The sequence below is a fragment of the Anguilla rostrata genome, chromosome 5 (genome assembly GCF_018555375.3).
Source record: "Anguilla rostrata isolate EN2019 chromosome 5, ASM1855537v3, whole genome shotgun sequence".
Lineage (NCBI taxonomy): Eukaryota > Metazoa > Chordata > Actinopteri > Anguilliformes > Anguillidae > Anguilla > Anguilla rostrata.
In genome coordinates this window covers 44,396,802-44,630,975 of record NC_057937.1, presented here as the reverse complement: position 1 = coordinate 44,630,975, position 234,174 = coordinate 44,396,802, and the positions used below count along the sequence as shown (strand labels likewise).

The 234,174-nt window shown below is 41.0% G+C and overlaps 7 protein-coding genes, 2 long non-coding RNA genes and 2 other non-coding genes across 20 annotated transcripts; 1 reads left to right on the top strand and 10 right to left on the bottom strand.

The window, feature by feature from the left end:
• Positions 1-22,753: 22,753 nt before the first annotated feature.
• LOC135255371 (anti-apoptotic protein NR13-like) lies at positions 22,754-27,126 on the bottom strand. The gene is made up of 3 exons (XM_064336458.1): positions 26,992-27,126; positions 25,107-25,519; positions 22,754-23,422 (listed from the first exon to the last, which is right to left on the bottom strand). The coding sequence occupies exons 2-3, from the start codon at positions 25,512-25,514 to the stop codon at positions 23,300-23,302; spliced, it is 531 nt and encodes a 176-aa protein (XP_064192528.1). The 5' UTR covers positions 25,515-25,519; positions 26,992-27,126; the 3' UTR covers positions 22,754-23,299.
• A 2,035-nt stretch (positions 27,127-29,161) lies between these two features.
• Positions 29,162-43,284, bottom strand: LOC135255370 (guanine nucleotide-binding protein subunit beta-5). Of its 3 annotated transcripts, XM_064336456.1 has the most exons (13): positions 43,217-43,284; positions 41,720-41,871; positions 40,489-40,600; positions 39,617-39,753; positions 36,046-36,087; positions 35,572-35,648; positions 35,069-35,201; positions 32,642-32,785; positions 32,405-32,496; positions 32,017-32,065; positions 31,573-31,669; positions 30,150-30,316; positions 29,162-29,919 (listed from the first exon to the last, which is right to left on the bottom strand). In XM_064336456.1, exons 2-13 carry the CDS (start codon positions 41,843-41,845, stop codon positions 29,908-29,910), a joined length of 1,188 nt encoding a protein of 395 aa, XP_064192526.1. In that variant the 5' UTR covers positions 41,846-41,871; positions 43,217-43,284; the 3' UTR covers positions 29,162-29,907. The 3 variants fall into 3 exon arrangements, with proteins under 3 accessions (XP_064192526.1, XP_064192527.1, XP_064192525.1); XM_064336457.1 differs by lacking the exons at positions 41,720-41,871; positions 43,217-43,284 and adding an exon at positions 41,026-41,244; XM_064336455.1 differs by lacking the exons at positions 41,720-41,871; positions 43,217-43,284 and adding an exon at positions 40,773-40,947.
• trnar-acg (transfer RNA arginine (anticodon ACG)) lies at positions 36,781-36,853 on the bottom strand. The gene has a single exon. It is a non-coding gene; the product is annotated as a tRNA-Arg (tRNA).
• trnar-acg (transfer RNA arginine (anticodon ACG)) lies at positions 41,462-41,534 on the bottom strand. The gene has a single exon. It is a non-coding gene; the product is annotated as a tRNA-Arg (tRNA).
• myo5c (myosin VC) lies at positions 42,883-64,395 on the bottom strand. Its single transcript, XM_064336454.1, has 41 exons — positions 64,165-64,395; positions 63,558-63,668; positions 63,043-63,205; positions 62,757-62,901; positions 62,407-62,563; positions 62,070-62,213; positions 61,617-61,698; positions 60,439-60,546; positions 60,197-60,303; positions 59,293-59,558; positions 59,077-59,158; positions 58,825-58,965; positions 58,414-58,539; positions 58,227-58,310; positions 56,931-57,062; positions 56,733-56,830; positions 56,227-56,313; positions 55,878-55,989; positions 55,488-55,699; positions 55,133-55,298; positions 54,811-54,957; positions 54,532-54,696; positions 54,170-54,263; positions 53,998-54,061; positions 53,361-53,541; positions 52,459-52,552; positions 52,127-52,190; positions 51,755-51,835; positions 51,429-51,609; positions 49,865-49,958; positions 49,386-49,449; positions 48,741-48,909; positions 48,500-48,584; positions 48,297-48,395; positions 47,690-47,844; positions 47,201-47,290; positions 46,583-46,733; positions 45,895-46,180; positions 45,214-45,388; positions 44,778-44,858; positions 42,883-44,640 (listed from the first exon to the last, which is right to left on the bottom strand). The coding sequence occupies exons 1-41, from the start codon at positions 64,189-64,191 to the stop codon at positions 44,488-44,490; spliced, it is 5,223 nt and encodes a 1,740-aa protein (XP_064192524.1). The 5' UTR covers positions 64,192-64,395; the 3' UTR covers positions 42,883-44,487.
• A 5,982-nt stretch (positions 64,396-70,377) lies between these two features.
• LOC135255365 (unconventional myosin-Va-like) lies at positions 70,378-110,097 on the bottom strand. 5 transcript variants are annotated; one of them, XM_064336445.1, is made up of 41 exons: positions 109,839-110,097; positions 105,735-105,845; positions 103,187-103,358; positions 102,911-103,055; positions 102,169-102,325; positions 99,265-99,408; positions 97,983-98,064; positions 96,488-96,595; positions 96,059-96,165; positions 95,678-95,943; positions 95,282-95,363; positions 94,369-94,509; positions 94,079-94,204; positions 93,349-93,432; positions 90,285-90,428; positions 90,073-90,170; positions 89,587-89,673; positions 89,092-89,200; positions 88,372-88,583; positions 87,913-88,069; positions 86,810-87,049; positions 86,091-86,339; positions 85,564-85,657; positions 85,090-85,238; positions 84,864-84,977; positions 83,812-83,949; positions 83,469-83,525; positions 82,843-83,070; positions 82,014-82,111; positions 79,392-79,472; positions 78,049-78,247; positions 77,426-77,491; positions 76,952-77,045; positions 76,619-76,765; positions 76,201-76,355; positions 75,250-75,339; positions 75,004-75,154; positions 73,933-74,215; positions 73,154-73,328; positions 72,897-72,977; positions 70,378-72,802 (listed from the first exon to the last, which is right to left on the bottom strand). In XM_064336445.1, the coding sequence occupies exons 1-41, from the start codon at positions 109,881-109,883 to the stop codon at positions 72,650-72,652; spliced, it is 5,619 nt and encodes a 1,872-aa protein (XP_064192515.1). In that variant the 5' UTR covers positions 109,884-110,097; the 3' UTR covers positions 70,378-72,649. The 5 variants fall into 5 exon arrangements, with proteins under 5 accessions (XP_064192515.1, XP_064192516.1, XP_064192517.1 ...); XM_064336446.1 differs by lacking the exon at positions 77,426-77,491; XM_064336447.1 differs by lacking the exon at positions 79,392-79,472.
• A 969-nt stretch (positions 110,098-111,066) lies between these two features.
• On the bottom strand, positions 111,067-115,290 carry LOC135255368 (cAMP-regulated phosphoprotein 19-like). Its single transcript, XM_064336452.1, has 3 exons — positions 115,112-115,290; positions 113,266-113,388; positions 111,067-112,049 (listed from the first exon to the last, which is right to left on the bottom strand). The coding sequence occupies exons 1-3, from the start codon at positions 115,169-115,171 to the stop codon at positions 111,879-111,881; spliced, it is 354 nt and encodes a 117-aa protein (XP_064192522.1). The 5' UTR covers positions 115,172-115,290; the 3' UTR covers positions 111,067-111,878.
• Positions 115,291-116,595: 1,305 nt separating this feature from the next.
• LOC135255367 (atos homolog protein A-like) lies at positions 116,596-150,193 on the bottom strand. 2 transcript variants are annotated; one of them, XM_064336450.1, is made up of 12 exons: positions 149,179-150,193; positions 124,995-125,179; positions 124,550-124,752; positions 124,012-124,137; positions 122,315-123,818; positions 121,846-121,971; positions 120,443-120,531; positions 119,883-119,982; positions 119,078-119,236; positions 118,828-118,896; positions 117,525-117,724; positions 116,596-117,400 (listed from the first exon to the last, which is right to left on the bottom strand). In XM_064336450.1, the coding sequence occupies exons 1-12, from the start codon at positions 149,192-149,194 to the stop codon at positions 117,247-117,249; spliced, it is 2,931 nt and encodes a 976-aa protein (XP_064192520.1). In that variant the 5' UTR covers positions 149,195-150,193; the 3' UTR covers positions 116,596-117,246. The 2 variants fall into 2 exon arrangements, with proteins under 2 accessions (XP_064192520.1, XP_064192521.1); XM_064336451.1 differs by lacking the exon at positions 124,995-125,179.
• Positions 150,194-150,535: 342 nt separating this feature from the next.
• Positions 150,536-175,507, top strand: LOC135256127 (uncharacterized). The gene is made up of 3 exons (XR_010330393.1): positions 150,536-150,988; positions 152,959-153,051; positions 175,314-175,507. It is a non-coding gene; the product is annotated as an uncharacterized LOC135256127 (long non-coding RNA).
• LOC135255364 (hepatocyte nuclear factor 6-like) lies at positions 154,356-170,160 on the bottom strand. 3 transcript variants are annotated; one of them, XM_064336442.1, is made up of 3 exons: positions 170,032-170,160; positions 168,330-169,867; positions 154,356-162,481 (listed from the first exon to the last, which is right to left on the bottom strand). In XM_064336442.1, exons 2-3 carry the CDS (start codon positions 169,426-169,428, stop codon positions 162,186-162,188), a joined length of 1,395 nt encoding a protein of 464 aa, XP_064192512.1. In that variant the 5' UTR covers positions 169,429-169,867; positions 170,032-170,160; the 3' UTR covers positions 154,356-162,185. The 3 variants fall into 3 exon arrangements, with proteins under 3 accessions (XP_064192512.1, XP_064192513.1, XP_064192514.1); XM_064336443.1 differs by having other exon boundaries at positions 168,330-169,469; positions 169,671-170,159; XM_064336444.1 differs by having other exon boundaries at positions 168,345-170,159.
• On the bottom strand, positions 171,209-178,485 carry LOC135256126 (uncharacterized). Its single transcript, XR_010330392.1, has 2 exons — positions 178,011-178,485; positions 171,209-171,774 (listed from the first exon to the last, which is right to left on the bottom strand). It is a non-coding gene; the product is annotated as an uncharacterized LOC135256126 (long non-coding RNA).
• Positions 178,486-234,174: the final 55,689 nt, after the last annotated feature.

Here is a 234,174-nt window from a genome sequence, read left to right as displayed (position 1 = left end):
CGAGTCCCACGATAAAGACCTTTCTACACTGGTCAGTGCAGTTTGTTTTCACTACAGTACAATGCCTGTGCCTGCAGCCAGAACATGAGCTCCCATTTGTCTAGGTATGGTTACACCCTCACCCAAGCAATGCATTCAGCTCTGCCTGTATACACCCAGGAGTGTCGTATTGCATGAATGTGATCCTTTTGCCTAAACACACCACATTCCATAAACCTGGTCACTGTGAATGAAATGAGCCCACTAACATTGTATCAGTCACAGTTCACAGTCAAACACTGAAAGTGCCAAAATGCCCAGCTCTTCATGCTTACTGTACAAAAATGCCTTAAAGCCTTGGTGTCTTTAATGAGAGAACCCAAAGAAGAGTTCAGTAAACACAAGGTCCTGCAGGTTTGTCCTGTTTAGCCTGCGGCTATTGTTGCTGTCAGCCAGTTTATTTCTGGTTTTATTGTTTTAATCATGCACCATGGTCTTTGCATTGGACATTGTCATAAATGTGGCCTGATGTCTAAAATTCATCTCCAGGGTTTGAAATTACATTCTTCAGTCAATCAGGTGAAATGAGAAGGGACCAGTGAATGGGGAAGGGAGTAGTATGGCTGTGTTGGTGCCCCTCTGTAACAGTGATGTGCAAAATACCTGAACACATGCCAGCATAACCACAAGGCCAGAAAGCAAACAATCCAATCAGCCCTGCAAATCTGCAAACCCCTGGCTGAAAGAGGATAGCCCTGAGAGAGACACATGCTGGCCACATTACCAGCTACACCAAGTGCTGACACTGCATGACAAGACAAGGAGATAGACAGAAGGTACAAAGAGGTACAAGAGATAGACAAGGTACAAAGAGTTTCAGGAAGGGAGACAATTACTATGTAAATGGTGTGGAATCAGGAGAGCTTGGTTTGTGACATTTTCAGTTCTTGTTTTCTCTTTGTGAGCACTAGTTGGGTTTTATTCCAAGCTTGGTGAAGTGTTAAGTGTATGAAAACTGCCACATCCAGATATAAAGAGGACTTTTAGACTGCAGAAGCCTCTTATTAGGCATTTAATAGGAAAACTGCCACAGCCACAAGACTGGCAGTATAAGGATAGCACTGTCTGGTTGCAGATAGGTCTGGCTATGCGAGACTCTGGTATAGGGGAAAAAAACGCTCTGGCTTGTTTGTATTTCTTTAAACCAATCACAATCGTCTTGGGTGGCGCTAAGCCCAGGATGCAGCGACGGTGCCCTTGCAAAAACGGTAACATACAGATAGCGGAAGGGGAGGAGAATTCCAACTGAAATAGTCGGCCAATGGCAGGCTTATACCCACAGTCTATATCCTGTGAGTCAGACTAGGTTGCAGATGAAAGATCACAGGCTGCAGTCACACAGTACATGAAAAAAGCCAAATAAACTGACAAAGTTCATCCTCTTACCCTTTTGTTATTGCAAAAATATTAAGTGGTACTGAAAAGATCAGTTTGTCTTTTGCATTTTGAGCATTTGATACACCCTGTTATGATGGTGGTCTTGTGTAAATGAGACTTAGAAGGGGTTCCACACTAAACATAGCCATAAAACAGCTAATTTCTCATTTCTCTTAGATGGTTGCAAATTGGGTGTAAAATTTAAGTATTCAGTCAGTAGTATTCTTTTTCTTGTTATACCTTACTTTCTGGGAAACAAAAATAGCGAAACACTGTGAATAGCTATTTTAAAATGCCGTCAGAGCCACAGTGCCCTGTGGTCACAGTAATCAACATTTGATAGCAGATGGAAAGTGAAGGCTGTAGCCACACTGTGAATCAGGGTGGAAGAGCACGTAGGTATAGAATCCCTGACAAAGTACATTCTCCTTATAACCAAAAATAACAGAATAGCTCAGCCTTTTTTAAATTAAACGTTAAATAGTGATGAGCTAACACTTTACTACAATGCTAGGATAACAATGTCCTAATCAACTCAACTGACAATGGCCAAACTGATACTCCTGGGAACAGTGGACCTGAACAGCCTTCCTGTAGTATTTATGATCTGACCACTGTAATGCAGCCCAACCCAGGAAAGCCGCTGGTCCAAAATCGGCCATAAAGCTTCTCCCTGGTGTATTTTGAGGAGTCATGAAAGATAAGCTATGTGACGTTTCCATGCACCATTCTCCTCCAGCTTTGTCCATTTCACACATTGCACATTATATTCATTGGTCCATTGCACATTTCATTATATTGCAATAAAAAAAGATGGGAATCAAATAAAAATAGCTAAGAACTGTGCTTCAGAGAACCAGTCCACCCATTCTTCTCACAGGAGAAATAAAAATAAACTTAAAAAAATAAAAGGTTCATTGTGTCTGCTATTTTGGATACTCTCATGTTGTCATTTGCTAATAATGCTCAGCACATTTGTATTGGGGACTAACAACCCTAGTAGTTAGTATGGAATGGAAATGCCATGGAAAACACACATTAAAATGTATTGTGTGCTGATATGTGCTAGACGAACGTACAAATTTCCCTCGGAGTGATCATAACAATGACATGTTATCCCAACCCCATACAACAAAAGATCACATACCATAGAGTACAGAGACAACATGCAAGTCTGAATGATTACATATTTAGGTGTGTGTACCACAGTGTGGCACAATGTTTTTACATTATCTTTCAAAGTGATATAAATGTTTCATTTTAAACTATCAAATCTATATGCTTTATAATGGGCAAAAAACATTTTACTCATTTTTGGATATATCTTAGACCCCTATATTCATGAACAGATTCCTATGAAAAGACAATATGAGATTCATGACACATGTGCAGACCTTTTTTTTTTGCATATCAAAGGTGTATGAGATGCTGAATGCTCGCTGTTTAAAATTTTTTGCGCAATCCTGTTAATCTGATTTCCATAAGGAAACAGCCATGAACAAATACAGATAAGAAAAAAATGATGAATGCCAAAATGTTCTTAGAAATGTTCTTATACGCAGTTTATGATCAAATGTGATTGTACATGTTTCATGAATGAGGCCCAATAATTCTCAAAGATACGGAACAAAAACATGTCCCATATCAGTCCAATATGGAATGTCTCTTTTACTTTACAGTTACGGAAATTATTTATTTTATGGACGGTTGGCAACCTTGAGAGAGAGTAAACTATTGAGCACATTAATATTATCAATGACTTCACATTAAATGAACAAATATTTGGCCATTTTTAAATAATATCTGGGCTCAATAGACACAGATGACCAGAAACATGTATTTTCCCCATGTGAACGCTTTACTGATAACATAGGGTCAAGCAAAGAATTATGAAAACAGTTTGGAAATTGTCAATTGCAAGAATTGAGAATACCACCTTCCTTATTTCCCATGGGCCCTCCTCACACAATGCCATGCTTACTCTATGTATGTATAAAGGAAGGGCAGAGGATTCATCCCTGGGTTTAAAGTACAGTTACAATTTGCTTATAAGTATCACCAACAATATCAGCTTCCAACATGCATTCAAAGATAGTTAAATGCAGTAAATTTTATTTTAGGACCGTCCCCAGATGACACTGAGTAAACCAGTAGTGAAGGGAGTTTTTACAGTAATAGATACAAATAGATGTCAGCAGCAGTCTCTCATAAATCATATCAATGAAATGTGGGTTTGTCACAGAAGAGCTGCAGAGACTGGAGAGCTGGTAATACAGTAAAACATCACCATGGAGTCTGTAAGGTTAAATAGTCATTGCAGTTTTTTTTCTACATTGAAAAAAAGTTCATGTCACCCTGGCATTCCATTAAAACAATATTTCTACTGACGCATATCCAAATATCACCTTATCACACAACAACCAGCACACATTTCCACAGTAATAGCAAATAAATCTGTTTCCAAAACAAACCTCAGTGCTTTTCACAGGTCACAGTCATTTCCACTGTGATCTTGCTGATGGCCTTCAGATCGGATCACCTGACCTTTCTCATGGCCACGTTTCCAAAAGACCAAAGCTTTTTGTGTTATCACTCATCAGACAATAAAAGATGTCTGCCAGTTGTGTCGTTCTGATAAGCAATGGGTTTTTCCCTAATATAATCAGGTCAGCAACATGTCCACAAAGTAGAGTAAGCACATTCCCTTTGGAATACATAATTATGTTGTAAAAAAAAAGGTAGTGCAGTATATATTCCTCAATAAATCCAATTCTAAATTCATCTTCAGTGGTTTTAATATGTTTATATATTTAAGCTCCAACTGGTTTCATTCTAATAAATGGGGAAGTGGGGTGGGGGTGCTGGTAACAGAAAATGTATTTGCACATTAAATAAGTTGTGGGCTTTGTGAAACACTGAACTAGGTCCTTGAAAATTGATCCTCATAGAAAACAGAAACACAATTTTCATAATGCATAATACATAAAATGGAGTATCACAACAAACAACATAACAGAGAGTAAATTGCATAAAGCATATGAATATACTCAAATTATTCATTTAGAATTATTTATAATTACCACACTATATTTCATTAATTGATTTTTTATTCCCCATTAATTAATTCCAAGCCTGTCTCATACCTGCATTGACAAATTTTGACAAAGGCTGCAACACCAGATTACATGCAAACAACCACCAAATACTCCTATTCTTAATTCACTAGTTAAACCACATAATCACTGAGCCAGAAGACCAAGCAACTGATGCAGCATATGCAAACAGGATGCAGTCACAAACTTGTACCAGATACTGAGTAACGAGGCAGGGTTAACCCAGCCAATTGAAACCCTCCCTTCCTGGCCAATGATGCTATTGCTACGTATGCATCATCCTGCTTCACTTCTGCCCACAGTCGAGAGTGATTATAGGATTTGCCACCCAGAGGCCATATAGAAGTACTATAATCTGTCCCTGCAATAATTTGCAGAAGAAGTGATATACTGGAGGTATTTGCTGATGCTGTTATAATTATGGGATACATCGGAGTGAAATTTCAACAGCAATGTGCCCTCTCAGCATTTTACGTTTTCTTGTAGGAAGACCGAGGGACCCATGTGACAAGGTAGATTAACATAACTTTCCTAAAAATAATCACAATTTTAAATAAAGCACATGCTACTCAATGAAAATGCCTTTTTATTTGTTTGCTTGCCAAAGATGCACACTACTATTAGTTATAATTACTTCCACACTAACACCACTAACTTCTTACAACAAAATTTTAAACTAGCCATACCAAATAGTTAGGTTATACCAGAGATATTATAAACTTTGTTACTACTAATTACTTTGCTGGTATTTTGTTAAGATTTAATGATTATGTTTTATAAGCTATATAAAGCTTTGCTAAAAAATAGTCCTCAATGCAACAGATTGTGCTTCACTAAAATGGAAACAGTTATCACCATAACAGGGAAATTTTGTGACTGTTCTAAGCTTAGCTAGCCGTAAAAATATTTTTTGTAAGTCAGCAAGCTACAGTTAACGTATATTCAGAAACTATAATTAAGTATCTATGATGCCAGTACTGTTCTACAGGTGTAATGATACTACAGTGCTGACAAAATTGTTTGTGAAATTGTATTATTCCAGCATATAGTGAAACATTGTAACAACAAGTATAATGACAATGAAGTGCTGTACAGGTATAAGAACAGTGTAGTGTTGTACAGGTAGAATAATGCTGTAATTATTATTCTGTAATTCAGGCATAGTAGTAATATCTTAAACAAGTACATTGACACTGTACTGCTATATCTGTACAATAATAACATACTGTACAGATATAATGATACTGTAGCACTGTACATTGAGTTTATTCACATTTTGCTATCCTTTAATCGCTACTACTGCTACAACCACTATTGCTCTCACATACTTACTCTACTTCCAAAAGCTAAGGAATTTGAATTGAATCTAGACTAATATCACACCTAGGCCACACAAGGCTGAGTATTTACTCCTTGAGAGAGAATGTAATTTTGGAACAGCAGCAAATTGTTTTATCAAAACAGTAACATGGCCACTAAACCATGTGACCTTTAGCGACCAATGCATGGTCAGAGGGCACTTCCAGTCATGGGTTCTTTGTCACTCAAAAGCTATGAACATTTTTGCAAAGCAGTACTGTATAAAAACAAAGGTCTGTAATAATAGTGTAGTGACAAATTACTCAAATTAAATAATACAAGCTCAGCCGGACCTTGTGTGACCATGTTGTGAAAATGCTCAAGCGTCTATAGATGAATTGATCTATTGTATAAAAAAGATTTTGCTGACCGAGGTAAGATAAAATGCCTGTTCTACGGCACTTCGTTTGAATTGCTGGATTAGCCCTGACAAGACAGGATATTACAGTATTTTGACAGATTTCCATTTGGCAATGTTTTGTGTACTTCATTTGTTTTGCTTGCTTACAGATGTTACTCAAAAAGAGACCTTGTCTATAATCCCCAGATTACTGACTGCTCTCTTAATGCATATACAGGAAAATATTATTAACCAACTGCATGCCTGAATGCCAGCTGAAGATTGGCTTCTGTTTCAACATAGCAGTGCATGTGCTTTCATGCATGCTGTTCCATTTTTTATTTATTAGGAATGCTCCCAGAATGTAAAGGTGACTCACCAGTTACCTCCCTTGTACGACGCATGGCAGAGTGTCCAAACGTCATCTGTGATCCAAAAGCCATGCCAATTTGAATATGTGCCTTAAATTAGCCATGACTGGGACAGAGTCCTAAACAGAAAAAAATGCAGGGGGATAGCTGGTGACAGACCTGCAATGCCATCTCTTCAAAATAAAATAATTAGACTATTCTAACTTTAGATAATATAGGTGCTGCAAGCATAGAAGCTTGTTGCCATTATGAATATGGAATTGACTGGTTTTCTTTAATTTAGCTGTATGTAAATTTGCTTTATATCTAGCTGCCTCAGTCTAACCAAATTATGTTTCTGCTCGTGATTTGTATGAACATGTACCTACAGTTTGCATAGGTTCCCTCCTTCTGGAGTGAGTATTACACTAATTTTAATAATGCTACACTTATCAAATTAAAATGAGGTTGGCATCCTTTTGTAGCTTTTTTATATTTGTGATTGCTGCCTTTTCAGTCATGATGATGATAAGTTTACGATTATCACAATAAGAATCAGTGAAGCACACGTAATATCTTTAAGGTGCCTACGGCTACGAGTGGGTTTTATTAAACTCAAGAGAGCACAATCAGGACCTGTATTCAAATTGAGGGGTTGTGAGGTGAATGACAGCATGTGCTCCACTGTGCTAGTTGTAGTATCCTCCCAGACCAACAAATGGAAGTGACCTTCTGTCTGGGACTCTTCAACCTTGTCTTCAGGTCATTGTCAGACCTGGGTCAAATACTTATTTGTTTTGGATTCAAATAATTTTCTACGCTTTGCTGATCTTGTCTGGTGTATTGGAACCAATGAAATATTCTCAAAAAATGCAAACCCTGCCTTCTGGTCATATTGGCAGGCTCAATTACACCAGGCAAGATCAATAGACCACAGAAAAGTATTTGAATCCAAAAAAAATATGTATTTGACCCAGGTCTGTAAAATGGAACAGTTCTGCATTGACCAAAGACATTCCACAAAGTTTACTTGGTTTGGTTGTATAAAAAACATGTCAGAGGTACGCCCACTTACCATACTGTGCTATCTGGAATCAGGACTGAGTCAGCCAATTAGGCACACTAGTTTTAAGAAGTTCACAGAGAATTTTTGTGAGTCATTTGCAGGACAAAATGCCAAATTTCAATGGCGTAGCAGGTGTCTGCACAGCAACCTAATGACATATTAAGCTCCCACAAAAATGGTACTCAAGAACATACTGGGATGACCTACAGTATTTGTGGGGCATCACAAATCCCTGCACATTCTTGTACCTGCTGAAGTTGGCAGCAGCTAAGTTTAGCTATTGCTCCTGGTGCATAAATGGTAATAGGAGGTTGCACATTTTAGATGGCTTGCATACTGTCACACGCCAGCGTGATACCCCTGGGAGGGAGATGCGGCAGTTCCAGGAAACACAATTGGTTGCCGCTTGGAGAGAGAGAGAAAGCACACCCACACAAAACATGAAATGAAATAAATGAACACCTTCACCCTTCTCCCTCACAGGTTTACTAAAACAACAAACTAAAATAACAAAGACAAAAGACAGCAAAACAGAGCGGTAACTTTTCAGTTCTCCGCTCATAGCTTGCTGCTCTCCAGTGGACCAGGTCCTCCTACTTTCTAGTGGTGGTTCACTTTTGTTTTGGGTGCTCAGACAAACACGCAAACAAAACTAAATAAAGAAACTACATAAGGAAACACACTCTCGGTGTGAGGTCCTGGTCTTGGCCCTGAACCGTGGAGAAAAACACACCTTTAAGCACCTGATTAGTTGATTAGTTAACACAACCCAGCTGCGTGTGCTCTCTCCACCAGCCGGCGTGACCGAGACCAAACCGCTTCTCCAGCAAACCGAATGCCACACATAACTTGGGCAAGAATAATGACTCTTTGCGCCTTCACACCTTGGGCTTTAAGAGGTCTCAAATCTGGAGGACCAGAGATGGCTAATATGATCAACCTTTGAAAAAGAACAGCCCATGCTGAAACAGCCACAGAAGAACAACCATCCCCAGGCCTGTAACTGCTACTCTGTGTGAATCTGAATCCATTTAGAAGGCCTTCCTATTGCCTAAACTGAGGACCAAGAAGGTGAGCTTTTAATAGTCTCTATTTTTAAGTCCCTTCTCTCTACTGCATGTTGCAGAGGGCCTGATTAGGTAAAGCATGGATCATGTAAGTTATATTGGCTAGGGCAATACTGGTTTGATGAGGGGACCTTGGACATCCATTTGCAGACTACCAAAACCAACTCTGGTCTCCAGAGAAATATAGGAGTAGATCTAATTGGTCCTAAGTTATTCCCTAGTAATATTTGTGGCCTATGAAAATTCTTACCACTCAATGGCTGTGAATACTCCACACAATTAAGTCCAACTCAGCCCATCTGAAACCTCAAGGACTTGCCTAACAGCAGATGGACAATATTCAAACCAGTAAATATCTGTTGCTCGCTTGAACCTTTTGTTGCTTGGACTTTCCGGGTTCTTTCACACTGCCCTCTCTGTGTCATTGCAAACTGCCTTGTTCTCAAACATTTCTCTTCCTCACCACAACTGTAGCACCTATATATTTCCTGGCTAGATATAATCAGAAGCGAGTGAGAAAGTGGCTATTTGCATTCAAGTCTGTCAACCTTTTTTGCATCCCAGAACAACCTAATGATTATAGCCCACACAAGCCTGGATCTTGAGGCAGTCTCATAGCATGTACATTATACACGGCTGAGAAAGGTACAAAAGATAAATCAAAAAGCCAACAGTAGCTACCATATTAAAATTCAGCCAGTAAATGACCAAGCTAATTTCAACAATCAATAAGTTCATGTTAAATCATACTGTTTTGGTGTTTGGTGGATTGATTATTTATTTAGAATGTATGAGCAAGCATAGCTGTTACGATATTCAAGGGCAATAAAATGTAATGTGAAGACTTAAAAAAAAACTGAACACTGAATATTTTTGCTGTAACATGTCAACTCACAATAATGGCACAATAAATGTTTGTCGTTCATAATTTTATGACACTTGTAACAGAAGTGGGATGATATAAGCTAATGTTTTGGTGTTCTGATCAATTTTTGCCACACAGGCTATCAATAAAAAACCCTAGGAGCGATTTATGTTTTATTTATGTGCAAGCTACAGTGGCGTAGGCGGAAACAAATGTTTTGGCAGGCCTGTGAAAAAGTAGGTACGCCAACTAGGTACATTTTTTCAGAATACATTTTCCATGCACACTATGCCCAGCTCCAGCGTTCCTTTCAGCTAATCCTATGACACAATGTATTCGGAAATTCGGTCATCGCCCTAACTGTTCCAACTTTACTGCCTTATGCTGGTACAAAGAACAGAATTATGTAAATACATTTTTCTTTTTTAAATCAATATTACAGCAAGACTAAGTACACAACAAGGAGAGCGTAGGCTTCACATATACGATAAAGGGCACCTCCACTCGTGAGAGGCACAACTTATTAGTCCTAATTAAGGGGAAATACCAATTAAAATTGGACAGCTGAGATGTATACTATGCAACAGAGCCAAGTAAAAAACAAGACAAGCAAACTTAAAAACCCATACCATCAAGCATCCTACAGCATGCCCTCGCACAAGGAGAAAATTATCAGCTATATAACTTTAAAAGCATACTATACAGATTTTTAACTTGAAAATATTGTAAAATAACTATGGCAAGGCATATCTATGATGCACTGGTAATCTCGGTCTTTATGCATTTTCTTATCAGTCTTTACGTAAATCTGTGGCATCCTTTACCTGTATTTGTTATTCTAAAATGTGTTTGGGACATTTCTGGGTGTGGTGCTCTTTTCTGTGTGGGGTGGGGTGGGTGTGGTCACAGAGCCTGTGATTTGGGATCAGATTCCAGCGAAGTGTTTGTTGCTAGTTACCTGCTTCAATGGCAGATGCTAAGAAGTCTAGATCCAGAGAACCAAAAAGACAGAGCTCATTCAAAAACTTTTGAATTGCTTTTGGACCTGTTATCTATACCTGGTTATCCTGGGCAGGGTCACAGGGGCTGCTGGAGCCTATCTCAGCGTATATTGAGCAAGAGGCTGGAATACACCCTGGACAGGTCGCTAATGTATCACAGGGCACACACACCATCTGTCGTCAATCTATCACAGGGCACACACACCATTCACTCTCATACCTATGAGCAATTTAAATTCAGTCTCCAATCCACACACAGTACCTGCGTGTACCCGAAGGAAACCCATGCAGACACGGGGAGAACAAACTCCACACAGAAAGGCACCGGATTCTAACCCAGAACCATCTTGATGTGAGGCGACAGTGCTGCCCACTATTTGACATGTACCAGTTAAGTATTTCAAAAGCATCATTTGCAGTGATAAGTGGCACATTTCTAGAAGCTGGCAAAGGGATACTTGTCACAATGAATCAAGCTGTAATGTCTATATATGATTATTCAATTAGTTGCATTCTTCCTGTAATTCCAAATCCAATTCAGAGTCTGCATCCTTGAAATACAATGTTCTACATTCAAATTGTGAATTATACTGGAATGATTTCCAAAATTATGATTTGACCCCAACCATACAACTAAGTGACGTAATTTAGGTATTTTCATCGTTTAGGCCACATCGTGTGGTTTGTATTTATTTTATTTTCTATCCAATTTAGTGAACACAGGCTATAGAAAAGTAGTAATCTATTTGATTCAAGATAATTGTTTCTATCGAGTGGATGTGCCAAGGAAATTTAAATTTGGTAAGCTACAAACTTAAATCTGTACGCGAGCGTTGCTTTATTTATCATCGAAGTTCCCCTTTCAATGAAGAATAAATAGCCTAGTAAAGCGATAAATCACCAATGTAAATGTTCCACACATCGTAGGATTTGAAACAGCGGGTCTTTCTGGTGGCCACCAAGGATCTATTTATACACACTTAAACTCAAGAGAACTCCTCTTTGCCTGGGGACCAGCAGGGATACTTTCATTAACTAGAAAATGGCTTAAACTGTTATCCTGTTATATCTGAAAGTTTGCTCGTGTCTGCGCAGCAAGATGGGCTCAACCTCATCGAGTTAACGATATTAATTCGTTACGTAGCTGAAATCACTTGACCTAGTAGGCATAGCCAGCAGACGCAATACAATGTCGCAATACAGTAGGCTAACCGCGCCGTCACTGCAGTAGCCTACAGAATCCTCGCAGAGCTCTGGCTGTCCACAAGAACTCATCTCACAAAGGCAGGACTCCTTGAATAGCCTGTTACGTGTTTGCGTCCTGAATCCATAATATAAGCCAATGTATTTTCTCTTTTGTTATACTAGGCTACTTCTGCCGCACAGTTCCCCTACTTCTGCTTGAATATTTAGCTATGCCTCTACAGACACCTGACTGAATAGCCTAAATAGCTTCTTTTTTAAGTGCCAGGTTCATGGTCTTTCCAAACGCATTTCTTTGAATCCCGATCAAGTTACATTAAAGAAACGGCACCACGTCCTTTAACCACATCCGTCTGTATACCTATTTAGACGTGGGATATTGTATGCAGTTGCATTATGAAATTAATAAAATGGCTTATCATATATTCTATTAATATGTTCCATTAATGTAGGAGTTACTTTTAAAATCAACGAAGCATAAAGCTAACTCAGTGCTGTAACACATACACGCACGCACGCACGCACACTCACTCACATAGGTCAGTATTCTGTTACACAAACCAAACTGCGTCTATTAATGAATCGTGTTCTGTCTACGACCAGCTCGTGTCCTTAAATAACTTCTAATGGCACGGGAGTAATCGGTTACCTTAAGGAACTGGCAAGATAGAGCGCTCGTGGATCCATAGCCTACTACACTGAACGTTTTTGATGAACACAGCCGTTGCACCTCCTTGTGGGCTAAAGCAGAATTTATACATTCAAATTTCGAACTGTTATACAAAAGAAGTGGGCAACTGGAAACCATGCATACTTCTTGCATGCTTCAAATCATGTTGTAATGTTGATATTCGCATACGTGGGCTAGTAATCGCTGATTGATTCGCATGGTGTTCCATATTAGTTCGCTTTGTTCCTAAGTGTATCCTTTTTTGTGACAGATCATTTTATAGTCTAAACTTTTTTCGTTTTTCCTCATAGGTTTGAACAGATCATTAGGTCAAAGACATGGAATGTCTTTCCATGTCTTTGGGTTGGATATATTCTGTCAAAAATTACCCTTGTCTCACCTCACACGCACATTCAATCACACTTCATCTCCAGCTTGATAAGCCTTGTGCGTTACTAAGCAACTAGCCTACTCTACCACCTGGAGCTTCACAAACATCTGGAGGCTGCTTGACAGAACAGGTGAGGTTCGTACTAATCATATTGTCTTTGATAAAGCACACAATCTGAGAACTAGATCAATCAAATACTTCCTCTCTACATGATTAGAATCCCATGCCCTGTTGAAGATATCGCTTGTCTTGTGAGCCAATCAAAATAAAAAGAACAGTAGCACAGATAAGTAAATCGATGGGTTTATCACACTAGACATTGTAACCAAACCGATCCCAGCCAATGTTCATTCATCTACATTTGAACTGTCTGCACCATCTGATAAAATCACTTTTTGTTGATTATTTGCATATCTTTGCCTTGTCCATAGGTTTTTGAAGCTGTGTTTGAAGCTGTGTTTACTCTAGTAACAGGTTGACACAAATTTAACAACCCATCATTTATTTCAACATAAATAAATGATGGGTTGTTAAATGCATGGAATATTGTAAAGAATTGTAAATAACCCTGTTAAATAAAAATGTGAAATAAGCGATAGAAAACAACCCCCTATAGTTGGCACATTTTGACTGTGGGTATGTGGATGGGGGACTAAGAGTAGAAAAACATGGTTTGTTATTGTTTTTTATTTGAATGGAACACGTTTCAGTCCAAAAGGCAAAGCCAGCCTGACCCAAATCTGCTTAGGGCTCTGTGACCATCAGGGAGGCTTCCGATTTATTCAAGAATATATATGCATCATTCAAATCAAATCCTGCTTTGGGCCTCTCAAAGGCTAGGGAAGACACTGCCAAAAGGAATATATAATATTTTACTCTTCAAAAATAGGTTATTTTTAAAATATGAAAAATGTAGGCAAGTTTGTATACCACTTTTCTGAAACAGAATTAAATAACATTATTCAATAATGTTTCCTATCTATGATTAGGAAACATAAGGAAATATTCACATTAAATTTACACATACGAATTTATCAAACATCAAACACTTTTGTCCATCGTATAAGTGCTTAAAACAAGGCAATAGGAACAGTAGTAGACTGAGAAAATCACGTAAATTTTATTTAGCTGTTGTATGTATATATCATTTTAGATACTAATATTTAGAAAGACCACTATTCAGTTATTTCTTTTTGTTTTTTTACATATTTTTTTCAGTTGACTTAAGTAATGTTACAAAAACAGAAAAGAAAAACACAGCAGTTAAGTCCATAAATTGAGTTCCAAAGCAACAACACCCACGTGTCAAAAAATAACAGCATGTGTTGTACTTGTGACTGCAGCTATGATTTTGCATTTCAATAATCTGTAAACATTAGCGTGCCAATTTTGATCAATTTGCAAGAAGATATAATAACTAATGCTTTAATGGTGTTCAAAGGCCTGGTGAAAATCTTCCCACATTGTCACATGGAAGACTGCTCCCATATAATTGGAACTGTCCCCAAGGGCTTGTGATTTCTGTAAGGCTGTAGCATGTGTTCAGTTTAGCCTGCTGTCATTGCATATGAAGGTAATGTTTCTTTTAACTTAAACTCAGTGAACTCATGTATGGTTTACTCTGAGTGTTGCCGGGCAGTTTTCAGCCAGGTGTTGATGGATGATAAACAGGATCAGCTGTAGCTGTGACCTCATGCAAAATACTGGAATCAGTGATGTAAGTGGGTCCTGAACGGGCTTGTTTGTTAATGCTGGGCTATGCTATACACCTGGAACGCACCATGGTTGCATTTTCCCGTAAAACCAACCTTCTGAGCTCTGACATGTAGTAACCCCTACTTTAAAGCCAAAGAACAGCTGACTCCAGCTTTTTTTAACAAACATGCTTTTAGTTCCCAACATGTCAATCAGCTTACAAAATTAAGTCAGATTTACAGCTTCTACCTTCAAGCCCTGCATGAACATAAGTCCCTATGTACAATAAGGTCATGATCTTGTCAGGGGGTGGCTTTTTGAATCGAGTGTTAAATTCCCCTTTTTGTAATAATCTCTGTAATCCATGTGAAAAACAAACAGTAAATGGAATTAATCTCTTATTGAGTATTCAGCTAGTCTGATATTTTTGCGTTCTTCTTGGAGTAAGCACAATGTATAAACAGGACATGGCACTGTAACCAATAAACAAAGGGCATATTCAGTACAGTACCTGTGTAGTTTGCAAAAAAACCCTACTATCTGTTTTTCTGTCATACCAGAAAATGAGGTCACTTTTATCCAGTACTAACATAGCCTGTAACACACAGACTCTGTTCTTACAAAGACAATGATTTCAAACAATGCACCAGATTAATCTGAATTTTCCCCCAGCAGACTGATGTCACGGCAAGAACAAAGCAGTCATTGTCTAGATGTGGAAATCCTCTACAGTTGATAAGTTTGGTATGTTAGGCAGTGGAACCAGACTTTTAATATGCCTGATAAGTGTGACTGACTGTTCTGGTGAAAAGGGGAAGGGGAACTTTTATACAGGCATGGATGTGATCCCTTTTCTTGATTATATTTCAATTATGTTAGAACTTCAGAGCATTACATATAAAAAACCAATTCCAGAGTAAACTTAGTATACGCTTTCTGTTGATCATGTGGGATAAGATTAAACTGAATACTGCTTATATTGACAGAAGGGATGCAAAATAAGATTCATTAGGATGGGGAAAGGGGCAAATTCCAACAGACCTGCTCGAAGGCAAGAGGCATGAAGGTGCAAACAATGTGGAGACATGTCGCTGGGTCTCTTGATGACTTGATCTTTTTGAAGAAATTCATGTTTACTTTAAGATCAAGCTGCTCAGACACAGGGTCTTGGACCAGACTGTGTTTGCAGTGTGATTAGCTTTAGTGCTTCGCCAGAGCTTTGAGGACTCACGCTTGGAGTGACTATACGTCTGGCCAGATATAGATAGATAGATAGATAGAAACTTTATTGATCCCGTAGGGAAGTTCCCTTAGGGAAATTCAGGTTTCCAGTGAGTACAGCACCATAAGTCAAAAAGTTAACAAATTAAACATCACACATCAAATATCAAACATAGAGATAGTAACAATATACATAAAATAAATAAAGAAAATAAATAAAGAATAAAGTAGCAGCGGTTATATAAAATAGCAGCGGTTGTTCCAGTTTAATTAAATAGGTAGTAAACAATAAATAATGAGACTGTTCAGTGTGATGATGATGATGTTCAGGTGATCAGGCCTAACTCTACTTCCTCAGACCTCAGACCCAACCTATCCTCCCCCACCCCCTCCTCTCCCTTCCAACTTTGGAGTTGTGCAGTCTGATGGCACGGGGAACAAAGGAATTTTTCAGTCTGTTCGTGTTGATCCTCGGGAGCAGTTATTTTCTTCAAGTTATGCCTGCTGCTTGCATTGCATCTACCTGCTATTAGGAACCCTGAGCTCTGGCTGCTTCTAGGTCATGTTTGTCAAATAATGTACTCTAACGTGTCTGTAAATATAGTAAAGAATAGCGTAAAGAATGACTGCCAGAAGGCTACAGTAGTCTTATTGTGCAGACTAATTTGAAGCCTAAACACTCTACATGGTTCTTTCCTGAACAACACAGCTGGCTCCATTACAATAGCAGCATGTGACTGGGAGGCTCAACAAGAAGAGAGCAGCAAGGCGGACAGAATGATGAGAACATGTTAGGGAGTCAAATGTTGGACTGTGAACAACCAAGCACTACATGGCCCTGTGACCACTGAGAGAGGAAGAACAGAGTTGAAGGCATTCATTGCCACATACCCCAATCTCTGTGATGGCCTTGACAAGGAGAGAGCTCTACTGACACAGAGGTCAACGCAGGCTAGGACCTGAAAGAAATAAGAAAAGGCCGCTGACGTTTGCATAAACAATACAGGTTTCAACAGAGCAAGAGTGTCCAGTAACTAATTGGCCATCTCTTATAACATGCCCTCAAGTACTAATTTTATCTAAACCTTTTTAAAGCATATAATGCTTTAAAGATGAGCATTAACGTCCAATATCAAAAGATTACATATCTAATGGCGTAATTTTATTCAATTAACAATTGTATAAATTAAGTTCTATATCTTCAATTAAGTCTTCAATTTTCCACAAGCAATGCTTAGATACAACAATATTAAAAGGGCTTTAAAAGGTGTATTACAAGGTAGCTCATCCTCTTAAGACATTGTTCAAGCACATGGATGGAGCCCACAGTCTGGTATTGAATCCGGACCATGCTAGTGCCACCTGTGGCCAGCAGTTCTGCAAGGCAATGCAAATTGGCTCTAGTGCCACCTAGGTAGGGGATGGTTTCAGTCAGCCATTATCTCACCGCACATCAGTGATTGATCGGCTGCACACAAGTTCATCTGTTTTAGCTGCACGTGAAGCGTCTTCCCTTGACGGCAGCTGGCATCATGTGTGTTCAGCGGAGAGCATGTGCTTGTCTGTGCTCTCAAGAAGGGTCTGCCTTCACCCTCACACAAGGAAAAGTCCATCAGGTGCCCAGGATTGATGTGGATGTGAGCTGTATAACACATTCATTTGGAGCTTTATTTTTGGACCAAATAAGGTGCAATGTGTGCGGCATTGCCTCTACAATATTACACATTCATTAACATTGTTCACACTGTGATTCACTCTCTCATTACTGCCATTGTGTAAGATTTAGCCATGACTTGATTAACAAAATTAGTTGAATTTACTTAAGGACACTTTCTGTTTAAATGCTGTGTGTTGTCCTAAACTGATTACATGTTCAGAAAAACATGAACATCATCAAGGTCATGTCCACATTTTCATGACTGCAAGCCTTTCCACAGCATACAGTGTGTCACTAATACGGCTTTGGTCAATTAAATGCCATTTACTGATCATTCCTGAATAAATAAGTCCATGGAAAAATTATTATTGAAATACTCTATTGTTAAAATTGTTGCATTTCTATTCTCTACAGTACATATTTGTATAAAGAATAAAATTCATTATTTTGGAACCCCAAACACAAAGGTTGCGTATAATGATAAGACATCTGTTCCATACATTGTGGTGTCCCTTTATGAGTGATTTGTTTTGGTAGTTCTCAGACCAGGCTCTGCATTTAGGCTGATGACGAAAGCTCTGACGGGGGGAGGGGGGGCTTGCCTGGGAACAGCATGAGAACACTGTCCAAAATAAATCTGGAATGTCTGTCTGGAAGGAGTCCCACCCTGCTTTCAACAATAGCAATAAGACTACAGCAACAACATGGCCTCACAGTAGGCATGACAGCCATCAAGCCATTTACCCACCCAGAGAGCTCCTATTATTAAACTCCAGACATTAGCAGAGACACCAACATCAACAACTACAGTGTACTATTCTCAGTGCTCGCTTCAGTACTGTCACTGTCCAAGCATGCCCTTTCAGGATATATATTTATAGAATGTTAGAACAATGAGTTTGGCTTGGTCTTATCATCAATGCCATTGATGCATATCCTTACAATTAACACACACACTTTAGATTTGACAAAAGTCTGTCACCATGGTGTGTGGTAGCCATAGGTGGCAGAGTTCCCATGCAAATCTTCCAAATAAGAAACTCAACACACCAGGAAAAAACTATGACTGAGCCATATGCGTGAGTTCAAGAGCTCTGAGTTTGGCTTACATAAGGGGAGTCTTGTCAAGATATGCCAAATGGCCCATGTTATACTAGCAAATACTAGCAATACTAGCAAAAACAAATCATTCAAGCATGGCAGTTTTCTTAGTTTTACTGATCTCTTGTGTCATTCACCTGCAGCCTGGCCATAAATGTATGACTTGTGACTGCCTGTCCATGGCATCTAACACGAGAAACAAGACTACTTTAAGGAAGGCACACGGTTATTAAGCGATGAGGTGGAAACCTACCCCAAATACAGTAAATTATATCCATGTTATGGCTTGTACTTCACTACACACAGTAATGCAAATTAAAGTGTGCTTTACAGAACCAGAGGTTCTTTCCGAGAACAAGCATTTGTTCGCATATTTTGCAGATAATTTGAGGAAACGCTGTGTAGACTGACCTTGGCCAAGAATGCACCAGTTCCTGTACCCATAAATTCCTGTTAGAAGGAAGTGACTCCATCATGGCGTATTAAAAAAAAAAACTTCTTTTGATAGGCTGGTATGAGGACATGACTAACCACAGTCAGAATGATACAAAATATAATCAGATAACACTGGTGCCTAACAGCTGTTTTCAGAACTGTACCATTTTCAGCATACAACTCAGGAATGACTCCTCCAAGAGGAAGACCTCCAAATGCCTGTCTTGACAAGTCGCTCTACTATCGCAGACATAGGGGGTACAATCATGTCGCCGATGGCTTCAAAGCCTGCAGGCCTCATTACATCAGATCAGTTGCCTGCATCTACCAAGGCCAAGATGGCACATGGGAGCAGATTGATTACATTTCTGATGAGGGCATAAAAGAGACTGAAAGGGGACCACACATACACACCTGGGTCCCTGCTCGTTTGCTGAAGTAAATCATGTTTCGTGGCTGCCCCGTCTGTGTATCAGGAACTATTGTATGGCATAAATGCCAAAGATTGTTTTATCTATTTGGTAGGCAGTGGGTATACCGTTGATTGCAATGGGACAGGCAAGGCTACTGATAAGAAAACAGAATGCTTTATGACAAATCGCAATGTCAGATTTTGAATGAATCCAAGCCTTGGACACCAACTGGATCTGTACACCCCACAGCTTTGGAATCATCAATTACTGTAAATGTGCATTTTTATAATTGATTCAGATGAATTACAGGAGCTCAGGAAAAGTCAATGTTGCAGATGTACTAACACAATCTAAGACAACACCAGCAAATATCACAGTGGTTATATAGTGAGAGGCTCTTTGACTTTAACTGCACTGTCTGATATCTAATGTCTTCTACTGGCTACCGGGAGGTTTCCATTTTGTATTTCTTTGTTCAAAGCTGAAGTGTGTTAGTAGGGCACTGAAGCTGACAGCACTTCAGAATTCACATTCTTGCTAGTGTCATCCAATATCATGTGTCAGAAATGCACAATGCTGTGGTGCCATACCCAACAAAGGACTACAGAAAACAGAGTATAGGTCAGAAAGTATATCGGAGATAGAATTCCCCCGCTAATTTGATCTGTAAACTGAACTATGTCACACTGCTTAGTTTTACTTTCACTGTTTTGCTTTCCCACCCCAGCCTACAGAGATCAGAAAATGGAAGAGCCCTATAAACAACAGAGGGGAATGAGGACACAGGAGAACAAAGAGCAGCTTGCCTGCTCAAGAGACTTCTCCATATCAACACATGATGTAAAGTGCAAAGCAGTTAAAAATGAACATCTTTCTATTCGTGTCTATTCGTGGGAGGCACACAACCTTACACATTTTAAAATTTACAAAATTTACACGTTACAAAATTCTAGGTGCATTGCTGTTTGATGTTAATTTGTTTTCCCCAATTTTCAACTTTTTATTATTCTTTCCACATCAGCACTATGGCACCCACAGCTGCGCAAGAAATGCTACAGCTGAAGTATGTGCATTCCTTGCAAGCCAGTGACTATTCTACACACTACACGGCACACAGCATTGCAGGAAAAGCATAACAACAACTGATGAGGGTACCTGATTCATCATTGCATAAAGCAATGACCTTGGAATCCTGGCTGAATTGAACCCTCATTCCGGACAAGAGGCCTGATTGTTGCTCGTTGCCACTGATTACAGTAGGCTCTGGAAATAACTCAAAGCTGTGACTATAGAGCCAATTCTGTGCATCTGTTGAGTGCTGCGAACTGCTAACTGAGACACTCAGGAACCCACGCTGCAATCTTGAGAGAATAACTAATTGCGCTTGACAGCCATTTCAGTGGGGGCTATGTGTCTTTTAACATGATTAGTGACACTGTGCCTAGCACCCCAACCATTTGACAAAGCAATGGATGCACACAGAGACACTCATTTAAATTACATCACTGACACTACAGTAGCCCATTTCACATCTAAACCAAGGCTTGGTATATTCCACCGCATTACATCAGCCCATCTTGTATCCTTGGAGTAGTCACAAAGCCACACAGAACATTTATCACACACCAGCAGACTGTGTCTGACCCTCAGTAACCCTACTGATGTGTTATCACCATTCCTTAGAGAAGTTCTTCATTCCACTTAGACATGAAACTAAAGAAGGGTAAGCAAGTAACTAGGCATACATTTGAACAATGTCTCCAGCTTATTTTTTTCCCCTGCAGTCTACCTGTCTCACTTGAGGGCAAAGGGTTCGTTGTCAGGGGTGTAGGGGGGGGTAAAAGAAATCAGCAGTCAACCTTCGAAAGAAGTCATAGAAAAGTATTAAATACCACTAGGTAAGATGGCATTGCATGCTGTATTTTACTGGAGTAGGACTGTTCAGGATTTTCATGTGTGTAGTCAGTAGCAATATTGCAGCGAAACACAACTGTTTTAGGTCTGAACTTCTAAAAAGCACTTTGGTGAAACTGCTTTCATAAATGTCTTTGAATAGTAAATTAGAGGCCAGTGACTGTGAAACAATAAGAAAGGGAATCAGGAAAAAAGGGTTGGCTTCTCTCAGCATTTCACAGCTCAGATATTCAGTAAGAAAAACATGCAGACAGGACATATATATATGGCACCAATCACCCTGGTATTCATGACCAATCACCTGACTGCCCATTTCCACGAGACAAGGGAAAAGACGTCATTTACTTGTTTCATGTGATTTCACTGCACACTCAACTTCGTCACATGACTGTTGTTCATTTGAACACCGCACAGTGGAAACACGACTCAGATCAGATAGCACGCTAATCATGTCCAAGAGAGAACCAGACACAGCAGAATGCCATAAATGTCCTAAATAAAGGCTTTAACCACTTGATGTGGTCCAATGCACATTATATCAAGTAAAGAACTTGACAAAAATATGTTAAAGTCCAGTTTTTTTTTTGTTTTTTTAAACAAACATAGAACATCTTGAGACTGCCATAATACATACATGCTGTAGCTAGGTCATCTGAAAAATTGAGACAAACAATATTTATGTTTGCATTCATATTTTTATTAAGAAATGGTGTTTAATAAATAAATAATGTGATGCAAAAATATAATGTTTATATGTTGAATGTTGCCTGAGGAACATTTAATTTTGGTCATGATAAAACTGCTGTTCAATTACACAAAAAAATCTTGACATTTTACAAACGAGCACCTCCGAAGCTACTGTTGACTATTAAACCACAGTTCGTTTTCTGGGTTGTTTTAAAATATGATTTCAGGTTTAGTGCGTGTTTCCAATTGGCCTAGACTGTTTTCGTGAACAATGAAGGATATGTTACATACTTAGAGTAGTTTCTGACAACCTGCACTAACTTTGGTCCACTTAAGGAAACTGACACACAGCTTCTTGCATCTACACTACTACACGATTACTACTGAAAAGCTTGCACAGCTTAAGAACTGAGAAGGGAGGACCTACCAGAACAATATTACAAACTGATTTTTAGATTTATTACAGTGAATAAAGGCAATAAAAGTAAACTGCTCATATGAATAGCCTCTGGAAACACAGTACTGCTGAACAAGCTGCTTTTTAAGTTGCTTATTTTATTTTCCTGATTTGGCTCAGAAACTCCCGAATGCCCCTATGCCCACCACTGAAAAGCTGGCAGGTCAACAGAAACTTTTGCAAGTATCCAAAATATCCTTCCTCACCCAAAAACTGTCCGGGCCAACAAAAAGCATACACCAAAATTAGAATGACCTCAAAAAACAGAAAGTGTACTATGCCTTGAAGAACAAACTACACATGATTTCCAAAAAAAGATGTAACAAAATAAGTCAAGTAGCTTGTAAACAACAAATGGGCTTGTTTACATTTTTTATTTCATATAAATATATTAATTTGTAATTTTATTAAACTAAAAAAAAGTTTCCATACATTTAAAATCTGTCAATCACTCCATATACGAATTGCAGCCAAAGGAAAAAAAAAAAAGGTAAGAGTGTCCCTTAATTTTGATGTTAATGTTTGATCTATGTGGGTGCAAGCACAAAAATACAAACTATAGGGTGCTCTGAATTAGAAATTTCGGACCCAGTGCTTTCAAATATGTAAAATACAACATTCATTTATGATAGAAAATATGCCAATTACAAAACTGAGGAAAGAACTGAATATATCTTACAATAGCAGTCCCTTCCTTACTTAGTCTCCCATTATCTGGCTACGCAACAATGCAGTGCTGTAAGTACTGAACCAAAAAAAAAAAATCCCATGAAATGAGCACCTGTGATCATGACTTCAAAAAAAAAAAAAAAAAAGTTTTGAAATGTTAGCAACCAATTCTTGTAAGAGAAGGAGGAAAATAAAAGGGATATTCTACACTAGCGCACAAGGAGAAAAGTCAGCCCTGCAATCCCCACACCGGCTGCAGCGAACAGTGCAGTCTTCATGGACGATTCCTGGCTCACCTCCCCTCTCCTGCGGAAAAACTTGTTGAATCCCTCCTACAAAAAGAGACATAGCAAACAGGATACAGTAAATACAAGCAGCAAACTATGAGTGAAAACTTGAAAAAGGTTAAGATATCCTACATTTCAGTGCTAAAACAAACAAAAACAAGTCACCACAGTGTCTTCTTGAAGCAAACTGTTCCATGTCCCTTGTGTCAAGGAAAGTACAGTATATCAATATCAGCCCTTCACACCTTGACTACTGTAATTAATGTTCACTTTCTCTGCTTTCCTACACCCATCTTTTACCTATGTCACTTAGTGACACCAGAATCGATTCAAAACCTTACAGAAAATATTAAAAAGCAGAGGTTGTGGAAGCAGAATTACAAATAAAAACTATAACTAGTGTTTCTTCAGCACACTGACAGACTAAGTTGAAAAGGCAATTGTAGTTCTCAACACATTTGCTTTCATTTGAATACATTTTAAATTAAAAACCAAGAATATCCACAGCAGGAACAAGGGAGACAGGTGTTATTGGTAACTATTTAATTTCTTTTCCAAACATCCAAAGAATAATTTGCCCAATTCAGAAACTGCACAATATTTACACAGTGGCACTTCAGAGGTGTAACATGCTGTTGCGTTTCTTTTTTTTTCATTTAGGTGGTGAGAATGTGCCCTTGAATTCTATTGCCTTTCATGCTATATTCATGGAGGGATTATACTTCAGCCACTGAAACCAACCCAGTTTTTAAATAAAACATCCAGCACTGCATTGATGTTTTGTTTTGAGCAGTTGGCTTTTGTGAGAAGACCTAGAGGAGCAGCTGCAAGTGGTGCTTCTGTGATCATTCATCAGTAGGTGTGTGAACTCTGGTAAGAAAAGACCCCCCAAAAAATTAAAGCTTTGGTGCAAGTTACAACAAGAAAGCTAGACTACACATGCCCACATAACCTAGCATATGTTTGCATATGCTACTTAGTGCAAGAGCTGTTCCTTTCATCTCATCTACAACCACTGGTGCCAAGTTTCTGAATGAGCAACCTGCATTCCTTTCGGGGAATCATATTACTGGAAGGCTATACGCCCTTCATATGGCTGTGGTGCACAAGGTAAATGTTACTTATGCCCGCCAGTGGTCTGTTACATGCTCCCAATTTTTTTTTAAATATAATGTTTTATACAGAGATACTTCCCAATGTTTTCAAGAGATTAAGTCACTATGATTTCTGGAAAGCTATCCCTAATGCAGAAAACGGTTTTACAATGTTTAAAAGGTTCACGCAACACACACCTCCTTCAACAAAAAGTGTGTGGGGGGATGTACATTTACTACAAATAATGCTTTAATGATTTCAGAATCTGAAACAAATTGGATTAGGGAAACTGCTTTATAGTTTTACTAGAATTTCCTTTAAAACTCAGAATGCCAGAAGACCAGTTTCAATGCACCCAAAGCATTCCTGAAATTCCATGGTTTGTACCTCTCTCATTTTAAAATAGACAAGATTGCCGCTAAAAAAAGACGTCTAAATTAGAGGTTGTGTGTTTGTGACTGAAGGGTTTCTCCCAAAGTTGAGCTGCGGAAGCTTTAATTCAATAACACATGTTTCATCATTTCTAAAATAAATATGGACAGCTTTGAGTCTACTTGACTTGGAATACACACTATTAAAATAAACGTTACCCCGGCTAAGTTGTAAAGCAACGACCAAATATATTTCTACTTACCCAGCCTTCATTTTGGACCAGCCAATCTTGTTGTTCCGTTCCAAGGTAGTCAGCAATAGTCTCCGCAAGTCTTCTGCTGCAGTCTTTATCCTCTCCTCGGGAGTACAGTTCCCTTGCCAGGACTCCCGTGAAAGTGAAGAGAGACACGACCCTTCCCCAATTTAATTTTCCATCTCCTACTAGCTCTACCATCACCTTTTTCAAACTTGTGCTGGGCTCCGGTCCACAAGCCCCCAGGAACGTTTGCAGAAGAGAGTGGAATCTGCATTGGTATTTCTGCTCCATTTCGCTGGCGAGGTGGCGCATAGCTTCGGCTTGCTCGCTGGGAGGTGTCCTTTTGTTTCCAACACAGAAGTCGATGTAATCTTCTGCCAAAATCAAAGTTTCTTTCCACAACCGACTGGACATTTTCCCTAAATCAGCAGGGAGAAAACGCATGTAATTAATGGCTGGGACTACGGGAAACGATCATAGCTTGCTAATGACTGTACTTACCTACCGCTAACAAATCTACTGACCACCGCGTTAACATTAGGTTTACAGTTAGACTATCTACTCGAAGTCACATAAAAGCTGGGAGATAAGCGTTAAGACCAGAAAAGTAACGGTAGACGCTGCCATTGCACGGTGCATTTTTCTCTCTGCAAAAACGGTTGTCTGACAAAGGCCATAGCCTAAACGTAAAAATTAATCTGGATGCATTTCAGTCAAAATGCCAAAATTATTCTTAAATTTGCTGCATTTAACGTTCAGCTCATGCTAACGTTCGCCCGTTTTACTTTTCGCAATGTTTATTTAGCGAGATAACTGAGGACTTTTTAGTGTCAGCAAATGTATCCAGCAAATGTAGAAAAATAGAGTTAGACTATTTTTCTAGCGCAGCCGCTTAGATTATTTTACTATCTAACCAAGTAGAATCAAGTTCAGCAAACGTCAGTCTAGTCGAGACAGACAGAACGTCCTATGGTTTAACAAAAAATACGTGGACACTACGTTAATGCTCGCTGTTGGCTAAGACTAGGTACCAACCTCACCTGAAAAATAAAATAGCTTTAACCCATATTGAGATAGCTAACATCAATTAGCTAACTAATAATAGTACCCAAATGGCTTGAAGTTGGACCGGCACCAATGTATGGGTTAAAAAATTAAGGCGAAACAGGCTCATCCACGTAGATATTGCGCTTGCATACTTGACAAACTTGGTCAACATTTCGACGTTAATTTACATGTAATGTTGGCTAAAGCAACCATTCGAAATAATATTCATAATATTAACCGAGGAGGTCAGTGGTTTGTCGTCCATTTTAAACAATGTTAAAGCAAAGCACGGCGAACAGTGTAGTCGCTAACGTTAGCTAGCCAAGCTTACAAGGTTGGAGCTAGAGCTAGTGGTATAATCAGCAACATTTGTAGACTATGGACTAAAGAGGATGTACAGCTTGTAAAGCATTGCAACTGAAACATCAGGAAATACCAAGTACCAACAGGCAACCGTAACATTACAAATAGCTAGCTATACCAAGTGTACCTAGCTTACTCACTTTGGCCAGATGATTAACATTGGTCAATTAGCTACGTGGTCTGCAAGCAAACTTACACTGGTGCGATATTCAATACAGCGAAGCTAGCTCGGTGGATTTTCATCTGTCAATGAACTGAGACACAAAGCCTTGGATGGCATGCCACAAAGACTAGAGCTAACGTTAGCGAGTTCACACAGACTAGCTAAATACTGTCAAACAGTCGATTTTAACATATTTAACTACGCCGGCAGGCTAATTTGACACCGAAAACGCTATGCTATGAAAACTACTTTAGAACATAATGTCACAAAGCTATACAAAAGAAATGCAATTTTTACATAAAACGAAATGAAACTCACCCTCCCAGCGATGATAGCCCTTTCTCCTCGGACGGATTGGAAAGGATAGCCTTTTTCAAACAAAAAATCTCACTTCCTGTTCCTCCTCCCGTTACGTCACAGAAAGGTTCATGCGGGTACTTCCCGTAATTTCCATCCGCTTGCTTTCCTTTTTGTGTTGCCGTTATGCTTTGGTAATCCCCAAACTCAGTCAAGCCCAGTTGATACAAAATAAAATAAACTGTAATAAAACGGTAAAATAATTAATTTCGTTAACTGAATTGATCGGGGCGAGAGACAAAAAATACAGTCTCTATAGCTCTTGTTATGGTTTCGACTAAGGCCATCTTATATGTAACATTAGTAATTGATTGTCGCATACTACACTTGTAGAAATCAAAAAGTAGCCCTTTATTACTACATATTAACGCGCGGACAAATTGATGGGGCAATGGTTATTGACTAGAATATTGTGGTATGGATTAGGAAGGTCACTGCCGTGTTATTCCTGAAAAAAACGTACACCAACTCCAAGGTGATTTAGACAAACCTGATACTCCAGTGTCGTTAGAAGTAGCCTATGTAATTCTCACTGCATTTATACGCAGGCGAGCTGTGTACATATAAACCATGCACCTTTTTTAAATATGTAGGATCATCAAATAGCATAACCCTCAAATAATTCTCTGATCAATAATACAAACCATGTATTGAACAACTGTGGACTATTTCTATTGTGCATTGACACAGTACTACACAATAAATCCATTCACTGTAGCCTAACAGGCATACTGTCCCCATTGTTTTAGGCAAATCTAATAATTCAAACATCTCAAGCTTATGAATAGTGAAACAACAAAACAGTTTAGTGCTCGTTTTTTGGAGTCTCTGCTTGCCTGCGTTTGGGTCCTGCAGGTGGGGCTGACCGAGGACCTTATTTCTGATCATGCACATGTCTACCTGACACCCCAGAATGAATAAAATCCTGAAGAAACTGCAGTGCTACATATTCCATTTGACTCTGAAACTCTTTTTAACACTCCCTTGTTATTTTAGAATTTGCAGCTTCCATGTTTTGCTTCCAGTTTAAGTATTGTGTTGGTACTTTTCTGTTGTAGGTTACAGGTGGTCAGGCAGTTTCTTTTATTTTTTGTTTTAACACCTTTTTAGATAGTTAGGCCAGAGTAGGGAGAGTATTTGCCGGAAAACTCACTCATTTTCATTTGCCCCAGTAGGAAGGTTTAGAACTGTGGTTTCGTTTAGATAAAAAGTAGCCTAGCTCTGGCCTGTCTACAGCCTGTGCAATCCTATAAACCTATGTATGGGTAATGGGTTCTGTTCTGTTTTTCTTTTTTTTGTCTTATGTACACATAAATATATTATATTATATATAGATACACACACACACACACACACACACACACACACACGCACACACACACACGCACACACACACACACACACATATATATATATATATATATATATATATATCACAGTACAGGCCAAAAGTATTGGACCTGTGTTTGTTTGTAGAGAATTCATTTCAAATATGTGCATTTATTGAATAACAAACCAAACTTTTTTTCAGTTTCTACCTATAATAACACAAAAAGGATGAGTTTTACATAAACATGGCTTTCTTAAAAATAACCTCCTTTGGTTTTAATTACAATAAAACAAAGTGTTAGAAGTCTATCCAATCATTTTGCAAATGGGAGAATGGGAGAGATGTTGAGGTGTAGTTAAATTGAGTGAAATCTTATCTACCTTAAGTTTTTTTAAATCACAGATAGCAAAATACCATTGGCTTTTAGTGTAAGTAAAATAGCCCCTAAAGTTGCAAGTTGCAAAAAGTCATATTTTTATATTATTGTAGGTAGAAATGGAAAAAAATAGTTTGTACTTTGGATTTTTATTTTTAAAATGAGCATATATTAAAATATATATTAATATAATATACCTAAAGTATTTTTATTTTTTTACTACAGTTGGCCAATACTTTTGGCCTGTCCTGTATACAATTATTAATTATTATAATATAATAATTATTAATATAATTAACAACAATAACAAAAAGTATATTATTATTATTACTATAATAACACCTTTTTTTCATCTGGAATCCCAGTCAAAGGATAAGAGGGAATGCCTGCATACAATAGGTTTATTCACACAGACACATACAAGATTATGCTGCTAAATGTTCATTTATTTAGTATGAGTGTTTGTTTATTTTCACATAATACAAGGGTAAAATATTGACTTAATAGGGATCTCCAGTAGAATCCACATAATACAGAGCGTGGGCAGTCCCGCAGATATTGATGTCTTTCTCTTCACTTAGAGCATCACAGAGACACCATGTTTGCATGTTCTCATTTTTGCCCTCAAATGAGTTACTGAAATCTTACACCCTCCAATAAGAACTAAAATGTGCTTCTTAATGTTTTTGCAAACGCTGTAAAACACATAATCCAATATAATTCATTACCTTTCGTACAACAACTATTTCACACCTGACATATTCTTTCTTTTACACCACAGAATTACAGCAATTGACGATGACTGTTTCTGAGCTTTAAAGGGGCTTTAAAATAATGAATATCCCAGGACTGCAAATTAACTGTTGAAAATATATGGTTCTTATTCCAAAAAAGAAATTCCTGCATATAGACAGAAATATATGAGTGAGAGGTAAGAGTGCCACTGTTGTAATGTGTAAAACTTAATGTACGTTGAGGAGTGTGCTCAGTCCAAGGAACTGTGCATGTGCTTATAAATTTAAACAACATCCAATCTCTACACATGCTTGTCTACAAAGTGGACTTCCTGTGCATATCCAGAGACATTCCTTTATGCCTTTACAGTAACTGTGCATCCTGGTTGACTAATAGAAATCTGCAAGGTCTGGATCCTTGTCCTCAGTGAAACTGGTTAAGCCCAGATCTGGAATGATAATAAAAAAAGTGTTAGAGCTTTTTCAAAAAGAAACTAAGTAATAAGGCCAGATGCCCTAAGAGGAATACACACTCAAAATTTTCCCTTTTCTGAATGACCCTACGTGGACATGACTAAAGTTAAAGTGCTGCCCCTTCACTTGGACATCGACTGATCCCATGTCCCCCGTCAATGCTGGTAGCACCACAGATATCCAGAAGATTCTCCCTTTTTCTCACCCTAAGAGTATGGTCCCAGGATCCAGAGCAGAAAGCTGTTCCATCTGGGGAAACACGAAGGGTGCTGACACGATTCTCATGTCCGAAGAGGATTGACACTCTAGTTCCTTTCAGCACATCCCACACGTTGATGGTATAATCATTGTACCCACCAAATAGAAGGCGACCTAGGAAAAAAAATCATGCAAAATATCTGTGTTGTTGTGAAATGAAACACAGGGCCCAAACGTAAACCTGCCAAATATCCGCAGACAACATAGAGAGTGCTTTATTTCTACATCATGTATTTAGGTTGTGTCTTTGGGGGGAATATACTGTATTATATTTCAGTGGGTCCCATGAAAGGGACTAAAGATTGTAGCTAAATTCCATGCTGCACTGGAAGTCCCCAGAATATAAATTTTTCCTTATTTTTTTTTTTTTGGAATTCCCCTTTCAACTGGCACTTCCCCCATTTGCCCTTTGAGATTTACATGCATCCCATTCACCCAGCTGGACTTCAGTTAAAAAATAGAAGACAAATGAAAGTGGGACAGTCTAGTTCTCTAAAAAAAAAGTTCTCATGAAAGCCCTTCTTTCCCTGCCTGGTGCACCATCACCACAGGGCCCTTTTGGACAGTACTGTCTCATTATATGCAATGTAATGAAAATATAAGCAGCATGAGGAAGTTCTGCCTTTGAAATGATACACAGAAGTGTGTATTCAAAAGTGTTTTGGCTTGAGACAACTGAGGAATGGAGACAAGTTTTCGTAAAACGATTCAATTAATGGGTCCCTCTACATTGAGATAAATTAGCTAAGAACAGTTATTTTCTGTTTCAGATGCACTGTACATCGTCCTGTCCTTCAACAGGATGAGCTGGCTGATGCTTATCAGTGGTGAGTGCAAGTGCACCTGAACAAACAGAAAACGAAATAATGTAAAACATTATTTAAGGAGTGGCGATAGTTGTTATTGACTACATACTTCAGGACTAATTGGACAGCTAAAGAGAAGATCAAATTAAATGATGTTGTATGTAATCAGCTGACTGTTGGACTTTGAACGATGTGCTGTTCAGTATTGAGCTAGAGGAGTCATCTCTTGTCCAGTGTGGTCATTTTGTGACCAAAAGCATGTTCAGGCTTGCTCATATGGACCTAATATCGACATGCTTATACAAGTGTACAGGCAAGGGCTGTGAAGTGCGCTACTTTACTTATTTGGTTCAGATGGGATCCTTTTAATATCTTATCATTTATGGCAACACATCAACTAAGATGACTGTATTTAGGAAAAGTGTGTTTATTCATAGGAACTTCAAAACAAGCTGGGAGGACGTAACAAGGCTGTCATGTTTCAGGACTTAAAAATCAACTGGCCAAACAAAGTATAGTGAGAAGCAGATGCAACATTCAGAACTGCTTTAATACAACCCTTACCACTGAGAGAGAAGTCAACACTGGACACTCCAAAGATGATGCTGTCTTTAGAATAGATCGCTACTTCCCTATCTGCGCGGAGGTCAAAAAGACGACACTAAAAAAAAAAACATTAAAACGTTTTGGGGGGATTTTTTTTGGGAAGAGGTAAATTCACCAGACAAATGAAACATACTTTTCAGTTTCAAGCATGCAGGTCTCCGAGCAGACACTCATAAAATGGTCAGTAAAGTTAATTAGCATTACCATTAGCGATTACAGATTGCAATAAATCAATCCTCCCACTTGGTAAGTTCAACCACTCAGTTTGATAGTACAGGTGGTACAGTTCAACTTAATGATCTATACAGGGAAAACACACCAGCACACCAGCGGTCTTACTGGTTTACAATAAACTGAAATCAAATGGTGTTTAAAAATGATCAAATAATAAAAAGAACTCACAGTGGCATCATCTGAGCCAGATGCAAATGCATCTCCACTGGGATAGTACCTAGTGAAGGAATAAAGACAACAATTTAAAAACCTTCCTCTGCCTGGAGTCAGTAGTTCCTGATGTAGTAGCCTGGTATCAGATGACTGCTACTTGTCAGCTGATATCAGGCTACTGTATATTATCAAAGTGAGATGAGAAATAGAAATGAGAAAATAGAAAATATACGCACATTGTTTTATGAATGAGAAATATAATGCATGAGATCAGAGGTGCCTACAATCTGCTCTCATGTCAATCATTTTTAAATGTGATTCTTAAATGAGTGCGGTTGATATGGATTGGCCGCCCTGGGACAGACGCATATCGATATTGTTCCAGTTCTCCATGTGAACTGACCTGACACTGTTGATGTCTGATTCGTGGGTTTCAAAGGACTGGATGCACTGCCCTGAGCGCATGTCCCACACATTGGCCTTCTTGTCGCAGCCCTGCAGGACATAAAAAAAAGCTCACTCGACCTTTCTCATCGATAAGCAACCCAGCAAAGAGGAGCAACGGACAAAGGCATTTGCTGGATGGTAAAATGGAGCACATGTGCAATGCAATTTAAGGGTAGAGGGGGACTGTCCTTACTCCTGAGACAAAGGTGTTGCCTGTCTCTGAGGGGGCCAAGTCTAGGCAGAGGACATCTGCAGCGTGGCCATGGAAACTCTGCAGCAGCTGCCCACTCTCCACATCCCACAGGGCACATGTCCCATCTCCGCTCGATGTCAGAATCTGCAATGTTACAACATACCTTTTTCATTACCTTTCAGGAACACACACACACCCGCACACAGGTTGCATAATACAGGCTTCATCACACATACACTTGATGCATCAATACAGTCTCTAAACATATCAGGGCCTCATACGCATACATACTTATATGTTCTTTGTGTTTGCCATTTCTTAATTACACAGAAAATTATTAAACTACTATTAAATCTATATCCGAATATATTTTTGAGCAGGTTTTTAACGATCGTGTCATTCTCATACTTTCCTCTAGTTGTAACATTGAGAAGGGAGGTAATTACAGTTTCTCTTATGTCAATTGTAATACATAACCCTAGGCATAAACCAGATAGCTAATTTGATTTGACTTGTACGTGAGCCATTTTTCTTGGTCTTCTAATATCCGTCAATTCTTCTTTGCTAACGAGTGGAATTTTGAGTGATGTTCGATAAATAAACAATAAAACAAATTCGATAAAACAAATTCTTTATACCACACCTTACAGATCTTTGTGAAGATCTACATGTAATATTCTCGTCGTTCAAAAAAGGTTTCCCGGTGACCTAGCTACCAGAAAACATGTACGCTACCTGGCTGTAGCATTCTATTCTAGCTCTTGGAGATTTAGAATCCACATGGCGCATGTCTGTTCTTTTCAGGTTTTATTGGCATATTGAGCGCTGCAAAGCGTTTTACCGCCACCTACTGGAAACCGAAATTTTCATCCGGTCAACAACAAAATCTGTTAGGCCAGAGCATCCAGATGCATGTCTGCTTTTCACTTTAATAATAAAAAAAAAAACACCCATTCGAAAATCATGTCCTTCAAACTATGTTTCCCTGTGACTCAGCCACCGGAAAACATGTACACTGACAGCAGGTTAGCGCGCTGTGGCATACCATTCTAGCTGCTGGAGATTGGGAATCCACAAGACTAGTGTCGCCTTTTTTCCCCAACAAACTTCTGTTCTGCCATAACCACGTCCCTTGGCTGTTGAGTGACTTTTTCCCAAACCAAACACACGGTAGGCGTATGCTGTGCAGTTCCATTGCTATAATATATTGAAAAGTTGCTATATAAATGTCTTATTCAATACTTATCTCGACTCATCGCTTGACACTTTTGATACTACACTAACCAGTTTGCTGTCACGCTATGGTCAGCGTTGTGCCAACACCGCCTACAAACACACATGTTGTGAGAGAACCTGGCAACAACTCGCAGGGACGGGAGTTTCCACCAAAAGCAACTAGTCAGCGTGCGTGAATTGGTATTGCAGTTCTCCCTTGTGGACACTAGATAGGGTTCCATCTACAAAGTTTTCATTATTTTAAAATGCTTTACATTTTGTTACCATCATAGCCAGAACAAATTAGTATGTATAGCATTTTATATGAATGTAATTCAAATATGAATATATTTTGGGGGAAAACTACATGGATGAAGAACCTCTGACTTCACTCTCAAAAAGAATGTGTCATATCCAACACGCTTTTTGTTATCACTTTTGTGTTACTTTCAACACATTTTGTGTCAAAGTTACTACGTTTGTATTAAAAATCTACAATTTATGTGTCACAAAGGGAGACTTTAACAGGTTGTGTTGTAAGTAACATAAAATATGCTTACTTCATGGTATATGTTGTTTAAACACATCTGTTTTGAGAGTGTTCAGTTGTCTTTTTAAAGTCTTTCTAATTTACAGTTAAGATACAGCGTTACAAAAATCCTGTTCCAATTAATGCATATATGTTTTAAACAGGGACTTCAGTTATCCTTCAGATAACTGCTGCCTAGAGTCTATAAATAGATATGAACTGGTAGGCCATCACATGTGACTCTGGAGCTTCAAAGGGGGTTGGCTTAATTGTTATGAATTATTCAAAAGCGCGCAGATCTGTTCCTCTGGTACATTTAAAGTAGTGTTTGTTTTCGATTGGAAGAGTTCTGTGGACTTGCTGCGTAAAGATTCAACAAGCTCTGCCTTCTTTAAGGGACTCCTGCTTGTTCAACATGCCTCAAGTGCTTCTATAATCACACAAAATAACGTACACAAGACAAATCAGAATCACAAGTAGAAGTGACAAAGTGACAGCATCTGTGTAATACATTTGGAACTTTTCTTTCAGTGAGTTTGATAAATGGCTAGCACAGTCCTGAATCAGTCCAGTAACTGTGTGTCGGTGCGTGTGTATGCGTGTGTGCTATAAAGTGTATTTGTTTGTGTTTTGGGGTTGTAGTATTTATTTTCCTCAATTGAGTAGTCTCAAGGCAGCCTCACCTGCATGTCAGAGTTCGTAAAGCTGCATGCTGACAGATAGTTGGTGTGCATGGCCACAGACTTCTTCTTGGCAGCCAAGTTCTCATTCTTGTCCAGAGACAGAGGGTACACAGAACACTTGTTGTCCAAACCTCTGAAAAGACAAAGGAGCAGGTATGAGAATTGAAATAAGGATGAAGGTTCCTGATGTTCCTGTTCTTAAAAAAGAAATTAACCAACATGTATCTAGTCCTTACTTGTAAGAAATATTTTTAATGCACTTTTTAGGTATATGTCCATGCTGATAACCTTTTTCTCAATAAATTCATTTCATACAAATCAAAGCTGCACAAGATGGCTGTTAGAAGATATTGTTAATGGGATGTGGCTTTCCACGAAAACAGTTTCCAGAGGGAAGACTGAGTAGGTTTAGCCATTAGAGATGGTTCTTTAAGCCAAGCTGCTGATAATCTGATGTGTGCAGATGGGAATTTACACTAGGACCTAGGAGGAGGGGCACTCACCCACAGGCCACTGCACAGCCAGAGGGGGCGTAAGCACATGCCATCACCCAGGTGCAGGGCATGGTCACTGCATGTTCCTGTTAAACACACAGAAACAAACACAGACGCGCACGCACACACACACACAAACACAGTGAGCACTCCTGAACTGCTCCTGGTCCCAAAACAGACTTGATACTGTAAGCTCACTAAATATGCTTTACTTTAAACATGCTAGAGATCATTCAACTAGATAGGTTAGGTACTAGATAGGTTTAATAGAAAAAAGGCCTTAGCATGTATTAAAGGTGCTCTAAGAACATTGTTTTTTTTCTGGTTGACAACATCATGTCTGGTCATTTTTTAAATGTATTATTATACATGGACTAATTCATTTTTTCCACACATAGTGGCCTTAAAAAACATAGTTGACACAGTGACAGGTGATACAGATGAAAATGACACACATGAACATTGACATTTGCTTAGGGTTACCTTATTCGTTGTGAAAGCATCCCATACAATCACTTTTCCATCCTAAAAGAAAAGTAAAACTTAATTGTCAAGGACAATGTTTTTAAATATTGTTTTTATGATGAAAACTATACGAAAGTATAGACAAATGTTTTCATTATATAAGCAAGTACAGTTGCAAGGGGAGGAAATATAACCTTGTTAAATGTAAAAAATTTGCAACCTTAGAATAGCCATGTACAACCTTTATCAAAATAGCTTTTTAAGTGAGTCAATACATTTGATGTGTTTATGTAATAAAAGGAAGGTTTTCAGAATGGCATTTTCCATCATTTGCTCAACTATATTGAATGAATGACAAATTGAATGACAACATCCAACGATGTAAATACTAGACAAAAATACCCAAATGATGAAAAAGGCCATATATTTTCATGTTCATACTGTGATTGTATAGTACATGGCACCTTCTCATTATGGCGCAGGGGAGACAAATTCTGTCCTGCTTTTTGCATAAGGTCTGGCCACCCTCACACAAATAACTGATCACCCTTCTACTACTGTTAAACATAATATTAATGTATATGACTAAGTGTTCTATGACTAAGTTCAAAGTGTTAAATTCAGTCTGTGTACCAATAAATACTTCCTCTTTCATCCGTTCAGTTGGAATTTAATTAAGTTTAATGTTCGTTCATTTAGCCCTTCTATTCTGCAAGACGATAAAGATTTTAAGAAAATTCGCAAAAATGAATCCGAGCCAGCCAGGAGTCGAACCTAGAATCTTCTGATCCGTAGTCAGACGCGTTATCCATTGCGCCACTGGCCCGTTGTGAACTGCTGTTTAATGTGACGAATTTCAACTAACCCTTGCAGAGAACGTAAAAAGTCCCTTTTTTCTACAGGCACTAGAACCATGGACAGAGGCTGCACATGTCCATATCTCGGATTTATTCGGTTGAATCTGCACTTTGTATTCATATCCAGCTGAATCAATTAAAGATTTGCACTTTAGAAAATGAAAGAACTGTAAGTTATCGAATTGAGTGCCAGTTCATTTAGCCACCATCCAACCACACCGAAAATCAACTGACACACAAGGACGAAATTTGATTCTTAAGAATCTGTCGTCTCGAAAAAGCTCCAAGCGATTTAGAAGTCGAACAACTGTCTGCGTTGCATCAGATACGTTATTAATTGAGCCAAGGAAATAGCGCGTTGGGCTGCCAAAAACAGAAACGAGTAACCGAAAATGACTTCGCGATGACGTAGCCTACGTTAGAATACAACCGAGGGCACCGCAAATCACGCTTTTTTTTTCTTTTTTTTTTAAAGCTGGAAACTAAACGCCGTTAAAAAGTTAACAAACGATGTCAGGGGAATAAAACTATTAGTGTAACAGTACGAGTAAAATCGTCATATAGGCTATTAAAAGTGTCAATTTGCATATACAATATTTTTTTATATTACAAAGCTGCTGCTTGAATAACACAAGTATAATTGTAAATGCCCAGCTTTTACCCGGTATGTTTCATGCTGTAAAGGAGACTACTTTGACTTTATTAATAAACTGTTATTGACTTAAACTTTGGAACAACAAATTTAACTTTACAAAGGACAAAATTCCCACAAGGCCCTCTAAATTTCAGCAAACGTGACCGAGCATTTCATGTACAGTAGCATAAAGTAACATCAACACTATTACAGTTGCCATTGTGTTATATACTGCCCCTGTACAGTACTGTAAAACCATGATAGGTGACAGTTGCGTTTATATTTCATTTTTTTGGCATATCAAAAGAAATGGTCCCATCTAGTGCCACTATAGTGGCCTTAAAAAAACATAGTTGACACTGTGACAGGTGATACACATGAAAATGACTGATCAGGTGCATAATAAATAAATAAATATGTAGCAAGCTATAGGTATAGCAAACTAAGACATTTTACTTTCTTAGTGTGAGCTTGGTTATTTTGTTAGCTATATTATAGTAGCTACAGAGGATCATTCAGAGAAATTAAATGCATAAAAACTGCTAAATTAACTCATAAAACAAGCCATTTAAAATGCCAGAGAAAATGCACTTGAAGGTTATAAATATATTTACCTTGTTGTTGCCGATGTAAATTAAGAACAGTTCTTCAGATTATATCGTCTACCGTGAACGTTATTTGGCTACTTTATTTGAAGCTGACAGTGACATGTATTACACACGCCAGGACAAGGTAACAAGCTTGCTGAAACACTGTTAAAATTAATACTTCTTTACATTTGGTAACGTTACCGTACTTATCCGTAGCTAGCCAGCTAGCTGGCAAAGTAAATTTGCTTGTCATAACTTTTTCCCAGTTATCATTCTGTGAGATTTTCAGTCATCTTAAGGCTACCTAACGACGCAGGAAAATAAAACAGCGATTTAACTCATTCAAGATTCGCACGTCTCTCAGCCCGACACACTCGAGCAAGCGATTGGTTAATTCTTGTTAAACGCTTGGTGGACATACGCGCTCTGATTGGTCGCATCCTTCAATTCTTGGTAGCGATACGCGCACTGATTGGCTACCACCTTCCATTTTTGGTAGAATCTTCGTAGCGAACGGGGATATGATTGGATATTACTACCAAGAATTACAGAGACTCACGGCTTCCTCGGGGAGCCATTGCAACAAAAACGTCCGTGTTCAGCTAGTCTACCAGGGAACACCAAGAATTGTAGAAGATACCCCACGAAAACTCGAATCGAGATGCCACTGAGATGGTCACAAATTAGCCAAGCACGATTTCGTCATATCAACCAGATATTTGTCTCGGCTGTTAATGTGATAAGATGTTAAGAAGTCTAGAGGTTGCTAGGTCTACGTTAGCTAGTTACAGATAACCGAAGACTGATACCCAGTCAACACATTTTTTAGTAACTTCAGTCTACCTGAATACAGTAAACTCAAGCTAGCTAACCTACTGTAAGTTAAGTGCAGTGTCATATGAGCTAGAAAGCAAAATATTAATGTTGCTAGCTAGCTAGTCTAATTTCTTTCTTGCTAGTTAATGTCATAGTTGGTACATTGACTTCTGTGTTGTTAGCTTGCCAGTTCGCTTTTTCTAACTTTCTCATACAATACTTTATGTGAACTCCAATACTATTGGCTTTTTGGTAAGTTCCTAGTATAGATATGGCTGCGATCGGTTACACTAATGTTAATACCGACGCGGTCCCTGATTGGTACGAGCTCTGATTGGCCACACGATACAACATACAATCGATTCCTGGTATATTCTTGGTTTAGGAAAGGATTTGATTGGATTTTAATGCCAAGCATTACAGGGAATAGCTGCTGCATTAGGGGTGCTATTATAGCCAGATTTATGAAATGTTAATACGACCCAAAAGCCTTGCACGCCAAAAGTATTGACCTTTAAAAAACATATTTACAGACATTCAATGCCATTGTCAGAGGCAATCCATTACTACTGAATTAGGGAATCAAAACGAAACATAACATGTACCCAATTATCCCAGTGATCAGGATTCAGATTTGTGAGGGATCGCTTTCTGTACACAAGAGGGAATGCTCGCGCACAGCCTGGGCTCACCTGAGAGGAACTGACAATCCTTCGTTTGTCTTTGCACCAATCCATGCACAGAACTTTATTTCCGTGGCCCTTAAGCGTTCGCCTTGTTTTCATGACAAATTGTCCCAGCGCCTCCACCTTCTCTGCCACCTGATGCACTGATCAGAAGCAGAGACAAGGATTAACAATGCAACAGCAATTTAGCCATTCCACTCAAATATTTGTGTAACAGTTCTTACAATTTGTGTTCACTTTTGTCACATTGTATTACGTTTAGCATTACTAGAACCTGATAGCCTATCTAACGCGGTGCGATGGTAAACAATGTGGTACACATTGACAGACTACTTGATCGTTTTAAACAATCGGCCAATCATTCTCGCCAGTGTCTCTACAGACGCAAAATAATAATACCCCTATGGTGAGTTTGCAATAAGGACACTGTCAATGCATTCATTTGAATAATCATTAAATGCTCACCCCTCTTGTATTTCCTGTCCATGGAGATGACAGAATAGAACATTTCTGAATAAAATATTTTTCAAATATGGTGATCAAGACTTTCGCCCGCAACCGTCAGTTTTACTCAGCTCAACAACCTACCATTTACCATTACCAATTTTAATCCACACGCATAAAAAGCACCGGTAGCCTATAATTCAGTGTTCACTCCAACATCGAGCATTCGTTGGAATAACAAGGCAATAACCTACCTTCTCTAATCAAAGCGTTAGCCTATTATAAACCGAATCCGAAATGATCTGTCACATACCCATACAATTTAGGCTACGATTTAGAAATGTTTTATGTTTTTCAGCTCGGTTGCCTTCATCATTACATCCTTCTGTAGAAGAGATGTGATTTGCGAGGGCCTTCTCATCCCCAGCACTCACGTTCAACATCGTGTAGTTTGGCTCTCTCCTCCTCCAGCTTCGTCTTCAGGTTATCCGACTCCGTTTTCAGTGTCGTCAGGGTCTCGTTTGGCGCTAGTCCCTGACATGCCATCTTTAAAAGAAAAGTGAGGCGAAAGGAATAAGATGTTTTGTCGCGGACAGTGCTTGTGACAAGGTTCTGCCTTGCACTCGCAGCTGATGCGGCTGCAATGACGTCACTTGCACGACGCTGCTTTCAACAGCAAACAAGGCGAGCAGCAGAATAGGGTTGTTGTGGTACTTACAGTTTTCCTATTTTGGATATTGAGTTGATAATCAATTTCGCATGCAATTCCAGTGAGTTTGTTGAGTATATGAAATTCAGAAACGAATTCACTTTCTAGGGTTTGATATAGTCGATTAGGAGCATCTTCTGGGAACATTCATTCACTACAATCAGACGCGCAGTTATGTGTTTTGTATTAACTTCATTAATACTGAGCTGCATGCAATACATGGAACACATGCAATGGTATTCATAAGATAACATCCCCTTACCCGGGCTCTTATTGGTGTAAGGGGTCGTGAAGGCATGTGTCGGCTGTCAGAACGTCAGCGCTCTGGACCTCTCTCTAAACGAGCGCGATAACAGTAGCTCTCTGAGCTATCTGGTACACTGCTGGCGTGTGAGATTAGGTCTGGCGTATCCGGTAAGCACCCTGCCGCTTACTAGTGCCGTGGACGATAGTCTATGAGGCTTTAAATTGGTTCACGGTGGTACAACGTTATTATCATGAGGGTGTTGTTGAACATGCACAAAAGCCCAAACGAATCACACGAGCGTCTCATCACCTAGGAGTATATACTTTATATAGTATATTTACATAATAAACATCCGTATTGAACTACCGGAACATTTCCTGAGCACGTTAGTGTTATAAATATTAGCCTGCAACGTGGTCCATTCGAACGAACAGTCTCGATGAAAAAGAATCGAGCCAGCCAGGAGTCGAACCTAGAATCTTCTGATCCGTAGTCAGACGCGTTATCCATTGCGCCACTGGCCCGACGTTCGGTTTCTCTATCATCAAATGAAATCATAGTTAACTAGACCTGAAATCGAAAGTGATACCCTGGTGTATAAAGAAGCATAATTAGGGAATGTTTGTTCAAGGTGTGATCTCCAATGGTGCAGTACAACTGTGTTGTGATAAAATGGACTGTAGATTCGGGTGATGGGGCAGGTTCCTACCTCCTCCACACACAGGGAGCAGTAATTGATTGGTTCATTCTTCAGGTAGATGTTCATCAGAGGCTTGGTCAGGGAGCACTTATCGCAAGGGCCGAATGTAACGGCCAGGAAAGTTTGGTCACACATCTTGGGGAACGGTTACACACTTAGTCCTGAAACAGGAGGGGGAAAAATACAAAATGACATACAGTGTCATTGTTGTGACACTCCATGAGTGTTAATTGCTCCCCCTTGTGGAGAAACTTCAGCCTGCTGAACGTCCATGAGGTGCTTCACGTCTAAAAGTCTCTATAAAATTTTCCTCCCATGACACTGCTTCAACATGGAACACCTTAGAACAACCAAAATAGTCTGAATGTGAAACACACGATTAACAAAAAATATAACTTTCTGAATTATGCTCAAAACATTATCTTTGTCACAGATAAATACTTTGAGCCAACCTGAAATCTTTCATGTGCTATTTTTAATGCGCATTTGTGTACATGTCAATTTGATTGCACTCAGCACTGAATCCACTTGCTATACATCACTGCAGCACTGAATCCATTTGCTATATAATACCAGGCCTAGAGTCGTTGGTCTAAAATAAAATGACCAGTTCTCTAGATAAAGAGAAGCATGCACCTCATACTACAGTGATGGCCCTTTCCCCACTGGTCTCTTTCAGCACACTGTGGTCTGCTAGTGAGCTGACAGCTGTATATGGGATAAGCAGGGTATAATCTCCTGGGCAGCCCGATAAGGATCAGGCCGTCGCAGCACAAGCAAAAGGCAGTGTTCCTATTCTGGGGGAATCCTATTTACATTGTACATTAGAGCCTTAACTCTTTGGTTCGCTCCCACTGCAGACCAGAATAGGATTCAGCTTTTAACTGTCATCTACTACTTGCATATAAATGTAATCATGCACAGTGTCTCTATTCTGTGGTGGGTGCTTAGCAGGGTTGAGGTCAATTCCATTTCAGTTCCGTCAATTCAGGAAGTGGATTACAACTGGCTAAATTGAAATAGAAACAACTCCAACCCTGGTGCTTAGATACATGATCATAGCACCAGTTATTGCTTTCACACATTAAAGATTAGACTGTATTCTGACGAAGGTAATACAGTCACACTGACAATAAAAATGATTCGGTGTGATCAAATAAATATTCCAAGCATTTAATTCATTGTGCTTTATTCTATGAACACTGTCTTGACAGCCTAAACAGATGTTGAACAGGCCTGTTTCTACAGCCAGCTCTATGCAGTACATGCATCTCAGTGGATTTACTTTAGCTGGACAAAAATCTTAAAGTGAATTAAAATGAACTGAAACACATTCACACATTTCTCAAGAAAGTAAACGAGTCTTGCGTTATATCTAGCTATCAAACAAAATAATCTCAACCTTCATCGCCAAGTGTCACACATTAAATGGAAGCCTCAATAACAGCATTACAATTCAGTCCAGACAGACCCATACATTAAACAAAAGTAAAATAAAGCCCATACCTTAGAGGATGTTTTAGTGGACCTACACTCACAGAAGCCTGTGCTGTGACTGACAGGGAAAGCAGATTGAACCTGTGGTACTGAAACTGTAAGCTACTTAGAGAAGCATTAAAGTTTTTGCATTGCCTTGGCATTAGTGTAGGTTATAGGGTCAACTGACAAAAATAGCATCTTCTCATAAGAACTATAAAATGTCGAGCATACTTTTGTTTCAGCCTTTGACTTTAAATACTTAAAAAAAAAAATTCAAATGCCAAGATATTGAGACTGTGACTATTTGGGGTTACATAAACAGAGTAAATGAACAGAAGTGCATCGCATCGCTAAAACAACATGGTATCAATTGTAACATTTATTGAATTGATACACAAAATATCTGGCACATCAAAGATGACAGGAAATTATATGACTTCACAGAATCAACAAACAATTTAAGATATTTAAATATAAATGAACGCTTTGAGATGAAATGTTATTTTAGTTACGGTGTAACAAAAGATACAACTAAAGGTTATTGAAACATTATATTAAAATATTTGGATAATTTTTTAATTTTTTATGAATAGTCTATACATCTAATATTTACATCTACTGTATGTAGTTTATACATTGCCACGCTGTACATTAGAATACTTTCAGTGTGTTATTGGGGTTTTAAACTATATCTGAAACATGTTCACACAGTTATTAAATGTTAAAAGAAAGAGAATGTTGTGACTAGCAATACAGGAAGAGATTTGACCTTGTAGTTGTGAATATTACATTTGAATGTTCACATGTGCAACCATATGACAATGAAAACTTCCTACAGTATTACACAGGTAAGGTTGATGCATTTTGTATACACAGAATTAAAAAAGGACACCACAATCCTTTTTTAATTCTGTCACAGTTCTGGAAATCAAATTGTTTACAATTCTAACAAAGACAGTGATGATCGTGATCATGATCCCCTCCATCTCAATGTCAGAGTACACAATTATAATTCATCCTTACAAAATTACTAAAGATAAGTAAAAACAATCTGGAGTGAAATTAACACTGACTGATCAGCACTTAAAGGCAGTGAAGCATGAACATATCTCAATGCATTTTTGTAAAACATTTTACATTAGATTTAAAAACATTTATGATTTTTACAAAGACATCTTCCATACATCTGATCACTTTATATACAGAAATATGTATTGCTAATCCATGATTTAGGACCAAACACTTAGCTTTAAAATGAGCCCAGCACTGACTGATTAATGGGTGGGTGAGTGTGGCTATCAGATCTTGGTGAGGAAGCCCAGTTTGAGGCTGCTGGGAACCTGGACCAGTTCCAGGGCTTGAGGGGAGGGGCTAAATGGGAAGGTGACCTGGAAGTGGTACTGAGCATCCAGCATCAGCTGTGTGGATCCTCCACGACCCTGTAGTAATGACTGCAGCAAAATATATAATCACATAAAATTGTCAAATCACCTGCAATACTAAAATGAAACTGAAAATGTGTAATTATCTGCCCATACCTTTTGTTCAGTTAGAATAAAGATGGCATGCATATTCAATGAAATCTCACCTGAACCTTCCGAACGAAAGATGGTGACACTCTTTTCTCAAAATCATCTATGGGTGTGTAAGAGTTCAAAATCTTGATAATCTGGAATGTGACAACATAACAGACAAATTTACAGAGAGTTTAACTTTTAATAGTGTAATTCTTTTCAAGGAATCTAGCAGATTTCTCTGATTCAGAATGACTTCAACAGATTATGTTTTTTTATACATACAATCCATGTACACAACTCAGTAGTTACGGAGACAATCCGGGTTAAGTACTTTACTCTGGGGTACAATGGCAGTGGCCAACCCACATGGCCCTGCAAGCGCTCTGGGAATTCCACCTACAACCTTGGTGTTGCAAGTCCAAATCCCTATCCATTAATCGACACTGCTACCGGGATTCCCCCATGTGAAAGGGGTGGGCGGAGAAGCTTGCTGATATTGGCTGTTACCTGCACAGCGTTGAGCTCAGTACACTTCATGGAGATTTCCTTGGCATCCTCATCGGTGGACTTGTTGACCTGGAGAAGCCAGGCAACCTGGGACAGTGGCTCCATGGTGTCCATGGCGTTGGAGTGCTGCAAATCTTTCTCCTTTAGCCACTCCTCCAGATAACTAATGTTACACCTGCCATACACACACACGTCATTAATCAAACCGCCTTATGATAAAAAACAGAGCAGTGGTAACAGAAAAAAACAAATGAAATATTTGCAAGCAGTGATACACAGGGTCCAAGCACACACAGCCAATATTAATCCACTTATCATGTGGCCAGTCAGTGTCAGAATACCTCATTGGCCATAGGGAGGTACCCTGTACCACTTTGTCTAGATTCACCCATGTGGTTAGGCAAAAAGTGGGGGAAAAATCACTTGGACCCCTAATAAAAATCAGAACAAAAACAGCAGGCTTCATGCTTGGACCCCTAAAATATGATAACTGTTGCTGTATCATAATGCAACACTGACACATGAATACAATTGTACTTGTCCAACGATCTAGTTTTTTTGCAGTCTGTTTTTTGAATGAAATGAGTAGCCTGAGTTTCATTATAGAATAGCAAGCATAAGCTTAAAAAGCAACCATGATAATAAAAACAAAATCTCATAGAAATATTCCTAGCATGTCACCTGATCTGCATGCCCTTCCTGCAGGAGCACATGTCCTTGCGCAGCAGGATGTTGTTGAGCGTGGATGCCCCCACAAGAAAGAACTGCTGCTTGACCACCTGCTTGATGAGCTCAGGGTCCGTTCCATGCTGGCTCATGGTGGAGTGGAAGTAGCTGAGCTGCTGTAAGATAGAGGAGATGGTGTAGGCCTCTGTGTCCTCGTAGGTGCTGGAAGAACGCTTGCGGAATCCCGTGGGCTTCATGCTGGAGATTCCCTGCAGGCTTTCATGCTCAAGCATCCCAGGCACTGAAGTAAAATGAAGGGGAAATTCAATGGCACATTTACTGAGTAGATGGAATGCTAGGCATGTCCTTTGATCTTGATCTATATTAGAGGAGACTACTCATTTTGTTTGTTTGGCTTATATGACAATCACATTGGTCTGGGAAATATACTAATCCCTTAAAAGTCTACAGTCTCATTTTTGTCTGTAAACCTAAACTGCTTGGACTATGGAAAGTGTCATATATTTCTCATCCATTACCATTACAAAGGTATTATCCCCAATTCTGAAGTATTATAAAGCAGGTTAGTTGTAAAATGTGAAAACATGATCTGCAATCAAGTGGGTATTACTAACGCATCCACAAGAGTTTTTTTGCCACTCATTATTTGAGGTACACATACGACATTAAATACTCCTCTCACCTATCATAGGAGTGAGGTTTTTCTCAATGACAGTAATGAACTGGTGGTAGATGCGGATGGCGAGGTCACTGAAGATCTGTCTGTGTTCGGACAGGTCGAAATGCTGCAGGCAGTTTTTGTTCTGACGAGGGGTGTTGTGTTTCAAGAATTCCTTTAAGGAAGAAAACCAACATCTTCAGGTCACTCTCATATAATGACATATAATGTATGCTGTACTACGTAAAAAACGAATGTCTAGTGTAATTCAAGGATAAATTAAAAGAATCCAAGGTAATCTAAAATAAGTTGACTGCAAACTGATTTATAAACCCAAATTTATTGTTTGTGTGTATTTGCGTGTTCTAATACACAAATTTAAGAATTAAATTTCATATTACTGTAATATTCATACAGTATACAGTATGGATGTACAGCATTTGAATTTCCATCACTGTGAAAACATTCACAGAGATTCAATGAGAATTCCACCATCTGGATTTGATACCAGACCGTGTAAAAATAAATTTCTATACACTTTGTGCCAGATGAACTGGGGGGAGATGTAAGGTACAGTCTGTGCCCATTGTGGGCGCATGAGTGATGGAGATTAGTCCTGTTCCTGTTTGCACAGTGTTGTACCTCCTCCCCGCTGTATTGCTTCAGAGAGTTGATCAGGTGGTACGTATTAGCCAGCCAGAAGGACAGCATCTCAAAGTCTTCCCGGTGGTCCTGGATTAGGGAGGAAGGACAATGACAGTCATGGTAACAGCAATCATTCAAAATCACAGCTGCATCTCCTGTCCGGGTTAAATAAAATACCAGCAGGAAATGTGAAATATTTCTATGCAGTTACAGTATTTCTAAGGTCTGTGTACTGCAGTGTATGGATATTCTCTGTATGCTGGTACACTGGATCATGTTAAGCACATAAGGTCTCTCTATGCATCAATGGCCTGCACTCCTATGCACAAAACAATTTATCACTGTGAGCAAAAATATGATGAAGGGATTGAACAGATTTCAGGTCAGTCCAGAAGCAAAATACCAACACTAATTAGAATGAGAACTCAATGCTGATAATCTGTCAGTTGAATTTAGGTAATTACAAAAGACAAAATGCTGTCTTACCGTAACGACCTGTTTAATACCACCAACTATAGCATTCATGAGCGACTTGAGCTTGCCGTCATCACTAAGGTAGTCGGCGTGACGAATGCACATGAAGAGAATATGGGCAACCAGGCCAGGAATCATGCTGACCACCACCCCCCGTGGCTTTAAGTCTGTAAGAAGTGCACAGGGCAGTGAGCGCAGGAGATCCACACGCAATCAAATTCAGCAGAACACTCCTACACATAGCCAATACCACCAGTATACAAGACAGCTAACACTCAACATGACCAACTTCAACAGGATCTCCAAATGCACTAACACATTCCAATTCACAAAGAGAGATCCCACCTCAGATCTGTCATTGAGCGTACACTTTTTACACATGTAACACTTTCATGTTACACATGTAACTCTTGTACCACTTTACATGTACCTCCATCCAGCACTCTCAACATACCCTACTTTAAATCTGTAATCAAGCTTTCTGTCTGTTGGTGAGTGTCATCACACAAGAACTCTTCATGACATATTCATGCAAACATGGCTAATACTCATTGATAACAGCATAACAAGAACACTGGCAGCCAAATCAAAGACCAAGATGGTAGCACTGTCTCGATACCTAGAATAATATTTTGAATAAGCTTGGATTCATCGTCTCTCTTGTATTCCAGCATTCCGAGGTACTCTTTTGGGACAGCAGCTGCTGGGATTTGATTGGCTGGAGAAATAAATATAAACACGAATGCTCATCAATACCAAAAGTATTATTATAGAAAGAAGTATTCATATCAAATAGTAAAATCTGTGCTTTTTCTCAGTTACCAATCTCTGATGCCCTTAGGGCTTTGATCTGCTTTTGTAGTTTCCTTATCATCCGGTCCTTCAAGTCAAGCTGTTCCTCAAAGTCCTGGAATGAAACACAAACTACTTTTAAAACCAGCTTTACTGGTTCCACAAATCTAAGGTAATCTTCAAAATGAAAACAGTTAAATATCTGCTTGAAAAGTCCAGATTATGTTTGTGAAACATGCACATATACATGCATGCAGACACGCACACACACCATGTTCTCTGCAATCAGTCGCGAAGCCTCCTGCCTCATCCGGATCTTGGCCTCGCTCTCTGTCTGGTGCTGTTTCTTCAGTTGCTTATTCTCCTCTTCCATGTCCTCTATCCTCCTCTCCAGCTCCTCTTTCTCCCTCTCATAGTCTGCCTTTTGCCGCTCCAACAACCTGCAGGATTCAAACAGCAATGCTATGATTCAAAGCAGTCATTTAAAATAAACACTATCTACGCAAGAGCAGCAAACGCATACAGTAAACAGCAGTTCTGTAGTTCACGGAACATTGCCAACTGCCTGATGAAGACTGCTGTACACAACCAAGGAATTGGACAGAAGCTGTACTCAATTAGTCATTATAGCAACATTATAGAACACAGATGGGTACTTCTGTGCATGTCATAAGAGCTAGACATAAGCTAGGTGAAATTCTATGTTCATTTTCTTATTAGTTGTTACTGTATTACTTCACAGAAGGAGGCTGTATATGTCTTTTATAAATGTGCAGCAATTTTATAAATTCTTTTGATGTGAGTTCTTAATTTCTATCAAAAATTGATATATACAAAACTTTTTTTAGCAGCTTCAATTTTTCTGCATTTTGACTTAATCTCTCAATCACATATTCATCCATGAATTGCCCCTCACCTACGCTTGTCCAGTTCCTCATTCAGAGTACTGTTGAGCTCAGTCGAAATTGCATCCATTTTTTCTGCAGGAGGAAAGAAAACATAAACTGTAAATAAAATTAATAAACTAAAAAAATTTGATTGGTTAAAACAGACCAGTAGATAATGTTAGCTTCAACACATGTAAAGTTTTCCAGAGCCTCACTCTCTCATCACCATGTTAACAGCCTGCTCTTCCCTCTGGTCCAGGTACACTGCAAAATGCTGATCTCATGCAGTGTTTTTATGACTAACGCTCTCATAAGGAGTACAATAAATTAGTTCACTCAAAGTAAAAATTTTATGTGAGCCAGGTGGATAAGCATCCAGAGAGAAAAAGGCTGCAGAGAATGACAATTTCTAGGGTTGACTGGCAGGTCTTGTGCTTCATAGGTTCACTGACACTGTTGTGTGTGTGACTGTGTTGCTGTTCTGTACTGTTTTGTGATTGGCTAGCACCTTTCATCTTTGTGCCCTGTGCATTCAGACGGGTCTCCAGCTCCCCCTTCTGCATCTGCAGCTCTGACACCTGCTGCTTCAGCTGGGGGATCACCTGTTCATCGAGACAAACACACACACACACACATTAGCTAGAGACAAGTGGCTCATACACCCAGCAATGTGTACACCACTCTCTCCGTTCATATGAGTAGTTAGAAATCAGTGCCATCACAGCAGCATCCTAATGAAAAAATGATACTGCATAATTAAACTTTTCAGCCATTACACCAATGATCAGTGGATACAGGAGCAAGAATCATAGTTTCCTTTGCAGTTCATGTTCAGTTTGTGCTCTTCAACAAGACAGACTTTGCATACATTACAATGCTTTTATCCCGAGCGCCAAACAGTAGTAGCGAACATCAGAGTTACTCTCAGCAATGCAAAAATGCAGTATCACTTAGAAGACACAGAGGTCCATTCAATTAATCACCAAGTGTAATATTAACCTAACAGACAACAATTTGGATTGTAACCATGAGGTATGATCAGTCAGATAACCTCACACCACAATATTTATAGCATTGTCCAAAAGAAAATCCAAAGAAAAGAAAGAGGGAAAAAGATGTAAAGGTAGTCAGGGGAGCTGTGATGCAATGTGCAGAGGTGAGTCTCCAGTCTGCATGGGAATATGGGCAGGGTTTCTGCTGTGTTGACTGCAGTGGAAAGCTCATGCCACCACCACATGATCTTTTGAAGATATAACAGAGTCGTGCCTTTAGCTGCCTGACAGTTCAGCACCAAGGATTTGAATTTGATATAGGTAGCCAGTGGAGCGAGATGAGATGGGGAGTGACAAATCTGGGGAGGCTGTGGATCAGGCGAGTTGCAGATGTCTGATGGAGGAGGAAGGGAGGCCAGTAAGGAGGGACTTGCAGTAGTTCACGCAGGAGATGATCGGTGCCTAGACTACGAGCGGGGTTGAGAGGTAGGTGGTGCGGAAGGAACAGATTTCCCAGATGTTTTACAGGAAGAATCTGTGGACTGTCCATTTAACTGTCCATTACCACTCTGGGATTCCTGGCAGATGGAGAGGATGACACTGTGGTGTCATCCAGGCTGAGGGATAGGTCCAGCAAGCGGGGAGACTTAGTTTGGAAGTAGAGTAGTAGAAAATCTGGGTTTTAGCTAAGTCGATGATTAGCCATGAAGCTTGAGAAGCCTTGCAGGCAAGCTGAGGTACATCCAGAAATCACAATATATCCAGAAGGAGGGGGGGGGGGTTCAAAGAGTTGTGTATTATCAGTATAGGAATGATGTGAATGATAAGAAAGGTCATGTGAGGAGATGACAGAGCCAAGAGATTCGGTATAAAGAGGAGAGGGCCAAGGACTGAACCAGGGGGGACACCTGTTAAAAGTTCCTGAGGTCTTGAAACTGCACCCCCAGGAAGCCTGGAAGGAGCGACAGTTGAGGTCCAGCCAAATATTATTTCCCAGCATAGGAAATAGGAAAGAAATGAGGAAATGAAATGGGGGGGTGTGTGCAAATATGTGTATATGCACCCAACACTCAACCCTACCAAGTTCTCAGAAGTCAGCCTGGTGACCTCCATTCGGATGTTGTCGTTAGTGCTGTTTTCCTCCTGGAAGAGCTTCTGCAGCTGGCTGTTCTCGCTTTCCAGGTGCTCTGCTTTATACTTCAGGCTCTCCATCTCACTTACGTAGCGCTCTCTCTCTGCCTGAGAGTGGCTCTCAACCATCCTTTGAGTCACATGGATTGGGAACAGGCCAGACAAAGAGGATGTTCAGAGAACGTGCATTTCCCAGGGCTGTGCCAAGACGACTGAATGCAATATCTTGAGACTTTTCTGCAATGTAATTTAATACAGAAAAAAAGGCTACAAACCTTGCAGCTTTCCCCAGGTCGGCAAAAGCAGAGAACAATGTCTCATCTTCATTAATCTGCTCAAGACCATTTTCATTTAAACTATGAATAAAATGAATTGAGTAAGTACAACTGAATAGTGTGTCACTTCTATTGTGGTCACACAGGGTTCTCAACACTCACAAACGTGCATTGTAATGATCAATGAAAAAATATATATAGAATTGTATATTTAATATGAGACTAGAGGGAGTCAATCTTGAAAATAACCTAGAGGGAAAGTAGACCACTTCAGTGGCCCTGAAAAGATATGCTTTGTCTGTCCAACCAGATTCTTTTCCCTGGGGTTCATATTCTGACAGAATGAAGATGCCTTTTCCACCAAAGGTATACCTGGAAACGTGCATCTCTTCCTGTACACCACCTAGGAGCTGTCTTGTAACCTCAGTCATTTTCACTACAGAAGAACAGAATATCATTAGTTACTACATCTTATTGAAAACAATAGGGACATTATGATGGGATATATACCATAAATGCCAAATAACTGTCAAAATAATGCCAACTCTTGTACCTACTGATCAAATATCACATATCATAAGAATATAAGGGAGGAAATGGAACTGTAGTAGTGCTTAAGGTAATTATGTTATTAGGAGATCTTTTAGTAATTTCAAACAATACTGACATGAACGGAGAGAAGAATGCACATTGTTTGAGTGTACCTTGGACTTCCAGTGTTTGTTCCTTCATTTTTCTGTCCAGCTCAGCTCTCTGGAGCTGCAGAGTGTGGATGTCTTTCCGCAACTCTGGTATAACCTTCAAAGATGCACAATAGCCTATAACATGATTTCCCCAAAAGTGAATATGTTCTGCTACTCACCTATAATGTGAATGCAAATTTTCTTTTCTAAAAAGATTATTGGCTAAATATTGGACTGTATGCTCCATTTTCAGGTGTTGTACAGCCAATATAAAGACAATTTAAAAGCTGGGCTAGCTTTCTAGATGTACCACAGGACAGATCATATGGTTAGGTGATCTATGGCACAGATTACCCATAGATGCCACGAATCTCTTGATTATGAAGGCCTTTATATGGTGTTGTTTATGGTATCAATAGAAGCCATAATATATGTGTATCTGCAACTCTAGAAATTAGGGATGGGCTTTAATCTGAATAACTGGATTCAAAGGTATTTTAAAGGCTATTACAAACATAACAGAATTTAAAACTGTAAAATGTATACAGAATAATGCTATCCTAGATCTAAGGTCTGTGTTTACGACTGTTTAGTCTTCAATTTATTTGTTTAAGAGAAAAGAAAACCAATTAAATGGGGCGACATAGTTCAGGAGGTAAGACCGATTGTCTGGCAGTCGGAGGGTTGCCGGTTCAAACCCCGCCCTGGGCGTGTCGAAGTGTCCTTGAGCAAGACACCTAACCCCTAACTGCTCTGGCGAATGAGAGGCATCAATTGTAAAGCGCTTTGGATAAAAGCGCTATATAAATGCAGTCCATTTACCATTTACCAATTAAAAAAGGTCCTATTCTCATAACTCCTGCCATGAACCAAGATTCTCCTGTAATAAAAGCAAAAACAAAAGTGGCACCTCCTGGCTTTACCTTGACGTGCTTTGTGAGCTGCATCATCTGCGCCTGTATGTCATCATTGACCTGGCCCGCTTCTTCAATCTGCTGCTGGAGAGCGATCTTCTCCTCTCTCAGTCGTCTGTTCTCCTCTTTCAAGGCCTGTATATGTTTTTCATAGTCCTCCTTCTGGATTTCAAAGTTATTCTCCACAATCCTGACATGGGAAATTAAGAACATTAAAGGAGCATTCATCGAAACTACTACCATTTTATTGTACCATATTATCATTATTGGAATTGTTTGTCTCAGGTTTTCAATCAACCTTGGTACGTCTTTATCTGTCACATGTTTGATGACAAAATATTTTGGACAAATGCTGACAGAAAGCAACTTTCCGCCAGTTACACCAGTGCTGCCTCTTAGGAACAAGCCATTTAGCTGCACCTTTTGCCTGAATCAGAGAAAACAGTAACATCATCCAGCTGCACATCACTACTGTATGTTATGTCTGGCTGATTATTTCTATCAACGGCTATACACTTTCTGAGAACTCAATCTATCATTGTTGACAAAAATGTCATGAAGAACTGTTTGTCATCAAAACACTGCAAACACACAGTATCACATCTCATCTTTGATCACAAAATTTAATCAAGAATGCACATCTTACTTTCTTTGTCTTTCTTCTCTTTCTAGATCCTCTTGGAGTTTTTTCTTTAAATTATCAAAGTTGTCTGGCAGAAAAGATAAGAATTGAAGTATTTAACAAGTAGGTCAATCTTGTTTTTTTTGTTTTTTTTTACTAAGAACAACATTAACGCACATTTGACCTTTTTTCTTACCTTTCATTTCCTTAGCTGAATCAGAAAATTTCTTCTCCAGGTCCTGTTTTTCTTGCAAAAGGCTGTGATTTTGAGCTTGAAGCTGACTGATTGCCTAATGAATACATAAATAACTTAAATAAATTGTGCTACTAATATTCTGTACTTTGGGACTCAATTACCTCATCAACTATCATGAATAATATATTGCTAGTACCAAAGTTGGCATCTGTTCTCATAATGCTACAATAAACATAAATAAGTATAGAGGCTAAACAAAATATTTTGAAGCCCACATATCACATGCATGGGGGTTTTAATTGCATTGCCAATAAATTAAGAGAAAATGAAGCTGGTTTAGAATTAGGTTGGTTGCATGGCACCTGGTTAGCATCCTCCTTGGACCTCTTCTCTCTTTCTTCCAGAGATGTCTTCTCTTTGGCTGATCTGCTAAGCTCCGCCTCCAGCCTCTGAAGCTTGTCCATGCCATTAGCATGGGAAGTGGCCAAGCCTGTCAACCTCTCCAGGAGGCCATTATACTCTTTACTCTGTCAGATGACAGGGAAACACTTACTGTGTGTATTATAACCAAAGATAACAATGCCAGTCTTCACAAACAGTATGGGGGGATGCCAGTGTCCTGGACAATTTCTCATTTTTACCTTCTCTTCCAGCTTCTTCCTCAGCTGCTGGACCCTGTAGGACAGTTGCACATTCAGAATCAGCCGTCGGATCGTCTGGAAGCGCCGCCTGGCCAGCCAGGCCCGGGCGTACTTCTGCAGGATCAGAGCCTTCTGCTCTGCCACCATCTGAAAGACCATCACACACATAGGGAGGGGATTTAACTTCCACTTCCAGGAAAAATGGGGCTCTACACACACACACACATACACACACACACACACACACGCATGCACGTACGAACGCACGCACACTCACACAGATGGGCATTTTATTCCACCGTAACATCATATTACAGTCTACCTTTCTGTAGTCTCTACGAGCCAACCATCCCCTTGTGAAGGCCTGAATGGTCACCGTGGCGACCTGCAGCAACAGGAAGACGCGGCGCACCAAGAAACCACGGCAGTGCTTCTGGATCACTACGGCTGCCCAGGCCTGCTTCAGGGCAGCAGCCGTGATAGCTTTGCTAGGGAAACATTGCAAATGAGGAATACAACTTTAAAACCTTAAAACCTTGGACCAGCCATGCTTTGCTAATTTGTGTGTGTGTGTGTACAGGTGCATGCATATATGTGCATGTAGGTGTGTGTGCTATGCAGAACTAAGAATGTGCAGTAGTGTAGAATATGCTCCTCAGGACGAGTGCTAGGCTCACCGGATGCGCTTCCTCCCGCGCACATACTGCTGGATGACGAAGGCTGCGTGGCGCATGCGCAGGTACTCCCTGCGTTGCCTCCAGCCACGGACATGCTTCTGGATGGTGATGCAGGCCCCTCTCAGCCGGTCTGACCGCAGTTTCTCCAGGTAGGCCACCTGGCCCGCCCGGAAGAAGATCTTGGTCCTCCCAAACTTGTACTGGTTGCAGTCCTAAAACATTGAGCAGGAGGACATGGGACAGATATTGGCACATAAAACCATCGGTCTTTTGAACACAAGCCACTACAAAAGCAAGAAGCAAAATAAAACACCTCCTAGGCTTTAAAAATAGCTCAGCTTATTCATCTTTCAAACCTCTTTGGCAAGTATCAATGGGAGCAACACTCACTTGAATTAGCCTCTGTAGCACCGTCTTACACGTCTGTCTTTTGTCGTTTATCTCCAGCTCTGGCTGTGTCATCAGTATGCTGTACCGGCTGTAAAACTCAATGTAGGTCCACCTGCCAATCAAAAGGCAAATTCCCTTTCAACTGCCGCTGGGGAGCAGAGCAGGGCCCAGGGAGACTGCCCCAAGTCTAATAAACTCAGTGTAAAACCACAGAACATGCGCATGTGCTCGTATTAGAGGAAGCGCTGCACTGAAGCAGCAAACTTATTCAGTATGGGCCATAGACTGGGAGGCCAAACCAACACTACACATGGTGAAAAAAACAAGGCAAAGCTTGATCTGAGGTCACCTTGAGGGGTAACTCTGGGCGCTGATATGAATGGTCTCCAGGACGCCGCAGGCACGCAGCTGCTGAACCACTCTCTTTGAGTCGTACCTGATAAAACAGGAGAGACAAGCACCATGCTCCACTGCCCAGGAAGCCACACAGCCCAACACTCCACATTAGCCCATGCAGGTTACAGGCTTCAATACTGGGACGATGCTACTGAAACAGCTACTTGAAGATATTTATAGACATGTCAAGGTGAATAAATGTATTAAATGTTTTTTTCAATGGTAATAGTAAATTAAAGCTGTGTGAGATGTCCTGGATAATGGCATCAGATAACCAAACAATTCACAAGGAAGTGTTTTTGTTTTTCTTTGGCATGCTCCTAGCATCTGTGTTGCAAAGTTCCTATTTTTCTTTTTTGATGTAAATGCAACAAATAATAAAAGGCGGTAGAGTTTCTTCATCATAGAAACCTTTCTAATGCAAGTGCAAACTCCTGAAGATTTCGCAGGTGAACTTACTCAAACGGCTGTTTCTCTTCATTAGGCTTAATGCAGCGCACATAATGGGGAGTCGTGGCATTTAGAGTCTCCATCAGCAAATACAGAGAGCTGCGAAACTACAAACAAGACCCAGGAGACACACAGGCAGTAAAGCAGAGAGAACAGAATGGCGAAACTGCTCTCACCTTACATTATTTAAACTTTTAGCACTAGTACCTTGTTGCCCACAGTGGTCTTCAGCTGTTTGTTGGTAGGCTTAAGGCTCGGTCTGGCAGGCCTAACTTTGATGCCCTTGTTTAAGGCAGTAGTGAGCTCTTCCTCTTGGAAAAAGCTTGCCAGCAGTAAAAGCTGATAAAAAATAAAGTGGGGTTAATTGGATACACCACAATGCCACCAGCCTGTCAAATATTCTCAAGACTTAGTGAGTAGAAATCTTTAACTCTTTAGTTAATGGCCCTATTCAAACTTCAGGCAGATTTATGCACCTGCATAAGCCTGATTTTGCCAAGTTGACAGTACTTGCATTATCTACACAGGTATGCAGACCCGCCTTGCACACATGCTTATCTTCAATATTGATAGGTGCTTCCCTGCATATAGTTGAAAATGCACATTAGCTCAAGTTAAGCACACACCCATGGGAGGACAAAATACTGGCTCTGGAATTCTATTTACACTTCTAGTATCTCCGACTCCTCTAAGTGACTTGCAAAAATATGAAATTAAAGCATTGGCAAAAGAAAGCGGTGGTTTCTGTGCATTGGTAGTGAAGTATCACCATAATTCATCATTGCATTACATTACATTACAGGCGTTCAACATCAAAGCTGAAAATTATTTGAAAAGAATAAAAGACAATAAAACAATGGTAAATAAATCTTCCAGTATTTGGAATTGTTTTCAAAGCCCATTTGAAACAGCAGGCTATTAAGTAACTAACCCCTCACTGTGTTAAGAGCAGATTTGCAGTACAAGTTTGTTTCTTTTTGATCAATGTAATGAGAGTACATTCTTCTTGCACTCTCTGTGGAAGGCTTGAATGTTGAAATGATTGTGGTGAAACTGATCATTTATTATTTAAAAAAAATGAAGTTGCAAACTGCCTCAGAAAATGTGTCAGATCATTGGCGGGTAAGCTTTAATCAACAAATGACTTTGGCTGAAAACAGCCACTTTGCAGAATCCCATAAGGCCGCAGCAGGCAGTGACACCTCTCAGAGCAGCCAAAGCAAGTCCACAGTTTGCACCATGGGAATACATGCACCCACATAAGCACAAGATACTGAAGTACAAAAAGCTCAAGATCCCATCAGTGATTTTGTGCATTTTGAATTAAAAATCTATTTTGCAAATCAATGTCCGAATATGCTTAACACGGTTGGACATGATACACCTGCACAATCTCCAACCCATGCGTGTATCTACCTTCTCTTCACGAGTACACTGTTTAGGTGCCCAACTCTGAATTGATTTAAACTGCTGATGTGCACAAAATTGATTTTTGGCTGGTACCTTACTGTCCCTCATAATGTCGACTAGTTCTTCATACATTGTGTCTCTGTTCTTCTCTAGAAAGCCCCAGCACTGATATTCCACCTGTGAAAGCAGGAAGAAGAACACACATTTTTTAATACAAGGGTGCCATCTGCAGGACAGAACTGGCTTGGATAAATAAATAAAAAATTCAAAAACATTTTACCTTATCAGCAAAATGTTTAATTACGAAAGCTTCGTTTGACATCCTGGGTTTTTCAAACAAGGTGTTCTTATCCAGATGGTTGTTGTAAAGTTTCTGAAGCCAGTTTTGATCAGTGCCCTGTGGAAACTGTAGAGCAGAGGAACAACTGAGAAATAACCATTCACAGCTGCAGTAGGTTTCTATGGCCATTGCATTCCCCCTCCAATCTCCTCAATAATCTCACACAGAAATGGTTGGATAATAAAAGCAAAAATACACTGGATAGTGTGTACAATGTATCTGGCATGACAAAGTACAAATACTACAAACGCACATTAATAAGAATATTTTCAAACAAAGCAATAGACCTGCTAGTTATTTTTCCTCTTTCCAGCTTGTTTACACAGCACAACAAATTGGAGCAGGTCTCACCAAGCATTCCTCATCCAATAGGTCCAGTATACCCATCTTGGCTTCAATCAAGTCAATGACAGGCTGGTTGTCATAGAAATCAATCAACGTCCAAGGGATGTCTTCTTTCATGTATTCCTCTTGTTCCAGTTTGAACACGTGCTGTTGGCACATAACCATGTTTAATTCAGCAGCACGACAATTGGCGCTCTATAAATAGACACTGAAGCATTGTGGTTTAACCATATTAAGAACACGAGAAAAACGTTTTACCAGGTTAAACTGCTGCTGCAGCTTCTCGTTTGCATAGTTGATGCAAAACTGCTCAAAACTGTTGATTTCAAATGTTTCAAAGCTGAAACAAAGGGGGAAAGGGGGTGGGAATCACCGGATAAGAGTGATGCAATCAAAACGCGCATTATGCTAGGAGTCAGCCCAGATAAAAACAAGCTCCCATCTGCACCAGTGCAATGCTACTGTCCTCTTTACCCATATATGTCCAGCACTCCGATGAAGGTGTGCGGCTTGCCGGGGACGCGCAGCGCGGAGTTGATGCTGTGGATGACGCAGTCGAACAGGTGGGCGTAGATCTGCTTGGCCAGGGCATCGCGGGCGTTGGCGGCGTGCTCCCTGGGCATCGGTTTGACCACCGTCTCGGCCCTCAGAACGATCCTACGATGGCAGAGCCAGCGGCACAAGCTCTCGCCACTCACTGCCAGCAGATCGCTGACCGCTGCCAGGTGCTGGTCATTAGACTGCAGGAGCACCGTTAGAGACGCGGGTTATGGTTCCGCTAGCAGTCATTGTGCTAAATCTATCAGTGGGAGTGGAACAATTCTGAAGCAAATCTAGATGGTACCGTTGATGCCCATCGTACGTTTAATTATCCATTATAGTCTTAACACAGATGTACTGAAATCTGGCCCATGAGGCCCGGGGTACTGCTGGTTTTCATAATTCTTCTCCTCTAATCAGAAATGATTTAAACCTGATGCATTAGATGGGGTAAATCAGAGGCAACAATCTATCAATCAATTATCAGGTAGAAAAAAACCAGCAGTACTACTGGCCTCATGGGCCAGACTTGAGTAACCCTGGTCTAAAATAATTATTGTAATTATATAATAACCATCCTCTTACCCTGCGATCATGCCAAAACTGGGGGAATAAAATTCAAACTGAACGATGACTTGTCTAATATGTAATATATAATGTAACATCTAATAGCACCACACCTAAACAGTCACCAAAGTTCCAAAGATGAGAATTCATAGAAGATCCATGATGGCACTCACAAGTCTAGATTTATGAACCTTGATGCTAGTCAAATGCGACTATAATCTTCACTCTCCTTCCCTCTTCACACTTCAAAATAAGGGGAAATGAAACTCACACTGACTGACGACTGGTCACTCCCGACAGCTTTGATTTCTACATTGCCTAAGTGCAGAATCGCAGCCAAAACCTTGAAGACATCCATCTGAAAGTCCTCCTTTAACCCTACAAAGGAAGGGCCGCAGCATTAATCACATGTAAATACAAGGAGCGGGAGCACTGGGCAAGGCAGCATCTGCATGTGATTGATAACAGTCAGTTACAATCCTGTGACTGACTCAGCGAGTCACTAACACTCACCCAACAGAGAAAAGGTCCTGCGTGTCTCTGCCATGTCCGCCCTGTCATCCACACCATCGATGTCCGTCTGGCCCCCCATGCAGGTGTACCTGAACTCATCCGCGCTCACTGCATGCCCAGCAAAGAGGAAGAATCAGGGATGCCGTTCTCAAGTGCGTTTCAAATACAGCGCAGCAATCCTTCACATTATCTGACACAATGGCACATTCACCTCTGTTAATTTGGAATGAACAGTTAAAGCCAATAACATGGTGGAAAAAGAACTTTGAATGTTGCAAGGCAATCCATTCTCAAATTCTGATCCTATCCGTTGTCCCAACAATGTTGGATATATAAGGGATTACTATACAACATAAAAGAGGGTGGCATGCCAAATACTTTATCTGACCAAACAAAATAATCTTAATGTTGCCAAACATACACTCATAGTAAACATTTCAATTATTTACCAGATGACAGTAGTATTGATAGTCACTACACAAACTTTTGCCCAAGAGAGTTCATACAGACCAGTATGTCATATTTAGGCACTGACAGGGACAAAAAAGAGCAAAACTTTGCAGCATCCTCAATCAAGCTATTGCAGTCCCTACCCTGCTGAACAAAGGCATTATCCATAGCCGCAAAGCATGCACCGTGTCTGTACACTTCAGGCACTATTGAGGTCTGTATTTGAATACAGAGTTAAATCACTAGATTCATAAAATAATTCACTTGCACATTGGTAACAAAAGATGATTACAAAAGTAGAGCTCCTCCCCCTTACTCTCACCCCCACCATACAGGCACGCACACACACACATGCGCACACACGCGCGCACACACACACACACACACACACACACACACACACATAGCACACAGGAGCACAGCCACATAGCCACACCACCAAGTGGGTCTTAAATGGTCCCCCATGCATGAATTGCCGTTTTAACTTGCAGATGCTTCTACACAAGTGTGCAGAGCTTCTATTAATATACATTTAATGAAGTCACTCAAAGGCGATCCGAAAAAACTCACCTCCATATATGGCATGTGGCATATGGCAAGAGTATTCGGATTACAACAGATAGGCTAAGTGCTTTTTTTCAGGCTAGTATGAGTTTATTAAACCGGTTTTGACAGGTTTGTCTTTCATGAGTTTCCTACCCTGCCACCTTCCACCCACAGATACTCACTCAGCCTCAGGTGCTTAAATTCTGGCTGGTCCGCAGAGGCACACATCTGGTAGAATATGTGATAATTCCTCTCATTCTCTGACTGAGGAAAAGACCAAATTATTGGATGGAAATACACTTTTAACCCACCAACGCTCCTTTGGTGAATGAATGAAGAATTTTGAGTTGCAATGTCAGTTTGGTACTTATTTACATTTTATTTCAGTCTCAGCAAGAGGAACTATCAGAAAAAGCTAGAGCTATTTTCATATTTATTTGCCAAACAATAAATCTCCGACCTCTAGTAAAGACTGCCACTTATTAAATACATTTTTCTGCAATTAATAAAAAACACAAAACTGGCACACAGGGATACCTTTCTAAACTATTTTTAAATGCATACAAAATAAAATTTAATTTTACTTAAACCATTTTCTAAACGAATTTGACTTTGGTCATATGCTTTTATAATACCTGAAAAACTACTCTGGATTTCTCCAGAAGGTATGTCCTCATGTTTGCTCCAATGATTTGATGCCTCTTATCAAAGCTGATCTCTGTGTACTTCCCAAAACGACTGCTGTTATCATTTCTGGTTGTCTTTGCATTGCCGAATGCCTGCAAATTACAAAACATTACTGATGAAACACAAGAAATAAGTATTCAACTTTCTCATTGAACATAAATGGAAACTGACCATGTCATGGCCTCCGGTATTATGGTCTTTGACCTCTATATTGTAATGAAACAGAAACGTGAAATAAGCAAGTTAGAATAGAAACATTGGTTATGTTTCGCAATGGGCACCTACCTCTGTTACTGGGTTAGATGCAAGAACCTTGTCCTCCACACGTGTATTGCTGCCAGACTTGCTGACCACTGCAAAATATCTCATGGTGTATCTTGCAGAAACAGTCTTCCCTGCTCCAGACTCTCCACTAACAATAATGGACTGGTTTTTGTTGTTCCTAGAAACGAAAATGAAACTCTTATGACAATCCACTTTGACCATGAACCATAGCACTAAAGATCCATTTTCTGTCTGCAGCTTTGTTGTTTCTGAATAATCTTGTAAACAGTTTAAAGAAACAAATACCCTCACTTGCAATATGTATGAACCAACAAAGTAATGTGGAATTTGTGGTCACATTAAGTTCATACCTAGCCATCTGTTTGTACGCTTCCTCTGCCACAGCGAATATATGGGGGTCCATGTCTCCCATGTTCTGTCCGGAATATGCATGGATAACAGCATCTCCGTAAATTGGCAGCTGCTTGTATGGGTTAACAGCAACAAGAATAATCCCTGAAAGTCAAAACAAAAAAATTAAAAGCCTTGATACATTGTGGCATGAGGTCATTTACATGACACAATGAAAAATCCTTCAACTGAATTTGAACCAGGCAATGTGTTTAAAGGATGGTGACTCTTTAAATCTGTTCCCACCACAATAGGTGTAGATGATTTTTGATTCCACAAAGCGAACTTTGAGGTTGTGCAGGACAGCAGGCTCGTGGAGGTAACTGAGAGCTGTGAGGTCATTCTCTCCCACTAGGATGTCAGGGTTCCGCAGGTGAGGTAGTTGTGAGTCCAGAGGATATTTCAACTCCTTCAAAATAGTCAATACACAAAATAAGAATAGATTTTAAATGGCATCTACTGCAAGAGCTTAAAATTGCATAAACTTTCCACCAAGAATTCCTTTTTTATTTTTATTTTGTATTCTTACCAATATTTAAATATAATAATCAGATACGCTGTAGTAGGTCATTTACAGCCCACATTTTAATTTTAATTTAGTTCGAAGCATTTGACCAACAGCAATTTTCTTTCACAGAATAACTCAGAACCATGCACTTTGATCTGACTAACTATCCTATGAGCCGTATTAGTGTTATTCGTTGCACATATTTAGGCCTACATATTAAAAATATGTCAGCGTAATTCACAGCCCTACTTACAGTACCGTCTTCAAGTTGCAATTCGAGTTCACTATCCCCAGCTCTGTAGTCTTTTAAGATTTCTGCTGACTTCCATACTTCCTCTGAATCCGGTATCCATACTCTGTTGTACTAAGCAGAAAAGGTGAGGTGAAAGTGAGATTACATCATTTCAAACTGACAGAGCTACATTCTCCAAATAATCTGAGACGCAGCCATTAAATTAGCACGATTCCTAATTCTGTTGTCTTTATTGCTACAAAATATGTCAAATAAGCAGTTCGGTTTGTAACCATAAAAGCAAGGGGTTCGATTAATATATCAGAAATAACAACATAAACGAAGGGAGTTAACTTGAGTCTCATATACCCAACAAGCTGCTGACAGCAATGGAGAACCGCCTACGTCCTCCCAACAGTCAGTGTACCAACATCCTTAGTGTTCGCCATATGTTACAGCATTCCATAAGAGCAGACTCGGTATCCAAAGCAACTAGGAGAATTTAATTTTGTAAAACCAGATGGAGGGTATCCATAGAGTAACAGACAAGGACGTGTAGGTTATATGTCGTTATGTTACAACTTCACCAAACTTTTGTCACTTTATAGCTCATTCAAAACAATCCTACCTTGGTGTATAGCTCGGATAGAGCCATGGCAACAGTTTCTTGAAACAGAAACAAAAACCTTCTTCAAAAACTTCTGATAGGGAAACGTTTTATTGAGGAAAGTGTTTACATCCAGCTTCGACGCTTTGTTCCTCTTTTACTAGAAAGCGAGATTCCAACACATGGAGATTTTTTTAACGCGTCAGTGGCTCTTCTGGGAAACTGATCAGACGGCGCAAGCTGGCCTCACTCGCCTACCTGTTCTGCGGACTTTGTTCCTCCTTTTTCCGCCCATGCCGTCTTGTGACAGGAGCTTTACAGACCGGGCGTGTTTGTTTACACAGCGAGGACACGTCAAACAGGATACGCTACATGACAAACCCGGTCGCGCACTTAAAACTAATTACAGCAAATTGATTTTAAGCCTCTTTTTTACTGATATTGTAATAAATTGTTTTGGTTATATGTTGTGTATTGCACGGGCAAAATCTATTTAAATGCAGTGTGGAGCAGAAACACGTATCTCGATTTACAATATCACAACAGTCATTTTACATTACATTACATTACATTACATTCATTTGGCAGACGCTTTTATCCAAAGCGACGTACAAAAAAGTGCATTTTCATGATCGTAGACAACTGCTGAACACGGGTTCAGTAAGGTACAATTACTTATTTTGTACAGCTATTTCTAGCCGAGAACAATGAACACTATCCTGGTCTAACATCTGCAAAGTCAAACTAGGCAGAAGAATTAGCTACAGTATTAGGACAAATACAATTTACCAAGAAGTGCAGGGATGGGGCAACATGTAACAAGTGACAGGGAAAATGTTTTTTTTTTTTTTTTTTTTAATACAGCGTGGTGGTGGTTATTCTAGGTATAGTCTGAAGAGATGAGTCTTCAGGCCACGGCGGAAGATGGATAGTGAGGGGGAGGTTCGGAGAGGGACGGGGAGTTCGTTCCACCACTGGGGAGCTAGGGTGGAGAAGCTCTGTGATCCCTTTGGTCGGGTGGGAGGGGTTACAAGACGCCCTGCTGCCGCAGAGCGGAGTGGTCGAGCAGGCACATAGAATTGAGTCATGTCCTGCAAGTAGATGGGGGCTGTCCTGTTGGCAGCAGTGTAGGCAAGGGTCAGGGCTTTGAATCGAATCCTGGCAGCGACCGGTAGCCAGTGAAGTGATCGCAGCAGAGGAGTGACGTGGGAGAATTTGGGGAGGTTGTAGATGAGTCGGGCAGCGGCATTCTGAATCATCTGTAGTGGCTGTATGGCACAAGCTGGCAGGTTTGCAAGGAGGGAGTTGCAGTAATCAAGACGAGAGGTCACTGTAGCCTGGACGAGCAGCTGGGTGGAGTGCGTCGTCAGGTATGGTCGAATCCTCCTGATGTTGTATAGGAGGAATCTGCAGGACCGTGATGTTGCCTTGATGTGCTCCTTGAGGTCCAGTTGGTCATCCAGGACCACCCCCAAGCTCTTGGCAGAGTGAGAGGCAGTCACTGTGGTGCCATCAACCGTGATTGAGAGTTCACGAAACAAGGAGGTCTTTTACTATATGGATGGCTGTTTTTAATGATTCGTGGATATGAACAAAGCAAAAATTACAGTGCCATCCAAAGGTATGGTAACGGTGAAGTGAAATTTGTTATTTTTGCTGTATACTTAAGGAATTTGGATTGGTGATCAAAAGAGGAATTTGAGACAAAAGTAGGCCTACCAGCTATCAGCTTTTATTTAATGGTCTTTCAATGCGTGCATGTTTTACCATTTTACAGTACTGGAACAAGAGTTCTGAAACAAAGTTTTATGGACTGATTAGATCAAAATAAACCTTAACGAAGTGATGGAAAGTGTGGAGAAAGTAAGGAACAGCTCCGCACCAAAGCACCCCCCGACCTCATCTGTGAAATATGAAGGAGGTAGTGTCATGGCTTGGGCATGTATAGCTGCTTCTGGAACATGCTCACTCATCTTTATTGATAATGTAACAGAGGATGACAGCAGTATGATGAATTCAGAACTGTACAACAGATTCTGTATGGCTGTGTCCAAAGAAATTCCTCCTACCTCATTGGCTGGCGCTTCATCCTGCAGCAAGACAATAACCCCAAACACACTATGCAACCAAAACATTCATCAATGGGGGAAAAAGTGGAAAGTTTTGGATTGGCCAAGTCATTTACCTGATTTAAATCCAATAGAGCATACATTTATATTTCTGAACAGAAAACTACAGGCAGAAACCCCTGAAACAAACAACTGAAAGCAGCTGCAGTGAAGGCCAGGAAAGGAATTTCCAAAGAGGATACCAAACAATTGCTGATGTCAGTGGGCCATAGACTTGATGTAGTTATTGCATTTAAGGGCTATGCAACCAAATATTACACTATTGCTTTGATTTACTTGTAGGTTCATCCATTGACATACCTTTGCAGCTGAAAATAGGGGACTCAACACAAAAACAGCCATTTCTGTAAAATGATGAACATATACGCATTTAAAAACCATGACATAAACAATTATTGTCTGTGTAGGGTGGTTTACAGAAGTATAACCCTTATCAGACCGCCGAAGTAAAACAGACTGTGTTTACAGTGCTGACAGGGAGTCAGCAGGGTTTGATAGAGTCGCAAAACATTCTACTGGATCAGCATTATGTAAAACTCAAGTTTTCCATATACAGTGTAATCATGCTTGGTGTTGTTGGAAAGCTGATGTCATGAGGAAGACGTTGATGGTGTGGTACATTGGGTACTGAATAAAAATTGTGGAAATTCAAAAGTGAATGTGGTTGTTTTTCAGCAATAGTTCTCTGGTCCTCATGACGCAATCTCCAAATGCAATCTCCACAGAGAAAAACAAAGGCTGAAACCCCAAAGTAGACACTGACTACTCTTATGTGTGAACAATTAATGTAAAAGGAAACACCTGAGCAAACAGTTAATACCTGTCAGTCATCCAGTAACTTAATTTTGCACAGCTGAAAATAGGGGGACTCAACACAAAAATGACTGTTACTGTAAAATTAAACATATATGCATGCAAATACCATGAAATAAAAACTGACTGTACTTTTGTCTCATATTTGTCTTTTGATCTCAAATCCAAATGCCCGAAGTATAGCAGTAATAACAAATTTCACTTCACAGCTCCCATACTTTTAGGATATTTTTATTTGCCTATACAGTTATGACAAGTTTTGTACTTTCATCACATGATTTACCATGGTGAACACATAGTAATTACAACAACAAATTTTGGATCTTCACATTTTAACACCAGTTCTTCAGATGAACAGTTGAGGTGGACAGTGTGTTAAGGGACTGTACATTTTCATTATTTTTTGTTTAGGGATTTAAACTTATGAAGGCCTAAAACACTATTGGATTAAAATAATCAATCGGTCCTCCTGAAAAAAGGTTGGGAATATTTCAAAGCCAATCTTTAAAACAAGCTGAATCACGTTGTATTTATGACACTGAATCATGAATCATGGAAAGGAAAGTGGGTATACAATTGCTCTCACAAGCAAACTCTTTAATTATCTTCAAGACTCTATACATATCTAGCAGTGACTAAGATAAATATTACCACCTACACTACAGGTACATCCCACAGAGGATGTGTGCCACGGTTTGGCAGGTGTCAATCAACAATATGTGACAGTAGCTGTCAAGAACCTCAGCAATACAGGTAAGAAATTGCACAGTAAGAAATTGCATATTCAAGTAAAGATATAAAACCGTTATTGAAAAACCAATGATGATCACATGTAGATGTCAGGGACAAATCTTGTTCCAATAATGAATTGATGTGCAATGGTAACAAAACCAAAAGAACAGTGGTTCCCAAACCTGTTCCCAAATGTGTTCCATCTCAAGCACATCTGATGCTCATGCAGAGGTTTTGGAACCACCGGAACATAAGGTTTTCAAGTTCAAAACTCAACATGTGGAATGTAATAATGTATTTAAATAACCAAAATTGTAAAAATTAATGAACTTATACCTCTGTGGATGGCGTCTGAAGGGTATGTTAAATCAATGTGGTACAATCAATTCTGTGATATGGACAAAACAAAACAGTAAACAAAACAATTACTAATAGCTGAAAAATATTAAATATGCAATACTTTTAAAGAAAACCTTCCTTTGTCAGCATTTATTTAAACTCCCCACCAAAATAAAAATACACTGTTTAAGGTAATATGAAGGGCATCTCACAAGGCAAAGACAATTCATTCTATGTCAGATCAAGGATTAATAATTCTTTACAGACACTATGTAATATTTTATAAACACTGCAAATGTAAGAAAACACAACAGAAAGGAAAAAATGAATATCACAGATTGTGTGCTATATGTTCTATAATCAGGTAAGGCTTTAAAAAAAATAATGTTAATAATAAAAATCTCAAGATACAGTACATGAAATACAGGAAACAAAACATTCAAAATGACTTTCAGTAGTGCATTATTTTCCAGTATAATCCATATTTCATTTGCATTCACGCTACACTAGGGGTGTCAAACTGAATGCCAAGAGGGCCACAGTGTCTGGGTCTTTGTGTTTTCCTTTCAATCAGCTGCCAGTTAAGGCCTTGAGAACAAAGTGTGTCGATTCCTTAGCAAATGAATGACTTAAAACATGTGCCGTGAACACCCCAAAAACCAGCAGACGGTGCAGCCCTCCAGGAGTGAGGTTTGACACCTGTGCCCTCCACTCGCATAATATAATGGCAGAAGCTCTGTGAAGAAAAAGGTTTTATCTTCACAATAAACTTTTTTTTTTAAATGGTTGAAAATATTCCTCGGTAAGGAAACGCATCTTTCCAGTTTTCAAGTAGTTATGAATTTGCTAGAATTGTCAGGTCCACCTTAAAACCGCTAATTGTCTTTGTGCAAAAGGCTTTAAGTAAAGCCAAGTGCACATCTGCTGGAAATTACCATAGGTTGAAAGGACCAAAGGGGAAAGGAGGCCATTTTGTAAAATGCACAATGGTGCTGGTATAAAGCTGCGGTTTGCAGATTAAAATAAATCAATCAATAAATAAAGAATACCCGTCTCCTAATACTCCATTTCTCAGATGTCTTAAGTGTGTGATGCAAATGAATGTAATAGTTTTGAAATATGAACCAATGCGGTAGAGTGAACACGAATTTGTTATATTATAGCCTACTCGTTCCCATTAAGATTCTGAGCCCTGTGAATATGGAACAGAAGCTGCGTTAATGCAGGATTATGTTTATATATATATATATATATATATATATATATATGTATACATACTTTTGAGGCATTTTTTTAGCTTTATTGGAAAGGAACAGGACAATGTAAAGAGAGAGAGATCCGTGGACATTGCAGTTCGCTGTACACGCTATGCCACGAGACACCCCAGAGAGAGAGAGAGAGAGAGAGAGAGAGAGAGAGAGAGAGAGAGAGAGAGAGAGAGAGAGAGAGAGAGAGAGAGAGAGAGAGAGAGAGAGAGGAGAGGAGAGAGAGAGAGAGGAGAGAGAGAAGAAGAGAGAAGAGAGAAGAAGAAGAGAGTAGACCTACTTGAAAAATAATCGACATTTGGTATCTGCTGTGTTATGTATTGACATTGTACCACCGTTAGTATTAATAAGAGAGCCTAATTTAATGAAAGTTGAAAATAGATGTCATGATCTAGCTTTTAAATAATGCATTTATTGTTTCTGCTTCATCTTTGTATTATAGCCAATTAAAACTTCAGTCTATAAGTTCAGTCGATTTAAAAAAAATATATATATATTTTATTGAATATTATCTTCAGATTAACTACACAACTACGCAACAGACATCTCTTCCCCTTCTCTGAAATGTATAAACAACCTAGTCAGTCTACCCAATTTTTCACTGGCCTTCCAAAAAATGTATTTCTGACTACGCACTGCAGCATGCGCAGCATGAGTAAATCAAATATAAATGGCTTCCAGGGTTTATTATTATTAGCCAGTGTGGTAAAATTTGGTTTGATGAGAACGCCTTAACATTATTGTATTTAATCCTGTTTAATGTCACAAGTGTCATAAAATTATGAATGACATTCATTTATCATGCCATTATTGTGAGTTATCATATTATGGCAAAATAGTCATTATTATTATCAGAACACAAGTGATTGGTGTTAAAGTCAGATTTTTAACATTTGTGAGGAAAAAGATATCACTCAAGAACCGACGGCACAAGAAATGGGAGGAAAAAGTATGCCTACAGTTTGGTAATTTCCTTAAGAATGGACAATTTATTTTCACTAAAACAAAACAATGTGTAAGGCAAGGGATGATGAAGAACATGTAAGTCTATAGTGTCTCAAGATAACAGCTACCATATCTGATTACAGGCTTGCTCTTAAAGTTAAGAGCTTTGAGATCCAGTGTCACATTCCACAAATCTCTGTATAACCTGTAAAACTAATAGCATGCAGATTGATTTGAAATATGTATTTTATTCTATCCAGTGTGCACAAATATGACCCCAGCAACAGACAATGCAGCGACATTTTCAATATTCAGAAAATTAAGGAGAATGTAGGCAAATGGTCCATTTAGCTTTTACGATTTCTGGGAATAAAGCTTTAAGCAGTTAAAAGGACAGTGCACACAGTAGTGCTTACATCTAGTTTGTTGCCAACGAATCTGTAAAAGGTATGACTTTCATCCTACTTGCTTGATGATATGCTTCAAAAATGCTTTCAAAGTGACTGCAGGTGTTGGGTTCAAAAACATTTTTAGGTCTCCTGATCGAGACAGCACCCTGTCATACACTGAACAGAGCGTAAGTTTGTGCTGGAAAGATGTTCAATCCCATGGTAGAACAACTAAAAGGGAGCTCATTAGCTGTTCCCAGAATGATTATGTCTGAGGGGACTCCTCCCACAGTCAGTGTAACGCATTTATTTTGGGCAACACTCACAGAACATTAATTGGACTAATAATATCTCTAACTCAAGGTACACACATACACACACACACACACACACACACACCTTGGTGTGCTGGTTTTCATTAATATGGCAATCAGGACCACTTAAAAAGGCTTTAAAAAATATGGGGCTAAAGATTTGGGTCTCTACCATGACTCACTAATTCTTTGACCAGTTGGTTTCATTAGTAACAATGAATCCTCTCATTATCAAACTTTGATTTACAAACAACATTGTTATTTACCTTAAACCGGAAAAACGTAATGCTGGAGTACAACATTTGTGGATATGCTAGTTACACAAGACGGCTATAATTTGAGTGTACTCAATAATAAAAAAAATCACAATGTATGTACAGAAAAGTAAACATCTACCTTAAATAACTGACTAATCATTTTTATACTCATGTTTATCTGGTATACATGTATAATAAATATATGCAGACAGTATTCCTTTTCAATCTGAAATGATTTAATACACAAGAAACACCTATCCATGATTTCTGTACTACATATAGAATATATAGTAAAGAAAAACATACACATCCAAAATATTGGATTATGTACTATGGTATAGGCATTGGCCATTATGATGCATTAACCAGAACAGACAAGTTCAGCAATGTTTACAAATGTAATACATCAAAATGCATTTCTCATCACACATTTTTTCAGTGTACCACTATGTACCAATCAGAATCCCAGACTGAGATCACCAGTGCACATATTTATACTGTTAATATCAAGTAATAAAACCCAAGCAACTTCCAGCTTGCTTTGAGTACTCCTTTTTCTCCTCAGTTTGGAATGCCCAATCGTATTTTTATCAGCGCTCATTGCCGCAACCTTTCCTACTTATTCAGGAGAGGAATGTTATGTCAGCTGCTGCTTCTCATTATTCTGCAGTTCGCGAGTCTGCCACACAGACATGAGATGGTGGAAGACCATTCACCTGCAGCTGAAGAGGCAGACAGGCGGGTACCCCATCAATCAGCAGGGGTTGCTGCTGTGCAACGAAATGCTGTCATTCTGGCCAAATGAAACCTTGGGTGAGGCTAGAAATATTGTGCATTGCCCTTTGGGGCTGCTGGGTCACAGTTGGCACTGGCAAGTTTCCGATTCGTTATTAGACTGTAGGGACCATCCATGCACTAAAAAATGTGTCTTAACAGGGTGAACCACCCAGCAGCCCCTGTTAAGGGTACTTCAAAGTGTTCAAACTGTTACCACAGGGTACATATTTAATTACTCAGCAGTCACAAACTATTTATCCCTGTACAAGATATCCAGACTTAGGTTGCTTTAAGAGTCCAGGACCTCCACACACACACACACACACACACACACACACATACACACAAGTTAGGCCAGGTTCACACTCTCCACCTGCATGGGAGGAAGGCTGGGTTCAGGCATCCACTACATACATGTGAGAAAGGCCGGGATCAGAAGATATAGACTACACGCATATGAAGAAAACCGGGCTTCTACATGTGTGTGAGGAAGGCTGCATTCAGACTGCTTCTACACACGTGAGGAAGGGCAGGTTCAGACTGCCTCTACACGCGTGCTAGGAAGGACAGGTTTAGACTGTTAGGAATGTGGATGGTGTCAAGGACTAGAGAGGAGGGGTTGAAGGGGAATGTGACAGGGTAGATGACTCTGGTGTTCATTAGGAGCTGAGGTGATTGCTTTCTGTCTGGCAAACGGTTCTGAAAGAGGAGGAAAAAAACAATGAGACACAGAATCAACAAATACTGAAAAACAGCCAATTTGTGCAATAAACACACACTCCCAAGAACTCACCTGAATCGTTTCAATGAATGTTATTGTAACCCTTTCCTCGAATTCATTCACAGGGGTGTACAAGTTCAGCACTCTGACAATCTGGTGAGAAAACGCAACAGAACTACTCAGCACTTTCAAATGTTAATGTGGAGCGATTAATGTTAGTCTCATTATTAAGTGACTTATAACGCCGCAAAGGACAAACAGACATGATTACATCTGACGGAATGGCTTTATTTCTCTCCACTCTCAGACGGTATCCCAGGCAGATGTACCTGCGCAGTGGTGAGGGCGCTGCACATGCTGCAGATGGCGTCTGCGTCCTCGTCGGTCTTCTTCTTCACCTGCAGCAGCTGCGCAGCTTGGATGAGGGGCTCCAGCGTGTCCTTGGCCCCGCAGTTCATCAGGCTCTTGTTCCTGAGCCACTCTTCCAGCTGGCTCACATTGTACCTGGTGTTCAGGGGGCCAGAGGGGACAGCAGTGACCAACAGAAGCTCTACGACCACACACATTTTCACACAGACTGTTCCCGTCCCATTATTTCACTTGGACTCTCACCTACTTCACCTAATCTATCCTTATTTTACTCAGCTTGCTTGTTTTGAGCCATTTCCTTTCAGACAAGCCCTATCTAATCCTAGTTATGAAGGACAGTAACCTTCAAGCTCACTATATCTCAAGTTACTATATTAGTATATACTACTGCATAATTGTGGAGAAGCAAAATTAGTTCAGTGAAGACAATGAAACTGCAGACCAAGTGTTTGGCTGATACGAAAGCCTGCAGACACTGGCTGGCAAGTGCACGGCTGCGTACCTGTTGGGGTCAAAACCACGGTAATTCACTCAATTCCAGAAATTAATTGTTGCTAAATTCAAGACCTGAAAATCTCACATGATGTTCTATAAGGATTTTTCAGTCAATTAAATGAAATAACATTTCCTGAATGGACTGAATTGAAATGATGTGGAGCTCAGTGTTATCAGGAAGCCCTGCTGCAGGTGTAAACTGGGCCTCCTGGGCCCGCTGCCCGTTTGGCCATCCTGCACACACCTGATCTGCATGCCTTTGCTCCAGGAGCACATGTCCTTGCGCAGCAGCAGGTTGTTGAGGGTGACGGCGCCGATGATGTAGAACTGCTGCTTGACCACCTGCTTGATGAGGTCCGGGTCGATGCCGTGCTGGCACATGATGGAGTGGAAGGTGGAGAGCTGGCGGAGGATGGACTCCAGGGTGTAGGTGCCCTCGTCCGCGATGCTGGAGGTCCTCTTGCGAAGGCCCGTGGGCTTCACCCCCGACACGCCCTGAATCGTTTCATGCTCCAGCATTCCAGAGACTATAGGCCAAACAGGGCAGCAAACAGAGTGTGATAATCAAGACATTACCATATCGCACAATACATATCGTTTATGTGGACACAGGGCTCGTGGATACAATGGTGTACAGTATATATCATTTATGAGTTCCTAGGGCTCCTCATTTCAATGTTTGTGCTTGTACCTTGTGATGCCATTTTTCTTTAAAATGCTGCCCAAACAGTGCAAATAAAATGCTAATTTAGAGAATGTTAACATAATCTGAGGAGCTAAAGTTCTCCTGCCAAATTGGTCAGCTTACGTATTTATCAAGTATTTACGTATTTATTTTGCCACAAGAGGCAAAATAACCATACCACAGCAATCAAAACGGCAGCAGCATGATTCAAAGCTAATGACAGAATGTATTTAGGATTCATAGACAACTTAAGTTAAGGAAATATATGATTTGGTAGTATACTTAAACTGAGGTAATATCATAAAGTATTTCCAGTGCTATCAGGTAGCAAAAACTGTGTATCATATGTTCTGGCAGTACACAACCACTGTCAATATTAACATTACTAGGCTGATTTAGTGAATGAGTCATTAAGATGTACAGCTTTTTTCTTTTTTTATAATCAAGATTTTTTGCATGAGGAGTAAATATCCTCCAAAGTTAATGGATCAAAAAGGTACATACAATAATTTCCTAGAATTTCCACAGTGTTAGTACAGCACACGCAATATGATTTCAGAATGGCATTTTAATGAAAGTCTCAGAAGCAAGCCATACTCCCGTGGAATAATACAGAGATTCTTGATTTACCTATCATTGGCTGCAAAAGGCTCTCCATGCATCTGATGAGCTGCTGGTAAATCTGAATGGCCAGGTCGCTGAGAACCTGCTGGTACTCGGCCAGGTCGAAGTTAGACAGGCAGTGCTCGTTCTGCCTGGGAGTGTTGTACTTCATGAATGACTGCACGGACACAGAGCACAATAAGCAGGTCAGGAGAGGCAGCAGAAAATGGCCGTCGGCTACACACCACTCCTGCAGGCCGGGCCTCCCCTCACCTCCTCTCCGCTGTACTGCTTCAGACAGTGCAGGAGGCGACACGTGTTGGACAGCCAAAAAGAGACCACTTCAAAGTCTTCCCCTCTTTTCTACAACCAGAAAAAGAGAGAAATGTTCAAAGTTCTTCAAAGAGGAAATGTAGATAATTCCAGGTCGTTTCGATTAATTATGTGATACTGTTGAGTGATACAGACTGCAACATAAACACAATATCTTTCTGAGAGAACATGCTTTTGTGCCAAGCTGTGTTCTGTTTGATAGTCAAGTACAGTACACTGTAATTTCGGAACCTTCTAACCTGGCACAATATTAACACCAAACACAACACGTCACTAACACATAATGATTATTGACAGACAGGGTTTGGCTTTGATTTTCTTTCCAGGCTTGAAATTACTGGTTATGAAAATCAGATAGCAAGTTACTCTATGCTGTATGCAAGTGTCAAACCAAACACATTTGCCAAAAAACTGTTGGCAAAAAAACTACACTGCCTGTTCCACAGCAACATTCAGGACAAGTTATGATAATCAACTCTTAAAGTGTCATATATGTCCATCGGGGTAGAGTATGAATAACCTTACTTTACTGAACAGTAACATGAAAGTGAAGTTCCTGTTGTAAGTCTACCTAACTTGTAACTGACACAACCTCAGCGAACTAGGCCCCATGGTGGTAGTCTAGCTCAAAGTCAATGACTCTACAGTACCCTCTTCCAACTGATGCATACGCCAAATGTGATCGAAGGCTTCAACCATGTCCCTTTTCAGCCATCTGGAGTTACCATTAAAACAAGCCTGGACAGACAGGTTTGCACTGAAGCTTGTGAGCCCCCTTTGATAATGTGCACAACGATTCAAGGATTTCACAGTGCAAGGAACCTGAAAGTATTTAAAGACAAAATGGCCGCACTGAACAAGTGACAGTGCACAGAGCAAAGCCTCACGTACCTTCAGGATCTTCTTGATGCTGTTGATGGTGGATGTGAGCAGCGAGCGCACCTTCTGGTCATCGTTCAGATAGTCGGCATGGCGCAGACACATGAAGAGGATGTAGGCCGGCAGGCCTGGGATAAAGTTGACCGCCACACCCCGAGGCTTCAGCTCTGCCCGGGCCGAACAAGGACATAGAGAGTCAACAGGCTGAAGAGGTGAGCAGAGCCTCATTGCAGTCCCTCAGAATGACAAGCTAATTTATGTTAATACTCATAAGACCAGAAAACATAGCTGTAAAAATAATAATGTATTGCATTACATAGAATCTATAATAGTGTGGGAAGGGGCATAATTCTGCTCAATCACCAATGTTCAGCATCTCAGAGCAGAGCGCAGACATAATGACTTGTGATCTGGGCGGGAAATCACACACCTAGAATGAGGTTCTTCACCAGTTTTGGCTCATCGTCCATCTTGTATTCCAGCATGCCCTGGAAGTCCTTCTCCCGGCGGGGGATGTTCACGGTGACGATGGGCTCCTCCATTATCTGTCCAGGAGAAATGCTGTCCATCTGACCCACTGAAACAGATCACAGGGAAGAACAGCGGGGGGATGTGGTTACGTTTCAGGCACAAAAATGCAGGAATTTCTGTAAAAATGTTTGGTATTATACAAAAACACCCATTGGTAGTTAAAAAAATGTCTGTGTTTTAGAAGGGATTGTTTCAATGACATTAACTTGAGAACTACAGCACTGGCACTCACCTTCCCGTTCTTCAATCTTTTTGGAGAAGACCTTGAGCTGTTTCTTTAATTTACGGATCATCTTTTCCTGCTTCTCAAGCTGGCCCAGGAGTTCCTATGAGATTAGGGACTGTTAGGCTCACATGAGGGAGATGATGTGCCTAAGATTCGGCATCAACCCAAAAGCACAAGCTCTGTAGTTCACGGTGGCACCTGGACATGCATTTCATTTTTGGAGCTTCTTTAAAAACAACCATTCCACAAAAGCTATAATGTATAGACTATGATATTCCAAAATATTATTTACATTGGGAAAACCTGTGCCTACATCAACCTGAGTGTTTATCAGAAAGGGTGGGTGTAGGATAAGACAGCTGTGGGTAAATACAGAGATCACTCTTGCAGTTAGTGCAGCTCTGTTGATACACACCCCTTTGTGAAGCACACCCAGTGCTATGCTGTTAGTGACACACACACACCAACTTCCCTACATACAAAGCGCTGCTGATCAATGAAAGTCAGCCTCTTCTTATATTTGTCTGGGTCATCCCTATATACGTCCTGTTAGGTGAAATCCACAGAATGCATAATCAACAGCAGAAGATGCTGGGTTAACAATACTAAAATACTGCAGATAATGATAACAGATATAGTCCACACAGCCAAAGATAAAGTTTGAGTTTTACTCAAGTAAGCTGATGATATGCAGCATCTTGCCAATTTTATAATGTGGTTAAGCTGACCTAAATATCTGAAATCCAGCATGGCATGTAAGAATGATCTAATTAAACACAATAAATCAGCAAACCCACATAACGTAAGAATAAAACATTTGGGCTGGAAAAAAATAACCAAACATTACTTGTAAATTACTTTGCCAGTATTTTTCATTCTGCCAGTAAATCTCATTACAGTGAGCCAATCAGTCAGTGAACAGGTGAATGAGTGGGAGACACTAACATTTCAACAACAAACACCCATTTCAGTATTAACACTGCTATCAACAGTACACAATGTAGACAGACAGGAGGAACCTGAGTATGAATATGAGGGCGACTAAAATGGAAGTTTAGTTTGCGTAGGGGGACAGAGCTCGACGGCAGACAGCGGGCACCCACCAGGTTCTCGTTGGTGAGGCGGGTGATCTCGTGCTGCAGGCTGGCTTCGATGCGTGCCTCCGGGGGCAGCTGCAGGTTCTGGGTCAGGAGCTGCTGCTGGCGGGTGTTCTCCTCCTTCAGGCTCTGCAGCTCCTTGCGGACCACCTCCATCTGGCCGTCATGGGACCTCTTCTGCATCTGCAGCTGGGACTCCAAGAGCCTGCGGAGGATTGCGAAGGACAGGAGGGGGACAGGAGCAGAGAAGGCAGCGGTGTGGGGTGGAGTGGAGGCCAGTAGAGGAGAGAGAGGAGGGCATGCAAGCAGGGGAATGGGGAACGGAATGAGATACAATAGAAGTGGAGGGAAGAGGAGAGTTGAGAAGACAGGAAAGGCCAGAAGGGAAGAGATGAGAGAAGGAGAGGGGGAAGAGTTTTGGGGGTTCAGGGAGAGAAGTGACAGTTAGCAACAGTGTAAGCCTCCAATCAAGATGGAAGCAGGCAGGAGCTTTAGCCATTCAGCAGGAGCTACAGATGCAGAGTAGCAAAGCAGCTGCCGCTTTCATTCGAGAGCCCTTAAGAACAGGCCTTAAGCTCTGCCTCTGTGTTTTCGTTTCTCGCTTAATCATCAGAGCTCATAGCATTAGAAGAGAATACTTGCTTGTAATGGAGATCTTTAACTCAATGGCGTCTTTGAAGATGCATGTTCGTTCGAAAATAACAGATCCTTAACAGATAACAGATTCTTAAAACAGAATTTTGATAGTGGACTCAAAAAAAGGAACAAATTATTCTACAGAGTGAGACAAAAACACAAAGGCGAATCTCTGCCGTTACACATGCAGCGGACTGCACCTGCAAGCCAGGGCCAAACCAGGCATTCAGACTCCTAAAGACATTAGGGACGTACCAGTAAACACGCAGCTACACTAAGGCTATGATGGAGGACATCTCTCAGAGATAATTGGACCAACACATCCAAACACGCTCTACGTAACCTAGATGGAACAGATATGGGGAGGGAGACCACGATGAGGCGGGATGAGGGGGGACAGGGGGCATTTAGAACCATATTAGTCCGGAAAAGAACAAAGCCGTGGTCCTCCAAGGGTCTCTGCCCTGGCACAGAATATTAACTGTGAACAGACTCAGTGTGTGCACAATGTATACAGAGGTTTGCTCAAGGAGCTCAGCTATAGAGGGAATGCTGTAAAAGGATAGGGAAACTTGTGGAGAGGGCAGTAGGGCAGGTGGGTTAGTAAAGGACACACAGCCGAATAACAGCAGGGAACGAGTATGACACAGTCAGAAAGAGAGAGAGAAAGGGCCCACAGCCCCCCGCACACACTTTTCTGAAACATTGTTAACCTGTTGGTCTCCTTTAACCCTTCATAAGCCAGCCAAAGCTCTCCATCCTCATTCAGCTGATGGTAGTCTGGAGTGGGGGATCTGACAAACAAAACAAAGAAATAAAACGAAAACCAAAAAGAAAAAGAAAAAGGGGGGGGGGGGGTGGTGATGGAGGTGAGTGGGGGTGTGAGTTGAGAATGAAAAGGAAAGATCCAACACAAAGATTATTCTGATATTTTTTGAGGAACCAGCAAGAATCAGTGACACAGATTTATAATTTGCATTTGATTCAGTACAGTCAAGCTGTACTCAATTCAATACTGCAAACTGAAGATGAAACAGAATGAATAAAACAGAAATAACTGATATGAATAACACAAATCAAAAATGAGTTGGAAAAATAATGCACTGCATATGAAAAATATTCTAAATTCACTTGTTTAAAGCCAATCAATTTGAAAAAATGTTGGCTATGTGCTACGATGCTGTTAGTGGAAAAAAGCCTCAGTTTCAAAATCAATGTATTTCAATGGACAACAATGATGGAAATTGATTCAAATAAAATACTTGTCGTTGACCGAATTCAGGTCCTTGGCCTGCTGTCAGCATACACAACAAGTATTAGGCTAATATGCCCAGTAGTATGCGAGATTAGCTGTGGACAGAGACACAAACACACACACGCGCGCGCGACCAAACGCATGACCCCCTCCAGGCTCCACCTGGCGGAGATAATAATGAAGGTTGAGCAATTGGCCATAAGTAATACACATCCCCAGGAACCAATAAGCAAGTGACGTTCCACTATATTGCAAAAATACTGATGAGACTGATAAGTGGTCTATAGCATGCACTTTAATACAGCCTCACACTCCCTGATTCCATCCTAGCAATGATAAAGATTATTCTACTAAGAACGTCTGCATATCCATTGACAAACGATCTCAAATAGGAGGGCTGATCTGGGACCGGTTGTGTCTTAAATCATAATGGATCAGGTTATAATGTGGTCAGCGGAAATCTGATACTAGATCAGCACTGCTACTCTGAGACACTTAACACAGCCCAGGTCTACTGATTTAACAAGAGTAATAAAAATTTTTCTTAACATGCATATTGATGGATGCTTCATTTTTTAGCCTTCATTGTTAGTTTTATGTTAAATGCATTTAACGTACTTCTGAACTTGTTTTTACCGAACAACCCCCCGAAAAAAGAACTGAGACAATATTAAAGCTGGCTTGTGTTTGCAGAAGAATAAAGGACAGACAGGGAGCTGAGCTGCTGAGAAAACAAGGGGAGAGCCATTTTCTCTGATGCAGTGAGTTACTAACAGTGGCCATTTTTCATGCACTTGTCAGAGGAATACGCAGTAGAGTAGATCACCTGACTTCCTGTACAGTAGGGCTGCTTAATGAGTAACTGCAGTCTGAACTTTTAACAAGTTTCAAATACATGATCTCAAAAAGGCATCATGTTCAGGCATGGTGCAAAATCACACGTCAATTACCTGAACTTAATCATGAGCTCATTCACTTCAAGGGGATTATGCAAAAACCCGGGCGATCTGGACGAAAAAATTTATATGGATCACAAGCACATTGTGGTTCAGACAAATCATGAAAATGTCTTTGTCCCTGATGTTGTGGAGTTCACTGTATATTGAAAAGGATATTTGTTAAGTCACTTCTTGAGTGCCAGGAAAAACAGATTGTATAATGCTACTTGAGAGGCACCTGACACCACAGCACCGATGACATCACTGGATAATTTGTACACTCAGCATGTTTCTGGATATAAATAGCTCTTTGGTTGTAATATGAACAGTTCTTTATCTCCATATTACTCTGAATGCAGAAAGAATTTAATAGCATCAGAGCTGTCAGCTGGCACTAAAGCTACAGCCTACAGCGCTTTTCCAGAACATAAAAATGACTTTATTCATCATCGCCTATACGTTGCAGACAGGTGATCTCTTACATTTTTTGACTAAACCATTACCTCCCAATCTGCAATAAAACTGAAGGAGGTAATAAAAATGTGGTATGGAATGAAAAACAAAAGGACTGAGCATATTAACAGAATGTGAAAGCTGGTCTTATTATTATTAAGGGCATATATAAGTCAATGTATGAAGAAAATGTAACAGAGAAAAGGCCTGTTATCACCCAGAATGTCCACTGGGCAGAGAAAACCTGAGAAAAACTGCAGTACGGTTACACCGCAAACTAAATTTTATGGAGCAATGGGCCAGTTAAAATGACAGACAACGTGGAAGAGGAGTTCTGTGGGGGTTTGTGAGGGGGATATGATATAACCTTCAGATGCTATCACAAGCTATACAATGCCTCACTACGCCTGGCCACCTCCCCCCTCCCCCTCCAGTTCCGCTGAATGCAGCGTCCTAAGATGACCTGCAGTCCCTTCTCTGATAGGATAGGCTCGGTATGCGCTGAGCAAACACCGTCTGCGGTACGGAATGTAAGAAACGCTGCCCCTCTGCCACCCCGCAGAGGCAGGCCTCCCCGTGACGCAGCGTCCCCTGGGGGCGTTAAGAGGAAGCACCGCGGGCAGTTCGAATAACGCCCAGCTGGACCCAGACGGGGGCTGGGGCACGAGGGGGGAGGCCGCGGGAGGTACCTGCTCGTGTCTTTGAGCCCCGTGTAAGCCTGAGCCATTTCGCCCGCGTTCATCTTCCGGATGTCCTCCACGTACGACACGGTATCCGTCATGGTCTCCTGTGAAAGGGGGAAAAAGGCAGAACGTGTGAAACAGCAGTTTGGAAACAGTTTTTTTTTTTTCTTGTTCTTACACCAACAACAGGATTTCTGGATGCTCTTTGACTTGCTTCTTTCATTTGGTGAATAGAAACAAGACATTCAGTCAATGTTTCCTCCCTTCTTGGCCCAATTTGGAAGCAGAAAATGACTGGCTGATATTATTACATTTTCAGTCCTATACAGTGGGCCTAAGGACAAATTCTACAATCTAGTTGTGCTGAAGTGCTGAAGAGCAGACGCAGCATAAAATGTGCAATCATTAGAAAATATGAATTCCTATTTTAGTCTTACACCACGTGGTAAAATTAATTGCCCAAAGAAAACTGCTCAACAACATTAAGTCGAATTAAGTTCCTTCGGTTTAAAAATGAACAAATGAACATAGCCATTTGCTATATTCAAAATGTTTTCCACTCAAAGCTGAATAATGCATATTTCAGATATCTAGTTAAACACAAAAGGAGAAGAAAGAATTACCTTCTCATCCTGGAAGCAAGGCATTATGGGAGAAAACAATGGGAAAATGAGTATTAAAAACAACACATCCTAAAAGGAGGTTTAATAGGAATAGTTTCAGACACAACTTGTGTGGGTGTTTCCTGTTTCATACTCTTAAGACCATCTTGTCTTACATATAAACTGTTTTATGCCGTTAATTCCACACTGACTGCATATAAGAGCAGACATACCTTGTGCTGCATGGCCTCCTTTTGGCTGACTAGCTGGGAACGGAGGATCAACACTTCCTCCTTTCGAACCTCTAGCTCCTCGTTGGAGGCGTTGAGCTGCTCCAGGAGCACCCTGTAGGGCGAGGTGCCCCCGGCTCCGGGCCCAGCTCCAGCTTTCCCTGCCATGGCCTCCCGCATCTCGTTCAGATTGCGCTTCAGCTTCTTGTTCTCAGACTCCAGCTCCTGCCGCTGTGGAGGAAATTGCTTGGTTAGAGCTTCCAAAGCCCAGCTCGAGGCTTAAAGCTTGCAGTCCAACCCCCTTCCCTTGCAGTTCCGCTGTCCTCCTGCAATCAATCTGAAGCACCCCTATTACTCACAAACAGCTGGGTACGCTCCAAAGATTTCTCTGGATCACCTTCACTGGAGGTTGCGAATTTCATTTGATGATTTACAAGCCAGAGATGGTAATGAAAGCACTTAGTCACAATGGGCCCCCTCAGCTAGAGCTAGACTTTTAATTTTCCTAATCAATTATGAGAAGAAACGGAAAGCTTGAGGATGAATCCCAAGTGTGGGAAAAGCTCCCATTTAATCAAGCAACCCACAACAGAGCTTAAAGACCTGAGAGCACTTCTCTTTCAATTTACCTTGAGAGACTCGTACTCCAGCTCTGCTCCTCGCGCTTTCTTGTAATCCTCATCATCCTTCCGAGAGAAAAAAAACAAAGACAGAAGGAAATGTAACAAAGGTCTATTCAGTACAGTATGGCAATTCTGTTCCTAGAAATCTACATGGATGTATTCAACGCACTGAATAGCTACAACCCCGGAGTTTAAAAAAATGTCTAAGGGCAATGGCAGCCTCTATCAGCTGTTAGCATGCTACCGTATGTGTTTGGTTGATGTTATTCTTGGTTTCTCTTCCTCTCCGAGCACAGGTAGAGAGAAAACAGCAGAGAAAATGAACACAGGAAATATAAAAGGCTTATACCCTGGCCCTAGCCTGCTGAAACTGTTCCTCTCTCAGATCCAGCTCCTTCACCAGAGACTGCTTCTCGTGCTCCAGCTCGGTCACCCTCTTCTGCAGCTTGAGGAAGAGGGACACATCCAAGGAGGCCTTGCTGACATCCTGAGAAGAGTCCAACAGTGCGTCAAATGAGTTAGGACATGGGCTGGGAACAGCGGCGGTGAAAGAGAATTGTGCCTGGGGGAGCTATGGGGGGCCTGGATTGTCTGTAGCAGGTGCTAATGAATTTTGACGCAACAAACAATAACAAGTAATAATACTACAGAAAAACTAGATTCAGTGATCCTGGGTTAATGGGCTACATAAATGACATGCACGTTACTAAATGTTTAGCGTTATACAATAACGCAAGCACAATTAATTCCGTGAATTTAGAATGAACAAATTAAATCCATTCAAAAAGTTTACGACAACAAGCACGAACAATCACAATCCAAATCATAGTCACCACAGAAAGGATCTGTGGATTTACAAAATACAGAGATTGAATAGCGTTGAATATGGTAATGCAGAGCCATCTTACGTTACTGTGGAAACAGGAATACAGCTGCCTGCCAGCTGTAGCTAGCCCGAGTCACACAGCACATGATAGAAGTAGCCTACTTTCAGCTTGTGACGCTAACTTACCATATTAATGCAGCTCGTTCAGACAGTGACAAGCTTCAGAAAGAAAACATCCACTCGCAAAACAAATCGTAACTAATGTTACAAAATACATTTCCTGTTTAGTTAACAGAGTTAGCTACAGGCTGCATTGTGGAGTCGCTGGAGTTATCCCGACGCGATAGACGGCCTATAAATTTTCTTTATGTACTCTTACAAAACATAATCCATCCCCCTCCTCCCAAAACACTGAACTCACACACACACATAGGCTACACATAATGCTGACGGTATGATCAACCTACGCAAACATTAGTAAGTCATGTTTTAACTGGAAGATGACCATACAGGGAGAGACATGTCTGTGCTGAGTGAGCAAAAGATGGGGGGACGACCAGGACACTATTCCTCACCTCTCCTCCATGGGAGCCTTCCTCAGACTCTGCCAACTCAGAGGTGTAGGTGTATTCTGATTCGTTGCTGCTGTGTGTGGAGTCGGTCCTCCTGTGACCCGGCTTGGGGACGTTCTGGCAGAGCAAAGCCACAGCACTTTAGCCAACTCATAGTAAAAGCCAAACCTCATGTTGGGTCTGTATGCCCACAGAAGATGCTATGTGAGAAAGGTCTACAGTATCTCACCAACGTGAGGTTCACCTCCTCCTTCAGGTCGTCGTAGCGCTCCTCCAGTCGCAAGTGCTCGCCCAGAAGGTTCTGGTAGCGCGAGCGCTCCTCGTTCAGATCGTTCTCCAACTGCCTTGTCTCGTCCTTCAGGGCTTTCTCCATTTTCTCTGTGAGTGTGTAGAGTGGACATGAAAGGGTAGGTAAATCACATTCATAGTATATTGAATTAGGAGAAACTTCATTTGTTTGCAGCTTCCACAAGTTGCTCACTTCACAGAAGCAGATTCTATTAAACAGCCCTTTTTCAAGTGAACAATAATGTACGTACTTTCACAGTCACAGTATGAAGAGTGCAGCTCAGCCATTTTCAGACGCATTAAATAAGTTTCTAAACAAGGATGCCAAATTGCAGCAACGTGACAAAGTAGTTTCAACATTAAGAACATTGTGAGCAAATGATGGCCATATGAGAGGCAGTGAGAGCATGATTACCAGTCATCTGCTGGCTCTGCTCCTTGATCAGCCGGTTCAGATCATCCTTCTCACTCTTCAGCAGGCTGTTCTGGTCCTTCAGCTCAGCCACCATCTGTCAGCAGAGGACAGGAGGATAACATTAAGTTTAGACTGCAGTACCATTCCCATACTCATTCAGCACCCAGAAAAGCAATGTTCCCCTGTCCTGGTCCTTGAGGTAAATGGTGCATACAGGTCTTCATTCAAATTAATGATAACATAGTTATTCTTGATTTAGCTGGTAAGTTGTAAAGGGCATGTAAATGATTTGTCTAATCATTTTTCCTATTCTGGTCTATTTTTTTCTGTTACAGTACCTCTGTCCATGGGCTTAAAAGAGATCCAATGTCAAAAACCAGATTTACACAGCACTGCAGTCACATCTAATTCATTAGAGGCAGTAGAAATTAAAGAATGCACTCCCAGGAGTAGCGCAGGATAGTACTGCAGTAGGGAAATATTTTATTGGAAATCTCAGTTCCCAGTTCATACAGAGAACTGCCCACCTGCTCCATTTTCTCGCGGTAAGTCTTCGCCTGGTCTTCGATCACCTTCTTCTCGCTCTGGGTGGTCTTCAGCTCCTTGTGGAGTAGCGCCAGCTCCGCCAGCAGGGAGGTGATTTGCTTGGCATTGCTCCGCGCCTCCTCCTCCACGCCTCGGAGGCGGGCTAGCTCGCCGCGCAGCTTCTCGCTCTCGGCAGTGTAAGAGCTCTCCAGCACGCTCAGTCGTTCGCTCACGGCCTTGTTCTCTTTGTTCTGAAAGGGAGACCACTCAGCTTTACTTTCAATGAGACAGGCTCACAAAGGCCATACCTTGTCTTTGAAATCAAACCCTGTTAAAGGCAACCTCCACTGAAGAGAAACAAAATATCGGATTTGGTTCTTATTACAAAATTACTAACATTTTTGTTATTCACATTCTAAGAGGCTAAGACCTTTGGTTGCACACACAATGGAGCATTGTACTATGGGATTTCTGGCTCTCTAGCTCAAAAGCATACAAACATATTTTTAAAAGTATGCCATTTTGAAACAGTAAACAAATGAGATATTCTTTATTTACCATTCTCTGCATTTCAAGTTCACGTTTTACTAGGGGGAGTTCCCTTGCAATTAATGAGTGTATCCAATGACAGAACTTGGAAAATGAAACTGAAAAAATACACCGTACCTGTGTGGTAGCTAGACAAGATCTTCATTGGCAGTGTCACTATGGGAACACGCACCTGCTCGTCGATCTTGCGCTGCAGCTGCATGATCTTGTTCTCCATGCCGATGTTGAGCTTCTTGAAGTGCTCCACGGAGCGCGCCTCGATCTTCAGCTTCTTCAGCTCGCGTCTGGCCCGCATGCGGCGGATGCAGCACTGCAGGTAGACGATGGCGGCCAGCGACCTCTTGTACCACTGCCTGGCGAGCCAACCCCTCACCCACTTCTGGATGATGACCGCCTTGTTCTCCCGTAGAAGCTGCACAGAGAAAGGATGATAAGTCTGTGAGATCAGTGGACCTAGTCTCAGTGGGATCAGAGGACAATCACTTTCTCATTTCATAGTCAATAATTTTTATCATGGATAGTCTTACAGGCCACACTTGAGCTCACCTACTGACAACTCTGCGAGGAGCAACAGCAGCAAGGAATCTGAACCTGCAACATTTTGGATAACATACTGCTGCCATTTGCTAATCATTACACTACGCTGCTGAGACCACAACATACTGGTGTTACACGTCAGTAGGCCAACACCCTTTTGAAATTTAAAATGATTTCTTAGACTTCCAGAGATACTTTATCTCCAGCCATAAGCTCATATGTTGGATGTCACATAAAAGGCACACATTAAGCAATTCATGTGGTTTGTACGTTAATTTTTATAATTTTATGTGTTCACTGGTTTTTCTGTTTGTCTGCCATAATATAATTAGCAGACAGAACATTGCCCTATGTGATCATTGAGTATTTCAGGAAAAAATCTGCTTTCCACAGTTAAAGTTGTGATGCTGTCACCCAGATCTCACTTTCTTTCAGAAAGTATGCAAAAGTGGTGCAAAGGATCTCAGATTGTCACAGACTGTGCAGACCCAGATACTCAACTGCATATTATCAACAGTGCTTTTTTTCATTTTGACACATTTTATGAATATTCATGCAGACCAAGTATAATACTGAGGCATAATTATGAACACTTTCATGAATATTCATAAACTGTGGTATAGCACCAGAAGCTCTCATTTACACAATGGAACCTCCTGCAGTTAGGAGCGATCTAGCATGGAATGAACACAAGAATCTGTTTAGCCTACAGAATCTGCGGTGTGATGCGCGTCCTACCCTCTGGTACAGCTGCCTGGCCTGGTAGGCCCGCAGGATGCATTGGATGTTGAGTGCAGCGGTCTGTAGGCGCTTGTAGCACTTCCTCGCCACGTACATGCGCTGGTACTTCTGAATGACGATGGACGCGTTCGTCCTGCGAAGGAACTTGGCGAGGCTAATCAAAGGAGGAGGAAGGGACAAACAGACATGTAAAAATGTGGGTTAAAATACAGCATCACTGTCGGTAGTTGTTCATAAAGCTTAATTTCCAGTCCCAGAACGAATCTGAATGAAGATGAAGTAGCAGTGATTGGACCCTGAATGAAGAGGAAGCATCTGTGATTGGACCCTGAATGAAGAGGAAGCAGCTGTGATAGGACCCTGAATGAAGAGGAAGCAGCTGTGATTGGACTTGTGCGACACTGAAGCTGCCGTGACTGGACCCAAACGAAGGCTACGGTCTCTCTCTGCTCTCACCATCGTGCCTGGTACCCCCGCACGCGTCTCTGTATGGTGATAGCAGCATCCCTCATGCGCAGGTACTTCTTGCGCTCCAGCCAGCAGCGGATGGTCTTCTGGATGCGGATGCAGGCAGCCCGCAGCTTGTCAGCTCGCAGCTTCTCCAGGTAGGCCACCTGGCCGGCACGGAAGAAGATCTTTGTCTTCCCAAACTGGTACTTGTCTTTATCCTACAAGTCGAGTGCAATGACAGGAAAGAACAAATTCTGTGTTACTGTATGCACATTAACACTCAAATAAACCTTATACTGGGCTGGTTAAAAGATGAATTAGTCGTCATAGGCACACAATGACAGCAGATGCCTCAGAGGTCTTCAGTGGTCTTCAATGACCAAGCAGCTGCCCTGCATTTCACCATATCTCAGAGTCCTCAACAAAGAGGCCCGTATAACATTACAGAGTTTACATTTGATTCGCAAATGTTTGAGTTCGCTATATAGCTGCAAACCTTTTAAAATAACTAAGGCCTTAAACAGACTAATAAATTAACAAGCTAGGACTTGACCTCTGCTACTAGAGTACATCCTTAATCATTGCAGCACTGGGCTAAGTCTTTCAAGTCGCTCGTACTATATGCATTGTTTGAGGGAATTCCTCACGTTAGCAACTGTGCTATTGGTAGCATAAGGCCTGCAGGTGTGGCTGCCTTCTATGAGAACAATGCCCACATCCTCCTACCTCTATTAGTTTCTCCAGGACATTCCTGCAGGTCAGCTTCCTGTCAGTCTGCACATCCTTCTGCTTCATCAAAACCCGGTACCGACTGAAGAACTCCTGATAGGTCCACCTGACGTCAAGGCAACAGAGGACTGTCAAACCAAAGCGCTGCTTTTGTTCAAACTTGGCCTGACCATGTACCGTGCTGGCTACAGTGTCACTTCAGCGAAGGGCAGTGACAGTACATAGTGGGGCAGGGATGTATGATAGTTTCAGAGGCTGGACAGATCTGCATAGCATGTAAAGCCTGAAAACATGCACCAGTTAGAGGAGATACTGAACTCTCACTAACAGTCACACTTTAAGCCCCTGGCCTGTCATTTTAAGGAGCCAATGCTGTGGTAAGTCATGGAACCCTTGCCAACCTTTGACATTGTGAGGTGTAAGCTCAATCTTTACCTGGAAGGGAAGTATGCGAAAGAGTGTGGGGGAGGTCAGGGTTTGGAGATGGTGTACCTGGATGGGAAGCCAGCAGCTGATATCCGAATGGTCTCCAGAACACCACACGCTCTGAGCTGCTGCACAGCCCTTTTGGGGTCAAACCTGGAGAATACAAAAGTTCCCTGCATTACGAATCAAAGTTTGACCGAGACCAACCAACCAACTCTTCTTTAAAAGGTAAATCGATTCCAGATGCATGCTTCAGTTACTCTGGAAATGGCACTCTGAGGGAGACATTTCTAACACTGAACGCATCAAAAAGGACCACAGCACACTGTACCTCGCATGCAAAAACATTCTTGGGAGGGTACAGGCAGCCCACTATTGTGGTTGAGAACAAACTTCTGAGTTCACACTCCAGGAAATTAAGTATGGTCAGAGGCAGCAGACCCCATTTCTAATATTTCAGTTATTTGTATTGGTAAAAACAGTGTTATTGTGCCCATTTGGTGTGGACACATGCTAACTGTAATACTCTGTGGCTGAGGGTAATGAACTCACGTGAAAGGAAATTTGAGGTCATTTGGCTTGATGCAACGCACATAGTGGGGAGTGGTGGCGTTGAGGGTCTCCATCAACAGCTGCAGAGAGTTACGGAACTAGGAGACAAGAAATATGATTATTTCAAACAATCAAAAACATAATATGAGCTCTGCAAGAGCAAGACTGCCAACTGAATTACTGTAAAAGATTCTGACACTGGTCGATCTCACCTGTAGCCCCACAGTCTTCTTGTGATCTTTAGCAGACTTGGTCGGCTCTGGCTTGACGCTCAGCTTGGTACGGCCTCCAGAGGGCGCTGCTGTGGGGCAGGTGGCGTTCTCTTCATCTTGGAACAGCTCCACCAGGAGATTAAACTATCCCAGCAAGGAGGGCATAACACAGGAAACAATTAATCAACAGTATCACATGTTCATGTCTTTCAATAGCTCAACCAGTTGTTGGTGTCATAACATGCATATTGTTGATACCAACCACTGCTTTTTTTTTTATTTTTTTACACCTGTATAATTGTGTACTGGACCATCGTAAGATCATCATTCATCGATGATGGACTGGTTCTGGGTTTGGGCCCACTGATTTACAGTAAGAGATATAGCAGCCAACACACACTGTATTCACAGTGGTGAAGTTTTTCTATGTACCATAACTCATTTTAAATGGTTAAGTGCAAAATAAGCTTTTAAGTGGATAACTGCATGATCGTCTAAAATAGTGTCAATGTCCCTCAAAAGGTCCTAATTTTTGCAGTAAATGGGGCCTTACCCAAATTACACAGGGCTTTATATAGGATGTTGTTTCTGTGTATAATGGCATTTTTAGCAGCATGCTTTTGCAACACAGCACAAAATTCAGAGGGAATGTTTACCCTCCACTCCCACCTCCCCATTTCAGCAGTTTCCAAATGCTCTCACCCTGCCTGTAACAGCTCTGAAACCATGGTGATGCAAACAAACAAGGCCATTCCCCCAGTGCGAGTTAGACAGGGTTAGAGGGAAAACAGCAAGTCAGAAATGACAGCTTTACAGCAATGCTCTGCTTTACCTTCCTCTGCACAGGGGTAGTCATGATGGGGACACACAACGAGTGGAAAAATGAACAAACAAACAACAGGCACAAGTGATTAAGAAGTAACCCAAAAAAGGAATGCACGGTCTACATTATTTATATACTGTATATATATATATATATATATAATAAATTATACATGTTGCCTTTATATATACACTTTACTAGGAATAAGAGTAAATGGAAGCATCCAGGCTACTTTGGATGATTACCAACATCCTTTGCCAACACTGAAGGATAGCGTGGATATATTAGGAATCATTACTGGAATTAAACAGCTTATTTTGTCAGCAGTTAACACATTTCTGATTGAATTACAAGCATATGGAAGAGTATTTACGTACTCAATGCTGTACTATAGCAACTGAACATGCTGTAAATGCAAGTACCAAATATAACATATCTCACAAGGCAGCCAAATTTGTCGATGCCAGGTAGCTGGAATAGTTTCCATATAGCACAGTGCGATGGAACAAAATAAAAACAAGGAGAAATGTAGGTGTACATATAGCGTGCATATGGATACAATGAAGGACCTTCTGCTTTCACACTTCATTGTCTGAAATTAATCATTAATTCACTAATGTTGGTAAAATAACATTTCTGTCACATTTATTAAATTGAAAAGGTTAAAGATGTTATTGGTTCTCTCGACATTTTGAAATCCTTACCACAATCAGTTACTGCCTCAGTATTTCACATTCCTTTCTCTAAAAAAAGATTCAATACTGAAAATCCAGGAAAGCTTTTTATTATGTTTCAGCTATGAATAGATTCAATTTCCTTTCACTCAAGAAAATATTCAACTCAATTGCAACAGCGTCTGATGGCAATTCACAATAGAAATGAAGTACCACTGCAGTCATCCTTGAAGAAACACAGCAATGCTGTTCCTCTAAAATAGCCATTTCAAAGGCGTCACAAGGAGTAGAAGAAACACTAGATTCCATGGTGGACCTTAGCAGGTATTATCATTGTGGCATCAAAATAAATAGAAAAGCAGGGGTTTCATCCACAGACTGCAAAAATAAATGAGCGCTAATCTTAAAAACATGTCTGTTTATTGATGCTCACATATAAATAGACAAGGAACACAAATAACAGCAACATCTATGAGAGATTATTTTGGTCCTATGGGCTGGCAGCGACTTCTGTCACACTATTTGAAAAACACTCCAGCAAGTGGCTGCTGGCCTTTCATTAATTCATCCTCGCGTAATCATATGCCAGGATCAAAGATTGGAATTAAAAGCTTAGCCCTTTTCCTATAGGAATTATAAAACCCTAACATCGAAAATCCTGTAACGGCAAACAGAGAAAACACAAGGGCAATCTTCTATCACAGCAATTTCAGTGCTAAAATCATTTCCATTTTCAGCACATTTCAAATATGTGATGCCAATTGATTTGGATCAGCGCTGACCTCTGGTTGCTTTTGTGATCCACATATGTGAAGTCACAGAGCTTTACTTCAAAGACAGATCAGTACTCAGTCACAACCACAAATAGTGCCAACATAAATAATTAAATTGGTTTTGTACATTATAACAGATTGACTGCTCAGTGTGAAAACATATATTTTGAGTTTATGCATATATCAGAGGTTTGAACTTCAAAATCAGTAGTTCCTCAATACATTTTCATAAAATGCATTAAATTGAAATGTTTTGGAGTCAACAGAAGTACAGCAGATGGAACTTAATTTAACCACCTGGTCAAACTATAATAATATCTAAGAACAAATATAACTATGAATAAACACAAAAACTATATTTATTAAAAGCACTATACTGTAACCAGATTCTAAATATTTTACATATCTGGAGATTGGTCATAGTGCCTGCTTTCCAACTGGCAGATTAATAATCACAAAATGACCAGCAGGTGGCGGTGTTGCCATTGACCTTTACAGCACTGCAACCAATTTTTGAGGTCATGCATCTTAAAACAACAGGGTCCAGCCAAATCCGCACTTTCTTTTCATGTCTCTGAACAACTCTTGTCCAGTGTAAATAACAATCATCATTAGAAAAAGTGGTACTTAAATGAACAAATATCTTCTAACCAAAAAGGAACAGACATTCTATAGAGTGTGTTTCCAATGCAGACTGATAAAACAGTAATATACCTCCAGAAGGTAATAAAGGAATATGGAAGCAAGTCTAAGGATAGAGTTGCAGGCTGGGAAGGTGAACAAGAAGGACAAACCTTGCTAGCCTTTAGCACATTGATCTGTTCTTCGTTGACAGTGTCTTTATTTTTCTCCAGGAATCCCCCACACTTATACTCCACCTGTGGACAGAAGAACACATTGTAGAAGTGGAGGAGGTCAGACTGACAGTCCTTAGTGAAAGTGAATATACTATTATGACTGCAGAGAGCAGCCCTGAATTCACTAATTGATATAACACAAGTCCCTTGTTCACACATCCAAAAATATGCTGACATTTAACAGCTATGTATATTCAATACAAGTGAAGGATAGCCGATTTTACATTTGTGATGGGTACACAGTTGGAATACTGGGGGGAAATGAATGAACTCAGTGTTCTGAGAGCAAAGAGTGGAGGGGGACACAGCGACTGCAGGAATCTAAAGGAAATTATGGCTTCAATGTGTGGGAAGGTCCCTTGTGCCTTGATCAGAAGGAACTCTGAAAGCCCTTTGCTTTTGTATGTCGCACAGACAGTAACTCGACACTGAGGCTAAAATGGGCCCAAGTGGCACGTGGTAGGCCAACTTTTCATATCACTACCATACCCAAATGAATCACATAACACACCGGACACTGACAGTTTACTTCTTTATGGTCACGTAAGAAAAAGGCATCAAAAACTTTCAAAACCGAATACGCTTCTCACAGGATATCTGACTAACACTCTGGGCTTTTTCTACAGTGCAAGGAAAACAGAATGCTGAGACTGAGGAACACGTCTACCTTGTCTGCAAAGTGCCGGATGATGAAAGCTTTATTGGACATGCGGGGCTTTTCAAAAAGCGCACACGTCTTCAAGTGTGTGTTGTACAGCTTCTGAGCCCATGTGTCGTCAGTTCCCTTGGGCATCTGGAGGAGAATGGGAGAGGTCAAAAGGTCAATGGGGAGAGGGAAGAGGTCCAACAGCAAGCATGCCTGACCACCCGTCAATCACACTGGCGCGACGATAGAGCTGAGTTGGATCCAGAGCCACAGTGCGTGTACATTTTGATTATAAAATAAAGGGGTCCAACCTTGCACTCCTCGTCCAGAAGGGCCAGCACCCCCATTTTGGCCTCGATGAGGTTGATGCAGGGCTGATTGTCGTAGAAGTCGATGAGGGTCCACGGGATCTGCTCCTTCATGTACTCCTCCTGCTCCAGTTTGAAGACATGCTGCACAGAGAAAAAGGGAGCAGGCAGATATTTCATGAGCATCCGTCTCAGACCTGATCACCAGAATACCTGTGGACGTGCAGTAATATTCACAAATTGCACTGGATACAGCCAACCCACCTTAAAAAAAATCCCAGTTCAGTATAATTTATATTTAAAATTTGATGATTCATTCCCATTATCTTCTAATACAATATCATTCACATGACTAACCAATAGCCAAGAAACCAAGCTCAGGGGAGGGTATTGATGAAAAATTACAGCAGTAGTTTCGGGGCATAAAGCAGTACATGCAGTTGTTACTGCTCTGATTCACTGTAATTTAATCAAGGACGAGATTAATTTTATCATTGCGATCTGACAAAATCAGTAACAAATATAAATGTGTTAAGAACAGTCAGCACATCAAACACAAAGGAGAAGCCAGACAGAGGTTGGATTCAAATCAAAGTCTGAGACAAACCATCTGTCGAATAATTCTAGAAATATCTTACATCGTGTTGGCAGCAGTATCGCCCGCACCACAAATTCAGAAATAATGCATAATGGAAAATCTGAACATCTGTCACACATACTGACAATGGCAGAAAATGGCTGCTCTATGCGAAAGCCTCACAGTAACCCCAAGGCTTGAAGACGGTTTTAATAATGACCAAACCCTTTGATGTACACAGGAGAGCTGAGATGACAGCCAGCACTTCAAAGATGACTGATTAACTGGGAGGTTGATGGGTGTGTTTCAAAAAGCTCACAGGGAGAAAACAACACTCACCATGTTGAACTGCTGCTGGAGTTTCTCATTGGCGTAATTTATACAAAATTGTTCAAAGCTGTTGATATCAAATGTTTCAAACCTGTAAAGAAAACGGTGAAAAAATACAAAAAAATTGAAAGTAATGCACAGTAGGATTTAAGTAAGCACCATTACAAGGCCAGACTGCTAAAGTACCCATACATGCAAGACCAATCAAAGCTTTATTCTGTGACTTCCTCAATAGACAACACCCACTTAGAGATTTATGTATGTAAGAATCAAAATTTGTATTTGTCAGATCAGTATTTATATCAGGGAAACTATTCCCCCAATCTAGTTAATAAGATCCTACTACGCAGACAAACAGGTTTTTTACTCAAACACATTTTTGCCTTTCCAACCGAGGGAACGCACCCATAAATGTCCAGAACCCCAATGAAGGAGTTCTGCTTGACCGCAGACTGCAGGGCCCTGTTCACGTGGGCGACGATCCAGTTGAAGAGCTTGGCGTATATGTGCTTGGCAAGGGCATCCCGGCTGTTGATGGCCTGAAGTTTGGGGACGGGCTTGATGTAGGTCTCCGTAGCGGTCTTCAGCTTCTTGTGGCACAGCCAGTGGGACATGTCCTGATACGTGATGCCCATGAGCTCACAGAACACAGTCAGGTTGCTGTTATTAGGCTGAAATGAGAGAATGTTGGGAGTGCGTCACAGGCTGTGCTCAGACTGAAATCGGCAGGAGGATCATGCCCGTGAGATGCTCTGGCACATCATGTTCCAATGTGCCTGTACCCACCTCTATCGTGCTGCTGTCTGCATCTCGATCTTTCACCACTACATTGCCCAGATGGAGGATGGAAGCCAATATCTTGAAGATACCTGTCTGATAGGATTCATTAATTCCTGAAACAAAAAGGAAAGACACTGAAGTCAAAGAACAAGCCCAATTTGTCTGAATTAAAAATAAATGACTGATTTCCAACACAATCTTCACAATGGACACATTGAAATTATAGTCAATGAAGTTTCTTCTTACGACAGCTCACAATATGCCATTCATAACTTGACTGGTCTTCAATTTTTAAATCTGCTGGCACTCTTAAGGAATAGACCTAACTACAAAATAAACGTATATTTTAAACTAACAATATTAATTTCCACAATGGCGTAATATCAGTACACACTCAATACAATACTTTTGTTTTATATATTCAGGGATCCTTACCTAACAAAGAAAAAGCATGTCTTGCAGTGGACAATTCACGGGCATCATCTAATCCATCAATGACAGGGCTTCCACTCTGGTTAGTGAAGTGGAAATCATCTGCTTTACCTGGTGAAGAACAGCGACAGTATCAAGCATTGTTTACTAATGGCAGGTATCACCGAGTCAAACAAAAGAGATTTCAAGGCCAATTAGGTTAAATGACCATGTTCATTTCAGTTCACCTTTAAAATAATGAGATTCTGAACATAATAATCAAATGTTTTTGAGTTGGTAACAACCAATTTTTAAAGTAATTCAAATTAATCCCTAAAAGCTCCTTTCCGTAATTTTTCAGTTTTGATAAATTTAGCGACATCTGTGGTCGCTGGGGATCACAACAGTTTGTTTTCATACTCCAAATTCCAGAGATCCATTGGAAATTAAGCTACATGCCACTTTGTTCAGGGGGTAAGCCTGGAGATTGTCAGCAATGTCGCCCGACACATCAATATTGAGCAACATATCAAACCTAATTTTAAATACATGGTGTGTGTTGCTGGTGTGTTGCTAGCTGTCGTACTGGGGAAATGGTATTTTCATCACGGATTTTGATGCACCTGAGCCTGACTCACTGTGCACCAAAGTGGGAGGACATTTTCTGCTGGGGGTGTGACAGTCAATTTTGAGAAGCGGACTACAATTTTGGTGCAGCTCACTGCAATTTTCCAGTCCATCTGGTGCGTGATTTGCGACCTTGCCACCCGCCTGCTCAGACCAGGTCTACGGTGTAAATCGGACATCGGGGTCGGGGCTTTTCCATGCAATGCATGCATGGCCACAGCCTAATGTAATGTAATGTTTTCAAAAGCCAATCAATGGTTTTGCGGATCCATGATACATTCATTCTGTCTACAAAAAAGATGGGCAGGTCTTAGATACATTAGATATATGAGATTGAGATTTTCTCAATGAACTGCCGAGTAACTTTACCCAGCTGCCCAGCAACAGAAGCCCATCTATGCCAAAGCACCCCTAATATCAGAGTGTCGCCCAGCATAACTGAGAAGCAGTGTGGCAGATCAGCGTGATGGTGCCAGCAGAGTGGGCAGGTGTCTCCTCTGTAGGAGGGCGCAGATAAACCCGTTCACCCTCCTGCTCTCTGGAGACGCACCTGCCACCCTCATTGATGCTCCTTCAGATAACCCATGTCTACAGCCTGCCCACTCAAAAATCTATTCGCCACTGCATTTTGTCCTACTTCATGTTGTTTCATTAATATTTTAATTGAATGCTGGAATAAAACATACCAAACTTCACTGTCTATTTTGTGGTTTGGAAAAACAACTGACTACCCTCAACATTACATACCTAACAACTGAAATTAAGGAGCTTGGGGCAAATACTGCACTGAGATAATAAAAGTAATCAAGTTTTTAGCAGAATAAAACAACTAAAGGCAGTTGCTGCAAGTGACGCCTCCTCCTCATTTTGGCTTCCAATGAAAAACACCTACCTAACTTAAGATCTCGAAATTCAGGTAAATGGGATGAGGCACACAGCTGGTAGAAGATATGGTAGTTCCTCTCCTCATCTGCCTGCAAATGAGGATAGACGAAAGGAATTCATACAATAAATGGCAACACTACTAACATTCAGTACAAATGTATAGCACTGTTGGAATTCAAAATGCTCAACACTTCAGATCACAGAAATATAGCCCAATTAATTTCTTCCCACACTCTGGAACGTAATAACAATGAATGATCAATGAATTGAAAATGATCAATGAGTGAAACTACAACTATGCAATTGATACAGCTATCCAGATCATGCATGTAACACGCGCACCCATCTATGCAAATTCGGCAAAAGTTCTATATACTCTTTGTATAAATGTTAATGGGTAACCACAGGCCCATGGGCCCATTTAGCATACTGGACTGAGTACCAGTCCATCCAAATGCCCCATCACAACAGTAACAGGTGATCACAGCAGGAGATGACTCAGCTCTAAACTAAGGACTATGTCACAGTCCATTTCTTTCACAATTGTAGTATATTTTGGGCTGACACAGCTACCCTTTATTCGACTTCCCCCAGGGACACAGACCCACAGACAGTAACCACTCAGATATAGGGGAGTATACTGCCTACTGCTACCAGCCTGCAGTGGTCTTGCAGCTGGTGACGAGAACATGGCTGAAAGGAGCAGTCAGCGACCTGCCCGGGCTCCTTGGGGCCACCTGGCACTGTCTCAACACAGCTGTGCGCTTGGGTTGGGCACTGAGTGACAGGGGAACTAGGGTACAATCACGCAACACACACACACACACACACACACACAAACACACGCTTCTTCACACTGTAAGTCCTATCCACTTTTCTGCCCGAACAACACTGACTGACACCTGGAAATGCATCTGCGCATAAAAACATGAATGATTCAGCCACATAGCATGGGATAATAAACACAGATTCTGTTCTTCTACTTCCTGAGACATGGGGGAATCATTCAAGCAGCCAACATTATATCAATATTTCTAGACATTTAAGAATATGCCAACCACAATCAAAATAAACTTTTAAAAAATTATTTTCCTAAAAAATAAAAAGGTTAATTATCTATTAAAAATACAGTATTATCATCACATTCGCACATCCCTTTTTATCCTGCTACACTGGTTCTTTTGGTCGTCAACAGAACTGATTAACAGGGTGCCACCTATAGTGAGTCGCAGGCTAGCAGTGCATATATTCTGACAGAAGTGTGGACAATGCCAGGCTGGGTCACTCACCTGAAAGACCACTCTTGATTTCTCCAGGAGGTATGTCCTCATGTTGGCCCCAATGATGTGGTACCGCTTGTCAAAACCGATCTCGATGTACTTCCCAAATCGACTGCTGTTGTCATTCCGGGTGGTTTTAGCATTTCCAATAGCCTGAAGATCAAATATATAAATAAAGTTAAAATGAGAATGAGGAATCATATTTTCTAAATTAAACACAATTATTCACTGCAATTAGTGAGTGGTTTTCATAGTTTGATTAAATGTTTTCTCCAGTGTTAACTAATGGCATTGATATTAAGACTGATTGATATTGATATTAAAAATGTATGAAAATTAATACCATGGATTTTAGATATTAAAAAAAAAACTTGTCCAGGGATTCGTTACAAAATATTTGTTTATTTCCCCCAGAAAGCTAAAAATGTATTTCAAGCTCACATTTGAATATTGGGCTCATTAATTATTATTAAAACAAGTTAAGTAAATGAGTCGTATAACAGCCCCAGGTGCTCTTTAACAGACTATGGGACTGAAGGCCATAATTTCCCCCAGGGCAAGCATGTCCTCCCAATCTCCATAGGAGTAGCATCGCTAGAACTGTGATTCGGTTTAATATATATTGTATTATAATAATAATATATCTATATTTAGAAATATTTGTATGTATTTGTTTGTTCTGTTGTCATTTTATTGTGCTCTTTTACACTGCACATTTTACTTGCTATAAATAGCTTTGACCAAGAAGTGGAATGTAAGCGAAATGGATTGTTATTTATTGTAGGCAGCAGCAGAAGACTGTTTGGTCTCTCCAAGGAGCCCTGGCTTGGAGGACTTGTTACAGGTCTTTCAGAGCCATGGGTATTCAGGCTCCGGTCTGCAGGGGACTGGGGGAGCTTATGCCTGTGGGAAGAAAGCGGCCAGGCAGGGAACAGAGCGCTAGCTCAATCAATACGGCATAAGCCAGGTCTCTGCAGAGATGCTCACAGAGGGAGCGGGGGAAAGTGCTTTAAGCTCAGTATCACTGACAGCAGGGTGGAATTAGGCTTCTATAAATAGTCTGCGGGTAATGCTTACACGGGCGGCAGACTGACATCAACAAAATGCCTATTTGTGTTCAGTTTGTCCACTGCCTAATTCAGGAAAAAAAAGGAAAAACAATTCCACCAAAAGAGGTTAGCGCATTTATAAAGGAAGGGGCATCCAAGACATTACAGGGGGAAGGCATCAATCAGGAAACCACTTTCAGCTTTCACTGCGGAAGGCACACAAAGTCGCCAGGCCACCTCCTTAGAGACATTCAATCTCTAAGGATAGTAGGAACCTGCTATGCTATTCCTGTCAAGCACATGTGCAAGCCCAGACAGAGCCTCTTCCAGTAGACGGAGAACCTTACATTTTCAGCTAGGAACTACTCCCCTTACAGGGAGCACATGGAATAAATCCTGGCAGCAGAACCCGATGACAAGGCCACGCAGTTGGAGCATTTGTACATGTTAACCTGAGAGGCCGGAGGCTCCAGAGCCTCAACCAGGGGAGAGAATCCCCAGTCATCCCAGAAGCCCCCAGCTGGGCCGGTCACCACAGCTGACAGCGGAATACGCGAAGGTGACGGACGCATTTACGTCAGCCAGCTGTCGCCGAGGAGACGTTAAACAGGCGACATGCAGAGGAAATTAACTCATCCTCAGCAGTGGGGGAGATCTCTTCAGCACAGCTCACGCACAGTGAGGCTTTTCAGCAGTGCACCGGAGTATGCAAATCACCCCATATATAACCGCTACGTTGCGTGGAGTGGCACGAACAGCTGACGTAATCTAGCGAGTGGGATACAGCCCCGTCACACAGAAACCAGCTCCACAGCACACGGCCTGCACTGGTGCTATTTGTGCACTGCAGTTAGACACCATAAAAAAAAACAAACAAAAAAAACCCACAAACAGGGAGAAGCTGATTCCTATCATTTCCACATTATTTCCGGCTGCCAGTTCAGCACAGGGGGAGGAGGCTGATGCAATTACCCTGACAAGGGCAGAGGAGCCAGCCATATGGGCACTGGGGAGAGCATTTCCACTCCCTGCCTCGCCCTTCCCACAAGGCCCTGCTGCAGACGCAGACAAGCAGAGCTCACGCACGCAGCCACACACACAGACGCACTGGGCATGTGCTGACTCACTAGAGCTCATTTCCACCCACATATCCAGCTAATGCAAAGCACGGGAAGAAGAAGGCAAGAGCTTTACTAGTCACTTCCACCAAGATCACCATCTACTTCATCAACCTTGCTAGATTACCCCATCATCTCTCTGGCTCTAATCTTGTACCTTTGAACAAAGACCACAGCAATAAAAGCAATTAATTTGTCATGTATTACTTTGCAGTGAGCTGCAGGCTGCATTGATTGGTTCAGATAGTTACCTTTGAGCAAATCAAACATAAGTAACACTTCATATAGATGTGAAAATTTGCAGCAGGAAATTACGTTTTACACCTGCTAACTAGGTGTACCTTTCTTTGGTAAAATGTAACCAACAATATGGATTGAACAAAGAAACCACTAAACACTAAAACAGAAGGTTTGAAATAAAAACATGCTATGACACTATTATAGCACATAAACACTCAAATAAATCAATTAAGCACCCATGTGAGAACTCTTTGTTAACACTACTTATTAAAGTAGCATATATACTGTACTTCTGCAGAAAAATGGTAAAGGATATTGCAATTTTTTTTTAAATGATTACATGCACCTTAACATGCTGGTGAACCTTAACATGCTGGTAACACCATCTAAACACAGAACATACATGACACCCTGAAACCCAGATTTAATGCAGTTGTGATGCAGCAGTGTCAGACAGGTTAGCATTCAGGACAGCAATACAGAGGAGTGCACCAGGCCTCCCTCACCTCCATGATAGGGTTGGAGGCCAGCACTTTCTGCTCCACGTTGGCCTCGGTGGTGGAACCGCTGACCGTGGCGAAGTAGCGCATGGTGTACTTGGCCGAGACGGTCTTCCCAGCGCCGGACTCCCCGCTCACGATGATGGACTGGTTCCTCTCATCTCTGGGAGACAGGCACAACAGATCAGCTGGAGGTCCCCATTCATTCATAGGCTTTTGCCTCTACAGAACTTTCATGTGCAGACAAAACTATGTACTACAAAACTTCATACACCCTGGAATGAATAATAACATGACTATGTATAAATCCCAGTCAAACGTTTTTGTACTTCCAGCTAACTTACTACAGAAAGCTCTGCATGTTCTCATTGGACTTATCGGACATGAAATTGAAAAACGGCATTGGGAAAAATGTCAATTAAGACCTGAGACTGAATTTTAGTAGTCAGTGTATGACCCACAATGCCCTGTGAGAAGGCCAAGCATGGCACTACCATGGCACTCACTGCTTTGGCAACTAGCTCATACAGGCCTCCAGTTGCTAAAGGAGGTGATACCATTTCCTCACTACAAAAATAATGACACCCACATCTTCTTCAGATCAGTCACGATGTGCTGACAGCATGATAACCAACAGTTCTTACTTTGAGGTCCATCAGCAGTGTGAACTAAAGAAACTGAATAATAAAAGCATGAACATAATTTGATAGAATCTCATGTTGTGAGAGGGTACAGATAGTTAACAGACCTGGCCATTTGCTTGTAGGCCTCCTCAGCCACTGCAAATATATGGGGGTCCATGTCCCCCATGTTCTGTCCACTGTAGGCATTGATGATGTCACTCCCATAGATGGGCAGATTCTCATAAGGGTTTATAGCCACCAAAACGATGCCTGGAAGTAGTTAGGGGAATTAAATAATTGACCTTGTAAAGGTCATTTGGATTCCACACTATGATAGCATGTTTCTTTTACATACAAAGACAGTCTTGAAAAGGTATATGTGTAACTCGCAAAACATTTACCACAGTAGGTGTAGATGAGCTTTGAGTCAATGAAGCGAACTCTGAGGTTGTGCAGGACGGCAGGCTCGTGGAGGTAACTGAGAGCCGTGAGGTCATTCTCTCCCACCAGGATGTCAGGGTTCCGCAGGGGAGGCAGGTTCTTGGTTGTGGGATCTAATTTGTGGTCAACTTTCTAGAAAAAAATAATATAAACAATGCTCAGTTTCTGCACACTTAGCAATATAAGAAAAAACAACTGTAATATACCGTAGTTCCTCCTTTTATAATGTGCCTTAGGAAACAAGCTACCTTCCCTGCTGACCAATCAAAGAAGTTAGATCTGACAACTTGTCACCCTGAGAGCCTCTTGTCAGCTTGCACTGTCTGAGTGTGTGTCAAGTCTTTTTCAAAGCAGGACAAATCTATGAAACCAGACATTTTCATTTGGGCTGGCTGTAAGGTTAGCAAAAGGTAAGTCAATCCAGCAGGTGATGAAAATGTCAGGAAAAATGCAACAAAATGAAACTTCATGAAACGGTAACTGATTCTGAAAAGAGATATCACAGACACAGCTGAAATGTACCCTGTGGCAATAGTTGCAGCATCCATATATATTACTCTTTATAACGCTCCTTCATACACCCTTAGACTTCCTTTCATTTGAGGAACATTTGATTTATGGCCACTCAAGGTAGGAACAAAGCAAGCTCACCCAAGACTGTGAGTGTGTGTGTGTGTGTATATGTCTGTGCGTTCCTCTCTGATAAAGCAGTGAGGGTAGGCACACGTCTACCCTCACTGGCACGGCAGGATTGTTACACTTCCTGTACATGTTTTGCTTTCAGTATGATCCAGAATTTGCTGCCATTTACAGGAAAGGGCCAAATGATAGCCGACTGCACCTGCAAAGTACCCTGAACGAGCAGTACTAAAACAGAACAACCTGCATGGCATCACAGCTTATTTCTTTTTCAGATCTCTCCTCTCCCAGTGTCCAGGGCTGTCTGAGTATGTGATCTAATCTTAAGTAAAATGCACTAGAAGGGGAAAAAGTATGTTTCTTTTGTGATGAAGGAAAAGTATCTGAACAGCAGAAGTACAGAAACAACATGAAACCAGTCATGTTGGGGCCTCGGATACCTTATAACACCTTCATCAAAACTGCACTTCCCTGTGGTACAGCTAACATTGCATCCCTTGACTTTCTTGTTTGATGGGAAACCTAATGCGACAATACAGATTCAGGAGGCCTAATTAGTTTCAATAATGTAAAATTGTTTATGGCACATCTCTAAATATTTTCAATCCACTTATCTTTTCAATTCACCACTCACTGATCTGTTGGCAATTCCCCAGCCTCCTACAGACAAGCTAAAAGCTGGCAGTGAAGCTGTGGAGGAGGAATGAATGTAACAACAAAATTTACACATAACCAAACACACAGCGAACTACTGGACATTGTTCCAACTGCAACCTTCAAACGCGCAACTGAGGACACTGAGATTTGCAACACAAATCCATCCACTGTCCACTAGTGAGACTAACGTGACTCAGTGACAGCAAGACAGAACATCAAGAGAGATGTTGTTTTGCAGTGCGTGTCTCATAGTGATGTCTTAGTTTCATCAGCTGTGAAACCCTTATGAAAGGGCCCAACCCTTTGTGCAGACGTGTCAACTACTGAAAGAGGAATCATTACATAAAAACAACACAAAGACATGTAATGCATCACACCCAAAAAGCATCACTTGCCCACTGCTGTTAAATGTTTTTGCGTAAATGAATAAAATGGCCTCTGTGGATTGCACTGGCTTAAACTCAGATCAAAAGCCACTCCATTACATTTAGGCTGTTTAATTGTCCCATAAATATGTGAGGCAAAACTTACATTTTGCATTTAGGCTAGAGGACATGGTAGCACCAGCAGCCGTAGGGAGGTTATGAAAGTGGGGCTGGAGAGAGTGCCTGCATCTGTAAACAGTTTGAGGCCAGCAGAAGACTATGGAATTAACCTGCAAGGCTAACAGCTTTCACTTCAGAAGTCAGGTTTCGTTTTAATTTGCTAACATATTATTCCCACCCTTACAATGAGGAAGGAAAGTCACATAGGCCATTTGTTGTCAGTGTATAGCTATATTTAGTGTGTATTCAATGTAATCACATTCAGCATTGTCCTTGAATTTCAGTAATGGATTTAAGCAAGTACACTATTTTTGTTCATTACACAATCTGTTTTTCTGTGACTGCGGACTGCAGTTACGAGACTGTGTGAGTGTGTGTGTGTGTGTGTGTATGTCTGCATTCCTCTCTGATAAAGCAGTGAGGGTAGGCACACGTCTACCCTCACTGGCACGGCAGGATTGTTACACTTACACCTGTACAAGCTAAAAGCTGACAGTGAAGCTGTGGAGGAGGAATGAATGTAACAACAAAATTTACACATAAGCAAACACACAGCAAACTACTGGACACTGTTCCAACTGCAACCTTCAAACGCGCAACTGAGGACACTGAGATTTGCAACACAAATCCATGACAATGGACCATACTGGCTCTCCCATTCCATTACCTTGCCATCATCCAGCTGCAGGTGAATCAATCTGTCCCCCTGTTTGTAGTCCTTGGTAAGCTCTGCTGATTTCCACACCTCCTCTACATCTGGGATCCACACCCGGGCATACTGCAGGAACACACAGGTCACAGGTCATCGACACTAGGGGGAAGTACACTAATACTTCTTTAGAAAATTCAGCAATACATACTTCATTACCCTCAGCAGAGTTGCTTTGCAATCTACTTGTTTTTTTTCTGAGTTCATTAGCTCATTGCTCCCACAGCAGTGTCGTGGAATGCTTCGTTCACCCTTTTAATGATTTCCCCACTTGATATATTAGTTTCCTTGCCATTTTGACAGATTACAGCATCCTAATCAGATTCTTTAAGAAATGAAAATATTAAAATAGAAATTCCATGAAAGCTAGAGACAGCACCACTCACAATACAAATTGATGTCAAAGATTACCCATCTGCAGAAAATACAGTAATCCAAATACTGAACCCAAATTATAAAGACTCTGTACATGAAGTCAAAACACCTAACCCCCACCGTGATGTATGAAGGTATGCTGTATCATTGGTCAGATACAATTTTGAGAACCAATTCAATGATTTCTTAAATAAATGTAAAAGCATTAGAACTTACACTGAAAGTGTGTAAGGATAATGCCTCATAACAGATTTGCAAAACTACTACAACATTTTTTTTTACAGACAGCTGACTTCATGAAGCAGTATAAAGGTCACATATTTTAACAAAATATTCCTTGAGCATATCGGTTTAATCATTTGAAAAGCTGCATCACTGCAAAATCTGTCCACTAGTGAGACTAACACGACTCAGTGACAGCAAGACAGAACATCAAGAGAGATGTTGTTTTGCAGTGCATGTCTCATAGTGATGTCTTAGTTTCATCAGCTGTGAAACCCTTATGAAAGGGCCCAACCCTTTGTGCAGATGTGTCAACTACTAAAAGAGGAAGCATTACATAAAAACAACACAAAGACATGTAATGCATCACACCCAAAAAGCATCACTTGCCCACTGCTGTTAGAAATTTTTGCGTAAATTAATAAAATTGCCTCTGTGGATTGCACTGGCTTAAACTCAGATCAAAAGCCACTCCATTACATTTAGGCTGTTTAATTGTCCCATAAATATGTGAGGCAAAACTTACATTTTACATTTAGGCTAGAGGACATGGTAGCACCAGCAGCCGTAGGGAGGTTATGAAAGTGGGGCTGGAGAGAGTGCCGGCATCTGTAAACAGTTTGAGGCCAGCAGAAGACTATGGAATTAACCTGCAAGGCTAACAGCTTTCACTTCAAGTCAGGTTTCATTTTAATTTGCTGACATATTATTCCCACCCTTACAATGAGGAAGGAAAGTCACATAGGCCATTTGTTGTCAGTGTATAGCTATATTTAGTGTATATTCAATGTAATCACATTCAGCATTGTCCTTGAATTTCAGTAATGGATTTAAGCAAGTACACTATTTTTGTTCATTACACAATCTGTTTTTCTGTGACTGCGGACTGCAGTTATGTAAGAAATGTACGAGGGAAAAAAGCTCAGCTGAAGCTAAAATCCAGTAAAATCTGATGCTCAAAGTCTGGAACAAAGCACACTTCCAAGCCCAAGTGTTCACAGCATTCTGTAGACAACAAAAGAATGACTCACTATATAGGTCTACACTCTACTTCTATAACATAATTCAAATTAAACTGACATGTAAAATGAATGCAGTTACATTTTTGGTGATTCTAAATGGCATTTCACATATATTAGCAAGGTGTTCTGTTCCAGAATACATATAGTATTTTCCATGACAAATCCCCTTCTAGACCCTGCAATCCCAAGAGAGGCAAAGACTTGACATGCTACAGCAGTAGAGAGGATACAGAGTCATACTTAACATGTTAGTAGTCCCGTGGGCATCCTAAAGCCTGTTAAAATGTCAATGCCTACACACAATCTTGCTTGACCCCTTTCAGTGCCTGCTACTGCTTATTTGCATCCACTGGAAATAACTTTTTTTTCTAACAGCCAAAATTAGAACCTTTTAGAGAACTGTGGCTGTCTGCTTCTGTTCATATGGTTACACCACCTTGAAACGTTTGACATTTGGAACTCCAAAACTGCAATAAATCATAGTAATTCAGTGAAAATCTGGGTGGCACACCATAAAAGAGAGAATAAATACTTGAATGTAATGTATATTAATATTTATTATTTTTTTGTAGAAAATGATGTATTTAGCCAAAATTAACCATTGAAAAAACAATCACTATTATCCCAACTGAAATCAACCCTGATCAACCACATAACTGCTTTCAAGACACCTTTCAAATGTAGCTACCCAGGGCTTCATGTTACCATACTACATGAAATACCCAATGAAAGCCACATTGGCAAGAGTTAGTTGAAGCAGGCAGTTTAATATATAAATGATTGAAGAAAATAACAAGCACGTAACCGTCCAGACCCACGGCGCAACTCACTTCCGCAGACACATTTTAGCTGGCACCACCTGCGCATGCGTCTCACAAAACGTCCCTCAAAGGTCGTCCATGAGTGAGTTAGTGAGTGACCACAATTTGCCGTGCTTAGCCCACTCCGTGGGAAAAAGAAATCATTTGAATAAACGAATTAAGGTGGTGACAGCTCATGCTACGTAGCAATCCGTTTGAGGGGTGCACAGCAAGCAACAGGGCCGATCCGCTGAAGGATTTTCTTAATTAATTAGGTCCTAATTAGCGCAATCATATCTTGATCTGACCTATCCCAAATCTGGTACGCGGACTGAAGTAAAAAGAGCTTTTACTCAGCGCAGTTATCCAGCTAATTCAGTAATCATGCTTCGTGAAGTACCCCCGTGAAGCACGCAGAGCAGCCCCCCAGAACCGGAGTTGTGCACCCCTGCCCTACAAGAACCCGTGGCTTTTCACCAGCATAAGTGTGCAGTGGATTGTGACATTGTTTGAATTGTTTTCATGCTGATTACGATTGCGACATACGGCAACAATACTTTAGATTGAGCGTGATACAGATATTCCATTCTAAGTGCCGTCTAAACTTGCACGGTGTTTTAAGCCGCCCTGGAAAACGAACGTATTCTGATAACAGAACAGTAGCAACCCATTTCAGTGCGGTTTATAAGCTTTGGAAGAATGGAGTTCGGAAAAAAAAAAATCAAAACAAACGTCATCAGCGCGGTGACGTCGGAGCCAGCCTCAGCAGCATTTCACAGCGGTGCTTGCAATAATCCCTTCAATGAAATATACATTCCATTTGGACAATAGTCTGTCTGATATGTGTAGGCTATACAATAAGACAGTTATCTCAAAACGAAGCCCCGCTGGTACAAAGTTAAAGTCAAGCGTACAATTCTGTTTTCTTTTCTTTAACATGAAATGTTAAAAATGAGTCATGAAATATTCGACATTTAGCATTCCGAGGTGTATAAAGCGAGCCGGCTAACAGTGGATAAACGTTATTTCTTAATGCAAAAACTACGTTGTTGCTACACATGTAAAAAGAGATTTCATAATTGCTGGTAACATTATTTTATGCGCGTGCAAACGAAATGACAGGGTTATTTTCAGCGTCTCGCAGACGTCTTGCCATCTTGCTAGCTATAACAGCTAATAACCGAACACGACAGTAGCCTATGCAGCATTAACGCTAACATTGAAGAAGGTCCGTGTCCGGGTTCTGTGCGCCAGTTCTTGCTCGAGTGCAGTTCTCGCCTTGGCTTTGGCAACAGAAAATTAAGTAATCCCACTGCTGAGTACACGTAAAGCATTGACACGTATTCATATACAAATCCCGTTCGCTACCTACAAATTAACTGGGTAACGGTACTAAACGTGATAGCAAGTATGACAGCTTTTCGTTTCAAGAAAACCAAAAAAGCCCTCCATTCATTCTCAGCTATTGTTAAATAAGGCACATTTTCTCCATCGTGGGTGACAGGTTCACACTGATTGCAATAAGAAAGATGTATTTGCTCAAATCCTAGACCAATTAAAGATTACAGAAAATGGTTACAGCACAGGGGTAAAATAACAATATGCCGCTACATGTAGCACGGGCACATCCAATCCTGTTTTACCTTTGTGTACAATTCAGACGCTGCCATGACGGTCGACCCAGCCATTCTCCAGTCTTGTTTTAGTAGGCAGGATACAGCATCAGAAATGCGTTACTTTCAACATAAGGTTTTCTCTGAATGAAAATGATCCTTTAAAAACAAACGTGGAAATTTTCAAAATGAAGCAAGTATCGCCATAGTTTAAAATCACGCTATTTAAAGTCTCTGTGCATTCTGGGTATGATGGATGAAATGATTCAGTAAAATCCGTTGTTGCTATGGGTTTGTAATAAAACTAGTGCGTGCTGCCTCCCAGCGGCAGTGATTCATTTTCACCGAATGTGCTAAAGCAGTGAATGTAGCACTAGGTCATTTAGCATAATTTTCAAGATCACATTTTTTGTGTGTTTACAGCAGATGTAGGTAAAAATAAATATTTATGTGAATCTGATTTGTGCGTGTATGTTTGTCTGGTTTTCTGTTTAAACTTGTGGAAGACCTTAGCTATGTCAAAATGCTACTTTGAAGGCCAAAAATATCGTGGGGCCACATTCACCTTAACTTGTAAGGTTCAAACCTTTATGTTCAGACATTTTCAAGCATATGTAATCGTAAATTAAGTCTCCGAGAAAATCTATCCAACAACCGGCAGTTATTTTATTTAGCAAGTTAAACATAGATAGAAGCAGACAACATAAGTAATACTTTATGCACGGCTTTCATATAAACTTTCATTACACAAAATCATTACTGAATGTGTAATGAAAGCTGTTAAAAATCGATCACACCACAAAGACATAAACCAATCCATTTGGCAGATCTGAGCTATGAACCTCAAAAGATGTTTAGATTAGTTGTCTACACAAGCCATCTTCCTTGCTTAGTTTTCAAATTGAATGGCGTTGTCATACTTTAAAATTTTTCCAATATCTCAGCAGCCTATAACCATATAGCTTGTTCTGTACTACATAGTGAACCTCATGTACCTGGAGGGCAAGCCAGAAATAACCAGCTAACAAGTCATGTGCAAGACAAAAAAATACTGTAGTTCCAGGCAGCATAAACACACATCTCAAACACTCACATTTTTACCTGTCAGATGTAAATCACCTCCATAGTACACTCATGGCATTATTGTCTGTAAATGGAAACCTAAACGGCAGATTCCTGTGTAGCAGAGGGTACCATAGTTTTTTTACATTGTGGATTATTTGCTAACAGTTGTTTGGAAGGCAAAAGGGCAGAGACATTAGTGCAAAACTATTTTATTTACAAAAATGGCACAAAAAGTGACTGCACAGTCAATGCACATGCATACTTCAAACATTTCATTTAGTGAGTTACCCAACCACAAAATCCAAAGGAGACTGGTTTCAGATCCATTTTCAGCACACTCCTAACTAGGTTAACTTGGATGTTCCCACAAACGGATGTATTTCCCAAGAGAATCTGTGAGTGATAATGCTGACTGAGGGTTTAAGGCCATTTTGTAATTGAAGATTGGAGCAAACAAACAGCAGCCTTTTTTAGAATCTAGGGTCACACATGCTCTTTATAATATGGTCCTCAAGCAATAGCCGTGTGGTCCATTCTTTTATTTTCTGACCTATATTTAAAGTATATAAAACAAAGAACATGGCCGTGACTAGAAAGAGTCAATTGACAATATTGGGGGTTATATTAAACCATTCGAGCACATTACTTCATAATTTATGAGGACATAAGGAATGGTACAGTAAAATGTAAAATATTCTAAAATTCATTCCTCCCGTAACTTCCACACAAGGAGCTATGTACACTTCCAATTAATATTACTACAGTACAGTTAACATTTGAGCAGACTGATAGCTTTCGACTGTTTCTGTCGCTAGCTGACAGACGCCACTGGAGTTGTTCTTTAGCAGCACTACTTCACTGCACTCTGCCCACTTCTCAAAATGTTCCTTTCAATGGAAGTGAAATGAGGAAAGGAATGAAAGCTAACACGAAAGAGGACAAAGATAAAGTTGGGGAGATGAAAGAACAGAACGGAGAACTAAGCAGCACCGTTTAAGGCTGCCATCAACCAGCCAGTTTACTGGCCACTAGAGAGGGTTTCCTCTGAGGCAGGTCCTGAGGGGTGGGGATGTGGTCTCCGGTGATCTCCGTCTTCTCCGCCATGGCTGCAGGTAGCTGTTTGTTCTTCATCTTGGCCTTGGCCATGTTGTAGTCACCCGAGTCAAAGTACTTTTGCTGAAGAGAGGTTAATAAATACAATGTTAGGGAAAGCAGATGCACATTACAAGAGCTGATATGTCCAGTTGACACAAAACTGCAGGACTGCAAACCTCTTACAGAATCCATTTACAAAATGCACAAAGGCTGTTGTACACAAACGCTTTGAAGGGCACTTACGGCAATGTTGTTCTCTTGAAGAAATTGGCCATAACCATAACTACACTGAATACCACTCAATCAGGCCCTGGTGCGGCTCACGGGATATTAAGCCTATATTTACCAACAACATAGACTGGCCAGTTTGTCTGGTGGTGTATTTACTGAGGGAATTCAAGAGAATGTGGTAGCTATGAGCATCAAAAGAATGATGTTTTTCAAAAAATACATCTTTCATCTTTAAAGTTCTCAGGACAGGGCACTACAAAATCAATACTCCACTTTCCTTTCTTCTTGCTTTTCTCAAAGCTAAACTGTCTTTCAAGAGTTTGTGAAATTCAATCTGCCTCCTGCTGACAGATCCTTTTCAGAGCTTCTAGTAATTGGTGCTTAAAAAAATAAAATAAAAAACAGAAATGGGTTGAAATACATAAGTTCAGACCATCTATAAATTCCACACAAAAAAAGAATCAGAATAAACTGGCTACAGAGAATTTCTTATTGAATATAGGGGCTCAAAGACAAACAAAAGAATGACTGTGGAGTCAGTATCATACAAACCAATAAGAAATTGAATTCCTAATTTCAGTTCAAATGTAAGGCAAAATATCTCTGCCAGAAATGGTAAACTTACGACAGTCTTGTTCCTTACTGCAGACATTTGCGCACAAGCCATTTCAATTCAATGCCTTTTTGAATAAATTAATATAATACAGAATGTCGCTGTCATTCAATTTAATACTAATACACAATATGAATTTTAGAATCCTTTTACAGCAGGGACTCCCAAACATTCCAAGCCAAGGACCCATTTAATGAGTCCCATTTTCTGTGACCCATCACTTTAAAAGGCAGTCAATACACCTTCACATATGGAATTTGTCAAAAGTGTTCATTATATGAATAAACACGTACACAGTGCAACGTTTTACTTTAAATGTGTACATTTTTTTGGAGTACGCATTAATTTTTTGCTTTCATTTTTTAAATCATACGGATCTTGTGATCCAGTCTTATGACCTCAGGTTTAAGAATCACAATTTCAGAGTACACAGAGAAATGCATTAGAACTCACCCCCTTCTGAAGTCGTTTCCTGAGGAGGTCAGAGCCCCCGGGTTTGGCTCCGAGGTTGGGGTACCGGGCCTTCAGCTTAGCCTCCTCCATCTTCTCTGGACTGATCACCTTATCGTCCATTTCCTATTCAGAGACAGAGGAAGAAGGTGGTGTCAATCATTACAAAAATCATTTAGCGCCTGGTGATTTACAGTGCTGGCCCAAAACCAGTTTGTACAGAGTAAAAAAAAACCCCATAGAGTATTTAGGCCATCAAACCATTAACCTCCATAACGCCAACACTGATCAAGTGAATGTTCATTTTCCAATGGCAAAGTAGACTTTTTAATGGCAGCTGACAGAAATAAACTATTTCAGGAGTACTATATAGACTTGGATCAAAAACACAAGTGTAAACACACCGAGAATAACACAAAAGATACAACATTTGCATTCGGGTAAAAGGAGGTAGGAGATGGAACAGGAAAATGACATGAGGTCCTGTCAAAATGCAATAATGATCAAGGGTGGTCACCTTAAGATAGAGCTCAGAACACAATACCACTCAGAACACAATACCACATGTTCACACACCCCTAGTATAAAGATATATATTTTTTAAAAACAACTATTTAAAAACTGTTTTAGGTGCAAAATTTCCACGCAAGCCTAATCAAATCCATTGCAAATATAAATTACCATTACAGTATACATGTTCCACATGGCCACTAAGGGCCTATGGGAGTAACATTCAACACAATTCTTCGCAAAAAACTGGCCTGGTCAAAGCCTGGCAGGGTATATAAATGGCAACAAAACTGTAAATTATAGCCTATTTGTTTTAAAGCGACCTTGCAAAAGAAACATAAATACTAGCTAGAAGATGTGAAAAGGATGTACTGAAGCCCTTTTTGTGCAAGTTACAACCTGCTGAAACGTGTCACTTAGACACACTGGAATAAAATAGCTACGAAAAGGAAAAAAAAGAAGAAATTGTAAGGTTACACAGCGTTACAGCAGTATTTGTGATTTCAACATGGTCCTTTTCTGGTCTGAAGATTTCCTGTTTACTAGATAGATACTCAGTCATCTTGATAGCCAGCTCACTGTAAATAATTTCTAACATAACTGTTTTTTTTTTTTCCTTCTATGAACTACTACTATAATAAAAGTAAGTCATCAAGGTAACTAATAAGTTAACTAACAAGGTAATTTTCACGCAAACTGGGAATGGCATCTAGCAAGCCAAGTTATCCTAGTGCTAGCTACTTCGGATATGTCAAACCATTTCAGGATTTCAAAAAACTTTGCCAACAGCCAATTAACGTTAGCACGGCTGGCTTGGTAGGCACTGTAATCATGGTTCTACCTGGCTGTTCGTTTCTGCATCCATTCACTCAGTAAACCAGTTAGCTAATCTCAGTAACGTGTCAGAAACATGTGTACGGACAAGCAACATGTCAAAAAGTTTAAGTATAATTAATGTTGCCAACTATCAAATGCCAATCATGACCATAATCATTAGCTGCTAGCGCAAAGCGAGCATCTTAAAATAAAATACCAGCAACCACCGTACTCCCGAACATGTCGTGACGAACAGTGGAGCTGGCTAGCCCTCATCTGCCCGGCACACGAGCCTTCATATGCAATGAGCACGCTGTGGCTTGGTCATTTATTTGACCAAGGAGCAATGTAGTTAACCTTCAGATAAATATAAAATCACGGAACCAGCTAATGACCTAGCTAAATCCTTATTCACGCACTTACGTTAGCTAACAAGCAGGTTTAGGTTGCAAGCTAACAATTAACCTAACTCATAACAAATAACGGTAGTCTAGCTAAACAAGCTGATTCTGCGGTCTTTTACCTGTTGTTCCTCAGTCGAAGTCTCATCAGTAGTCCTTGCTCCTTCAATATTCTCGGACATAGTTGCAAAGTAATAGAAATTAATATAAGAAAAAAACAGAGCTACCCTTCCCGTCCTTCCTTGACAAATTGTTACAGCTTTATGTTTTTTACCTCCTCCCGCAAAAAGATGGCTGCGCGATTTAAAACGTCATTCCCCTAGCCAATGGTTTTCCATGTCCAATGTATATATAAAATGTTCATATTTCAGAGTGAAGTTACATTCCATTTTAAACGTATGAAGCAAAATATGGTTCTATAGATGCATGGTTAAATTATTTAGTTCATTTCATTTTAGTTTAAATTTCAAATAAAATATAGGAATTGTAGTTCAGTGACGTAGGAATTTGCAAATAAACCTTGAACTTTCAAAATCCACCAATCAGATTGGTTGGTTCGATACTGTCAAGGTTTAACTACGTCACTAGACCGTTGATCAGATCAGTGCAAAGGACAAACCTGACGACTATACAGGGGACTTGTAAGTGGATACTGATGCTCAGAGCACTATAGTAATGTTTCGTTTATCCCTGCGCACTTCCATAAGCCGATCCAGGACAAACCGGGACAGTGACTTTCAAATAGCTCAGGGTGTCTTTTAATTATCTGAGAAGTGCGAGTAGTGTACGCAGTAATCGATTTTTCTTCTTATAATATTTGATTATTTTGAAGTGACCGGATTGGTTCATCAAATTCACCGTATCCGATCTATATAGTTGGCTACTTGTAAATCAATTAAAGTCAATCTGTACCACAATGTGTGCAGCATTTTAAAATGCAGTGTGGTTTTTAAAATACAACCAAATAAATGGTAAATGGACTGCATTTATATAGCGCTTTTATCCAAAGCGCTTTACAATTGATGCCTCTCATTCGCCAGGGCAGTGAGGGGTTAGGTGTCTTACTTAAGGACACTTCGACATGCCCAGGGCGGGGTTTGAACCGACAACCCTCCGACTGCCAGACAATCGGTCTTATCTCCTGAGCTATGTCGCCCCCATTTCAAATTCTAATTATGAATCTTTGAGATCAAAATAACTGGCATAGAGGATGGATCCGTGCCACTATGGAAACGCTACTCAGTACTAAATTATTGGGTTTCTGCTGGTTTCAAAGGACTAGGATGTGCTCTTAAAATATTGCTACTGGACTTATGTTGTCTTGCACCTACTGCATACAAGAAACCCAACACGAAGACAACTGCCACACAAACACAACCGCTACTACTAATACTACTATTCAGCAAGGAAATATTTTATTGTCTGTCAAGGGGTTTTCTGTTATTAGAATGGATACACAACAGAGTAATTAGCACCCCAAAATGGTATGTCTGCTGATATAATAATTAAATAAATTCTAATCAAGTATAGTGGAACGTGTCATGTCTTAACAGCAGTATCAAAGCTGCTAAACAAAAATTCAATTTACCACAAATAAACAGAGAGGTACACTTTTAAACATGGTTTTAATATATATTTCAGATCTCAATATTAATGTCAAAAATACATAGTGTGATTTACGCAGTTTGTCACTACATCATTATGCTTAGAATAACAGACATTACATGTGCAGTAAATGAAATATTTTAAATATTAAATAACCAACAAAGTAAACATGTAAACACTAAGCTACTAATGTATTTTCTTTCTATTGCAACACTTCCAGTAAAGTGGTTCAGTAACAGTACAAAACATGAGAATTGAATATGACTAATTTTATTTCCAGTTATTGTGGAAATACACAGTGCTCTTTTGATGTCATCTTGTCTTTGTCTCACTTGATTGTTTATTTTCTTCATCAAAGTGGCTCATGGTCAGTTGCATTTTGCTGCATATCCTCAGAAGAAAATATTTAGGTCTTAAACTGGAATTGGTTGGTAATCAAAATTGATTTGATCAGCCTGATCAGAAATGATGCACTGAACCTATCAAACCAACCATGAAATTATTTTAGATTAAAAGGCTTCTGGGTCTTTCCAATAGCCCACCAAGCTATTTCCAACTGGCTTACACACACATACACATATATGTGTGCACATGTGCAAATATGTAGGTCAAGATTTTCATTTAATGTAAGGTCCATAGACTGTAGACAGGGTTAGCATCTGGGAGAGAACCGAGGATCAGCAGGGGACTCTGTAAACGACTTGAGCTCATAGGCAGCACCACTGTCCACTTCCATTGATTTACGTGAAAACAGGAGCCGGATGTCTCTGTGGAGGTAGATCTTTCCAGATTTTGAGCTCTGGAACCTTTGAGAAATATAAAGTAAATAATTAGCCACAGAAGACTACATGAAATTTGTTTAACACTACATAACGTCAATAGGTTGTAAGCTCGCTGATTTCGGAAGGGGGGGGGGGCTTGTATCCTTACCTCAGATGAATGAGGTAACGCAAGGTCCGCTCCTGTCTCAGGGGGAGGGTCTTCCTGCTAACATGTCCATTGGTTTCCCTTTTTACGGGAACAGAGAAGGTCCTCTGTCTGAGGAATGTTTGGTGACTGGCAGGCATCTCTCTCAGATCATAGACCACCACAAACATCTTCACCACCGTCTTGTTGGGATTGAATAAGGTCTGACAAGGAATGGAAACCAGAAAGCAGATATGAATAATTTTTTCTAAGAACTCCATGATACTTAATTTGTTTAGACTTAATATGTGCATCTATTTGAATGACCTACAAAAAAACCAATACTATTTAATACTATTCTCCCTGAACAGCTACAGTACAGCCTTTTGAAATAGTGTAAAAATATAACAACAGAGAGTACACAACAGCTGAAGAGATCGTCCAGGAATATGAAGCCCAGAGAAGAGAAGACAGCCTGCATGGGCCACTGTTTTCCACTGTAACAAAAATAAATCTTCCTGATCATGTTTTACACTTTAGTGTGGCAATGCGATGTTTCTTACCAAGCTGGATGTGGGAAGCTAGCTTTTTGTTTGAAAAGGTTCAGGAAAATACATAATTGCATTGTTCTTACTTCCTGGGTTTAAACTGGATTTAAATTGTTGAGCTCACAATAGGCCATCACAGTTTCATGCACGGTCTATGGATGCATTATGTACCATCGTGATCACCCATTATTTTTCTTGACAACACTAGAGGGCACATTTTCCTCCAGTTCCACAACAATCCACTTCCCACTCAAATGCCAATACTGCACTGTGCTTTGTTCTCTTTCCTTTGTTCTCTGGGTTGTGTCAGTGCATATTTTTAATCTAGTAATTAAGACATTATTGTAACACTCCAAAACACTGAGATAAGACATAGTCCACAGCTAGTTTTAACTGCATTTACACTATTATACATGCAGTTTCCTGATTTCTTAATGTATTATAGGCTTATGACTTCATAAAAGCAATAGCATGTACTGAGCAATTAAGGGGATGTCATTTGAAAATTTTCAGCCCACTCATACCTGGAAAGTGTGAGAAATGTCAAGAGACAACATCTTTAAGCCTGGTTTCTAATATGAATGTAAAAAAGCAAAAGTGATAAATACATATTTATTTATAATTTATTATTATTTTTTTTTAATTCACTAGCTTCTACCATTTCCTTCCTTGATATTTGCATTTAAAGCATCACAGATTGCCAACTTATCAATTTATGACTGGAATGAAAAAAAAAAATCCAAAAAGAAGTTGAAATAATGCAGAAATGAGAATCTTACCACTTGAATTGTTCCTGAAGAAGGGACTCGATAACCCCTTTTACCAAGGGACTCCAAGTTTATTACCCCCTAAACAAAATAAGAAGAGAATGATAAAATAGATTATATAATTATGCTTCCCATTTACAAGGGCTGGTTTACAGACAATAATTGAAATTTGATGTTTAAACAGTTTATATCTAGTGTTTGCAAGATGTTAATTGGGAACCATTCAAATGAATTGATGTCAAAACATCATAGGGCATCTCACCATGTATGGGGAAGGTGCGTTGTCATCGGAGACACTGTAGAATGACACATCCACTGGAATGGTCATGTGACTGGGGCAAAACGTTCCACTGGCACCCACCTCTGCAGTGAAGCCCTCAATCGTTCCTAGTGGCTCCAGACGATAGTTCAGCACACACTCCTGCAGGCATAGAATTCACATACATTATCACTACCTGTATAATTTATTAAGCAGAGGATTCTGGGATTGACAGTAAGTGCAACAAATTTGCTAAAACAAGTCGTTTCAGGCCTGACTCTTGAGCATCGTTACTATATTTTTAATGAGGTAATCAATGCATTTCTCTTCAGTCTTACAGTAGACATCCCAATCTATCAGTTTTGCATTTTTCGAACCATACAATTACTCCGAAATGCATCAGTATCCCCAATGCTAAAACAAACCACAAAGGGGTCTCCTTCCAGAACCTTTGAATTTTGAGTGTAAATCTATGAGTGTATGATTTATAATCGATTTGTGTCACATTTTGTTTTACTTTGCAAAACCTTTTGCCAAAATACTGAGTCCTTTTGGTGCTGGAATCCCTTAAACAACAGAAACGAAAGAATGCAAGAACTAAATGCTTTCATTAAGTGATTTTTAAATTATTCATTATTTGGGGGGGGGGGGTTACCATTTCTAATTTAAGACCTTTAAAACAACTTTAACATTGTTACAGGTTTGTAACAAAAAAAAACCTTCTTCCGAAAATGATTTTACGAAAGAAGAACTGGACTTCTCCTAGATTTGTGTATGGGAATTTTTCTGTGTAAAGTACAGTAGGTACCTCAAAGTTCCCCAAAAGGCTGAGGCTCGCGGGGGGAGCGCTTGTGCTGAACAGCTGCTGGTTTGGCTCATCTGCGTCACTGTCTCTGTTCAAGCATACTCTGAAAAGAGGTTCATGAGAAGGCCAGGCTTTCAGAGTTTGCACACATGGTCAGACAAAGGAGAATCAGAGCAACAAGGATATTTGCATGGAGGGTCAGTACATTGACTGACATCCCGTTCAAAAATCAAAATGTCCTCCCTAAACAGGGTTTAACCATCGGAGAGAAACAAAGGCCCTGCACTCAACAGATTAATTTCTTATCTTAGTGCATAGAACTATGCCCAGCACACAATATCAGGAGATTAGATGTGGCCAGTTGGCCAATTTGATTAGAATATTTCAGGACATAACGGCAGTACATTAGTAATTATATTGACTGGCAACTTAATGAGGAAGATAAAGTATCTGACACAAATCAGTATAAATACATTTTCAACTAATGCAAGATTGTGCATTCTGATCCATAATCTGTGCTTGCAAAGTCAATGGTGGACAAACTGCATACGATCACTCCATACCTTCTGTTGGCAGCCCATGGCGAGCCATTGCAGCGAATTAGTGATGTGTCTAAATCAAAGTAGCCAGTCTGCGTTCTTCTTTGAGGAACCTGAAAAAGAACATTTTAAACCCATTCAATTACAAGTGAAGACAAAACATCTTAAAACGATCCTTTTCTTGACATGGCTCATAATATTATGGATACATTTAAAGAAAGCATTCTGCATAAAGCATCCACATTTAATGCAATGACCCTTTGAACACTGCCACTGCATTCAAAGTATTAAATGCAAATAAAGTACTTTTAGTAAATGCATTATGTAAATTCACAATTTACATTTAGGTAGGTAGCTGATTTGTTATATGAGAGTATTTGGGCATTAAGATAATCTATATGACAGATGCTCAGAGTAAGTGCCCATGTCTCATAACTGTCTCTATTTGGGAACACCAGCGGAAAAACCCCAGGCAGTTACTACACTATAAGTGAGCATTGTTCTGGAAGATTTCTATAGCAACGCAGTTATATAAGAAGCAGCTGAAGTTCCACTAATGTATTTCCAAAAAGCACACATTAACAATAATAAGCAATCAATCATAACTGAACACAGTGTTCCCTATTCATGTGTAAATATCTCGAAGACAGAAGTACGTTACTTTAAAAAACACTATCAACATCTTAAAAAGGGCCCTTAGGCCTTTTAAAAGCATACCAATTGAAGAGGGCCTGCTATGTGTTAACTGACTGTGAAATCAGGGAGTGTCTAAAAAAAGGCACGTTTGAGCCTGAGAGCCTAACTCACAGCGTACAGACGCTACCCACAGGTCATGCACTCGATACAACGGCAGAAAATGGAGGCTTTGTCCCTGGACAGAGCTACCTTCTCCAGACAGGAAGCAGGGGCTTTTTGGCCTAGCTGACGAAAATGAGTTAAGACATCTGGCTCAGGGCTGCACCTGACGCCATTGCATGAAACAGGAAGGCCTCTCTGCTGATAATCAGCCTCTAACTTAGCTCACATTCAACATGCGTGAAAATGGCATCAGAGCAGAGCCTCTCACCATACACTGCCTGGAGGCATGATATCGGAAGGTAAAGAAGCCACATGTAATGAGAGAAGCTCTTATTACTGAGTGACCGCAGTGCAGCCCTTACATATATCAGACAGTATGTACGCAATGCTGATTAGGATAGTAGGGGTAGAGTATCTTTACGAGAAGCGTTTTTATATCTTACATAAGTATAAATGACAGACAGGCTTGGTAAAGGAATGATAAAGCAAATAGCCTTGTGTTAGATCATGTAGGCTACTGTACGAGAACAGTGACATACCACAGGGGGGAAACTAAAGGTTAGACCATGATTAAAGTGAACTTAACTATCTTCATGTCTAATATAATACACTCATAAGGTGACACTCACAGGGCTGGAGAGCAGAGGTAGTCCGGTGCGGGGGTGGAAGGCTTTTATGGCAGTCCCATCCAGGGAGTGACGATTCTGCTTTTTCCAAATATTGCAAGGTTTCAAGGGAGACTGGCTGTTTGGTCTCTGTGCGCAACACAGCGAAAGAAATAAAGATCAGGGAGGGAAAAATCCCATATATACTATACTATATTACACCCTATATAATCATAACAACGTTTAACAGAACCATGGCAGATATGCACTTTTCACCTTATAAGCAAATCAGTAGCTGGAAAATTGAATAAAAAAGGAAATGAACAGATTTTTACAGGATTCGTGTCAAGAAATCACTGGGGGGAGCCATGATGTAAGTGATGTGTAATATGTAAATGACTCATCCCTCTCATTATACACCTCCAGAAGAGTAAAAGAAACACGCCGTGTGTATGACAGCTGGGTTTGATAGAGCTCCAGCACAATGACTCACCAGGACGTCCCCGTTCTGCGCCCCCTCCGCGTGGACCGCCCGCTCCAGTCCGCTGGCTCTCTGCTTAAGGCTGCCCAAAGTGCCGCGTGCAGAAGGGTCCTTGTTCTCGTCCCGCCAACGACCGCCCTGTGGATCGGGCTTCTCGCGGTCTTCAGAAAGGGTGACGTCTTTCGGAGAGGAGCGTTCAGGCCGTTGAGAACACCGTTCACCGCTCGGCAGGGCGCCAGGGCCCTTTTTGGCGTTTTGGAAACCGGGCGGCGCATTCTGCTCCGGATTCGTCGCAGCGTCTTCAAGTTTTACACAGGTGGGGTCCTGAGGTCGGTGGGGGCAGTCTTGTCGTGTGCTGTCGGCGACATTAATTCTGCTAATTGTGGAGTCTGTGCAAATGTGCGAGTCGCCGCTGTTCGTAGTAAGGGTGTCTAGAGAGGAGCCCTGCTGCGGCACGCTCCCTTTGCTCTGGCCACTCTCGCCTTTATTTGGTGCGTTGCCCTCTTTGTGGGTCTTGTATGTGCAGTGCAGAAGGCTGGTACACCTGTTCTGGGACTGCTGAAAGGTGTCCTGGATCAGCCTGGAAATGTCCTGTACGGCCTCTGATATTCTAGAAGCTTCCGTAGGGTCCAGGAGCAGCAGCTTCCTGCAGGCAGCTGGTTTAGGGGAAGGTCTCGGCTCGTCGTCCGTCCTGGCTTTGCCGGCAAAGCCCTGGGGCGTGTCTGAGGGAGAAGTCCAGCTCCTCCCGTCACGGGCGCCTTGTGGGGGGTCCCGGCCGGGGGCTTGGGCCTGGCCTGAGCCGCAGGACTCCTTGCTCTTCCTGAACAGGTCCTCGTCCTCGCGGGGCGTCCAGAGGGATTTGAGGCCCTGCGTCTCTGGACTGGCGAACAGGCTGTCGGGGATGTGGGGGGCGGTGGGGTCACAGTAATTTAAATGCTGGGCGATGCGGGCGATGACCTCCTGCCTCTCCTGGAGCAGGGAGCCAATCAGGGGGTTGGTCTCCATCAGGGGCGGCCTGCTGCCAGGCCTGGGGGGAGCCAGCGGATCTAGCAGGGAGGGAGACTTGGAGGCTCTGAGGGTTTCCTCCGGAGTGGGCTTCTTATAGCCTTCTGCCCCATTAACTGATGGTCCGTAGCCCTCTGGGGAACCGTGGAGTCTGGAATACAACCATTTCACCGCTTTGCCAGAGGGAAGGTCTTCCAGTTGCGGGTACTGGCGCGAATGGGCCACGGCCTGCGGGGCAGGGGACCGGGCATGGCGGGACGGCGACCCTCGCTGGTCGACGTCGGTGACGTCGCCGTCCTGCCTGGGTTTCGCCTGCTCGTAGCTCTTCTTCCCGTAGAAGGTCAGGCTGGTATGAATGCTGCACTTGAGGACCGGATAGTTGGGTTGTCGGGGGAGGGACTGGACGCGGACTTTGAGGGCGACGCTGTGGGAGACGTTCGGGACGGGGAAGGCATGCTCAGTGGGGGGCTGGGAGAAGTCCCACAGCAGCTCCTCATCGGCCGCGCTGATCCTAGGAGACACAGAAAAGGGCAGAGGATCAGTCGCCATGTCTAAAAAAGACCTCCTCCTGCATTCGTTGCGCATTCACCGCCACTGGACTGCATCCACTTTGAAGCCAACGCGCTCTCAAAATAACTGTTTTGAGGTTTAACATGGGTGGCGTTATATTGATTTCCCAGGGACCCTATTACTTTGAAGCTCACCTATACAGAATGTTCCTGGGAACGATGCCATGCGAAGCGCTCAGCCAGGCGCTGAGCTGGGAGAAGAACACGTAGGACCGCACCGCCAACAGCAAGGTCTTCTCCTCGATGAATCGATCTCCGCTCCTGTTCACAGACGCCGAAGAGATCCATGTTAGCACTCCCCTCAAAACCCTCTTGCCTTAATATGATACAACCTGTCAGAAACACCCCCTTTACAAACATAGAGGAAGCAATATCAAAGTGATAAAGTGAGTAATTAATCATCATTCACATCATTCACAAGACTTTTATTGGAGAGTTTTCTCTCAATTGCTATGTCAGTCTAATAGATATTTTCTCCTGAGCATGTTGCATACATGCACATGCACCGTCTGATGGACTACTGTCCATCCAGCGTGTTCTCAGGAACCCTGTGCCTTCTGGGTAAGGCCGTCTGTGGAGAACACCACCTCATCTGAGAGGATGCATTTACGGGATTGCCGCAGCTTTGCTAATGTTGACGGCTGCGCAAAGAGAAAGGCCCAGCAAGACGTACTGCCTGGGAACGGGCTGCAGGGTCCACCGCTCCAGCAGCAGCGCGTCCTGCTTGATGGCGGGGTCGGTGATGTCATTCCCTTCCGTGGTGGGACCGTCATCGCTATAGCAACAGTCTGGGAGCAGCATCACCTCGATCATGATGGGGATGTTGTTCCTCCAGAGGAGCATGACCTCCGAGCGCGTCCTTCTCGCCTGGCAGCACTATCGGAGCAGGACACACAGTCAGCCTACTCATGTTCCAATGAACTATGACTGCAGAGCCTAGTCTAATGACTGTGCCCAATCACATACAGTTTTACTAAAGTACCCAAAAAAAACCTGAAATATTTCTCACCTGACACACTCTAATCTACAGAGGAACATTCCAGACAGTGGTGAAGGTGGCAGGTTCTGTTCTGTTCTGAATCTATCTCACTACCCTTTCCCTTACAGAGGACCTTTACCTGTGCCACCTTGTCGCTGCACTCGTGCTTGGAGTGGACTGGCAGGGCGGACTGCGCCGGCGGGCAGTGGAGCCCCTCCGTGCGTCCTTTCACGGAACATTCTGGAGTCCGGCCCTCGGTTACCAGCAGCGACAGGAGCACCAGGAACTCCTCTGCGTCGTACTCAAAGAACTCCTCCGAGGTGTCTGCGGGACAGAGCCGACGGACGTTACAGGGTGAGACGCTATAGCGCTATAGCAGCTTCCATCACCAGTCTACCCCTTCCTCCTCTGGGGGGGAAACGCGCTGCTGGTCATTCAGTCGTTGAGTCATAACAGTAACGGCCATGCATGTGCACGTGAATTTCTCCATTTCATACTTCAGGCATGCGACAGTATCATAGGTCATAACCTGAAAAGAAAAGCTCACTATCATAGTCTAATTTTTATGAAAAATAGGCTGTTCCTGGGCCACTCTTCAGACGTGAACAGGATCTGCTCTCACCGCGCAGACGCAGAGCACAACTGCAATATTATCCAGCCGTGTTTAAAGAAATCCATACTGCCACTGTTTGCAGATATCGCTGAACCCCTGAACCATAATTACCCTATTGTTCCCTGGCAAACAGATCTGTCCAGTGCTTTCACAACAGCATAGAGACAAATCGCAGCCAGCGATATATCAATGCAGCAGCGGTAAAGATAAAAGCAAACAAAAACACGCAGTGACATATTTAGGACGACACAAAAACCTATAAATACATACATTTTATGGCCCTTTTGTTTAACTTCAGGGAATTATTAAAGAACTCCAAAACTAGGGCCTACGTCTCATAGCCTAGCCTTAACTTACGTTTTGCAAAATCAATTCAGGAAAAAAACCTTCAGAATGAATTCACAATATGAAAAAAAAATTCAGTAACTGAATAATTTTCTACTGGAAGCACAGTGTTGATAACCAAGACCTGTGAGTACAGCCATGTTGTGTCCAATGTGTGTTGGGCCAGTCAGATTGAGTCTTTTATAGTTTCCATATAGGCAAGTGACACACACATTTTATCTATTATCTTGGATCTCAGAGGGACCACATTTCTTGAACAACACAAATCTGGCAAATCGACAAGTGCAAAATTAGAAAAGTAAATAGGTCTATTTATTCTTGTGGAAAATAGTCCTTGGGCTGATTACAGTACATTATGAGGTTTTCATGTTTAATTCATCCCCTGACCAGCCAGCTCAAATACATTCTCAAAGTTTGTTGGAACAGTAAAATTACTACAACTGAACTGTCACTACAATTTGTGGTATGGAATAGACAGTCAGAAAGGTGTCCACTGTTGTAACTTACTAAGGGCTGCTAAAACTGCCTGGACTTAGCAGTCAGGCTTATTCTGCTCACTATACTGGTAACCAAATGGCCTCTGTAAAGCTACAGTATAAATCAAAGCTTTCTTTGCTTTCTTCTCTTTCCTTCTGTAACACATCTTCTCCTTACCAGGCGATAATGGAAGGACGCCATGCACTGTTTGATGCTCTGGGATAAACGTGTTAGCATATGCAAGTACACCCTTTTGAAAAGACGAGTCCTTACAGTGGACCCTTTGTTGGAGCTACGGCACAAAGTTCAGTCAAAGCTAGCAGACTGAATGGAAATTCAGCAGAGCTCTGTGAATACAGCAGATGCAGGCGTTCTTTATGACTTAAACAAAGGTCCCAGACAGTATTGCTTCCACTGAACTTTTCAGTAGTGCAGTGAATTTTCTGTGTAGTCATCATCATTGTCTTTTTTAGACTGCAACCAAACCCCATGCATTCTCTTAAGAGAATCTAAAGGATCTTTTCAGCCATCAAGTTAATTGATACTATAGGTTGCTTAAAGATGTTATATATCATGTTTATTGCCAATATGCTACAAACTGTAGTTCGGCCACATAATGCTACTGTAATGTCAATTCATGAAGAAAAGGAGAAAATTAACAGAAAAAGAAAAACTATGGTACTGGACCCATGGCAAGTTATCCCCAGCAAACTTTAATGAAATCAATTAAAATCAATTTAAAACCCATTTTGTACTATATTATATAGAAATATGTGCAGTAGGATAAACAGTTTTATAGCAAAAATAAATGTGGTTTTAAAAAAACTAAAACAAAATAAGCAGAGGACAAAGTCAAAACCCCAGACCATACAGACAGGAAGGTGACTATTTTAAGCACAGATTGAGTAGTTACACCCACATATTCTGAGTAAAACCACAGAACAACAACATAACTTTATACTGATCTGAGAAGACACTATAAAGATATATATAATGAGAGTATACTTGACCATCTGTCCACATCAGATGTGATGATAATTTTAGCTTTTTTAAACTTTGGCTATGCTAATTGCAGTTTTAATGACACTGTTCATATAGGGTGCTTGTTATTTTAGTGACACGCAAACAGGATTCCTGTTGTGTTTCCAGTGTCTGTTGACATTGGGTGTGGTAGCAGAAATGTATTACTGTACCATATGCAGGGCTGAATGAACTAGGTTAAATAAAGGACACAATCTCAGCTCATAATTCATTTTCTCCTTAGGGAGGCCTTTGCCAAGCACTCCATTTTAAGATCAAGATTGGAATAAATTGGCCATTGGGAAGATTTCTGGGCCGGAAATTCAAGTGACCTCATCTGTAATCTCAATACAAATAAACTGACCAAACAAAGAACTTTCAATAAACAATTCTGCAGTCAAACTCGATGACATTCTGAACTGAATGTGGAACCATTCTGGCTGAAACCATACCTGCTCTTCTACCAAGGCATTTAAGAATGGCTGAGTTATTCAGCCTTTTAACACTGTGCACAAACTGGCACAAGGAAAGAATTTATGCGGCAGTGGGAAAAACGGCACAGAGCTTTGAAGGGGCCTGCTGCCAGAGCTGAGTAACCTGCTGAAAAGCCGAGGCCTCCTCATTCCTCACAGAGGAACCCTCTCTCTCGGCGTAATCAGACTAGCCGAAAGCACAGCCGACTGACCGGATTAGGCGGGCACGCGTCTGCGAGCGGACACGTGCGCCGACCGCAGAAGCCGTTCGTTAGGCCCGCGAGCCGAGCGGCGACGAAACCAGTCTGGAGACGGAACTCTTTAGGAGGGAACGTTTACAGGGCCGCGCTCCGCAGAAAGCGATGACTCGGCTGGAAGCAGCGGAAAGGGTGCCGTTCCGCAGGGGCCGAAAGGCACCAGCGTCTGTGCAAACGGAGCCGCGGTGACCTGTCCTCTTTATCTCTTGCGCGCACTGCAGGCAGGGCAGGGCGGTTCGCGCCGGCTTGATAACACAAGCCCTCTGTGATTGCGTAAACCCGCCGGCTGCTGTTCATACGCCCGGCCCCTCTGCGACTCCCAGCCTTCCCCGGGCTCGCGGATAATCTCCACTTAAGCGCTCGCGCTAACGCGGCACGGGCAGACCAGCGTGAGGCCAAACGTTCCCACAACCACCGCAACCAAACCTGGCAGCCGTTCAGCTGCCAGACAAAACGGGGCCTTATTCCCATTTACTTGTCCTTTATTACTGCTAGATTTTGCGCAGGTAAACCGCTGGAAAAAACCAAAACAATGTACAATACACTGTGCCGTATTATTTTTTGTTCGCCGCGTCTTCTGCCGCAAATCCAGAGGAAATGGACACACATCTGGTAGCGACTAAACGCCAGGAGAGCCGGGCTGTCCGTCGCTGTGGTTCCAGGACCCGCCCCGCCGTCTGATACGAGCTCGTGCGACCGAAGGCCTCCAACAGCTGGTCTCGTTTAGAGAGGGGCGCTCCACGCGTCTGGCGTCCGCGGAGCGGCGGCGGGGCTGCGGTGGCTCGGGCTGTCACGCCTGCGGTAACCAGGGGAACCGCTCCCACGTGACGTGCGCAGAAACCGCCGACGACAAGGGGCGAGCGAGGAGGAGGAGGAGGAGGAGGAAGAGGAGGAGGCCGGCTGCAGTCCCCATGCGCCGGGGAAATAAGTGACTGCTTTCAGAACTTCTCCTCTCGTTTCGTGGCTTTGGGCCTCGAGCTCACGGTGAACTGGGTTAAAGGTAAAGCTGTTTCCACTGGAAGAAGAAAGGACAGGGCAATGGAGGTGGGGGGGAAAGAAAATATTCAGACGGTAAAGGCTTCAGGAGGAAAGGGAAAGACGGAACACAAAGGCAAGGTCTGTGAGTGCTACATAACCGCATGCAGCTCATGGTTTCAGTCTGTTTTCACACTGCGCAGAAAGAGATAATGTGGGGGCCTTACCTACCGAGTCTGGGACCTGCTGCTGTGGGCTAATCGCACAGGCTTGAATGAATCGAACATTCCTGTCATTCAGGGTGACGCTCACCTCGTCACTGGAACAATAGCATGACCAGGAATAATGAGTTCCCGGTAAAAAGGAGCGGAACAGCCCGGACCAGTCCTAATGAACTTTCGCCACCTCGCCGCTGCCTGCATTTCCATTTCACCTTGCGGCAGGAGCACGGGCCAGGAAGCCAGGAACGCACGACGAGCGTCGATTTCACCCCGAGCTCGTGCCGCAAGCTAGCTCAGCTGCGCTGCCCGAACAACGGCACCGCACGGGGGCCCCTGGGGGCTGCGTCGCCTCGGTATCCCTGTTCCGTGGACCTCCGGGGGTTTACGTAACGGGGAGCTATTTCCAGAAACGAGCAGCGCGTGATTATTAGGGCCCGACCCCTCGAGGAGCCGGAGCCCAACCGGGGCATCAGCTGGCTGGCGAGCCCACCCTCCCACCCTCCCGCGTGCCCGCACGGGGCCTCCGACGTGGCACTGGCCCTGGCACCCTCCTCCGGGGGCGAATGCCACCGCTTCCTTTCAGCACTCAGAGTAATGGGAGCTGGCAATCAGCGAGCTCGGGGCGAATGCTAACGAAGCACCGAATCAGTTCAAGGAGATTTATTTCTGTGCCTGCAATCAAGGATAAAGGCACATATTCATGTGCTGACACTGATTGGTTTCTATGTCGCCTACAGAGCTCGCTTCCACTCTCCGAGCCTCATTATGGGACGATGTGTCGTGTACAGCCACAAAAGACCGCTCCGAATCCTGCGACTCCGCGCCGGTTACACAATGCCCACATGCAGCGCACAGCTGTCCCTTCCCAGAGTGCTCTGGGAGGCACACAATCAGACAAGTGTCATGTTAGCCTAAGAATGCCCCTCTTGTCAAACCATAATGGCGGTCTTGTTTAGACGTACAGCCGTCAGATGCGCTTACGTTCTCACAGTCCGAACATTCAAACGTTGTTGGGGGATTCCATTTCTAGTTAATCCACAGATTTACCGGGAAATTGAGAGATTTTGGTTTGCATAACAGAGTCTGTGGAGGGGGTGGGGAAGGGCAGTGTGCGACCTTCTAAAGGCAACTGTGAAGAAACATGCAGTATTACTGCTTTGTATGCATTTGAAGTGAGCTTTTTCAACACTACACCTCTACAAAGTGGTCAAAAGCCTTTCCCAGGGGTTTCACAATGCATTAATTGTCACTTTGTTACACTGCACAGGCAGATTTCAAACGATAAAAAGAGGTCAGGTCATTATTAATGCTTTACCAGAGCTCAGATCACTGCAACAGGGTGATCTCAGCTCTCAGCTCCTCTGCTCAGATACTAATAACCGTGTCATGAAAAAAAGCAATTACAACAAGCGCATTTCGCCTGAACGAACGAAAAGAGGAATAAAAAACAAGTAGGCAATTACGCCACGCTTCAGTTCATCTCCGGCAATACAGAAACAAAACGGAACAAACTGGGCGAGGACCGGCGTCTGAGGCGGGAGGATAAGGTACGCTGTGGACACCGCCGCCCGTACGATGGGCTCCGCAGTGCCTTCTGCTCTGCCGGGGCGGAAAGTTCCGGCGCTCTGGACCACCTGGCGGCGAGGTCGGGGCGCGCCGTGCGTCGGAAGGCTGCAGCCCAAAAGCAGAGAGGCTGTACCGCAGATGGTCTGCAGTCACTGGACATGGGGGGCCAGAGATGAGAAATCCGTACACACGCAGCGGAGGAGCGGTAGAGATTACAGGCAGGGCCTGTGTGGGAAAGCTGCTTACTGCAGGCACTTGCGAGATAAACACGGAGAGCATCTCTCCTCCCACACTCTCCCAACAGCTTATCACACGTGGGCACATGACAAACAGGCACATGAAATTGGGGGGGGGGGGGGGGCTGTGTACACTATCTCAGGGCTGCCTGTGACAAAACAAGGTGGTCAATTACGAAAGAGGATTCGAAAATGCAAACTTGCCCAACGTGGAAACGCATCCTCGTACAACCACGGTAACGGTCGCAGTCGCAGTGTCGATACAGTTAAAGGGCTGCATTTCAAAAATGGAAAGTATTTCTGTTAAACAACAACATTTTCTAAAGAAGAGTTGTTGTCCGTTACATGTCCAGTTTACGCAACCTGCGTTCCTGTCCCACTGACCTAAAAGTAGTGGTCACGTCGTCAGGCGAGTTCCTCAATCTATTTTATTTACAACCGGCTGATGCGTGTCGAGGTTTCCAAAGAAGGAAGCGAAACTGCGGCAGCGCCCGCGGGCTCGGCTCCAGAGGTCCCCCGTACTTGGTGCGATCCGGCCTTTGATCCCCGCTCGCCCCAGACAGCTGTCTGAAGGCTGCGCTCGCTCGTGTCCGAGTCCAGCTTTCGCAGGGACAACAAACAGCGCGACTTTATTCATCTCTCTGTCACACCTGCAACCCTGAAACTACCCGGACAGCAAGCTTTGCGAAAACTGTAAAAACTTTAAAATGACGTGTTTGCCGTGACCCCTCCGAAGCTGCGCTTTGTGAATGCTGGGGATCTTTTTTCATGCTTTCCCTTGATGTGCCAACTTCGTTTTTCCTGAGTGGAACTGAACCCTACATGAACAACAGCGCACATTGAGCATGAAAAAACATTGTACTAAGAAAAGAGAAAATAAGAATTTCATAATTTCTTCTAAAAAATTGCATACGTACACTTTCTCAGTAAATATTAAATTCTCGGTAAAAATTAAAAACTAAAAATGAAAAGCCCAGCAAAATGTTCCCATCAGCAGATTCACTGATGGCCAAATGAGGAGACAAGTGACTGTGACTCCTTGAGAGAAAAAAAAAAAAACAAACATTACTAGCCAATCACCGTCCCCCAAGAAAAGTCCCATTCTGAAAGGCAGCAGAGCTCCAGAGAGGTGGCTATCTCCTTACAGAGTGTAAGCCCGAGGACAGAATGTGCGGCACATCAGCACAAACCCAGAGGGTGGCCCGGGTGTCCCGGGTGAACCTTCTCTGGCCCGCGAGACCGGCTACAGCGGGACAGAGAGACCTTTTCTTCACATGGAGAAGCCAGGTGGAAGATCTTCCAGAGTGCAGAGCAGTAGGTCACCCTGTAGGTCAGCCTCTATTTCCAGCAATGGGTCAGAGGGGCAACAGGAGCCCTCATAAGGATTCCTCTCGAGTTCTTTAGTAAACACACCGACACGCGCGTGAAACCCGAACAACACGGGCACACGAGAAGAGCTGGGCTAAGGGTTTCAGCTTCAGGGACCCGGCGTAAAGTGGATTATTCCTGTGGAAGGTCATAACTTATTCATTTCCGAGCAACACCTAGAAAAGAGCAGGAGCATTGCTTCTACAGTACAAACAGAAGCACTGAGGCCATTCACTACAGGGACCATTTCAGGGCCTCTTAGATATTTTCAAATATCCTCTTTTTCAATCCAGGCAAAGTCGAAAGGAAACTGACAATAGTGGCAAAGTAAAGGCTCAAAATTGGTTAGCCCACAGAGGCCAATAAGACATGTTCCTTATCGGGCTCAAGAGCACACCTTGTTATTAACAGTTTTGGATTATGGCCAGTGATGCTAAAATAACTTAAAGGTACTGCCGTATCAAGCTCAGTCGATTATCATTTATTCATAAACAACCTAATTAAAAAGTGTAAAAACACGGACTGAGTGTATCTGGGCAGACCTCCAGATGCTTGAGCTAATGGACACTGCAGTGAAAAAAAAAAATTAGGCAGTTAAATAGCAATGCAAAACCACGTAAGACTCAAACTGGGAGTTATTTCTGCGGCGCGCCCTGGGAAAACAGGACCAAACAGACAAACATCACTGAGGCCAGTTTTATTCCCTCTATTAGAGCCTTTTCATACTGTATAATGAGCCACTTCATGCATTACCGAAGCTTCAAGCAGCATGGTGGGTGGGGACAGGGTACATCAATCACTCCGGCATGGGAAGAGAGGGGCGAGCGGCACAGAATGCACCGGTGTGCCATTAAACAAAAAGCGGTGCCGTCTCTCCTTTCGGCGTGAGCTGGCCTCTCGCGGGCCCTGCTGGGCGACAGTTCAGTCCGGGCAGACGTCCTCGCGCCGGGCCTGTTCTTCTCTGCGCCTGTGCTGGCCGCATTTAGCTCCCCGGCAGCTAGGCGCTAACGTCACGGGGTTATTAAAGCAGCGGAGCGTGGCGACCCTCATCCGGGATGAGGCTCAACGCCCGACCTCATCTTGTCAGAGCGAACGCAACCTATATAACGGAAACGACGCGCTAAGGGAGGGCTGCGAGCTACCTCGTTTTCCCTCTCGCTCCCTCCATCTCTTTGTTGTTGCAAACTAACAACAGACGCTCATCGGGATTCTGATAAACGAACAGCTCCTTATCTGCGATGAGGGCTGCTGCTAGCTCAGACTGTGTGACCGAGACAGGTCTAATCAGGACAGAGCACTCCCCCCCCCCCCCCCCAATCGCCCAGCTCTCCATCACTGCCCGAGTTTCACACAGCTGTTAATGTTGAGCTGCCCTGCAGTGCACCTGCACTGTAATGCACGCAACGCGCTGTTCAGTTCTCCCATAACACAACTCCTCTGACTGTGCCGCTTAATCAAGGCTGCGGTCACTCCTCCGATTTTACAGAAGACCGACCCTCCGGCCAGCCTCCTCATGCATCACTCAAGACACGACTACATGACAACACAGAAAACCACAATTCATCAACTTAGGAGCATTAATTCAATGAGGAAGCAAGATGGACAGAAGGAATTAACCCGGGGGAGAAAAGGAAACCCTTGGGCTTAAAGCAGAACTGATTTATAAACAGACAAAACTGTTTACTTGGTTACATGCTGCTTATGCTAATGTGTCTGTCAGGCCAATTTACATAAATCACACCAATTCATTCAATCAACAGTATGTTTCTGAGATTCTGCTGAGAGTGCAAAGTAATTCTTAATGCAACACTGCATTGCCAGTGTTAAAACAGCAATATCCGTGGCTGTTCCAATGTCCTTTAGCGTCGGACAGAAGCTCAATTTGTATTGAATCTGCAAAGTAAACTATTAGGCATAAAAATAATACCAATATGAACGTTGTTTTATTGTACAGTTAAATTCAAATTTTTAACTGGCTACATTCACATTACAGTAAAATAATGTCAATAAACTAAGTTAACTACTGCACAATATCCTATAAGGAATTTAGGCACAATAATTTCAGCCTGAAGAATATCAAGAACAATGGGACATGAATAAGATGTTTCTTCTGTCTAGCATTGTTTGTTTGCCAAGAGAAAAGGTGCAACAAAAAAGGTGCAACATCTATACATTGTTGTCATTTATCGCCCCCCAGGTCCACTGGGAAACTTCATCGATGAGCTGGATATCCTACTCGGCTCTTTCCCTGAGGACGGCACCCCACTGATCCTGCTTGGAGATTTCAACCTCCACCTGGAAACATCCCAGTCTTCAGCTGTCCTAATTCCTCCACTCCTTTGACCTCTCCCTACAGTCATTCCCCTACCCACCCAGGCGTGGCAACCTCCTCACTGGATTTTCTGAGAACTAGCCTTGCAACGATTATCACGTAACCCCTCTGCACACTCTGACACTTCGTTTCCGTTCTCCCTCCCCCTAGCTCCCTCTCACCCACCTTCTCCCCCCACACCCACTGTATCTGTCCGCGCATACTCATCTCCTCTCAACCTCCTCTCTTGCTTCATGAAGTCACTGCCTGCCTCCCTCCTCTGAATCCTTCACTACACCTACCCACTGATTCGATCCCCTCCCTACTTTCCTCCCTTACATCTGACTTTGACTCCTCCTGCCCCACTTCTCTAGGCCAAACAAGTCATCTCCCGCCGTGGATGTCCAATGCCATACGCACCTACCAGGGTTGGACTCCGTGCAGCAGGAGGATGGAGGACATCCAGAAGATGCTCAGACCTCTCTGCCTACCAATCCTCCTTGCGGTTCTCCTCCCGGTGACTGCTGGGCAAGGTAACTACTATCAAACCAAAATCCAATAACTACCGTTCTAACCCTCGCAACTGTTTTCTGTCTTTTCCTCTCTCCTCAGCCAGCCATCTGCACGCCCTCAGTCCCCGCTCACTGCTGCCGACTTTGCAACCTTCTTTGACGAGAAGATTGCAGTCATCCGCAACTCCTTCTGCACTCCACCTCACCCTATGCTCCCCTCCCCTTGTCTCTCCACTCCTCTGCTTACGGTCACTGGCTCCCAACTCCCCACCCCTCAACCTGTACTCTCCCCCTCCCTCACCATTTCCCCTTGTTTCTCCGACTTCTCTCCCCTCACCGATTCTGAGGTTTCACAACTCCTACTTTCCCATCGCCCCACAACCTGTGCCCTTGACCCCATTCCCTCACCACTCCTCCAGGCAATCTCACCCGAGATTCTCCCATTCATCACCTCCCTGGTTAACTCCTCCCTGACATCCGGCTGCTTCCGTCAACCTTCAAGAAGGCCCTCATCTCCCCCTCCTGAAAAAGACCACACTAGACCCCTCCATCATTGGGAACTACAGACCGGTATCTCTCCTTCCATTTCTGTCAAAAACCATTGAACGTGCTGCATCAAATCAACTCTCTGTGTTTCTTTCACAGAATGAGCTCCTCGATCCCCATCAGTCTGGATTCAGACCAGGCCACTCGACAGAGACCGCACTCCTCTCTGTCAACGAAGCTCTCCACGCAGCCGAGCAGCCTCCCTCTCCTCCGTCTTATTACTTCTGGACCTATCGGCAGCCTTCGACACAGTCGACCACCCCACCCTCCTGTCCTCCCTATCTGCAATGGGGATCTGTGGCACAGTCCTCAATTGGATTGAGTCTTACCTCTCAGATCGCTCCTTCCAGGTAGCCTGGGCTGGTAAAGTATCTGCGCCACACCCCCTCATCACCGGAGTCCCACAGGGCTCGGTCCTTGGTCCTCTCCTCTTCTCTCTCTACACCCAGTCCCTTGGCCCTGTCATCACAGCTCATGGTATGTCTTACCATTGCTATGCTGATGACACACAACTGTTTCTCTCCTTCCCACCCTCTGACACACAGGTCTCAGCCCGCATCACTGCCTGCCTGAGTGATATTCAGAGCTGGATGGTCCGCCACCATCTCAAGCTCAATCCACAAACAGAAGCTGAGGCCATTCACTACAGGGACCATTTCAGGGCCTCTTATATTTTCAATATCCTCTTTTTCAATCCAGGGAAAGTCGAAAAGGAAACTGGGCAATAGTGGCAAAGTAAAGGCTCAAAATTGGTTAGCCCACAGAGGCCAATAAGCCATGTTCCTTATCGGGCTCAAGAGCACACCTTGTTATTAACAGTTTTGGGGTATGGCCAGTGATGCTAAAATAACTTAAAAAGGTACTGCCGTATCAAGCTCAGTCGATTATCATTTTTCTAACAACCTAATTAAAAGTGTAAAAAACACGGACTGAGTGTATCTGGGCAGACCTCCAGATGGCTTGAGCTAATGGACACTGCAGTGAAAAAAAAAAATTTGGCGTTAAAAAAGCAATGCAAAACCACTAAGACTCAAAACGGAGTTATTTCTGCGGGGGCCCTGGGAAAAAAAGGACCAACGACAAACACACGAGGCCATTTTATTCCCTCATTAAACCTTTTCATTGTTTAAAGAGCCACTTCATGCATTCCGAAGCTCAAAGCAGCAGGTGGGTGGGGGCAGGGTACATCAATCACTCCGGGATGGGAAGAGAGGGCGAGCGGCACAATGCACGGTGTTCCATTAAACAAAAAGCGTGCCGTCTCTCCTTTCGGCGTGAGCTGGCTCTCTCGCGGCCCTGCTGGGCGACAGTTCAGTCCGGCAGACGTCCTCGCGCGCCGTCCGCGTCTGTTCTTCTCTGCGCCTGTGCTGGCCGCATTTAGCTCCCCGGCAGCTAGGCGCTAACGTCACGGGGTTATTAAAGCAGCGGAGCGTGGCGACCCTCATCCGGGATGAGGCTCAACGCCCGACCTCATCTTGTCAGAGCGAACGCAACCTATATAACGGAAACGACGCGCTAAGGGAGGGCTGCCAGCTACCTCGTTTTCCCTCTCTCTCCCTCCATCTCTTTGTTGTTGCAAACTAACAACAGACGCTCATCGGGATTCTGATAAACGAACAGCTCCTTATCTGCGATGTGGGCTGCTGCTAGCTCAGACTGTGTGACCGAGACGGGTCAAATCAGGACAGAGCACCCTCCCCCCCCCCCCCCCAATCGCCCAGCTCTCCATCACTGCCCGAGTTTCACACAGCTGTTAATGTTGAGCTGCCCTGCAGTGCACCTGCACTGTAATGCACGCAACGCGCTGTTCAGTTCTCCCATAACACTACTCCTCTGACTGTGCCGCTTAATCAAGGCTGCGGTCACTCCTCTGATTTTACAGAAGACCGACCCTCCGGCCAGCCTCCTCATGCATCACTCAAGACACGACTACATGACAACACAGAAAACCACAATTCATCAACTTAGGAGCATTAATTCAATGAGGAAGCAAGATGGACAGAAGGAATTAACCCGGGGGAGAAAAGGAAACCCTTGGGCTTAAAGCAGAACTGATTTATAAACAGACAAAACTGTTTACTTGGTTACATGCTGCTTATGCTAATGTGTCTGCCAGGCCAATTTACATAAATCACACCAATTCATTCAATCAACAGTATGTTTCTGAGATTCTGCTGAGAGTGCAAAGTCATTCTTAATGCAACACTGCATTGCCAGTGTTAAAACAGCAATATCCGTGGCTGTTCCAATGTCCTTTAGCGTCGGACAGAAGCTCAATTTGTATTGAATCTGCAAAGTAAACTATTAGGCACAAAAATAATACCAATATGAACGTTCTTTTATTGTACAGTTAAATTCAAATTTTTAACTGGCTACATTCACATTACAGTAAAATAATGTCGATAAACTAAGTTAACTACTGCACAATATCCTATAAGGAATTTAGGCACAATAATTTCAGCCTGAAGAATATCAAGAACAATGGGACATGAATAAGATGTTTCTTCTGTCTAGCACTGTTTGTTTGCCAAGAGAAAAGGTGCAACAAAAAAAAGGTTGCCCACATCTATACATTGTTGTCATTTATCGCCACCCTGTCCACTGGGGAAACTTCATCGATGAGCTGGATATCCTACCCTGCTCTTTCACCTGAGGACGGCACACCACTTGATCCTGCTTGGAGATTTCAACATCCACCTGGAAACATGCCAGGCGCAGCTGTCCTACATCTCCTCCACTCGTTGACCTCTTCCCTACAGTCATCTCCCCTACCCACAAGGCGGGCAACCCACTCGACCGTGTTTTGTTCTGAGGAATGCCCTTGCACCGATATCACTGTAACCCTCTGACACACCTATGACCACCACTTCGTTCTTCTCCCTCAAACTTGCTCCCTCTACCCACCTTCTCCCCCCACACCACTGTATCTGTCCGCCGCAATCTTGCTCCCTCTCAACCTCCTCTCTTGCTTCATCTGTCACTGCTGCCCTCCCTCTCTCCGAATCCTTCACTACCCTCCCCACTGATTCTGCATCCACCTCCCTACTTTCCTCCCTTACATCTGCTCTTGACTCCCTCTGCCACCACTGTCTCTAGGCCAACACGTCCATCTCCTCCCGCCCGTGGATGTCCAATGCCATACGCACCTCCAGGGTTGGACTCCGTGCAGCAGAGAGGAAGTGGAGGACATCCAGAGATGCTTCAGACCTCTCTGCCTACAATCCCTCCTTGCAGCGTTCTCCTCACGGTGACTGCTGCCAAGGTAAACTACTATCAAACCAAAATCCATAACTACCGTTCTAACCCTCGGCAACTGTTTTCTGTCTTTTCCTCTCTCCTCAGCCAGCATCTGCACGCCATCAGTCCTCGCTCACTGCTGACGATTTGCAACCTTCTTTGACGAGAAGATTGCAGTCATCCGCAACTCCTTCTGCACTCCACCTCACCCTATGCTCCCTCCCCTTGTCTCTCCACTCCTCTGCTTACGGTCACTGGCTCCCAACTCCCCACCCCTCAACCTGTACTCTCCCCCTCCCTCACCATTTCCCCTTGTTTCTCCGACTTCTCTCCCCTCACCGATTCTGAGGTTTCACAACTCCTACTTTCCCATCGCCCCACAACCTGTGCCCTTGACCCCATTCCCTCACCACTCCTCCAGGCAATCTCACCCGAGATTCTCCCATTCATCACCTCCCTGGTTAACTCCTCCCTGACATCCGGCTGCTTCCCGTCAACCTTCAAGAAGGCCCTCATCTCCCCCTCCTGAAAAAGACCACACTAGACCCCTCCATCATTGGGAACTACAGACCGGTATCTCTCCTTCCATTTCTGTCAAAAACCATTGAACGTGCTGCATCAAATCAACTCTCTGTGTTTCTTTCACAGAATGAGCTCCTCGATCCCCATCAGTCTGGATTCAGACCAGGCCACTCGACAGAGACCGCACTCCTCTCTGTCAACGAAGCTCTCCACGCAGCCCGAGCAGCCTCCCTCTCCTCCGTCTTATTACTTCTGGACCTATCGGCAGCCTTCGACACAGTCGACCACCCCACCCTCCTGTCCTCCCTATCTGCAATGGGGATCTGTGGCACAGTCCTCAATTGGATTGAGTCTTACCTCTCAGATCGCTCCTTCCAGGTAGCCTGGGCTGGTAAAGTATCTGCGCCACACCCCCTCATCACCGGAGTCCCACAGGGCTCGGTCCTTGGTCCTCTCCTCTTCTCTCTCTACACCCAGTCCCTTGGCCCTGTCATCACAGCTCATGGTATGTCTTACCATTGCTATGCTGATGACACACAACTGTTTCTCTCCTTCCCACCCTCTGACACACAGGTCTCAGCCCGCATCACTGCCTGCCTGAGTGATATTCAGAGCTGGATGGTCCGCCACCATCTCAAGCTCAATCCAGGTAAGACAGAGCTCATTTATATTCCGGCTCTTAACTCCCCTCTCTCTGATCTCTCTATCTCCCTAGGTAATACCATCCTCACACCATCACCCTCAACTAGAAACCTTGGCGTGGTGATGGACAACAGACTGTCCCTCACCGAGCACATTTCAGCAGTGACACGTTCATGCAGGTTCTTCCTGTATAACATCCGGAGGATCCGCCCCTTCCTCACAACTTACTCGACCCAACTCCTCGTCCAGGCAGTGGTCCTGTCCCGCCTGGACTACTGTAACTCCCTGCTTGCTGGCCTCCCAGCATCATCTATCAGACCCCTGCAACTCATCCAGAACGCAGCAGCGCGTCTGGTCTTCAACCTCCCCAGACATTCCCACGTTACCCCCTGCTCACCACCCTCCACTGGCTCCCCGTGATGGCTCGCATCAAATTTAAAACATTAGTGCTTGCCTTCAAAGCAGCCAGGGGGTCAGCCCCTCCCTATCTACGTCAACTCATCAGACCCTACACCCCAGCTAGACCTCTCCGTTCTGCTGCCACATGTCGCCTGGTCCCTGCCCCGGCTCGCACCAGCACCCGGTCACGCCTCCTGTCTGTTCTAGCCCCACGGTGGTGGAATGACCTTCCTGTGCAAGTCAGAACAGCAGAGACCCTGGCCGTCTTCAAACGTAGACTGAAGACTCACCTCTTCAAGCTACATCTCACCTCATCACCCCCCACTACCCTCTAACATTTTTTTTTTTCTAAAAAAAAAAAAAAAAAAAAAAAATAGGGTGTACAATTCACACTTATACCTAAGCAAAGTTATACCTATTGTAGCTCTCTTGCAGGAATGTTGTAAAGCGCTTGTCTCCGAGTTTTGTAATGCACTTGTTGTAAGTCGCTCTGGATAAGAGCGTCTGCTAAGAACCTATAATGTAATGTAAATGTAATGTAACAAATGTAAGAGAAAAACAGAATTACATGTCTCCATCCTCCATCTCCATCTATCAGTCCTTTTCTTGTTAAAGTATGCTGTACTTCACCCTTCTTTCACAGTGTAAGGGGCCCTCCTGCCTGAACTAGCATATTAGGAGATCTCAGGATGTCAACAGTTCCCTTGCTGCTATTATCCTGTAGTTGAACAGCAAGGTACACAATTCTTTATTTTTCTACAAAAGAGGCAGACTCAGAGCTCACATAGCAACAAGCCCTGCGAGATGATTGGCCAGGAGGCAAGTTTTTACCCCCTCACAGCTTGTTGAGCAGCAGTGCAGTTTCCTCTCTGCTTGGCAGCAGAAGAGGGGAAGTGTGGTCCCCCACCACACTTGTGAACTCTGTGCTTCTATTGTGCCATTTGAAAACACGACAGACGCCCAGCCGGCTGTTCTGCGCTAATTAAAACGTTGAGCAACAGTAAAGATATAAAAAAAACTGGAAATTAATGAACTACTGAAAAACTATTGCCTGAAAGTTTTTACCAAGCTCAAATGTCGTGCGAGCATTTTGGTTAAAGCTTTAAATCATCTAAATGATGGTTCTTTGGTTTGTGTCTTACATAAGAATGTTCAACCAGCTTTGGATCACACACAACAAGATTGGAGTACTGTGTAAAATTGCCCTGTTACAGTGGTGTACTCATAAATAAAAATAAATACACAAGTACCTTTCCAAGACGTTATGAAAAGTCACCTTGCAGCATCCTGCTTGCTCGCACTCAAAATCTGAAAGGGAGTGGGTCAGCACAAAAGGATGGATGACCCACATTCAGATTCGCCTCTCTCTGATGCATAATTAGCAACAGCGCGTTCAAACCGTTCGCATTATTTAAACCTAATTAGTTGTGGAGCATCCATAATTTCCATGTCACTTTTAATGCTATGCCATGTCGTCAATTTGACAGAGTTCAATCGAAAACGCGCCATAGCTGGCCACTGACATAAGGATGAAAACTTATGTAAATTTAACAAAGGTCAAACTGTAAAATGGAAGGACTAACTAACCCCTCCATTGCCATACCAAATGTGCAGGCATTGGAGCCATAAATTAGAAAATGAGACAGCTGACACTGTATGCCATTGTGGGCGGTGTCATTGACACTTCCGTGTTCCGTGGTAACAGGATAAGCTAGCTGACTGTCAGACACACCGAAAGCCCGGACAAAAGCTCACTTTGAAGCTCCCTGCAAACTCCCATCTAGCTGTGAGAACCGTTTTGGAGAGCTGAAGCCTCCCCCCCCATCGGACAAATCTGAGTCTCTTCTTACATCTCTCATGATTCCGTTCCATTTGGGAGTTTTCACGCTCTGAACAGTACATGGATGGACTGCATTTATATAGCGCTTTTATCCAAAGCGCTTTACAATTGATGCCTCTCATTAACCAGAGCATTTAGGGGTTAGGTGTCTTGCTCAAGGACACTTCGACACACCCAGGGCGGGGGCTCGAACCGGCAACCCTCCGACTGCCAGACAACCGCTCTTACCTCTTGAGCTATGTCGCCCCAGTGATAGACCTTCTAGTGCAGATCCAGTGTTAACCTTCACATTACCCTCACTGGTTCAAAAATACAGCTTTCATTCCAACATAAAAAGAGACAAGATAGTTAAAAGAAATATGCAAATGAATAGCCCGCCAGACAATTCCATTTCTAAATGCCACAGCTCTCATGTCTGAGCAGGCTAAAAAACGGAAGACTAAATTATTGGATTTGAAAAATACCTTAGAAGCTGCATTTATATGGGCTAGAAATACTTCTCTGTTGATTAAAACATGCGCACATGCATGCACACATGTGCACGTGTACACGGATCTGCACACACACACACACACACAAACACACAATGGATGAGGTGTATATAAGGCCTACTGCATTGGCCCTGTCCAGCTGCTCACAATGCATTACCTGCTCAAGTCAACAGTTGGGAGCACTGAAAACTCAGGCCCCACTAATGCAATCAGGCCAAAGTGAAATCAGGCCCCACAAGGAAAATCAGGCAGTGTGTGAAATCAGGCCCCACAAGGAAAATCAGGCAGTGTGTGAAATCAGGCCACACAAGGAAAATCAGGCAGTGGGTGAAGTCAGGACCCACAAAGAAAATCAGGCAGTGTGTGAAATCAGGCCCCACAAGGAAAATCAGGCAGTGTGTGAAATCAGGCCACACAAGTATAATCACGCCAGAGTGAATTCAGCCTCCACGAGTAAAATCAGGTCCCTTAAGTGAAATTAGGTCCCGAGTGAAATCAGGCCATGCGTGATATCAGGCTCCACGAGTGAAATTAGGCCCCACAAGTAAATTCAGGCCCCGCATATGAAATCAGGTGCCACAAATGAAATCAGGCCCCGCGAGTTAAATCAGGTCCCACAAGTAAAATCAGGCCCAGTGAGTAAAATCAGGAGCGACTGCAACGCCACATTCTTGCAGGGTTGTTCTCAAGCTAAGTTCTCTCTTCTCAAGCTGAGCCCGATTACATAAGCGCCGGCCCGGCTCCCCAGCGCGGCTGCCTCCAGCGCGCGCTCCTCCGCGGGATCTTTAAGGACACGCCTGGCGTTCGCCGCCTGCTCGAAACAGGGTCAGCGCGAGTGAGCGCGCGGGGATGACCGCTAAGCGCGCCGAGCGCCCTGCGGCTCCTTCGCTCGGGTGAGCCGGGTCCATCTGTTTTCGGTTGCACAATGCAAGCCGCTAACAACAAGCCCCTTATTGTGTCGGCGGAAAAACAAATCGGGAAACAAACAAAGAACAGCAGGGCCTCTCGCACTTAGAGCGTGCCAGTTATTCAGTTTCCCTGAACGGCCCAACTTCATCCTAGCCGGCGTGCCGGTTTTTGTGTTCAAAAAAAAACTGAGAGGTAGGCTTTCTTCAGCTCACCCAACTGCCTTACATGAAACAGATGCTGATTGGTTCAAGTGCTTATGTGGCACACTGGACAGAGCGCCATGGGCGCAGAATTTAATCTGGCGCATCACAGACTATGAATAGACACAGACTGTCAGTTTTGTCACAGAAATAACAGGATAGCTCCTAAGAGCTCCCTAACCACACATGCTCTTGTTACACTCTGTTTGTACCAGTACAGCACAAGACAAACTTAGCCCCAGGTTTTTTTTTATAGCTTGAGCCAATGTTTTTTTGGTCTTTCACTCTAAATATATATGTAATCTCTCTCTCACTCCCTATCTCACGCTCTGACACACACAAACATAAAAATGTATATGCATCTATTGCAAAATAAAGCTGCTAATTACTAGGCTTACATGATATGATTAACTTTTTAAATGCTTTTATTTTCTTTCTGCAGAAATGAGCAGGTTAGGGGAAAACATGTCTAGTCACCCAGCTGTGAATCTGACCTCACAGAGCTGTTATCATCAGGTAGCAGCTCCAGGTCAGGACACCCAGGCCATGCTGGGCCACTGACCTGCAGACAGGGCCAGAGGCAGGCGGCGTGTGGGGTCCCCAGGGCCGAGCCCTGTAAGGATTTACACAGAAAGTTGCGCCTCTCCGCTGAGGCGGATGGCGAGCTGAAAAAGCCATGGCGTCTTCCTTACAGTCGTGGAGGATGCGACAAGCCTGGCACACGCCACACACAGAGCACGGACAAAGAAAACGCAGCCGTTCGCGTGCCACGTGATCAGCCATTTCGCCTGCCGTCCTCAGACCCGGCCCGGCCACAGCTTTGTTTATAGACTGGCTGCCATCAACATCAACAAGAAGGATAAAAATAATTGCATTTCTGTTCTGTAAAACACTGCACCAAGGGTGCAGCAATTCCCAGAATGTGTAGACAGCCATCTAATGATAGGGACACCACTCCCTCTGGACTCCGTGTCCAAGATATAAATGGCTTAGCAGTGCCGTCTGCTGTGCGAGAACCAGACCCGTGGCCTGGCCTTGCGTAACAACTGAACACGGAAAATACGGAGTGTCTGCTTAGTGTGACAACTGTGCTGCCTCTCCTTGTTCGATACTAAGGCTGGGAACACAACACGCCGATGGAAGCTCGATAGTCAGCTGACAAAGGGGGGGGGTGGTCTCATCGGCACTGGTCAGGAGTGATCTGTCCCAACTCTCGGAGGAAATGGTCACACTGCGCTGACAGTTGCCTCCTCATTTGCACTTATTTGCGTTCTTTGCTGGAGGCATTGCAATCAACCTCCAGCCCAGGAGATGGCCTCAGCGAGGGCAAGTCGTCATTTCAGGGCAGAGACTGGAATTGCACAGGATAGGAAGTAAACAAAACCACAGTGAAGGCTGAAGAGTTGACTTGAGTGGTGTATACGCAGCAAGAGAAAGTACATCGAGAAAACAGTGAAGATGATGTCCAACTTCGAGTGCAACTCCAAGTCCGATTCCAAACGTAATCTGTAGTTAGCACTGACTTTATTAAGTGTAGCCTTACTTGTGATGGGGAATAGAAAGAAGCGGAGAAAGCTTAGGAGGCGTTCCATGTGGGTTAAGCCATGGTCGCTACAGTAACACCAGCCTTTAGTTGTTGTCATCCAATACTGCCCTACGCCCCATCCCCATGTCAAAACTCTACTGCACGCTGAAGGCTTGAAGACTCCCGACTCATTTTTTGAATGGGGACTCTGATGGGTCCAGATGCCTTCTGCAAAGGCAGACCACACACACACACCCACACACACACACACACACACACACACCAGGCAGACTGCACCCCGATGCTTGGGCCCCCGCTGTTGACGGCCGATCGTCGCCTCGGTGCGGTCCCGGCTTCGGCTGATGTAATGAAAGGTGTCAAGCAAATGGCTAACACACCTCAAACACAGTGGAAGCTTTGCAGTGTATTGTCTTTGATTTAGTCAAAACGATGTGCCTTACTGTAATCCTTACTGCGCTTCAAAGATGGTCAAAATCAGTCCTTTTTTCTTCCTCTGTGAGGCAAAGCCATTCACGCAGTGGCCCCTGTCCCCAGCATAAGAATTCATTTTCAGGCCATCGTCGCGAGATCCATAAGAGAGGTCGGTTGCCAATAAGGGGAGACTTTGACATGGGGATTGCATCATTTGGCTCAAATATTTTCGTCATTAGTGACTGAATCCATTATCAGCCATTTTGCTTTTAAAGAGGAGGGGAGGGCAAGCAGTCGTAATGGAAACACGTTCCTGTTCGTTCCGCGCTGCAACAAGGTGAGGCTCTTTGGCGGCTTTCAGAGCTTGTCCCGCATAAATGGAAATTCACCCTAAATGTCTCCTCGAGAAAGGTCACTGAGCTTTGCTGTAATGTCAATGCCTCTGGATTTGTTTGATGGTGGCCTCTAAGCTGGAAATAATTCTCCTTCAAAGTATGGAAGCATGTTGATAAGAAAACTGCAGCAAGACAATTTCACAGAGAACTTTTCTGTAATTGAAATGCAGAAATGTACTTAAAACACAAAGGTGATAAATGCCATGAATGTTTTTCCTCCTGTGATTGTATTAAATAGTAAACGTGCTGCAATCGTGTGACATAATGCATTGTTATTGCAATTTGTTAAAAAAATGTTATACAATACATAATAACAATACATGTTTCAGAGCTTGGTTTAAGACCAGCTTTCTTGTTATGAAGGCTGCGTGAGACAGGTAAACTGCACAATTCTACACAAGCAGAGAGTGTCTGCATTATGACAGTGCATTAATGGAAATACTGGTGCTAAATCTCTCCTCTAACTGGATTTCTGAAACAGGGAACTCACAAAGGAGTGTTTGTTTAAAACTAATTGCTCTATTCCCGGTAGACCTTTTTAATTAAGAGTAAGCCAGGGTTGTACAGCTATAGTCTTACTCAGAATCCTTTATCCACATCAAGCATTAGTCTACACAGAGTTAAGAATGTGAAATAAGTCTGTTTTCATGCTGCATGCTGGAGCTTTTAAACTAATGACCTCCACCATCTTAAAATGGTCATAAAACAACGGACACATAATTGTCTGTTGGGTAAACATAGAAAAACTATTGTCTGTTTATCAGGGTCAACAGATTGCAAACCCAAACCTACTTGTAAGCTGAGAAGCAGGGATCCAGCCCCTGGAACTGCAGTGCTTTTTAAGAAACTGTAGCAGTGGAGTCCAATTACTTGTCAGTGTCTCACAGTACAACTGAAACGCAGACAGAACTGTAGTCCTCATGTTATTGATGATATCCCTTCTAAAGAGTTCAATTATTAAACTGAAAAAAGTAAAGGATACAGATATTGTATCAAAAATTAACCCAGTCAGTTACCTACATCTTTGGTCAGACTGGATCAACCTTTAAACCAGAGTGTTAGAGGTTAAGCACTCCCTGTTTTGACTGTGCACACAACCACCCAAGAAGGAAGCAGTTTCAACAGTGGCAGGATTACAACCTTGTAGATTTCAAACATGATGGTGTTTTCCCATTTTGTGTAATGCTGCTAAGTTCAAAAACTCATCTGCCAACCTAATCATTTAACCACACAATCCCTACATCATAATGTAATCAAAAACAGCTGATATTAAGGGGAGATGTTTACAAGTAGACTGCTAACAAATTTCAATAAGAGGCCAAGTTTAATTACAGTAGCAGGCGTGTGTGTGCTTTTTATAGGCTTCTTCTTTGTAACTTTCTCCTTAATGTGATTGTAATCAGATGCTATGCCCTGAAATGTTATAGGCCAGGGTCAAGACTAAGGTTCATATATATATATATCATATAATAAATTCACAAGGCAGAGCGCTACTTACTATAAAATTAATCAAACTAATATTACAATACACGGGGTCTAAATGGTTATCACTTACTACTGTTTAATTCCACAACCACGCATTGCAGAATTACACTTGAGCCAGAAAGGAAGAGAATACTGTAAAAGCGCTGCTATTTCTATTTCAGAGACAATATGTTCCTAATAAATAGCGTCGAATGCTGAGCGTTGTCATGTGGGAACCGCTCCAGTGCAAATTATGCTCAAATCTTGTTTTATTATTAGAACCAAGGAAAGAACTACGAAGACCTCAGCTTGAAACAGCCAGACGTTAGTGGAAGCAGTGGACCACGGTTTCTGCTTGTTAAGTGAAAATACTGGCATTATCTTTAACAATACGTGTTAAAATAATATGGCATACTATGCCAACTCAGACGCTAAAATACATATCAAGATTAAATAGTGTCATCTCTGCATTACCAATTCCAAGTATTGTCTAGCTAATTGAATGCTATTTGCTAAGTAATGACGACACAGTATTACAAAGGGATTTTGTTGCTGCTCTAATGTGAATTAGATGACCGAAACGCCGAATGTTTGTATTAACAATTTTGTTACAGTCTCTAGTTGGCTGTATCTCTAGTTTATAGTCTAGTTCATACAAGGCAGTACAGCTTAATCTTGACATATCAAACATAGCAATGTCAAATAACACTGGCATTGTCTTTCCTGTATTTATATATCTCACAAACAAGTATGTCCAGTGAAACTATTTCTGCCACGTTAATCTAAACGTTGCCGAATTGTTCGACGTCTTGCCAGTGCAATTCAAAGACTTCACAGTTGAATTCAACATTTCACCACAATGGCAAGACGGCTGCGCACAGTGAACGTTGGCAGCTTTTGTCCCAGACCAAAGCATGACGCTCAGCTGTTCAGGGGTGTCGCTGTAGCATATGTAGTGTCAAAGCAACATTTTCCATGTGTGAAAGAAAACGCATTAAGATTTTAGCTGAAATGTGCAAACGTACGCATACTTATTCTTTAAACACGTATTTAACAAATAACTGGCGAACTAATTGCATTCGTATGTCGTCGCAGTTTTTAACAGCCTGATTCGTTAAAACAAAGACTTTGCTGTTAACATAATGCTGAAGTTAACCAGCTGTTACATCATTTCTCTCTCGTCCAGTTCTTCAAGGGACAACACGGTTAGGGGTGAAGGCATTCCACTGGACTAAAACAAGTCCCTGTCAATTGTGATTGCTTAAACCTGTCACAAACAACCCTTTCGCGCGATAAGGTCACTCAATGTACACAAGGTTAGAAATAGTCTTGATTTATTTACGTTACCTCGATCTGACTTCATGTTTGCCACTGTAGATGTTCCTCCAAATTCCAGCACCAGCCTTTCTCCGTCTTCGGGTTTTTCGTCCTTTTGTTAACGATGTCTTGATTTTTACTGACGTTACACTGAGCTAAGGCTGAAAACCCAGAACGGTCTGAATAAAAACCAAACAAAATATTTCTCCTGTGTCGCACCTTTTTAGCCAGCTACCTCAACTCTTGCTAACCTATTAGACAGCTAGCTCGCTAACAAAGCAACCTGTGCTTTCCATCTAGCTAGCTGTACAACGCATATAACTCCATTAGCTTTAGTGGTAGCCGATGTTAGCTAACAATATATTCAACAGCTAACACGTCAGCTGGTTGCACAAGTCTTAATACCACAAGTACTATAAACTTCCCATGCGAGGCACTCGTCTCATCCCGCCGTTCTACTCCCTAGCGAGTCATCCACTAGTAAGTTGGTTGACAATCTACCAAAACTGAGGCATCAAGCTAGCTAGCAAGCTAGCTAAAATGCCCCTACCAGCAACCCCCCACGCACAGGTAGAACAATCACCTCTGATCTGAATGCGTCTCTGAGCTCCCCCTGCGCTACTCAGTGGGTCATGGTGTTTGGAAAAAGAAGACCGTGCTGTGTTGTTATTTTACACATGTCTTCTTTCCTGTCTCCCTGGACGATCATCGCACAATCTACCCATCTGTGCTAACTTGCTCTGCGTTCTCTCATTTCAATGTAAGTCTATATTCGCCTTGCCACTCTCGGCTTTCTCTCTCCAGATTCACTTTGCCAACGAGGTATCTCCTACAAGCTAGAATAGCTGCAGACACTTAAATGACCTCAGATACGTCGAACTAAGTATCCTCACTTGATGACTGCGCGGAAGTCTGTAAGAAGTCATTTGCTACACTCTCTTGTCTTAAATAAACAGAGCGTTTGTTGCTAACAACTTATGCTCTCTCTCTCCTACTGGTACTGTCTGCACCATCGCTTGTCAAAACAGATCTAGGCAGCCTTAAAGTCACGTGTCCCAACAACAGCTCGCCTCCTCTCGTCACTTCCTAATTCAACAGCCCTCATGTGAACCTGCTGCCATAGTAACCATGTAACTTCAACTTTATTCCAAAAATGTCTGAACAGTGGCTCTCTCGATATTTTCTTTCATTGATAGTCACATGATTCTTAACCATGCTATGTTGGCACAATATGGCAAAAGTATACTTCAGTACAAAAGGAAACGTGTTTTTTTTGTTTGCAGGTAGCATTTTATTCTTTAAACAGCTGTGTTCTAGAGATGCGCGTGCGCGCATGCCTTGCCAGGTTTTTGTTCAGCTTCACTGTTCCTAAAACTTAAACACCAGTAGGCACACCAACACAAAGGGTGATACATTTTTGATAACCGACCATTCATCTCACTCAGTCTTCCTTTCACAAGCTTTTGTTACCTTGTGTATTTTATTTACCCATGAGACAATAGTGTGGATTTGGTTTGCCGAAGATTGTACTATACTATGTAGGCCTAACATCGCCCTTTTTGGGACATTATTAGATTTTGTTATCGGCTTAAAATGTCAACAAGAGATGAAAAGAAAAACAGTTTCGAGTATTTGTGGAAACCCCAGATACTAAACGTTTATTTATATTGGTTGTAAGCATTTCGCAAAATTACAGATCACCAATTTTCCATTTAAGATTTGATTTGATATCATCACGAGGAGAAAAACTGCAAACAAGGCATTCATTTTCAATGTAGCCATGGGCATGGGCTCTACAGAAGCCATAAAAAACTTAACTGCGTATGGATAACACATATAGGTAAGTTAAATGTTGTAAAAGGTGTAATGTTACAGAGGGATAAACTAAGAGGTTATTACGAGTAGAATAATGATGATTATGATATATTTAACCTAGCATGCATTTAATTCTTTTGCACAGAATTAATCTGACGTGTGATTGATTTTTATGGAAAAGAAACAATGTTTCGTGCTTGACCTAACAATGTTTTAGACACTTAAGTAGCTCAATTAGTAGCTTATTTAAAGTGTCAGTGAATTTCGAATACGTAACAAAACCTGAAGTTAGACACCGGTATGTTTTGAGTATTTGAATACTCAAAACGTTCTACGTTCTACGCCCGCGAAGATTCTTAATACCGCGACCCATGGGTGTGGATCAAATTGTCCTCTTCTGCCATCTAGTGGCAAAAAGGCTAAGTGACCAATCTTATTATTTTTACGTGCATTCGTATAAAAAAAGATGTCGACTGTGCAATTCCAACAGTGGGGTAACAGGAGGGAGAATGAAAGGGGCTTTGAGACAAAAAAGGAAGGGGTGGAACCGTGGAGGGTAAAGGAATTAGTTCTCATATTGTTTAATGACTAAATCCAAATTAGTATCAGATGATTAATGCTATCACCTCTAAATTATTATGACATCATATTTGAGCCTTAGTCAGTGTCCCTTTAATCAGTTCAGATGGCCCTGTTAAAGGGAAATCATCATTAAGGGAAAAAAGTGAGGAAAAGAGGGACAGAAAAAGGTAGAAGGATTGGAAATAAAATTAGGTCACACATTGTGTAATGGCTGAAACTGAACTAGGATCAGATGACATATCATATGACGTCCAACACCACAATCGAAGAAGCGGGAAGTAAGAATCCCAGCTGGACAAATTAATTTAATTAAAATGTGTAGTTATGAAAAAAAAATGGGGTGACATCACAACTGTCCCTATTTTATGATACTAACCAGGAATATAGGGATAACAGTTGTGACATCATACTGGTAGAAAATAGGAAGAAAACAGGGAGGAGCTCTACTGCCAGAAAACAGATGATCTCAGCAAATCACCATCCTTGGCAATAACCATAAGAACAACACAAACTATGATGGAGATGGAGAAAGAAGTGTAGCAACGAGGAGAAGGAAGAAATGTTGTAGAGTTAGAAGGCGAATAAAGAGAAGCAACTGGGTATAAAGAAGGAGTGGGAGGGAGATTGCACAACCTTATTTCATGTCTAAAGTGCAAATCTATTGATTACATATTCCTCTAATTGACTAAAGCTGAATGTATAGATGAATATATCTCCTGTACAATAATGTGACATCAAATTTGAATGATAGCCTCCTGTGTTTCTTCCGTCCTCTTTATTTTAAAAATATGTTTCTGGATAGTAACAGGAGTTTCTGGTGCTATATTACGAATTATAAATAAAAGGCAAGCTAAAAGTCAAGCTAAGTACAGCATTACCACTGTACTGTCTGGATCGATCCCCATAAACTGCATCAAGTTGGAATTTAAACAAGAGGGAGACCAAATGTCCAATTCTAGAACTATGAAGGTGACATATCTGCAGGGTCTTTAGATTCTCACAAAAATATTTTTAAATTTAAAAAGCCAAGTTACTCACACTTACTATACACTCGATATCTGCAAAAAAAAAAAAAACTATCAATAAAAACCAAAGTATTGATATGACAATGATGCCATAATATCCATTTCTACAGTATTGTGACATCATCATATTTTTCATATTTAAATGAGCCTGTAAACAATGCTCAATAGTCATTAATATGGTCCAGTTAAATACCCTTTTGAAAGATTGGCAGTTAAAAGGGAAAGGGAATGAGAAGGACTCCTAACAGATAACAGGGAATAGGAAGAGGAGGTGGGTAATGTTTTTGTAATGAGTAATGCTAAATGAGTAGCATGTGTACACTGTTGTGACATCATATTTGAAATGACAATGTATGAATAATGCTGTAATCATCTTTTATGGGTTCAGATGACTCCTGTGAATGGTGTTAGGCAGCGTGATGTCAGAAGTGAGAAGAACAAGTTATGTGAGTTAGAGAATGTTAGGCAGAGGGGGAGCAAGGTGAGTAAGAAGAACCTAAGATGGAGAGTGAGGAGGCAAGAGAAAGTGATGTAACACCCGTAAACTATTGTGACATCATACATGAACTCAGGGCCTACAGACAATGCTGGCTAGTCTTTGTTCATTTCAGAAAGCGCATGCGAAAGAACAGCAGTGAGAAAGAAGGGAGGAGATGATGAAGAGGGGGGATACAAGAAGTAACATGGGGAAATAGCTAGAAAGTGACATTATATATAATAACCAATTCTGAACTGGTAGCAGATAGTATATATCGCCGGATTAGTATTGTTAGCTCATATTTGAACCCAGATCACATGGACATATCCAGATAGTCACTGGATCAGATCCCACTCTTTAAAGGAAAGGTGAGAAGGGAGGAGTAGAGAGAAGGATAGCTGTAGTGAGGAGTAGAGAGGCTGTGAGGAGAGGAAAGATGTAGTGAGAGGAAGAACTAAGGACTCCCATGTTTTTTTGGACAAAAATTCTGAGAAGATGTCACCTGTGGCATCATCAAGTTTGAGCGAGACCATGCCCCGTGGCTTTTCATTGATTCAGGTGGGTCATTTTAAAGTGTGCAGTGAGTAGGGATGGAGGAGTGAGGAGAGAGGGTGCAAGCATATGGAAAGACAGGGGAAGTGAGGATTCATATCATGCATATCCAACACTAATGATGGGGACCAGGAAGGTCACACATTGTATAATGTCCAAAGCTGAATTTTAAGATGATGTGTACACATATATAAGCCCATCATAATCCAGATCAAAATTATGACATCACATCAGGCTGTAGACAATCCCTTCAGGCTTTGTTGACTCCTGTGAAGAGAGATGGGTAGGGAGAAAGAAGGGAGGAGGAAGAAATAGAGGGGATGTGAGGAGGAAATGAAAGGGGGAAGGAAAAGCAAGAGGGAATGGAAAGATGAGGAGAAAATGGAAAGGAAGGCAGAGACAAACAGGAAAGCAGAAGAAAGAGTAGTGAGTAAGAGGCATACGCACCGACTTGGCATCAACACTCGGGGAATAAAATAAGTTTTATGCTTGGAGCAACAAATCACTTTTTGCAGTTATATGCTTTGGTGTAATGATGCAGATCACAGATGGCATTACTTCATCATAAAATAAGCACACATTTAGTAATTTGCACAAGTGAAGAGCACTCTTGAAACAGCTGAATGAACAGTGACATGGGAGAGAGCTGCTTCTGCTGCTGACAGCACCCTCACTGACTTGGTCATTAGGGAACCAGGAAGAAACCTTCTCTTTTTACCAACTAGCTGGTAGACAAATTAACTTTAAACATTAGCCACGCATCCTTGCTCCCTTTATAGGAACATTTTTGTGTGAAATCCCAGGTCCCTATTTTTTTGTAATTTTCAACAGCCACTTCTGTGCACATACACTACATGGCCAAAAGTATATGGACACCTGGCATCCAACATCTTATCCAAAATTATGGGCTAATATTAATATGGAGTTTGTCCACCCTTTGCTGCTATAACAACCTCCACTCTTCTTGGAAGGCTTTATACTAGATGTTGAGCATTGCTGCAGGGATTTGCTTCTATTCATCCAGAAGAGCATTAGTGAGGTCGAGCACTGATTGGGCGATTAGGCCTGGCTCATAGTTGGCTTTCCTGTTGATCCCAAAGCTGTTGGATGGGGTTGAGGTCAGGGGCTTTGTGCAGGCCAGTCAAGTTCATCCACACCGTTCTCAAAAAAAAAAACATTTCTGTATGGACCTCACTGTGTGCCTGGGGGCATTGTCATGCTGAAACAGGAAAGGGCCTTCCCCAAACTGTTAGGATGCAATTGTATGCTGAATCATGAAGATTTGCCTTCTTGTAATGTATGTAAGAAGACTGATACAGAAGGTGGCTCAGCTGGGTACAGCACTATTCTGGTGCATGGACGAGGCCTGTTGTCACTTAATGCAGGGCAACGCAAAATTGGTGATTGGGCCCCTTCGTGATGGGAGGGCTCAGGGGTCCGTATCTCATATGAAATCTGTTGGTTGGTCAGTTGCCTGGGGTCTGCTTTGCAGAGGAAGTATCTTCCTCTTCCATCTTACTCAGTTCGTTACAAGCTTGGTCTGTAGGCTCCAGTGTGAAATGAAGCAGGGCGGTGACACCACATGTTTTGGAAGAGAACCATGGATGTCTACGTTACTGACCGCAGGGATTGCAGCATGAACACAGCTTTAATTAGCTAATTGGATGTTCTAATTTAAGGATGGAATTAGGCATGCCAAATTAAAAACATAAAATAATTACAGCATATATACTCTGCCCAACAGGCTTAAAATAACATTTGAATAAGTCTGTACCTGTAAGACAAATAATTGGGAGTGACATACAATGACAAGACCGAGCCTAGATTTAAAGTGCTGGAAAACCCAACATTTTATTTTCTACATTTTTTTGTGACTACAGAAATGCTGAAACATTTTAACACTGAAAAAAAGCATGACATCACTTTTCCTTTTTTTATTGAACTTTTTTTTTTTTGCTTAGCAAACACAGCGAATGATATTGCACGGCATAGAGAGAACAGTAGCAAAGCTGGCAGGAAATGGAAACAAATCAGATCATTTAAATTAAGGTTACAGGAAGAAAACATGAGGCATTACAAAATAAATACAAACCTGGGAGTAACGCCTATTGCATTACCTGTGACTTTCGCTACACACAAAAATACATATAAGAAGTGCTGGAAAATGAGAGTGAGAGAGAAAGAGAAAGAGAGTGAGAGAAAGAGACAGCAAAAAATCAAATTGGTAAACCATAAACGTTTCATACAAGAGTCACTCAGTTTGAAATGCAAATGCAGGGACTACTGGAATCTAATCTGAGAAATGTCAGCAAGTTTTTATTATTTTTTTCATTTATCAAAACTTTCCAAGCATCTTTATATTTTCCACTGCTAGAAGAACTCCTTCTAAGAACAGAATCAAAATGCACCCATTTTGTTTGTTTTCCAGATGATTGTCTTTGGCGCTGTCAGTTAAGTTACCCGTAGCCAAGCTACCGTCCAAATGGGAACTCCCTATTACCCGCAGCAATGTTATGCTCTTAAGAGGAATATGCGTATTGGGGGTTTATAATATTAATTAAGCACTGGTCAACTTAATGCTACAGTCAAAGACACAAACACACAAACACAGCTGTAGTATATCAGAAACTGAAAATGTGGTCTTCATCTGCCATTGATAGAACAAGAATTTACTGTTGGTAAATAGCTTTTGAATTGCAAGATCCAGGGCCAGATACTTAAAAATATTTGATTCATGTTAAGTAGTAAAAAGAAACACATTCTTCCAGACAATTGCAATACCACTGGCCCAATGCCTGAAAAAGGCTATTATGGCTCATTTTTTACTGTCTTTTCATTGTCACTTCATTGTAATTCTTGTTTCTTTCTCAAGAATGTACACAATTTATTGGAGCTCTATCCCTGATCCAAGTCTCATAATCATTGAATACCATTGAATAGAGGCTCGCATTAATGGGTTCTTAATAATGATATCAGGAGTGTTTTGTTTATTCAGAGCTTTTAAAATAATATTTTCCTTTAAAGTGCACTACTCTTAGATAAGACATAAAACCACCACTGTCGGCTGTTGAGATAACATGGGACTTCCAACATACCATTCCATTGAGTCACCACATTCATAAATAAATACCCATTCAGATTGCTAATTGAATAATATTTTTGATTGTATTTTGTTGTAGAAATACAAAGACTAAGAGCATGAGCACCTGGAGCCACTGCATATTTCTGTACTTTCTGTTGTGAAGACCAATCCTCAGTTGATTCAATTGAATGCTCTGGTAGCTAAAGCAAAAGCCATTCTAAAACAACAGCTTCTTACTACCAGTGCACACACACAAGCCCACAGGGACAGACAGACACACTCGCACGTCACACAGACGAGCACATGCACACTCGGAGGCAGGTAATGAAAAAAACCCAAAAGCAATTCAGCTACACAGCGCAGCCTCCTACACACATACACAATGATTCCTCGGTAAGTTTCTTTGTAGATTTATTAGACTTTGCCCATTGTCATTACATGAGTACGCACCAAAGTAACAGATACTAGATGGAGCTAGGCAGCCGTGCCACACGAATGAAAAAACATACCCAGCAATGTGGCGCCGCTCCTGGCAGACCCGCTGCCTAGCCTAGGCTCCATCTCACTCCGTGCATGAGACAGCAAAGTGAGGACTTGCAGCCCTTGTTTTAACAGCTCCAGATTGTACGTTTTGTCAGGATATCCCAGATGGTCCAGTTAGCTTGTCTACGCAATCCTACGTCCCCTATGCTCTATACCCGTGCGAATGGCAAATTAAAACTCAACAGTTCTACCTCACAAATGCCAGTGCTTTTCAACATTACGTTTTTTTGTTCCTTTTTTGTCTTTTTGGTTTGTTTTTATAAATCTTTGGATGTGCAGTATTACCCATAAAATAACCATTTTTAAACAGTCCAAAAATAAAATGAAATAACACATACAGTACACTGCTTTTTTGCCACCTGAATTGCAAAGTAACCCCTTTTGAAACCTTGCACTCAATGGCACCTGGCAGTGTTTAGATCACAAATTGACATGCCTGCTAGGATACGTGTGAAGAAGAGTAAAAAATAAAAAAGTTTCTACTCCTCCATCATATCTAAGCATGAGAAAATTAGGCTGTAACATAAAACATTTTTTTGTTTTTTTCAAAACCTACTATATACAAATCTATATTTTCTACAAATGCATAAATTAAGTAGTGATTAAGTAATACAAAAGGCAATTAAATTAAATCGAAAAACAACACAGACCAGAACAAAGAAAAAAACAAACTCAAACTCATTATCACAGCAGTTGGTTTTACCCTGTAAAAAAGAGTCTACCTTTGTAATATTGGAACGCAATATCTTAATAAAAAAAATAAAAGTCTTTTTTCTTCCCCCCTTTTAAGCTTCCATCGTGATCGTTAAAACACGTCTGTGACCAAAACAGAGCCGTTCTGTGAAACGTTCAACATAAATTATAAAGCTTTTTTCAAAGTAACGTTAACATTTACCAAACTAGTTAAGTTCTGCCTTAATCACATAGACTCTCTATACAACATAACCCTAAAGATTTATTACTATGAGGTATTCAGAGACATTGGTACAAGAGATGCACGACCTGTAGGGTGGACACTCCTATAGATGACAGACATGGGAAGGGGGTTTTGGGGGGGTGGATCAGGGGTGGGACAGAGCTAGGGTCGGGGAGGGGAGGGATTTAGCTTTGGTTTTGTCAGTGAAAAAGTGGAAAAAAAGAAATTCCTTTGGTATGTTTTCATTGCATGGTTGTACTGGCAAAAGCACCACGGTGAGAGAATTATTCCTTTTTCTTCAATAGTGGCCCCTCAAGAGGCTGAGGTATTCAAAGAGTAAAAGGTGAGATCAAAGAGGTCGACAGCGGTTTAACACTTTGGTTCAAGCAAGGCACTCGTCCTGTGAGTTTTTTTTTTCTTTTTTCTAACAAAGGTTTGCAACATGTTTTGCCTATAGCTTCTCTTATTAGATTACTAATGAAGAAAGGTTACGCTGAGCAAAAAAGGGGCAGAGCAGAGGAGGGGAGGGGAAAAGGCCAGGCAGGGGGATGGGGACCGAGGGGGGGACAACACCAGCTATCCACCACATCATTTATGTAGGCCGTGCAAGACAAAAAATCTTTGGTAATCTTTGGTATCATCAATGTGATTAAAATCACAAATGGAAATCTAGTGAGGTAGCGTCTTTGGTTCACACCATCAAGAGTAGTAGATCTTTACACATTTTTTTCCTTTTTCCGCCTTTTATGTGTGGAAGCAGCTGTTTCCAAACTGTTCACCGTTGTTGTAAAACCAGTCTGTAACACATACTCACACACACAGACACACACATGTATGTGTGTCTGTGTGTATATGTCTGTATTTTAAAGCTACCACAACACAAGGCTAGAAATGTGGCAACAATGTGGACTACCACTCCGTCAGCAGGCCTCTCTGCAGTGAATGCACCTGGCCTGTTGGGGCAGGCCTCTGTAGTGCTTTCTTCCCAGTTGTGAAATGCATAGTTTCCATTCGCTCTCCCAAGTGGCAGCTTTAGTGAATGATGGAAAATGTGAATTACAAATCAGGTAGTGTTTGTCTTCATTTTGATTGAGTTGCAGGTGAATGGGACAGCTCCTGCAAATGCTGACTTGCTGAACTGAGTTTGACAGTAGGCGTTTGAATGCACTTTGATATTTGGATATTTACAAAACAATCCTTTTAGCCACATGGCACTAATACGGCATCTACAGAGACACCGCCGTCATCTCGCAAAGTACAGGGCCAGGGAGGTGGGGGAGGAAATGGGACAGAGTCATGTGATGCTCTGAAACACTACAACATCAAGTTAAATCAGAAATCTTTGGGTTCAGAGAGCTCCAGAGAGCCTGGTGAGCGGACCAACACTGTTCTGACCACGACCCCTGATCTGCTTAGTCGGATGTTGCCACTGTAACTGTTTCCATGGCACAAGAAGTTGCAAGGGGATGTATCTAGTCTAGTTAAGACTGTTGAGACTGAGAAGTCACACTAAGCAGGTAGAAATGCCAGGAAACCCTAAGCATTTCAATTGTATGCTTCAGCCTTTATCAGCTCAACAGTTCTTATGCTAGTCTAAGAATAAGGCATGCTACACAGCTTAAACTTTGGATGCAATGTAACAATGTACATGACATATGTTGTTTGGTCTCTTAAAGACATCATTTCAAGTGTTCGTTATGTATGTTGAATAAAAGTTTTAAGTTGTCAATGAAATAGCCTACAATGTGGCCTGAATATGAGAGACCTCTGACATGCAATAGAACAGTATTTAGGTCCTGACTTGAGAAAAACCAAAAGGAAAATCCAAAGCCAAAAATGCACACAAAATGCTGGTCAATGATATTCAATCTTTGGTTCTTAGCAGCTGGCATTTTAAAGCATTTGCTACAGTTTTTTAAAGTTAACATAGTGCCGTTGCTCTCCCTGAAAACATCAAATATCCTAAATAACAGGAATAAGAAATACAACAACGACATATGAAAAACTGCAGTAATATAAAAGGCTTATAGGTCCCCACAGAAGGGGCAGAAAATTGACTTATTCTTTCTGGTGGTATTTTAATTCCTTTGGTTACTGAAAAAACATTTGCTTGTCAAAATACAAAAATATTGATAAATATATCAAAAGGAATTGGCCATATTAACAGGTACAGGCCCCATGTTGTGAATTAATACTTTAAGTGTGCGTAACAACAATCTGATCAATGCAGTGTGTTGCTTTGTTGCAATAAAACCCACATGTAATGTAAAAGCACAACTTATCTGAAAAAGAACAAGGGTGGAATAAGCTACTTCCTCATATTATTAATTTGCGGACATTGATTGACAGCTGATAGGTGTGTCAAATTAGCAGTTCCTTCACAGAGCCTTAGGCCAGTCTTGTCAATATAATCACCATAGTAGATCAAACCCTTAGAAGCCTAACATATGAAGTGGAAAAACTGGAGTTTTAAACAGTTTCTGCTTACTGATAAGCACCATATTAAGTTATTTATTCCCCTTGCAATAATACCATTGAATGAGCTGAACAAATATGTAATGAAACAAGCAATTGTCTCCACAAATATGCTTGTTAGATTTTATAAGCAATTATAACTATTCTGATGTCAGTTTGGGCCTTTCAGAAATATAGCAAGTTTGTGCTATTTGGCTATTAGCTATTGAATGACAAATAATCTTGCTAGAAAATGTATTTAACTATCATCTTCTGGCATTACCTGCGTTGTCCCAGTGATTTCAATATGAAGTGTGCATGATAAGTGCACTCTAAAACAGCTGCAGATTTACAACTTTAAAGCATGCTCATTGGACCTAATTCTCCAGATTTGTTTTTGATGCTGAATCTAGATAGGCATTTCCATATTTTAGTAATAAACCTAAAATATGGAAATGTATAAACCTATATTTGCATTCCCATTAATCTGAGAAATATAAAATTATACTTGCAGGGGGCCTTTAAAATACCTGAGGCATCATCTGAAGTTGATGTTAAATCGAGACTACATACTTCGGTTTGTTGTAATTTTAGTAGCTTTCTAACATCTTGGGGAACGAGAACATAAAGCTTTGTGAAATTATTCAGGTTGACGAAAAATCTGTTGTCACATGAAATTTTATATATTGAAAAAGGAAAGTAAAAAAAAGTTAAAAAAAATGTTACTTAGGATCTTCTATAAATATATCTTATTTTTTCTTTGGTATGCTATATTATTTGGTGTGATAAAAGATGTTAAATGTGTATGGGGTGGGGTGGGGAGTGGGAGTGCCTCTTTTTGGTTTTAGGTTTTCTTTTTGGTTTTCTTGGATATTTCTCCAACAATTAGGAAGAAAGCACTACCATGTCGGTGACATTCAAGACAATATTCGGCAAGATTCAACCCTCAAAACTGGGATTCTCCCAGCTTATCTGAGTGCTCAACAGACAGGAAATGTAAATAGTCAGGGAGAACCCAAATGACTCCACTACATTCCAGTCATGCCTCTGCACAATCCTTCCGTAGGACTGTCCTACAGGACCTCCTCCCACTGTTCTGTGCACAGTGTTTTTCTCCTCTCAACATCATACACCTTTTATGGATTAGTAACATAAACATAATGGCTCACAAGTTGATATAACATCCATTCAGGGACAAAAATCTACTATGCTGTAAACCTCCAATCACGCTGAGTAACAATGACAAGGGTGGTGGGGGTGAAGGTGGGGTGGGGGGGGGTGAAGAAGGTTGAGAGCTAAAGGTGTACAACCAGTGAATCAGGAGTTTTTGTAACTTTTTTCTTTTTTCGTCTTTTTTTTGCAAAATGTCTGACTTAAATGTGTTGCAGAACAAAGTCTTTAATGAAGGTGAAAGAAGTCTTTGGTTTTTCTTTGTATACTATAAATATTAGTGTCGTCATTTTTCTCTCAAACAGGTTTTTTTTAAGGATAAAACTGCTGTCTAGAGGTCCTTGTCTTTGTTAGGTTTCTTTGTATTTCTCTATTTTTAAAGCTTTTCCACCGAGGTTTCAGTAAGCGGCCATTATTCCTTCATGCTTTGGTACAAGTGCTTGATGAGGATGAGGAGTTGGCCGAGTTTGAGCTCCCGTCGTCCAGCCACTTGTCCAGGCTCCGCCTCCGTGCATTCATGAAGAAGTTGCTGACGGTGGTGAGCTCCAGACCCAGCTGCTGTGAGATGGTGAGCTGCAATTCTTTGGATGGGCGCTTGTTCTCCTTGAATATTGCGTGCAGAGTCCGGCGCTGGACATCTGTGAAGACCAGCCGTGGCTTCTTGGAGATGCTCCCTCTCTCTCCTTTGCCGTGCTCTTGTTCCTTCCTCTTACATGCTGGGGGGTGCACAGAGAAGACAGAAAAAAAGACGATGGATTTTAGTTATAGTGCACAGATGGGGGTGATTAGTTACCAACAATAAACATGAGAACTATTCTCTGTAAGGAAGAAAAGCAGCACTTGAGTCAAAAAACACAGACTGACTACTTACAGTGCAATATTTAATTATTTTCAATGACTAGTTATAAATAGGCCCACCGAGTTAATGATTCAGTATTGCCTGATCTTCGTTAGAACATGTATTAGTTGAACACAATGAGTGGTTTCAGACATATGACAGACATTTGCACATGTGTGCTCATTAACCCAGGTCTGTCTAATGATGACACTTTGACTATCTGAAGAGGCTGTAGTAAGCTATAATTGGTAGTGGTGCTATAAATGAATAATAACTGTTATTTACAGTAACCCTCAATAAGGGTATCCTCTTAATCAAATAAAACAGTGAAACCTAACCTTTTTTATAGTTTATAAAATACATCTTTGATACTGCAACATTTGACTTCGGCAGCGCATGGTAACACTATTTTCTGAAACAATCTGGGATCTGTCTTTGTCTTATTGTTGGCCACTGCAAAGAGAAGCGTTAGCGGACTGTGACAAGTGATTCAAAACTAGGAAAACAATCAGAAGGCAAGAGGCCTTATCCCATAAAAACAACTTTAGTCTAGCCGGGTTGCGCTTTGTTCTTCACCTCATAATTAATTAATTTAAATAAATGTATATATACAGTATAGCATAGGCCTACCTGAAAATGTTTACATCTGCAACAGTACGGATATTTGCCTGAATTAAGGGGGGACATTGTACGAATGGAAAACAGCAAAAGAAACGAAACGTGTTTTAATTCCTCTTTCGTGTTTTATCGCGCAGTTACTGTTACGACCATTCACATCCAAGACAGAAAATGAACTAAGCACGTGAGAGTCCACTCAGGTATTCTATTCTGAAGTAGTTTATCAATATCCTTGTTTGTTGGACAATATCATTGGTCGTAGACTGCCTTAGCTTTGATTCATAAATATTCGCATTTAACACTTTTTTTAACACGTATTATTATTATTATTATTATTAGTTGCTAAGACATTTCACTACTAATCAGTAGTGTACAATATTGGTAGCAAAATAACCATGAACTCGTATGCTGCCGCCAGGGGGCACACGTGCACTTCAGACACCCCTGCAGACCTGGTCCTCGAGACGGCAACTACTCACATCCAATGTTCCTTTACTACGGCACTAAATAATTTACAGCCAAGGTAACGAGCCAAGTGAACACATGTATCAACACATTTCCATCTTATTTTTTCTTGATTTGACAATGACACATTCATGTACAACAGTTAAGTACAACGTCAAGAACTGCAAATACAAAATGATTACTGAGATTAATAATTATGCGCAATAAATGATTAGACGTTATTATTATTATTATTATTATTATTGTAACAATACAATTTATGAATGTGAATGAATATCTCAGCTAAAGTGAACAGTTACATGTTTCAGATTAGATTGTGTTGCCTTCAAAGTGATGTTTCTCTTTCCATTGCTGTTCATTATTTAATCAAGAAAAAGGACTTACTTTTTCTAAATTCCTTTGCACCAGTAGCATAACCGCTTTGACATCTTCTCGATATGCATACAGTGTGCACACCGTAGCAATTTTGGTGTCTGTTAATTTTGACTCAGATATGCTCATGACGTGAGGGAGCAACATTACAAGTACTGTTTGAAAACCGCGTGCATAAATGTCTTCACTCTGGATAAATATTAACAAAAAGCAAATGAGGTTCTGTATCAAGTGTTATAAATCAACCGGCCTACAAGGACACGCTGACAACAGAAGCCCTAGGAACCTCGCAGGTGGGGTATTTTCCCAGAGATCAGGTTGAAATAACAGCGAACCCGGTATCGCCTCTTTATCATCCTCAGCCAAACAGAGTTGATCAGATGGTTAGCTAAATCATTATACAGACACAAGATAACTTCACACATACAATGTATAATGGCGTTCCGTGTCAGGTATTTCACAAGATTCTCAACCGGGCGTCAAAAACTAAATACAACTCAGACAAATGCAACAACAGTGAAAGTGCATAACATGAAAACTATTCTCTCTCTCTCTCTCTCTCTCTCTCTCTCTCTCTCTCTCTCTCTCTCTCACACACACACACACACACACACACAGTCATCTGGGAAAAAATGGGTGCATTTTGATTCTGTTCTTACTGGGAGTTCTTCTAGCAGTGGAAAATAAAAAGATTCTTGGAAGGTTTTGATAAATGAAAAAAATAAAAACTTGCTGACAGTTCTCAGATTAGATTCCAGTAGTCCCTGTATTTGCATTTGCATTTCAACCTGAGCGACTCTTGTATGAAACGTGGTTTACCGATTTGATTTCTGTCTCTCTCTCGCTCTCTCCCTGTCACACAAGCACACAGAAAACGAGCTCGTGCCCATTTCATACATTCGTACTACCCCCCCCCCCCCCTTCTCTCTCGCTGTGTGTGTTTGTGTGTGTGTGTGTGAGAGAGAGCGAGAGAGAGAGAGAGAGATTTTCATGGCGTTGGTGGGGAGTACGAATGTATTACATTTGCACGAGCTCGTATTGTTATGTCTGTGAGTACAAAGTGAATGCTAATATTAAGTTCAATTATATATTAACAAATGTACTTATTGTATTAACACTTTTCTAACACTCAAACATGGAAATATATTTAATCAACCATTTTTATTGTTTTCTAACTATTTAAAATGTGCTCCACTTATACAGGCCGGAGTACGAAGGACAGAAGCCTTTCACTTTCAAATTCAAAAAATCAATATTAAAATAAACGTTGAAACGATGTCGGTCCCATTTAGATATTGCAACATGCTGATTAAGAAAATAATAAACTAAAGAATAAAAAGGAGACAAAAAGTGTATTCGATACTAAATATAATTCAATTTAGCTCTACCCATAGAAGAGGATATTATTGGTAATATTTAGAAATTATGAAAAATAGTTGCATAATAGGCCTACATGCAAAAAATGGATCTATATCAGTTATCGCAAATAGCATTGGTATAACTATGAAGCTTATATCCTATATACAAAAATTACTAATGCCATCATAGAGGGGCCGAAAGGTCGCTGTGAAGTAGGCTACACACTTGTAATTGGCAGTTGAAGTTATAGCTATAGGTGTCCGGGCCTTTCATTTCAAGTTTTCATTTAATGTGTTCATCGCTTTTTTAAATAGGCCTCAAGGTATTTGAAACCCCAGGACAAGTACGTGAAATAAAATACTACAAGATTATACATTTCATGCTATTTTTTTAATTTTTATAAACGATCTTCAGTAAGGACACCATACATGGAATACCTAAAAACAGTCGCAGGAAAAAATATTGAAGCATTCTGTATTCTGTTGTAAGCCAGTGAAATGTTCTGAACCAAGGTAAAACAAAGTGAATTGGATGACTTTAAATAATCAATACAAATTGTATTTTTCATTTCTCTGTGGGCCGATCAACATTCCTCCCCAAGTCCGTACAACGGATCAATGCATAAAAAACCACGAATGTCAACTTATTACAATAATTAAATATTGTATCATTCAGAATGTGACGTCGTTTTAAAATCTATCCAATTCTAAGATAAATCGTCGTTACAGTCATGGAATTCATCGATACACCAGACGAGCAGTTCTATATAGGCGTAAATTTCAAATATGCCCAAAAATACATAAATAAACAAATGAAAATTAAATATGCATATATTCACTTATTTATATGTAAACGTTATACTGTGAATAATATAATATTTGTTCAATGATTTGAATACCACCACGAATAGGCTACGTCCCGCCGTATCGAATGCATTGAATTTTAGATATAAAATTTAAAGCTACTAGAATACGAAAAATAAATAGATTATCACAAACTGCATGATAGATATATACAACCTTTAAGAATTATGTAAATAGACCATATGTCTAATCCAAATATGACAAAATTAATGTCGTTTAGCCTAATTATTTGCTAAACATAATACATTTTTCCAAACGTCTGTCCGCGTTCTCTTTCTCTATTAAACAGTGAGACAGTGGCTCCGAAATGACAGCGTTTAACTTCAGATAACCAGGAGAGGGATCGAAAACATTTTCTAATTCAAGTGGCTGTTTCCAGTATCGATCTATGCAAATAAATGAGACTCGACCAAATTGTCATTAAAAAGAAAGAAAAAGAAAACAGGCCTGAAGGCCACAAAATTGGTCTATCGTTTTCCATCTGGACTGATGCTTCACTTAACGCGTGTTTCCATTGAAAATATTCCTTCGGTTGTCACCTTTGTTTTCCAAATGTTCAGATCTCAAATTGGGAACAAAAACATTACACCCCACATACATATACAACGCCTTAAGAGTGAAAGTGCAATTCAATTCGCTGTTTTAACATATACATAAAAAATGTATCTCTCTCTCTCTCACACACACACACGCGCACACACACGCACACGCACACACACTGTAATAGATGGTAAAACAAAAGAAAAACAACGTCAAATGATCAATTACGATTCACTATAGAAAGTGTAATTGGGCATAGCTTACTCAATTGTTAGTATACTTAAATACTACATGTAGACCATGTGTAATTTTATGTTTAGAGTAACAATTCTGTGCTCTTCCTTTGTGCAAGGGGAATGGCTCACTATGCCTGACGGTGAAACGGATCGGTGCCCCTGTCTCACGCTGTGATTGACTCTGTCTTTCTCCTGGGACAAATTAATGGAGATCTATCGGTTAATTAACAATACCTCACTCAAGAGTAAGCCACTGGGTCCTAACGCATCTCACAAATATTCGAAATAACACTAAATGCTGCAAAAAAATTATTTAGGCGACTAATCGAAGACATCAGCGATCTTAGGCCAAAATACTGCACGAACACAAAGCATAGCTGACATTTCATTCTGCTGCTGCGGAACTGTCTTACACCGCGTACGCTGCCTATAGGAACCTTGTCTGCTTCATCACAAAAATCTGATCTACTGGCCCTCAAAGCTGAGCATGCCGCCTTCCGTATGAAATTGTGATTTAAAAAAAATTCCCTTAAAAACATCAGTGGAACACCACAGCCCTGTGTGGGACTCAGAATAAGCAACTTTGATAGAGGTATCATAACAAGTATATAGATTAATTTGTCAATTAAGCATAAAATCCTCACCCTGGTTTCTCATATACCCTGTCATATCGAAGACAATGGCGTTGTAGCCATCCCAAGAGGACATAGTCAAATATGACAGATACAACTCAGGAATGAAGCGTTTACAACGTAATTTATACCCGGTGAATCAGTGACAGAGCCCACATAGGAAATTGTTCATAATAAGGTATTCACGTTGAATCAAAACCAAATCCCAACATATCTAGATCATCCAAATGCGCACAACAAACCAATTCCTAACGATTTATAGCTGCAGTATCACTTTACAAAGAACCCATGGGTCGATATTTTGACCTGAAAACACAACCACTGGTTTTTCAACAGGAGTAGCATCACAATTGTGAAGGAGGAAGATACTCTAAATACATCACACAACATAACACCGATAATGTAGGCTATAGCCTTGGGCTCGAAGACGAAAGGTAAGCGTTCCTCATCCAATATGTATATTGCTTTCAGGGTATGAAACTCCGTTGGGTCGAAGCCGCAAAATAAAATATTTCAGAAAAACTAATGTCAATCAAATGCTTATTGTTTTGTCGGACATAGATACAATTCCAGCAACAACATGTAGTTAAGTAAATTAGCAATATACAACGCCGATAGAGAAAAGAAAATAGTGCAGTTACCTATTGTTCGCTCACCTGCGAGCCGGAGAGCAGACATCCTCTGGAATTCAGGCTCCTGCAGCCATTTCCACATTCTACGGAAAGTCTCACGACCGGACTTCAGCTTGCTCCAAGGTTTGGGGTTCCTTAACAGATCAGATAGGGTCCCTTGCGATCGGCACAGCACCCTCTGGGCAAAAATGGCCTGGGGGATGCTGTACCTTTTAAGCTCAGTGGTGATCCTCTGGGCTACTTCTTTGGTATTGACTTCTTCCATTTGCCCTGAATTGCCTCCGTTGTTGACCTGCGATCCCGGCATTGAAGATGGATTTTGTTCTCGGGGTGAGCCTAGTACTTGGCCGTGGCCCTGGGTGTTCAAGTGGGCATGAGGGTGATGGTGAATCCCGTTAATCTGGACCATACTCGCAGAGGACGCGGTCATATGTTGATCCCCATGCCTGGCCAGCATGGCAGGATGGTGGGCTTCAAATCCATTGGGCGTCAGCATTTTCTCTGTCGGCATAGCGGCACCCGGGTGTGCGTAAGGCGGCAGCCCCTGCTGGGAGTTGTGTATACCACCAAGCCCGGATCCTGACAATGGGGACAGGCTTTGCCCCATACCGGTAACATCCTTGTGGTATGGAGCATAGAGATTGTTCATAGGCGCCAGACCTCTTTCGTCCCTCATGAGAGTGAAGCTGCCGCTCACGTTGCCAGGGATCCGCTGGTGGGGGTGATGATGGTGGTGATGGTGGTGATGGTGATGGGGAAACTTGTCCGAGACTGTCGAGATAGGAGGTAACGGCTGCAGGGGGGTCAGCGTAGTGTACGTGCTACTCATGCTCATGCCTGGAGGAGCCTCGCAAGCCATGGACATAGCCGGGTGTAGGTGACCGGCCAGACCGTGGTCCGGTGGTCGATGTTGATGATAGTCGCCGCTGTCTAGGATTGATGCCATGCCCATAGAACGCGCGTGGGCTGACAAGTGGTTGCTGCGATGGGTCACCGTGCTCCTGTGATGAGGGCTGCTGCTGCTCATCAGGTCAGCCGTGGTGGGCACCTGCTCATGGCTCACTCCGTGTAGATCGCCAATATTCTCCATCGACAGCTGAGCATTCATTATACGTGCAATCTTGTGAACAAAACATCTATCTGATCTGTCTGGGAAAAGTCCAAAAAAGTCTTCAAATTTAACAAGCAAAATTTCTCGTGTTCCGTTTTTCTTTTCTTTTTAAAAATTTGATTTCTGTTTTTATTTCATTATTTTAACGTTTTTTTTCTTTCTTTTAAGTGGCTTTTAAATGTTTATTTTATTTATTTTTAATCCTTATTAATATAAATTTAAGCCCCCCCTTCTCTTACTGGAGCATCAGCAGCTGTGGTCGCAGTCTGGTTGTATCCCTCCATCTCTAGCCATGTCTCGTGCTGTTTCGATTTCTTTGACCACAGCTCCGCTGCTGCGGCTCCAACTGAAGAATCATGCGCACTGGGTACTCTGCGTCCCCTCCCACAACAACACACACGCAGGGGCACACGCTGGTCCTGTGGTCTGACGTCAGCTATTAAGGAAGTTGCAGCTAAGTTAATAGATGTAGCCAGTACCTGTCTGGCTCGTGGTTTACAGTGTTTATTCAGGCAGAACGCCCCCTTGCTTAGAATAAAGTTAGCAAATAATACGACAGAATTTTCGATATGAACCAAACAAGTAAACATTGAGACTCACAAAGGTTAGGAGATGATCCGTTGATATGGTGCAGGAAATTCTCAAGATCTATAAAATCATTGGATTTTTTCAAGTATGCATGAGGTGCGTTGCAGGTGCTTTTGTGCGCCTGTTGTTTCAATATAATAACTTCCGGGTCTCCCCTTTGCTTTAAACGGAATAAAAGAGGGGCGGGGAAGTATCTGTGATTCTCATTTATCCAACCCGCGCTTGCATGATTTAGTGACAAATTGAAAAACGCTAAACTCCCGACAGCATGTCTAGGCGTAGGCGTACTCTTAATTGCAGTGATAGCATATCATTGTAATGACTGAATGAATGAATGAACGAATGAATACCTAACTTTGAATCCGCATAAAGTGTCGGTTTTTATTAATATTAACAAAGGATACTTTGTTAATGGCGGTCATTATTTATAATTGACCCTTTAGTGTGCTGGCAGGAATCAATTTACACCAAACTAACCAGATAAGAAAACAGGCAACATAAGTAAACTTTTCAATTTCATACGTAAAATTATTCGTCTTCCCGCCTTCCTTTCTGCGCTGAAAAAAGGTGTCTCTGCTCTTTTGAAAAGAACAGAAATCCCGGACAGATGTGTCTATTGTTCAGCCATTAAGAATAACGAACCATGCCGGGCAAAGAGTATCCCTACACCCGCACAGGAGCAGCGTGAGATATGGAATTATGACACAGCACATTAAGCTATGTGAGTGATTCTCAACAGAACTGAAGTAGAACCTGCAGACTGAGATCCGGTTAATACTGTAATCAGTGGTAACGTTGGAATTATAGTGTAAGTAGTTCACCCGCTGATGGTGGTTGAGTGTAAAAGTATTTTATAATAGCTACGACCTGACCAACTGAAAGACAAACATTTTACTTTTACTCCTCTGACGAATATTAGGCTAAGACTTAGTTTCCTTAAATTCAGATTCCCCAATGTTATATCGAGCCGAGCTGTAGCCTAATCAATTCATTATTAAATTTGCACCAGCTACCACATACGTTATATTCTATTGGATAACGTCCGAAATAAGTCAATATAATGTTATTCTCTTAGGATCCATTTTACCAAACAGTGATAAACACCATATACATCAATTTTATTTGTTTTTATTGCGTCTAAGTTGACGCAGATACTAAAACAGCATAAAGGTTTAACAAAACGATCATAAACTGTCAGAACAAATTTAATTTAATGAAAAAATAAACAATACAGATATGCTTAAAGCAAATAATAACACGAAATATTACTTAAATATCGTGAACGCGTTTACAATTACACAGACCTAGCCTACATGTAACATAACTTATTTCAAGCTAATTGCACATTTTTGCCATTTATTCATTTCAACAAATTTTCAATTTCTTGGGGTCTTCGCAACAAGTAACATTATAATTGAGTAGTATTTAATTCGAATATCATGTTTCTTTCCAAGTAGACACATGTCAGTATCACAGCGAGATTTGATCTCCAGCAGTCATTCTCGGGTCTATTGTTCGAGCATCAAGCAAATTTTGTAACTTTTGATGACGTTCGGAGGACAGTTTGTGCTGTGAAGAAGGCGTCCTCTCTCCCCCCTATTCCGATGACAGCTTGCCGTGATCAGTGCTTGGAGCCTCGTCCTCTGAATAGGAGACATGTCAAAGGTGACGCTTCCAGACTCCAAAAGCTAACAGCTGCCAAGGGAGCAGATTAACTTTTCTTCAAGACTTTTCCCTGTTTAGTTTCTTGAGGACCTGCTCGATAGCAAAACACAAATACATCTGTCAGGGTCAAAAAGAAGGAAATATGGTTTAGCGGAAAAGTTAAATCGTCAGTAATGAGAAGTTTATGTCGATGGTTTAAGTAAGCTGAAGTTGAAAAGAAAGGAATTGTAAAGTTTTTAAAATAATACACAGAATATGGACAAACACAAATATGGAAGACAGAGCACAATTTGTACCGAAATAGTTATGAAAAATGTACGAAATTGTTTTTTAAGGTAAAGCTACTGATATGAAAACTGAATACATGTACATGATTCACATAACAACTGCGAATAATACTTACATGTTCATGAATACTTATGACTAATGGGCGAAGACTAGGCTATTATGGTAGCTACTGATATGAAAAACGAATACAGGTGCATTGTACATATAGAAAATATGAATGTAGAATATACTAAAATTGTTTATGTTGGACTTAGTTGCCTATAACTAATAATATCAATGCAGGACGCTTATATTTCTGCAATAAGGAGATGCTGAATATGAAATTGGCTATTCTGCTTTTTATAACCGGGCAGGTGGCCAACATTTTACAATGATGTAGTTCCAACGAAATTATTTACACAATAAAGCAGTTGAGTACAGAATTTCAGGTCACAGTAACTGCATCTGTCTACATTCTCATAGTGGTCGATATTTTTCATTCGCACTCTCTGCGACTTTTGTGACTTGCAAGAAAAATGGGAGGTGTGTGTGTGTGTGTGTGTGTGTGCGTGCGTGCGTGCATGCTTGGGGGATGGGTGCTATTCATGCGTCTCTAATGCTTGTTGCAGTTTTCTATATTTCGTGTTTGTAGCTTGTATTTTATACACAAATACAATTGTCAAAACTTGTGTGCTATAATTCGAAAAGATAGAGCGGAGGTAAATTTAATTATGTGTCGAGAAACATGCTATTCAAGTATTGCTAACACAGGGTCCTAGCCCCGTTAAGTGTCTGCTTAAGTTCGCCAATAACTTAACACCATAAACAACTCTATTACGTGGATTTAGTTATTTGAAGGTATAACATAATGTCAATGACCGGTGGTGATAAAAAGCCAATGTAGATATAATTTCACGAAATTCTTCTTAATTTAAAATGACTAAAACCAACATGAATACAAGGAGAGCAGGTGTCTATTTTGGAAATCCTAAAGTCCCAAATACTAAAACTAGGATTGCCAAAAGACCGTTGTAAGGGAAAGTATCGCCTATACAGAAGAGTATTGAAGTGCAATATGAAGTTTTATTGTGGAATTAATATGCAGAACAATTTGGAAGCTCACGTGGAACATAATGTCGAGAATAGTTTTGAAACACACTGTAAATGTTTATCTCTTCAACTGACCTTTAAACGCGAACATTGAAATACCGGCTACATGAAAGCATTAATCGAGTATTTGCCGCTTTATGTAAGTGATTTAATTCGTGTGTATTACTTTGGATCACTTGACATTGAATGTGGTCACTTGTTCCGCCATTATTATTCTGATTCTTCACCTGAGTTAACACTTTTTACATTTTTGGTCCCTTAAATATCATCATCGCTAACATTTTACATTGGTTCCAGTTCAAGGATAACTGTAATTTTCTGTTTTGATGACAATTAGCATTTATCACGGTTACTATGAGTTTGACCATTTCGATAGTCCATGTGGATGCACACTTAGCGTTCTGCACGAGACAAATAAAAACGGTCAGCATTAATAAAAAGTTACAAAAATCCACTACTTTGCAACAAAAATGCATGGTATACATGATTCACTATTATTATGCAATACTTGCATGTATAGGCTGAAATATGTAGGCCTTACTTGCGTCCTTGCAGCTCGCTAATGTGACTCAAACAAGGGGATATTAAGTCACTCTCGGATATTCAGCTCTGGGTGCCTGACGGTCTGATATTAAGATAAAAACTGTCCACTGATTTTTTAAAATAACTTCTCAAAGATTTTAATAGTTGTGAGCATCTGGTGTTTTGCTGTGAGTTCTGCCGAGTCACTTATAGCTTTGAATATGAATGATAAGCAAATGCAAAAAAGAACCTTGTATATCTTGTATAGCAGAGTTACATAGCTGCATGAATCAACAGTTTCTGCAACATTTCTGCACCAACTCAAAAATAAAGACCGTTTCATTGACACAAACTATACTAAATAGAATCATTTTCAATTATGACTTTCAAAGTTATTAAAAGCTAGATTAAATTGACTTTAAAAAAACATCTGTGCTCATATTTCAGATGGCGACCTTTATCACGCTCATTTAATATACTTATAACTTGAATATAATATAATATTCAGAAAACAAACAAACAAACAAAAAAAAAACATTATTTACTGTAAAATTGCCTATGTGATATGAAGTCATCCGCCATGTGTGTAGGTCTGCATGTTCATACACCGTTTAATTTTACCTAAGCTACAATTGCCCCCAATTGTAGCTTAGGTAAATCAAATATCGACTAGTATAAATTAATCCTTTATTAATTTATGCTGATCGATATTTGACTTTTCTTTCAGGGGAAATAAGTTAATACAATTTAGTCAACAAATCCGCCAGTCTACTTACAACATGAGTGGCCTAATTATAAAAGTTCTAAAACGTCACATGACCCCAAACAAAACTTTCACTATATTCATTTTGCGATTTGTAAGTTTAGGATTAGGCCATTCTGTTTCTAATGCCGATTACTTTGCATTAATATTAGACTAGACCTTTGAAATTTGTAAATTGTCTTTTTAGTTATTTTTGGATTTTTAAACATTTTAATATGAGCCTGAAATATTTAAATATGTGATTCAGTTGTAATAATTTGGAATCTCGATGAAATATTACGTAAGTCTTAACGTTTATATAGATATGGTCGGAATTTAGTCATGATGTACTCGATACATAGGAGTTCAAAAGTTTGACACAAAACAGTCTAAAAAGAAACTGCTCTCTTTTTTAACAAATTGTCTGTTAACTTTTAATTGAAATTATAATTCGGAGCAATAACGTGTGACACTGGACATGATTAAAAGGAATTAAAACTGTAATGCAGCAATGATTTAAGAGCCATCATTTAATATTTGATTTAAATAAAAATATAAAACACACATGTATAAAGCACAGTCAATGTTATTATACTGTACTCGTATAAAACACAGAAAACAAACTTTGCATTGATGCATCTTGAATGCGTATTTTATTCATATGACTTTCAATGAAGTTTTATTTGTCTTTTAATTGTAATTGAATTGGATTTCACTTGTCTACAACCGCTTTTGTTTTTGAACTTTTTTTATCTTATATTTTAAATACTTTTAATGTATTTGTATTTGTATATTGTATTTTATTTCATTTTAAATCATATATTTCATCATATATTTCAATCATTTATATATATATTGCAATTTTAGTGCAAATATTAAACCCAGAAAAATATGTAACTGAGTTTCTGCAAGTTTACTTTAATGATTTTATTCAACAGACCAGTAAATGATGTATACTGACCTTTTTTATTTTTTACTATGCTTATAGGCTAGAACACCTGGGAGCATTATCGACTTTATCAGCCACCATGCAGCACACAGTGCCCGGATTCGCCCGTCTCAACTTCCAGTATTGAATATAAAGAAGCATTATTTCTTTTTCTTTTCTTACACTTCGTTTTTAATTGCCTTTATACTGAAACAAAGCGAAGATGTTGCGGATGAATAAACCCTGATCCAGACCTGATCCGTGGCCATGTTTGTGAATTTTGATTATACAAGTTAATATAACTTCATCTTGAACAGGTGTTTTGTATTTAAATGAAAATTATGTAGTCGAATCTTGCATACTGCTGACATTTACATGGAAGTTATACAATTTTACATGCACTGTTCCCAAACAGAATTACATTAATGCAGAGTAGCATATCAACTACAATTTCCTTTTCTGTTTCAATATATTGAGCTTGTTTATTTCATATTCAAGACAATTTGTTATATAGGCCTATGTTTTCTGACAACATTGGTGTAATCCATGAAAAAATACATTTCAGAGAATATATCTAATATTCGGTGCACTTTCCTGTTTCCTGCACTTTCAAGTAGAACTGTCTAAGGAATTCTCACCCAAAGAGAAAAAACTTATTATAATGAATTCAAACAAAGACTTCATCAACCGACTGTAAATTTTGTAAAGATTGTATCGTGGATGGATTTCCAAGAATACGCTATTGAAGGATCGATCCCTTGCAATCTGTGGTTTAAAACACGTTTTATAATGTGCGATGTGATACACACTTTTGCTTGTGCTAATTTCCACAGCCAAAAGGCATCTGCAGAAGTACCCTCTACAAAAGCGGATCCTACTACAAATAAGCCAATTAAAACGTCACTTGCGAAATACGATAAGTTATGGGACCAAATGTTTAACGGCCGCATTGTAATCTTAAAGAGGTCAGCCAGTTAATAACTATACTAATAATCTTAGTTTCATTACCGTTTAAGCCAACAGTTCTATATTCGACAGCTATTTTACTATCACTTACCCATGTTTACCATCTAGATAAGCACCAACATCTTATTTTTCTGTCACCATTCCGACTGGTTATAGGCTAAACGAGATACGTCGTCTTTAGAATATTTGATTAAGGTGGTTGCATTTGAACACCATGAATCTGTAAATAAATTGTTTACATCATTACCAGTTACAGCTGTTTTATCAGCTCATTGAAGTTAGATTACTCTCACTTTTCATAGCGCGTGCCTAAAATAAGTGGGGTATTAGGACGAAAATATTGGATACGTCTAATTGTCAGCGCCTAAATTAATCGTGTCATACATCAACCAGTGCGATCAAGCTTAATTGCACACGAGCCTCCAGTAACGTTTAAATGTTATTCCACCCATCTCTGGTTCACAAACCCCAGCATTTCAATAGGTGAGGGGATTTAGTCTGGTTGCCATGTATTTCCTTTCATTGAAAGTAAATAGTAGCATAACAGGGTGGGAAGCCTGCTTCATAAAAAAGGTGATTGCATGTTGCTGTCGTATGCGGATGGTTCCCGCATCTGACAGTGGTTTTAGTCTGAGCTCAGTTGTAATATATTTTTTCAGTTCTACCTGAAGATATTTATATGCTCATCAAACAACCGGGAATTTAAAAGCCACAATTCTGTTTCCAAGAAGAATCTCATTTCAATAATAAAATTCCACTGAAGTTATAATAGCTAATATCTAAATCACAGGTCATAAATTACTTCCTCCTTTCCATATTTTCTGTAAAATTGGCTCCGAAATTGTTATTCGTATGTTCAACTGATCTTCACTGTAATATAACAATGAAGCGAATCTCTTTCTGCGTAGGGATTATTTTGCAATTAAGCAAGCAGTTGTGTTAACTAATGATGTTATATGATGACAGGTGAACAAGTAAAGTGAGGTGGGAGGAAGGGCAGGAGTCACTGCGATGTTTTATTCACAGAGGGGAAGGGGGACACGAAGGGGCAGGGACATTACATTTCGTGTGTTTCTTCCGACCACAACGCCCCAATAAGTGCCGGAATCAAATTATATTTCATTCTAAGACAATTAATCATGGCATATATCTTTCGTAGATTGCATAGCCTGTCGCAATCATTATCTTGGAAAAACATGACAACATGCCAGATGAAAAACAAACAATGTCCAGGATAGACTTTGCAGTACAATGTAGGAACTGAGTTTTTCAGATTTAACTCCAATGACATTCCTTATTCTAAGGGAGTGATTTACAGATTGATTACGGTAACTCCTCTTATTTAGGTCTACTGAATTTGATGAATGCTTTCAAAACTCGTTCTGATGAGAAGCAACTCGACTCAGCCGTATAACAGGGCAAATATAGCCTATTTTGTGCATAGCACAGCCTACTTTGCCAAAACAGTTTTGTTAGTCAGTTGTCATTTTCAGTGTAATAAAACTAATTGAAATAATATCGGAAATACATTTAGCAAATGTAAACTTTAACTTCTCAACAAAACTCAACCGGAGTCAGACGACTTGCTAAGGAGCTTCTCACCTAAATTGTATTCCCACAGCTTATGACGCTGCTGCTGACCTCCGCAGAGCTTTAAACCGTGTCTGTGAATCCACAATACTCTATAGGGTGCCAAATGTCACTGCATCACTTTAAACAACACATCTCATCAACGTATTCTTTTGATCTTTTCTAAACTGCTCATTCTTGCGTTGCGTTAGGTATGCTTACCCCTCGGATCCGTAGCATTTTAGATGCTTTCATGGAATGTTGCTTCGTTTACCGTCCGACCGATAGCTAAACGCAGCTCGTGGTCAACCCCAAGCAAACTTGTAGCCTACTTGCAAACTTGGATTTAAAATAAACAGACCACTTTCCTTCTTTTGATCACGAGTGTATAATTTAGTCATTGAAAATGCACGTCAGTAAAGCATTCACAGCAAAGGCGACGATCGTCTCTCAGCATCATTCCACACGCACAATCGCTCTCTTTACCCATGCGCTGCATCCCGTTGTCCGGGGAAGAAGATAATCTCTTTCCACCATTTCCAATATCTAATAGTCAACATCCAGCAGAAAAATCCTTGGTCTTCTTATCCCCTTTGCACTCGGGTAGCTCTTTTTGGCCGGTCTCTCCGTGCATTTAGGGATGCTACCTGCATTTGAATAGATGTCTGGGTTGTTATGGATCGGCAGGGCTGTGAAAGGGAATCAGTATGCAAATTGTTTCAGTTACAATCGAAAGGTTCGATCTGTAATAGCCGTCTAACGGAAGTTGATGTCAGCTCTCTCCACATTAGCCTGCATTTCCCTCCTTTCACTAAGGCCCTTTCTTGAATACGGCTTGGATTTTTTTTCTCAAATTTAACATGCCTTTTTATAACATTGTATTTCGACTTGTATTCAACAATTACAGACGCATTTAAATAATGTTATTTTAAGGTTGAATAATCAAAGAAGATACATCATTTTTATCAATAAAGATAATTTATAAAACACAAGTAGAATTCTAAACATACAGCTTATGAATGTATTTCGATTTAGAAATAAGTCAAATACCAATGGAAGCCACATTTGTTACAAAAGGCAGAATAACAGCTCGGGCAGTCGTAAGAGTTGCATGTTAGGTTTAAAATCTAATTCATAATTTATTTCAGTACAGTAGCAAGAGCAATTGTTTTCCTTCTGCCTTTCTGTCAACAAATCGGAAATGTTCTAGAATTTTTTATGTACCGTGAGTCGAGCATATTACTTTGTTTTCACTGCAAAATACGTGGAATCACGTCAAATATCGGTGCTTCATAAATAATAAATACAAAATCATTGATCCATGGAATGCGTAGTTTCCCATTCTGACCTTCATTTCACAAATGTGCTTTATTATGTCAGACTGTTATGGATCAAGGGATATGGTTTGGAAAATATCCAGAATGCACAGAATGAAATTTTATGAACGGAGTAAAAAAAATTTCTCACAGTCGTTATGGAAGGCCTGATTCAGAAGTCAACAGATAGCTGCAGTGACAGTGCAAAATATGAAAAGTGAAGCGATAAAAAGTTGTTGGCTACTTACAGGAGTAAAATAACCTATAAACTGGTTTTTGAACCTGGACAAATCCTGATGTTTGAAAACAATGTCAGCTTGATGAGATCAAACATCACAACTGTTGTCGGTTTCAAAACACACGAGGCAGCATAAGAGATCTGGTGCAGTTAATAAGGTAATTACAATTAGGACAATGGCAACCGGTTAAACAAATTATTTTAAAATAAACAGTCATTAATCAAATTGCACACACTGATGTTAGAGGCTGCATGCTGACGAACAAATATAAAACCGGAGAAATTTGAACAAGTAGCCTATTGCCTCATTAAAAGAGGTTTCTTATCCTCAAACGGGCCTTCCCCTACAGTACAACTACAACAGTATGACAGAACTGAACAGCAAAATCTAATTCTCATGTAACATTGTAAAAATTGTACCGATGATAACTCCTTTCTTGTGAATTACCTTAACTACATGGACTTGGGTTATGCTTAGCAGCACTTATTCTTATAATTTTTTTTTGTTTTAACCTTCATTTATACAGGGTAGATTAGCTCAGCAAACATGCTAATTTACAGCAATGCCCTGTTATCCCCCCGCCCCCCCAAGCAGCCTGAGCTGCATGTCTTCGGAGTACCTGGAAGAAACAATAAACAATAAACACACATTAAATATATATATATTTGGTTCGTGTGCTTCGGCTCATATAAGCTGACCATCTGCCATTCAATTAGGGTTCAGATACTGCTGATGCAGAAATCTGGATGAGGTCACTGACCCCAGGACAAAACCCTCTGCTGTCGGGAGAGGAGAAGTTCAAATGGTAAACGCCGGACACCTTTATGAATATGGGTCCGTCTTTACCATTTTCCTTGGGAAATCTTTATTGTTAGATCAGTGCATTTAATCCGCTTCAGATGATCTGCTGTAGCCTACGTGCATCCTCGGCAGTTGCTGGAGAGTGCCGCCGTCATAAACAACAGCCTAAGTCACATTAAAATAGTTTGAAAGTATAAGTCAACGCCAAATGTTCAAAACGCAGGCATTCATTAATAGGCTAGGCTATTTTAACGCCTTTGAAGCAGCCAGGTCGTAATTGATAAATAGTGCTTTACCATGGTTATTTTACGTTATAAATATTTTACGAGCACAACCACATGACAACTTACCATCTTACCGTGTGGTGGTGTATTTAGACAGGATCTGCATGCCCTGGTTTGCTGCTGCAGTGAGCGACTGAAACAAATACCTCAAAAACTTGACCATGCGAACCTATCCTTTTTCTCCACTTTCTGTCCCTGGCGTGTTTTTTTTTTTTTTGGATGTTTTTTCCCCCACAAGGCAGTAGTAGGCTATTGCCAATGAAATAACATATTCGGATTTTGCAGATGCAAACGTAGCCTACTATACTATAATACTAGCCTACAATCACCTATACTTTTGCCCAGTAAAGGTCCGTCAGACAAATGCATTATATTTTACGGTGCTTTGTGATTATTACTTTCATTTCATGAAGCCACAGCCATTTATTCTTTAATGTATCCATAATAGTGCTGAAGTCATTCATGTTTTCATGTGGAACTATATCTACCCGAGCTGCATAAAGTTTTAGTCCCTATCACACTCTTAGCAGCTGGCTGAAGATTTGGCAGAGTCTTCAGGTAAGGGTCATTTGCAGTAGTATGACGCATTAAGGAGAGCGTTATTGAAAGTGGCAAACTGATAATAGCTGCTATAAGCAGATTACTCAGATTTGTGTCATGTAGCTGCCTTTTATAGGACTACTGATATGTTCAAACTAAGTATATCAATTTACCATGTTTTGAACCCAATCTTTATCAAAACACACGGTAAACATAAAGACTGGTACTGCTTTAAGTATGGATGTGATTTAGGCAAGAAAATTGACTGACATTGCACACACACATGCTCACATGCACACACATGCACATACACTTTTGTTTGCATGGACAAATACACACACACACACACACACAAACACACACACCTGTGACTGTCGCTGACAAACAAAACAAACGATTTCAAATGAATGTATGACGACGTGTACACACAGAACTGATAGTATTGTTGTAAATTAGAAATGGGCCATAAATGGTAACAAGGCTTAGGTTATGAGAACTGTGTGCCCGGATCAAAACGAGACAGTAAAATTAGATCTTTGGTTGCAATCTCACAGGGTGGACAACTGCACTTCCAAATTGTGGATGTGTTTAAAGATGACAAACACACAGACACACACAGATAATTTGCCCAAACAATTAACCACAAAACCTTGTGATAAATTATCACACCTGTGTGTTTGTGTGCATTAACTTTATTGGTCTGAAAATGAGAATGTAATGTATTAGTGTTCTTGGACAAGCACTTCCTAATTTATGTATGTGCCTGCACTGTTCACAGGTGGCTCTGAGTAAACATAATCAAAGCATGTTATCAGTTGCTCCATTGTACTCTGCTGTATCACCAAGCCAAGTTGGTTGCCCATTAACCAGCCATTGCTTCAGAGTTGCAAATAAATACTACTGAACAGCACCTTGGTAATAATGCTCTGACAAGAACACTGTCATACTGCTGGTTTTATTTTAGAAAATGCATCTGACTAGAACCTGCAGGTTCCAAAAAAAACAAATGCCAATTATTTTTCAGCTAATAGAACATTTTTAAAGGTACAAACCCACATTTCCTTAGACATGCACATTGACTCAGCCCTCTGTTAATTCTCTCTGGTGTCGAACTGGAATAAATAAGAGTGAAAATGATGGGTATATCAATGTAAATCATACATTTTCTCTATCAGCCCATCAAAATAAAGCATTTGGACACCTTACCCATAGGATACAGAAAATACTATTTTCCTCCACAAGCAGCACACCTTTGTACATAATGCACAGCTCGCTTTGTGGACACCTCTGGTTGGTATCTGATATCTCTCTATACATTTGACTCGTGACAGCTATCTGCGGCGATCTTGATGTCAGGGATTTTGGGAGAATCCACCCAGACGGCCAGAGTCTTGTGTGTCTTTGTGTCTCTCTGCGCCTTTTGTTCCTGGGAGCAGATAAAGCAGAGCGTTTTACTCAGCGCAAATCAGAAAGATAATCAATAACTGGGTGCTTGAGGAATGCGGAAGGTTGCTGCCGGTTTCCAGGCGACTGCGGCTCCTGCCAGACAGTGCTGCATTATCAAGGAGGGGCGACACACTGACGGCGGCGCCGGATCCGCAGGCTGGCGGATTACGGCGCCTTTCTCTTTGACTGGCCCGCCCGCCCAAGTCTAAAACGGACCAGGCCTGTGCCACTGAAACCTGGGGCTTAAGAGAGCAGAGAAGTCCTGCTTTTGTGGTGCATTATAGTTGTTTTTGTTTGGTCAGATTTCTTAATATAAGATTACAAAATAGTCACACCTTTATGTCTGCACACACAGGTGACAATTGATTCGTTTTATGTGTGAGATGTTTTACTGAGTAAAACAACTAATAGTTTTTCATTTTATGGAGCAGTTGAGTTAAGTGGCTTGTATAATTGTACTATGTGAAATAAGGAGTTGCACTGTGTGAAATAAACACAGTGCAACTATTTATTGGTCAAGTTTAGGGCCCAAATCCCAAGAGCACAGCACCGTCCTTGATAACACAGGGTAAATAAACTAGCAACTAATTTACAATAAACCTGCCTCATTATCCTCTCTCTGCAGGGTCATGTTTTTTTATTTTTTACAATACACTAAGAGCTCCACCTGCAGGCCAGAGGAGTAAGGATTTAAGGAATTAGGAACGCTGTGGGAAAATTCCCTACTGAATTTCTACAAATGCATGGCTGAGTAGAATGATTATTGCTGGCTACATCTGGTCTTACATGCAAATGTAAAATATATATATTTTCCTGAATCATGTACTGGAACTCACACAAACACACACGCACACACACACACACACACACACACTGAAATTAAATTTGAATTGTAAGCCCTTAATGTCTGTGGTATCTTAGCTTTCTTGTTCAAAAATCATGGCGAATGAAAGTGTTTCTTCAAATGGAAACCTTTATTCTGAAAGTATAGTTTCTGTTGCAACACACCACGTAATTTCTCCACAGATAAAATATTCCTGTGCAGTGCACTTCAGAAATCTCCACCGCAGAGGCTTGCCGTGTCTCGAGCAATAGGATTTCCATCACTTTCAAGATGGCTGGGCAAATCTAATTTCAGACAAATGTGCAACAATTTTCTTCATGGCTCCCTTTAAGCCCAAATGGACGGGAAAAATATCTGCTACCCACTTAGTATTGGTTTTGTATGAGTGATTGGGCCAGCCCTAATAAGATTATAAAGTGGGGCTATGGCAAAGTGGATAAGTGTTTGCCTTGCAGCCAGAATGCAGTGGCTCTTGCTCCCAATGGAAGCTGCTTCCCTGACCTGCTCTGTTTTAGACAAACAGGCTTTCAAGCACATTGTTTGGTTCAGAAACACCTGACCTGACTGGTCTCCTGTTGTACTCCCTTAGTCGGTGCCCCATTACAAAGGGCGGGAATTAGTAGCCAGACAGAAATTAAGGTAAAGTTTTCGCATAATGACTGTATAAATGTAAATAATTAAGCTATTGCCAGAGGATTTTATGACAACTATTTTCTCAAGGGATACTATCAAACTGCTTCCACTCATTATTAAAGTATTTGAATTAGAGAGGAAGAAGTTGTCAGAAGTTCAAATGAATATAGAAGAAAAGGCCATTTAGATCCAATTTAAAACAATATAGCAACATTGCAATAAAATATTAAGAAGAAGCACACACAGGCACATGCACTGACACAGACACACACACGCCTTTTTCTACTGGCATTCATAAGCATTTTTGGTTTATTACCGAAAAAGATTTCCACCATAGTTAAGTGTCACATCTAACATTATAATTTTCTCAAAACACCATTTTTAGATCAATCATTAACTTGTATTAAGACAGTGAAAAACCAATAAATATTTCTGGTGAAGAAATAGCCCATTTGTAGCTGACACAGTTTCTGGACCAATGCTAAACTGGCAGCAGACATCTGCTCTAAGTGCTACACTGATATCCATCAACAGAGGAAGATAAAATTGCAGGAGTGTGACATAGCTCTACTACTGTCCCAGACAGTCAAATGTCAGCCCAAAACTGATGTGCAAATGCACTCTTTTCACATAATCAGTTGTCCAAATGGCTTCTGTACACAGGGTTTACACCCATGCAATCTATTAGGCACTAATTAGACAAGCCATGCTCTGGAACTCAATTCTTTAACTCCACCCTTCACCGTGGATACAAGGATAAGAAGTTGGTCAACAAGCGTGAGAACACCGGCATGGATTCAATCAACATTTGTCCTTAACTTTGACTCACAAATAATGGAGTCTTAATAGTTTTCACAATAAAATCAGTTTGGCAAGTTCATTTAGATAATTCATGAGCATGCCAAGTTATCTTATTTTATTAAATTAACATTTACATTTAATTTGAAATCATAAGCTATTCAGTTACTCATAAGTGACCCAATTTAGCCCACAGTCATTCATAGCCCTGCAGGAAAAGCTACTGCTAATGTTTAATGTTAGCCCGTAGTAGTAGTGCTGTGAATTTCAAGTCAAAGAAATGCTCACTTCCCTTATATGCCAAAGGGAAGAGCGGTTCTGAAACAGACTGATCACTGCTCTCAATACTGAAATTCTCAATAACTCCTAATGGTGAAAAAATGATGTTTAAAAAAAGGAATGTTGCAAATAATGATTTAGGTTGAAGTGTGAATGTTGAAGTTCTATATATAGCCATACCACTAAATTTAACACTAGAACTTGATCTTCTGCCAACAAAGGGGACTAATATAGTTTTTACCTACTGTACCATCTACCTATGGAGTGAAATATTTCCCTATGACGTTCAGAGCTACTCAACTTTATTTAAAACTTTTCAGCTTTAGACAAATCGAGAACAGTAACTACTCCCTTTATATCTTAATGTTTTGCCTATTAAGTATAAAATAGTGTAATATAACTGCTGTGTAATGTTATACCTTTTGATAAGTGAGTTAAACACAGTGTTTGTTTTTCATTTCCACGCTGTAACAAAATAGCTACACATTTTTGTAATGCTGACCCAGAAATGAAAATAATTTCTGCAACTGATACTTGCAGGCACACTATATGGCCAAAAGTATGTGGACACCTAACATTCAACTTTGCTGCTATAACAACCTCCACTCTTCTGGGATGGCTTTATACTGGATGTTGGAGCATTGCTGCAGGGATTTGCTTCCATTCAGTAAGAACAGCATTAGTGAAGTCGAGCACTGATTGGGCGATTAGGCCTGGCTCGCAGTTGGCTTTCCAACTGATGTTGGATGTTGAGGTCAGGGCTCTGTGCAGGCCAGTCAAGTTCTTCCACACTGTTCTCGACAAAATCATTTCTACATGGATCTCGCTGTGTGCCATTGCCATCCTGAAACAGGAAAGGGCTTTCCCAAAACTGTTAGGGAAATACAAAAATTGTCTAGAATGTGATTGTAGCACAAAGATTAGCCTTCAGTGGAACTAAGGGGCCTAGCCATAACCATGAAAAACAGACCAAGTCCACGAGGTGTCCAGATACTTTTGGTCATATAATGTATGGCAGTCAAAGGCAAAGGGAAATTAAATAGTCCTAAAATGCCAATAGTCCAGTCAAATATTCTTTATCTACCGACAAAAACAACTCCTTGATGTCCCAGTATATACTTTTCCTCTATACTGGGGTGATGGAGTGTTCCCAGTTCTTTTTCTTGCTCTATAAAACAAGCACAAACTCTGAACTTCCTGAATAAATGATAAAATGGTGAGGTGAAAACATTGTGATATGATGAATCATATAAAAAACCAACTCACGATCTGATATGGAGCACCTGCTGGTCTGATGGTTGGGTCAGGTGATAACACTGGCAGTTCATGGGAAATCTTGATAAGCCAGCCTTTGGGACACTGGGACACTGGTCTAACACTGATCTTCATATACACTATGGCACTAGTATTCCCCATACTGCACACCCATCTCACCAGAATAACTGAATACATTTTTATGACAGTGAAAAGTAGTCAATCACTGAAAAGGGCTATCAAATTTGAAAAACAACGAATATGCCATGAGATCCCCAAAACCTTTTGTTTACAATTAAAAAATCATAAGAAACACACAAAACACAATGGGATAAATATGATAAACATGTACATCTAAAACTTTGCTAACTCACAGTATTTGCAGTTGCATAACCTAAATTAATTTGTTGTGGTCATCCAAACCATGTATCCACACAGCAATGTAGACTCTTACAGCATACAGTCTGCCCTTGCTACGGAGGTGAAAAAACAAAATAATGAAATCTACTTGAGAGAAGGAAAATGCCAATGAAATAAATGAAGCAGGCAGTCCGGGCCACACACACCAGTATGAAATCATATCCCACCTCATCATGGCTTCGTGAGATAGAACCAGGTACACAGTCATTTGAAGTATTTATAGGAGCTGAGGACTGCCATTTGAGATGCGATAAGAAATAATTTGCAATAAGAGAGCTACCTTTTTCACTTGTCTTTTGGCCGAGGGGACAGGCCTCATGGTGATTTATTGCCGCTCTGCTTGGCCGCTGATAGCCGGGCAGCTAATGGTTTCTCATTACTCAGTATCATCTCGCGCTTCTGCGGACCTATGTCCTTCCCCGTTAGCCCGCCGTCATTTCTAAGGAAATGAACTGGGAGACCTTTTTCCTGCGTGCGCCCATAAACTGTCCTCACCCAAAAATTACGTATATAAATAAAAAAGGAAGGGGGACACTGTTGTTTACCAGGGGGTCCTCCGGGATCAACTGCCTCTTGGCCTTTTGATAGCATCTTTGAAATGGAAATGGCCAGCTGGTCAACCTTCTGCTCCGTGACCCCTCTGCACAAGGTCAATGGCCAGGGCCTGGAGCAGGCCAGGGGAGTGGACGGACAACGGCAACAACGTCGCAGCGGCTGTGCTGTGACACCTCTGCACCGCCGTGAACACCACAAACGTAACCATGGCATCACATATAGAATATACTGGCTTTTGTGTGTGCTGTTGTACATTTCTCAGTTCCTCAGTCCTAAAGTAGAAATATATTGACCTCGGAGGAGGAAAAGGATAAATATCAAACACCGGAACAAAAGGGCATACGAGTTAATTTTTATGTGCGAAGCAAAATGAATGAAATGAAGTTGATATTTATGAATCTGTTATGTGGATCACGTGAGAGATATAAGTATGGTATATATATCTTTAAGGAAAGAAATACACACTCACACGCACACACAAACACACAGTTTATATGTAATTTGAAAAATAATACCTAAAAGCATTAAAAATAAAACTGAAAATCCTCATAAAACAAATATGCTGTAGGTACTACAATTTACTAATAGTCTACATTTAAAATCATTTATGAATGCCATGCAGCCATAAATTTTGCAGCTTTTAATCTAATAATTTAAAATGTATATGTCTAATGTAAACAATTTCAGGTATCTAATGTAATGCAGTAGCCTTTAGTACTAAATTAGTAAACATCACAGACACACCAGCAAATTGTGATTGTCAGTCTAATACCTCAGTGAAATAAGGAAGGAGGTGATTCTTGTAATGTGTGGAGGTGATTCTTACACCCTCCTGAGAAATTACTCCCTGATCAAAACCAGCAGTAATGATGATGATGATGCCAGGAATTATGGCCATCTAATCCACGGGATGAGAGTTTACCTTGTGTAAAACCCTGATGTCAATTAGCTCAGCCTGGAGGAGATTAGCTGACAGCCTGCTCAATGGCAGCACATGGTCATTATGGAAATGAGGCTATTTAATGCCCGGGTGTTTGGTTATTTAAACCCCTTATTACTCACTTATGATATTGTAAGAGGGAATAGGATTGTTTCATTTGTGCAAGTGGCAGCTGGATGGAATGTTTAACTGCGAGTAAGAGGTGGTTTTGGCAGCAATGCTGGGTCTTTGAGTTGCAATTTGATGTGATGAGAATTTGTGATTGGAATTTGTAGAAAAATGCTCTGCTTTTCAGCGCACACACACACTAAAGCACACACCCAGACATACATTACATTATATTTATTCAGCAGACACTTTTATCCAAAGCGATGTACAAAAGTGCATATCATGGTCATTGGAACAACTACAAAAAGCACAAAGCTGGTGATGCACGCAAGTGAGGATGGACACACACTCATATGCACATGTCATAATTGCTTGCTTCAGATAACTACGTAATAAAATCATTATTTCTCATGGAGATGAGAAGTGCTGAGTGGTGACAAGCTTAGAACTGTAGGGGAGGCACAGAAGGAGCTGATTTAATCAAAGCAGCCATATGGTCAGTAAGGTACTCTAAAGGACTCGCAACGTAGAGTGTGTAACATCATGTCCTAACCAATCAGTGCACACACTATAGTTACATGAATATAATTGGCCAAATCAAATATATATGTAGCTTGTACACATTCTCACACAAAAAGCGGGATCTGCATATATAAAAGGAGCCCTGGTGTCAAAGGTCTTTATTTGTTCAGTTTTATATGGACTTGTACTGAGGACAGGATGCGATGGGTCAGTTCTTTCGCATCATGTTCACCACAGGGTAATGTATTTGACTTAGCTGGTTGTATTTGCCCATTTTGTTTATATGAAAAAAGGGGCACTGAATTACAGGAATATTGCTTGCTTTTTCCAATGGTCATAATGTTTGTATTTACATTTTTATACATTTGGCATATTTGGAAGCCAGTGCTACTAGGTATCTTGAATTATTCCCACATGACCTATGGTTTTATTATCAGCTCTTTGTCATACAGGATATTCACAGCGCTTATAATTTCAAAAAAAAAAAACTGCCATAAAAAACCAAAAGGAAAAATGACTTCACCTGATGATCTGTGCCTTTTAGTTAGGATGTGCTTTTTTTCTCTTTCTTTATATTTTTATCCTTTATCCCATTTTTCTCCAATTTGAAATGCCACCAAGCAGCCCCTTATATCTCTTATTGATAAATAAATAAATAAAAAACTATTAAAAGAGAATTACTGGTCTTCAAGTCCAGATAAATTAAACCACTCGTGTAATAATATAACTCACTTGCACCCTATTGACTCCATTCAGTTACATTCTATTCAAACATCTGTGAATGTGATCAATGGAAGGGTTTTCTGGACTATAACAGAAATCTTGGCTTATTTTCCTGAGAAAATATGGTATATGGTATCGTGTGTATGTTTGCTCGTGTTTTAATGCGTGTTTACACATGTAAAAGAGACAACAATTTAAACGCTTTTCAGGCAGATAGGGTTTCAGAAAAGGCCTGTCCAGCAGCCCTCTCTCGAAAACATTTCTCCATCTTTGGTTTCGGCCGATCCCATCCAGAGTGACCAGAGAGGCAGCCCAGCACTTAAGGCAGCGGTTACTGCTATCACCTGTCAGTCCCTCTGTGCCACAAGTAAAATACCACAACTGAGCCTTGGGACACAATGGAGATGGAGTAGATTTTGATTCCTTGTTGATCTATATTGCGCGATAACAGCTGAGTCATGTTGAAATTCTGTCTTCCTGCTTGTGAGATTAAAATATAAGTATAAAGTCAATATCACATTGTGTCAACGTCTGATGAATGCACGTACAGATACATGCTCTCCCACATGAACACACACACACACACACACACACACACACACACACATACGCATGTACATGCATAACACACACACACACACATGTATGCGCATAACACACACACACACATACGCATATATGTGCATAACACACATACACACACGCACATGCGCATACATGAACACATACACATGCGCGCACACGCACACACACACACACAGACACTCTCACACACAGAGTAAATGAACTGATAATGAGAATTTCCATTATGAACATGTCAGTAATTACTGTACATTTAACCAGGTATTTCATTATGTGATTTGCACAGTGTAATTACAAGCTGCTTTACACATGTATTCTGACCGTCTGTTATACCATGCAACTATGAAAGCATCATTTAACTTGGTTGTCATTGTAATCCTCAATGAGCTTTTCAGTAACCATACTGATTAAAGAGGTAACAGGACTGATTGATTGATTAACCAATTCATCAACAGGGGAAGTAGCAGTCAGGCAGAAGGCTGGATGAACATTTAGCTCTCCTCATCAATCTTTTATAATAAAGGCAACAAAACACGGGTTGTTATGATGGGTTATCAGTATTTTATATTAACATTACAATTTACCATGTATATGTACACTTATGTAACTTGTGATCTTTTTTAATCAGATAATTTATTTAAAAAGATGAGTATTTGAAAATGAACCTAAGAGAAAGTACTAATTGGAACATAGCAAACACAAAGTCAATGACCCTATAAGAGTGATAAATTACTTACTGGTGCTCACAAACGACCACTTTTTATAGATTACTGCATAACAATAATAACTTCTTAAACTTCAATGAAACAATGTGTGCTAATGTTGCACCTTTCTCATAACATATGAGTTGATATAGAAATATATTCCCAAGAAACAAGACTTACAAAAGTGTTATTTCAGGTGGAGAGGTATTATAAATGATGTGGGAATTTGCTTTTGTTTGTCCGGGAAAGGTTTGAAATTCTGCTTAATTCCTGTAGGTTCACATGGTATGCTTGAGTGAATGGTAAAGTACCTCTTGTTTTCATCTTTTATTTGTTATTGTATTAGAGATGTTGATAATGCAACACTATCAACAAAGGCAACAAATGAAACATTGTCTCGTCTTCAAAACAGTTAGCCCAAATTCAAGACAGTCTTTTGTTTTTGCAAACAAAGATTTGAGAAAAGCATATTTCATATGTATGCATATTTCTTACTGAACCTTAATTTCACACTAGTGTAATAAATAAATATTTTCAGCCCGATCATAGTAAATGTTACAGTTTCCATATTATCAATACAGAAATACTAATCTAACATATCAAAATAATATTTATTTTAACCAAATACATTTTACTCAGATAATACAAATGCAGATGTGTCTAGCAGAGTACATGACTTTAATTAAAAGTTAATTACTGTAAGTACACAAATTACACAAAAAAAAAAAAAAGAATTACTGTCATGTTGCCTATGATTCCTGAGACCATAGGTTGTCTGCAGCATCATAAGAGCAAAAGCTGGGCAAAGCAATGGGGATTTGAGGAAGAAGTTTATGGATGCATAAAATCAACTGAAAAACAAGAATGATCATCAAACTAATCGCAGATCAGGAGGTTGCTGGGTGGCTCATCATGTTATCATCATGCACTGTTCTAGTGTGCATGAATGGTCTGCTGTCAAATTCAGGCCATGCCATTGGCTGATAGTGGAAGGATGATCCACAATTGGCTCCTATGTCACTCAGGCATGAGATGGGTGGTTTCAGGCAGCATGAATGACAGTGTTTAATCAAGCATCAGTGACCCCTATTGGTTGATCAGACACCTGCAAGTTCAACTCTTGATCTGCGGTTGAAGCATCTTCCTCTGGCTCATGTCTGTATGAGCCTGACTTGTAAACTGTGGCGTGATAAGAAATGATGGTTGACATCATGTGCTTCTGAGGAGAACATATGCTTGTCTGTGGTGTCCTGAATCGACAATGAGAGGATGATTGAACATTCCAAACTGGAGAGAAAAATGCCAAATGCATAAAAAATAACCAATTTCAGATCAGTGCAACGGGGCAGAAACTGATATTATACAGTAAAATGTCTGGTGCTAATTCAAATCTAACTTAACTCAACTCTTAACAGATAGCATTTGGTCCCACTCAGGAATGTGGGACATAATGTTATGACTGCAGACAATATAATGCTGTTAGAGTTGATTTAACACTGGACATTTGACTGTCTAGCCCAAATTACATCACACAGTTTGCTCGGGCTCTCTCAGATGGGGAGATCAATGAAGTGACTTCAGAAAAGCAAGTCAATGGACGGTGATGTAAGGACCAAGTGATCAAGGCCATGTCTCCCACACTGACCATTGACATCGGTAATGGCACGGAGGGTCATGATCTGTCTATGTCATCTCTTCTTGGTCAAATGTTACCCTGCATAATCATTGAAATATACTCATGAAAGCAGTATTGGCTGAAATAATTCTGTTAGTATTCCGTAAAAAAATACAATTTTCCATTGTACTCCAGCACAGTCCACATGAAGCCTCTTTTACAAGTAAACTCATTTGGGTAGCTCCAGTATCTCCAGAGTGTAAATGTAAATGATTTGAAATCCAATCAGTTCCTAAATTCTCTAAATTTCTGATATTCAGTTTTGCTGGTGTCCACATATCGTTTGAGCTATGTGTATGTTGGATTGTAAGTCTTGTTGTTGCGTGGTTAAAATATCTTTTGTGTTTTGTGATCTATATCTTTTGTGATTCTAATATATATTGTATGAATACAGAGTGGGTATTTTCTTACGAATAAGTATTTATGAACCATATATTTTTTTTCATATGCTATTTTGGACAAGTGAAGGAAAAACAAGGTACTTACCCCAGTTTTGGAATTCAAAAATAAATTCTTGAAAATAGGCAGCTGAAGTACTATATATAGTGGTGGCTCAAATGCATTATGGCTATTGATTTTGTTCCAAGACATGTGAAATTTTTAGCAGATGGGACATTTGGCTGCAGTGTGTTTGGCTTTAAATGCAATTTTTGCTCATTTTGTGCAAGCCGGTATAACCTCCCAGCTATTGGTTCAGATTACTAGGTTACAGTACAGCTACCACAAAGTATACTTTATTGAATTTTAAGTGCTTTGGATGAAAATTTAAGAACTCGATTAGACTGTTCCGTCAAACAAAGAAAATGAAAAGAATACCCCACACATGGCAACATTAGGCCTGTCACTAGATCCTCATTATCAATGAATATCAGGTGTGATATAACTCAGCTCTAGTCAGTTTAGCTGTCAGTCAAAGCTAGCCTCCAGTTTTGAGCCAATCTCTTATTGAGCGGATGTACACTGGGCCCCCAACTCACAGTCTTCAAATTACAGAAACAATTCAATAAAAATTAAGTCAGCATATTGCTTTGGGTAGGAATTGCACTTAGACGTCTGGCAATCTGGTGGGTTTTTTGATCCGTTCAAGGCACCATTGATTTTGGATCCTTTAGATATTGATAACAAAAACTGCAAAAAAAAATTGGTATCAGCAGAGTAAAATATGCTCACAAAGTTTCCTTCTTTTTAGATACATTTCATTAACCTGTGTCAGCCATGCCTTTTAATGTGATATTTTGGAAATGTGCTGTATCCTCACACTCATAAAACAAATACATTTGTGCTCACATGTCCCCTGCATTGTTCAGACCATTTATGTCCCTCTCTCCTCATGAATAGGTCTACACTCACGACAGCAAACATTGTAAAGCAGTCTCTTACATGAATATGAAGTCACACACATCTAAACATCGCTCTTTTATGAACGAGTGCGGCTCTTTTTCAACAAGCCGAGGTTAATGCTTTAAGAATGGAGTCACCATAATCAATACAGTCCTCTGGCTCTATTGATTGGAATCGCCTGCTTATTTTACCATGAAGATTTTTTTTTTTTTTTGCTCCTCCACTCCACAAAGACACCCATGGGGTCCATTGAGTGAATGGGCATTTAGGACTTCTTTGCAAAGAAAGAAGTTAATTAGGCTTGTTGTGGGGGCCAAACAGTAACCAGCTGTATGGAGCACTGATACCAGAAGTATCCTTCACTGGGCACTGCACAGTACAATGTTCAGTGTTAAATCGACTGTGATAGAATGCATTTGATCCCTCATCTAAACTCAGTTAGAGTTAAATTAACACTAAAGAGTTCACTGTGTGGAAGGCACTTTCTTTCAACCAAATAATTCAATAAATGCAGCACTCAGAAAATGCACAAGAATCATCATACACTTTTAAACCAAATCACTATAATTATTTGTTTTCTTATTATTTTTTTGCTAGCTAGCGTTAGACTCTCCCAAGTGAGGCAGGCTATGACAAATAAAGAGTGACAGCAGGTTCTCCAATTTTTTTGTTGTCCAACCAACCAATCAGAAATTTGGTCACCTTGTTAAATTATTTCATTTGTTATTTTAAACAGAGCATATGACTGGTTAAGTCTCCTGAGCAGAGAAAGAGAGGGAAGTAAGATGAGAAATATTAACTTGAAAATAATGCTTCCCCCTTGCCCTGCCTAGGTCTGGCCCTGGATTTTGCCCCCAGAGCAATTGTTTTTCAAAAAACATTTCTTCCAACTACTGCAATTGTCTAAAATGGAGTTAATTGATCCTGTTTGCACGCCTACATGCTTGTTTGATTAATGAATTGCAGAGGGATCACACAGTAAGTGATGAAAGGGTGACACAATGAGACAAAAAGACTAATTACAATGAGCCAGATCCACATGTTACTTGGTTTAAGTAGTTTTAACACAAAATCATATCAGTTGCTGAATATCTTTTGAACTGACTACAGTCAGTTTTGGAAGCTCATTATTTATTATAAAGAGTTTGATGTGTTTCAAGGTAACTTAAGGTAAGTTATTCACTTACTGTCCTGGTGCTTTTTTTATGTTTTTCCAGTCATGCTTTTCTAACCCCGCTCGAGCTGTGTGTTTGTGCTGAAAACGGATCCCATTTCTGAAATGAGCTATGATTTGCTGCAGCATAAATGAAAGACATTTTTTGTTGTTGTCACAGAACAGCTTCCTTTGTTTCCATGGATCTATGATTCTGTCAAAATCACAGAGAAAAGAAAAGGGAAAGAAAAAAAATCAATTGTACCTCATAAGCCTCAGTCCATCTCTGGCCAATCAGACCACAGTATTGTGAGCATAAGAAATGGCAGTGAAAACACAATAAATTGAGAGAGAGAGAGAGAGAGAGAGAGAGAGAGAGAGAGAGAGAGAGAGAGAGAGAGAGAGAGAGAGAGAGAGAGAGAGAGAGAGAGAGGATATACACAAGTGCCTTATGAAATATACCATAATTTTAGCGGTGTATGTATGAGTGGAGGACCAAGGCTTTGTTGTCCATGTTATCATCATGTAAGGCACATGGAATGGCACCTGAATGAGGATACACAACTCGTCCTTCACCACCATGTCAGTGGAAAGCACCTCTTCAATGCCATCACAAACAAATGCATTCACATCTCATACAAGGCCTGAGCATGAGAGCCATATATCCTTTCAGTCTAATGTCCTATTGAAGTTATAACAAAGACACACTTCAAGTTACATCAGAAGTGAAGGGAACACTTCTTAATCAGGTACCTTGTTAAGAACTACTACCATAGGCTATACATTAGAATTACATAATTAAAACCAGTACATAACACATATACAAGCACTAAATATTTATGAATACAAATGAGGCAGTACATATACTGCCACTTCTATGTTACCATCCATACTGTGGCATTGCCCAAAGTATGCCATGGTACAGACTCATTCATTAAGAATAGTCTCGATCATTTATAATGGAAAACAGAGAACAAGTAATAATTGTTTTCACCACAAATACAAAGTGATTATCCTGTATCTCCCAAGCTGTTTTCAGAATGTGTTCCTGACCAACCCCAGATAGGATGGGTACACTGACCAAGCAAAAGAATTTGGGGGGGCTTGAGAGAGGTAGAGGGTGGCATGGGGAAATCCGAGGGCCCCATGTACTCTGCCACTAAATACCTAATCCTGTTTGTTCAAAATCCATATGCCTGAGATGCACGGACAGCACACCGCTGGGTCAGGAGAGCAAGAGAATCAGGGAGGTGGAATATAGGAAGAATAGGAAATACATAAAAGACAGACACTATTTATTTATGTGCATAATGGGAGAATAAAAGCCAGTGGAGAGGTTTTTTCTTGGTAGTAAAGCATACTTTAAATATGTGTCTGATAGACAAGCACTGTGAACATGCATGGCTGTGTGTGTTTGTGTGTGCTTGTATGCATGCGTGCGTGTGTGTGTGCGTGTGCACAGATATGTGTGTGTAGATACGTGTGTATACATGCAGGTGTGTATCACTGTGGAGACTCAAATACACACAAGATCACACGCACACACACACAAATGTACATACACATACTCATGCACTCACAAGCACATACTTTCATCCATACGATATGGTCAGTAAGGCAACCGCTGTACACTGCACTTGGAGGCGCCAGCCACCCCACCCCCTCATTGCAGCCTCTGTGATGTCACAGGCCATGTTATCTATTTCTCGCCCACCTCCGTGTGACCCTGTGCTCCTCAGAGGCCAGCCCAGAGGTGTCAGCCACTCCACAGCTGCTGCGTCTCTCACATTAATCCATAGGAATCGATGGACATTTCATTAGAGTAATCAAGTGTGGATGCGCCCCACATTGCAGGCCTGCCCCCGCTCACTCCTCGCATGCAATCTAATTGGTCTTACTGTGGACAAAACAACGGGGTGGTGCTCCACTTGTAGGCCAGAGTCAATGGCTGTCCTCTGCCAAAAGCTGCCATTTGAGGGCTTGAGTTTAAAAGCGCTCACATATAAGATATTTAGGGGATCTCTGCATTTTAAATCATCTCCAGCCTGGCACATTCTCTCTCTTACTCTATTTCTTTTTCTATCTCTATCTGTGTCCTGCTCCCATTTGTCACACTTGTCCCATGCTGTGTTGTTTCCTCCTTTCCTTTGTTGCCTGAACCTCTTCTGATGATTTCAAGAGATGCTGAACACTCGAAAAGAACATTAGCACATTTACCCCTAGCCATAGAACAGGAGAGAAAAGGGTTGGGTGCTATTTCTAAAGAGGTGCTTTTTTCTCTCTCAAACACACAACACCTACATTTGTACATTTACACAAAAACCCAAACAGGTCAAGAAAGGACAGTCTTATGTGAGAAGAAACCTCAGCACAACATACAGTAGCTGCATGCTTTTAGTATTGCAACAGCCAGCACATCTATACATGTCTGTGTACACCTAAGGGGATGAATTTTACAATGACTAATGGGTGGGAAAAATACTTTCATGTACATTATCACAACCCACTTTTCACACCTCGTCTCTACATCCACACGCATACATACGGATGCACACAACCATGCACGCTCGTGCACCCACACGTGTGTGCACTGACACATGTATGAACACAAATCACAGATAGCAGATTCAAGCAAGCACACAGATGGAGACGTGTGGATGCGTGCTCCTGTTTTGGGGGAGGGGGTGATAGCTGACCTCCAGGCCTGGGGGGAGCTCTAATTTGGCACAACGGGGGTGTCTCAGGAGGCCCCTCTGGACAGGTCATCCAATCAGCCTGAATCAGCGGGGCCACTGCTGTCCAGCTGCCCTCCATCTCGCTTTGACCCCGGGCACTTAGCTGGATGGCCAGAGGCCACACCCCCTTTGCCTCCTTGTGTATTGGGCCTCACTTGCCCCAGAGTTCACTATGTTTAAAACAGCTCAAGTAAAGATATTGGGGTGTGCGAGTATGAGTATATGTGAATATCTGTGCACACACACAATTGTTAAATACTGAATTGAAGATTCATGTTTCCTTAAGGTAGGGTTATTTGCAGTCGATTATTGTAAAAGTGCTGATTTGCAAACTGCCTTGGTTCCCATCTCTACTAAACACTATATATTATAAAGTAGCCTAGATATGGATTACAAAACACATATTTTACACTCTGTACAATTATCAGATTAAATTGATTTAAATTGACTTTCTACCTCAAGCTGTTCTTCTGGCCTGGATTAGTGGACTTTTAAGATGCTCTGGATGAGAATATTTACAGTTATTTTTAATTGTCATCAGGATTCAAGATGAAAAACCAAAAAGGCCAAATATTCACATAACCCGTCAAACAGCAGTTTATTCGGTTATTCCAGACAACTGTTTGTTTTAAAGACTGTTATAAAGGCAGAAATATATATTGTCTGCATTCATATAGTCCACAAAACACAGTGATTTATTATTATTTGATTGTGGTCAGTGTTTTCCCTGCCTCAATTATATCAGAAAAAAGTTTTGGCACAATGCTTTCTGTAATGAAGAAAGGCAAAGGAACATAAGTTCTTAAAGTAGCTCCATTAACTGCTTTTTTGACCAGGGTTGAAGAAGCAGATGGACCAGTCTCTAGATGGCTGATGATGGCTCAGAGACCCATTATCTCTCTCTCTGCTACTGCTCACCCGGCACTCTTCCTAGCTTTTAAGCCCAGACTTGAGCTTCTCCAAGGCCAACGGCAGCCTCATAGTTCAGGGATAAGGATGTTGAGGAGGAGAGAGCTGGTGGAAAAGAGTTTATTCATTCTTTTTGCTCAGGTCTTCAAAAAGCCCTCTTCAGGTGAGGAGATGGAAATCATTTGAGACCCTTAGGCATACTAAGAGGCCTTTAATACAAAAAATGAAATAATAGAAAACTCAAAGAAAAATGGATCTTCCAGCCTTTCATCTACTTTGGTTTGTCGTTCTCCAAAGTGGAGAGCTATGTGAATGCTCTAACAGCTAAAAGACATAAAGAAATATTACATTGGTATAATGCACTTCAAACCAAAACCCGCTCTTACAGGGCGGTACAGATGTAATGGGTTTCGCTCTTTTTCTTTTTCAAAAGGACTCAAGCATCTCTAAAGGGTTTATGAAGGAGGCGGCAGCTGCATCTCCCAGTATAAGAGGTCAGATACACATTTTTATGCCAGGTAAATAAGATTGAGAGAAATATGTCACACCTTCAGTAATTATATTTGAGAAAGAGAGAGGAAGATAAAGAGTGAGAAAGAGAGCTATGTAAAACATAATTCAGGTCTTCCTATGAAGAACTGAAGAACAGTAACTAGAGCAATTTTCTTAAAGCCATTGTGCAAAAGGATTTGTGAAAAGCCAGGTTGTGAAGTGATGTGTGCCATTAACATCTCCCCTGTTGTAGCAGCTCTGCTTTCCAAAGCTCTATGGGACCAAGACCAAGAGTCGAGTCCGAGTCGTGCCATTGCCAGCTGTGGCAGGAGGTCCACATTGACAAGGCAACAACTGGCCCAGCCTTGCCTGGAAATGATAGGGGGTAAGCTGGGTGGTTCTGTTGGTCTCTCTAATGGACACTCCTGTTCAGACCAGGTGCCTGTGGATGCACAAACCGGGAACAAGCTGACTTTGATATATTCCAAAGTCATGGGGAGCATACCATTGCCGGTGAGCCGTGTGTAAAAATTGCGAGAATAGGCATCACATGAATCAGAGGAGTCATGTGCCTGCTCTCTCCTTGAGAACTGGCTGGAAGGGTTGCAATGGGAGATCAACAAACATTTGGTTGATTTTGGGTTAGGGGGATAAAATTGGGAAAGAAATTTTATAAAGTTGTAGGTTGTGAAGCCTATAAAAGTGAAGCTTCTTCCAAGGACGAGAGGAGCGTATATAGATATCATAGAGGAAAAAAGATGTGTAACTTCCTGTTGTCTTTCAGGAAAGGTAAGTGTTAACAGAACATCAGAAGAGTTGAAAATCTGTGGTTTTCTTCATTGATCAAAAGAAGAGCTCTGCAAATAAAATTATGAATTTAAAAGCTAATGCACAAAAAGCTTAAAAATCAATTCTTCTACCACTAAGGTATCCCATAATGCAAGAAGGCAGACAGAATCAAAGGCAATACATACATTTTCCCATCAAATTATTTCTTTCTGTTTCCTTGTACTCAAATTCAAAGGAGGAGAAAGGGGAAAATCCTGTTTTTGCTTCAGGACCCATAAGAGATGTTTTTTCTTTGAAAGTGCAGGTGCGTCTCAGACAATTCTGTTTATAATGATGATGCCTATTAGTTAAAGTCTAATGGAATAAAAAGTTATTATCTGATGCCTGAAAGGAATTTTAATGGCAATAGGAGCAATCTGAAGGACACCAGGATTCTACCACTGCAAAAGAGAACATGCAGAATCTACCTTAGTTTCTGCACAAACCTAGTTCATTTAAACTACATAAGGTAGTTTATTTAAACTAAAAAACTAGATGAGGAACTTCTTAGGTAAGCATAAGAATACTTCCCTGGAGAAAATTCCAAAGTTCTGGACAGCACTTGCCGTGAGTAGTGGATCCGCAGTGGCGTTTGTGTGTACGCACATGACTTCCCACGAAAGCTGCAAATCTTATGGGAGAATGCAGCTGGGACTGCTGCCACACGCCTCAGCGAGCAGAACGGTGGGCTGGCTCCAGAGTCCTGGGTGTGCCATCCCAGAGGCACGCAATTAAGGGAAAGGAAACGTGGCCGGGAGAGCGGCGGGGGGAGGCGATCCGTGAGCGCTCCGGGAACGGCACCGCTGTGGCGTGTAATGTCAAACCTGTCCGAGACGGGCGCTCCGTTTCCCAAGTCCGAGTGCAAGAGGTGCTAAAGGACACTTTTAAATGTCACTTTCATGCCATTGTGATCATACTTTAAAGGTCTGCTCTGGAAAATATAGATGTATAAAAGTGAGCGCTGGCTCTTCAATGCTACCGGCAGTTATCTATCCGTGCATTCAGACCTGCTTAGTGGCTCATGCTGGTCGATCAAGCAACTGCAACCTACTTACCAAAGCAGCATACAAAGTGTTTTCCTCTGACTCATGTCTGTGCAAACTTAGCCTGTGACCTGCAGTGTGAAAAGAAACAGTTGGCAACATCACATGCTTTGGATACTGCCAAGATACTGCGACATGGCTGCCTTTAATAAGGGAAACTGAAAAATCGGGAGTAAAACAAACGATTATCTGCTTAAATTAAAGGCAGTTGGACTCGACAGTGATCCTTACCACTTACCAAAGAACCAGTGGTCCATGGACATTCAACAAGAAATCGGAGCTATCTTTTGCAGACTGCCGAAAGCTAAAGAGAAGAGAAGCAAAGGCATCGCTGCAATTCGCAGAAACAACTCGAATCCAGGCACAGAAACGTGGATTTGCGGTTGTCATTTTGTGTCAGGTATGTTTGATTTTTGGGTAAAATCATACCTTAACTTATATGCTTGGCTAGCTAACACTATCTAACCATCCCCCTTTGTAGAACACAAGGCTCATCATCATGGATGTTTTTTTAATAAATGCTGACAAAAACTTTACAGTTACACAGAATATAAATGGAAGATGCTAAATATTTAATTCCAACATATCTGACACAAAATGACAACAGCAAATCCACATTTCGGTGCCTGGATTCCAGTTGTTTCTGCAAATTTCAGCGATCCATTTGCTTCTCTTTTCTTTAGCTTTCGGCAGTCTGCAAAAAGATAGCTCCGATTTCTTGTTGAATCTATTTGTACAGTCAATCGCACAACAGCTCATTCCCATTTTAGATGTGTTTTTTGTGTTTTCGCGGCATTCAAACCGAACGCTCTATATGAGGTGAGAAAGGAGAAAACCTGAACTGATTGCTATCCATGACAATTTCCAAATTCCAAATTCCAGAAGGAACTAATATCAAGAGGTTCTGAAGTATAAATCAGGCATATATATCTGTCTATAAGATTTGCCATTCATCAATTAGCTTTAGTGCTTTGTGCCTATTTCAGCCCTTGACTTAAATCAGTCATTCACAGAAACGATTCTCAGATAGTTGAAAAGTTCTCAGCCATCTCGTTCATGTCATCACATTAGGCAATTTAAAAAGTCTGTTGAAGGAAATTAAATACTGAAAACTTTCTAAGGCAGTTCATCAAGAAACAACATCCTGTTTTGGTCCAGGGTTAATGAAATTAATATGTTACTGTGGTTTTTAATTAAAATGGATTAAACCATTCCTCATTTTCAGTTAAAACAGATTAAATGAAGCAGGACAAAATAGAGGGACTCAGACAGCGTATTACTACTACAACTTTACTCACAGACCAATGCAGGAAAGCAGAATCAAAAAGAGTCATGATTCTGAACAAAGAAAATCACAGCCGTTCAATGAGACGGGTCCAAAGTTTACTGAATAGTACAAAGCACACTGGCGATGAGGCACATTAGGAGAGCTTCCATTTGAGGTAGATTGTAAAATGTGGAGTGGTGGGGGGGGAGGGAGGGGGCGTCATTGGAAAGGGCATGATTTCCAATGAATCCTGAAAGTGTCACACCAGGTATTGATCGATCATTCTTGCCGTCAGCGTGGCCATGGCCGGCAGAAAGCTATCCCCGTGATCCAATTTTCAGGGCCAGCAGACACCTCCCCTATGAGGCGAGTGGCGTCAGTGAGAGGGGCCAAGGCGGGCAGACGCTCCGTGCACTGCAGCCCGCCTGTCTGTGCTCTAAATGCTATTAGCCGCATGCATAGCGTCCCATTGCACTACACTTCCGGATTTTGTGTCCGACGCAAGGAAATAAATAAATAAAATAAATAAATATATATAAATAAATAAAATGCGGCCGTTCCAAATCCCATATTGGGTTCCATATGGTGAAAACAAATATCAACTTAAAAGCAACCTTGAAATAGATTTCCCACAATGCTAAGGGCAGCACAGGGGGAAATGAAAGTGACTGGTTAACTGGAGTGGGGGGTGGGTGTGGTGCCAGTGAGCTGCTGGAGAGGGTGAGAATGTTTTCCCTTTATTTCTGCAATTCAACTTTTACAGAAGTTCCAAAGAAACAACATCTGTGCTTTTGTGACATGCTGACTGAGTTACCATTAAAGAGCATTTTGTTCTTTTCACTGCATATGAAAACTAGAGGTGTAGACACTTCTCCAAAATTTTAGCTGCCTTCATAAGGACAATGATTTGCAATCTGTTAGGTGGAGATTGGTGGATATGATCATAACATTAAATTCTTTGGAAAGGAGTGCATTAACATATTCCAAAGATTTTTGGCAGGGAATTGTATTTTATACCAAGTCTGTATTTATTATATCATGATATCAAGGTGATTCTTGATCAGGACTCTGTACATCTATTGTATATTTTCATATGTACCGTGCAAAACAAATGCATGGTTTTGCTTTGGTCTACATCTGAAATTCCATCTGTGAAGATGTGGTTGTCACAGGCCTCAGACGTCTTACCTCTAGAGAAGCTCATGTATGACCAAATTCATAAATCTAAGACATTTTGGAAGACGTTCATACCTTTTTTGTCTGATGTAGAAAGCACTGACAAAAGTGGATTATTTTTTACTTCAAAAGTCGATGATCTGAGTGATTTTGCTGAAGAGTCTGCTTCCAAATTTTTGTATTATGTATTATATTGTAGTTTATAACATGTATTGTGCTTGGAATTTTCTTTTTGCCTTGTGTGTTTTTGTTTGTTCTTGTTTGTTCAGTGTGTCTTTTTCATGTTGTGTTTTTGTAATCAAAAAAATTTTTTTTTTTAATGGAATGTTATAAATTATGTTAGATATATTTTTTGTTGTTGATGCATTATGTTGGTTGTAATGCATCAACAAAAAATATTGTGCCATAAAGGAGACATATATTGCATGGTTGCATTTTTTTTGCCTAATTTTTAAATTTTCTGCAAATTTACTGCAGACATGGAAGCTGCCCTATCGAAATCCTGAGAATACCAGCTGTTTACATGCAAAACGATTAAATGTGTTTTGTTACTGCCAGAGCCAAACTGCTTACTACGGCTACCCCCAATTATATGAGTCTGAGTTATTGACCTACACACTGTTGAAATGCGTGCATCCCTCCTGGGTGACAGTGCTCTGTTATCAGCAAAACAACACAGCCAACAGAAGTGTGAAGAATGAAGTCATATTGATTAATATTGGTAATGACTCAGTGATATAACATTAATCATAAAACATTATGATTAACAATGGGAAATGTATAGAATCCCATTATGGATGGCTCATCATAGTGTTTTGTCTGGATCTCCCCATCTGGAGTTCGTTAAAACATCAACAGTGAATGAAATGTTTTGCACACAGATAAATAAAATGGTCTGAAAGGATTTGTTCTTTTATTCTCTCTGACAAGAACGTAGAAACACAAATTTAGAAGACCACCAAAAACAGCGTAATGAAAACATACCATTACTATACGTAGTATAGAACAGTACGTTCAAACACAAATACAGCACAAATCAATTAGAATGTTCTACATTTTCCTCCCACCATTTAATGTACTAAATAACTAAATGAACATTCACTGCACTAAAATTAACAATGAGATTTCAAAGTGAAGGCCAAATTACGCATCTATTTGCTTTTTTGTGAAAGCAGACGTAATGAAAATCCCAGGAAATCTTTGTGGTAAACAAGAGGGGGAAGGGGGACTAGGGAAAAAGGAAAAAGACAGAACAGGAGGGAGAGACAGTGAGACAGAACGAAGCTGATCTCCTCTCCCGGCAAATTGGGCTCCCGCATGGTCTAATTCCTGTTTGAGAGCCGATCGCTAACATGGTTGGGATGAAAGAAAAGGAAGGGGAGGGGGGGAGATGGGGGAGGGAGGGGAGGCTGGAAAAAAAATCTATGCAGGGAGAGGAGTGAGCGCATAGAGTCTGCACTGGGCTCTTTCCACAGGCAGACAGTAATCAATAAATCAATAGGAAATGTTCGTTGGCTGTAAAATGGGTAGAGAAGCCAGTGTCAAGCTGCTTTAAGATGGATAGACAGAGAGGCTCACAGTCTGAGGAAAGGCCAGGGGTGACCATCACCTTGAGATGAGATCGGAGGCCAGTGACCTGACAATGCTTTGAGCCTCCAGTTTATTATAAAGTGCAGGGGCAGGGCGCCTGGAGTGAAAGCTGGTCCTCCCTCGCCCCTGCCCCCCCTCCCCCTCCCTCCGCTGACCCTCCCCACTGCCCGGCCTGCATTTCCCCCTGCTTTGTAGAGGCTGTGCCTTTCCAGTCTGTGCCCGGCAGTCACCTCCGCTGCCCCCGCTGTGCCAGGCCCATTGAAGCGGAGGCGGCATGCGGCTGAATCAAAACTGTCTAAATGCCTTGCGCAGGCTGGGGATCGATCCGAGCGGGCAGGGGTTTTCTATACAGCAGCTGGACTTTCACTTACAGAAAAGGGTTCTGAATCAGCGGCAGACATCTGTCAGATATTTTAAGAGCTTTCTCCACTTGATTTCCATCTCCTTTTATTCAGGTGGAACTGCAGAAATAAACAGACAGATTCCATACGCAGTCAATAAGAGTGTTTTTGCCTGATATTTGGATAACATAGAAAACACAAGCCTCCTCAAATATTGAGAACCTGCGATTAAAATCTGTGACAGACAAAGTAATGGCATACAGGCATTGAAAGCAGTTCTGAGAAAAAAATGAATATATAGTAAGAACTTTTGGCTGTATGGTATTCCCTGTTTAAGCATTGATTAACCTTCGAAGTAAGGGCCTTCAGGTAATATTGATGCTTCGTGCATCCAACCACAATCATAAAACTTTCAGACACTTTTTTTCATTCACAAAGAAGTATATGCTGAACTGTCACCGTTCAGTGTGGTGTGCTGTTTTTAACTGTATGCATTTTCTTTCAGGTGAGTATTGTGTGTTACAGAAAATACATTTCACAATTCTCTACTGAACTGCTCACTCTTCTGGGCTAAATATTACACAAAAAATTTAATCTTTCAAAAAGCATTGCTGTACCAGCTTGTGAAAATAGGGCCCTCATGCATTTTTAATAACAATATAATCCTCATTTTTTCTCCCAGTTTTGAAAGCCCTAATGCATATTAAGGCCTGACTCATCATTGGAATATCAATTTGGAGTTGCAGAGGTGAGCAGGAACAAAGTGCACGCTGCCCACCTCTGCTTCTTTTCACAGCGCAGCCGAGTCTGAGGAGCGCGCTGACTAGCCGGAGCAGACAGACAGACTGGCACCCGATCGACCAGAGGAGCTGCTGTTGCAGGATGAGACGGGAACAACTTCCCCAGTCGAAACCCCCCTCCCTCACTTATAAACACTATGGACGATTATGTGCCCGCATACAGCACTGGCGTGGTCAGGATTCAATACCAGACAGGCTAGACCACCAGTGAATATCAGAGCTTCAGTGAGATGTATTGCTGAAAAGCCGCCAAAATCAATATTTCTTTGAATAATTTTCTTTTCTTTCGGCTTCATAGACACCAATTTGTAGTGATTTGTGCCAAAGGTCGCACATGTAAATGTATATTACACTAATGTGCATTAGTGCTTCACAGCAAAAGCAATGCTGGAATTGAAGAAACAGGACTGAAGAAAAAAATTAGGGAGAGGGAGATGATATTAATACTCTCCCATTCAAATCAACATTAAGCCTCATTTCCTTTTAATAAGCTCTCCTCTTATTTCTTCTTACACTTCAGACTAAAACTGATCATCATGAACCATACCTTTTTAATTATGTTGATATACACACATGAAATATCAGAAAAATTAAAAGGTTTTTCAAAAATGACCACTTTATGTTTGATCCGTGGGGATCACATAAACCTCACAAAAAACTGCTGATTCTGACTATATAATTTATTTCTACATGCAAAACATTGTGAAATGCCATCACAAGCACAAAATATGCCACAGCTGGAATATGTTTGTTTACATTGTGTCTTTGGTTCTAATTAACAAAATCAATGGAGGAAAAAAATCAGTATATGGATGTCTATGTCAAAGACATGCTAAGAAATCTAATTATTTTAATTTTATTTTTAGGGCCTCTCCATTAATGTACAAACACGTTGAGAGGAAACTGAAATTCAATATTTTCACAAAAGCCTTTACGCGCCTTGCACCAAGATGCATATCTCTGGATGTAAAAAGAAACAAGACCCAAGAGTGTTTTCATTAGGTCTTTCTCTGTGAGATAGTATCGCTGAAAGGCAAGAAGAACTGACCCGGGCCTCGCTTTAATTAAGATGCATGACATTAGACCAGGAAATAGATGCACTTTTCAATTTAATTTAAACACACATTTATTTCCATCGCTTCTGTTTAAAAAAGAGGCCCTTCCGAGAAAGCCAGGAAGGGAAGAAGGCTGTTCTACCGGAACATACTGTACATCTCTAGTATCTTTCACATGGCTAGACAGCTTAAATGGGAAATAAAGGAATTATTTGTGAATTTTAGGAACAAATGCCATAGCTCATTGCTATAGCACTATCTTTCGATAATTAATAATAAAAAAATATATAGATTATTTTGTAAATAACACTGCTGAAAAATATGATCAAAATCTAGGTTATTAACCAATCATGGTGCGTGCATGTGTTTCACCTCATAAATGTATTCGGTGGTGAAATTACAGGCATTATAGTCCTTATAGTCCTCCTGGTACAGATGAATCAGATGGATGGATATCTCAAATGAGAAGAAAATTTTGTTAAGCGGCTTGGGCCAATTTCAATATGCTTGGGGGACAGATGTATATTTTGAGTTATAATTCACTACACTCATCCATTTGACTGTATCTTGTAATTAGATGATAGTCCTATAAGAGCATGATTCAAGCCAGCACCGTAGGCTAATAAAGCAAATTTCACATTTTTATTTCTTATTTTTTGGCAATACCTCTGTCAAGATACATTGTCCAGTTAGGGAGTGAAAATATATTTCCCAGTGATTGGAAGTATTGATTTTTTTCCTCAATCCTGTACATTGACTAAGAAAGCCCAGGGGTGAAGGGTGAAGGGTGAAAGTTCATGCGCTTAGTCTACGATTTTTATCTGGATGTTGGGAAGAGAACCTGCCTGGGAATTTGATTTACCTCAGCCATTGGTCGCTGTGCTCTCCTCATCTTATTTCTCCCTTCCTCTCCTTCTTCTCCCTCTTTTTTTACTTCCCTTTTCTTTCTTCTAATACAAGGAATAATTGCATCTTACTCAGCAGCTCAAGTGTAATAATCTGTATTTATATCTGCACATGGCCCGGTGGTTTACAGTCTTTTTTGAATTGCACATTTTTCTCTTTAAGAGAGAAGCCACATTCAGGCATGGGCCTGTTTTCCATTAGTCATGTGCACAGCTGCCCCCTAAGTACCCCTACAGCCAATAAGTTTGACTGAATAAATTAATCAATCTTTAATATACCAAGGCTGGTATTTGAGGGCACTATTAATAATAAATGTGAAGAAACTATTGATAACATCAACAGCATTAATAACAAAGATAATTACGATGGTAACAACTATAAAGATTTTCGATACCCTTAATAGCAAAGGTGCATTATCTATTCTGGTTATGCCTCTCATCTGCAATCATGAATGGAAGAATTTTTAGCAGATTCAAGCATGCGCTGGCCAAAAATCTGTCTTTATTTGTGATGAAAATGCCAGTGCTGCAGTCAGGAGCCAGAAGCCTTACAGTCCTTTCCTCATTAGCAGTCAGACAGGCCCAAAGACAACTGTTTACAGACAGAGGGAAGGAAGGGAGGGCTGTTTCGGTTGAACTGTCCATCAGACTGTAGAAATTGTGAAACTGTCCGGAAACAGATCATTTGTGAGGCAGTGTGTGAGCATGTGCTGTCAATCAGAGTTTGTCAAGCAATGTCGTTCAAGGTCAGGCGAGCGTGTAAACAGTGCGGTGGCATAATTTATATGAAAGCAAATGCTGACACTTTCTGATGTTTATGTCCAGATCCAGGGAAATCCTGCCCCTGTGTCTGTGGTCTCGGTTTTGGTAACCCTTACCCAGGTTAATAAAAACGGTTGAAACATAAAAAGATTATGTCACCAAACAAAATTTTGTGGTTATGAATTGATAAAATCTCACATCTCTGATTTATCTAAAGGTTCACTTGTGATAAAGATCTAATTTCAATTAAATACAAAACTGCATATGCCTGATAGATTAAGAGAATTTGTATGCCAGAGGGCAACAAAAGGAGTTTTACAGGATTAAATGGTGTACAAAGTGTCTGTCTTGCTGTTGAGTTCTTTAGTGTTTTGCTATTTTAGGTCTTGCAGGGACAAAAAAGACAATATAATTAAAATGCACAAAATGTATCTTCCAATTAAATGAAGTCAGGCTAATAGCTAGCCAAAGGATATTACAGGCCACAGTCCAGCACTATAGATAAACAGCCAAATAAATCATGCATTTAGCATAATAGGAGGAAGAAGGAATATTTGTTTTTTAGTGTAGTACAGCTGCAATTCAACGGATCAACATGGAAAGTGAAACAGCGAAGCGAACATTATCTGTTTTCGGGGTGCTGTATTGACAGGGGGTGTTAATGCACTGGATGGTCACTTTCGAGGTAAGGAGGATTCAGGAAGGATGGAAATGACCATTAATCACGGTGATCTGACAGCTGCGCTGGTCACATGTGGGACAGGGTTTAATGGCTTTAGCCCTGTCTCCAGAGGGACCCATGATCGTGTTGCAGGACCATTCACAAAGTGCTGTGATTCTACACCCCTGCACCGGGGAGAGTGAGCAGGCCTCGCTGGGCTGGCAGAACATAAACTTCATTTCAGTCTCCTTAGGTGAACACGTACAGTGACATTGTCTGGATTCAACAGCAGACAGATGGGCCATTCCTAGAAACATTCAGGTGTATTTACATCGTTGTCCTTTTTGACTGCGTCTGGTTTTCTTTACCTCTTCTGATTCCTCAGCATTACAGTATCGATAAGAATAGAGTGAAAATGAATACCTGTGATGTTCTGGGAACAATCACACAAATTCACTCTAAGATTACTGATTTCCCATCAATTCGTCTCACCAATGGCTACCTCTTGACTGCGATTTTAGTGTGTGTCCCTAAGGTGGCAGTGTCTGAGTCACGGGAACTGTTATGACATGAATCCTTTGTAACAGGCTAATCAGATTTAGTACGTTTTCAGCTGGAGTGCTGGCTCGGGCTTGCAATGTCTCCCGTAAATTCAACCTGATTCACTGTGGTGGCCTCAGACATTTGGATAACTGACTCCCAGACATCATTTCATTTGGATTGTCCCTATTCATTTGGCTAATGAATCCTCAACAAACGGTCTACGCAGCCTAAAGGCAAATACAAAGCAACAGCAGTTGATAACCGCTTTCATTTAGTGTATGACTAGATCCCACTCTGTCTCTTCCCCAGAAGCTGTGGCTTGGTGGTCATGTTTTCTGGGCCTTTTGCCGCACCACATTGTCACCAAACATGTATGCAGTTGGCCCAACACTCAGTTTGGTTTCACTGTTCAACACCATCGTTGGTGACAGACCTGAAACACAACATCGGTGGTGCTCTTCCTCTTTGAGCAACATGTTATATTGAGCTTTTCCTTTTATTATACCCTGTTCTAGAGGTGATTTCCGGATGATGTAAATTCATTGGATAAAAATATTACAATATCTGTGTGACCCGCGTGGAATTACAAAAAGAGACGTCGATAGGCTATTGACTGGCTTTGCATGATCACATCCATTTTTCCCTTTGTGGCTGGTGAAATCCACGCTGCAATTACACAGACAGACTGGCAACGAAGAGCCTCAATTGGGCTTTCAGCTCCACAGGAATCCAAAGCTCACCATTCCAATGCAGTTATGGATTGCCACAGGTCAATAGCTGACTACTTAAATTGTGAAGCAGAAGTTCTGTGCTTGCATTGACTAAACAAACACAGCACTGTGACTGAGCAGTTTTAAATGTGAATTACCATCAAACTATAGCCCTAACTGAGGCCAGTAGAGGAGAATATATGACCGTCTACAGAAAACTGTCATTAGGGGAATTTTTTTCTATAGACAATATGAACATTGAGAGCCAATACTAGAGTATTCGGAAAGACAATCAATAAACTTTCTTGTTATTTGTCCTGGTGTCCTGGTGTATCAGTGTAAAGAGAGAACAACTTGTACTTAAGCTCATTAGATTTATTGAGGTCAGAGACAAAACACAATTTTTAATTGTGTAGCCAAAGACAAAAGTACTTTTGATAAAGTAATTAAATTATCTGTGACATTGATAAGGGTGGCATGGTGGTGCTGTGGAGTCTCACCTCACCGCAAGAAGGTCCTGGGTTCAATTCCTGTCCAGTGTGGAGCTTGCATGTTCTCCCTGTGTCTATGTGGGTTTCTTCCAGGTAAACCAGTTTCCTCCCACAGTCCAAAGACATGCAGAGGTCAGGCTAATTGGAGAGTCTGAATGGCCTAAATAGGTAAGGGGCTAGTTACATAAAAACAGTATGCCTGGTACTGAGTTCTAACAAAACGTACGCCCGGGAGTGCTGGCATTGGATGTTCGGTTGTGCATAAATATTATGCCTGCTTCCTATCTGATTCTACATCTCAGAACTATTTCATGTGAAACTGGTTTGATTTTACTCATGATTATGTTATTGTCACTCCTGTGAAAGACATTGTGTGTGCACGGCACTTTGTATAGGAAAATACAGAACAAATTTCATTCTTCGGTATGAGCAGCTTCCATAATAAAAGGGATGGGTAATTACAGTGCTTGTAATTACAATCCAAGTTTACTTCTTTTGATTTGTGTTTGAATTATTACATTTGAACAACAATATATCTTTGTTCTGAGAAAACAAATCAATAAGAGAACAATTTTCTCAGCTTGAGAAACATGGTTTTCTTTTCAGCTTAGCCTCCATATTTATTACAAACCGGGCTAGTTCTGCAGTCCCACTTTTAAGCATCTGACTTTACATGAGAATGTGTCGTAAGTACTGCCTGCCAATATCGAGCTGGTGCAACCAGGGGAGTCACAGTGGTGGGCATAGTGGAACTGACTATCCAGGGCCCAGACAGGGGAGGGCATGGGGGCACCCTCAAAAGGCCTGGACTAAAAAGGGGAAGGGGGCTCACCAAAACTTCATTCGCATATATCACAACTACTTTGCAGTTACAGTGGTCTTTCTTTAAAATGGCTACTGTGATAGTGCATAGAAAACGTTTTTCCAGCTTTCCAGTTTCCTGAAAATAACTGCGGCAATTGCATATTTAATGTTGAAAAAAAAATGCACATCAACAAATTTAGTTTACACTTTTTTCTTGCCAAATATAATGCCAAGAACAACTGCTTTGCAGTCTACTATGCAAAGCCAAAACAATACATTTTTTTATAAAGTACATAAGATAGGGGCATTATTATGAAATTATATCTGTTATCAAAACATTCTTGTGATGTTACCCTTAAATGTCAGGTATGCCCCTCAACGAATCCCACTTAAAAGGTGTTTCAAATGTGTGCGTGGTGGCTCCTCAGTTGCTCGAGATTTAAGGGCTTCAAACTTTTTTAATAGTGTTCTTCATGGCCACAATAAAGTCATAAAAGAAAAAGTCAATACTTTCAAGTCTTTTTTCACCTTATAGAATTGTCCCGTGAACTGCTCTCATTTAATCTTACTTACACAACAGTAACACATTAACTGTGGTGTAAAAGAATAATTTTACGTTGCTTAATTTGTGCACTGGATGCTGGGGCACGGGCACACACATCCAAACCACCACATAATTTCATTCCTGTTACACACTAGTAATGGGAGATACAATTTGCTCTTTTGAAAGTGGCAAGTTGGACAATTCAGTTTCCATTAGGTAATACTGGCAAATGTAGAACTGTTTAAAGACATTGTCAATATTCATTGTGCAATTAAGTGCTTGTATCGATACTCGATTAAATTACCCTTTTAAGTATGCCTTATAAACTTCAGATGTGTAATCCTGACTGGCAGAGCTGATATTGTAACTGCATCACATTCAAAATCACAGCAAGCTGTAGCTGTATGCTTAGCCAACATATTAAATTAATTATGAACTAAAAGATTTACAGAAAGAATGTGTGCAATATTCACACAGCTTTGAGTAAAAGTTGTAGTTAATTGATATGAAGTGTTTAATCACATATTAAACTATTTGTCTGCACTTTGCTGAATCCATGGCAGAGGTTTCAACAATGACCACTGATATATATAATTGAGCTTCCCAAATTGAGGAGAAAAAAGGGGGAGATCATTAAAAAAAAAGAAATGCACTGATTGTTTCTACAGTAGCCATAGAATGAGTATTCTATAAAAGCAGGGGTAAGGACTAGAATATTTTTTTTACCTGGAAATCCCTGTGTGACAGTGCTATGAGCGCTATGGGAACATATGGATTACATACAAGGCCGAAAGACAAAAATCTGTCCAGCCACTTTGTTCTTCACTGGGACAGCTTTGTGGTAGAAAAGCCCCTTTTTCAGCCTGGAGCCACGTATCTGGCTTAAGCCCCTCATCGCCATCACGGAAAATCTCTTGTTTGTACAGACAGGGGTGAAACATGTCAATCAAACACAAAAACAAAAACAAAAAAAAAAATCGACAGTAGCCAGACCAACACTCTCTTGCCTTTGGCACAGCAGCCGCCACACTCCAAGGCAGGGCTGGGCTTGCCAAGGCGGCTAACCGGTAACCCCCAGGCCCCTTCTCACATTACGCCTCTGAGTGGCCCTTCTCCTGCCATAAGGTCAGAGCCGGCCCAGTCCCCTCAGAGCCCCTGCGCATCAGATCCCTAACCTCTTGTGGCCAGAGATGATAGCCTTTTGGGCTGCCAATCTCCCGGTTACAGATGGCCCCATATTTCAGATTTATCATGAAAAGGAAAGCCCCGCTAAAAGGTCATTCTTTTTAAAGCTGCAGGATCAATGGGCCTTTTCTGGAAGGTGTGTCCGTGCACGTGCGCACATACGCGTGTGTGAGAGTTTGTGTGCGTGTGCATGTACGGGTGTGTGTGTGTATATGGTCGTGTGTGCGTGCGTGTGTGTGCGTATGTATGCGCATGTGTGCGTGTGTGTGTATGTGTGAACGAGTGTGTCTGTGTGTGCGTGTGTGTGTGTGTGTGAGAATGGCAGGATGACAATGGCCTCAGCGGTACATTTTACACACTGTACAAAGAGGCGGACCACTGGGAACTGTAAGGCACTGTGTCTGAGTAATCGAACCATCAAATCTCAGACAGCCACAGATATGACCTTGTGAGCCCTTTCTGAAGGCTATGCTGTTAATATTTTTATAAATATTTTAAAAAGTCATTATCTCACCCAACCGTACATATTTATATTCTAATATCATATCCGCCAGGCTCATTCTCATTGCACTTTCAGACGTTCCATAATCTAATTTTCAAATGATCAATGATTAAATCAATTGGGGATTCACATAGCTGTATGGCTGCAAGGAGCATAAAAGAGGAATAATGGAGTGTCCTCATCGAATTTTCTTTTTTTTTTTCATTATTCTGCGGCAACGTCACACTTTTCGCCGCTTTGACTGAATTCCCTGCTAAAGCAATAGTCACATGGTGTGTGGAAACCTCCGGAAGATGCGCAGTTTGCACACACAAGGGGCGAAGACAGAAGCAGAGATGTTATTACAGATTCTGTGCATTTATCATGAAAATCAGTTTTAAGAATTTGGTCTCAATAAAATTATCCCGGCATTGTCCAAATGTTTCCTTAAGCTGATTTGACAGAAGGACAAAGGACACCTGTGCTTGTCAAAAGCAGTTTCGTAGCTGAATTTTAGAATGAAATGCGGCTGCAATTCAATTTCCCCCATCTTTATACCTAGAGAGGACCCCTCTCCAGTGGCAGCCATACTCATGATGTCATGTGGGGAATACTGTCCAAACAGTGCCAGATTTAAGAGCATCTCTAAATGTACTTTGTTCGATTGGCTCACAAATGACTTAATGGCACAATATATTATTTTGACAATTGGCATTAAAAGTCCAAATTAATGCATTCAAATGAAAGACTGAGTTAAAGTGTCAGGCTTTTGAAATCAGTAATTTAATCAAAAGATTATGAAGTGTGAAAAGTCATGGTCACTAGCGTCATGGAAAAAGTATCATGTTGTAGGTAATTGCTTTTACACACACATTGTTCTAATACAAGTTCTAATACAGCTCTATGTACAGTAAGTGTCTCACCAGTCAACAAAGTGGGTTAAAAATGACCCAGTTGTCAAATGGAAACAAGAATTCACAACAGAAAATGTGTTGTTTCAAATAATTTTTCCTTTGTTTTAAGTCTCCAGATGTTTGCGTACACTGATGATAATCGGTTTAGCTGGTCACTTCATGCTCTTGCTATAAGCTCAGAATTCAATTTGCATCTTTGTGATAAAAAGAGAAAAGAGCAGACCTGCTTAACTTGCATTCTTATGAGACAGGTTCAGCAGCAGTTCCAGGGGAGAGGCTGAATCTGAGGATTACTGCATCAGACTGACATGAACAATCCCATCATATGCAAATGCTGCCAATAAAGAGTCCTACTGTTTAAGGTCAAAAAGCAATGCGAAATGCCTGCACTGAAGCTGACTTCGGAGAAATCTCACTCACTTGACAGGAAGTAGGGGGATTGGTTGAGATACATTTAAATACTGTGAGTTCTGCATTTTATTATGGTCAAGCAAAACTTCCTGTTTTCCTATTTATTTAGTTCATGATAATACAACATTCCTCCAATAGCTACTGCTGAAGGGGAAACCTAGAAAAAAATTTAAGACAAAACATTAGGACAGGAAACTGAGAATGTCAAATTATTTAACACTGTAGCCACAAATAATTTTTAATAATATGCATAATTCAAGATTGATTTCATGAAGCTTGGCCAAGAGTTGCGGCCTGCAAGTTTGTCTGTATTTTGGACCAGTTGTCAGTTGGCTAAAATTTAAGTGGCTACTTTCTTTTGCCCAATTAACCTATAAAAACACAGAAAACACAGAAAACAACCCATACAATCTTGCTCCTCACCTTTTAGAAGTCACATACACATTTTTTGAAAAGGTTCATGTATGTGAACAGAGGCAAGGATGCACAAACAGTACCGCACCATGTATTATATCAAAGCCTTAGACTGTAGCCGCCATTAAATAACAATAAGGCTAAACTTTGAGGTGAAGGCCTTCCGTTATACTATGACCTTCCTGATATGCTGGCCCAGGCAATAATAAGAACAGGACCGACCACAGGTCTGCCGCAGCTTAACCACTGATCCTTTCCAGAGCGAATGGATGGTGAGCAGAACTGACTCAGTCCTTCCTTCATTTTAACATAGCAGAGGTATGTTTAACCAGAATCATAATCTCTCTATAGTCATTCTCTCCAGACTCTCATTTCCTGTGAGAAACCTATTTTAGGTATGGTGGTGTTGGGTCTCAGGCCCACATAATTCAAGTTGCTTCCGGTAATTGGACTGAAATGATAGCATACTCTTGATGAGGGAATAGACAGAGGGAAGCAAGCCAGGGATGTGGTTCTTTGGCACCAATTCCATTAATCTTGACTGAGACAGGACAACCATACAGGCATAAGCTAAAAATGTATCTTTTCCGCAATATATTTAGGCTCAGTCATATCGTTAAGCATGAATGTGGAAGAACAAAAATATTTAGGACATTTTGGAAAATTACATTTATTTGTGTTTATAGTTTAAACACAAATTTTGACAGACTCTAGACCTAATTCAGTAATTAAGACTAGCTCAATTGCTAGAAAAGGATACATACACCAAGTCCAGTTTAAGCATGTTGAATAAATAAGACTGGTTAAGTAGAGAAGCCTGTAGCACGTGACAGAAAGCCTGTTACTTCTATATAATGAGCATGAAACTGAACTGACATGATCCTGGGCTCGTTTACACCATGGAGAGAGAGGACGTGGCTGAACCCCAACTGCACTAATAAGGTGTGAGACGGAGTGGGCCCCACCCCCAGCTCACTGACTGGTTAAAACAGGCACAACGTCCAGAGCTGCGCCCCTTGTCGATGGGGGTCAGAGGTTAAGTCTTGTGAAAAGGGGCCTAAAAATCAGCAATTAATTACCAAAACAAAACGGCAGGTGTCCAGAGAAGAGCGCAAGAGCACGTGGCTGGGACGGACAGTGGTTCCTTTTCTAAAGCCGGTCCCCTGAGATGGAGGCGGAGCAGGTCAAAGGGAACAGGGGCTCTGTCAAAGTACGCCCTCTCCCCCCTCCCTAATGCCACTGACCTTCCCACCGCACAATGTACCGCTCGTACTCCCATTGATGTGGGCGGGGCCTCAAATGGGCCCTAACAGGCAGGAGGGTTCTCCATATTATCGACTGGCTGGAAAACACATAAGCATCTTTCTTTTTTTCTTTGGCTAGCTAGCTGCCGATGTGATTTGAAACACGATTGCAGGGATTTGTCAGCAACAACAGCCACGTATAATTGACTGCTGACTGAAAAATATGAAGATATTTCTTTAAATGTAACATCATAAAATAAATTTCACATGCACACACACACACACCCACACACACACATACATGCACACACACATACACACACACGCACACACATACACGTACCAACACTCTCACACGTACGTATGCTGACACACAGAAAAGCCAGATTTCTTCCTTTCCTAATTAGCCTCAGCCAGAGAAAGACAGTAACTCAAAAGGGTGCTGATGGTTTCTCTGTGGCCCAGCTGATTACAATCACATTTTCAATTATGTTTATTCACAGGCATTTAAGGCGCCTATAAAATCACACCTAATTGCTGATCTTCTTAATTAAAGAGAGTCTTTGTTGTCACATTTACAAAGATAAATGAAATAATCAGCTTTGGGCTAATGAGAGATAATCAGATTATGTGGCGCTATAAATAAAGACAAAAATCCTAATGGCCAGGGGAGCAGACAGAGGCCCTGAAGCTTATATACAGACAGTGAACCTTGCTTTCATTCTTTCACTTTACTTTGAGTGTTTGTATTTCAGCCTGTGCAAAGGTTAGGGCGGAATTTGATCAGTTTAGATGCACACGCAGTTTTAGAAACCTTCTAATGACAGCGCTTTTTCTGAAGCATTTATCTGATACTAAGCTCTCTGCTTGCGTTCATAAATGTTCACAATATTAAGGAAATAATATTGTATTTTCATTATTCCCCCATTTACCAACAGCCAAATGTATTCCACTTTAACAATAGAAATGTCTATCCTGAAAGTATTGCTTTGTGTGCTGTGCACAACTTGTGGAGTGATTTTAGTAAAAGTGGAGAGATGGGGATGCAATATACATCAACGGGTGAGGAATTCCCCTGAGTGGGCTTAGAAAGCACATAACACTCCCTAGCTGTGACAGGAAACGTTATCGCCTGGTGACCCCCTGGTACCGTCTCCTTAGGCAAACACATTTCTCTTCCTCCTCATGCAAATCCATAAGCAAATATCCATGTGTTTGATGATTAACATGAATATTGCATATTGCTTACATGGATTTCTGAGAGGGCAGTCACAATACTGTTACTGTTCCCATGCCAGCTTTGATCAAACTTTCATTGCCTTCGAACCAAACGATCAGCTGTTAAAAGCAAGAAAAAGGCTGAAAAGAATGAACACAGGTGTAATTGCGCATGAGAATAACAATCAATTGTCTATGATACAATTGAGCGGCTTGGTGTTCTGATGCATAAAGTAATTACACTCCAGTATTTAATACAAATACACTAGAAGGAAAATTAACTTTAAACAAACAAATTTATGAGGTGCCCATATGAGGTGCCCTAATGTGGGTGTGTCCACTCTGTTCTCTTAAACCTTAGAAATTCAACCAGGGAGCTTGCAAATAATATGCAACTATTGTGAAGTTTTTGGTGATTTTTGGAAAAGCCCTAAAATGTGTTCCGTATGCAGTGTTCTTTTAAAATAATTTGGCTAATATGTTTATTTCAGCGTTCACTACACATATCCATAGATTTCATCCACTGTAGTTTTAAATGGCCTTCTTTTAAAATGCTTCGATACAAGAGGTTCAGCACTTCTCTTTCATCCTCTGAGATTTGATTATTAAATTTAAGCTGGAATGCTCCATGTATGTTACTGTAGAAAGCACACCTCTAATCCATTCTGATGATAAAGTTATTCCTTTACAGTATCTGTCAAATCATATCATTGAACTTACATACAGTAAGTCCCATTAATGCTTACTTAACTTAGAGTGGGTGGCGTTCTCTTATCTTCAATTACATTACAAAAGTGCAATTGTCAGCCTGGAATTAAGTGATAACCCGCTGGGTTAGTCATGTCTAGTAACTACCACTTCGATCTGACTATAGCCTTGGAGTCTTAACATCCTGTCTAAGGAAATCATTGTAGCAATGCGAAGGTTTTTTAATTAAAGTTACGTCAGATCTAAAAAAAAGGCAGCTAAGGAAAATCAAAGGCTCTCTGATTCAGGTATCTATCAGCTAATTCCGCACTTTAGTCAATTGTACTTAGTCCTGAATTACAATTTTGAACACAGCTGAAGCAGCCAGATATACCGATGCTAGTCACGATGCTATTGGAAAAGAACCTGCATACAAAGCATCACACTGCTTAAATCTCCTGAACTGAGGAATTGCAGTTAATATGTTTTTTGACTACTTCAAAAATTAATTGCTAAATAAATAAATAAAGAATCATCATTAATATTCTCCTGAAACTGTGTGAATAATGAAAACAGTCCATATACAATACATGAAAACTAGAGAGCAATTCTAAGAATTATTTGTCTAGTCAAAGTAATAGACAAGTAATTCTAGGCAAGTAATTCTTATGTTGCCAGCCATAAATTTAGTTTCTTCCTTAAACATGCAGGGGCCTCAATTAATCAAATGCTTTATTCCTGAAAGAAAACATCAGCAAAAGTTTGAATCAGCTAAAATCTTAAAAGCTATTTTACCCACTGAACACAATCACTCATGCTCCTTCATTACAGCCTCGTTTGTTTTCCATCCCATTTGTTCCTGACACTTTGTTTCATTCATTTGGACTGAGACATCATTACTCAGCAACACAGCCGCTAATTTTATTCCATCCAATGGGAACTACACAAATAATTCACAAAACATATTGACAGTAATGGACAGCAGCACTGTAATGCATAGCATAGCACGTCCATGGATGTGTTTGGTACATCTTTTACCAAATTACAGCGGCCTCATCTGTTTCCAAAATACAGATTCATGATTCCAGTTCCTATTAGCAAAAAATGTTTCATGTTTCAAAAACATTTCCAGTCCTTATGTACATCAGAAGCAATTCTGTCAGTTACAAGCCTATAATTTAAATTATATATCCATTAATATATGCACAGGTTTTCAGTTTCCAATTTCAAAATGCTGTCATTTACCTTAATTGAGATTATTGAGAGTTAGATTCAAGCATTATTTTTTCAGTGCATACACAATTCTTTTTTTTTTGTAAAGAAACACCAAAATAATGAAAAAATATTATTGAAATTATAGTATGCAGGAATAAATGGTACTTTCTGTCTACTTTCTGTGGCACTGCCAACAACCAGACCAAAAGTGGCTCTGCTTTGGGGTCGGTCCTTTCTTTCCTCTGTCATGTCAACAGGAAAAAGAACATTTCAGACTTGACTGTAGGCATTTTTTCAAACAAAAGATTTATTTAGCCTCAAAGTCACGTGACCTAAATATTGTAATTGACCCCCCGGAGTATTGATTTTTCCCCTAGCCTCAGAGCCAGGCAACATGCTTCCTGCTATATAATAGCCTTAAAAAAATCTGTTTCTTCCATTTATCATCGTTGAGGTCACTAGAAATGAAGATCTAGGGTGGAATATTTCAGTAATGATACCATTTCCTAAATGAGCAGAAAAATGCTTGTCACTTTTGTAATGATGGGTATTTATATCTGTTAAACTGCAATAAAAAATGCTTTGATTTCTTGGGCTCACATATCATTGAGTTCAGCGGATGTGTGTGTGTGTGTGTGTGTGTGTGTGCAGGACTTGCTTGCAGTAGGGAGGGACAAAATTTTATCCAAAAGATGACAGATGTACCACTATGACAATGCCTCATTCGATGTGGGAAATTTTAACCACTGCTCCTCTCCGGGTACAATTTCAAGTTAGGCAATGAAAGGCATCTAGAGTGATTGTATGAGAACGTTTAACCGAGGACAAATCTGTCCAACAAACCTAGTAAAATATCTGTTTGGATGTATTAGCTATTTATTTTAAAAAATGGTGAGCGTGACTGGCTTGCTGTGTGCTTGGCTCATCTATTTAAAAAAGCCTAACAATCTCTGTGGTGTGGGTATCATTACCTGGGAACCCTGATAAAGTAACAGTGGTACTGTGACATCAGTTCTGTGAACTTACACACACACACACACACACATACACACACACGCACAAAATATGATTATGACATTTTAAATGAAAGTGTGTGTCCCCCCCAACCACTCTCTGCCCCAACGCCGCCCCGCCCCCAGCCCCCAGCCCTATTCTGGCGGTGAACTCATTAATTTTCCTACCTGCTGACGTGACTTGGGTGGAGGGGGATGGAGGAAGTGTTACACACCCCTCATTATGCGCACACCGTTTTGACCACCACCTTCCTTCCCCTGATGTCTCCTGCTGGATACATGAGTCTTACAAACAAATAGGCGATTTTCAAACAAATAGGCTATGTTCAAACGAATGGGCTACGTTCAACGCCATTTTGTGTGTTTTCTTTTCCTCCTCATCCTTTTTTTCAGTAACGTGTGTGCGGCGTATGCAGTCTCTCTGCCCAGTGAGACAGACTGCAGAGCGGGGCCGAAGTCAGGCAGCGTTGAGATCAATATTCTTTTCTCTGAGCCCAGGATAAATTAAAGAGCTCAGCTCAGATATTTACCTTTCAGCATGCGTCCTCCATCAAAAGGCAGGATTTCTTTCTTTTTTTTTTTGCCTGCGTTTGGCACAATGCCCACCTGACACTTGGGGGTAAGGTACAGTTGACCAGAATAAAATGCAACTGCAATTATTGTATTTCTCTGTTCCTTTTCTTTTATATATGTATTTTTTTCTATATATACTACATATACAGTGTATACTGCATGATTTGCAAAAAACAATATATGCACATTTTTTTCTTTTGCGAATCATTTACCCATGTTACAGTTTCACTCATCACAAAGAAAATCCTATTTTACCAATGTATGAATATCATCCAATTTCATTTTTAAGGTGACCCATATAATGGCTGAATTTTCCCAAAACATTTTCCATCACGTATTCTCTAAAATGGTGGGATATTTCATTAAATCAGTAGGTTTCCACACCACATTTTAGACTTGCTCAGCCACCACGAGCAAACGCCAGGGCAAAAAATCAACGATGTTAATCCCTTCTTGTGTATCGCTTCATATCCCCATCCCCCATTTTTGCGGCTGTGGTTGGAAAGGGGGCGGCCGGGGGGTCCTTTGTTTTCCAGATCAATTCCTGGAGGTCGGGGTCACCTACAAACCCTCCGTGGCAGCCGTCCCGGGTCCGGCGGTCATCTGGCTCGACGGGACGACACCGTCCTGGACGGCGAGGGCCTGTAGGCGGCTGCTCCGCCCCGCAGGCTGGGGCCGGAGTCCGGCCCATTGTTCCCCTGGCCTCCGCTGACCACGACCCCTCCCCTTCAGCACAGCCCCCCGGGGACCTGCTGCCATCGCTGTGGTGAACGGGAGGGTGGGGTGGGATGGAGGGGTGTGGAGGTAGAGGACTCCCTCCTCAGCATCTCTGCTCATCCTTGTTCCTTTTGTAAGGAAAACAAGTGACATGCAATGATTACTGCCATTTTAAAAGCGGTGAACTACACTGCTTTCTGTCACAACAATGACAAAATACAGCTTGTTAGATTGGCCATTCAGCTGAATTTTCCTCTATGAACTGTGTTAGATGTTTTGATAAAAAATGATTTAAAAAAACATATAAGACTTAATTCTCATGCAACTACATCACATTTGTATTTTGTATGATGATATTGAGATACACAGAAAAGTAATGCATGGTTCTCCTAGGCTCATAGCTCTGCGTGACAGTTAAGCAGTATTAAGTTTACTGCTTAACAAACAGCATTGAAAACAGTCACTGAACTGTGAGTAATGCCTGAGAGGTGTGAGGAGAGGGAGAGGTGCGCGGGATGGATGGGCTTCAGCTGGGAGAAAGCTCAGCTGCTCTGCAGATCTCTTCCGGTCACAAGCCTATGGATGCACTGGCTGAGCTGGAGGACAGCGCCCTCTAGCCATAGCCACTGGAAACTGCAGGCAGGACAATAGGAGCAGATCAATAACCTCAGGCTAAACCCGCTTCCCTTTACCACAAACAAAAATCCACGCGCAGTGAATTTACATTGAGGGGTATTGTAAAATGCTAAGACTGCCTGTCTGTAACATCACGGAAATGGGCCCTCCATTGCAGTGGTCATCCAGATGCTCAAGGCACCCGCAGTGTTCATTGTGTTTTAAACGTAGCACCAAATAAGGAGGCGGGATGGCGTTTGGGGGGTGGGAGATGAATCAGACCGATGGTTTCCCTGGAGACGGGACCTGCCGGACCTAGAGGTCTTTGAGGCCTGTGCCGCTCCATCCCGCAATGAGGTAGTTATCGTGTGCGTCACAGCGCTAAAGATCTGGGCTTTAGTCAGGTGGTGAAGGCCATGTTTTGAAAAGCTCCCCTGTGTGCCGACTGTCTAATAAGTCCAGCTGTAGCCTGAGGCACTTAGCTGGGTCCTGTTCCACCCTTGGCCCTGGGACAATTCAAAGCCTTGGCAAACTCAGCATTTTCAACAGATAGACATTGGAAATGTAAAGCCTTTGGCCCAGGGATCCGATTCGTTAGAGCTATAGGAGGGGCACCATGGGAGACAAAAATAATATAAAGATGTATTTTCAAACCTGATGCCATACATTAGAAAAAATATATAATCCTTAGAGCTGCATACAAATAATGCTGGCAGGCTTCAGGTGTCAAAATGATCTCTTTTGAAACATATTGCCTCTGGCAAATTCATTACTACACACTCAGGGAGCCTTGGAGATGGCCAAAATATGCCCTCTATTAAGTCGAGGAGAGATTAAAAAGTGTCTTTTATTATCTAAAAAGAGTCTTTCATTGTCTTTCATTTCCCATTCACTCAGTTCTGTTCAAAAGAACCATATCTTTAAACTTGAAACAGTATTTAATGACAGCACACTTCAAACGTCCATTGACAGTAGTTAATTATTTCATATACATAGCTCTTCCATGCTACAGCTTCGGAAACTATGCTGTCTCAAAAACAATTCACTCGCACCATCCATATTATTTCAAATGGTCTATTCTAACAAGGTGTTTGGTGTCGGTTTTAATCTTTCCACAAGATAAGAAATGGTAACAACAGTAAAGCATTGGGTGCTCTAAAATAACAAACATAATATTACAGTTAGAAGACACATTGCCCTTGTAAATTCAAACCTACCTTCAACATGAGGTGTCTTCAAAATAGTTTAGAAATGGGTATAAATGAATCTAAATATGAAAGTAGTTGGCAATTATTCTGGACAGTTAAATGTTTGAATGTTTTATAACAAGCTTCGGCTCCAGATGTGGACATTCAAATATAGTGTATGTGTAGTGGAAAGTACAAGTTTTATTAGCTTTATGGGCATGATGCTTCTTCTTTGAGACGTGTCTTCCCACAGCCCTCATGTCTCATTACTGATCAACAGAATATTTTTATTAAATATAACACATAAAACCCAATGAAAATAAGTTAAAATATTATTTTACTTTTATTATTTTATTTTAACAGAGAACCAGTCTCTTATTAATAGATGTAAATGTATCATATGCATCATACCAAAATAAATATATGGACTAAACTTTTTCTTCCTCAAAACAAAAGGTATAGGTTATTAAACTATTAAACAAATGTATTTTATCAATATGCAATACTGTTTTTCTCTTGGTCCCCAGTTTTCATGGTGTGTAAGAAACGGCTTGCATCTTGACTTAAGGAAATTTCTATTCTCAAAGACCTATGGTGTATTGGGTTGATATCCCCATAGTGCTTTATCAGATGGGGCCCTCACTTGGAACAGGAAGATATGAACCAGCAGAGCATAGCACTGATCTTCGGTGTATTTAATCGTAATCCCCACGAGACATGTTTGGCTTAATGGGATAATCACCTTTTTTTCTGGGCTGTTTCATGGTCATACTGTACACCCCCTTGTTAAGTTTCCTCACAAGGCCATGGACATGATACCAGGAAATCCAAATCCCTTTGAACACACTTTTAATCTTTCTGGACTCACTGGTATTTCCAGCGGATCACAAAAAACTCAATTACTGAGCGCTATGCTCAATTTAACTTCGGTGAGCTGGCAAAGCCTGTGCTGTTGATGAAACTTGCACCGTTACACACACACACACACACACATGCACGAATGGACACACGCACCCACACACACACTCACACACACAAAAGGCTGTGTATGTACATGGTGATAAAATACATTCCTAGTATCTCAGGAAATGATAACATGGGACACCTCAAAATCTCCACGAAGATAATTCAACATATAAATTAAGTAAAATTTGACATTAGAGTCTTAAAGTGTCCAATTGCATTGCAATTACCTCACAGTCTGCTATTGAATCCTCACTGTGTCAGAGCCAGCTGTGACTGGCAGCCAAGTAGCAAAGTGCATAACTGGCAGTATTGCCCAAAGACGAAGAATTTTAGTCAGAAGGGTTTCCCAACCTCATCCCAGCCTATGAGTGACACCTCAGGCCAATCACCTGTACATGAAATGTACTATTCTGATGTAATGGCCAGCTGGTTGACCATGAAGCGTATATAAGTGGGGGCTTATGGGATGCTTCAGAGGAGCTTGCAAACTCTGAGCTTGAGAGAGTATTTCCAGTGATGGAACAAGCATATAAATACTAAAGAAAATATATTAAGAATTTTGCTTATAAATTGTACAAATTTGAAATGCATTTCTCACATTTACAAACAATACCTGTAGTTTGGGTGCGAGGCACAAGTGCGAAGATGTCCAGAATAATCAAATATCGTGCCTTCATGTGTAGTCCTTGTGCTCCCTGCCTTTGTTCTTGGGTGGCTTTGGTAATAATTCCCCGAGGAAACCGTATTCATGGAGCCCAGCTTCAGGCAGATAAGAGAGAGGTCAGGACCTGGGGTGTGTGTGTGTGTGTGTGTGTGCGCGCACGTGTGTGTGTGCACTAATCAGCCAATGGACAGCTAATCTGAAAAAAAGAGAGAAAGGTGTTTGACACTCATCAATATGCGGCTCGAGACCCCAGCCCCAAGTCAAATTAAAGGCCACAGAAGCTCCTGCCGTTACAAAGAGTTCCCAACTATAATCAAAAATCAATGGCTAGTGAGGTATTATGATAACAAGTCGGCCAACCACTGGTAATGTTTTACAAAAAATGAGTTAAAAAGCACTGAACTGCGATGAATTTGAATGAAACTAGTTATATATAAATACCTAAAATATTTTCAATCCAAACTCAAAATTAATTTTCCAGCACTCCCCACTGATTGCTTAATGAAACATTTTCTTACAGCATTTAAGTATTCGTTCCCAACTCTTATTTAATGAATAAAGATTATGTTTGCAATACATACTACAGCAATAATAATAGCAGATTAACAAATGATAGAAGATGACACAGATCTATCCTATTCAATGCTCTGCTCTGTGTTCTCAGTCATGCAGGAAAGATGCCGGTAAAGTTGACTCCTGGCCTCAGCTCTATGCCTGACTGCACAGCGGATCTGCTGTGAATAATGTCAGCAAAAGACTGTGAGAAATCATTGAGTAAGGCTGATGCTGTTTCACCCGAGGAAAAAAAAGGCCACACTTCAGCAGAGAAGGAGGGAGGGCAGCTTCTGCTTGAAGTGTTAAAAACTCTTCTAAATGGCCCTAGACTTAAGGATTTATTGCTTGGAACCATGTGGTATCAACCAACAACAACCCATCACTAAATCTATCTATAATAAAGGCTCTGAGATTTTAGATAGTTAACATGATGACAGCAAATCATTTCACAAAGCAAAAATGTGGTCATTTGGTGGCACAAAAATGGTCTGTTTCATTGTGGAGGGATGGCAGCACATCCTAACGCTGATACATTTATGGCACATGGCAGAGGCTCAGGGTCATGTGTGTCTGTCTAAGGTGTGTCTCCCATGGCCCCCCACTTACCCGTGAACGTGGAAAATGGCTAATTGGACAATTGATAAGTGATTCAATCCGGTCTCTTTGATTCACGCTGCTGAAATTGAAGCGGTCCAAAATTGGAAGCGGGGATTTCATCAAGTGGCTGTTTTTCTGAATAATCCACTCCAATCAACGAGGAAACGTCTCATGCCTCAGCAGTGGATAGCCATTTGATGGACTGACTCAAGTGCGGCTGCTTGCTGCCATTTTGACTCTTTAAAATTCATGTGTCATTTTGGCCCAGAACAAAGAGGAGCATTCGACTTTAATGATAGCTGTTGAGTCGGAGCCCTGGTGGTTTTCTGAGTGAGGAATGAAGGCATAGCAGGTTCTGTGGTGTCAAGGGAAATTAGGGGTTTTTTATGCTTTGAGAAACATGGCGGGGCTCCTCAAAGGAAGACAGTCAAGGAGAAGAGATGAGTTTCAAACAACACTCTTTTTCCTTCCCTTCTTAGCCTCCCATTCTGCACTCTCCTGCCCCTTACTCCCCCCTGCCCTCAATCCCACTAAAAAGAATTTGTAGTGTTTATTTACTTTTGCTAGGTTTATATTTTCTAGCAAATCCCTGCTTCCCCAATGGATCTCTGAACCTTTTGAAACAGGTGTCGGCTTTGGTGGCAAGGCGCAGCAGGACGGGCGCACTGGGGCTCTGGGGTCCCTCCCCTACCTCTCTGCTGAGGGCCCAAATGAAATCATCCACTTCTCATGAACCCCGCAGGCGAGAAACTGGAACATGGCCCTTCCTAGCTCAGCCATGCTGTCGTACCTGAGGAACCCAAAATGAACCACTCTGTATGCAGCACAGGGCTTTACATGGGATGGGGGGGGGGGGGGGGGGGGTTGGTTGTTGTTGGAGGGGGTCCTCTCCCTCTGTCAGAGCTATCTAATGGAAGCTCTGTAATCTAATGTTTTCTACAGAACAGATGATAGGCCTGAGACCTGGAACTAAATAAAAGTCTTCATCATACCGGAGCAATAAATAAATAAATAGATAAATAAAAGCTCACCGCCTTTTATTATGGTGGCCTCTGAGAGAAAAGCTGGGAGCTTTCAGAGTGACGCTGACACCTCAAGGTGTCTGACGGGTCACTGACAGCAAGGGTCTGTCTGTAAATAATACTGGGGGGCACTGAGGGTGGGGGGACGGGCACACCCCAGCTCTGGCTCCATACGCCCACCCCAAACACCTTCCTGCACTCCACGGGTCTGAAAGGCCGGAGCAATAAGGAAACCTTGTAGCTCTCTTCCTTTACCCTGGCCCTGGCAAGCCACATTAATTTCAGCACCACACACCATCTGAAGAGACCTTCTCTCAATCCGTTAAAGCCACTGCCACAGTTATTAAGGAGCACCTTGAAGTATTGATGTGTTTTCCTTTTTCTTGTGTGCATGTCTCTTCACTATAAATTGTAGGTATTGTCTTTCCTATTCTGTCGAAATGCCATTACCTTCATGTTTTTATTTATGATGCTACAGGCGTCTCAAAGGCCTCTATTGTTGTGTTCCCTTCAGCACTGAGATCAAATGTCCATATTGCATACTTGCCATCACTACTTAAAAAAGGCTATTTTGATCTGGATTTGAGTTTCAACAGAAACTTTGTTTCTTTGTGAGTTAGCATGTGATTTCACTCTTTACACTGTAATGTGATGTGTGTTTACGCATTGTCGTGCGTGGTAAGGAACATGATAAGGCGCAAAAAAAGGGTCCCATCCTGTAAGGGTTTAGATGGCAAACAATAGCATGGGTGAGTAGGTTCAATCAGGTAAAGGATTATAATTATTATTATTATTATTAGTAGTAGTAGTAGTAGTAGTAGTAGTATTTATTATATTATTGATGTACTGTTATCATTACATCATTAATATCATTAATCATATTCTTCTGTAATCATAATAATAATAATTGAATAAAACTCTTTTTATACATCGGTTCCAACTCAAATGTTGTTAGAATATAGCACTAATTAAAATATTAATACATAAAGAAGAATTAAAATTAAGAGTTGGTATGCTATAATACAATTTGTTCAGCCTATGAATAGTAAAAAAGGCAAGAAATGGAATGGTTGCTCATCCTGTCGGTATTTCTACACATAGAATAACATTGTACAATCTAGTCAGCTCTGTCTTGCATTATACTGGCTTACTGAACAAGTGATACAGCTAAGGTTACATTGTTTATGTGGTACAAGCTAATCATTTTCTCAAGAGAACAATCGATAACGTAGTTCGAATATCGAGTATTGTGAGATCGCTATACTAGCAACAGGTTATAACGGTTGACTCACAAAACCAATAGCTAAGGTTAAGTATGTGGATTTTTGTAGTCAGAGGCGCAGTATTTTTTCAGTTTGGTTAAAGACTTGGTTTTAAGATATGAAAATAGCGTAGTTATGTGGATTAACAGAATGACTGACACTGCCAACTAGCTGCTACAGCACTTTGAGATGCCAGTGGTAAAATCCACTTTTTTTTACAACGGCATGCCAATTTGCAATTGAAAATATTGTTTAATAAATTCACAATGCTTGTCTGTTGCGATATTATTAATGAATTACCACAATTATAGTATTTGGTTATTATTAAACAGCTTGGTAGCTTGCATCATTTAAAATTCTTTCAGAAGAATTTTAGGCCTGCATAAATGATATGACTTGATTTGATGTAGAACATGAGAAAACCCACTTTCCCCAACATTTTACAAAGAAAAGATGAATTAATGTGCTGCATCTTATAGATCTGATGGAAATGTATCCAATGTTTAAGAGGATTCAGGATTCAGTGCAATGCAACATGGGAAATCACCACTGTCATTTATTGTGATGGATTTTGCTTTGCCTGAAAAAGAGAATGCCAGGAGTCTCCCCGAGAATAAAATTTTATGGTTCCCAAATAAAAAATGAATCATCCGCATTTCAAAAGTGGAATATTTAATAACGCAGTTTGCTTTTTCCCTGAGTGTGCACTGCCATTCATCAAAAGGCCTGCTCTTTAATTAAATTACCTCTCTGCCTGTCGTTGGGGAACATGACTTTTGATGGCTTGAGTGTGTCACAGTGTAGGAAGCATACAATTACAGCAGAGTTCATAGCAATTAAGAAGTGACTATGTAGCAACCTTTTGGTAGGAAGTGGCTATTTACAAAGCCCATTAAAAGGTATGAGCAGCTTTACATGTGAAATGTAGGACTGGCTCATGAATACTTCAACCCAAACCACAATCACAGCCAGCCATTAACTGCTGAGATACAGATATTGTGTAAATGAAATTAGCCTGACAAAGAATCACACAAACTTATGTTTGCTGCGGAGAGGGATGTTCCTGTATTGCCCCAGCTATACGTGGTCCCAAAATATAGTTATGTTACAGGACCTTGGACAGGCCTAGTCTTGCTCACAGGCAGAACACAGCTGTGTCCACTTAATCTGTGACCTAGGGGCTGTTCATTGCCTTGTTTAGGTTGATCGTAAAGCGCGTCCTTGGTTGCTTTTGGCGGAGAGATATGACAATGTACCAGTAGTGTGGAATGGTGCTGGAAACAAAATTCTCTGGGCTTTCTGTTTTCTTTTTTAGATAACAGCATACTTTTGTGATGGTTTGTATGATGGAATGAAAAAAAGAAATGTTAGTTGCATGTATCTACCTATATTTCACAAGTGTAATTACTATTTGAAGCCAATGCAATGTGCTTAGGATATTTTTGTATTTGAACATGTCAAAATTTGATATAATTTAAATATTATCAGTAAGCGTGCTGTTAAATTAATTCACACTGGAATAGACTGAACAAAGGAAATGACATTTATTTAATGAATGGCACAGAGTAAATGTGCAGTAATAGAGTACCTTTCCCTGATATATACGTAGGATTTCTAGCAACAGTCTATATAAACCAAACAGAAACATACATTATCTTTGTATGGCTTGCTACATTTGCTCCAAATCACTTTTTTTCATGGTACATTCTTCATTTTCTGAGTGAATACTGCTGTACACCCACCTGAGTACTAGGAAGTGTCCATTTGGACACAGAGAGGAAACTGAAGAAGACCCTTCTTGTACTCACAACCTGCAGAGTGCCTCGTACTCAGAGACCTGCATCTCCTTGTGGTTTCGTCTACCTTCGTTTCTGGTGAATGATCCTCAAGTTTACAAACATCTTATTGAAGTGTCATCTGAATCATCTTTGATATTTATATGTGAAACATAGATGGATCTGTTACATGTTAATTGTGCTGCACTAACTTCGGAGCTCAAGACCCAGGTTTCCATTCAAAGGAACTAATATTTTCTTGATTCTAAGTCTGAAATGCTAATTTGGCGGAAAGTAAACACATTCCAGGAGCAACGCTCCAACATCTAGTATAAAGCCTTCCCCAAAGACTGGAGGTTGGTATAACAGAAAAGGGACCAACTCCATATTGACACACATAATTTTGGATGAGATGTTGGATGTAAGGTGTCAACATACTTTTGACCATGTAGTGTACATTCAGGACAGATGCTTATAAAAAAATAAAATAATTGTTAAAGAACTATTTTTAATACCTCATTATTGAACAACATATAAAGTACAGATTCATGTATTTTTACTTACTGGCAGTGAAATTCCTCAGAAAAAGTAGTGTTTCACTAATTTTTTGCCTGGGTTCTCCCTTTGACATTGCCCTATAAGAGGTAGGGCTGGCGACAGAAATGGTGTTTTCTAGGGGAAGGATGAAGGTAGGTTGCCCCCTCTGTCACCGGTCACGCTATATATTTAGAAATGAAAGGACGGAACTGTCTCTGCCATCTCGATTGATAGTGTTTATCAAAGGAAGATCTTCTGGTTTAATTGGATTGTGACCAGAAAGAATGGGGCCCCATTAGTGCAAAATGGAGTTGTGCACAGCAATCTAGTTCTAAAATACTTTTGACAATGTGACGAGAGGCGGTTTCGTTGCCCGACCATTCGGTTATTCTCTGCACCCCTGCAAAGGATTTATGTTTCCTTTTCTCGCCTCACGGGCTGGTGGTGCAGCTCTTCCCCTGAATCAATTTTGTAGAGAATGCAGTAAAGGCATTTCAGTGCGGTGTTCAGATCACATAAAGAACCTTCCTCTTCTAGCGGAAAGCAAATAAAATGGCTCACTTAATTCCTGTCTCTTCTTAATTGAGTAAAAATGCCCTTCATTTTTCAGTTCAATTAAAGTCAGCTGTCATAAATGCAAGGTTAAGCATGTAATAAGGAAGTCATTTTGCTTGTATTGCTCAAAATGTTTTTAATGCAGGTTTATGTGTATTTGTGAATTTGATGCAATTTATACTAGACCAGGGCCGCCAAGTACACAACTGGAAATCATGCAGTGATATTGTCAATATAGTTTTCTTTATTATCAAAACAATATGTATATATTTATATCCGTCATTTGATGTTTGACTACATCAACATGGAGGCGTAAGGAGACATTTTTAACCCATGAAAATTCAGGAAAATAAAACTTTCTTGAGGGGGAAAGAGGGGGTGCTTGAGGCTAAACCCCCTCTGTGCTAACCTCTCTGAATCTTTTATCGACAGCACACATGGCTCACTGAGTAAGACTGTTTGTAGGGGACAGGGATACCACCTCATAAATGAACAATGTCTTTAATCCCTGGATTACCATTCTTTGTAAGGAGGAAAGGCCATGTTGAAAACAGCAGGAAAACAGCTACTGTCCCACTCACAGAACCATGGACAATATTGAATTGAAAAGGGCCAAGCTATTTGAAATAATTTTGAAAACATTGGGTAGCATTGCTTTGGAATATGGCTTGTTGAATTTGTGTGAGCTAAGATAGCTAATATTGTTTCTTGTAACGTAGCCTAATTTTGATGTCAGTACTTTTAATGACAGACTTAGATTTTGCATGTTTGAATGAGTTACTTATAGACAGTTCTTTGTATGTGGGAGTAGCTGTTGTATGTTGAAAATGTGTTTTTCTTCATATTCATGTCAGTTTCATTAAGCAATTTGAGTAAACTTAACTTATGAGGTTTTACGTTACTAATGGATTGGACCACACTCAACATGAGAGAATAAACAACTTCCAAATTCTAAAGGGTCCCTCAAGTGAAATTGGCAAGTGTGAGTGTGCAGGGGCATATCTTTAAATGGGTTGGACCGAGTCCATGTGCTCTAATGTGTATCTACATAAGACTGAGACTTCTTGTCATAAAAAATCTCAGGCTCTATGCAAAGGTCTCAAAAATTGTATTATCCCAGCAGCAAACATGGAAAGTTCCTGCAAACACATCTACTCTCAGTCGACAGACTTTTTGTTTTTAACATGTGCTCTAACGTGTGGTTAAGGTTTTTTCCCCTTTTATTCCACAATGTAATGAAATTTAATCTAGTTATGACTGGTTCTTAATTTCCATAGAGGAGCTATGAAGCGAAGAAGGATGAACAAGCATGGTTTGGAGCAAGACCACAAAGAAAAATCAATGTCCACGGCAGCAGGGTGACATTTGCAACTAAAGGTCCTGCATATTTATTTTTGGGATTTTGCAGATGATCCCTCATGTAAACGACACGACAGCACCCACAGGATGAAGGCCACAAAGGAATTTTTCTCACTCCCTCTTTTTTATTGGCCTACCTTCCCCCTCCCTTCTGCCTTGCCCCTGTCCCCTCGCTGAAACAATCATCAATTACCCTTATCCACCTGCACTATCTCATCTGAGTTCATTTTCAAGATGAAGCTTCCTCGTTGGATGGAGAAGATCCAATCCTCTCTCTGTCCATCAGAGAGCTCTTTGCAGCTGTCCCCAGATTGACAGTCGGTGAGCAAATCAATAATAATTATCAAATTGCAGTTGCTGTGGTCGGGGTGCCTCAGAACAAACACTCGTGTCCGGCACTGTTGATT

Coding starts and splice junctions, on each gene's coding strand:
- LOC135255371 (XM_064336458.1), bottom strand. CDS start 25,514: ATGTCCAGTCGGTTGTGGAAAGAAACTTTGATTTTGGCAGAAGATTAC. Junction 23,423..25,106: donor TGGTCCAAAATGAAGGCTGG/GTAAGTAGAAAT, acceptor CTCTTTTTGTAG/GAGGGATTCAACAAGTTTTT.
- LOC135255370 (XM_064336455.1), bottom strand. CDS start 40,910: ATGTTCCCAGAAGATGCTCCTAATCGACTATATCAAACCCTAGAAAGT. Junction 40,601..40,772: donor ATATCCAAAATAGGAAAACT/GTAAGTACCACA, acceptor TTTCTTTTAAAG/ATGGCATGTCAGGGACTAGC. Junction 32,786..35,068: donor TTACGAACTCTGACATGCAG/GTGAGGCTGCCT, acceptor GTAACATTGCAG/ATTCTGACATCGAGCGGAGA.
- myo5c (XM_064336454.1), bottom strand. CDS start 64,191: ATGGCTCTATCCGAGCTATACACCAAG. Junction 51,836..52,126: donor GAAGAGATGCACGTTTCCAG/GTATACCTTTGG, acceptor TTTTATTCATAG/TTTAAATGAAAATGGTCTTG. Junction 48,396..48,499: donor CCTAAGGGCATCAGAGATTG/GTAACTGAGAAA, acceptor TTATTTCTCCAG/CCAATCAAATCCCAGCAGCT.
- LOC135255365 (XM_064336445.1), bottom strand. CDS start 109,883: ATGGCTGGGTCGACCGTCATGGCAGCGTCTGAATTGTACACAAAG. Junction 103,056..103,186: donor GCTCATCTACACCTACTGTG/GTAAATGTTTTG, acceptor AACTACTTCCAG/GCATCGTTTTGGTGGCTATA. Junction 102,326..102,910: donor GCCTACAAGCAAATGGCCAG/GTCTGTTAACTA, acceptor CCTGTCTCCCAG/AGATGAGAGGAACCAGTCCA.
- LOC135255368 (XM_064336452.1), bottom strand. CDS start 115,171: ATGTCCGAGAATATTGAAGGAGCAAGGACTACTGATGAGACTTCGACT. Junction 113,389..115,111: donor CTTCGACTGAGGAACAACAG/GTAAAAGACCGC, acceptor GTCTCTGAATAG/GAAATGGACGATAAGGTGAT. Junction 112,050..113,265: donor GGAAACGACTTCAGAAGGGG/GTGAGTTCTAAT, acceptor ACCTCTCTTCAG/CAAAAGTACTTTGACTCGGG.
- LOC135255367 (XM_064336450.1), bottom strand. Junction 124,138..124,549: donor CTGCAGCCCGTTCCCAGGCA/GTACGTCTTGCT, acceptor GTCTGTGAACAG/GAGCGGAGATCGATTCATCG. Junction 117,401..117,524: donor CGTTACCTCATTCATCTGAG/GTAAGGATACAA, acceptor TATTTCTCAAAG/GTTCCAGAGCTCAAAATCTG.
- LOC135255364 (XM_064336442.1), bottom strand. CDS start 169,428: ATGAATGCTCAGCTGTCGATGGAGAATATTGGCGATCTACACGGAGTG. Junction 162,482..168,329: donor CGCAGGTGAGCGAACAATAG/GTAACTGCACTA, acceptor TGCACCCCCCAG/CATGTAAGAGGAAGGAACAA.